General features: G+C 43.5%; 3 protein-coding genes and 1 pseudogene across 19 annotated transcripts; 2 read left to right on the top strand and 2 right to left on the bottom strand.

The window, feature by feature from the left end:
• The first annotated feature begins 8,437 nt into the window (after window positions 1–8,437).
• On the top strand, window positions 8,438–34,366 carry endou2 (endonuclease, polyU-specific 2). Its single transcript, XM_072241175.1, has 8 exons — window positions 8,438–8,720; window positions 9,942–10,221; window positions 11,943–12,102; window positions 14,456–14,555; window positions 16,726–16,847; window positions 19,680–19,792; window positions 28,643–28,796; window positions 33,223–34,366. Exons 3-8 carry the CDS (start codon window positions 11,965–11,967, stop codon window positions 33,475–33,477), a joined length of 882 nt encoding a protein of 293 aa, XP_072097276.1. The 5' UTR covers window positions 8,438–8,720; window positions 9,942–10,221; window positions 11,943–11,964; the 3' UTR covers window positions 33,478–34,366.
• A 5,964-nt stretch (window positions 34,367–40,330) lies between these two features.
• Window positions 40,331–133,862, bottom strand: LOC140186896 (lectin-like). 15 transcript variants are annotated; one of them, XM_072241633.1, is made up of 9 exons: window positions 133,767–133,837; window positions 127,812–127,971; window positions 114,658–114,953; window positions 109,973–110,160; window positions 103,364–103,520; window positions 99,529–99,683; window positions 99,154–99,294; window positions 94,293–94,404; window positions 92,274–92,470 (listed from the first exon to the last, which is right to left on the bottom strand). In XM_072241633.1, exons 5-9 carry the CDS (start codon window positions 103,449–103,451, stop codon window positions 92,394–92,396), a joined length of 573 nt encoding a protein of 190 aa, XP_072097734.1. In that variant the 5' UTR covers window positions 103,452–103,520; window positions 109,973–110,160; window positions 114,658–114,953; window positions 127,812–127,971; window positions 133,767–133,837; the 3' UTR covers window positions 92,274–92,393. The 15 variants fall into 15 exon arrangements, with proteins under 15 accessions (XP_072097743.1, XP_072097744.1, XP_072097734.1 ...); XM_072241631.1 differs by lacking the exon at window positions 133,767–133,837 and adding an exon at window positions 132,949–133,483 and having other exon boundaries at window positions 127,812–127,992; XM_072241630.1 differs by lacking the exon at window positions 133,767–133,837 and adding an exon at window positions 132,949–133,483.
• A 7,521-nt stretch (window positions 133,863–141,383) lies between these two features.
• LOC140186984 (C-type lectin BjL-like) lies at window positions 141,384–155,031 on the top strand (annotated as a pseudogene).
• A 38,320-nt stretch (window positions 155,032–193,351) lies between these two features.
• LOC140186769 (C-type lectin lectoxin-Phi1-like) lies at window positions 193,352–231,904 on the bottom strand. 3 transcript variants are annotated; one of them, XM_072241310.1, is made up of 7 exons: window positions 231,057–231,904; window positions 226,875–226,951; window positions 217,792–217,862; window positions 215,849–216,003; window positions 212,301–212,441; window positions 206,539–206,650; window positions 193,352–193,557 (listed from the first exon to the last, which is right to left on the bottom strand). In XM_072241310.1, the coding sequence occupies exons 2-7, from the start codon at window positions 226,943–226,945 to the stop codon at window positions 193,487–193,489; spliced, it is 621 nt and encodes a 206-aa protein (XP_072097411.1). In that variant the 5' UTR covers window positions 226,946–226,951; window positions 231,057–231,904; the 3' UTR covers window positions 193,352–193,486. The 3 variants fall into 3 exon arrangements, with proteins under 3 accessions (XP_072097411.1, XP_072097412.1, XP_072097413.1); XM_072241311.1 differs by lacking the exon at window positions 226,875–226,951 and having other exon boundaries at window positions 231,057–231,174; XM_072241312.1 differs by lacking the exons at window positions 226,875–226,951; window positions 231,057–231,904 and adding an exon at window positions 217,940–218,023.
• Window positions 231,905–233,197: the final 1,293 nt, after the last annotated feature.

Genomic DNA, 233,197 nt, shown 5'->3' with positions numbered 1-233,197 from the left:
GGAAAACTGGTGAGGAATGGATGGAGTTGAGTCCTATCTCAAAAGTGCAAGGTAGTATGATCTCTTTAAGGGTGCAGGTTGAATAGTTACATGCTGTGAGTGTGGTGGGTTAGGGGTCACTACCCGAGGATGCAGGTATGATGGGCTCCATTATTGAGAATGTGGTGAGGTGGGTCTCATTCTGAGAGTGTGGGTGAGGTGGGTCCATGACTGAGAATATGGGTGAGGTGGGTCTATTACTGAGCGTGTGGGTGAGGTGGGTCCATGACTGAGAATGTGTGTGTGTGTTGGGTCCATTACTGAGAGTGTGGGTGAGGCGGGTCTATTACTGAGGCTGAGTGTGTGTGTGTGTGTTGGGTCCATGACTGAGAATGTGGGTGAAGTGGGTCCATGACTGAGAATGTGGGTGAGGTGGGTCTATTACTGAGGGTGTGTGTGTGTGTGTATGTGGGTGAGGTGGGTCCATTACTGAGGGTGTGTATGTGTGTTGGGTCCATTACTGAGCGTGTGGGTGAGGGGGGATGCTATCCTATGGCTGAGATCTTGTCCTATCCTATGGGTGAGGTGGGACCCCATTCTGATTGTGTCATATCCCATCTGGTGGCTGAGATGCAGTCCTATCCCTATCCTGTGGATGAGGTGGGGTCCCATCCTGTGAGTGTGAAGTCCTATCCTGAGAGTGCAGGGGAATCGAGTTACAAGCTGAGGCTACAAGATGGTGAGATCTGATTTCAAAGTGTTGGGAGAGATAGATCTGTGGGGTTGGTGTTTGGGACGTCTTCTGTCATTTTCTTTTACTGATAAGAGTTTCAGGATGGTGAGCAACAATAGAACCAGTCAACAAAGTGGAGTTGGTTTTTACTGAAATTCAGGTGCAGACCAGTTGATGTTGAGCAACAATGCATGAGGTAATAACCAAACTCAGCAGGAAATCACACGATTTTCCCAATGCGATGAGGTGGAAAACATCACAGTGGGGAGGTAGAAAACTGTCTCGGCATAAATGAATTGTTGGGGGAATGAGACAGGAAGTCAGAGAGAATAACCCACGGGCTTGGATTCATTGCAATTAACAGTTTGGTGAGCTCTTGAGTGACCGAAGTTGGTGAAACATCTTCATCTCCCTCCCCCTCCAAAAGCACTACTAGCTCACATACTGCATGCCATGCAACCTCATTATTGAATACTAAAGATGTCCACCACAATCTGTTTCCTTCTGCTCCTTAATGTGCAAATGCTGCCTCTTTAGCCTCTGTAGGCATAGCAGCCAGATATATTTCATAGCTGCTAGATGACAGTTCCACATTTCCTGTAGGACAACGTGTTGGATCCAAAACTCCTGCAGGACAACGTGTTGGTTCCGCATCTCCTGCAGGACAACGTGTTGGTTCCGCATCTCCTGTAGGACGACGTGTTGGTTCCACAACTCCTGTAGGACGACGTGTTGGTTCCACAACTCCTGTAGGACGACGTGTTGGTTCCACAACTCCTGTAGGATGACGTGTTGGTTCCACAACTCCTGTAGGACGACGTGTTGGTTCCACATCTCCTGTAGTATAACATGCTGTTGTATAGTTTTCAAGGACTGGAGCAGAGTGACTAGAGTCAAATGCTGTTCCATTGCCTTTGTATGTTGGATAGAGGCCCTCGCCAGAGATGACCATGAGGGATAATAGTACACTCATGTCTCCTCCTCCTCTTTCCCTTTCTTCCATTGAATTCTATCCTCTCCTAGCAGGTTCCCCCTTCTCCAGCCCTTTATCTCTTTCACCAACCAATTTCCCAGCTCAACTTCACCCCCTCCCCGCTCCCAGTTTCACCTATCATCTTCCACCTTGTTGTTCTTCCGACACTCCTTCCTCCTTCCTACTCTGACCTCTCCTCTTTCTTTCCAGTCCTGATGAGTCTTGGCCCGAAACATCGACTGTTTACTCTTTTCCATAGATCATGCCTGGCCTGCTCCATTCCTCCAGCACGTTTTGTGTGTTGCTTTGGATTTCCAGCACTTGCAGATTTTCTCATGTTTGTGACACTCGTGTCTAATTCTCCTCATGCAACACACAAAAACCGATGCAGAAACTCAGCAGGTCCGACGGCATCTATGAAGAGGAGTAAGCTGTCAATATTTCAGCTGACACCCTCCATCAGGACTCGTGAACTAATTCAATCAGAACTAATTCTCCTTACCTTGCACTTACCCATTTGTCACAATCATTTTTGATTTGTGTGTTTCAGGTACTAAAAGCATATAATTTCAAGTCCAACAGACAAAGACATTCATTATAAATAGGTACAGGAAGCAATCAGAAAGACAAACAGTATGTTGGCCTTCATTGTATGAGGTTTTGAGTCCAAATGTAGAGACATCTTGCTCCAATTATATGGAGCTCTGGTCGGACTGTATTGGGAATGTAGTGTACTGGTCTGGTATTCTCACCCACGGAAGGATATTCTTGTCGTAGGAAGAGGATGCAGCGAAGACTCAGCAGCTTTATTCCTGGACTACAAATTTGTTTCATGAGGATAGACTAAACAGAGTAGGTCTGTACTTCTTGGACTTTTAAAAAAAAAAGTAATCTTATTGAAATGTACAACATTCTCATGGGCTTGACTTGAAGATGCAGGGTTAATGTTTCCGCTGTTTGGGGATATGAAGAACGAATGAGCAAAATAAGAGTTCCGTCTTTCACGGCACACAGAATGAAATGTCTTTCTGCAGAGGGCAATGAATCTATGAAATTCTGTACTCAAGGGCTCAGCATATTCAAAACAGATTATGGGATTTTTAGTTATGAAAGGAATTACAGGATGTGGGATCTACAAAGGAAAATGTTGCTGAGGTAAAGCAGCAGTTATGAAGGGCTGAATGGCCATCTCTAGCTTCCCTACCTTGTTCTTACCAAAAAGGCACAATGATAATAAGCTTAATGTTCTTTGTGGTAATTTGTGATCTTCACTAAAGATGATCAACTACAGAGGGAGAATGAAATGGGACCTGTAGTGAAGTCTGGGATGATTTGAGAACTTTGATAAATTAAATGCTCACTGTTTGTACAGTTATATAGAGACAATTGCCATTGCCTCTGTGTTCCTCCTCCACCTCCTCTCCCTCGTCGTTCTCCATCCCTTCTTAACCTTTTTCTGCAGCTCCTAATAGCCATTGCTAGCAATGCCAATGCCCGCAATGCTGCCAGGTTGTCGAAGCCACAAACCCTGACATCTCCTGCAGACTGATTTGAAGAGTGTTTCCGGATGAGTCAAGACAATGAACATGCTGCTTCAGGACACCAGTACCCTGGGCATGTGATACACTAGGGATTATGCAGATGCTGGAAACCTTGAGCAACACACAGGATAAGCCAGGCGATCCCAGCAATTCAAGAAGCATATGTGGAGGGGAACAAAGAGTTAGTCTTTTGGTCAGAGGTGGAAGTAGTTAAGGGCTGAAGAACAATGAATCTTATAGGAGAGAATAGTGGACCACAGAATAAAGGGAAGAAGGAGGGGAACCTCTTTTTAGTCTTGATGAATGGTCTCGGCCCAAAACATTGACTGTTTATTCCCCTCCACAGAAACTGCCTGATTTGCTGAGTTCCTCCAGCATTTTGTGTGTGTTGCTCAGGGCACCAGGATGTGGCCCTTGTTTCCAAGCAGCCATCCGCTGCTCTTGCAATTGATGTGTACCCTCAGGTACTGATGCAGTTTGCTTCTCAAGGTAACATGGGAAAGCAGCAAACTTTGCAAATCTCAGTGCACGTGCTGTCTTCCTGCTCTCTTGGATGAACCAGGCTGTCTTGGACTGGAGAGTTTTGATGTCCTCGTAATGAACATGAGAAACAAGAGGAGCACAAGGCCTCTCAGCCCTCACACTTGCGCCACCTCATCCACCTTGGTCTCAATGACCCGCTCTTACTCTCTTCCCATAACCCTGACTGACTTGTAGTTTAAACACATCATTCTTTAATTTGAAAGTATTCAATGTCACAACTTCCACAGCTCTGTGGGATAATGAGTTGTAGAGTAATAGTGCAGTGAGACAAAAATTTCTCTGCTCCACCTAAAATGGGCAACTTCTTGTTCTGAAATTATCCACCTGGTTCAGGTGAAATTATCCTTTCACCTGCCAATTCCCCCTTGGAATTTTATATGTTCCAATTATTTACAATGTATACCTGCTTGTTAATTCAAATATCTAATCGGCCAATCATGTCACAGCAACTCAATGCATTAAAGCATGCAGACATGGTCAAGAGGTTCAGCTGTTGTTTAGATCAAACATCAGAATGGGGGAAGAAGTACGATTTAAGTGACTTTGACCGTAGAACGACTGTTGGTGTTAGACAGGATGGTTTGAGTATCTCAGAGACTGCTCTCCTGGGATTTTCATACAGAACGGCCTCAAGAATTTGCAGAGAATGGTGAGAAGAAACAAAAATGGTGAGTGGCAGTTCTGTGGGTGAAAATGCCTTGTTAATGGGGGATGTCAAAGGAGAATGGCCAGAATGGTTCAAGCTGACAGAAACTCAAATAACTGCACATTACAGCAATGGTCTGTAGGACATTTCTAAACACATAGCACATTGAAGCTTGAAGTAGATGGGCTACAGCAGCAGAAAACCATAAACAGACTTCCAGTGGCCACTTTATTAGGTACAAGACGTAGACAATAAAATGGCTACTGTGTATGGATCACTTTACATTCTTCTATACTCAGTGTAAAGGCTACTCAACCTTACTTTGTCAGTCAACCTTTCCAACCCAGGTATCAGCCTCATAAAATCTTCTGGGCATTGCCTTTCATGAATACACCTTGCACCTTACATACAGAGACCAAATCATAAACATGAGAGATTCTGTAGATGCTGGAAATCCAGAGCAACACACACACACACACACACACACAAAGCGCTGGAGGAACTCAGCAGGACAGGCAGCATCTATGGAAATGAATAAACAGTCGATGTTTTGGGCCGACACCCTTCTCCAAGAATGGAAAGGAAGGGGTAGACACCGGAATAAAATGGCCGGGGGAGGAGAAGGATGCTAGCTGGAAGGTGATAGGGAAGCCGGGTGGGTGGGAAAGGTAAAGGGCTGGAGAGGAAAGATTCTGGAAGGAGAGGAGAAAGGGAAGGAGGAGGGGACCCAGGGGAAGTAATAGGCAGGTGAGGAGACGTAAGCGGTCAGAGTGGAGAATAGAAGACTAGGGGAGGAGGAGGGATTTTTTTTCCTACACCTGCCCATTCATCCTTTCGTCCCTCTCCATTAATCTCCCTCTCAGCCACTTATCCCTGCAGGGGGCCGAAGTGCTACACCTGCCCATTCACCTCCTTCCTCATCTCCACTCAGGGCCCCAAACAGTCCTTCCAGGTGAGGCAACACTCCACCTGTGAATCTGCTGGGGTCGTCTATTGTCCCTGGTGCTGCCGCTGCAGTGAGGCTGCCTCTACGTTGGTGAGACCGGTCCTAAATTGGGGGACCACTTCGTCGAGCACCTCCACTCCATCCATCAAAAGTAGAACTTCCAAGTGGCCAAACGTTTTAATTTTCTTTCCCATTCCCATTCTGACATGGCGGTCCATGGCCTCCTCTTGTACCACGATGAGGCCACCCTCAGGGAGGAGGAGCAACACCTTGTATTCCATCTGGTTAGCCTCCAACCTGATGGCATTAATATTGATTTCTCCTTCCAGTTAAAAAAAAATCCCTCCCCCTCTTCTACTATTCCTCTCTCTGGCCCCTTACCTCTTCTCACCTACCTATCACTTCCCCCCGCACCCGAGTCCCTTCCTCCTATGGTCCACTCTCTGCTCCTATCAGATTCCTTCCTCTCCAGCCCTCCACCTTTCCTACCCACCTGGTTTCACCTGGATATCCTCCCCTACTTTTTTTATTCTGGTGTCTCCTTCCTTTCTAGTCCTGAAGAAGGATCTTGGCTCAAAACGTCAACTGTTTATTCATTTCTATAAATGCTACCTGACCTGATGAGTTCCTCCAGTATTTTGTTTGTGTTGAAACAGATACCAAAGCTGCACACAGTTCTCGAGGTGCAGTTTCACCAATGTCCTTGTACAGTAGCATAAAAACTTCCCTACCTTTATCAAATCAGAAAGAATCAGAATCAGGTTTAATATCATCGGCATATGTCATTAGATTTGTTAACTTTGCAGCAGCAGTACAATGAAATACATGATAAATAAACATAGAGAAAAAAACAGAGTTACATTAAGTATATGAGTGAGAACAAGTAGTGCAAAAGACAGAAATAAAATAATATGGTAGTGTTCATGGGCTCAATATCCATTTAGAAATTGGGTGGCGGAGGGGAAGAAGCAGTTCCTGGATCGTTGAGTGTGAACCTTCAGGCTTCTGTACCTTGTTCCTGATGGTAACAGTGTGAAGAGAGCATGTCCTGTGTGGTGAGAGTCCTTAAAGATGGATACTGCCTTCCCGAGGCACCACTCCTTGAAGATGACTTGGATACTATGGAGGCTGGTACCCATGATGGAGCTGACTAATTTTACAAGTTTCTGCAACTTACTTAGATCCTGTGCAATAGCCCCCCTCCCCCCAAACCACGTGGTGATGCAGGATGCTCTCCACAGCACATTTGTAGAAGTTTTCAAATATTTTAGTTGACAAACCAATTCTTCTCAAACTCCTAATGAAATATAGCTGCTGTCTTGCCTTCTTTATAGTTGTATCAATATATTAGGTCCAGGTTAGGTCCTCAGACATAGTGACACCTAGGAACTTGAAATTGCTGATTCTCTGCACTTTTGATCCCTCTATTAAGACTGGTTTGTATTCCCTTGTCTTACCCTTTCTGAAGTCCACAATCAGCTCTTTGGTCTTACTGACACTGAGTGTAAGATTGTTGCTGTAACACCATTCTACTACCTATCTCGATCCTGGATGCCCTTTTGTCACCATCTGATCAAAGTATGTATATGTCATATATGTCACTATATTTACCTTGAGATTCATTTTTGCATGCATTCAATGGAAAATACAATTGAATTTATAGAACAGACAGAAAGACTAGCAAACACCCAACAAGCAAAAGACAAATTGTGCACATAATAAAAAAGTAGATAAATAATGCAGATAACTTGTGTTGTAGAGTCTTTGAAAGTGAGTCTATAGATTGTTGATTCAGTTCAGAGTTGAGGTGAGTGAAGTTATCAGCCTGATGGTTGTAGGGTAATAACTGTTCATGAACTTGGTGGTGTGGGACCCACAGCTTCTGCCTGTACCTCCTGCCTGATTGTAGTAGCGAGAAGAGAGCATGGCCTGGGTAATCGGGGTTCTTGATGATGGATGTTGCTTTCTTGCAACTACGCTCCTCGTGAGTGTGCTCAGTGGTGGGGAGGGCTTTGCCTGTGATGAACTGGGCTGTATCCATCACTTATTTTGTAAACTTTTCCATTGCTGAATATTAGTGTTTCCATACCAGGCCATGATGCAACCAGTCAGGATACTCCCCACTCTGCATCTAGAAGTTTGTCAATGTTTTAGATGCTCTTTCAATAGGTCAATCTTCCATTCTAATTGTTTGTTGTCCCTGCACAGTTGGCCTGGTTGGTGGTGTAGTGGCATTAGCACTGGACTTCAAGGCAGATGGTCTTGAGTTCAAACCCAGCCGGGTCCCAACCTGGGCAGCAGCACTACCTGTGCGAAAGGCCTGGTGATCTACTTCCATATCTTGCCATGGTTCATGATCATGGATGTGATCCATGATCATGAAGAGCTGGACTCGATTGAACAACAACACCTGCATGGTTACACTGTGTTTCATGAACAAGGAGCCCAAATCCCCAGGTACTGCAAAGTTCTGTAGTATTACTTTGTTTAAATAATTTGTTTTTGTCATTCTTCCTTCTGCACAGGGATAACCCACATTTTCCCCATTATCATCCATTTACTAAGCTCTTGACCATTCATTTGCCCACCAGTATCTGAATTGAGGAATTGTACTTCCCACTGACAGACTTCCTCTTCCTGCGGTTTGGATTGCTCTGTGAACCTTCTCCTTAATCTCCCGAGTGGGCTGAATTCTCAGTAGAACAGTGATTGATGTCTTGGTTTCTCTTCCCCACAGAGTAGAACTGAACACTGATTTCAACCGTAACGCTTCCTGAAGCCGTTTTCCGTCGGCTTGCACGGTGTTAAGAGCCTCTCTCCAATTGGCCGACTTTCCAAACAGACCCTAACAATTTGCAGTAAATGGGTCGCCTCTCGAAGTAAAACAGGTGAGATGGGGTGTTTGCGAGGGGTGGTTTTACCGCTGTTCGATGTTGACTTTTCCATTACAGCTGTGCTCATTCACTGAATCCCTGAGCAAGGCTGGCATCGAATCAGTGTTAAGCAAAGTCTACACTATAAACTTCTGACATGCCCATGTAAGGCTGAATTTGGCGAGTGCGTGAGAAATGCACAAAATGAGAAACAAAGATCCATTAAGCACTAAAATCAGCCCACTCGGGAGATTAAGGAGAGGCTCCACAGAGCAATCCAAACTGCAGGAAGAGAAAGTCTGTCAGTGGAAAGTGCAATTGTGTCCTCTTTTTACTGTTATTGCACTTTATTGCCGGAGCATGTTGCTTAGACCTCACAGCGTTGAGTAATCGAATTTTTAGAGTTAGACCGCCATCTACTGGATTACGCATGCATAACACATGTTAACATTATTGCGCACTACTACTAATGTGCAAAGATATTATGTAAGTACTGTATGCAGATAAATTGTATAAAAGTCTTTAATGATATAGACATGTATCAAAGTATGTGATTAGGTAAAAATTCATTGTGGTCTTCCTTTACACGGATTGATATCAAAATATTTGATTACATTATTATCAGCCATAGCTCAGTTAGTATTATTTCAGACTCCATTGGGATGTTCCGATTTCATGAAGGCATTGTCCATTTTTGTTATTAATGCTTCTGTGTAGGGTCATCTTTTATGTTACTGTACTGTTCTACGTTTCTGTTTCTTTAGCTTAACGGAGGTTGGATGTTATAGACAAATGTTCCAGACGACATGGGCTGAGAACAAAAACAACAGGAATTCTGCAGATGCTGGAAATTCAAGCAACACACATAAAAGTTGCTGGTGAATGCAGCAGGTCAGGCAGCATCTCGGCCTGAAACGTCGACTGCACTTCTTCCTAGAGATGCTGCCTGGCCTGCTGCATTCACCAGCAACTTTTATGTGGGCTGAGAACAATCAAGCTTCTGCCTCCTGAAGGAATGGACGTGGAATGTAATTTTAGGTCAAAGCAAGGCCCATTGAACAAAAGGATATGATAACTATTAGTTTACACGTGAGATCGATGGATGCAGACCATGACTCTAGGAGGCCAGAATGTAAAGGAGTCATGCCAAGCCTCTGTTCAGTAAAGGATAGGGAAGAGGTTTTGTCAAAGTTTTATGTGGCATGGGTGTTAATTGTTGATCGTGTTGGGAGTAGTTCTGTGTTTGGAATTTTGGGAGGAGTTAGAGACGAAATAGCTCTTTGAGAGAGAAAGGAAGTAATATTTATTGATTAAAGTTGGGATGCATGAGAGAAAGAGTGAGTGACAGGCAGAGACAGACTGAAAGAAAGGAAAAGGGACAACACATCTTTAATAACAGGCTTTATGTGTGAATCTGGGGTCTTACTCAAAAAGCAAATCTCCTCAATGTTTCTTTTTATAGTTTAATGAACAATAGACACAGTCAATTGTGAGCACTAAGGCTAATGGTAATCCCCGTGACCCTGCAGGCACTGTGCCTCTGAGGTTGGAGGTCAGCAAGGCTAACTGCGAGGTGTTGTGATTGGCTATTCGACTATGTTCTGGGCCAGCTGTTTGTTTTAAGAGCTCTGCATTGTGCTGAACCAGGCAAGTTCTTTCTGCTGATGGATCTCTCCGCTGACCTGTCCCATTGTTCTCGCTTCACAGGGAGGTGGTTGGGCAAGGCCCTTCTATTGGCTGACCACGGACTCCATCAATGACAGTCAAGCTGTGACGTCTAGGTAGGTGCACAAAAGCTGGGCAATGTGTGGGCGGTGAGAGGACAGCACGAGGACCTTGGCGCTCTGACTGCCGGATTCAGCAAACCTGGCTGTCTTCTTGATGTACGTGATGGGATTGGAAGCCTCCTAACAGCTAGTGCAAGTTGCTGTGAATGGGCGTGTAGGCTCAGAGAGAAAGGAATTCCTCATAGATCACTCTAAGGAAGGTAAGGTTTTCTAAATTACATCTGTAAGTCCTTTCACAAAAGGGAGACTCATAGGAGTCCAAATGCTTACTATTTAAGCAGGGTGCCATTGAACAGTGGCACCTCTAACTTTGACACCTTAGTCGCTCCCTAGACAACGCTGGGCCGAAAGCAGACTCTGACAGAGCGCCATTTGTGGGGAACATGTTCACAGATGTAGCGGGTGACAAGTGGTCTCCAGTGAAGAGAACCTTACATAGAGCGTTGAACACCTGGCCTGCGAGGAGATGAGTAGAGGGAGCGAGGATTGTGGTAAATGTACGTGGGCTGGGGATCTTATTTATTGACATACAGCATGGAATAGGCCCTTCCAGCCCTTTGAGCCACGCCGCCCAGCGATCCCCGAGTCTTAACCCGAGCCTAATCACAGGACAATTTACAATGGCCAATTAACCAACCAATCGGTACGTCTTTGGGCTGTAGGAGGAGACAGAGGAAACCCATGCAGTCACAGGGAGAGTGTACAAACTCCTCACAAGCAGCAGCAGGAAATGAACCGAGGTCGCTGGTACTGTAAAGTGTTGGGCTAACCACTGCTCCACTGTGCCATGCCAGTATACATGTGCAGAGCACAATAGTGAAGGTGTGGGCTGTAAATGCTTAGAGACTGCAGCTGAAGGTTACGCCTTTCCTTTACAGGTCTGAGCTATATAAAGTGGAGAAGGTTTGGGTTCAGATTTTTCAGCCCACCATACTCATGCTGACCATTTGGCTGTGCTATTTAATCCCAATGCAGCGAGAGTTACCAAGAACAATCAGTTTGTGGGTCAACTCTGATTCCTTCCCTTCTTTGGGATAAGACCCCGAATTGGTTCCTGAAAGGAGTGGGTGGGGTAATGGGGGAGGGGTAGATGGGGTAATGGGGAAGGGGTAGACTGGGTAACGGGCGAGGGGTAGACTGGGTAATGGGGGAGGGTGTGGGCCGGGTAATGGGGTAGAAGGAGTTGAGTTATTAACTTCAAACTTCCTGCATAACCACTCAAAGAGTTGAACTGCTCGTGCATGTAATGAGAGCTGTATAACTCATCTCCTTCTACCTCAGGCCACAAACTTATCAATCACCCCTGCTGTGGACCACTTCTACAAAGAAGGGATCCGTATGCTCCACAACCGCTGGACTAAGTGTGTAAATGTAGGAGGGGACTATGTTGAAAAATAAGTGTGCTAGGTTTTCTAAAATTGATTCCTTCTACCTTGGCCACGAGCTTATCAATCACCCCTCGTACACCGTGTGTGTGTATATATATGTGTTGACTGGTTACTGTGTGACTGGGAACCAGGTTCCAGGGGATGTCTGTGTTGGTAAACATTGATGAGTTATGAGCCTGAAAGAATTGCTGAACAGCAATGGGAATTTTAAACCCATTACATGTTTAAATTGGGGCTGGGTTAATTACCATCGGGGTAGGAATCTAGGCAGTTGGAACCATGGTGGAAAGGGAGGATTCTAAGGAGAGATTCCGAAGGATTCTGTGTTTTCTCTCTAACACTTGCAATGACTGAGGATGTGAAACTGCTAATCCAAGTGCAAAGCTGACGTAACCTGGGAATGTGGTGCATTTATTATTGGATTAAGGGCAAGTTTTACTTGCAAGTTTAAAAATGATTCTCACTTGTCATTGAAGGATAGCAATGAATCTCTCATTATAAAACCTTCTCACATTTTCCTTTAATCTTTACAGTGATTTTATCCCTCCCCACTGAATGCCCAGTTCATTTTCTGAAAGAACTGCTCCGTATAGAATGGAAAGTAATGCAGAACTATCAGACATCGCTCAGATGCTGTGGGACAACGATGTGAACAGACTTCAACCAGGGGTCGATTACAAAATTTCCCTTCAGGTAGGCCACAGTCAAGCACATATACTTGTGGAAGGGTCAGCTAAAGGGTTAATGAACTAAGTAGCTAACTTGTGACTTTGAACTTTGTAACCCAATGTCCTAAGTTTAGACCTGCAGACAGTCGTTCATAATCAGGATGCAGCACTGAGTGCAGATGGCTGAAAAGAGGATCATGCTCTCCTTCGATTTAGTCACTTGCCTGTTCGATGATTAAATATACCTTGTGCTACAGATGTACTGATTTGCTCCTGGTTACGTTTATCTGCTTGCTTAGCAGACTCACTTATGTGCCGTAGTTAGACATGGCCGCCTGTTTAGCAGTATACATATATGCCGAAATTGTCCAGTAACTCAGAGCCTCTCGTAAAAATCACAATTGCTTCATCTTTGGAACAGGTGATTGCTCTGTTGTCATTGCTGCTTGTGACGATGTAAGCTCCGACAACGCCAGCTCAGTGTTCGATCCCATCCGAAACACGCAGCAACTGAGGAAGGTCGAACCTGTGTGCAGCAGACATTTGCTAAAGTGCGAAGTATTCTTGGTACCAGGCAGGTGTAAGGCAATGAACATTTGCAAAAACTTAGCTCAAGTTTCCATGCTTCCACCACCCCTTTCCCTTACCTCCACACAGATGCTGATGTTCCGTACTTCCTTTCTTCTGAACAAGAGCTGCAACTGCCCCTTCCTCCAGTTACCTAATCACAGCTTGCCCACTCTCCAGCTCATCCCCAGTACTGAGGCCCTATTTATATTGACGTCACTCCACTGGCAGGCCATCTGGTCCATATGTTCGACACCAGACCACTGAAACACATGCTCCCTTCCGAGCTGTCATGGGAAGGGACAGACATTCAATGGAATGCAGAGGACGTGCTGAGAGCCACCTTGGGAAAAGGATGGCATCCCCACTGACCCATGGCCACCCAAAGTTGAAAGGAATATTGGGTAGGTCTTCAGAACCTCAAGTCCACTGGGAGCACACAGTAGCCCAGTGTAAATCTACATCACCTACCTGCCTCGTTATGTATTTCCTATCTCACTGTGGAACGATCTGTTGTTTCCATGTTGCCATATCAGTCAGAAACCATTGAACCTCTCTCCCCCACCTTTCTCTTGCAGCTATTCTTTTTACATTCTTTCGCTTTCTTCCCCATCTACTTCTCTTTCTCTCCCTCCAACCTATTTTTTCTTTTTCTCCTCTCTCTCTCTCCCTCAACACTTTCTCTGCACTTTGTCTTGACACATCCTCACTGTTACCCTTTATCTCAGTCCCCCTTTTCTCCCTTCCCCTCCTCAACTGCCTCTTTTTCGTTGCTGTCTCTCTTCGAATGACCTCACCAGAGGACAAATGCCAGCAGTGAGCCTTTCAGCCTCACACTGTGAGGTAGAGGACCCTTCAGGAGGACCTGCACGAAGGTCTTCCTACAGGGGAGAGATGAATCCATTGAAATACTGGTCCTGAGGCTGTGACGATATGCTGCTCAAACCTCCCTGCTGGTTCTGTTCTAATCTGTTTACCCATCCTCCAGTCCACGTACGTACACCCTGTATCTAACCCTCTCCCTGATTCACGTCCGCATATAGTGTGGCTGCTGACACCCGCTATGTGCTGCTGTGGTTTTACTGTCATAGGCTCATAGAGTACTATAGCACAACAGACCCTTTGGCCCATCACGTCCATGCCGAACTATTATTCTGCCTAGTTCCATTGACCTGCACCCAGACCATAGCTCCCCCCCCATATCCCTCCCAACAATGTACCTATCCAAATTTCTCTTAATTGTTGAAATTGAACCCACATCCATCACTTCTCCTGGCAGCTTGTTCCACACTCTCACCACCCTCTGAGTGAAGAAGGTTCCCCCTCATGTTTCCCTGAAACATTTCACCTTTCACCCTTAACCTATGACCCATGTTTTAGTCTTGCCCAATTTCAGTGGAAAAAGCCTGCTTGCATTTACCCTATCTGTACCCCTCATCATTTTGTACACCTCTGTCAAATCTCCCCTCGTTCTCCTATACCCTAGGGAATGAAGACCTAACCCGTTCAACCACCTATATAGCTCAGGTCCTCAAGTCCCGGCAACTTTCTTGTAAATTTTCTCTGCACTCTTTCAATCTTTTTGATATCTTTCCTGTAGGTAAGTGACCAGACCTTCCCACACTACTCCAAATGTTCTGTAAGATTTCTGCCAGAATGCAACAGAACGTGAAACAAAACCCCATAAAACTCAATACTTCTTGAGGATGAAGAAGTAGGAATTGACTTGAAATGGAAAAGCTTGCATGGTCTGTATAATTCCTCTGTTTTCAAACAGTATCTAACTCCTTGTCCTTTATTGTTGCCAACAGGAGCAAGCAGGACAAAGTTACGCAGACGCAACCAGCAAAACTTCATTTCCATTTTTCCTTTTTGTGAACGAGGATGCTTTTAAGAAGAAAACATTTTCAGGTGAGAGTCTTAGCTGTCAGATGTAATTGGAGCTGCCAGCCCCAAGAATTGCACCATCAGCAGGAGAGAGACGGTACAGTCTTTTTGTAACCGTAATGTGCTCGTGTTTATACCCTCCTAGCCCTCACATCCATGCTCTGTTAATCTCTCTCCGGCTTTCAATGCTTTAATGGTTCCACTTAATTTCAGAGAATGTATACAACATACAACCTGAAATTCTTACTCTTCACAGACAACCTCGAAGCAGAAGAAAAAAAACCCAAAGAATGAATGAGAGCAAAAAAACCCATAAGAAACCCAAAGCCCCCGGCCCCTTCCACGCACAAGCAGCATCAACCCTTCCCCTCTCCCTCCCCCCACTTATTCTAGCATAAAGCATCAGCATTCCCACCACCCACCATGGTCTCCAGTCCATCAAAAACTAACTGTTCATTCCAACGATTCGACATCCCACAGGCTCTCTTTCTCAAGACCAAGGGAGAGACAGATATAATTTCTACAGTGAGACAGGAGACAAACAATCACTGTATCGATGTGACAGTCACAGTCAGAAGCTCTTTATTTTGAGTTCCCCGGCTCAAGAATCGGCAGCGAACTCTCACTCACCACGGAGAGGGAGAATGAGAAATCGATCGCCGAGTGCCAAGGTCTCCAGCGGCCGCTCTCACTGTCCTGGTGTTCCAGCTCCCGGCATGCTCCAGTTCATGTCACTGCTGAGGATTCATGTCCATAGGGCCATGAATGGCCGCAACCCAAAGGCACCTGACTTCAGTCCGAACTTGGACATGTCAAAATGCGGCCGATCGGCGCGCTCCAAAAACGGGATCATGCTGCTGTACAGAACTGTAGATTGAGTGCCACTTCTGCCCCCCCCCCCGACATTACTCTTTCTTGAAACCCTGCTCTCATTTCACCTAACCTTTCTCCACTCTCCTATAGGACAATCCATCTCTCTGCATTCGCCCTCCTTCATGAATTCCAAACCTCATTCCCGCTCTCTCTACTTTGATTCCATCAGTCAACCTCACTGCGCCAGGTTAATCACTCTCAAACCCCTCCCCCTTTGTATTAGAAACATAGAAAACCTACAGCACAATACAGGCCCTTCGGCCCACAAAGTTGTGCTGAACATGTCCCTACCTTAGAAATTACTAGGATTACCCATAGCCCTCTATTTTTTTAAGCTCCATGTACCTATCCAAAAGTCTCTTAAAAGACCCCTATTGTATCCGCCTCCACCACCGTTGCCAGCAGCCCATTCCACACACTCACCACTCTCTGTGTAAGAAAAAAACTTACCCCTGACATCTCCTCTGTACCTACTTCCCAGCACCTTAAAACTGTGCCCTCTTGTGACAGCCATTTCAGCCCTGGGAAAAAGCCTCTGACTATCCACACTATTAATGCCCCTCATCACCTTATACACCTCTATCAGGTCACCTCTCATCCTCCGTCGCTCCAAGGAGAAAAGGCCGAGTTCACTCAACCTGTTTTCATAAGGCATGCTCACCAATCCAGGCAACATCCTTGTAAATCTCTTCTGCACCCTTTCTATGGTTTCCACATCCTTCCTGTAGTGTGGCGAACAGAATTGAGCACAGTACTCTAAGTGGGGTCTGACCAGAGTCCTATACAGCTGCAACATTACCTCTCGGCTCCTAAATTCAATTCTACGATTGATGAAGACCAATACATCATATGCTCTCTTAACTACAGAGTCAACCTGCGCAGCTGCTTTGAGTGTCCTATGGACTCGGACCCCAAGATGCCTCTGATCCTCCACACTGCCTAGAGTCTTACCATTAATACTATATTCTGCCATCATATTTGACCTACCAAAATGAACCACTTCACACTTATCTGGATTGAACTCCATCTGCCACATGTCAGGCCAGTTTTGCATCCTATCAATGTCCCGCTGTAACCCCTGACAGCCCACCACACTATCCACAACACCCCCAACCTTTGTGGCTAACACAACTCAGTAAAAAACTTTATTGCTCCTGCTCTGTTGTCATGTTCGCTCTGTGCATACGTAATGACCTCAATTCCACATCTGATATCCACTGACACCCACCACTTGGTACTGAACACTGGAGATCTGTAAGTGGCTTCCCAGGCTCCATCAGGGCACAGACTAAATCAAAGGTGTATGTGTGATGCCCTGTAGCTTTCATCTCCCTTCTGGATAATTACGAGGCCGACACAGGCCAGCCTGAGATCATTACCACAGAGGAGGAGAGTGAAATCCAGAACTTTTTGGATGCTGTAATGGAGACTGCAGTGCTACAGGTTGGTTTGGTAGAGGGATATGGAGAAAGCAGATCGGTGCGGTTAAAGAAAGTGATACAAGCAAAAAGGGAAACAATATTTGAGGTTGCAACCAATGTTCCCTCTAACTTTTAATGACCAGGGTGCAGAATAATGTTGCGCTGTGCAATTTTTTGCCTAGTGACGACAACATGTGCGCAGTGAATAATTTCTTGAATAAAGACAGTATAAATAAGCCAGTTCCAAAACCTGCAGACAAATCATTGCAACCTCTATGTCCACATCAGAAACTGGAAAAGGAAATGTGATTGTGTACGATTGTGAATATACTTAACATGCCAACGAGGTAGAGGGTGACAACCTTTTACGCGCAGTTTAAATTCATTTGTGCGCTTGCAGCAAAAGATGTGTGCACGCGCACACCTTAGAGGGAACATTGGTTGTAGCTGGCAGAAAGGATAAAGATCAGGCAGTTGATACATTAAGTTTTGCCACTCTAGAGAAAGTGAAATCAGATTGGTTGCTTGTTAGTCTTTTATTTGTGTGTAGCTTTTCATTGATTCTATTGTATTTCTTTGTTCTACTGTGAATGCCTGCAAGAAAATGAATCTCAGGGTAGTACACGGTGACAAATACGTACTTTGATAGCGTAGTGGTTAGCATAATGCTTTGTAGTACAGGCCACATGTGTGCATTTCCTGCCACTGCCTGTGACTGTGTGGATTTCCTCCAGATGCTGCAGTTTCCTCCCACAGTCCAAAGATGGTAATTGGACAATGTCATATGTCCCGTGATTTGGCTAGGTCCAAATCGGGGAATTGCCGGGCTGCGTGGCTCGAAGGGCCAGAAAGGCCTATTCCGCGTTGTTTGTCAATAAGTAAATAAATTTACTTTGAACTTTGAACCTTAGAGATTGCAGGGATGCTAGTGCATCTTGTATATTGGTGTGCATTGGGGATTGGTTAACATCCAGAAAACAGAGGGTAGCAATAAGGGTCATTTTCTGTTTAAGAAACTGTGACTGGTGTGTGTCTCAGAGATCAGTGCATAGTCTCCAGGTTATACAAGACCGTATGATGTAGGAGCAGAAGCATTTGCTGAAGATAGGAAGCTTTGTGGCACAGGGAAAAGAGAAGCACATAAGGAACATTCAGAAAGTGGTCAAAGATACAGCAGATAGAATATAATGTAGAAAAATGTGAGGTCTACCACTTTGGTAGATAGATAGAAAGAGAGAATATTTTTCAAAAGGCGAGAGTCTGAAAGATCAAATTGTCCAGAGGAACAGGGATGTCCTGTATCATTGAAAGTTTACCTGCAGATATACAAAGCCATTAGTTTGTGTTGGTCTTTATTGTAGAAGGATTGACCATTGGAATAGAGATATCTTGTTTCCATTGTACAGGGCCCTACTGAGACTGCATCCTCATTCCCCTTTCTAAGGAAGAATATATGTGCAATAGATGTATTGAAGGTTGATTAGCAATGTTCCCTCTAATTTGTAAAGACCAATGTGTGTAAAAATCTTGTGCTGTACAATATTTTGCCCAGTGACAACAACGTGTACGCACTGAATAACCTCTTCAATAAAAACAGTATAAATAAGCCAGTTCTAAAATCTGCAGACAAATCATCACCAACTCCATGTTGTCAGCATCGTCTGCTTCAAAAACTGGGAAAGAATGTGACCGTGTATGATCCTGAAAGATACTTAACATGCCGATGAGGTAGAGGGTGACAACCTTTTGTGCACAGTTTATCTTTTGTGTGCTAGTAGCAAAAGCTGTGTGTGCGCATGTGCAAGGACACCTTAGAAGAAACGTTGTTGTTTTGGTAAAATCCTGGAAAGGGAATTTTTTTGCATGAGGAGAGATTAAGCCAGCTGGTCTTTTACCTTCTAGTGTTTAGAAGAATGAGAGGCAATTTCAGTAAAACAAACAATATTCATATAAAGTTTGTCAAGGTGGATTCAGAGAAGATGCTTCTCCTGGCCATGGTCTCTAGTCACAGTGTGAAAATGTGAGGTTGGCTACTCTCGATGAGAAGTTTTCTTCACCCAAAAAGTAGTGAATCATTAGAACTTCCCTCCAAGAGAGAGATTGATAGATTCTTTATGGTGCGGGCACTGTAGGAAGGTAGTGCTGATGAAAAAGGTCTGCAACATTTATTGAATCGTGGAAAAACCCTGTTGCTGGTCAGACCACACTTGGACTATTGTGTTCAGTTCTGGTCACCTCGCTTTAGGACGGCTGTGGAAGCTTTAGAGAGGGTGCGGAGGAGATTTATCAGGATCCTGCCTGGATTAGAGAGCTTGCCATATGAGGACGTGTTGAGAGAGCTAGGGAGCGAAGGATGATGAAAGCTGATTTGGTAGAGGTGTACAAGATGATGAGGCATAGATTGAGTGGATAGCTGGAGACGTTTTTCCAGGGTGAAAATGGCTAATAGGAGGGGGAATAATTTTAAGGTGATTGAAGGAAAGCATGGTGGGGGGGCAGAGGGCAGAGGTAGGTTTTTTAGATAATGAGTGGGGGGTGCATGGAACATGCTGCCAGGGGTGGTTGTAGACGCAGATACATTGGAGAAATTTAAGAGGCTCTTAGACAGGTGCATAGTTGAAAAAAGAATGGGAGGGCTATGTGGGAGGCAAGAGGTAGATTGGTCTTAGACTAAGTTCAAATATTGGCACAACATTGTTGGCTGAAGGGACTGTACTGTGCTGTATTGTTCTATGTTTTACTTCTCAGACCCTGACATAAGTTGGCTGGTGTATAAGATGTGCCAGAAAGAGTTAAACTCATTATATTTATTAACCTTTCCCAGTTGCAAAAATTTCTTCCCATTTCTTCTAAGATTGCTCACAATTATTTACTCAAGAAAGGGAAGGCGGAGGTCAACGAAGAAGAATTCAAAGGGCAATTATATGACATGTGGTTCCGTCTATATTCTCGTGAAGGATCCAACCAGTAAGTGAACTTGCTCATTTCTTTGGATTAAGGTGGCATTTGGGATGTAGCTATAAATTTGGTAATAGCTGTGAGAATGTGTCTGTCCATGTGTGGATACAAGTCCCTCAGCACCCCACAATCCCACATCCCCCATGTACTGTCACTTCAGCACCCCATGTTCCCCCACGTTCTGTCACATTCCCACGTTCCCTCCACTTTACACATACACTCCACACCTCACACTGACTCTGTCACAGTCACTATCTAACTGAATGAGAACCAGGTTTAAATAACCAGCATGCTATGTCATACCGTTTTGCGGCAGCGGTACATTGCAATCATCATCATCATCATCATCATCATCAGGTGCCGTGCCCAGTTTGAGCTTTGACTGCCATGGCCCACACACTCCTGTTTTGGGTCAAGTGGATCAATTCATTGGTATTCATTACCAGTTCTCTGGCTGCTGTCTCCATCATCATTTATCTTTGACTTCTTCTTGCTTTCTTCCCTTCAATCTTTCCCATAATTACTGTGCATTCTAACTCCTCTTTTCTAATCACATGTCCGATGAAGTTACGTTGCCTTTTCATGATCTCATACATTATTTCTCTTTTTGTGTTTGCTTTGTTCATGACATCCTCATTAGATATTCATTTCGTCCATGAAAACCTCCTCAAAAACCACATGTCTGCTGCCTCAATTCGTTTCCTCATGTTACTAGATATTGTCCGACATTCTGAGTCATATAACATAACTGGATAAATGTAACATTTTAGTACTCTGAGGCAGGTTGTCATGCTTAGTTTGGTATTGGTCAGTATACTCTTCATTCTCATAAAGGTGTCTTTTGCCATCCCTATTCTTCTTTTGATGTCCATGTCGCACCTGCCATCTGATCTCACCCAGCTTCCTAGATAGCAAAAATTTTGTACTTGTTTTATGCCTTCCCCATTTATTCTCAGCCTGCAGTTAGGATTCTCCTTCTTTTTGGATATCACTATACATTCTGTCTTTTTGCAATTGAGAGATAGACTCATTTTTGCACTTTCTTCAACAACTATGTCAATTAAGTTTTGTAGTTCTTCCTCCGTACTTGCAATTAACACAGTGTCATCTGCATATCTAAAATTATTGATGTTTTCACTGCCAACTTTGATTTCCAAGATATCTCTTATTTTTTGTAATATTGTTTCACTGTACACATTAAATAAATCAGGGGAGAAAACACACCCGTGTCTAACACCTCTCTTGATTTTCGTAAACTGACTCCCTCCCCATCTATTCTTACAGCGGCAGTTTGTTCCCAGTACAGATTTCTGATTAGGTGGAGGTCTTTCGAATCTAGATCTAGAGTTTTCTGTAATATTTCAAATAACTTATTGTGCTTCATTTTATCAAATGCTTTTGTGTAGTCAATAAAACAAACAAACAAATCTTATTGCATTTGAATAGCTCGTTCTGATAGTATCCTTAACATCAATATTGCATTTCTTGTACCTTTGTCTTTCACAAAACCACATTGTTCTTTACCTATTTCAGCTTGTATCTTACTTTTAGCTCTTGTCATCAAAATTCTTAGAAGTATCTTGGTGATATGACTCATTAAACTTATGGTCCTATGTAATTCACATTCTATTGCTCCGGCTTAGGAAGAGTGATAAATACTGATTTTTTTCATCTCTTCTGGTATTATTCCAGTCTCATAAATGTCATTGATTAAATCAGTAAGTTTTTCAATTACATAATCTTCAAGGGCGATAATTTGTTCTATTACTAATTCATCAGGACCTGCTGCCTTTCCTTTCTTCGTCTTATTTATTGCATTACGAACTTCAGATTTTAAAATACTTGGACCTTCAATTTTTTCTTAATTTCTAGTTTTTCACCTTGATGGTCTTCAAACAATTCCTGAATATACTTAGTCCATCTGTTCATAATCTCATTTTTTTCCATGATAATGGTACCGTCCTTTGCTTTCAAACATCCACCTGAAGAACAGAGGAGCTTTTTACCAGTGATATTCTTGACTTGTCGATGTAACCTTTTTGGATCAGTAATAGGGATTATTTCTATTTGCTCATATTCCTAGTTTAACCATTCTTCTTTGGCTTTTTGACATACACTTTTAACTTTTTAGCTAAGGACTTATATTCTATAGGATTTGCTTTCTTCCGTCTCCTTTCTTCCATTAGATTTTTGATTTCATCTGTCATTTATTTATTCTTTGTGCTTTTTCCTTTTTTAGGAATCACTGACTTTGCTGATTCTACTAAGGCATCCTTTAGAGAGTTAAATTTCATTTCTACATGATTGCTATCATTTTCAACAGATTCAGTTTCTAGACTTTGAAATCTATTCCTTACTTCAATTGTAAATTTTTGTCTTTAAGTTTTCTTCTTTAATTAATTGCAAGTAGTCAAGAGATTGTTCAGGTTTTTGCTTCTTTAGTTTTTTAAGTTTTACTTTTACATGACATATTACTGGGTTATGGTCACTATTACGGTCTGCACCTGGATATGTTTTGCATTGAGTCACTGAGTTTCTAAATCTTTGGTTTATAGTAATAAAGTCAATTTGATTTCTGGTGCTATCACCTGGACTTTTCCAGGTCCACAAGCGTCTTGGATGGTTTTTAAAGTGGGTATTCATAATGACCTGATTATTCATCTTGCACCATTCTACCCATTTCTCACCTCTTTCATTTCTTTCTCCTAGTCCAAATTTTCCTATGGTATTTCCATCAGCACCTTGTCCTACTTTAGTATTTAGATCTCTTCATGACAATAACAATACCTTGAAATTTGCACCCATTCTTTGCTTGTTCAAGCTCTTCATAGAATTTATCTATATCCTCATTTGTTCCATCTGTTGTTGGTGCATGTACCTGTATAATTGCTAAATCAAATGGTTGTCCTCTGAATCTAACAAGGAGCACTCTTTCTGATATCGCCCAATGTTCTAAAACATTTTTTGCCATGTTTTCATCCATAAGAATTCCTACTCCATTAGTATGGGATGTTCCACAAGGATCAATTAGTGTTTTATTTCTATTCTGACATGTTCCAGCACCTATCCAATGAACTTCGCTAATTCCCATGATGTTAATCTTTAGTCTTTCCATTTCATTTATCACATTGTCCAATCTTCCTGCTTGATATAGGGTTCTTACATTCCAAGTGGCAATAATTTTCTTTTGTGTTACTTTAATTTTATGAGCAGTGGCTTGATGACGGTCAAGAACCTGCTGGCCAGAATCAACCCTACTGAGCGAAGCATCTTCAGAATTGTCTTGAAGATCCTCTTGATGCCGTTGTTGTGTGATACATTTTGTGAGTTTGACCATGGTTTTCTTAGCAAATAGATTCTAGGAAACCTAGTATCTAGCAACGGTGGTTTGCTATTGTCTACCATTGAGCGAACTAAAGAAATCAGCGTTTTTCTTCCTAAATGCTCGTCTGCCTGTACTATAGCTGTTGACATTTGAGGTCCTAGCTCATCCGCCTTCTCTATCATAAGTTCAGTTACTGAACCTGCCGGATCTGCCATTGGCCTTCGCTTGTATCCTGAGCAGGAACCCTTGCAGGTGCTACCATTCCGGGTCAGGAGCCCTGGGAGCAATGAATGACTAAGGGGTAACTCCACTTTCCCCAAAGCTCTGAAAGTCCCCAGTCAGAGCCTCATGACTGGTTGCAGTTTAGAGTCATACCCAGGACCAACATTGCAATACATAATAATAAAAATGGGAAATTACATTAAGAAGTATATATAAAAATAAATTAAATAAGTAGTGCAAAGAGAGGGAATAAAAATACTGAGGTAATGTTCACGGGTTCATTATTCATTCAGAAGTCTGATGGCGGAGGGAGAGAAGCTGATCCTGAAACATTGAGTGTGTGTTCACACTCATGTACCTTCTCCTTTACGGTAGCAATGAGAAGAGGGCATGGCCTGGGTGATGGGTGTTCTTAATAATGGTCGTTGATGATAGATGCTGCCTTTCTGAGTCATCTCATTTTGAAGGTGTCCTGGATGCTGGGGAGACTAGTGCCCATGAAGGAGCTGACTGAGTTTACAACTTTCTACAACTTTTTCCGATTGTCTGCAGTGGCCCCCTCCATACCAGACAGTGACGCAACCAGTTAGAATGCTCTCCACAGTACATCTGTAGAAACTTGTTAGTGTCTTTGGTGACAGGTCAATTCTCCTAATGAAATATAGCTGCTGTCATGCCTTCTTTGTAGCTGCACTGATATGTTGGGCGCAGGTTGGACTCTTTGGCACCCAGGAATTTGAAACTGCTCACCCTTTCCACTTCTTGCTCACTCCTTTCCACCTCTGATCCCTTGAGGAGGACTGGTGTGTGTTCCCATGACTTGCCCTTCATGAAGTCCACAATCAATTCCTTGGTCTTAATGACATTGAGTGTAAGGCTGTTGCTGTGACACCATTTAACCAGCTCATCTATCTCACTTCTTTCCATTTCCACGTCACCATCTGAAATTCTGCCAATAATAGTTGTGTCATTGGCAAATTGATAGATGGCTTTTGAGCTGCGCCTATCCACGGGGTCATGGGTGGAGAAAGAATAGAGCAGTGGGCTAAGCACGCATCTTTGAGGTGCGCCAGTATTGATTGCCAGCGAAGAAGAGACGTTATTTTCGGTCCACATAGACTGTGATCTCCCAGTGAGGAAGTCAAGGATCCAGTTGCAGAGGGAGGTACAAAGGCCCAGGTTTCAGAACTTGCTGATTAGAATGAGGGTATTATTGTGTCGAATGCTGAGCTGTAGTCAATAAAGAGCAGCCTGATGTGAGTATTACTCTTATCCCAGTGATCCACCACGGAATGGAGAGCCAGTGGGATTGCATCTGCTGTAGACCTATTGTGGCGACACACACATTGCAGTGGATCCAGGCAATCAATTGCAGTTGATTCTGGCCATGATCAGCCTCTCAATGCACTTCATCATGTAGATATGAGTGCCACTAACAATAGTCATTGAGGCAGCTCACTGTGCTCTTCCTGGGCACTGGCATGATTGAAGCAGGTAGGAACCTCCAAATGCCACAGTGAGAAATAGAAGATGTCCTTGAACACTCCCACCAGTTGGTTGTCACTGGATTTCAGAGCCCTACCAGATACACCAACAGGGCCTGATGCCTTGCAAGGGTTCACACTATTGAAAGATGATCTGACGTCGGCCTCTGAGACGAGAGATCACAGGAGCACCGGATGCTGCCCGGAACCACATAGATGTAGTTTTATTCTTCCTATTAAAGCAAGCATAAAAGGCATCGAGCTCATCTGGGAGTGAAGCGTCATGGCCTTTCCTGATCTTAGGTTTCACTTTGCAGGAAGGAATGGCCTGCAAATCCTGTCTGACCAGACGTACATCCGATTCTGCCTCTAAACTCAATCAGAATTGTTTTTACACTCTTAAAATAGCTTTTCAAAGGTTGTACCTAGATTCCTTGTATAATTCTGGATCATTGGACTTGACTGCCACAGATCTAGCCCTTAGCAGAATATCATCCCCTGGTCCATCCATGGCAGCTGTTTGCATATGTCTGGTATATTCTCAAAGGCACACACTCATCCTCACAGGTTTTGATGAAGTTGGTGACAACTATGACGTATTCATTTAGACTCAAAAATGAATCCCTGAGTATTGTCCAGACCACCGATTCAAAGCACTCTCCTGCCTCTCTTGACCTGCTTAAGGCCAATTTATACTTACGTGTCAAATCGACGCCGTAGGTACGACGTAGCTGCGTACCCTACACCATACCCTACGCCGTAGCCTGATGCGCACCTCCCCAAAAATGTAACTACGCGTCGCAGCGATGCAGACCGCAGCAACTATGATTGGTCTGCTTGGTAGCATCGCATTTCCTCCTACGCTGCAATAGCTTCCCATTGGGTGACTGAAGGGCAGGGAAGGAACTCTGGCTGCAATGCTTTCCATAAAGCTTTACAGACCTCCGAAATTATGGAGGACCCTATGCTTGACGCCAGTTTGTAGCTAGCTGCCTGTTGACTTCCACCTGAAGCTAAAACTCGAATGGTGATTGCCAGTCTCTGAGTATACTGTGTTTACACTAATGTGAAGTAAGTGGTTGGAGACGATAAACCAAATCGTCAAATCTACCTGCCGACATCCGAAAGTATTTGAAATGCATTTCCTCGTCCATGTCTCTCAGTGGCCGGACAAGCACAGAAAATTCACCCTCCTTCAGTTTCAGTCGCCATTGTTTGAAGTTTGAGTTTCTTCGTGTTGAGTTTCAACGTGAAGAAACTCAACACAGTGGCATTAAAACCCCACTGCCAACTAGCGTTTTGGCGGTGAATTGCAGAGCGACGCAGACATACCAACGCACGAGTATAAATGCTCGCAACGGCGTAGCCCACTTGCGTAGGCTACGGCGTAAGCTAGTATGCACAAGTATAAATCAGCCTTTAGCCTTCACCGCTGATGCTGCAGTCTTTAGTCTCTGCCTGTACGCTGGGAGCAGAAGTACAGCCCGGTGATTGGACTTTCGATTGTGTGGGCGTGCGATGGCACAGTAGGCATTCTTGATGGTATAACCGTGGTCAAGTGTGTTGGCTGCTCTGGTTCCACAGGTAATAGTTGGTGGTAGTTGTTCAGAGACTCCTTCAAGCTGGCCTGGTTAAAGTCTCCGGCAATGATAGGAAAGGCATCAGAATTCACAGTTTTATGCCTGCCCAGTTTCTCCAGTGCTTGCCTGGCATTGGCCTGAGGTGGAATATACACCACTACCAGGATGATGGCAGTCGACTTCCTTGGCAGATAAAATGGACAGCATTTGACCACTAGAGGTTCCAGGTCAGGTGAGCAGGGCTGAGACAGAACTGCCACGTTTGTGCATCACGAATAGTTAATAATAAAACATGCTTCATCTCCACTACTGTTAAAAGACTGAGTTGTTCTGTCAGTGGAGAATTGTGAAGCCATCAAGCTGCAGCACTGTGACTGAAATGGTGAGTAAGAGCCATGTTTCCATGAAGCAAAGATTCATACAGTTCCTGATGTCCCTCTGGTACAGCAATCTTGCACTGAGGTCTTCAGTTTTATTTTCGAGAGACCATACATTCACCAGCAGTATAGTCGAGAGTGGAAGTTTCAATCGAACTTGTAGACTGCTGTGGCGTCCCCACTTCCTCCATTTTCCTAAAGGGGAACTGCACTCACAACCTGAGGTCCATCAATTTTGCACATCGATAATTTTTTAAAACATCTTAAAATGATGCTGCTTACTACAGTACCCATGGCTGTGACTGTGGATTCAGCTGTAGTAGTCCTAAGCGGGAATATCTGATGACTCGCATTGGAACTGCGCACAAACACTCGCCACATAATGGTGGTATCTTGTCACTGTTTCCACATGCCGCGGCTACCTAGAACAGTTGTTTTGCCAAGAATCACTTTGTCACTGTCATTTCCCGTCAATAATCTTATGTACAGATACTCCTCAACAAATGACACTTTATGTACATACAATCAGTTTATGTATATCACTAACCTTGTGTATATATGGCCACATTCAAACAGTTACTTGTACGCTGTGTTCTATAGAATGGTTTTTATATTTATATTTATTTTATTTTATTCTTATTGTGTTTTTTTACGCTGCATCAGATCTGGAGTAACAATCTTGAATGTTTGACGTGTGTGTGTGTGTGTGTGTGTGTGTGTGCATGCATGTCTCAGTATTTGTGAGTGAATGTAAGGGCCGTATGTCAGAGTATACAGCTGCAATTGTATGCGCCATGTGTGAGCGTAGGAATGTTTGTGTGAGGGTGGATGTGCAGGAGAATGTGGATGTGAATGTGGATGCGTATGGCTCACACTGGGACGTGGAGCATAACACCTCACTGACGTGACGTGCTAACCGTTAGCAGGCTTTCCTTCTTCTTCTGATAGGGCTACCATGTCATGGAAGAAGCTGGAGATCTGGCGTCCAGGCCCACCTTCTGAAACCTGGGACATAGTTTACAAAGGGCTATAAATAAGTGCTTTCCTCAGGAGTAATTATTTTGGGAAGTGGGACAATGATATATGAAGTGTCATGAAAGTATTAATCTGGAGAAGGAAAGGAAAAGGAATTGGACAGTGCTCCAGTGGTTGGGCTCGACAAAAGGTGCTATGGACTCAATGTATATGTGCACTGGATACGTGGAAGTTGTTGGTTACCCATTTGGTGAAGAACAGTGTAAGCAGACAGCAAGACATAGTAACTAGATACATACCCTGTACAAAGGAAGGTGGTGGTAGTTATGGTTATCAGAGGTGAACTATCCCAGTCAGGGGATATCTGTGGAGCAGTTGCTCAGGGCTCTGTCCTAAGTCCAACTATCCTGAGTTGCTTGGTCAATGATCTTCCTTCTATCCTATGGCGTGAAATGGGGATGGTTCGGTGTTCAACTCCTCAGTAAATGAAGCAGCACCATGCCTGCACAGAGCAAGAATTAGACAGCATTCAGATACAGGACCTGAGCTAAAAATGGAAATTGTGGGAAATACTCAGCAGGCCATGCCATATTTGTGGGAAGAGAAAAAGAGTCAACAGTAGAGGTCAAAAGCCCTTTGTCAGAACTGGGATGGAGAGAAGCTTGCAGACAAGTGCAGTAGGTAGTATGGTGGAATGGCTCCAACAGGTAAAATCTAGGTAACTATGGGAATATGCTGTAAACAAAGTCATCTGATCAATGAACAAATCAGAACATTCATTTTTCTCTGGGCTCTTGCAACTTCCATGTTCTATCATCTATGTATTGTCCATGTTCTCACTCTCTGACTGTCCCCATTCACTCATAGACCTCCCACCCTCCCCATCTCCTCTGCAGGCCCAACTCATCTGGCTTTGAGCACGTGTTTGTGGGTGAAACCCGTGGTGGACGGATGGTCATTGGATTCCACAACTGGATCCAGTTCTACCTCCAGGAGAAACTTGGCCGTGTGGACTACAAAGGATACACTATGCCGGACAACCAGGTCAAGGTGAGCATTCCACAGAGCAGGGAGGGCACAGAATTGGTGCCTGCAACCTAATTGAGAATCTAAGGTAGGAATAGACAGAGTGAGTCACAGCCTGGGTCTAATCAAGGTGTTCAGGTAGTCAATATAAAGAAGAGCAAATGGCTGGACCTGAGTTAAGTCTGGAATCTTGTAAGGGTTTATGTAGTCAGAGAAAAGTATAGCACAGAACAGGCCCTTCATCCCATCATGCCAAAATGATTTAAACTGCACCGGGACCATAGCCTTCCTTACCCCTGCCATCCATGTACCCATCCAAACTTCACTTAGTCATTGAAATCGAGCTTGTGTGGACCACTTGTGCTGGCAGCTCATTCTACACTCTCATGACCCTCTGAGTGAAGAAGTTTCCCCTCATGTTCCCCTTAAATATTTCACATTTCAATCCTTAACCCATGACCTCTGGTTGTAGTCCCACCCAACCTCAGTGGAAAAAGTCTGCTTGCATTTACTCTATCTATACCTCTCATAACCTGTATACCTCTATCAAATCTCCTCTCAATCTTCTACATTCTACGGAGTAAAGTCCAAACCTAATCAATTTTTCCTTATAATTCAGGCTCTCCAGATCTGGCAACATCCTTGTAAAATTTCTCTGTATTCTTTCAACCTTGTTTACATCTTTCCTGTAGGTGGATGACCAAAGCCGCACACAATACTCCAAATTCGGCCTCACCAATGTCTTATACAACTTCAATGTAGCATCCCATTGTGCAGGAGGAAGGATTTGGAGGTTGATATGCCTGTTCCATTTTTGTTTGTTTTGTGCGGGAGGTGGGATTTTGGTGATGATGTACCTGTTCTGTTTTTGTTTTTTTTTGTGCGGGGTTGGGGGTTGATGATCACGCTGCTGTTCTTTTCTTTCTTGGTTTCATGGCTATCTGGAGAAGAAGAATTTCAGAGTTGTATATTTTGATAATAAATAAACCTTTGAACATTGAACTTTGCATACAGCCTCTGGAGAAGGATTATTACATATAGTCTCACAGTCATCGGGAGAACGTGTAAACTCCTTGCAGTGGGAATTGACCCGACTGGTAATCACTGGCACTGTAAAGCGATTGGGCTAACCGCTGAACTATCCAAATTCACAGTTTATTTATTTAATTGTCATTTATAGTAATTGGCTATGCCTGCACTGTACTGCTGCCTCAAAGCAACCAATGTTGCAACATTTGTCAGTGACGATTAACCTGATTCTGATTCTCAGACTGCTAGCGCTAGAAGGTGTTTGGGTGAGGGGAGTGAGTGACAGGTTTATATGTAGAATAACAAGTACCTGAACACAGGTTCCCCCAGGTTTCAGCAGGTTTCCATTCCTGTGAGCTGCTGGGAACCCAGACAGTTCCTGAATCAGAAATGAGGCTGCAAACCGAGTTCCCACGTGCCAGAAGATCTCACCAGCCTTGCCACAATCAACAAATTTACACTGCCAGCTCCCAGAAGTTTGTTGAAATGTATGGTCCGTTCAAAGATCAGCCATTTGTAAGCTGGGGAAGATCTGTACAACTCCTAAACCAGAAAATAGAAAAAAAAAACAGCTGCTGCTGGTTTTTTTTAGCAACACACACAAAATGCTGGAGGAACTCAGCAGGCCAGGCAGCACCTATGGAAAAGAGAGCAGTTGATGTTTCAAGCCCAGACACTTCATCAGGACTGAAAAGAAAGATGAGAAGTCAGAGTAAGAAAGTGGGAGGGAGGGGAGGGAGAACCACAAGGTGAAAGGTGAAATGGATGGTGGGGGGAAGAGGTAAAGTAAAGAGCTGGGAAGTTGATTGGTTAAACAGATACAGAGTCAGAGAAGGGAGAATCTGATAGTAGAGGACAGAAGGCCATGGAAGAAAGAAGGGGGAGGAGCACCAGAGGGAGCTAGTGGGACAGGTAAGGAGATAAGGTGAGAGAGGGAAAAGGGAATGGGGAGTAGTGAAGGAGAGGGGGGGTCATTACTGGAAGTTTGAGAAATCGATGTTCATGACCAGAAATTCAGGATGTACGTATATTGCGAGCTATCATTTACTAAGAGGCGCGAGATGTTAAGAGATAGGACTTGGCAGTTTAATCAAGGGGTTTAGTGAATTTAATTGAGGGGTTGTCGTCGACTCATGACAACCCAGTGGATTGTTGCCCTAAGTGAGTTTTGATCCTCACAAAGACTGCTCATTGTAGATAACGTTGTGTTCATAGCCGTCCTTATTGCGTTCATCCATCTGATTGGGGGCCTCCTTCTCTTCTGTTGTCCTTCCACCTTGCCGAAAATTATATCCTTTTTCAGGGATTTGTTTTCTTCGCATGATGTGCTCAAAGTATGATAGGCAGAGTCTTGTCTGGCCTCAACTGTTTCCTGTGGCAGAGAATTCCACAGATTCACCACTCTCTGTGTGAAGAAGTTTTTCCTCATCTCGGTCTTAAAAGGCTTCCCCTTTATCCTCAAACTGTGACTCCTCATTCTCGACTTCCCCAACATCAGGAACAATCTTCCTGCATCTAGCCTGTCCAATCCCTTCAGGATTTTATACGTTTCAATAAGATCCCCCCTCAATCTTCTAAATTCCAACGAGTATAAGCTGAGTTCATCCAGTCTTTCATCATATGAAAGTCCTGCCATCCCAGGAATCAATCTGGTGGACCTTCTTGGTACTCCCTCTATGGCAAGGATGTCCTTCCTCAGATTAGGGGACCAAAACTGCACACAATACTCCAGGTGTGGTCTCACCAAGGCCTTGTACAACTGCAGTAGTACCTCCCTGCTCTTGTACTCGAATCCTCTTGCTATAAATGCGAGCATACCATTTGCCTTTTTCACCGCCTGCTGTACCTGCATGCCCACTTTCAATGACTGGTGTATAATGACACCCAGGTCTCGTTGCACCTCCCCTTTTCCTAATCGGCCACCATTCAGATAATAATCTGTTCTCCTGTTTTTGCCACCAAAGTGGATAACCTCACATTTATCCACATTAAGTTGCATCTGCCATGAATTTGCCCACTCACCCAACCTATCCAAGTCACCCTGCATCCTCTTAGCATCCTCCTCACAGCTAACACTGCTGCCCAGCTTCATGTCATCCGCAAACTTGGAGATGCTGCATTTAATTCCCTCATCCAAGTCATTAATATATATTTTAAACAACTGGGGTCCCAGCACTGAGCCTTGCGGTACCCCACTAGTCACTGCCTGCCATTCTGAAAAGGTCCCATTTATTCCCACTCTTTGCTTCCTGTCTGCCAACCAATTCTCTATCCACATCAATACCTTACCCCCAATACCGTGTGCTTTAAGCTTGCACACTAATCTCCTGTGTGGGACCTTGTCAAAAGCCTTTTGAAACTCCAAATATACCACATCCACTGTTTCTCCCCTATCCACTCTACTAGTTACATCCTCAAAAAATTCTATGAGATTCGTCAGACATGATTTTCCTTTCACAAATCCATGCTGACTTTGTCCGATGATTTCACCGCTTTCCAAATGTGCTGTTATCACATCCTTGATAACTGACTCTAACAGTATCCCCACCACCGATGTTAGGCTAACCGGTCTATAATTCCCCGGTTTCTCTCTCCCTCCTTTTTTAAAAAGTGGGGTTACATTAGCCACCCTCCAATCCTCAAGAACTAGTCCAGAATCTAAAGAGTTTTGAAAAATTATCACAAATGCATCCACTATTTCTTGGGCTACTTCCTTAAGCACTCTGGGATGCAGACCATCTGGCCCTGGGGATTTATCTGCCTTTAATTCCTTCAATTTACCTAACACCACTTCCCTACTAACATGCATTTCCCTCAGTTCCTCCATCTCACTGCACTCTCTGTCCCCTACTATTTCTGGGAGATTATTTATGTCCTCCTTAGTGAAGACAGAACCAAAGTAATTATTCAATTGGTCTGCCATGTCCTTGCTCCCCATAATCAATTCACCTGTTTCTGTCTGTAGGGGACCTACATTTGTCTTAACCAATCTTTTTCTTTTCACATATCTATAAAAGCTTTTACAGTCAGTTTTTATGTTCCCTGCCAGTTTTCTCTCATAATCTTTTTTCCCCTTCCTAATTAAGCCCTTTGTCCTCCTCTGCTGAACTCTGAATTTCTCCTCTGAATGAGGGGCTAGGAGATGGATCCAGGGATTTCATTGGCTTTGGGAGATTTTGCTGAGGTACTCAGGAACTCAGCTGGGTGGTTAAAGTGTTTCATTGAGTGGTTTCATGGCTTATAAGTAGTTTGTGCAGCTGCTTCAGGGAGATGTTGGTATTTCATTAATGGAGGTTTACTTTTACACTTTGGGTTATTGAGACTGTTTTGAAGCTTCGCAAGATTTCAGGGGTAGAATTGGGAGGGCTCGAGGAGCTGGTGGGTGCAGATGATATTCTTGTTTTCTGTTTCCCCACGACAGCCAGATGAGTATAAGCACCTGATCACGCTGCAGTTCAGATGGAAGAAGAGGGTGAAACCGCAGGGCAGCTGCTTCCTGGGGGTGAGCCCCGAGTTTGAATTCGCCCTGTATACCATCATCTTCTTCATTTCGCCAGATCGACAGCTCAAGCTCAGGTTCAGCCAGTACGAGGTTATGATCGTGTGTCACAGCAACAAGCACAAAAACATTGAGACCACCTACCCTGTTCTGCTACGGTATCTAACCACCAACTGAGTCAGGTTCAGGCATCTGCTCAGTCAACGTGGCAGAGTCTATCGGATAGACTGTGATGATCAATGGGTATTTCCAAGGCACAAGAGCAGAAGTGTGAGTGGTTTATGAATCTTCTTAGATCTTCAGCATTCAGTAAGATCCTCAGAATTTTGCATAACAGCAGAATTGAGTGTGATGGGGAAAAATCTGGAAGATGGAGCTGAGTCCGCGGCCAGAACAGCCATGTTGGGGCAGACATGACAGGCTAGATGGCTACTCCTGCTCCTATTTCTTATGTTCTTATCATAGTTGATTTGGTAGTTGGTCCACTTTCATATTAGATCCTTTTATTTTCTAAAGACATGATCATCCAAAAAAAAAACTCTTTATCACAGGACATGCAGTAAATACTCAATAACTGAGCATCCACAGCCCTCTGAGATGGAGCTTTCAAATAACCCTCTGAGTACTGAAATGTCTTTGTACCTTAGGTCAACATTTCATCCTAAGGCTATGGCTCCTGGCTCTTGATTTCATCTGAGGAAAGAACCGCTTGGATGAATCTTGCATCTCCCACTGAGATTACTTATTATTCTGTGAAGGTCAGTCTTACCCAGCCTTTGTCCACAGGATAGCCCCTCTTCCTGGGAATTAATTTGTTGGATCTGTGCCACACTGGTTTTAAGGCAAATATAGACCCTTCTTTAAATAGAGAGACTAAATCTGCATGTATTACTTCTAATGCGGCTTCTCTGAAACTGCACACTGTTAGGAAGGTGTTATAGGGTAACGTAATTGGGAGAAATGTACCTTATTCACAGCCATAGACGTTGAGTTGGCGTTTCACTTTACGAGGCTGGTCTGATGTATTATGTAAAAGGCTTTTTTTAGCACACTTTTGTTGTGTAGGTTTTGGAGTTCAATAAAATGTGTTACAGGTTTCGTTAAACATAAAACACCTCACTTTGTTTTATTTGCGGAAACCTATATTGGTGACCCCAATGCTCTAGGATGATTCTGGAATTACTGAACATATCAGCCAACGCAGTTGCTTTGAAGCTGCTGGAGTTTCGGGAGCAAAATGCTGTTGCTTGGTTCGTACAAACAGAGGCCCAGTTTGCTGTGAGAGAAATCTCCGCGGATAACACCAAGTATTCCACGGCAGCGAGAGCGGTGAGTCTGCTTGAACACGATAAATACCGATCGCTGAAAACTCAGCTAGTACAGACTTCTGGTCTGTTGGAGTCTGAGCGCCAGACAGTTGCTTGCTTCCCCGGTCCCGGCGATGGTAAGCCTTCGTAGCTAATGGACCACATGCTGTCTCTCCTGGGAAATCACCACACTTGTTTTATTTTTAAAGAACTCTTCATGTAGCAAATGCCCGATTAAGTTCGTATAGCGTTTCGCTGATGCACCCGTGAAGGACTGTTGGGAGCTTGCTAACATGGCTGGTAGCCTCCACTCAGCCCGGCAGTGGTGCATCATTCCTCCTCCTTTCTCAACCTCAGTAAGCCAGTCAGCAATGCCCCCAGCATTGGCCGTGGCTGTGAAACAGAGGACGCCTGGCCTGTGCGCTTACCACGCTCGCTTTGGTAGGAATGCTGGGAAGTGCCGACCGCCTTGCAGCTTTGACAGTGCCAGCGCATCGGGACATCAGAGATATGTGAACACCATGTGTTTCAGCCCCCAGGGTAGTCTACTGTTCATTACAGACACCAGGCATCCCACCCTGCAAAAACTCATTTCAGGTAGGTAGCACCATCAATTTGCGGGAGACTTCCGGGAGAGGTGGGATGTCTGCAATAGAGTAGCTCCTTAGCAGCCAGCTGGCTAGTTTAAATAACGGTAGCTATGCTAATGAACGAATGACACCTGTTAATCTCACCTCAACATGTCTTTTACAGTCTTAACCCACCATGGGCAATAGAAAAGTCACTGTTGCAAACAGTGCAGCGAGCAACACTGTCATTATTTTTGACCCCTATTAGGCAGGGATACACTTTAGCATAGTCTGGGGTGACGTACGTTTTATATATTATTTTGGAACACTCTCCCATGACGCTCTCTTGCTCGCTCTCTCTCTTGTGGTCGTTCTTGCGCTCACTCTCTGGCGCGCTTGCTCTCTCAAAAGAAAAGGTGTCCAGGACATTGTATATAATTTGCGGGCATCAGGGATCCACTATTAATATGCTGGAGACTCCCGGAACCTCCGGGAGAGGTGGGATGTCTGAGACACCCTTTCAGGTTGATGTTTCCTGTTTGACACTGGTGCTCAAGTGAGTGTACTGCCAGCAATGCCTATTGATGAGAAGGCAAAGAGTGATGAAAGCATGCTGGAGGCCGCCAACAGCAACAGGATCCAGACTTATGGGACACGATGGGTGATGCTCTGCTCCAGTGGGTGATGTTAGGTATGGGACTTCTTCCTGACTAAAGTGGCTAGATCTCTACTCCAGGTTTCCTGTGTGCCCAAGGAATGTTAGTCAATCTTAAGAACTGTGGATGTCGAGGACTTTGGGTAGTTACTCTGTTCCCCCAGTAAGTTCCCAACAACAACTCTGTCAAATGCATGCACCACCTGTGAGTTTACTCGACTGCTGGGCGAATTCTCAGACCTCACCAAGCCCACATTCTCCACCACAGTCGTAAAACATGGGGGCAAGCACCACATTCCCACAACTGACCCATGTACACAGACTGGACCCGGAACAGCTAGCAACTGCAGACACTGAGTTTGCCAACGTGGAAAGACTCGGAATTGTATGCTGCTTGAATAACCTCTGGGATTCACCCCTCCATATGGTCCCTAACTCCGATGGTGGTTGCCTCCCATGTGGTGATTACTGTTGCCTCTACCCCTACTTGTTACCCAGTCCCATATATCCAAGGCTTTTCAGCATGTTTAGCCAGAAAGTTAATTTTTCCAAAGTCAGGGGCTACCATCAGTGCCTGTGTGTTTGGAGGACATTCTCAACACTGCTGTGGTAACCCCGTTTGGCCTTTTTGTGTTTCTGTGCATGCCATTTGGTCTGAAAAATGCAGCACAGACTTTCCAACAGCTGATGGATTCTGTATGAAAAGACTTAGATTTTCTTTTTGTTCACCTGGATGACATACTTGTTGCCAGTGAATCCAAATCTGAATATGTATCTCATCTCCGCACACTTTTCCAGTGCCTAAGCCAACATGGATTGGTTAATAACTCTGCTAAGTACCAGTTTGGGTTGTCAACCATTGGCAGACCACAGTACGTGTACTTGCAACACTGTGTGTCCGACAGAGTGATCAGCAGCACTGGGGCTCCACAGGGGACTGGCTTGTCTCCCTTTCTCTTCACCATTTACACCTCGGACTTCAACTACTGCACAGAGTCTTGTCATCTTCAGAAGTTTTCGGATGACTCTGCCATAGTTGGATGCATCAGCAAGGGAGATGATGCTGAGTACAGGGCTGCGGTAGGAAACTTTGTCACATGGTGCGAGCAGAATTATCTGCAGCTTAATGTGAAAAAGACTAAGGAGCTGGTGGTAGATCTGAGGAGAGCTAAGGTACCGGTGACCCCTGTTTCCATCCAGGGGGTCAATGTGGACATGGTGGAGGATTACAAATACCTGGGAATACAAATTGACAATAAACTGGACTGGTCAAAGAACACTGAGGCTGTCTACAAGAAGGGTCAGAGCTGTCTCTATTTCCTGAGGAGACTGAGGTCCTTTAACATCTGCTGGACAATGCTGAGGATGTTCTACGAGTCTGTGGTGGCCAGTGCTATCGTGTTTGCTGTTGTGTACTGGGGCAGCAGGCTGAGGGTAGCAGACACCAACAGAATCAACAAACTCATTCGTAAGGCCAGTGATGTTGTGGGGATGGAACTGGACTCTCTCACGGTGGTGTCTGAAAAGAGGATGCTGTCTAAGTTGCATGCCATCTTGGTCAATGTCTCCCATCCACTACATAATGTACTGGGTGGGCACAGGAGTACATTCAGCCAGAGACTCATTCCACCGAGATGCAGCACAGAGCGTCATAGGAAGTCATTCCTGCCTGTGGCCATCAAACTTTACAACTCCTCCCTTGGAGGGTCAGACACCCTGAGCCAATAGGCTGGTCCTGGACTTATTTCATAATTTACTGGTATAATTTACATAGTACTATTTATTTATGGTTCTATTACTATTTATTATTTATGGTGCAACTGTAACAAAAACCAATTTCCCCCGGGATCAATAAAGTATGACTATGACTATTTATGAAGAAGAAATTGTGGGCTATGGATAGATTGAGTGACTAGGCCAAGACCTGGCCAATAGAGTTTTCTGTGGGCAAGTATGAGTTATGCATTCTGGTAAGAGGAATTAGAAGTGGATTATTGTCTAAATGGAGTGAGATTGCAAATGAGTAATATTCAGAGGGATCGAGCTGTTTAGTGCATGAACCACAAAAAAGTTAATTGGAAGGTCCAATAAGTAGTTATGATGGCAAATGACATTTTGGTCTTTATTGTAAAGAAGTTGGAATTGTTGCAACAGGTGAGGTCACACCTGGAATACTACACACAGGGCACCTGAAAAATTTACAAAAGAGGACAGTCCTCTTAACGTATTCTCCCTAACGCAAATCAAAAATCTCCCTATTAGGGCAGAGATGATCCAAAGGGAAACCAGAAAAGACTCAGGTCTACATGGTCACACAAAATGGATGGAATGTGCAGCAGAAATTCCAGTCACCCCATTTTTACCAGCCCCGGGATGAATTTGCCTTATGAGAGTTGTTGTACCACCCAAGCTGAGAGCTAAGGTGTTGAAGGAGCTATATACCGGTCAAGGTAAAGGTAAGCATGTCGAGCAGGACCTGATAGGTTAAGCATGGTGGGAATAGTGTTCTGAGTTCCATTTATTTCAGTGCAAAGAGTATTGTAGCTAAAGTGGATGAGCTTAGAGTATGAATCAATATCTGGAGTTACTACATTGTAATAGGTTGCAAGTGATAGAGGGGACATATGAAAGGAAAGGGTGGCTCTTTATCAACTCCAGCTTGGCATTCAATACCTTCATCCCCTCATAACTAATCAATAACCTTCAGAACCTTAGCCTCAGTATCTCCTTGTGGGTTAGGATCCTCACTTGCAGTTTGAATTTGCAACATCTGCTCAATCTCCATCGGCACAGGTGCTCCACAGGGCTGTGTGCTTAGCCCCCTGCTCTACTTGCTTTCCACTTACGATTGTGTGGCTAAGCACAGCTCCAGTGCCATATCCAAGTTTGCTGTCGTAGGCTGAATCAAAGGTGGTGACGAATCAGTGTGTAGGAGGGAGACTGACAAACCGGCTGAGTGCTGCCAGAATACCAACCGCTGATTATTGACTTCAGGAGGAGGAAACCTGAGGTCCCAGGGCCAGTCCTCATTGGAGGATTAGAGCTGGAGAGGGTCAGCAACATTAAATTCCTCGGTGTTATCATTTCAGAGGATCTGTCCTGGGCCCAGCATGTGGTTGTAATTACAAAGAAAGCACAGCTGCACCTCTACTACCTTAGGAGCTTGTGAAGATTCGGCATGACATGTAAAACCTTGACAAAACTTCGATAGATGTGTTGTGGAAATTATTATGGCTGACTTGTCACATATGTTCCAGAAAGTTTCCTTAATCAATAAAGAGGTCCCAACTTGAGAGAGTACGATACTGAAACTTCTATTAGGGAATGAGACAAGGCAGGTGACAGAAATGCGTGTAGGGGAGCACTTTGAATCTAGTTATCAATATAATTATGGAGAAGGATAGGGCTGAGATTCTAAAGTGAAGAAAGGTTAATTTTGACGGTATCAGAAAGGATCTGGCAAGTGTGGATTGGAACAGGCTGTTTTCTGGTAAAAGTGTGCTGTATTTTTAAATTAAAAAGAAATGTTCAGTGTAGATATTGTGGGTCAGAGGACCTATTCCTGTGCTGTATTGTTCTGAGTTGCATGTTCTATGTGAATACTTTCTGCCACACCTTAGTCCATTGGCCCTGTTGCTAAAGGTCCTACTGTAATCTTAGTAACACACATCAAAGTTGCTGGTGAATGTAGCAGGCCAGGCAGCATCTCTAGGAAGAGGTACGGTCGACGTTTCGGGCCGAGACCCTTCGTCAGGACTAACTGAAGGAAGAGCTAGTAAGAGATTTGAAAGTCTGATGCAATAAAGAGATCCAGAGCAGGCAGAAGACCACAGCGGGGTGTCTATGAAGAGGAGGAGGGTGGAAGATGGGAGAAGGGGTCATCGGTGGGGGTGGAAGAGCCCTTGCCGAAGAAGTAGGCTCGGACATGGCAGAAGAAGAGTTCCACATCATGGTGAATGCGGAACTCGCAGAGGGGTGGGCGAAGGGGGACAAAGGTGAGGCCCTTACTGAGGTCAGAGCACTCTGCCTCCGACAGTTGAAGGTCGGAGGGGATGGTAAAGACCCAGCACGGATGAGAGCTGGGATCAGAGAAGAGGGGAGGGTTGCGGTGAGAGGAACTTACTAGCTCTTCCTTCAGTTAGTCCTGATGAAGGGTCTTGGCCCAAAACGTCGACTGTACCTCTTCCTAGAGATGCTGCCTGGCCTGTTGCGTTCACCAGCAACTTTGATGTGTGTTGCTTGAATTTCCAGCATCTGCAGAATTCCTCGTGTTTACGTAATCTTAATAAACCTTCTTCAGTGTCCACTGTTCCACTGAGTTTAGTGTTACCTACAATCCTACTAAGATACCTGAAATAATGGACCTAGCCAGTTTTGTACTTAATTGGCTTTCTCTTCCTGAAGCCCATGTGATATAACCTATGGTCAATTTCAGTCGAAACTACAATGGGACAGGAAAACTGCTAGAAACTGGACTCACACAGCAACAAACACACAACTCAGGATTTAGTTCTCTTTATTTTTAACTGAGAAACTAAGTGAGTACAGTCATCACAGACAGTGAGAGTGGTTACAAAGGAATCACAACACTGAACCCACCGCTGGAAAGGATGAGTGGATGGCTCTGTAGTATTAATTGAAGTTCTGTAAGTATGAGCAAACAAAACCAATTTTCATGTTACAGGGCGCATCGTTCCAAGTTCCATCACCTAAAAGTAAGGAAATCCACCTTTTAGCTATTAGTCCACGAGCAAAATGTTTCAAATTCTAGAAACCTGAAATAAGTGCTGGAAATACTGTTTGGGGAGAGAAATGGGCAGGTCATTAATGGAAACATTATCTCTATTTCTTTCTTTATAGATGCTGCCTACCTGTTTCCAGTAATTTCTGTTTAATCTAAATGTTTCCTCTTTCTCAGTCAATGTTGGTGAGCCGTGATCCATGAGCTTACCTTGTAAATAAAGGGAGTCACTTCCTGTTGTGCTCCATGTGCAGTCAGAGTGTGTGTTGCTGAAATCTGACATCTCACAGTGTTCACTGGGGGTTTGGACTGTTCCAGACTGAAGTGACTGGTCTCATCCTGGGCTGGAACTCTTTGTGAGGGCTGGACAACATGTCTGTCTCATCACAGATAAGCTGAGATCACCCCCCCCCCCCATTTCATGGACCTCACACTGTCTGTAATCTCTGGAACTGGAACTTTTGCACCAGCCCTTCACGGATAAAGCCCTCTCCACCATTGTGCACATCTACACAAAGCACTGTTGCAGGAAAGCAGCATCCATCATCAAGGACTCCCACCACCGAGGCCATGCTCACTTCTCACTGCTGTCATCAGGGAGCATCAGGACCTAGACAATCAGGTTCAGGAACAGTTATTACCCCTCAACCATCAGGTCTTGAACCAGAGGGGATAACTTGCCCCAACACCGAATTGTTCGCACAATGGACTCATTTTCAAGGACTCTTTATCTCATGTTCTCATTATTTATTAATCATTTATTTACTATTATTATTTTCATTTTTTTTGTATTTGCATAGTTTGTTGTCTTTTGGAATCTAGCTGAATGCCAAGTTGGTGCAGTCTTTCATTGATTCTATTACTTTTCTTAGATTTACTGAGTCTGCCCACAAGAAAGCAAACCTCAAGGTTATATATGGTGACATAAGACCATAAGACAAAGGAGCAGAAGTCGGCCATTCGGCCCATCGAGTCTGCTCCGCCATTTTATCATGAGCTGATCCATTCTCCCATTTAGTCCCACTCCCCCGCCTTCTCACCATAACCTTTGATGCCCTGGCTACTCAGGTACCTATCAATCCCTGCCTTAAATACACCCAATGACTTGGCCTCACTGCTGCCCGTGGCAACAAATTCCATAGATTCACCACCCTCTGACTAAAAAAATTTCTTCGCATTTCTGTTCTGAATGGGCGCCCTTCAATCCTTAAGTCATGCCCTCTCGTAGTAGACTCCCCCATCATGGGAAACAACTTTGCCACATCCACTCTGTCAATGCCTTTCAACATTCGAAATGTTTCTATGAGGTCTCCCCTCATTCTTCTAAACTCCAAGGAATACAGTCCAAGAGCAGACAAATGTTCCTCATATGTTAACCCTCTCATTCCCGGAATCATTCTAGTAAATCTTCTCTTCTCTGTACCCTTTTCATATATGTATATATATGTACTTTGATAATAAATTTAATTTGAACTTTTGAATTTAATTCCTAAACCTGTGGATTTTACACCAGTCCAATATCTGTAGCGTTACATTGTATGTTTGTGGAATTAGGGGGTTGCCCTGCATGTGAAATCGAGCACTCGGCCCACGGGATCTGTGCTTCTGTTGCTGCTCCACAGGAGCTGCCCCCCCATCATCCAAACCCGTCAATACATCCACTTGTTCCTCTCTTCAACTGCCCCTCCCTTAAATGCATCTGTGCTCTCTGACTCACTCATTTGTAGTCTTGTCCCAAGTCAAGGATATTTCCATCTGTCCTCTCTTTGATTTATTGGTGACTGTTTTACTGTCTGGTAAGGAAGGGCTACTGCACAGGACCGAAAGAAGTTGCAGAAGGCTGGAAGTCTAGTCAGCTCCTTCTTGGGCACTAGCCTGCAGGGTACTCAGGACATCTTCAGGGAGTGGTGTCTCAGAAAGGCACCCAGGGCATGCCCTTTTCTCACTGTTACCATCAGGTAGGAGATACAGAAGTCTGAAGGCACACACTCAGCGATTCAGGAACAGCTTCTTCCCCTCTGCCATCCGATTCCTAAATGGACATTGAAGCTTTGGACACTACCTCACTTTTTTTGATATACAGTATTTCTGTTTTTACATATTTTTAATAATCTATTCAATATATGTAATTTACTTATTTATTTTTGTTTTATTTTATTTATTATTATTATTTTTTTTTCTCTCTCTCTGCTATGTTATGTATTGCATTGAACTGCTGCTGCTAAGTTAACAAATTTCACGTCACATGCCGGTGATAATAAACCTGATTCCGATTCTGATTTATCACCAGTAAAACCTGGTAATATGAGGTAATATCCTCTTCACATCCACCCAATCAATCCTTCATAGTGATAATGGCTATTGGCGGTTCACCTCTCAATCTTCCCTCTTGTGGAGAACAAGCCTCGCTTCAGCCTGTTGGATCTTTCTTGCCTCTGTGTTTTGTGATCAGTTCACTGCCTCAATGCCTCTCAGTCCTTTATGTCACAGTGAAATGGAACAGTTCACAGTACAGTGGGCATGGACTATCCAAGGTTATACAGAGGCTGAAGAAATGTTTCTGTCTATCAATAATTCATTTTTATGGCTGGGTTCAGTTCTTTCGTTATGTACCTTCCGCTAATTGCAGGGTCACACCCCTTGTACACTCCCCCCACATGGTGACACTCGGCGTCTGTTCCCCTGATCCCTGCATTACATCTCATATGTCCTGTTCTAGCTTCCCATGCAGGGGTCAGGGGAACAGAGGACCGAGGGAGCGAATCAAGCCCGCCGAGACCTGTGCTGAGTCCTATTCTACTCAGCACAGAACTCAGTGGGGCTGGTCCACTCCCTCGGTCTAACAACAATCTCCTTGAGGTAACATCTTGTTCAATACTGTGTTGAAAATCAGTTTAGAAAAAAGTCCTCCCTTCATTTTAACACTTACGGAAATGATTAACGTTCACGCAGTCCTCCTCGTGGCCGTAATCATTAGGTTCACCCTTGCCCCAGTTTCGATAAGCGTAGTCAGTTCCATCAATCCACATGTAAGTCCCTTCCTGTGGGGTTTAAATCAGTGAATATTTCCGTGGGAATGCTGAGTCACTGAGCCGGAGAGAGACGGATTGGGCACTGAACAGCCAGGACAAACGGGGCAGTGAATGAGATTTTAAATGACGGACTGTCAGGGTGGGGGAAATCTCATGGAAGTAACAGAATCCTTGGAACAGAAGAAACCGGATCTGAGAGTAAAAGTCAGGCAGCAGAATGAAGAGAAAATCGGACAATACGGGATCAGATAGTCAATGGATACAAATACAAAATCTGATCTATCAAAGAAAGCCAGTAAAGCAATGCAGAAAGGAACTGTGTGTGCGGTGGCCAAGTGAGTCACTGGAATCCTCCTTCAAACTATGCAGTGTCGATAGGGTCAAAGTACTGTAGAAAAATGTGGTGCAGTCAAAATACAGGGACTGTGAATACAGGAGAGTCACCGATCAATCCAGCAGGCTCTTCGCGAGGAACCCTTTTCTCCAGACTGTCTAGGTTGTGACTCACAAGGGTGAGGGATCGATGAGACAGATCAGAATCTCACATTTAAGGGAAAGATGGAGAGGTTCATGATGGAGAAAGGAAAGACACACTGATCATGTCAGATGAAGGAGGGAGAGAGGAGGCTCATGTGGAGATAAACAGGGACATAAACATGTGGAATTTATTTGTTCACAGGACATGGTGACACTGGTCAGAGCAGCATTTATTATCCTTCCCTGATCATCCTCTGACCATTTCAGAGGGCAGGGAAGAGTCAACACATTGATGGATCTCTGGAGTCGCAGTGAGGCCAGACTGGGGAAGGATGGCAGATTCCTCATCCTGAAGAACAACAATGAGCTGGATGAGTTTTTGACAACAGTCTGGTGGTTTCATTGTCACCATTTCTGATGGTAATGGTTTACTCCAGATTTATTGTATTTTATTTACTTGGATCCAAATTCCCCATCTGCTGGGATGGGATTCAAACTTATATCCCTGGGTCATTAGGATACACCCAGTAGCTTAACCCCTACACTGCCACACCCCTGTTAGTCTGCAGGACGTCAGGTGTAATTCTGTCTGTGAACAATGACGCAACGCCAGAGATCCATCAATGTGTTGATGTAATCTGCCCTCTGAAATGGTCAGAGGAGATCAAGGAAGAACAAGAACTGGTCCAGCCAGGTTTGTAACATCCTACATTGTAACATGTCATCGTTAACTTTACCTTGCATATGTCATTCAGTCCAATCCAAGCCTTTGGTTTGTTGCTGTTCACAGCGTCAATCACCCTAGAAATGAATTTGTTGTGGGAGCTTGAGATCACGGATGCCAGATGTGCGTAATGTGGGAGGTGATTGCAAAACTCCTTTAAACAAAATAAACAATTTATCTGCTGCTGAGAATCAGTGTTGCACATTCTCCTACAAGTCCTTCAGAAAATTTTCGAACTGATGTTGGAAATTCAACAACTTTGTTCACATCAAACAAAATTCTTGTTCTTCAGACTCTTTGGTGTTAAAATCCACACAAAGTAAACTTCTGGATGTAGAATTTCCCTTAAAATCCCTAATATTTCATGCATTAAACTGACTGATAGAAATCAGAGCCCATGGCTGCAGTGAAACACACCCTGGAGCACAGGACCCATCATGAACAATTCAACTAGAGGCTGTGCTGTGAGTTCATGGGAATGAACCAGCAGAAACCAACATTCCACAGGACTCCCAGAGCAATCACTGATTCCAGGGACTTACCTCAGCATCCTGCCATGTCCTGCTGTTACAGAAATACCGGTAACAGGATTTTAAAGTAGGAAAATAAAACCAGTTTTTATCACAGGGATTATCGGGTTTCCCAAGGTCTTGTTGAGTCTCCTCCACTTCCGAGGAATTGTTCGTCCCTTTCAGTTAAAGAGAATTAGAATTAAAACCAACTACAATATCCAAAGTATGAGTTCCAAATAATGGCAGATTTTGCTATTTCATGGCACTGGACCAGGTCAGGGCTTGAGAAGATGAAGGAGCATTGGCTGTGGCTTCTCCAGTGTTTTATACAGGCCTTATGTGATATCCCGTAATCCTGGTTTTGTAAAAGAGGTACGGGAAAGGCTGATCTGCCTGACACTGGGAGTGTTCCATGTCCCACAGTCCCAACACAGTGTCTGTACATTCATTCTTCACAGCAATATATTTATAAAGCTCCTGGAATCAATGGACCTCACCTGTCACATCACTGACAAGCAGTGCGGTCACCACCAAAACCGACACCAGCATCATGTTTCTTCGCTCGAATCTGAAACACAAGTAAACAAAACATCATTAGTGTCAAGTTTCCCAATGAACGTGGGGATATCCTGTCGCCATTCCCACTTCTCTCTCTCCCACCTCTCTGTGTCGATTAGATTTCCAGTCCTGATGCACCCCTATATATAGGTGAAGATCTTAGGTCTTAGAAGTCTCTGGAACCAGTGAAATCAAACCCCATTAGCTGGACCAAATTACTGCTGACCAATCAATGACTGACAGATCAAAATAAGATGAACAGGAAACCACAGAAATGTCTTGTGAGCTCCAAGTGTGACTGTAGAATGTTGCTCTGTAACTGAACACTGAGAAATGGAGGCTGCAGAAAGTACTTATGATCGGATGATGTGTTTGTGATATCGGAGATCACTGAGAACAATTCTCTAAGATCATGCCCCTCGGGTTAGTGTTCCTGCTGCCTGTCAGAGAGCTCAGTAACTGGACAACACAGATCAATGTGCATTTATTACCTCCTCCCCTCAGCTGGGACACACACACTGAGGGAATTCAATTCATCATGTTGCCTCTGATCTGTTAGCCAATCATTTCCACATGTTGAGAAGTGTGTGAAGGTTCCAGATTTCCACCATAGTGGCCTCTTGTGGCCTCTGTAATTGTTGCCACTGGAAACAGTTTCCCTTTGCTCCATTAAATTCATTTAGTGAACGACACAAACAATACTGATGGGTTATCAAAGTCAAAGGTGTGTTTCGTGTCATATGCACAAAGAAATGTTTGCACAGATACAATTAAAAAATTACTTGCAGTAGAATCGCAGGCACGTAGCATCATCTAAGCGGCATTTACAAGGAAAACACAAACATCAGAATGGAAAAGAAATGCGATCTAAGTGACTTTGACTGTGGAATGATTGTTGATGCTAGATGGGATGGTTTGATTATCTCAGAAACCGCTGATCTCCTGGGATTTTCAGGGAAAACATCCCCCTCAAACCAATTCTCCTACCTTCCTGCCATAACCTTCGATGCTCTGACTTATCAAGAACCTGTCCACACTTAAATATACTGAATGATTTGGCTTCCATAGCCATCAGTGGCAATGAACTTCACAGATTCACTACCCTCTGGCTAAAGAAATTCCTCCTCATCACTGTCCTAGATGGACGCCCCTCTTTTCTGCATCTTTCTTGTTTTTCAAGAAGTGTCACTCTGATCTCATCTCTGTAATTCAGCTCTTGGCTCCATGTTTGGACCAAGACCGTGAAGTGGATCAGAGCCAGACAATCTTGGTGAAACCCACCAGAAATGTGGGTGAGAATAATATTTAAATGGAGGCAACACGTGACTGCCCTGGTCCTCTCCTTCTAATCTATCACTTTGTCGATGATGGAGAGGAGTCTGATTGACTAGCAATTTGCCGGTTTGAATTTGTTTTGCTGTAATTTGCAATGAAAATAATACTCTTGTTGGGATTTAATGTTCATAGTCTAAGCCAGCGGTTGATGTCCCACTCCTAATTTTTATTGAGAAAGCTGTGGCAAGCAGCTTTCCTGAGCTGCTGCAGTCCTTGATTCATAGATACACTGACAGTTTTAGGGAGGGACTTCGAGGATGTTGATTCAGTGATGTGACAGTGAAGGAAGGGCGATAGAGTTCCAGATCAGGATGGTGTCTGGCTTTGAGGGCAATTCCCAAGTATTAGTGTTCCCATGCTTTTGCTTTCCTTGTCCTTCTAACAGGAACTGGTCATGGGTTTATGAGCTGTTATCTAGGGAGTAATTGTGAGTTGTTGCACAGCATCCTGCAGATGGAACAAACTGTGTGACTGTGGCAGAGTAAGTGACAGGTTGTGGATGGGGTGTCTATCACATACAGTACTGTGTGAAAGTCTTAGGCATATTTATATAGCTAGGGTGCCTAAGACCTTTTGCACAGTACTGTAGTCACTTTAGGGACTGCACTGTCCTACTGCCACAAAAAAAAACAAATTTCATGACATGTGTGAGTGATGATAAATCTGATTCTGATATGGGTCACTATTGTGGACTTGAGAGTGGGAAGGGGGCAGGGAGAGGAGAATCATGGTTGGGAAAAGGGGAAGCGAGAGGGGAGGGAGTGGGAATCACCAGGGATACATTCTGTAATGCTGTAATGATCAATGAACAAGCTGTTAGGAACCAAATTGCTTTGCTTGCTCTCTGAGGGCTGGGGGGGGGGTGGGGGGGGCGGGGTTGTTGTCTGCACTAGTACCACCCCCCTCCTGCTGCACTCCATCCTCGCCATTCCCAACATCCTTTGTTCCCACCAGATTTCCAAACTTTCTCTCTGCCCCTCATTGATAAATACAGCACTGTGCAAAGGTATTCGGCACTCTAGCTATCTGTATGTGCCCAAGGCTTTTGCACAGAACTGTAGGTTGCTATTTCCTGCATAGTGTCTTGCATATGGCACTCATCCAAGCATCGGAATATGTTCTCTCACACTCTTCAGGGGAACTTTTCAGATGGAAGGACCTTGAAGCATTGGAGAGGAATGGAAGTTTGCAGACAGGCTGATTAGGAGGAAGGGTCAGGAAAGCCTCTTCATTGTAAAGGTGATGATGCAGGTTTGAAGGAGAGGGGAACTGGCCTGTGTTCGCCTATTGTTTTATCAGCACCTGAAGACCTAAGTATTCAGAATGGGGTCAAGAGGAAGGGATTAGCAAAGTCCTGGAGAGCTTGTACTGGGAAAAATACAACAAATGCGATACTCATTCAGATGGGAAATCCAACTGTTGCTGGAGATCTGAAATTAAATTGTTGGAAATACTACAGCTCACACAGCACTTGCAGTGGGAAACACAAGAGGGTATTGTCAGTACCTCCAGTTGAACTCTGTCTTTTTGTGCATTTGCCCCTAGCTGTCAGTCTGTGGTTTTGTATTGCCATGTGCTCCTGTCCCCGCTCCTGCTCTACTCCGGCCCCTGTATTACTGAGCTCTCTGTCTCTCACCTGTTTCTCATTATTACCTGTATTGCTGCCACCTGTGTCTCATTGTGCTCCACCTATCATCTGCCTCTCTGTTTATTGCTCATTGTATTTCAGTCCTGTGTTTTCACCTGTTTGTTGCCAGATTGTGCCAGTGAATTTTCCTGAGCCTTTCTAGTATTTGTATCTATACCCTGTCTGTCTGAATATCGACTCTGCCTGTTTCCCAATTCTGGTTTTTGGATTTCTCTGGATGTTTTGATCTCTGCCTGAACCTTGATGCCAACTTTGTTTGCACCTTGGGATTTGTTAACTCAATTAATATCACTGTTTGTACAGTACTGGGTCTGCAATTAGATCCCTGCTGCAATGTCTTGACAGGTCCATACGTTGGAAATGGGAAATCTTTGAGATAAGACAAGTTTGACATTGGAGAGAAAGTGGGGTGGAGGGCTGGATAGAGTAAGTGAGGCACAGGATGATGGAGGGGGTTGAAAGAGTGTTTTCAATATTGCTCAATAATCAATGGTACATCCGGAGGAGGGAATTTCCTACTTAAATCACCAACAGTTTATTAGAACTAAGAATAGTTCAGACCAGGAGCATGTGGAAAGGGTTTCAGTTGGTGAATGGTTGATTGGGTAGTAGCTGAGCAAGTTTAGTAGAACTGAGGCTGATCTCAGATTGTTGAGGAATGATTTGCATAACATTTTATTATGTAATTCACTTCCTTCTGTGGGTAGTTCTTAGTCTTCCCCTGTATCACCCAGAGAGTGATAAATTTGATATGGTGATGTGAGATTATTGATAAACTGGAAGTTACTGACAAAACATTGTAAAAATGAGTCTATGCATTCTGAATATTGACAGTTATCTGAAGTGGAACATTCAAAATATTTTGGGTTCCCTGCTCAAGAAATTTCTTCTTCCTTAAATCCTAAAATGTTGATAGCCCCTTGTTGTAGACTCTCCAGACTGAGGAAACTGCCTCTCAATATCCTCTCCACAGTCCCCCAGAATTCTGTAACTCTGAACGAGATCACCTGTAGTTTTGTTTCCAATTTCCAGTAAATTTAGTTCTAGTTTTCTCAACCTCTTTTCAATGAGAAACATTCTTCATTCCAAGAATCCATCAGGTAAATTGGTGCTGCACTGTCTCCAAGGATGGTATTTCCTGTCTTAGGTAAAGAGATTAAAACCACCCCCTGAACTCGCAACGAGGGTTCATGAAATACTGTGGAATAATCAAAGGGAATGCATTGGTTTTGTTCTCCAGAGCCCTGAAAATAACAATCTGCCTTGTGGCTTCACATTTGTTTGTTCCACAATCAAATTAACTTTCTATATTTGGTGAACCAACATACCTGGACCCTGCCATGCTCCAATATTTAGTAGCTTCTCTCCACAAAAAAATGTTGAGGGGGGCAGATGAATGTGGTATAGAACTGTTTTCAATCAGGGGACTGGAGCATATTCAGGGATTCATCTTTGGACGTGAATGAATATGTTACTGTCATCATCGACATCATCAAGATCTGTGTGGATAAGTATGGTCACAAAAGTAGTTCAGCTCTCCCCAAACCAGTCGCTCTGGTTTGTAGCATCCTGCAGAGGGCCCAGATCTGTGGTGTCCAGGACTGGCGATGCAAAGGGCTACTAGAAATCCAGGTACTGTATTAGTTCTGGAAGGCTATTGCAAGAGTGAAGAGATAAACAGACACTTGACAGTTGTGGCAGGGTTTGAATATGCTTATCTCCTGCAAGGCAGAAGCAAATAGCATAAACTATTGATGAACTTTATGCCTTTATTCAAACTTTGAGAGAGTGAATAATAAAACACCTGCATGAGTCCCCACAACATCCAATGACTCTGTGATCACAGACTTGGAGCCTGACAACGGAGCTTCATTCAGGAGGTGAACGCTTGCAAGATATCAGGATGGCTTTTTAGAACAGCTTGATGTCGAGCCCACTAGGGGATCGGCTGGGTTGGATTGGGTATTGTGCAATGATCCAAAGGTGATAAGAGAGCTTAACGTTAAGGAACCCTTAGGGATCAGTGATCACAACATGATCAAGTTCCCACTGAAATTTGAGAGGAAAAAATAAAATCCAATATGTCGGTATTTCAGTGGAATAAAGGAAATTACAATGGCATGAGAGGGGAACTGGCTGAAGTTGACTGGAAAGGGACATTTGCAGGAAGGACAGCAGAGCAGCAATGGCTGGAGTTTCTGCAAGAAATGAGAAAAGTGCAAGAGAGATATATTCCAAATAAAAAGAAATTTTCAAAGGGAAGAAGGACACTCCCGTGGCTGACAAGTGAAGTCAGAGCCAAAGTAAAAGCAAAAGAGAGGGCATACAAGGAAGCCAGAGCTAGTGGGAAGATAGAGGATTGGGAAGCTTTTAAAAACTTGCAGAAGGAAACTAAGAAAGTCATTTGGAAGGCGAAGATGAATTATGAGAGGAAGCTGGTGACTAATATCAAAGAAGATACTAAAAGCTTTTTTAAAGTACTTTTTTAAAGAGTAAGAGAGAGTCGAGGGTAGATTTTGGACCAATACAAATTAACACTGGAGATATTGTAATGAGAGATGCAGAGATGGCAGAGGAACTGAATGCATATTTTGCATCAGTCTTCACCGTGGAACATGTCTGCAGTATACCGGACATTCAAGAGTGTCAGGGAAGTGAAGTTTGTGGAGTGAAAATTACGACTGAGAAGGTGATCGGGAAGCTTAATAGTCTGAGGGTGGATAAATCTCCTGGACCTGATGGAATGCACCCTCGGGTTCTGAAGGAAGTAGCTGGAGAGATTCTGGAGGCATTAATGATGATCTTTCAAGAATCGATAGATTCTGACATTGTACTGGGTGTCTGGAAAATTGCAAATGCTACTCCGCTATTTAGGAAAGGAGGGAGGCAGCAAAAAGGAAACTATAGACCTGTTAGCCTGACACCAGTGGTTGGGAAGTTGTTGGAATCAATTGTCAGGGATGAGATTACGGAGTACCTGAAGGCACATAAGATAGGCCGAAGCCAGCATGGTTTCCTGAAAGGAAAATCCTGCCTGACAAATCTACTGCAATTATTGAGAAAATTACAAGCAGGATAGACAAGGAAGATGCAGTAGATGTGATGTACTTGGATTTTCAGAAGGCCTTTGACAAGGTGCTGCACGTGAGACTGCTCAGCAAGATAAGAGCCCATGAAATTACAGGGGAGTAACTAGCCTGGGTGGAGCATTGGCTGGTCGGCAGAAAGCAGAGAATGGGAGTAAAGGGATCCTATTCTGGCTGGCTGCTGGTTACCAGTGGAGTTCCACAGGGGTCGGTGTTGGGACCGCTGCTTTTTATGATATATGTCAATGATTCGGACTACAGCATTAAAGGATTTTTGGCTAAATTTACCGATGATACAAAGATAGGTGGAGGATCGGGTAGCGTTGAGGAAACAGAGTGCCTGCAGAGAGACTTAGATACTTTAGCGGAATGGGCAAGGAAGTGGTAAATGAAATACAATGTTGGATGCACAACATGCTGGAGGAACTCATTAGGTTGGGCAGCATCCGTGGAAATGAACAGTCAACATTTCGGTCTGAGACCCTTCGTCAGGACTGAAGAGGGAGGGGGCAGGGGCTCTCCTGAAACGTTAACTGATCATTTCCATGGATGCTGCCCAACCTGCTGAGTTCCTCCAGCATGTTGTGTGTGTTGCTTTGACTCCAGCATCTGCAGAGTATCTTGTGAAATACAATGTTATAAAGTGTATGGTCATGCACTTTGGTGGAAGAAATAAATGGGCAGATTATTATTTAGATGGGGAGAGAATTCAAAATGCAGAGGTGCAAAGGGACTTGGGAGACCTTGTGCAAGATACACTAAAAGTTAACCTCCAGGTTGAGTCGGTTGTGAAGAAGGCGAATGCAATATTGGTATTCATTTCCAGAAGTATAGAATATAAGAGCAGGGATGTGATGTTGAGGCTCTATAAGGCACTTGTGAGACCACACTTGGAGTATTGTGTGCAGTTTTGGGCTCCTTATTTTAGAAAGGATATACTGATATTGGAGAGGGTTCAGAGAACATTCACGAGAATGATTCCAGGAATGAAAAGATTACTGTATGAGGGACGTCTGGCAGCTCTTGGGCTGTATTCCCTGGAGTGCAGGAGAATAAGGGGGGATCTCGTAGAAACATTCTAAATGTTAAAAGGCCTGAACATATTAGATATGGCAAAGTTATTTCCCATGATAAGGGATTCCAGGACAAGAGGGCACGACTTCAGGATTGAAGGACGCCCTTTTAGAACTGAGATGTGAAGAAATTACTTTAGACAGAGGGTGGTAATTCTGTGGAATTCGCTGCCATGAGGCCAAGTCATTGGGTGTATTTAAGGCAGAGATACATATGTTCTTGATTAGCCAGGTCATCACAGGGTATGGGGTGAAAGCAGGGGAGTGGGGAAGACTGGAAGAATTGGATCAGCCCATAATTTAATGGCGGAGTAGGCTCAATAGGCTGAATGGCCTACTTTTGCTCCTATATCTATGGTCTTATAGGCCTTGGCAATGCACCTGGGCAAATGCTAAAAATTGTGCTGGTGTGTTCAGGGACATCTTCAACCTGTTTCCTCTGCAGACTGAGGTTCCAGCTTTCCTAAAGTGTCATGAAGTGCCCAGGAAGAACCAGGTGACCTGCCTCATCATTTACCTTCCAGTAGCACTTGCATCCATTGTAATAAAGTCCTTCAAGAGGTGGGTTATGGCTCAAATCAACTCCTGCCTCAGTAAGTATCTGGACCAGCTTCAGTTCTCCTGAAGGGGTCTATAGCAGGACCCAGCACATAGACGCAACGTGAAGACAATGTGTGAAGATGAAGATGTGTCAAATTATCTCTACTTTTTAAGGATTTTAAGGAGATTTGGCATGTCATAAAAGATTCTGAAAAGCATCTACAGATGTATAATGGAAAGCATTCTGACTGATTGTATTTGAGCCTGCAGATGGAGACTGCAATGTACAGACATGCAAGAGGTTACAGAGAGTGGTGGACTCAGGCATTTCCATCATGGTTGCCACTTTCCCCACCACCGAGGGCATCCTCAAGAGGAAATATCGCACGAAGGCGACATCCATCATGAAGCAACACCCCCCCCCCACCAACCGTAGCGTAATCGTGACCATACCCTCTTCTTGATGCTGTTCTCAGGCAGGAGGTACTGGAGTCTGAAGATCCACAATCCAAGGTTCAACAACAGCTTCTTTCCCACTGCCATCAGAGTCTTGAACACACCCGAAAAAAACCCTTTGCCTCAAGTTGTACGATTGTTGTTATGTTCACTTCTGTCTTGTAAGTTATTTATAACTTATGTTAATTTAAGTTAATGTAATTATGTTTATCATATTTGTAGTCTACTGTTTGTTCATTTGCTATGTGCGATGTCGTGTGATGTGTGCGATCATGGTCTTTTAATGACCATGAATGTTCTTGGCAAATTACAGAAGTGGTTTGCCATTGCCTTCATCTGGGCAGCGCCTTTACAAGACGGGTGACCCCAGCCATTATCAATACTCTTTAGAGATTGTTTGCCTGGTGTCAGTGGTTGCATAACCAGGACTTATGATATGCACCAGCTGCTCCTATGACCGTCCTCCACCTGCTCCCATAGCCTCATGTGACCCTGATTGGGAAGCTAAGCTGGTACTACTCTGATCCAACAGCGATCTGCAGACTAGCAGAGGGAAGGAGCGCCTCACCTCCTTTGGTAGAGATGTATCTCCACCCCACCACTGTATCCACCACCATACTGCACCACTGCTGTAAGAGCTAATTTTCATGACATTAGTATCCCAGGTATGTATCCCCGTGGTAATAAACTCAAACTTGAATTTGAGTGGATATCCTGGTGGGAGCACCCAATAATCTCATATCAATGATCTCAACAGGGCTTTCCTGAGTGAGATAGTGAGAGCTCAACATCGACATGTTCCTCTTAAAGAGAAGGACAAAGCTGTCAAGAGGAAGAAACCTGGGATGACAGGGAATATTGAAGCTAGGCACTAGCAGCTAGAATCAATTGAATTAGTTGGAGGAGAAAAGGTGATGCAGGAGTGTCCTCAAGAAGGAAATCAGGAGACCATGGGTAGATTTGGCAGAAAAGGTTAAGGAGAATCCAAAGAGATATTAGAAATATACTAAGGGAAAAGGAGTAATTAAGGAGAGAATAGGGTCCCTCAGAGCCCAAAGTGGCCATCTTTGTGTGGAGCCACTAGAAAGGGAAAGGTCCTCAAGAATATTTTTCCTCACTTTTCCTGTTAAGAAAGACATGGTGACAGACCAACTGGGTAGAATTAATGAAGAGGTCTTTGAGCTAGTCCCTATTGCAGTAGAGGAGGTGCTGGACATGTTAAGACGTACAAAGGTAGACAGATATACAGGTTTTAACTAGGTTTATCCAAGAACATTGTATGAAGCTTGAAAAGAATATTTGGGAGCCCATTAAGATATTTGCATCATGTTAGCCGTGGATGAAGTGCCGACAGACTGGAGGATAGTAAATGGTGAGCTTTTATTTGAGAAGAACTTCAAAGAAAGCACCTGGAATCTATAAAGCAGTGGGCCAAATATCTGTGGTAGGTAAGTGACTGGAGAGGTTTCTGAGGGATAAATGAACAGACATCTGGACTGACAGAGGTTGATTCAGGGTAATCAGCATGACTTTGTGCGTAAGAGATTACATTCAGTGACCAATTTATCAGGTACCTTCTGTAGCTAATAAAGTAGCCACTGAGTGTATGCTTATGGTTTTCTGCTGCTGTTGTTCATCCATTTCAAAGTTCACTGTCTTATGCATTCAGAGATGCTCTTTTGCACACCACTGTTGTAATAGTGGCTATATGAGTTATTGTCAACTTCCTGTCAGCTTGAACCTGTCTGGCCATTCTCCTCTGACTTCTCTCATCAACAAGCTGTTTTTACCCATAGAACTGACGTTCATCTGATATTTTGGTTTTTCACACCGTTCTCTGTAAATGGTAGAGACTGCTGTGCGTGAAAATCACAGGATATCTGCATTTTCTGAGATACTCAAACCAACAATCATTCCATGGTCAAAATCACTTGGATCACATTTTTTCCCCATTCTAATGCTTAGTCTGACCAACAAATTGTCTATGTCTGCATGCTTTTATGAATTGAGTTGCTCCACATGAATAGCAGGTCAGATATTTGCATTAATGTGCAACTGTGCCTCATAATTATCCCAGGGTAGGATGTACAGAGCAAATAGCCAGGCCCTGGGTGTGTTGTCAGTGAGGATAAGAGTTGGGACATTATCTTGCACAAATAGTTAGGATGGTGTTGGAGACTTCTCTGTGCAGTTTTGGTTACTCACTATGGGAACACTAACACTAAAACAGAAAGCGTGCAGGATGGAGTCACCTGGACTGAGTGGCTGGAGTTATGAGATAGATTTATTTTATTATTTATTTATTTAGAGAGACAGCTCAGTAACGGACCCTTCTGGCCTAAAGAGCCCAAGCTGCCTAATTACACCCATCTGACCGATTAACCCACTAACCCATGTGTCTTTGAGTTTGTGTGAGGAAACTGGAGCACCCGGAGGAAACCCATGGATTATGCAGAAAACATACAAACTCCTTACAGAGAATAGAGGTATGAATCTGAATCACTGGATCTGTCGTAGCATTATGCTAATCACTACACTACTGTGTCATCCATTTTCCCTGGAGCAAAGGAAGCTGACAAGCTTACATGATGGAAATAGGTTGTTAAGAGAGACAGAGAGGAGTTGGCTAGCCAGTGTGTCCTTCCCTTGACTGAATTGTGTTAATCTAAAGGTTTAGGATGACAGAGAGGATGTTTGAAGGGAATCTGAGTGACTGGTATCTGTGAGGAGCTGCCAGAGGAGGTTGTGGAAACAAGAACAGGAACAACACCGAAGAACAATTTGGTCCAATGCTTAAATGAGCAAGGCACAGAGACGTGCAAATTAATGCGGACAAGTGGATTTGTATGGATAGGCAGGATGGCCAGCAGAGGTGCAATGGGCTAAGGGGCTCATTTCTATCCCGTACAATACTTTGACTCTATTACTCTAATTCCACAATGCTCCTGATCTCCAAATGCTTTGACATATCCAAGGTGGACCACTCACTGAGATATACCCAGCTTGTGAATGGCCCTTGCTGCCACAGTCTTGTGAGTGTTGCATTTGATTTTCAGGTCAATAGTCAGCCCCAAGCTGTAAATTGTGGGGGAACAAATAGCATCAATGTCATTGGCTGTTTTTGCAGAATGGACTGCTTCATTTTCTGAGGAGTTGTGAATGGAACTGAACAATGTGCAGTCACCAGGGAATGTCTCCACTTACAGGCATCTGATGGAAGCAGTTGATGATGGTTGGGTGTGGGACACTGACCTAAAGAACTCCTGCAGTGATGTCCTGGGTTGGGATGTTGGACCCACAGACAGCTGACTTTGAGGAATGAATTCAACCATTGAAGATGATCCTTGCTGACCTTGTCTCAGAATCACCAGGTCTACTTGACACTCTATTCTGTCAAATGCTGCCTTCTTTTTCAAGCTCCATTATGGTGATCTCACCTCTGGATTCCAGCTCTTCATTTTCTGTTTGGACAAAGGTTGTGATGTGGCTTGAAGTGGAGTGATCTTGTGGAAACTGACTGACATTGTGTAGGTGAGAAATTAGTGGAAGGGAAGAGACACGACTACACTATGGACCACTCCCTTCATGTTGCTGATGGCTGAGAACAGACTGATAGGAGAGTAATTAGCTGGACTGGATGTCTCTTGCTTTTTCGTGGATCCAGTTTATGAACCAATACCTCATTATGACTTTAGAGAGGAAGGGAAGCTTGGAGGCAAGTTGATTGGGAGAAAGGGTTAAGGATAGGTTCTTGATTGGAGAGTTGTGTTCCAGTTTTGAAGGAGAAGTAAACTATTCTCCTTGTCTTAAGTACATCACCTATCAGCTTAAAGACTGTAGCATTTATCATGGGGTCAAGAGGAAAACATTGGCATAGAAAATCAGCATATGCTGGAAAACCAAGCAACACAGACAAAATGCTGGAGGAACCAGCAGGCCAGGCAGCATCTGTGGAAAAGGGTGCAGTCAATGTTACGGGCTGAGACCCTTCATCAGGAGGAAGACATTGGCAATGTCTTGCAGAGTTTGTTACATTAAACAAAACTGGTCTTTATTTAGAAAGAAATTTCTACAGATGTTTGAAATCTGAAATTGAAGTGGAGCCTCTGCAGAGAGAGGCACTGAAATATTTACAGGTGAATCTACAGTGCATTGGAACTGGGTCAAGATGGAGAAGGAACTCATTTTACATTGGAGAGAAATTGGGTGGAGGCCAGGGTGAGTGAGTGAAGCAGGAGATGATGGAGAGGTTTGAAAGAGGATGATCAAGTTTGGTAAATTGACCAAAGCTACACACTGAGCAGGAGGGTAAAGGAAAACAGAATCATTTTTCCCAGTGTCAAGGCACATCCCACTGAAATCACCAAATTTTATCAAAACCAAGATGAAAATGGTTTAGAGTAGGAGCATGTGAAAAGGTTCAAAGAAAAGTGTCAGATGGTTAATTGGACAGTAGCTAAACAGATTTAATAAAACTGAGGCAGAACTTAGATTACTGAGGCATGGAGTTTTGTTGGTCATGTTATCGTGTAATGCATTTCCTTCTGTGGCTAGTCTGTTGTTATTTCTCTTAAACACTTGAAATGAGATAAAATTTCACATCCTAATGTGTGATTGTTGATTAGGCTAGAAGTTATGACCCAAAATGTGTCCTAATAACAACATTATATACATTCTGAATATCCACAATCCCCTGAAGTAGAATATTCAAAAAGATTACCAACCAACTTCACAAGGACTGTTGATTTCTTCCAATTCTAAAATGATAACATCATCCAAGTCCTAGTCTCTCCAGACTGAAGAATCAGCTTCTCGTTGTCCATCCCTCAGTCCCTCACAGGTTCCTGAAACTCCCAATGAGATCACCTGCAGTGTTTTTTGAAATTCCATTGAGTTCAGTCCAATTTTCTCCAATCTCCCATCTCCATAGTACCAGGCTGTTCTGAGCTTCATTTTATGGGAGGAGGTTGTGTCATTGGAAGGGGTATATGTGAAGCATTAAGGGGAAACCAAGATGTGAGGACAACATGTGGAGTCAGTGAAGGATGGGCTCTTGTTAAACAATAACGTGGGAAATGGCATGTTATTATCCAAAGACTGAACTTGATATGAAAGGGCGTGTAACTAGGTATTTAAAGTATCAAGGCTATAGTTAAACTGGTTAATTTAATATTAAGTTGAATTGAAGGAGGAGTTTCACATTCAGATTCTCATACAGGTAGATCAATAATAATTTACCCTGATGAGCATGTTTTTGTAATGAAACAGGAGACACCAGCTGATCAGTTGCTGCCACCTCCCATACTGTAGATTTTCGTTGATCAGGTAGCCAAAGGGCAGGGGCGATATTAAAGTCATCAATAGTATGAGTACATTTGGTGGCCAAATACCAATGGATATTCTTTTCAAGTAATGCAGAGTGGAGCTGCCTTTGTAACAAACCATTGAAGTTGAAGTTGATTTGACAATAACCAACTGACCCCAAAAATGAGCAGAGGAAAGAAACATCAATAGAAAGGGCTAATTTAGTAATAATATCCCCACATTACCGTTCAATTTTGTGATTCTGTTTCATGACATAAATTCCAGATATGAAACCTATGACTTCATAATTTGAGGTTTATTAGAGCTAACCTTTAATCCAAAGGAATAAAGTAATTGAATCAGTTCACTGAGCAAGGTCAAATATTCCTCCGCACTGTTGGCCTGTAATAGTAGATTATCTACATACTGCATTAAGCACTCAGGATGTGAAAGAGATTGCAATGCCTTAACTGGGAAACAAGTCCAGGGAATGTGAAAGAGTGGAGCTGTTCAATGACTTGCGTGCTGAAACCTCTTGCAGTGAAATGGGTTATTCACAGCTGAATGTGGCTGATGAGTCAGGGGAATAAACTAGGCTATCCCTAGAATGATAGAATTTCCTCAGCTAAGCCGTGAACAAATGTTCCTGCTGAGCTGTTTCAGCACAGGAACATTTCCACCCACCTGGTAAATCGGTCTATAGTCACCAAGCTGTACCATTTGCCTCCAGCTTGAGGCAACAGTCCTGTGAAGTCCATGCACGGACTCCTGAATCTTGACTGGTGACCAGCCAAATGTTATGTCTTCTCTTGGTCACATTGAGGACAGGTAACACCTGACAAGGATGGGTAAGGAAGGGCACCTGTGGATCTCAGGCTGCCCCAGGTCAGAGGGCATTGGGATCAGATGTCCATATGAGCAGGAGGCAAGAGGAGGATTGAGGACCAGTCAGTGAGTGAGCGTGGAGTTCGGTGTCCTGTCATCGGCTAGTCCCGTGGTTAATACCAACGATCGAAGCCTGAAGGTCGATTGTAAGTCTGGAATTTGAAGCTCAATGGCTAAAGCCAGGGCACTGTGGGCTGCTGTCTGTCCTGGAGATGGAGGACTGGCTGTGTGTGTGTGGGCTGGTGGAAGGCAGGAAAGGGGCTTGCTTTGCTGTTGTTGTTTTGTTGCTTGTTGTGCTCTGTGTTGTCCTTCTGAGCATTGTGAGCACATTATGCAGGCACTGGACTCTGTGCTGACACTTGTGAGCTGTTCCCAACACTTCCTGTCTAATCTCATGCTATGTGTGCCAAACAGTGATATGTCCTCAACTGGGTATCCCCAACGTATCATCGATACTCCAGCTACTAAAAGCATGTGTTGGTGATAAAGACTGTTTTTTGGTGGGTGCAGTGTTCCCCAAATCCAGACAAGGTGACAACCAGTCTCACACTGTTATGTGTTCAGGAAAGTTTTGTAAATCAATATATAGAGGGACCAACCTGAAGGGATGCAATATTGGATCTCATGTTAGGAAACGAGTTAGGAGAAGTGTCGGAAGTGTGTGTAGGGGAGCACTTTGGTTCCAGTGATCATAACACCATTAGTTTCAACTTGATCATGGGCAAGGATAGATCTGGTCCTAGGGCTGAGGTTCTGAACTGGGAGAAGGCCAAATTTGAAGAAATGAGAAAGGATCTAAAAAGCGTGGATTGGGACAGGTTGTTCTCTGGCAAGGATGTGATCGGTAAGTGGGAAGCCTTCAAAGGAGAAATTTTGAGAATGCAGAGCTTGTATGTTCCTGTCAGGATTAAAGGCAAAGTGAATAAGAATAAGGAACCTTGGTTCTCAAGGGATATTGCAACTCCGATAAAGAAGAAGAGAGAGTTGTATGACATGTATAGGAAACAGGGAGTAAATAAGGTGCTTGAGGAGTATAAAAAGTGCAAGAAAATACTTAAGAAAGAAATCAGGAGGGCTAAAAGAAGACATGAGGTTGCCTTGGCAGTCAAAGTGAAGGATAATCCAAAGAGCTTTTACGGGTATATTAAGAGTAAAAGGATTGTAAGGGATAAAATTGGTCCTCTTAAGGATCAGAGTGGTCGGCTATGTGCGGAACCAAAAGGAATGGGGGAGATCTTAAATAGGTTTTTTTGCATCTGTATTTACTAAGGTAATTGGCATGAAGTCTATGGAATTAAGGGAAACTGTAGTGAGATCATGGAAAATGTACAGATCGAAAAGGAGGAGGTGCTTGCTATCTTGAGGAAAATTAAAGTGGATAAATCCCTGGGACCTGACAGGGTGTTCCCTCGGACCTTGAAGGAGACTAGTGTTGAAATTGCAGGGGACCTGGCAGATATATTTAAAATGTCGGTGTCTACAGGTGAGGTGCCGGAGGATTGGAGAGTGGCTCATGTTGTTCCGTTGTTTAAAAAAGGATCGAAAAGTAATCCGGGAAATTATAGGCCGGTAAGTTTGATCTCTGTAGTGCGTAAGTTATTGGAGGGAGTACTAAGAGACAGAATCTACAAGCATTTGGATAGACAGGGATTTATTAGGGAGAGTCAACATGGCTTTGTGCGTGGTAGGTCATGTTTGACCAATCTGTTGGAGTTTTTCGAGGAGGTTACCAGGAAAGTGATGAAGGGAAGGCAGTGGATGTTGTCTACATGGATTTCAGCAAGGCCTTTGACAAGGTCCCGCATGGGAGGTTAGTTAGGAAAATTCAGTCGCTAGGTGTACATGGGGAGGTGGTAAATTGGATTAGACGTTGGCTCAATGGAAGAAGCCAAAGAGTGGTAGTAGAGAATTGCTTCTCAGACTGGAATTGCTTCTCAGACTGGAGGCCTGTGATCAGTGGTGTGCCACAGGGATCAGTACTGGGTCCATTGTTATTTGTCATCTACATCAATGATCTGGATGATAATGTGGTAAATTGGATCAGCAAATTTGCTGATGATACAAAGACTGGAGGTGTAGTGGACAGTGAGGAAGGTTTTCAGAGCCTGCAGTGGGACTTGGACCAGCTGGAAAAATGGGCTGAGAAATGGCAGATGGAGTTTAATACAGACAAGTGTGAAGTATTGCACTTTGGAAGGACAAACCAAGGTAGAACATACAGGGTAAATGGTAAGGAACTGAGGAGTGCAGTAGAACAGAGGGATCTGGGAATACAGATACAAAATTCCCTAAAAGTGGCATCACAGGTAGCTGGGTTGTAAAGAGAGCTTTTGGTATATTGGCCTTTATTAATCAAAGTATTGAGTATAAGAGCTGGAATGTTGTGATGAGGTTGTATAAGGCATTGGTGAAGCCAAATCTGGAGTATTGTGTTCAGTTTTGGTCACCAAATTACAGGAAGGATACTAATTAGGTTGGATGAGTGCAGAGAAAGTTTACAAGGATGTTGCCGGGACTTGAGAAACTCATTTACAGGGAAAGGTTGAATAGGTTAGGACTTTATTCCCTGGAGCATAGAAGAATGAGGGGACATTTGATAGAGGTATATAAAATTATGATGGGTATAGATAGACTGAATGCAAACAGGCTTTTTCCACTGAGGCAAGGGGAGAAAAAAAACAGAGGACATGGGTTAAGGGTGAGGGGGGCAAGTTTAAAGGGAACATTAGTGGGGGCTTCTTCACACAGAGAGTGGTGGGAGTATGGAATGAGCTGCCAGACGAGGTGGTAAATGCGGGTTATTTTTTAACATTTAAGAATAAATTGGACAGATACATGGATGAGAGGTGTATGGAGGGATATGGTCAGTGTGCAGGTCCGTGGGACTAGGTAGAAAATAGTTTGGCACAGCCAAGAAGGGCCAAAAGGCCTGTTTCTGTGCTGTAGTTTTTCTATGGTTTCTATGGTTTCTAAGCTGCAGGAGGTTGTAAACTTAGTCAGCTCCATCTTGGGCACTAACCTACAAAGTACCCAGGATATCTTTAGGAAGCAGTGTCTGAGAAAGGCTGTGTCCATTATGAAGGACCTCCAGCACCCAGGGCATGCCCTTTTCTCACTGTTACCATCAGGTAGGAGATACAGAAGCCTGAAGGCACACACTCAGCGATTCAGCAACAGCTTCTTCCCCTCTGCCATCCGATTCCTGAATGGACCTGTAAGATTTGGACACTACCCCACTTTTTAAATATACAGTATTTCTGTTCTTGCACATTTTTAAATAATCTATTCAATATACATAATTGTTTTACTTGTTTATTTATTATTATGATTTATTTTATTTTTTTTTCTCTCTCTGCTAGATTATGTATTGCATTGAACTGCTGCTGTTAAGTTAACAAATTTCACGTCACGTGCCGGTGATAATAAACCTGATTCCGATTCTGTTTGTTGCCAGATTGTGCCAATGAATTTTCCTGAGCCTTTCCAGCCTCCATGTCTGTACTCTGTCTGTCTGAATATCGACTCTGCCTGTTTCCCGATTCTGGTGTTTGGATTTCTCTGGATGTTTTGAACTTTGACAGTGACTTTGTTCACACCTCGGGATTTGTTACTGAGTTCATATCACTGTGTGCACAGTACTGGGTCTGCGATTGGACCCCTGCTCCAGCAACCTGACAATAGGTTAAAGAAAAATGCTGGTTGACAGTTTGTCTTCAGAGACAGAGGCAGAGAAATTGAGAAAGGGTAGGTATGACCATCTAGACCAGATGGACTACATACCAGGGTTCTGAAAGAGGCAGATGAAGAAATTGTGGAGGCATTAGTAATGATATCTCAAGAATCTCTGAATACTGGAATGGTTCTGGAGGACTGGAAAATTGTAAAAGTCACTCCTCTCTTTAAGAATGGAGGGAGGCAGAGGAGAGGAAGTTAACGGCCAGTTAGCCTGAGTGCAGGGTTTGGGAAGATGCCGGAGTCCATTATTTAGCATTAGGTTTTGAGGTACTTAGAGGCACTTGATAAAATACGCCAAAGTCAGCATGGTTTCCTTCAGGGGAAATCTTGCTTGGTAAATCGTTTGGAATTCTCATGTGGAGGAAATTCAAAAATCAGAGGTGCAGAGGGTTTTTGGAGTCCTAGTGCAGGATTCCCTAAAGGTTGTCTTACAGGTTGAATTGGTGACCAGGAGGACAGCACCTATCATCTTAAAGACTGTAGCATTTATCATGGGGTCAAGAGTAAGATATTGGCAAGAGAAAATCTGCAGATGCTAGAAAACCAAGCAACACAGACAAAATGCTGGAGGAACCAGCAGGCCAGGCAGCATCTGTGGAAAAGGGTGCAGTCGATGTTACGGGCTGAGACCCTTCATCAGGAGGAAGATATTGGCAATGTCTTGCAGAGTTTGTTAAATTAAAACAAAACTGGTCTTTATTTAGAAAGAAAATTACACAGATGTTTGAAATCTGAAACTAAAGTGGAGCCTCTGCAAAGGGAGGCACTGAAATATTTACAGGTGAATCTACAGTGCATTGGAACTGGGTCAAGATGGAGAAGGAACTCATTTTACATTGGAGAGAAATTGGGTGGAGGACAGGGTGAGTGAGTGAAGCAGGAGATGATGGAGAGGTTTGAAAAAGGGTGATCAAGTTTGGTGAATTGACCAAAGCTACACACTGAGCAAGAGGGAAAAGGAAAACAGAATCATTTTTCCCAGTGTCAAGGCACATCCCACTGAAATCACCAAATTTTATCAAAACCAAGGTGAAAATGGTTTAGAGTAGGAGCATGTGAAAAGGTTCAAAGAAAAGTTGTCAGATGGGTAATTGGACAGCAGCTAAGCAGATTTAATAAAACTCAGGCAGAACTCAGATTACTGAGGCATGGAGTTTTGTTGATCATGTTATCGTGTAATGCATTTCCTTCTGTGGCTAGTCTGTTGTTATTTCTCTTAAACACTTGAAATGAGATAAAATTTCACATCCTAATGTGTGATTGTTGATTAGGCTAGAAGTTATGACCCAAAATGTGTCCTAATAACAACATTATATACATTCTGAATATCCACAATCCCCTGAAGTAGAATATTCAAAAAGATTACCAACCAACTTCACAAGGACTGTTGATTTCTTCCAATTCTAAAATGATGACATCACCCAAGTTCTAGTCTCTCCAGACTGAAGAATCAGCTTCTCATTATCCATCCCTCAGTCCCTCACAGGTTCCTGAAACTCCCAATGAGATCACCTGCAGTGTTTTTTGAAATTCCATTGAGTTCAGTCCAATTTTCTCCAATCTCCCATCTCCATAGTACCAGGCTGTTCTGAGCTTCATTTTATGGGAGGAGGTTGTGTCATTGGAAGGGGTATATGTGACACATTAATGGGAAACCAAGATGTGAGGACAACATGTGGAGTCAGTGAAAGATGGAGCCTTGTTAAACAATAATGTGGGAAATGGCATGTTATTATCTAAAGACTGAACTTGATATGAAAGGGTGTGTAACTTGGTATTTAATATTAAGTTGAATTGAAGGAGGAGTTTCACATTCAGATTCTCATACAGGTAGATCAATAATAATTTACCCTGATGAGCATGTTTTTGTAATGAAACAGGAGACACCAGCTGATCAGTTGCTGCCACCTCCCATACTGTAGCTTTTCGTTGATCAGGTAGCCAAAGGGCAGGGGCGATATTAAAGTCATCAATAGTATGAGTACATTTGGTGGCCAAATACCAATGGATATTCTTTTCAAGTAATGCAGAGTGGTACTGCCTTTGTAACAAACCATTGAAGTTGAAGTTGATTTGACAATAACCAACTGACCCCAAAAATGAGCAGAGGAAAGAAACATCAATAGAAAGGGCTAATTTAGTAATAATATCCCCACATTACCGTTCAATTTTGTGATTCTGTTTCATGACACTAATCCCCAGGTGTGAAACTTGTGACTTCATAATTTGAGCCTTATTAGAGCTAACCTTTAATCCAAAGGAATAAAGTAATTGAATCAGTTCACTGAGCAAGGTCAAATATCCCTCCGCACTGTTGGCCTGTAATAGTAGATTATCTACATACTGAATTAAGCACTCAGGATGTGAAAGAGATTGTAATGCCTTAACTGGGAAACAAGTCCAGGGAATGTGAAGGAGTGGAGCTGTTCAATGACTTGGATGCTGAAACCTCTAGCAGTGAAATGGTTTATTCACAGCTGAATGTGGCTGATGAATCAGGGGAATAAACTAGGCTATCCCTAGGATGATAGAATTTCCTCAGCTAAGCCGTGAACAAATGTTCCTGCTGAGCTGTTTCAGCATGGGAACATTTCCACCCACCTGGTAAATCGGTCTATAGTCACCAAGCTGTACCATTTGCCTCCAGCTTGAGGCAACAGTCCTGTGAAGTCCATGCACGGACTCCTGAATCTTGACTGGTGACCAGCCAAATGTTAAGTCTTCTCTTGGTCACACTGAGGACAGGTAACACCTGACAAGCATGGGTAAGGAAGGGCACCTGTGGATCTCAGGCTGCCCCAGGTCAGAGGGCATTGGGATCAGATGTCCATATGAGCAGGATGCAAGAGGAGGCTTGAGGCCAGTCAGTCAGTGAGCATGGAGTTCGGTGTCCTGTCATCGGCTAGTCCCGTGGTTAATACCAACGATCGAAGCCTGAAGGTCGATGGTAAGTCTGGAATTTGAAGCTCAATGGCTAAAGCCAGGGCACTGTGGGCTACTGTCTGTCCTGGAGATGGAGGACTGGCTGTGTGTGTGTGGGCTGGTGGAAGGCAGGAAAGGGGCTTGCTTTGCTGTTGTTGTTTTGTTGCTTTTTGTGTTCTGTTCACGTTATGTTCTGTGTTGTCCTTCTGAGCATTGTGAGCACGTTACGCAGGCACTGGACTCTGTGCCGACACTTGTGAGCTGTTCCCAACACTTCTTGTCTAATCTCATGCTATGTGTGCCAAACAGTGATATGTTCTCAACTGGGTATCCCCAACGTATCATCGATACTCCAGCTACTAGAAGCATGTGTTGGTGATGAAGACTGTTTTTTGGTGGGCACAGTGTTCCACAAATCCGGACAAGGTGACAACCAGTTTCACACTGTTATGGTCATATGCCACAAAAATATGGTAAAGTTTCTCTAATTCAAGGGCTTTGGGATGGGGAGTCGGCAGAGTAATATCAACCCAAACTAAGCAATGGCACAGGGTGGTCCTGGTAAGGACCAGTCAATATCATTTGAGTATCATTTTGAAGGCACTTTGTTTGTCGTACACTGGATTCACAGGACCTAAAGAAAGGGAAAACCTCCATATCAAATCAGAACCCGAAGTATTCTCTGCTCCTGGGTACAAATTGATAAAACAACAGGATGATACCATTTCAAAGAACCGAACATAACAGGAAGAGGAACATTGATGCTGCCCTTCTGTGTATGTCCAGTGAATCCACTAAGAATAACTAGAAGTTCCTTCATTTTTCTAGTTGATAGTGCCAAGTTGGATGTGTTGAGAATAGAGTGGGGTGTCCTGTGTCCAAGATACATTTTGATGAGCTTTAGCCTTGAAAAACTTCTCTCTCCACTTGCTACAGTCACAGGCACTGTCAGCATGAATCTTGGTGAGGTTAGGATACAGTTCAACCAGATTGTTGCTGTAAATGTAGCTCAGAATCTGCAGGCCAGTGGTTTCTTTTGCAGGCACAGCACTGACAGCAGCCGACACCTCGCGCAAAAGGTCCTCATCATCCACATCACCAAGTGTCCTCTCCATGTTTACGCAGCTGTCTTTCAGTGTGACTTTGGGTGGCTTTTTTCATTTCCTCTCTTCCATAAATGAAGCCAAACAGACTGTAAAATAACTCCAACAGCTTGAAGTGCTCACTAATGCCTGTGATGGCAGAGTCCTCTAGTGGAAGGAAAACTTCTCTCTTGTACCGTTCCTCGGGTGCCACTGTCAGGGAAGGATCTGCACTTTGGGACTTGTACTGGAACTGGCATTTTGGTTTTCTGATTCATGCAGTAGGAAAGACCATTGGCATCCCTATCTCTTCAGCTGTGTCTCTGGCATCTGTTTGGGCGGATGAAAGGCCGTTCTCTCTGTACTCCTTGAGAAATTTCAGAACATATTCCACCTCGCGCTGTAGCACATCGATTCCCACTTGTGGGCTCTGGGGCAGCTTGCTGACATGATTCACCTCATGTAAAACGTTGTACCAGATGATAACAGTCAGCAGGAATTTCCATGACGTGATCTCCTGTTCTAAGCCTCTAGCTGCAGATGTGGTTTCACTGTCACCTTTCTGTGTGGCATGTTCGATCAGTGACAGGAGCGCATTGCCAACATCGGGAAGCTGGTAGCGCAGGACTTTCACACTTTCCACGCTGCACTCCCATCGCGTGTTGGATATGGCCTTGAGGGTCATCTGTGGCACGTTCTCCTTGAAAAGCTCCCATCTCTGTGTCAATGAGCTGAATAGTGTGTATAGACGTTGCAGCGCCCCAAAGAAGCTCTCAGACTCCACTGTTGATTTTGCAGCATCGACAATGACTAGGTTTAGGCTGTGGCTGGCGCTTGGCATGAACAGTGCTTTTTTGTTAATATCTTGCACCCTCTTCTGCACCCCGCTATTTTTCCCCTGCATATTGCTCCCGTTATCATATGCCTGCTCCCTGCGTTTTGAGATGTCTAATCCTAACTTCTCCGTATGCGTTGAGAAAACGTCGGTTAGGCCTGCACCTGTTGTGTCAAGCACTGGTAGGAAACGGACAAAATGCTCACTCACAGTAGCTCTGACATTTACTTGGCATGTGACAATGCGCAGTGTCACAGAGAGCTGCTGTATGTGTGCAGCGTCAGTGGTGCAGTCCATTATCACCGAGTAGTAACATGATTGTTTTACTCTCTCTGTGATCGCTTCCAGTGTCTTGTCTCCAGTAAGTGTGATTAACTCATTTTGTATGGTTTTCCCCATGTAGTGGTCAGCAATCTCTTTTTTCTCTGCTCATCTGACATGTTCGCTCATCACTGGGTCGAACTTGGCAAGCAGCTCCACCAGACCTAGAAAGTTCCGATTATTTGGTTCATGGAGGGTGGAATTGTGGCCACAGAAAGCAAGGTTTCGTTCTGCAAGGTGACAGACTATGGCAATGAACCTCTTCATGACATCATTCCAGTGTTTTTTTCCCAGCATTTGCATTTCTTGGTATGTGCTGTCAATGGCACTGTGCGTTCTTAAGCACGTTTCCAGCTCACGCCAGCTATCCATGTTGGCACGGTGTGCATTTGACTTCTCATGATCCTGGAGTGTGAGAGTGAGTCGCTCCCACACTCTGAAACCTCTGCAAATGAGACTGTGATTTCGCTTGCCAAATAGGGTACAGCAGAAACAGAAGATTGAATCAGATGAGTCTGAGTACACTAACCATGACCTACGAATGGTTTCTCCATTTTTCATCTTCATAAGATATCTGTCCTTGGTAAAACAACGGTGTGATTGGCTCTGTGGAAAGTTAATGTTCTCTAACTGAACGGGACCTCTCCTAACAATGACGATCCATTGGTCACTGGTAATATGCGTTGGCCAACGTGCTGGATCGGTCTCTGTGAATGTTAGTGGGGCTTTCTCTCTGCCTGTTGTGCTGGTGGCGGCATCTCCCTCACCTGTCTCAGTTGTAGGACTGTCATCATGCTGTGGTGCTTGTTCATCAAACAAAGTTTGGTCATCATTATCACCATCTGTTTGAGTAGGATTGTTCTTCTCATTTTCATTGCTCTGATTATCAACATCTCCTGTACCGCTTACACTGTCACTTGGCGCTGTAGCCCCATGCTGTGACGATGGTGCAGCAGCAACTGCAGTCGGCGGGCCTTTTACAGATGATGGACCAACGAAAGATGTAACTTTTGGGAGTCTATTTAGACGTTTTGTTTTGTTGTCTGATATTTTCCATTTTTCAGCACCACTAGGATAGGAGCGTTTCATTTTCCTTTCATTGAAAAGTAGCCTTCTTTGCTAGGAGCAATATTTACAAGTGAAGTAAATATTTTACTCCCCCACTTTCCCTTCGCTACATCGACGACTACATTGGCGCTGCTTCCTGCACGCATGCTGAGCTCGTTGACTTTATTAACTTTGCCTCCAACTTTCACCCTGCCCTCAAGTTTACCTGGTCCATTTCCGACACCTCCCTCCCCTTTCTAGATCTTTCTGTCTCTATCTCTGGAGACAGCTTATCCACTGATGTCTACTATAAGCCTACTGACTCTCACAGCTATCTGGACTATTCCTCTTCTCACCCTGTCTCTGCAAAAATGCCATCCCCTTCTCGCATTTCCTCCGTCTCCGCTGCATCTGCTCTCAGGATGAGGCTTTTCATTCCAGGACGAGAGAGATATCCTCCTTTTTTAAAGAAAGGGACTTCCCTTCCTCCACCATCAACTCTGCTCTCAAACGCATCTCCCCCATTTCACGCACATCTGCTCTCACTCCATCCTCCCACCACCCCACTACGAATAGGGTTCCCCTGGTCCTCACCTACCACCCCACCAGCCTCCGGGTCCAACATATTATTCTCCGTAACTTCCGCCACCTCCAACGGGATCCAATCACTAAGCACATCTTTCCCTACCCCACCTCTGCTTTCCACGGGGATCGCTCCCTACGTGACTCCCTTGTCCATTCATTCCCCCCTTCCTTCCCCACTGATCTCCCTCCTGGCACTTATCCTTGTAAGCGGAACAAGTGCTACACATGCCCTTACATTTCCTCCCTTACCACCATTCAGGGCCCCAGACAGTCCTTTCAGGTGAGGCGACACGTCACCCGTGAGGCAGCTGGGGTGATACACTGCGTCCGGTGCTTCCGATGTGGGCTTCTATATATTGGTGAGACCCGACGCAGACTGGGAGACCGCTTTGCTGAACACCTACGCTCTGTCCGCCAGAGAAAGCAGGATCTCCCAGTGGCCACACATTTTAATTCCACATCCCATTCCCATTCTGACATGTCTCTCCACGGCCTCCTCTACTGTAAAGATTTAGCCACACTCAGGTTGGAGGAACAACACCTTATATTCCGTCTGGGTAGCCTCCAATCTGATGGCATGAACACTGAACACTGGCTAATGCCCCACCTCCCCCTTGTACCTCATCCATTATTTATTTTTATACACACATTCTTTCTCTCACTCTCCTTTTTCTCCCTCTGTCCCTCTGACTATACCCCTTGCCCATCCTCTGGGTTCCCCCCCCCTTGTCTTTCTCCCCAGGCCTCCTGTCCCATGATCCTCTCATATCCCTTTTGCCAGTCACCTATCCAGCTCTTGGCTCCATCCCTCCCCCTCCTGTCTTCTCCTATCATTCTGGATCTCCCCCTCTCACTTTCAAATCTCTTACTAACTCTTTCTTCAATTAGTCCTGACGAAGGGTCTCGGCCTGAAACGTCGACTGTACCTCTTCCTAGAGATGCTGCCTGGCCTGCTGCGTTCACCAGCAACTTTGATGTGTGTTGCTTAAATATTTTAATGTATTTTCTCAAATGTCAGTCAGCAAGCGCCCACTGGTGGTTCGGCTGGCAATAGCAGGAGAATATTGTGGCATCTGGGAGCTGTGCATTAAATTTTTCCACATCAGTCGGAGGCCCGTTTCAGTTGAAACGGGTGAAACATAGCTAAGGCCACCTATGCCTCTGAGACAGGGAGTTCCAAAGATTCACTGTCTCTGAAGAAGTTTTTGACTCCTTATTTCCATGTTCAATTGACAACACTTGTTCTGCACCAATGCTCCCTTGGTCTAGATACACCCTAGTGGAAATACTCTCAACATCTCAGTCTTTGGGTCAAGATCGTTTCTGCATACAGCACTCAGAAAACTTGGGTAATATTTTCTGGGCACAGCCGTGGACCTTTCCCTCTGCGGCAGCTGAGCGATCCCACCAGTGATCAAAAGGCAGTATCTCCTCTCTGTAGCACAGTGATCCCCCAGTGATCAAAAGGCAGTCTCTCCTCTCTCTAGCCCAGTGATTCCCCGGCGATTAAAAGGCAGGCAGGCAGTGCTCAACTTCTGCATTCATCTCAATGTTCCAATCTCCTTCATCACTTTAATCAGTGAACAAGGGAAGCTTTAATCTGAAAAATGGAGTCAAACATCGGCTCGTGTCCCGCAGCCATCCCACAGTCTTCTTGCCACAAGTTTTGCACACGCTGCCTCTGCCTCCCAGAATCTTCTCGGAAACACCCAAACGATCTCTGAACTGCAAATCACAGGCTCCAACAGTTCCAGAATCATATTCAATATGAAACATTAATGTAAAAGCCATTATACTGTATCATTTATAATATTGTATCATTTCTTAAGGCATGCATTACTAAACGACAATAAAACAGGACTGCGTGTCTTCATAATCATAAATGTAAAAGACATTAAAAAGTGAAATACATGGTTTCAATATCTGTACAAAAGATGTTGACTAAAGAAGTGTTGTACGCAGGCACCATCTTGACCCGAAGACTGAGATGTTGAGTGTATTTCCACTCAGATGTATCCAGACCAAGGGAGCATTGGTGCAGAACAAGTGTTGTCCATTCAACATTGAAATAAAGAGTCAAAAACTTCTCTCAGAGACAGCGAATCTTTGGAACTCCCTGTCTCAGAGGTGTGAAAGCATAGTCACTGAATATGTTCAAGCCAGAGATTGAATTGCATTCAATGTAGCCTAATGCAGGAGTCTAGTCAGTGAGCACAACAACCACGATGGGTGACAGCTCTACTGAATACTAGATCAGAGGATTTATTAAGCTAATTGCATCTAGAAGAGGGTAACAGTATGACAACACACAGATGAACGGTATGATAATTGCATTCTGTTCCAAGACACGTCAATATGAGTCACTTTTCTTCCCCCATACCTGTTGAATACGGCTTCTCTTCCTTTCTGTTTCACTCTCTTTCTCTTTCCTTCCCTCTCCATGGTTCATTCACCCTCCCAGTTTAATCCTACCCTCTGACTACCGGGTCCCAGAGCTACCTTACCCTGCTACTGTCGAACATGAACATTATGTTTGATTTGTGACCTGCCCTGCCTCCTCCCCTGACCAATGGACCATTCCTTATCATCCTGACTCACTGCAACACAGACTGAGAATTCCTCAAACAGGGCCCTCACACTAATTGTCCACAATCTGGTGACAAGTGTTCAGATACAGAATCATTTTTTACTCAAGACTCGTTTATTTTTCACATGTAGTTCTAAACATGCACTGAAACATGTCGCTTGTATTAACAAAGAAGCTGGGTTTGCTGGGGGCAGCCCACAGGTGTCGCCAAACGTTCCAGCAACAACAAAACATTCCCACAATCCTCAGAACAACAGAAACAACAACAAACAGAACAGAACAAGCAACAAGACAACAACAGCAAAATAGGCCCATTTTCTACAACCCACCATCCAGACACACACTCACTCACTCACTCACATACAGACAGTCTGGTTCATTCTGATCACTCCTGAATGTTTCATCTTTCAGTTTGTTCTCTCCATCTCTCAGTCGGTCTGTTGACTTGAACTTACTTGTTTCCATTTGCCTTACTTCATGAGGCGATTTTGAGTCAAATTAATGTAGTTGTTCTGATCCAAGTGGTTCAAGGTCCAAAAGAAAATTGCTGACTAAGTCAATGCTCTAGTTTTCTCACCTGATTAGTGTGAAACAAAATTCAGTTTCAGCAAATATTTTTTCATCAGTATAATTTTGTGACTTTCCTTTGCTCACAGAATGCCCTGCTGCTGGTGTGGGACATCTCTGACCCTTGCATCTAGGAGGTGATCACCAACCAGAAATCCCGTTTGCGGTTAGAGAAGCTCCTGTCTGCACAAAACCTTCTATTCACACTCCAACACGTTGTCCCACAGCTTCCTCTACTGCCACAATGTGACAACTCTTGGGTAGGAGGAGCAACACCTCGTATTCCATCTGGGAAATCTCTAACCTGATGGCATGAACATTCATTTCTCTGATTTATGGTCATTTCTAACCCCTCTCCCTTTTTCCATTTCCCAATATGGCAAGCTCCTAAATCATTCTCTTCTTCACATCTGCCCATCACTTCCCATTATTGCCACTTGGACCAAAACGTAAACTGTTTATCCCTCTACATAAACATTGCCTGACATGCTGAGTTTCTCCAGTATTTTGTGTGTCTCCATCTCTATCACTACAACTCCAACTCCAACTCCAACCCACACCTCCACCTTCATATCCACCTCCATCATGTCTCCATCTCTATCTCTTCTGTTTTTATGTTTCACTTGTGACTTGCCTTGTCTCCACATGCCCAGTAATATGGATTTTTGGATGTTTCATCCTTCGGTTTGTTCTCTGTATTTCACTGCTATCTTGCCTGAACTTCTTTGTACACTTCCTCTGGAGTGAATTTGCCATAATGAAGCCTCACTGTGCTCTGCTCAACACTGTCTTACTGACATTCTCTTTGTTCCCTCCACCCCACTCTCTCTCTCTGCACCAAGGTATTATGGCAAAAGTATACATTAATATGGGTAGAGTGAAAGTGTTTATTGCCTGTGTTATATTTTTACCATTGACCACTGTTTGTCACATTTTCTTAAGCTTGAAGTAGGTTCTGTTGAGAGTTTTTCTTTATCACACTATTATCTACTTTCTTTGCTTGTTGATATCCCAGATATTTATGTTTCAAATTCATTCATCGATTGTATTGTATCCTGCTGCTCTGTTTTGTATTCTCTTAGCTCTATTGCGCCTTTATGTCTAATGCTTTGCACTTATCTAGTCCAAAGTTCATATGTACATCTTTCAAAAATAGTTCTACTGTTGGAATCAATTGCTTTAGCTTTACTGATGGAGTGTATAATTTCAAATATTGCATGTACAGAAAGTGTATCAAGGTATAATTTGTTTAGTTGTTTCTGATTTGATATGCAATTTGCATCCATTCGCTAATAGATAGGGTGATGGCATGCCAATGCTTCATCAGATGTTGAAGTAATGTCACAAGTATTGGGTGTAGTTTATATTTGTTAAGAAATTTGACTAACCATGAGTGTGGGATGGCTGCTGTCAGCCCAACTGGTTTATAGTTCCTGATTTCTCTCTTTCTCCATGGAAACATGTTGGCAAGAACAATGAAATTTGAATAAAAGCCAACACGGAACTTACTGTGAAAAATAAGTAAACTGATAACACTGCGTTGATAACATTACATGGATAAAAGTTTTGCATTTTTGCACATACCAAGTTATCTCAGTGAACCGGAAAGATTGTGCTGAAGTGTAAAAATAAATGAGGACAAAAAATGGAGGAATATGGACAATGTGTTTTGCTTGTGAGATGTGAAGTGACTGGGGAATAAAAGAAGATCCAGACAGAGAAAGGGCCAATTAGCCCATCAGTCCAAATCCACTGGAGATTGACAACTTGCTTCCCACATCAGGTTAGTACAGGGATCTCTTTAAGCTCTCCCTGAAAAGCATCAAGTAGTCCATTAACTCCACATAGCTCCATGTTCTATCTGAGCAGAAATTCACTCCAACTCCCGTTGGACCATCACCATGAATCAAATCAGATCAAATCAAGTCAAATCAAGTGTAATTGTCAGTCAAACCATACATGAATACAGCGAAGGAGACAGTGTTCCTCTGTGGCCAAGATGCAAAAACATACACGTACATTCAAAATAACAAGAAAGATAAAAAAGAACATTGTCATGTAAGAAGAAAAATTTTTAAAGCAAGTTCCTGAGCAACAAGTCCCACAAATTGATGGTTCCACTGATCCATCACTGGAGGGCAGCATGGATGGGAGAGGCCTCCCCCAACTGACCCCAGATGCCTCACAACCCAATGCAAGCCCAAGGACTAAGGCCTAGTTTTAGCAACACTTCTGCCTTGCCACCTGCCTCGCCATCAAACAAGGGATGCAGGCTTGTGGCAAACAATGTCCAACAGGGCCTTGCGATCGCAAAAGAAACGTCCAAGACAGTCATTCATGGTTTCACTGCACGCTGCCTTCACACCAATTGAAAGGCACCAACTCCAGTGCCTCCGAGTTGCACACAGCAGCACAGAGTCCAGCCAGCTCAGCTCCTCCGAATCCAAACCAGCTTTTCTTGTGGCCTGACAGCCCAGCTCGAAACTCATGGCCCGATGGCCTGATTCGACATTCCCAGCCCGATGGCCTGATTCAACAACTCCGGCCTGATGGCCCATTTCGACACCCCTGGCCCAACTAACCAACTCAGCTTCTCCAAACTGCCAGCCTGCTCATTCGACACCCCAGCCGACTATTCTGAACAATGAGTAGTTCACTGATGTGAATGACCTGCTGTACAGGTAGTTATTGGATTAAAGAATAGTTTTACTGTATAGAAAAACACATTTTCTAAGGAAAGAAGCACCTTCGATTGGCCCCCAAGAGACAGTTGCATGTAAAGGCGCTGCCATCTTACCGGAAGAAGCCTGTCCAGTCTAAATTGGACCTTACAAATGAGTTACAAACTTTCCAGAGTCAGACACAAAGAAACACTTTCCTCCAAAGTGAGCGATGGAGAAAAAGCAGATTAAAGCAAACATATGAGTGAGTGAGGTGATCTGTAAAATACTTTGTTGTTTTTGAACAACTGAATATTACATCCTAATTGTTCATGTTGATAATATTCATTGAGTTTCAATATCACAAACACATCATGGGATCATAAATGCTTTCTGCAGCCTCCATTTCTCAGTGTCCTGTTACAGAGCAACATTCTACAGTCTCACTTGGAGCTCACATGTTGTTTCTGTGGTTTCCTGTTCATCTTGTTGAAATCAAATCTAATAATCTAATCTTGTTCTTCTGTCAGTTGGTAATTGGTTGGCAAGAAACATTTATGATGATTGCCCCGTCCAATTGTGTTAAATTTCAATGATCTCCAAGATCTAGGATCTAAACATGTATAGGGATGCAAAACACTAGAAACCTCATTGACACGGACAACAGGGAGAGAGAAAGAGAGAGAGATAGAGATAGAGAGAGAGAGAGAGAAAGAAAGAAATTGCAGCAGGAAAATCCTACCTCCATGGCAAATCTTTACATTGAAGATCTTTTGTTTCCTTGAGTTTCAGGTTTGAAAGAAGAAACATGATGCTGGTATGAGTTCTGGTGGTGACCATACTGTTTGACAGTGATGTGGCCATTAATTCCAGGAGCTTTAGAAATGTATTGCTGTGATAATGATTGTACAGGCTCTGTGTTAGGACTGAGGAAGATGGGAATATTTGAGCATTTGGTCTGGTCAGAGTGTGGTAGGAAATGTCCCTTGTTTGGGATATTCATCTCTGAGCTATTGTGATATGAGATGAGCCAGAGACTCTCCTAAAGATCAGGGGACAGAGATTTCTCCACAGTGATGCTTTATAGGAAAACAAATTTGCAGGAAGAGGGAGATGTGATATTCTGTCAAGAACCCAGGGATACGGAGAAGGAGGTTCTATAGGCACTGCTGCAGTGCACTGGGTGCAGTGTACCTGTACCCATGTCGGTGAGCATGAGGGAGGATATCCACAGTGCTGGCAGCGGTACAGTGGGAGTCCTGGAACTGGGAGCAAAATAGATAGTTTGTAGTTGTGCCTGATTTAATTGACACCAACATCTTCCCAAAATATGAAAATGTTTCAGATGTAGCACTTAATTAATGTGTGGATGTCCCAACTAGATAGAGTGGGATACTGGATCTCCTCGTCGGGAATGAGACAGGACAGGTGACAGAAGTGAGTGTAGGGGAGAACTCTGGATGGAGCGATCTTGATTTCATTAGTTTCAAGATATTATGAAGAAGAATAGGACTGGTCCTCAGATAAATTTCTAAATTGAAGGAAGGCTAATTCTGATGGATCTGGCAGGTATAGATTGGAATAGATTGTTTTCCAGCAAAGAGATACTTGGCAAGTGGGAGTCCTTCTAAAGTGAAATATTGAATATACATAATCTGTATGTTACTGTGAAAAGGAAAGGCAAGGCTAACAGGTTTAGGGAAACTTGGTTATCGAGAATCAAAGATCAAGGAGAAATTTTTTTGCTATTTGCATTTCCGTGTGATTTGCAGTGGTCCTTTGCTTCTTGCAAGATATCAATACAACTTCTCTATATCCTTTTCAGTATTATCACTGTTTGAGCATTTTACTACTATTGTTGAAATGTTCCTATGTTGCCCTCAGAGTTTCGCCAGAAGTACTCCATCCCATAACGCCCAGAATTCCATCAGGCTTTTGCTTCTTTCAGCATTTAGTGTTATTTCCACCCATGTTCCTATTTATTATCACCTGAATAGATCAGTTTTTATTCATCAGAATGCAAATATCCACTCCCTTTCCATCTTGTCTCACACAGTCCCACAACAAACCTTTCAATCCTGGAATCATTTTTGTGAACCACCTTTGAACCCTCTCCGATCCCAGCACATCCTTTCTTAGATAGGGAATCTAAAACTGCTCACAATACTCCAAGTGAGGCCTCACCAGTGCTTTATAAAGACTCAACATTTACATCCTTGCTACATATTCTAAAAATGAATACTAACATCGCTCTTGCCTTCCTCACCCATGACTTAACGTTCAAATGAATCTTCGTGGAATCCTGCATGAGGACACCCAAGTTCTTCTGTACCTCAGATTTTTGAATTTTCTCTGCATTTAGAAAATAGTCTATACTTTTATTTCTTCTACCATACCATACCATACACTTCCAACACTGTATTGCATCTGCCACTTCTTTGCCCATTCTCCTAAACTATAAAAGTTATTCTGTAGACTCTCTACTTCCTCAAAATTATTTTCCCCTCCACCTATCTTTGTATTGTCCACAAACCTGGGCACAAATTCCCCAGTCATAAGTCCATTGATGTTCATTATCACTGTACATTAATGATTTAAATGATAATGTGGTAAGTTGGAACAGAAAATTTGTAGATGGCACCAAGAGTGGGGAAGGGGAAAGGGACTTTGGTCAAGAAGGTGCCTCCATACAACACTCTTTTGGTTGACATCTTCTGAATAGGTCATGAAACAATATATTTCACTTCTTTTATGTCTTTTATGTTTGTTTTTCATCTTGGATGTGATTCTGGAGCTGTTGGAGCCTGTGATTTGCTGTTTGGAGATCGCTTGGGTGTTCCAGTGCTCTGCAGTCTCTGAAAGGATTCTGGGAGGCAGAGGCAGCATGCACAAACCTCATGGCGGCCAGGTTACGGGAAGGGGCGCGAGCTGATGTTTGACTCCATTTTGCTGAGTAAAGCTTCCATTGTGCATCGATTAAAGTGAGGAGGGAGATTGAAATATGGAGGCGAATGCAGAAGGTGGTAGCCAGTAGCCTGCCATTTGGTTGCTGGGGATCACTCTGACACTGGAGAGGGAAAAGCCTGCTGCTGTGCCTAGAGAATGTTCCCCAGATTTTCTGTGTTTTGGATATGGACTTGGACTGTAGGTATTTTTCGGTCTCATAGTTTTTTATATTCACCTGATCTTTTCCATTTTTTTGTGTGGGGAGGGGAATTTGGGGGTCAATGTGTCTGTTCCATTTTTGTCCTTTTTTGTGCAGAAGGAGGGATTTTGGGGTTGATGTGTCTGTTCTGTTTTTGTTTGGTTTTTTTTGTGTGGGGAGAGGGGGTTAGAGGGTTGATGATCTTTCTGCCTTTCTTTTCTTTCTGTGTTCATGGCTACCCGGAGAAGAAGAATTTCAAAGTTGTATACTTTGATAATAAATGAACCTTTGAATATTTGAATCTTTGATGGTAAGGAAGGCAATCAAAGCTTACAATGTGATCTTATAACCAGCTGAGAGTCTAGACCAGGGGTGGCCAACCTTTTTACATTCCATGCGTCAATTTTTTCATGCACGAGTTCTATATTAACATATTTTTACAAGAATTGAATGGGAGTACAAGAGGTGTATAGCGCATCTGAACTCGTGAGTGAAGAAATTGACACATGGAATGTAAAAGGTTGGCCACCCCTGCTCCAGACTGAAAGATGACAGATAGAGTGTAATGCAGCCAAGTGTGAGATGTTGTTCTTTGCGAGGACGTGGGTTACAGGAACAGGTCAGATAGACTAGTACTTCATTCCCTGGGGCACAGGAGAGTGAGAGGAAATCTCAGAGAGGAATACAAAATTATCACATGGCATAATTTGGGTGAGTGCTTGTAGGCTTTTTCCCCTGAGGGTGGGTGAGACTAGAACTAGAGGGTCAGAGGTTTAGGGTGAAATGTGAAATATTTATGGGGAATCTGAGAGGTAACTACTTTTCCCGGGGGGGATACATGTGTGGAATGAGCTGTCAGCTGAGGTGGCAGATATGGATTCATTTGCAACATTTAAGAGAAGTTTGGATTGGTATACAGATGAGATTGATATGGAGGGCTGTGGTTCAGACGCAGGTCGATGGGACCAGGCAGAGAACCAGAATGATACAGAGCAGATGGGCTGAAGTTATTTCTCCTTAGCTCCCATGAATCCTGTGAACAACTACTTGTGTCCATCCCCTTGGGTTTTGACCTCTGCAGAGCCTGGTCTCCAGATGTCTTGGACTTCCGTGTTCCCACTGCTTACTATCCTACCATTCTCCATGTATACCCTTGTCTTGTTTTCTCCCGGTAAATGCATTATCACACTCTCTCAGGATTGAATTCCACTTCCACTGTTGTTCCTACCCAACCAATCCAGAGATATCTTCCTGTAACCTAATCATTGTTCTGTACTGCCTACCAGACTGTCAGCTTTAGAATCATCAGCAAACATCTTCATTGCCAATGTTAAAGAAAATTTATTCTCAAAGTATGCTACTCTGAGATTCATTTTCTTGCAGGCATTTACAGACAGTAAAAACAATTGAATTTATGACAAATTATACATACTGTAAATGAAGTCTGATGAACAACATTTGCAAAAGAAGAGAAATTGTGCAAAAATACTGAGAACATGAATTGTAGAGTCACACTTGTACACACACACTTTCAACATCTGTATATTGTGGGTGAGTTCAGAGTTGTGGTGAGTTACATTATCCATGCTAGTTCTGGAGACAGAGGGCTGCAGGGTAATAAGCTGGTGGTGTGGTGCTTAGGACTTCCGTACCTCTTGCCCAATGGTAGAAGCAAGAAGAGAGCACGAGCTGGATAGTGGGGCGGGGGCGCGGGGGTCTTGATATCGATGCAGATTTTCTGTGGCAGCATTCCTCGTAAATGTACTCAGTTTCTCAGTTTTCAGGAGGGCTTTGCCTGTGATAGACTGGCTTTATCCACCACTTCCTGTTGACATTTTCATTCCAAGGCATTGGTGTTTCCAAACCAGGTCTTGATGAAACCTGTCAGGGTACTCTCCTTTCTGCATCTTTATGTCAGTACGCAGGCACGGGAAGTGTTAGAGGCATCGGCGGCAAAGGAAAGCTGGCAGAGCACCACCAAATGCAGTGAGTTCTTTCTCCTTTTATGGGGGTTTTTCTTATTTTTTAAACCATAAAAGAGAGATAGGGCCCAGCGGAGTGCCCGTCGTTGGAGTGGGAGCTAGAGGCAGAGTGGAAACTTAACTCCTCCTGTAGGATGTGGGAATTCATGGAAACTGATAGTCTCCCCAACGACTGCACCCGCGCGAAGTGCAACCAACTCCAGCTCCTGAAAGACCGCATTAAGGAGCTAGAGCTGGAGCTGGATGAACATCCGGGTGGCAGAGCAATTGATAGATAAGAGTTTTGAGCAGGTGGTTACACCCAGAATGCAGAACTCAGGGAGTAGATGAGTGAACACCAAGAGAGGTAAGTGGAGGAAGAATGGTCCCCCTGTGGCCATTCCCCTCAGCAACAGGTATACCCCTTTGGATACTGCCGAGGGGGATGACCTATCTGGGCAAGGCAGCAGCAGCCAGACCAATAGCACTGTGGTCGGCTCTGAGCCTCAGAAGGGTAGGGTGAAGACAGGTGGAGTAATAGTTGTAGGGGACTCAATAGTTATCGGGACAGATAGGAGATTCTGCAGTAGCAAAAGAGACGCCAGGATAGTGTTTTGCCTCCCGGATGCAAGGTTTCAAATTCTTGGATCATTGGAACCTTTTCTGGGGAAGGGGTGGCCTGTACAAGTGGGATGGGTTGCACCTGAACTGGAGGGGGACCAATATCCTGGGAGGGAGGTTTGCTAATGCTGTTGGGGAAGGTTTAAACTAGATTTTCAGGGAAGTGGGAACCTAAGTGAAGAGGCAGAGGATGGGACGGTTGGCAAACAAGTAGAGGCGGCTTGTAGGGAGTTTGTGAGGAAGGATAGTTAGACGATAGAACAAAATGCACTCAACCAGATGCTTTGAGATGTGTCTATTTTGATGCAAGGGTATCATAATCAGGGCAGATGAACTTAGCGTGTGGATCAATACGTGGAACTATGACAATGTGGCCACTACAGAGACTTGGATCTCTCAGGGGCAGGAATGGCTGCTGAGTGTGTCGGGCTTTAGATGCTTCAAAAAGGACAAGGATGGAGGCAAGAGAAGTGGGGGTGTGGAATTGCTAATCAGGGGTAGCATCACAGCTGCAGAAAAGGAGGAAATTATGGAGGGATTGTCTACTGAGTCAATGAGGGTGGAAGTCAGAAACAGGAAAGGGGCAATAACTCTACTGGGTTTTTTTTGAACCTCCAGTAGTAACAGAGACATTGAGGAGCAGATTCCGGAACAGTGCAATAATAAGGTTGTTGTGATTGGTGATTTTAACTTTCCTAATATTGACTGGTGCGTGGCCAAGTGGTTAAGGTGTCAGTCTAGTGATCTGAAGGTCGCTAGTTCAAGCCTCAGCCGAGGCAGCGTGCTGTGTCCTTGAGCAAGGCACTTAACCACACATTGCTGTGTGATGACACCGGTGCCAAGCTGTATCAGCCCTAGTGCCCTTCCCTTGGAAAACATCGGTGGCGTGGAGAGGGGAGACTTGCAGCATGGGCAACTGATGGTCTTCCATACAACCTTGCCCAGGCCTGCGCCCTGGAAGCCTTCCAAGGCGCAAATCCATGGTCTCACGAGACTAAAGGATGTCTAAATATTGATGGGCATCTTCTTAGGGCAAACAGTTTTGGATGGGCTGGAGGTTGTCAGGAGGTAGTGGAGGTACTTATTGAATACTATGCTTCAGAATTCACTAGAGTAAAGACCTTGGCAATTGTGGGGATGACTTAAAGCAGACTGAAATGCTTGATCATATAGACATTAAGAAAGAGGATGTGCTGGAGCTTTTGAAAAGCATTAAGTTAGATAAGTCACCAAGACCAGACGAGATATACCTCAGGCCTACTGTGGGAAGTGAGGAAGGAGATTTATGATCCTCTGGCAATGATCTTTGCATCATCAATAGGAACAGGAGAAGTACCAGAGGATTGGAGGGTTGCAGATGTTGTTCCCTTGTTCAAGAAAGTGAGTAGAGATAACCCAGGAAATTATAGACCAGTGGTGGGCAATTTGTTGGAGAAGATCCTGAGAGGCAGGATTTATGTGCATTTGGGGAGACATAATCTGATTAGGGATAGTCAGCATGGCTTTGTCAAGGGCAGGTCATGCCTTATGAGCCTGACTGAATTCTTTGAGGATGTAACAAAACACATTGATGAAGGTAGAGCAGTGGATGTAGTGTACATGGATTTCAGTAAGGCATTTGATAAGGTTCCCCATGCCAGGCTCATTCAGGAAGTAATGAGGCATGAGATCCAAGGAGACTTTGATTTCTGGATCCAGAATTGGCTTGCCCACAGAAGGCAAAGAGTGGTTGTAGATGGTTTGTCATCTGCATGGAGGTTGGTGACCAGTGGTGTTCCACAGGAATCTGTTCTGGGACCCCTTCTCTTTGTGATTTTTATAAATGACTTGGATGAGGAAGTAGAAGGGTGGGTTAGTAAGTTTGTTATGACACAAAAGTTGGGGGTGTTCTGGATAGTCAGGTGGGTTGTCAGAAGTTACAGCGGGATATCGATAGGATGCAGAACTGGGCTGTAAAGTGGCAGATGCAGTTCAACCCATAATGATCTGGAGTTCATCCAGTTCCAGGTCCGTTTCCAAAACATGGCCTGAAAGAAGCTGCAGATGGATGTACTTATTGGAGGTGTAGTTGTCAGAGACACTGGAGGTCTCCCTGCCTTCCCACATCCTGCAAGAAGAGCATTCCACTATCAAGGTCATCAACTCTGGAGAACTCCCATTCACTGTCACCAAGCTCATAGTTCCCTTACTCTGCACTGTTCACTTCTCCCTCCTACCCAAGATCCACAAACCTAACAGTCCACGTCGACCCACTGTCTCTGCCTGCTCCTGCCTCAATGTACACATGTCCTCATCCGTGGACTCTATTCTATCACCCTTGGTTCAGTCCCTTCCCAGTTACATGACTCTTCTCATGCTCTTGATCTCCTCACTAACTTTCAGTTCCTTGGCCCAGACCACTTCATTTCACCATGGACCTCCAGGCCTTCTATATTTCTATCCTCATCAAGAAGGCCTCAAAGACCTCCACTTCTTTCTCAACAAAGGAACTAACCAGCTCCCCTGTACCACTACTGTCCTCCATCTGACAGGACTGGTCCTCACCCTCAACAATTTTTCTTTTGCCTCCTACCACTTTCTCTAGACTCAAGTGGTAGCCATGGGCACCAGTAAAGCTTCCCAACTCGTCCTCCGTTACATTGATGCTGCTTCATGCACCAATGCTGAGCTTGTCAAGTTCACTAACTTTGCCTCCAACCTCCACCCTGCCCTTAAGTTCACTTGGCCCATTTCTGACACCTTCCTCCCCTTTCTCAATTGCTCTGTCTCCATCTCTGGAAACAAGCTATGAACTGACATCTTTTATAAAGCTACTGAAACCTACGGTTATCTTGACCTCTACCCAGCCTGTCTTCCCAGTTCATTAATTTCTACCTCATTTATTCCCAGGATGTGGCTTTCATTTCCAGGACATCAGAGATGTTCTCCTTTAAAGAAACAGGTTTCCCTTCCTCCACCATTGATGCTGCCCTCACCAGCATCTCCTCCATTTCTGAACATCCGTGCTCAACCCATCTTCCCACTGCCTTTACAGTGACAGAGTTCCTCTTGTCCTTACCAACAACCCGATGAACCTCCACATCCAGCACATCATTATCTGAAACTTTTGCCATCTCCAAATGGTTCCTACCACCAAACATAAATTTACCTGCTCAGTCCTCTCCACTTTCTGCAGGGATCGCTCCCTCCATGATTCCCTTGTTCATTGTCCCTCCCTACTAATCTCCGTCCTGGCACTTATCCCTGCAAGCGGCCAAGGTTCTACATCTGACCATTCACCTCCTCCTTCACTTCCCTTCAGGGCCACAACAGTCCTTTCATTTGAGGCATCACACTACCTGCAAATCTGCTGGGATTGTCTATTGCATCTGGTGCTTCCAATGCGGTCTCCACTACATTGGAGAGACAAGTCGTAAATTCGGGGACCACTTCCTTAAGCAGAACTTCCATGTGGCCAAATATTTTTGTTCTGATTCCTATTCCCATTCCAACATGTTGGTCCATGGCCTCCTCTTGTGTCACAATGAGGCCACCCTCAGGGTGGAGAAGCAACAACTTATATTTCGTCTGGTGGCCTTTAACCTGATGGCATGAATAGCGATTTCTCCTTCTGATAAAAAAAATCCCTCTTCTTCTATTCTCCACTCTGGCCTCTTACTTCTTCTCACCTGCCTATCACGTCCCCCTGGTGCCCTGCTTCTTCCCTTTCTCCTGCGGTCCACTCTCCTCCCCAGACCTCTACTGTTCCTACCCACCTGGCTCATCTATCAACTTCTAGCTGTCCTCCTCCTTCTCCCCACACCTATTTATTCTGGCATTTTCCCCCTTTCATTCCAGTCCTGATGAAGGATATCGGCCCAAAACGTCGGCTGCTTATTCAGTTCCGTGGAGGCTGCCTGACCTGCTGAGTTCCTCCAACATTTTGTGTATTTGCTTTAAGAAGGAAAAATAAAAAAAACTTTTGTATAGTATTCGCCATGTCTCGCTGAAATGGTTATGAGCCAATACCTGAACTCTCTCCCCATTCTAACACTGGCCCACTCTCACAGTGGTGCTCCAATGATGGCAACTCTGCTTAATCCTATATTCATTTTATTGGCCTGTGCCAAGAGCCTAATTATGCACAATCCAATGCCACCTTGGAACTGTGATTCGCGGAATGTCCGAACCGCCCCCACTCGCTTCTTTTGAACTCTCTCTCCCGCTATGGAATGCAATGTCTCAAAGTACAAAGTTTAAGTTCAATTGTTATCCAAACATTCATGGCTACAGCCAAATGAAACAGCATTACTCCAGGTCCAAGGTACAAAACACAGAACCAACAGTCACACACAGCACAAAGCACATATAGTACATATAAGACAGATTTCCCTGATGACTACATCTGCAGTAAGTGTGCCCAACTTCAGAGCCTGATTGACCAGTCAAGGAGTTGGAGCTGGAGTTGGATGTACTCAGGATCATTCAAAAAGCCGAAGATACTATAGATGAGACTTTAAAGAGGTGATCACATCCAGAGTACAGGGTTCGGATAGTAGATGAGTATCAAAATGACAGGCAGGTAGGCAGAGGGGTGCAGTGGCTCTGTTGGTAAAAAAATGAAATTAAATCCTAAGAAAGGAGTGACAAAGGATTGGAAAATGTAGAATACTTGTGGGTAAAGTTAAGAAACTGCAAGGGTAAAAAGACCCTGATGCGAGTTATATACAGGCCTCCAGACAGTAGCCAACATGTAGGATACAAATTACAATGGGAGACAGAAAAGGCATGTAAAAAAGGCAATATTATGATAGTCATGGGAGGATTTCAATTAGCAGGTAAATTGGAAAAATCAGGTTGGTATTGGATCCCATTTGCGGAATGCCTATGTGATGTCTTTTTAGAACAGCTTGTAGTTGAGCCCACTAGGGGAAAGGCAATTCTGCTTTGGGTGTTGTATAATGAACTGGATTTGATTCGGGCTGTAATGTATAGACCTGTTTCTTTTAGAGCAATGACTCCCCTTAGCATTATGTATGGAGTGTTGACCATGCAAGCGCATTGGTCTCTCTATGCACCAGTTAAAGCCATCTCCTACATGTGTGGTTTAATGTAATTGATATGTAGTTGCTCAGGCACAACAGATTGGTAATGAGTATGAACCTGAATGCCAGAGAATATCACCAACTCCACTGACAGTTACAGGACGAGACTGCAAGAAGAAAGAGTTAAATTGTATGGAGAAAGCCATCACGGACGCTAACAAAGGGACACATGAGTAACAGTGCACAGTACACAATGAAACACTCACACCTAGCAAAGTTCAAGTGAAAGTAATTTGGCAATGGCTTTGGTCAGGTAAGTTGATGAATTTGATAGTGCTAATGAAGACTGGGATTCGTATACAGAGAGAGCTGCACTTTCTTTTTCTCATCCATGTGAACAACATGGATAAGGAAAAGAAAGCCCCTTACTTCTTAGCTTAATGGGTGTTAGGACATACAGTCTTTTATGCAATTTAGCAAACCCTGAAATGCCAGCAAGCAAGATGTTTGACAAAATTGAAAAAATTTCAAGATCACTTGAGCACTAAACAGCTGGTAATAACTGAGAGATTTAGATTTTATGGAAGGAACCAGTCAAAAAATGATACCATTGCTGAATACATGATAGAACTGCGTAAACTTTCCCAACACTGTGACTTCAGAGATAGAATTTTGGATACATTAAAAGACAGGCTTGTATCTTTCATGCATAGTCAAAGCACTCAAACGAGGCTACTATCAGAAAGAGACCCTACCTCAGAACAGGCATTGACCATTGCAATATTGTTAGGGACTGCAGCAAAGGATGCAGAAGAACTATGGAAAAGAGGTTAAAATGTGAAATGCACAGTATGTCCCTGTATAGTGCAAAAAGCCAAAATGGTATTGATGTGGCAAATCCTCCCATGATGCAAATGACTGTTGATTCCAAAAAAAGTTTGCAGCAAGTATCACAGACAAGGTCTCATAGACAGAGTGTGCAAGGCAGACAAAAAGAGCAACCAAGTGAAAAGTTTCAATCACAAAACTAAGCAAAGCATAAAATGACTGAATGTGAAACAAAATCAGGCAACACAGAGTCTGACAAAGGTGAGTTGTCATGCCCAGAATTACATTGTATTACTGAAGCAGATCACAAAATCATCTGGATCACAATAGATGTGTCTGGTGTAAAACTGAAAATGGAGGTGGATACATAGCAACACACATCAAAGTTGCTGGTGAATGCAGCAGGCCAGGCAGCATCTCTAGGAAATCAAAATCTCTTACTAGCTCTTCCCTCAGTTAGTCAAAATCTCTTACTAGCTCTTCCTTCATATAGTCCTGACGAAGGGTCTCGGCCCGAAACGTCGACTGTACCTCTTCCTAGAGATGCTGCCTGGCCTGCTGCGTTCACCAGCAACTTTGATGTGTGTTGCTTGAATTTCCAGCATCTGCAGATTTCCTCGTGTTTGGATGGATACATAGTAAGCTTTGTCTACAATTTCAGAGGCTGACTACAACAGACTGTTCTCTAAGCTCCCATTAGAGAAGACCTCAGTGATGCTAAAGAGCTACATTGGTGAAAAGGTGTCTCCCAAAAGCAAACTGAAAATAAATCTGATATGGAGGCCAAAAACAACAGTTAGAGCTGCATGTGTTGAAAAATGGAGGACCAGCACTTTTTTGATGTGAATGTTGAAAAAAAAATCCAACTAGACTTGCACACAATCAGAGCTATCAATGTAACACTAACCAGAGGCTGTCACGGCTGCTTAATGCTAATGAGAAGGTGTTGGAGAAGGGTATTGGTAAACTCAAAGACATGAAGGCCAGGATTGAATAGAATGAAGCAGCAACACCAAGATTCCATAAAGCGCATCCAGTGCCTTACACACAATGTCCAAAAGTGGATCTTGAACTTCAGAGGATGGAGGCATCTGGAATTTTCTTCAAGGTTAAGTGGACCAATTGGGCCACACCCATTGTCCTGGTGATCAGGAAAGGGGAGCCCAGAGCCAGTTGCATATGTGGGGATTTCAAAGTGAGTATACTGAAGTATGCTTCAGTGAGTGTACTGGGAGGAATTCAGAAGGTTCAGGAAAAGAGAGGGCATATAATAGAGCAAAAATTTCTGGGAAGTTGGAGGATTGGGAAGCTTAAAAAATCAACAGAACACAACTGGAAAAAAAAGGAGAGAAAAGATAAAATACAAAGGTAAGCTAGCCAATTATATCAAAGAGGATACCAGTAGTATTTTCAGATGTATAAAGCACAAAAGAGAGACAATAGTGGATATTGGACCACTGTAAAATGACACTGGAGAGGTAGAAATGAGAGACAAAGGAATGGTGCATAAACTTATTAAGTATTTTGTGTCAATCTTCACTGTGAAAGACATTAGCAGTGTGTCAGAAATTTGAGAATGTCAGAAGACAGATGTGAATGTAGTTGCTATTACTATGAAGAAGGTGCTTGGGCAGCTGAAAGGTCTGAAGGCAGATAATTGAATTGAATTGACTTTATTTCTTACATCCTTCACGTACATGAAGAGTAAAAATCTTTATGTTATGTCTCCATCTAAATGTGCCATGTGCAATCATAGTAATTTACAATAAATAGAACAGTTAATGTAATATAGAGTACACTCTATTCAGCGTGAGTTCATCAGTCTGATGGCCTGGTGGAAGAAGCTGTCTCGAACCCTGTTGGTCCTGGCTTTTATGCTGCGGTATTGTTTCCCAGTTGGAATAGATTGTGGTTGGGATGACTTGGGTCCCCAATGATCCTACGGGCCCTTTTTACGCACCTGTCCTTGTAAATGTCCTGAATCATGGGAAGTTCACAACTCCAGATGCGCTGGGCTGTCCGCACCACTCTCTGCAGAGTCCTGCGATTAAGGGAGGTACAGTTCCCATACCAGGCAGTGACGTAGCCAGTCAGGATGCTCTCAATTGTGCCCCCGTAGAAAGTTCTTAGGATTTGAGGTCCCATAAGTCACTTGGACTAAATGAACAGTACAACAGGGTTCTGAAAGAGGTGGATGAAGAGACTGAGGAGGCTTTAATAATGATCTTTCAAGAATCACGAGATTCTGGAATGGTTCCGGAGGATTGGAGACTTGCAAAAGCCACTCTACTCTTTCAGAATAGAGGGAGGCAGGGGAAAGGATCTACCTGGATGCATATTGGCCATGTATGGCAACAGCTCTGAATGTGTCTGCAAGAAACTGCAGAGAGTTGTGTACACAGCTCAGTGCATCACAGAAACCAGCCTCCCCTCTGACTCCGTCTATACTACTTACAGCCTCAGTAAAGAGTGAGCTTAATCAAAGACCCCACCCATCCCACACATTCTCTCTTCTCTCCTCTCCTATTTAGCAGAAGATACAGAAGCCTGAAAGCACAGACCACCAGGCTCAAGGACAGTTTCTGTCCCACTGTTATCAGACTCCCGAATGGATTCCTTGTATTCCTGAACTCACATCTACTTTGTTATGAATTTTCACTTTTTTGTTTACTGGCACTGCACTTTCTCTGCAGCTTTTACACTTTATTCTGCATTGTTACTGTTTTGCTTTGTTCCTCCTCAATGCAGTGTGTAATGATTTGATGGATATGAACAGCAGTACAAGACAAACTTTTCAGTGTACCTTGATAAACCAGTTCCAGTTACAGAGAAAGTTCAGTGCAGGCAGGCCATAAGGTGCAAGGCTACAAGAAGGAAGAAGAGAGAATGTGTGGGGTGGGTGGTGTCTTTGATTATGCTGGCTGCTTTACTGAGGCAGTGAAAAGTGTAGACAGACTCCATGGTGAGGAGGTAGTTTCCCTGAAGTGCTGAGCTATATCCACAACTCACAACAGAGAGAAGTGGACACAGCCGTCCTTATCATTGAAACCATCGACTTGAGGCACTGCTTGAAGAAAGCAACATCTACCAATAAAGATCCTCACCATCCAGGCAATGACCTCTGCTTGCTGGTAAAGTCAAGCAAGAGATGCAAACGTCTGAAGGGCCACACCACCAGGTTCAGGAACGGTTACTGTCCTACAACCGACAGAGTCTGGAACCGATCTAAACTACCCGAATACTACCTCAGCAATGGGACACTATGGACCATCGCTTAAACCACCATGGGCCTGTTTCTGATTGTGATTGTTTCACTAATGTCTTGTTTTGCACAGCCATTTTCTTCACTGTCTTGTATAATTGAGGTTTGGTTTATTTATAATTTACACATGAGTTATGAATGATGTATGTTCTGTGTGTTGCCTGAATCTACACGCCTGTGATGCTGCTGCAAGTTTTTCATTGTATCTGTAGTTCACCGTACTTATGCACATGACAATAAACTTGATGTTGAGTAAATATGTAAACCACAATGTCATGTAGTTTACTGACTGACTTTGAAGAGCTGAATGTCAGTTCAGTAACTAAATAGAAACTACATGGGTTAGGTGGGTTTAATGCTGAGTTATTCCCACCGTCTCTCTCACTCTCATTGTCATTTTAGTCAATTCCTCACCTCTCTGATGCCATCCCTCATCAGATTGATGAGGCACTTGGACAAGGTTTGTGTTCTATCAGATTATACTGTATCTAGACAAATGCCAAAAACCAGGAATTGTTTGCAAAATTGACAAACAGTTGGTTGAGTTGAATTTTAAACAGACAACAGAGGTTTCATGCAATTGTGCGAAGGTATTTATGGGCCCATTTTATCTTCTGCAGCCTCATCACAGTGTTGTAAAATCTCATTCCCTGCAATTATTCCAGTAAATCCCCTTTGTGTCCTCCTCAGATCCTTGATTTCACTTCCACGTGCGGTGGTCTGGACCCAACACACCAAGTGCGGACAAAGGGAGGGTTAATTTTGCGAAGTCTGTGCTGAATTCTCCTCAGTTCAGCACTGAGTGCAGAGGTGGGGAGGGAGCAACAGTGGGACAGGAAAGCTGCTGGAAACTAGACTCACACAGGAACAAACACACAGCTTAGGATGCAATTCTCTTTATTATTGGCTGAGAAACTAAACGAGTACAGTCACCACAGGCAGTGGTAACGAAGAAATCAAGGCACTGAATCAACCACTGGAAATGATGAGTGGACGGTTCTGGAGTCTTCTAAATACAGTGAAGTTCGTAGGCACAAACAAAACTTTCATCGTCTTCACAGAACAAATCATTCCAACGTTTCTCACCTTGAAGCAGAGAAAAGGAATCCAACATTGACCTGTTAATCTACAAGCATAATGTGCAGATGCCGAAAATCTGAAAATAATTCTGAAAATACTCAGGAGGTCAGGCAGCATGTGGGGAGAGAGAAACAGGAAAGTCATGCATGGAAACATTATTTCTCTGTTCACAGATGCTGCCTGATCTGATGAGCATTTCCAGCATTTTCTGTTTTTTGTTTAATCTTAATGTTTTCTCTTTTTGAGTCAGTGTCTGTAGGCCATGAATATTTCCTGACCTTGATCCATGAGTTTGCCTCGTAAATAAAGGGAGTCACTTGTTATGGTCCATGTGCAGTCAGAGTGTGTGTTGCTGAAACCTGACACCTCACAATATTCACTGGGCATTTGGATTGTTCCAGTTTGAAGTGGCTGGGCTCATTCTGGGCTGGAACTCTTTGTGTGAACTGGACAACAACTCTGCCCCATCAGAGATAAACTGAACCCTCACCATTTCATGGACCTCCAAATGGGAGTAGAATGAGGAACCTCTGGAATGCAGAAGATGAACATAATATTTCTGGCTTCAATTTCTGGTTTGCATTTCACTGTGAAAAGTTTTATTTTTCCTTTATGTTATGAGAAGGAAACTGGAGGCCCACGAGCCAGTCCTCATCAGGGGATCAGATGTGGAGATCTTTATATTCCTTGGTGTTATCATTTCAAAGAAAGTGTCCTGCAGGCCAGCAGATAAATGCCATTACAAAGAAGGCATGGCAGCACCTCTACTTTCTTAGAAGTTTGTGAGGATTCAGTATGTTATCTAAAATTTTGACAAACTTCTATAGGTTCATGATAGAAAGCATACTGACTGGTTGCCTGGAATGGAAACACCAGTGCCCTTGAATGAAAAAGCCTACAAAAGGTAGTGGATACAGCCCAGTCACACACAATGTTGTCTCCACTACCGAGCACATCTACAGGGAGTGCTGTTGCAGGAAAACAGCTTCCATTATTAAGGACCCCCACATGCTCTCTTCTTGCTGCTGCCATCAGGAAAAAGATATGGGAGCCTTGGGTCTCACACCATCAGGAACAGTTATTACACCTCAACCATCAGGCTCCCGAACCAGACTGGATAACTTCAATCACCCCAACACTGAACTGATACCACAACCCACAAAATCACTTTCAACGACTCTACAACTCATGATCCAATATTATTTATTACTATTTACCTCCCATTATTATTTGGTTCTTTGTTTCTTTTGTATTTACACAATTCATTGTCTTTTGCACATTGGTTGTCTGTCTTTGTGTGTAAGTTTTCATTGATTCTATTGGTTTTATTTGGATTTACTGTGAATGCCCACAAGCAAATGAATCTCAGGGTGGCTTATCATGACATACATATATGCACTTTGACATTAAATTTACTCTGAACTTTGTTCTTTGAGTTTCTTTATCTGCAGTGACACAAACCTGATATTACATCCCTTGTACATTGCTCCACCTGCAAGCTCACAGTGAGTTGAACCTAAGGGTTTTCATTGTGAAATTTTAACTCTGTTGTTCTCTCTATAGACGCTGCCTGACCTGCTGATTTTTGTGAATTTGCTGGTTTTATCTCAGATTCCCAGCATTGTCTGTTTTTGGTTTCATTTTCATACACTGACTGTTCCCCTGTCCCTGCATTACACCCCATTTATCCTCCTCTAACTGCTGGGTAATGAGCCCAGTTCAGCTGAGCATGGGGCTGGTTTGTTCCTTCTGTGGTGACAGGCCTCTTCAACACTGTGTCTGAAATGGACTTCAAAGACAATAACATTTCTCTCACTGTTACACTTACCTGAATGATGAATGGTCACACAGTCTTCATTGTGTCCATGATCATTAGGTTCATTCTGAGCCCAGTTTCGGTAACTGTACAAAGATCCGTCAATCCATGTGAAATCCCCTTCCTGTGGGACATAAATCAGTGATTATTTCTGTGGGAACGCTGAGTAACCTGGGCCTGAGCGAGATTGAGACCAGAATACGAGCAGTCAAGTCAAACAGGGCAGTGAATGAGATTTTAAGTGACAGACTGTCAGGGTGGGAGAAATCTGGTGGAAGTAACAGAATCCTTGGAACAAAGAAACTGGATCTGAGAGTAAAAGTCAGGGAGAAGGAATAATGACAACGCAGACAATGAGTCATTGAGCACAAATACACAGACTGATCTCATAAACAGCAGAGGAACAAATGACAGAAGAAGTTAAAATAACTGCACATGAATGGACACAGACTACAAAACCAAATGGGAATTGGAGATGGGGTGTTAACAGGGAGCTGAGAGACAATACGTTCACACAAAGGGTAGTGGTATGTGGAACTAGCTGCCAGAGGAAGTAGCTGAGGAAGGTACAATGGTATCTTTTAAGAAGAACTTGAACAGCTACAGGCATGGATGGAACTTTGAGGAAATTGGGACCAGCTGGGTGGGCACCATGGTTGACATGGACTAGTTGAGCTAGAGGAGCCTGAATCCTTGCAGTATTGTTCTCTAATCCTATAACTCTGTAATGCTGGTCTGACCAGACCACCTGTACTGTGAACTGTTCCATTTCACTGTTAAAAGAACTGAGAGGCATTGGAGCAGTGAACTGATCACAAAACACGGAGGCAAGGAAAATCCAACAGGCTGGGGCTTTTTCTCCACAAGAGAGAAGATTGAGGTGTGAGCAGCCAAGGGTCATCCTCGCTATGAAGGATTTATTGGGTGGATGTGAAGAGGATATTTTCTCTTGTCTGTGAAACTAGGTTTACTGGTGATAAATGTAAAATATTCACCAATAAATCAAAGAGAGAACAGATGTAAATCTTCTTGACTTGGGTTTGGTGGGCAGGTGGAGCTCTGGACCACAAGTAATTAAAGAGCACAGATGCACTTAAGAGAGGGTAGATAGAGAAAGGAACAGATGGAAGTGTTGATGGGTTTGGATGGGGGGGGGGGAGGCTCCTGAGGAGCAGCAACATTACCACGGATTCCGTGGGCCAAGTGTCCTGTTTCTGTACTCCACGTGCAGGGGACACCCTCATTCCACAAACACTACAGATATCAGAATACACACCAGTGTGAAATTCCCAGGTTCCGGAATTAAAACAGTTATCAAAGTTCCAGCCCCAGAGATTCTGGATTCTGTCCCCACTGTGTGAGGTCACGGAATGGGAAGGGTCTAATTTATCTCCGATGGGACAGGCATGTTGCCCAGTCCACACAGGGAGTTCCAGCACAGAGTGAGCCCAGCCACATCAATCTGGGAACATATCCTAACTCTAAAATAAGTTACCAACATACAGAACAGTGAATCTCAGAATCACTAGTTGCAGTAACTACAGAGCCACAATGACAATTAATATTAGGATGTTAGAACCAGGGATTTTAATCAGACAAGTCTGAAAAAATCACTAAGCAATTACCATCAACAGATCACTTGCAATACCAGAGGAAACAACACACTGGACCATTGCTACACCACCATTAAGAATGCCTACCGTGCTATTCCACACGGGAAGTCTGATCACCCGGCTCTACTTCCACTCTCTGTGTATAGGCAGAGACTGAAGACTGCAGCACCAGCAGTGAGGACCAAGAAGGTTTGGACAAGGGAAGCACAGGAGTGCCTACAGGACTGCTTTGAATCAGTGGACTGGACTGTAGTCAGGGAAACAGTCACAGCTGCTGGAGGAACTCAGCAGGTCGGGCAGCATCTGTGGAAAAGATTGGTCGATGTTTCGGGCCGGAACCCTTCATCAGGACTGTAGGGGAAAGGGGCAGAGGCCCTATAAAGAAGGTGGGGGGAGGGTGGGAAGGAGAAGGCTGATAGGTTCCAGGTGAAAAACCAGTAAGGGGAAAGATAAAGAGGTCGGGGAGGGGAAGCATGGAGGAGATAGGCAGGAAAGGTGAGGAAGGAATAGGGGAAAACACAATGGGTAGTAGAAGGAGGCGGAACCAAGAGGGAGGTGGTAGGCAGCTGGGGGGGGGGCAGAGTGAGATAGGGATAGGGGAAGGGAGGGGGAGGGAATTACCGGAAGTTGGAGAATTCTATGTTCATACCATGGGGCTGGAGACTACCTAGGCGGTATATGAGGTGTTGCTCCTCCAACCTGAGCTTAGCCTCATCATGGCAGTAGAGGAGGCCATGTATGGACATATCTGAATGGGAGTGAGAAGCAGAGTTGAAGTGGGTGGCTACTGGGAGATCCTGTCTGTTTTGGCGGACGGAGCAGAGGTGCTCGATGAAGCGGTCCCCCAATCTGCGTTGGGTTTCACCGATGTAGAGGAGGCCGCACCTGGAGCACCGGATGCAATAGGAGACCCCAACAGACTCACAAGTGAAGCGTTGCCTCACTTGGAAGTACTGTTTGGGGCCCTGAATGGTGGCAAGAGAGGAGGTGTAGGGACAGGTGTAGCACTTGCGTTTACAGGGATTCATCTTCGAACCTGGATGAGTACGCTGCAGTTGTTACTGACTTCATTAGAACCTCTGTGGATGAGTGTGTGTCCACAAAGACTTACTGTAGATGAACTAGGAAGTACATTGTCTGCTGAGGGCTAGGTCTGTGGCATTCAAGTCCGGCAACCCAGGCCTGTACCAGAAAATCAGGTATGATTTACGAAGGGCTATTTCAAGGGTGAAGAGACAATTTTGAACGAGGTTGGAAGCGACATTGGATGCATAGCAACACTGGAATGGTCTGCAAGACATTATTTCCTACAAAGTGAAACCCAATAGCATGAATGGCAGTGATGCTTCACTACCATATGAACTTGACACTTTCTATGCCCGCCTTGAAAGGGAGAATATAACTACAGCTGCGAAGATCCCTGCTACACCTGATGACCCTGTGCCCTCTCCTCAGAGGCCGATGTTAGGCTGTATTTAAAGAGGGTGAATCCATGCAAGGTAGAAGTTCCTGATGGAGTACCTGGTAAGGCTCTGGAAACCTGTGCCAACCATCTGGCGGGAGTGCTCGAGGACATCTTGAACCTCTCACTGCTATGGGCGAAAGGTCCCACTTGCTTCAAAAGGGCAACAGTTATACCAGTGCCTAAGAAGAATAATGTGAGCTGCTTTACTGACTATCACCCAGTAGCACTCACATCTACAGTGATGAAATGCTTTGAGAGGTTGGTCATGACTAGACTGAACTCCTGCCTCAGCAAGGACCTAGATCCATTGCAATTCGCCTATCACCACAATAGGTCAACGGTAGATGCAATCTCAATGGCTCTTCACACGTCTTTAGACCACCTGGACAACACAAACTCCTTTGTTAGGATGCTGTTCTTCGACTATAGCTCAGTATTTAATACCATCATTCCCACAATCCTAATTGAGAAGTTGCAGAACCTGGGCCTCTGTACCTCCCTCTGCAATTGGATCCTCGACTTCCTAACCGGAAGACCACAGTCTGTGTGGATTGGTGATAACATCTCCTCCTCGCTGACAATCAACACTGGCGCACCTCAGGGGTGTGTGCTTGGCCCACTGCTCTACTCTCTATATACACATGACAATGTGGCTAGACATAGCTCAACTGCCATCTATAAATTTGCTGATGATGCAACCATTGTTGGTAAAATCTCAGATGGAGACGAAAAGGTGCACAGGAGTGAGATATGCCAACCAGTGGAGTGGTGCCGCAGCAACAACCTGGCACTCAATGTCAGTAAGACAAAAGAGCTGATTGTGGACTTCAGAAAGGTTAAGACGAAGGAACACATACCAATCCTCATAGAGGGATCAGAAGTGGGAAGAATGATCAGTTTCATGTTCCTGGATGTCAAGATTTCTGAGGATCTAACCGGGTCCCAACATATCGATGCAGTTATAAAGAAGGCAAGACAACGGCTATACTCCATTAGGAGTTTGAAGAGATTTGGTATGTCAATAAATACACTCAAAAACGTCTGTGGATGTACCACGGAGAGCATTCTGACAGGCTGCATCACTGTCTGGTATGGGGGGTGAGGGGCTACTGCATGGGACCAAAAGAAACTGCAGAGGGTTGTAAATTTAGTTGGCTCCATCTCGGGTACTAGCCTACAGAGAACCCTGAACATCATCAAGGAGCAGTGATGCAGAAAGGCAGAGTCCATTTATGAGGATCTCCAGCACCCAGGGCATGCTCTTTTCTCACTATTACCATCAGGTAGGAGATACAGAAGCCTGAAGGCACACACTCAGCGATTCAGGAACAGCTTCTTCCCCTCTGCCATCCAATTCTTAAATGGACATTGAACCTGTGAACACTACCTCACTTTTTAGATATATATTATTTGTTTTTGCATGATTTTTAATTTATTCAATATATGTATACTGTCATTTATTTATTAATTATTATCATTTAATTATTTTTTTCTTCTATATTATGTATTGCATTGAACTGCTGCTGCTAAGTTAACAAATACCATGACACATGCTGGTGATAATAAACCTGATTCTGACTATTTCTGATAGTAATGTTTTATTCCGGACTTATTGCATTTTATTTATTTTGATCCAAGTTCCCGGCTGCTGCGATGGGATTCAAAATTGTGTACCTGGATCATTAGGATACACCCAGTAACTTAACCGCCACACTGCTACACCCCTGTTACTCTGCACAATGTCAGGTGTAATTCTTTCTGTGGTGGGAATGTAACACATCATCATAAATTTTACCTGTGATCTGTCATTCAGGCCAATCCATGACCTTGGCTTGCTTTCATCCACAGCACCGACCACGTCAGAAATGAAGTTGTCATGGATGCGTGACATCACGGACGCCAGATGTCCAGAATGTGGGAGCTGATTACAGAACTCCTTTAAATAAAAGAAATAATTTTTCTGTTGCTGAGAATCACCATTCTTCATTTTCCTGACATCCCTCTGTAAATTATCCGAATTGATTTTGGAAATTCAGTAATCTTGTTACATGAAACAAAGTTCTTGTTCTTCAAACACTTTGTAGTGAAACGCACACCGTGTTAACTCCTGGATGTGGAGTTCCCCTAAAATCCAAAGACTCCAGAGAAATCACTGGTTTCAGGGACTTACCTCAGCTGCCATCCATGCCCTTTTGTCACTGAAAAACCGGTAACAGGAGTTTAAAGGAGGAAAATAAAACCAGTTTTCATCACAAGGTCCTCTGAATAGTCTATAGTTTTCAAGGTCCCGCTGAGTCCTCTTCAGAACCAAGGAATTGTTTGTCCCTTTCAGTCAAAGAGAATTAGAATTTAAACCAACTACAATAACCAAAATGCCAGTTACAAGCAGTCACAGATTTTGCTGTTTCACAACACCAGACCTTGATGGACACACAGAAGGTCAGGGTTCGAGGGGAGGAAGGAGCACCAGCTGTAGCTGTGGCCCCTCTACTGTTTAATATAGACCTAATGTGATCTCCCCCCGCCCACCTCTTGTAAAAGGGGAAAGGGACAGATCGAGGAACTGCAGGCTGATCGGCCTGACACAGGGAGTGGACAAGGTGTTGGGAAATGTTCTGAGTGACAGCACAACTCGTCATTTAGAGCGGTGTAGTTAATCAAGGTCAGTCACACAGATGTGAAAGGAAGGTTGTATTTGACTAACGAATGAACAGGCAGTGTCCATGTGCTGTGCTGTTTACTGCATTCCAACTGGACCTTCGGAAATATTGTCCAAAGTCCACTAGGTTTTAAGTTCAGAATAATGAAATCCTTGGGATCCAACAGAGAGTGACATGTTGGATTACAAAGCAAAATACTGCAGATGCAGGAAATCAGAAATAAAATCAAAAACTGCTGGTGATGCAGAGAGAGGGCAAAGAGGGAGATCAGTCAGATTGTGGGCTGTGCAGGAGGGAACACAGCACAAGGCACTGGCTTGGTTTTATTGACGGAGCAACTCATTGAGGGTGTGTGTCCAGGGAAGATGTGTGGAGATCTGAGACATGCAGGGTAAAGGCAGCCTCAGGACTGGTGACAATTGTGCGTGGGTCTGTGTGTGAGCGTGTCATACTGGGGAGAGGTGCTTGGAGCTGGGAGACACAGGCTGCATCTCTCTCCCCACCCCTTGTTTACTGAGGTGAATTTTGTAGAAGTTACAGAGCTGAAAGAGCCTTGTGGGCACAACTCCTTCCTGTGGCTCCTTTCACTCCCCCTGTTCTTTACCTTATCTCACCCTGTAATCCCTGGTTGACTGGCTCACAGGCTGCAGTAAATTGCCCCCAGTGTGGGAGGGTGCAGGGGAGTCAGAGTGGTCAGAAAGAGGATGGACTGTAGAGAGAGTGGAGGCTTTGTGGCCAAGTTTATGGACAATTCAAAGATAGCAGAAGGAGCAGGGAGTGTTGAACAAGCAGGGCTTCTGCAGAAAGACTGAGACAAATTCGGAGAATGGGTGAAGAAGCGGTAGATGGAATAAAGTGTAGTCACGGTGTATGCTCATGCACTTTGGGAGAAGGACTAAAGGCATAGATGATTTTCTAAATGGGGATAAAATTCAGAAATCAGAGGTGCAAAGGGACTTGGGAGTCCTCATGCAGGATACCCGAATCATTAATTTACAGGTTGAGTCTATGGTAAAGAAGACAGATCCAATGTTAACATTAATTTTGAGAGGACTAGAATATAAAACCAAGGATGCAAGTTTGGGGCTTTATAAGGCATTATTCAGATTGCACTTCAAGTATTGTGAGCAGCTTTGGGCTCTTTCTCTGAGAAAGGATGTGCTGGGATTGGAGAGAGTCCAGAGGAAGTTCATGAAAATGATCCCAGGAATGAAAGGGTTAACACGTGTTTGATGTCTCTGGGCCAGTACAGACTCGAATATTAGAAGCCCTAGATAGAGTGGATATGGAGATGATGTTTCCTAAATTGCGGGAGTCTGGGACTAGAAGACACAGCCTCAGAATAGTAAGATTCTGCTTTAGACCAGAAATGATGAGGCATTTCTCTAGCCAGAGGGTGGTGAATCTGTGGAATTTAACACCACAGACAGCTGCAGAGACCAAGTTTTTGGGAATATTTAAAACAGAGGTTGATAACTTCCTGATTAGTCAGAACATCAAATGTTATGGGGAGAAAACAGGAGAATGGGGTTGAGAGGGATAAAAAGTTAGCCACAGTTGAATGGTGGACCAGGTTCAATGAGCTGAATGGCCCGGTTCTGCTCCATTGACTTGTGGTCTTGTGTTCTTATGGAAAACAGGTGCAGGGTGGGACAGATGAGAGTGTTCTGAGAGCTGACATAGGCTCAATGGGCCAAATGGCCTCCTTGCCCTTCATGAGAAAGTTGAATGTGAATATGAATGCACACTTCCCTTACTTTCCCCTTCATCTGTTTCCCCACCTTTCCTTTCAGACGGAGTTTGGTCATTTGCCTCCTCCGCTCCTTGTGGAGCTGAGTTACACTCTCCAACTACTCTCATCATCCCAGATCTCCATGGCTCCAATATTGGTGTTTGTGTCTTCAGCAGCCAAGGCCACAGACCCAAGAAATCTCTCACAAAGCTCCTAGTCAATGAGGACTGTGAGTGTGGCCCTTTAATCCTATTAGATTGTGGGGTGCTTTAACCTGAGAGACAGTGATCACTTCCTCACTCCATTCGAGCCTTGTCAGCCTATCTTGTCTGGTATTTTTTTGCTGTTTATTCTGAAGATCGATACACAATATGGTACAAATTTATATAGGGCAGGTGTCGATGCAACTTTTCCTCCCACATTATAATTTACAGGCAATAGAAATTACACTAACATTTGCCAAGTTTCTATTTTGGGGGACATGATAATACACACAGTATATCTGGAACCGTGATATGTCAAAGATGCACTGTCCTTGCGTTCCTGTCTGTGTCTGTCTCAGATGGACACGTATGACCAGGGCAGAAGAGGGCTCAGCCACTGGGCCAGCCGTTCGTTGCCTCCTGTGACGTGGACCCTGTGGACACCTGTGCTGTGTGGGTGTCTCTTGTTACACACACATTCATGCACGAAGAGGAGGAAGGGACCTGTGGTGAGTTCAGTGTGGTCATGGCAGAGTGCAGGAGACAGGGAGGGCTCAGAGCTCAATGGGAGCTGTGTGATTCCTCTGATGTGTCCCTGTCAGGACATCCCTACCTGACCTATGTCCTTGACAATCTCTGTCTCACACTCCAATTTGATAACTCTGAGACAGAGTGTCAGACAACAGACATTCCCTGCTGCAGCCATCCACTAATTTCCATATTCCATCGTCCACCCCACAGCCGTACACTCATTCTGATCAGCGGTTTATATCTGAAAACAATAGAAGCATCAGCCGAGCCTACCTTCACCGTCACTGTTGGCCAATGTGCTCAGCAACAGAAACTGCAGCAGCAGCATCTCCACAGTGGAGTTCCGTTCCTCCGGCTCGAAGCACAAAAGGTGCAAAATCAGAGTGAAGGTTCCAAAGAGATTCTGCTGCCGTCCCTCCTCTCTCTCCCACTCTCTCACTGAGCTGTCCAAAGAGGTGTGCCTGATATATATTCATATACATGTATAGATCCCAGATTGTGGAGATATTGGCAACATGGAAATTTGATCTCTTCAACTGTACCAATAACTATGCAAAACATTTGCTGTGAGTGCCAGCTGAGATTGGGGTGGAGTGGAAACCAGGGCAACAGTTTGTGAGCTCTTTGTCAGACAGGACATGATGAGGTGCAACTGGCTTCGTAACGTATTGGCCAGCCTGTGGGGAATGTATAATACCGGGATCAATGAATATTATCAGAGAGAATATTGTGATGACCATGTTACTGGGGTGGAGATCCCAACTCCATTTCTGTGACCCACAACTTCCAGGTCTCTAGGTTCCTGCTCTTCCTCCAGTTTCTGTGTTTGATTGGACTGGTTCGGCAGCAGGAAGCACACAATAAGCTCCACATATTCACCTGGTGTGTAAGGCGGTGGGATTGATGCAGGAATCCGCAAACCCGGAGCAATGTGTCTTTCCCAACTTCTGCACACACATTCCTTCATCGAGGAGCTTTGTGAGGAAGATCCGGGAAATGAAGCTTAACATGTGAGCAGCATATGATGGCTCTGGACCTGTGTTCACGAGAGTTTAGAGGTATGAGAGGGTATTCCCCTTGAATCCTACTGAATATTAAAAGGCCTACACAGAGTGGAATTGGTGAGGATGCTCCTAACAGTGGGAGAGACTAGAACGAAAGGACACAGTCTCAGAATAGAAGGACATTGCTTTAGAACAGAGATGAGGAGAAATTTCTTTAGTTTGACAGTGGTGAATTTATGGAACTCATTGCTACTGAGATCTGTGGAGACCAAGTCATTGGGGTATATTTAAAGTGGAGGTTGATTGTTTCTTGATAAGTAAAGGCATTAAAGGTTATAGGGAGAAGGCAGGAGAAAGTGGTTGAGAGGGATAATGAATCAGAAATGATGGAATGAGGGAACATGCTAAATGGGCCAAATGGCCAAATTCTGCTCCTATGTCTTATGGTCTGATGGTCTTCATATTCGGTCAATGCAGAGACAAGACTGAATCACAAGCAGGTATCAGGAGCTCCTCATGTTCTGCTGACTCAACCTCCCACACTGTACGTGTGTGCAAAGCTGCATGTAGATGACATGTGTTTACATTTCCTGCGTTGCTTCACACTTATTGAAAAGTAGTTTTGCTTCATTTGTTCCTATCATTCATCGATTTCAGCTGTCCATGGATTTACTGGGTCTCTTTGATCTACTCAGGGAAACTGGTCCAGTTTAGGTTACATTCACTACTTGACTTGCGGAAGGTTTCACTTCTGAACTTTATTCTATGGAACTCTTTGCAATTTGTTCCGTGGTCTCCATTCGATCGATCTGTGGAATACACTCAGAAACACGGTGACATGATACTGGCCTTGAGATTCCTCAATGATACAGGTTTCACTCACAAGCTTAACTGAAATGGTAGAGTGAGGGACATGCCCGGCTGTGGGGAAACCTATGGTGGTAGACTACACTTCTGTTTCTCATCATCCACTGGGTCTCATGGATGCACAGTGCTGATCTGCCAGATCTGTTCTCAGTCCATCCTATAGAGCAGAATTGTACCCCATAACACAACAGGGGTTGTCCTTGGTGTGAAGACAGGACTTTGCCTCTTCAAGAACTGTGTGGTGGCCACCCCTGCTAACACTGCCATGGATGCACGTATCTGCCATTTGGTAGGGTGGTGAGGACAAAGTCACACAGAGTTCTCCCTATGTTGGAGTTGTCACCACCTGCGATGGACACCACTGGCAGCTGTTTCCTTTAGGTCTCAGCTCAGTCGTCGGTGGTGTTTCTGGTCTATTGTTGGTAATGAACATTGAAGCCCCCAACCAGAGTACATTCCATTCCCTCGCTTCTCTTAGTGCTTCTTTTGTCTTTTACAATCTCGTCAAACTTTGAGTGAGAAGAATATTTCATCATCAGGAGCAGATTTCCTTGTCCATGTTTGACCTGATGCCTTGAGATTTCATGGAGTTGGGAGTCAATGTTGGGGACTTCCAGCACCATTTCCTCTCACCGGTAAACTAGCAGGATTGGCCCATGTGCCTGCAGATATGGTCTGGGAAGGCACCAACTGCATCAACAAAGTGCCATCAACAACACAGAGGAACCATGGGAAATAAACTCTGATCTGGCCAATATGCAAAAAGGAACAGTACACAAGATTCAAAGGAGAAGTAACTTAACAGTAAAATAATTTAAATCTGTCCAGGGAAGGAACAAAATGTTATCACCGTTGCACAGGAAAATGTTATGTAAATCAGTGATGGCTGCGTTTCCAGTGTAACAAAAGGGTCAGCTGCAACAACCCTTTAACTCATGAGTTGCTTTTCATATGATTTTACTGTATATTTCCCATTCAAAACATTTCTCTATTAAAAATATTTACTTGAACCTGTGAAAATGAGATAAAAGACCAAGACCATAAGACAAAGGAACAGAATTAGGCCATTTGACCTATTAAGTTTGCTCTGCCATTCCATCATGTCTGTTTCATTATCCCCCTCAACCTCTTTCTCCTCCCTTCTCCCTGTAATCTAGCACTCTTATTGATCAAGAACCTATCACTTCTGTTTTAAATATACCCAATATCTTGTTTATTCCCTGGTATTGGTGTACATTGTACATTGTGAGATGGTGATTCCAGTGGGAGACTTTCTCCATGAAAAAGAGAAGAAGGAGAAACAGGGACCAACAGGGATCTGCTGAAAGATCCTAACCCCTTCCTTCTCAGAGCATTTATGAGTTTGAATTTCTCTGTGCTCTGTGCTTGAAGGCCAGTGATGTGGACAGATGGTGAAGGACATCAGGAATGTTGGACTCTGCTCCATGCTCGAAGGCCAATGATGGGGATGGGTGTTGGAGGACATCCATGGATGTCAGGCTGTCCTAGTTCAGTAGATCCTGGTGCCAGATGTCTGTGTGTGCAGGAGGCACGAGAGCCAGTCAGTTGGCGAGTTTGGAGTTTGGGGTCCAGGGATTGATACTGAAGTTTGAGTAGAAGTCCACAAATTGAATCCTGATGGCTGAAGCCTGGAGACTGGAGGTCCAGGGTCCTGTCCTGTCCTGGAGTTGGACAAGTTGAAGTGTGTGTTGCTGCAAGGAAGGAAAGGGGCTTGTTTTGTTGTTGATTTGTTACCTGTTGTGCTCTATGTTGTTCTGCTGGGCATGCTCTGTTGGCACTTGTGGGCTGCCCCCAGCATATCCTTAGGTGTGTTGGATGTTAACGCAAATGATACATTTCACTATAGGGTGCAAGTACATGTGATAAATAAATCTGAGTCTGAACAACCTCACAACCAAAGCTTCTAGATTCATTTGTAACTTTTTCAGAAATATTCATGGTCAGAGCAATGTTGAGATGAAACTTGTTACTGAGTCCTTCTAATTATGGGCAAAATGAAGATCTGTTGCCAACAAAACAGTGGAGTGTGACAAGGTTATGTTTATTAATAGAACAGCATCTCCTCTGTGACAATACACTGTTTAACTCAGGAAATTTATCCCTGGGTTCTGGCTTGATACCCATCCCAGCAAGGGGTTAATGTTGACTCTCTCCATCTGCTGGGTGGCAGGGTTGAGATACATCTCCACCAAAGGAGCTGTAAGGCCCTCCCTTCCTCCGTTAGTCTGCAGGTCACCCTTGGGCAAGGTGCAGCCCTTCCCCCGCCAGTCAGGGTCGTGTGAAGCCATGGGAGCAGGTGGTGGTCGTATGAGCAGCTGGTGCATATCACGAGTCCTGGTTACGCCAGGCAACCCCTAAAAACTGTTGATAACGGCTGGGGTTACCAATTGTGTAAAGACACTGCCCAGAATAAGGCAATGGCAAACCACTTCTGCAGAAGAAGATTGCCAATAACGGTCTTATGATTATGTTTAGACCATGATTGCCTCCGTCATTTGACACAGCACAGAAAGCAAAGGGCATTATCTGTCTGGCCAATTTTAGTCAAACTCCTGGAAACAGTGACATGAAACTGTACAGTGTTGCACAGGACTAGAGAACAGCTTAGATGACAAATAACACAAACCCAGGTTCACAGCTCTACAGTCTCCTTAAGCACAGTTTGGGAGGAGCGGGTTGGTATTTGTGGTGTTAGGGTCAGGGAGTGAGGGAAAATCAAAGAAAGAAGCTACTCATTCCACAGTCTCTCTGACCTCCTACCACCAGGCTGAAGCTACTGCAGAACAAGAACAAGGACTGTCAGGATGAGTAACAGCTTCTTCCCCCAGGCAGTGAAACATCCAGACACCCTACTACCACTCAATACACATTGTGTTGGATATGCACTTGCTGTCAACTTATACATCTACAGAATACTTTTATATCTGTTAGTATTATTTTATGTGCTGTATGTGATGTACGTACTTGGTCCCTGGGGAACATTATTTCGTTTAGGTTTATACATGTGCATAGCTGAATGACAATGAGGTTGAACTTGAACAAGAGGAATATGGTGAGGGATTGGGAGCTGCAATGTAGACATTCCTGGGAGACGGAGATCACTGAGGCAGGTGAGGAGTTTATTGTCAGCAAAGCTTAAGGGAAGATCTCCATATAACCATATAACAATTACAGCACAGAAACAGGCCATCTCAGCCCTTGTAGTCCGTGCCGAAACCTTACTCTCACCTAGTCCCACTGACCTGCACTCAGCCCATAACTCTCCATTCCTTTCCTGTTTAATTTAACTTTAAACGACAACATCGAACCCGCCCCAACCACTTCTGCTGGAAGCTTGTTCCACACAGCTACCACTCTCTGAGTAAGGAAGTTTCCCCTCATGTTACCCCTAAACTTTTGCCCTTTAACTCTCAACTCATGTCCTCTTGTTTGAATCTCCCCCACTCTCAAATGAAAAAAAAGCCTATCCATGTCAACTCTATCTCTCCCCCTCATAATTTTAAATACCTCTATCAAGTCCCCCCTCAACCTTCTACGCTCCAAAGAATAAAGACCCAACTTGTTCAACCTTTCTCTGTAACTTAGATGATGAAACCCAGAAGACCATCTCATTGGCTCTTCATTTAACCCTGGAACATCTGGATAGCAAAGATGGATACATCATAACGCTCTTTATTGAATACAGTTCCACATTTAATACGATCATTCCCTCAAAACTAATCAATAAGCTTCAAGATCTTGGCCTCAAAACCTTCTGGTGCAATTGGATCCTGGAATATAATGGGATCGGCAAAGTGAATGATAAGGATGAAGATTATAAAAAGAATCAAAACATTGTGCAGTTGGTTCCTGGATTTCCTCACTTGCAGACCCCAATCAGACTGGACTGGCAACAACATCTCCTTCGCGATCTCCATCAGCACAGGTGCACATAGGCTGTGAGCTTAGCTGCCTGCTCTACTCACTTTACACTTACAGCTAAGCTCAGCTCGAATGCCATCTTCAAGTCTGCTGATGACATCATCGTCATAGGCTGAATCAAGTATGGATTCATTGAATATACCAGCAAATAAATGAATCTCAGGGTTGTACATTGTAACATATATGTACTTTGATAATAAAATTTACTTCGAACTTTCATCTTCTTGTACTTGTGTTCTGGCCTTGTCCAATGACAAGTTATTTCTTGTTCTGTTGCTTTAAATCTTCTCCCGTCCTTTTTGCCTCTTTCTCCTAGCCAGGGCCACAGGTGAGGCTCCAGAGGACTGGAGAACAGCCAGTGGTGTTCCTTTGCTTAAAAAGGGCAACGGGAACAAACCAAGAAGTTACAGGCCAGTGAGCCTTACATCAATGGTCAGGAAATTATTGGAGAAGATTCTTAGCGATAGAATTATTTACATCTGGAAAATTACAGCATTTGTGTTGGGGAAGTCATGCCTTATGAATCTGGTTGGGTTTTATGAGAAAGTGGTGAAGGTGACTGGGGACAGCAGGGCTGTGGATAATGTTTGTCTGTCTGTCTAGGTACCATATCTGATGCGGACTTTGGTGACCATGGTTTTCCATATAGATCTACCCTTCGTTTTTTGGATGACTTCCATTTCCTTGATGTGTAGCCACCTGGCTATGCTTTTGATGTACATAAGCCGAGGTCTTCTCTAGGTTTGCTCCCCTCAATCTTTCCAGAGAGTATGAGTTTTTCTAGTTCATCCTTCCGCATGATGTGTCCTAGGAATCTGAGTTGTCCTCCTTTTATTGTTGGTATGAGCAATCAAACTGCTTGGGCTCTTCTGAGAACTTCTTCATTTGATGTGTGTGTGGTCCATGATATTTTTAACATTCTCATGTAGAACCATAATTCAGCTGCTTCTAGTCTCTTTTCCATTGCTGGAGAAATGATCCAGCATTCACTTCCATGAGTCAGGATAGAATAAATGTAGCACTGCAGTATTCTATTTTTAGTGTACATGCTCATCTTTCTGTCTGTTAATATGGTCTTCATTTTTTGGAAAGCTTCTTTCGCCATTGCTATTCTGTATTTGATATCTGTGTCACACCTGCCATTACTTGTTGTTCGGCTGCCAAGATATTTGAATTTGTTGACTTGTTTGATGTTTGTATTTCCGATCTTGATCACACATTGTGGGATGTTTGCCTTTCTGGAGATGACCATCTTCCTGTCTTCTTGGTGTTGATTGAGAGGCCTCTGCGATTACTTTCTGCTGCCACTTGTTTCTGAGTCAGCTATTAGTACGATGTCATCAGCATATCTGATGTTAGTTATATTATGACCTCGAGTTGTGAATCCTTTGATGTCTTTGATACTTCTCAAGATATTTTTACTATACAGGTTGAATAAGTCTGGTGAAAAGACACAACCTTGCCTGACTCCTCAATAATGATGTCAGTATTGACTTTAATAAAGCATTCAACAAGCTCTTTCATGGTTGGCTGATCCACAAGGTGAAGGCACATGGGATCCTTGGAGACAAGGTTGATTGTTTTCCCTAATTTTCCATCCCATCTTTATTCAGATTTTAAGTGTTGGCATTACTTAACACAACACCCATAGAAATGTTTAACTTAAACATCTTACCACATTGGAGTTTTGTTCAATGGCAACTATGTCCCGATGTCTGCGATGCCTGTTCCATTCTCTTCCATGATGTATTAGTAGAACAAGTGCAAAGATGAGGAAGAGAAGTGATATCGCAGCGACTCCTCCCACGAGTCCTGTTACCTTGACACTGAACTTTCTGTTCCCTTTGGTAATTCCAGGTAGAACTGTACATTAATAGGAAAAACATGTTTGATAATACAATTAATAAAATATGCATTGATTGTCCCAGGAGTAATGTTAGATTTTAGTGAAGGATATGTGATTTCTAGCACTTACAGTTAAATTAATGTCTAGTTGTGAACAGTTGTAGAAACAAACATCATTATTATATCATTTTTTAAATATTGGGCATCCTCAATATTTGGTTTAGAATAGGACACTGATTTAAACTGTCTTGCAGGCTCCTTTAACAATTAAAATATTACTTCATACCTCAAAGCTCTGGGCTGCATGAATGTAGGTTTCTCTTTATGTGACCAAATATATTTCATGCTACTCAGTTAAAATGTTATAATGTTTGTACAGATCACTCTATTTTCTTGCCATGAAACCTATCATGTATTGCATTGGAATCTATATTTTCAGCTGAATTGGCCAGAGGACCCTCAGATCAGCATCCTTTGCACTCCCAGTACAGGAGTACATCCTTGGTCCTGAATAGGACTGACAGCCAAGATCATGACTTTGTCTTGGCATTGCAGAGACCACCTATATCAGGGAATTGTATCAAGTAATCTTGGAAAAATATTTTGAAAATTCCAGCTATACTGGGAATGCTCTCTTTCAGTGTTGACAGTCACCTGTACAAATTGTCTAAACAATGGGAAGAGGAGTAGGAGGTCTCTTTGTCCAAAGTTGTCACACTAAGCGTTTATCAATACAGGAGATTCTGTGGATGCTGGAATTACAGAGCAATGAACACAAACTGCTGGAGGTACTCAGCGTTGATGGGAGAGAATAAACAGTCAACGTATCAGACCGAAACCCTTTTCAGGGCTATAAAGTCCACTCTCTTCTCCTATCAATTTCTTTCATCTCCAGCTCTTTTCCTTTTCCACCTATCACCTTCAAGTATTTTACTTCATTCCCCCCCTCCACCCACCTGGCTTCACCTATCACCTTCCAGTTTGTACTCTTTCCTCTCCCCTCATCGTTTTATCCTTTCCAGCCCCGAATAAGGGTCTCAGCTCGAAATGCAACTGTTTATTCACTTCCTGACCTGCTGAGTTCCTACAGTACTCAGTGTGTGTTAACACATTATTTATTTGGAATAATAAATATTCACAGTTCAAAATGCTTCCACTCTCAACCCCTTCCTGCATCCAATGTATTAACAGATTTTTTTTCTTCAGCCTGTCTCACTTGTCCACTCTCTGTTTCTCTTTGTCTCCCACTCTGTCTATCTCTCTCTGTTTCTATCTGTTTCTTTCTCTCCCTCTTCCTCTCTCTGTCTCTATCTCTTTCTCTCTCTCTGTCCCTGTTTCTGTCTCTCCATCTTTCTGTCTGTCTCTGTCTCTCGCTATTTCTTTCTCTCTTTATCTCTGTTTCTCTCTTTCTCTATCTCTCTCTGTCTCTTCTTTATCTCTTACATTTTATTTTTATCTCACCTAAAGATTTTCTTATCTCGACCTCTTGCTTTACTAGCCAGAGAATAAAACAAATCTTTTTCAGCAAATATGAACCCAATTTCACCTGACACAAGCATAAATCAAACCTCTGCCAGCTAACAATCCAGTTATGATCTCCTGGAAACACTTGTCTGTTAAAACAGTTCAGTGCAGCTGATGACAAATTAAGCTCTCAGACTGTAAATGAACAACTTTAGACAGCTGCAAAACAGAGTCAAACCTGCATGAAGTTCTGTGTTAGCTACGTTGCTGATGCTCTCAAAACATCTGAAAGGAACATGAAATTATTAAATAGTTTGATCAGCAAAACTTTTGGAATTCTGTGTGCTTTTTTTTATGAAGAGCCTTCATGAATACTTCTAAAATCAAACAATTTATAATTCCAAGTTGTAAAGAATATAATGTCCACTAGGTGTCCTGTTACTCTTGCACAGAAACCAACAATCGAATATCAAGCACCTGAAATCCTTAGGAACACACACAAAATGCTGGAGGAACCCAACAGGTCAGGCAGCATCTCTGGAAATGAATAAACAGTCGACAGTTTGTGCCGAGACCCTTCTTCACAACTGGAAAGGAAGGGGGAAGAAGACAGAATAAAAAACTGGAGGCAGGGGACGAGATAGCAAGAAGGTGATAGGTGAAGCCAGGTGGGTAGGAAATGTAAAGGGCTGGAGAGGGAAGGGATAGGGAAAGAGAATGGGCCAGAAGAGAAAGGGAAGGGCAAGTGAGAAGAGGTAAAGGGCTGGAGTGTGGAATAGAAAAAAAGAGGAGGGGGAGGGAAACATTTTTAACCAGAAGGAAAAATTGATATTCATGCTATCAGGTTAAAGTTCTTTGTAGCTTCAGACCATTAAAACAGATTTGAAGGGTTAAAGGATGCACATTATCTCTGTGTATTAGAACAGCAGGTGCTGTAAAACACGAGATTGGGGACATATTTAGCATTTATAATCTGCTGAGGGGGCCTCCTAATTGTGAGTGCAAAGGTTTCAGAAATAAAATGGTGTGAGGCATTTTATGCTGAAGAATAACCATAACAACTCATTTATTGTAAGTTGAGGAGAGGGTGGATAGATTCATGACATCTGATGTAAGATCCTATGCTGACACAAGTGCATGATATTTAGTCTGCATTTGAACTTGAAAACAGGAAAGATGAGTATGACAAATAAGCCTCGTAAACAGAAGAGCAAGTGTTCTTGTACGCCCCTCCCTGAAGTGGGAGGGATGCAGACAGGAAGGAGAGAGATGCAATGGGTGAGGAGGACAGCAAGGTGATGGGGGACACATGTAGGGATTTGTGTAAGTGTGCTTCTAGTCACCTTTCCAGAAACTACCACTTCCTAGTTTGTACTTACGTCGCTCTTCTTGAAGATCTGATTGAAACAGGGAATGCAGAATCTGTCAATTTTGATTCCCAGTGGATCCAATTGTAATTAAATCACCTTGTAAATGATCTGCTCCCTCCACCCAACCCCCCCGACTCCAACATCCCCCCACTTCAACACTCCCACCCCAACAGCCCTCCACCCCCACACCCCACTCCAACACCCTCCATCCCAATGCCCCCCACCCCAATACCCTCCACCCCAACACCACCCACCCCAGTACCCGCCACCCCAACACACCCCCACCCCAACACCCTCCACCCCAACACGCCTCCACCCCAATGCTCCCCCCATCCCAATACCGTCCACCCCAACACCCTCCACCCCAACATTCCCCTACCCCAACACCCTCCACCCCAACACCCCCCCACTCCAACACCCTCCACCCCAAAGCCCCCCCACCCCAATACCCTCCACCCCAACACCCTCCACCCCAACACACCCCCACCCCAACACCCTCCAACCCAACACCCCCCCACTCCAACACCCTCCACCCAAGGCCCCCCCATCCCAATACCCTCCACCCCAACACCCTCCACCCCAACACCACCCACCTCAATACCCTCCACCCCAACACACCCCCACCCCAACACCCTCCACCCCAATGTCCCCCCACCCCAACACCCTCCACCCCAATGCCCCCCACCCCAATACCCTCCACCCCAACACCACCCACCCCAACACCCCCCCACCCCAATGCCCTCCACCCCGACCCCCCCACCCTGACCCCCCCACGCCAACACCCTCCACCTGACCCCCCCTCCAACACCCTCCACCCCAACGCCCCCACCTCAAAATACCCTCCACCCCAACACCCCTCCACTCCAAAACCCCTCCACTCCACCCCCCACCCCAACACTTCCCACCCCAATGTCACCCACCCCAACACCCCCCACCCCAATGACCCCCCCACCCCAACACCCCCCGCCCAATACCCTCCACCCCAACGCCCCCCCCACCCCAACACCCTCCACTCCAATACACCCCCACCCCAACATCCTCCACCCCAACGCCCCCCACACCAACACCCCCCACCCAACACCCTCCACCCCAACAACCCCCCACCCCAACACACCCCGACACCAACGCACCCCCACCCCAACACCCTCCACCCCAATTCCCCCCACCCCAACACCCTCCACCCCAACACCCCCCACCCCAACACCCTCCACCCCAACACCCTCCATCCCAATGCCCCCCCCACCCCAACACCCCCCACCTCCAAGCCAATAAAAATTCTAATTTATCTCTTACACACTATTTTGGTACCAGGAATGTTGAAGACAGTGAAAAGGTAGAATTTTTCACATTGAGATGATGCTATTAAGAGCCAAATTCAAAATGTGGAACTCATGTGACATACAAGTTCAACCAGATGTTAATGATAGATTAGGGAATTTCTGTAATTGTATTTCATTTTTTACAAAGTCCTGATGTTTTTCAATACCTGCAGTCACGGGTATTCTGGCTACACACCATAACTGACCACGTTTATTGAATTCACCAATTCCTCTTGCCAGATGGGAATTTGAGCAATGCCTTAGGTGCTGCTCCAACACCAGTAGTCTTCAGCCGAACTGCGTTTGGATTAACACTGGAATGTGAAATAATAGCTCTACAGTGGAAAATCATTTCCACGTACCTTACATTTGAGAGAAGAATTAAACAAAAAGGAAGAAAGGGCACAGAGAGATTAAGTAGTCTGTCATTTTCCTGGAGTCACAGCCTGGAGTGTTGTTGCTCTATTAGACTGATGAATGTCACACACTTGGTAAATCTTGTATGGCTGCAGTAGAGCTTCCTTGGTACCATTATTGGTCAGTTTGAATTCACTGGAGACGAGGACAATGCGTGCTGTCAATTTGTGCCAGAAGCCATGGATTTAACCGAATCCTCTGTGTGGGCATGGTCGTCACTCTGGGCTCCTTAATGTCCAATCTGAAAACAATGAAGGGAATGGTAATGAATATCACACAAAAATCTACAACTTATATTGCATTTATAAAATAGTCATACTCCTCAAGGCATTTGAACATAAGAACATAAGAAATAGGAACAGGAGTAGGCCATCCGGATGGTGAGCCTGCTCTGCCATTCAATAAGATCATGGCTGATCTGGCCATGGACTCATCTTCACCTACCTGCCTTTTCCCCATAACTCTCAATTCCCCTACTATGTAAAAATCTAGCCAACCTTGCCTTAAGTATAATTACTGAGGTAGTCTCCACTGCTTCATTGGGCAGAGAATTCCACAGATTCACCACACTCTGGGAAAAGCAGTTCCTCCTCATCTTCATCCTAAATCTAGTCCCCCAAATCTTGAGGCCATTTCCCCTAGTTCTAGTCTCAGCTACCAGTGGAAACAACTTTCCTGCCTCCTTCTTATCTATCACTTTCATAATTTTATATGCTTCTACAAGATGTCCTCTCATTCTTCTGAATTCCAGCAAGTGCAATCCCAGGCAACTCAATCTCTCCTCATAGTCTAACCCGTACATCTCTGGAATCAACCTGGTGAGTCTCCTCTGCACCGCCTCCAAAGCCAGTATATCCTTCCTCAAGCAAGGAGACCAGAAATGCACGGAGTACTCCAGGTGTGGCCTCACCAGTATCCTGTACAGTTCCAGCGTAACCTCCCTGCTCTTAAATTCAATCCCTCCAGCAATCAAGGACAAAATTCCATTTGCCTTCTTGATAACCTGCTGCACCTGCAAACCAACCTTTTGTGATTCATGCACAAACACTCCCAAATCCCTCTGCACAGCAGCATGCTGCAATTTTTTACCATTTAAATAATAATCTGCTCTTTCCTTTTTTCCTTCCAAAGTGGATGATCTCACATTTATCAACATTGTACTCCATCTGCCACATCTTTGCCCACTCACTTTTAGCCTATCTATATCTTTCTGCAGACTGTCTGTATCTTCTGCACAATTTGCTTTTCCACTCAATTTAGTATCATGAGCAAACAGATACACTACACTCAGTCCCGTCTTCCAGATCATTAATGTACATTGTGAACGGTTGCAGGACCAGCACCGACCCCTGTGGCACACTGCTCTCCACTGATGCTACTACATCACCCCCAACTCTATGCATACTTATGGATAAGTCTTTTATATGGCACCATATCGAACACCTTCTGGAAATCCAAGTAAATAATGTCCATCTGTTCCCCTTTATCCATTGCATTCATTAGATCCTCAAAGAACTCCAGTAGCTTTGTCAAATGGGACCTACCTTTGCTGAATCCATGTTGGGTCTGCCTGATGGATCCATTTCTTTCCAGATGCCTCACTATTTCTTCTTTAATGAAGCATTTTCCCCAACTACAGATGTTAAACTAACTGGCCTATAGTTACCTGCCTTTTGCCTACATCGTTCTTTGTACAGTGGCGTGGCATTTGTCATCTTCCAATCTGCCAAGACCTGCCCAGAGGCCAGAGGATTTTGGTAAATCACCACCACAGCCTCAACTATAACTTCTGGCATTTCTTTCAGTACCCTGGGATGCATTCCATCGGGACCAGGGGACTTTTTCTAACTTCAGGCCCATACGTTTGCTCAGCACTATCTCTTTGGTGATAACCATTGTATTGAGGTCCTCACCTCCCATCTGTTTGAAACTCTACTTTCACAGAAAGCTAAATTTTAAAAGGAAACAACAACTTCCTGAGCTGAGATTCAGCCAGTCTGAAAATGAAATCATTACCTAGATGTAACTAAACAAATAAATAAAATTAACGTTGCCCTGACTCACATACCACCCATATAATCTAAGTGGTAATTTAAAGTGGCTATGAATAAGCTGCCAATCAGTAAGATTTTGGGAAATGGACATACTCGTGCTGTCAGATGGAGAATGTGCAAACTTAACAAGATGGTGCCAGAGGTCAGGATGTAACCCGGGTCACTGAAGCAAAGCAGCAGAACCACCACTGTGCCGCTCCACCTTGCTGTCAGGAACCCAAGGAAGTTACTTCTCTATCAACACGATCTCTACATGTATTAGATAATGTCAGTGCTCTCGTCTATAAGACACTGGGGCAGAATGAGCCATTCTGACATTGAGTCTGCTCCCCCATTCCATCATGGCTCATTTATTATGCCTCTCACTCCCGTTCTCCTGCCTTCCCCCTGTCACATTTCACACCCTTACTAATCAAGAAGCTCCACTTTAAATATACCCAATAGACACAATGACTTGGACTCCACAGCAGTCTGTGGCAATGAAATCCACAGATTCACTACACTCTGGCTAAAGAACCGCATACTGTAGGTTCTAGAAGCATTATTTCAAAATATAATTGAGGGTCAGTGTAAGTTGCAGTACAGTAAAGTGCTCAGTCATTTGTAGGGAATGCAATTTTTCATATTGTGAGACTGAACTAATTAAACTAATTGCTAATGAACAAAACAGTATCTGTAGCAGGGAGCAATGCAACCTTTACATTTCTAGAAGGAAAAATAGTCAGAATCATTTTCAGGAAGGAAGATTGTACTTGCCACAGTTGGACTTGCTCATCGTCAGGAGGTGGAGAACGTGGTTGAAAGATTGTCATGTTGCTGGCTATTTCAAGAAGATTAAGGATAGAATATTCAAACCAGTGAAAGGGGAGAAATCAGAAAGTGGTGGTTAGGACAGTTCCTTGGAGTACTTGGAAGGGAAGAGCAGGATCTCAGTGATCTGCAGAGGTCTATGTGAGTTCACTGTCAGCATTACTTAAATACAGTGTAAGAGGAACTGGTGTTTATGTTTGCAAATAATGGCAAAACAGATATTATTAATAGTTCTGAAGACCAAAGGAAGCTGCAAACGTATTCAAATAGGATGGTGGAATTAGTGATAAAATTCAATGTCAATAGGAAGAGTGTGGCACATTTTAATTTCAGGTAAAATTAAACTTTGAACAAGGGAAGCTTGTTTGAAATGGAAGAGCAACTGAACTTGCTGATTCATGTGATATTTAAAGTAGCACCTGAATTGCAAAGCAGTGAGTAATTTAAAGCAGAGATTCCGTCCAGGAACAAGTTCAGACCTGAATTTGAAGGAAAGTAGAATCAGTGTGGGTACAGGCTGGGTTGGGATAGCAGCTTGTGTGGCAACAAATCCTGCCAATTACATAGAACATAACATAGAACATAGAATAGTACAGCACAGTACAGGCCCATCGGCCCACAATGTTGTGTTGACCCTCAAACACTGCCTCCCATATAAGCCCCCACCTTAAATTCCTCCATATACCTGTCTAGTAGTCTCTTAAATTTCACTAGTGTATCTGCCTCCACCACTGACTCAGGCAGTGCATTCCATGCACCAACCACTCTCTGAGTAAAAAACCTTCCTCTAATATCCCCCTTGAACTTTCCACCCCTTACCTTAAAGCCATATCCTCTTGTATTGAGCAGTGGTGCCCTGGGGAAGAGGTGCTGGCTATCCACTCTATCTATTTCTCTTATTATCTTGTACACCTCTATCATGTCTCCTGTCATCCTCCTTCTCTCCAAAGAGTAAAGCCCTAGCTCCCTTAATCTCTGATCATAATGCATACTCTCTAAACCAGGCAGCATCCTGGTAAATCTCCTCTGTACCCTTTGCACTGCTTCCACATCCTTCCTATAGTGAGGCGACCAGAACTGGACACAGTACTCCAAGTGTGGCCTAACCAGAGTTTTATAGAGCTGCATCATTACGTTGCGACTCTTAAACTCTATCCCTCGACTTATGAAAGCTAACACCTCATAAGCATTCTTAACTACCCTATCTATCTGTGAGGCAACTTTCCAGGATCTGTGGACATGTACCCCCAGATCCCTCTGCTCCTCCACACTTCCAAGTATCCTGCCATTTACTTTGTACTCTGCCTTGGAGTTTGTCCTTCCAAAGTGTACCACCTCACATTTCTCGGGGTTGAACTCCATCTGCCACTTCTCAGCCCACTTCTGCATCCTATCAATGTCTCTCTACAATCTTTGACAATCTTCTACACTATCTACAACACCACCAACCTTTGTGTCGTCTGCAAACTTGCCAACCCACCCTTCTATCCCTGCATCCAGGTCATTAATAAAAATTACGAAAAGTAGAGGTCCCAGAACAGATCCTTGTGGGTCACCACTAGTCACAATCCTCCAGTCTGAATGTACTCCCTCCACCATGACCCTCTACCTTCTGCAGGCAAGCCAATTCTGAATCCACCTGGCCAAACTTCCCTGGATCCCATGCCTTCTGACTTTCTGAATAAGCCTACCGTGTGGAACCTTGTCAAATGCCTTACTAAAATCCATATAGATCATATCCACTGCACTACCCTCATCTATATGCCTGGTCACCTCCTCAAAGAACTCTATCAGGCTTGTTAGACACGATCTGCCCTTCGCAAAGCTATGCTGACTGTCCCTGATCAGATCATGATTCTCTAAATACCCAGAGATCCTATCTCTAAGAATCTTTTCCAACAGCTTTCCACCACAGATGTAAGGCTCACTGGTCTATAATTACCCAGACTATCCCTACTACTTTTTTTAAACAAGGGGAGAACATTCACCTCCCTCCAATCCTCCGGTACCATTCCCGTGGACAATGAGGACATAAAGATCCTAGCCAGAGGCTCAGCAATCTCTTCCCTTGCCTCGTGGAGCAGCCTGGGGAATATTCCGTCAGGCCCTGGGGACTTATCCGTCCTAATGTATTTTAACAACTCAAACACCTCCTCTCCCTTAATATCAACATGCTCCAGAACATCAACCTCACTCATATTGTCCTTACCATCAACAAGTTCCCTCTCATTGTTGAATACTGAAGAGAAGTATTCATTGAGGACCTCGCTCACTTCCACAGCCTCCAGGCACATCTTCCCAACTTTATCTCTAATCAGTCCTACCTTCACTCCTGTCATCCTTTTTTTGTTCACATAATTGAAGAATACCTTGGGGTTTTCCTTTACCCTACTCACCAAGGCCTTCACATGCCCCCTTCTTGCTCTGCTCAGCCCCTTCTTAAGCTCCTTTTTTGCTACCCTATATCCTCAATAGACCCATCTGATCCCTGCTTCCTAAACCTCATGTATGCTGCCTTCTTCCACCTGACTAGATTTTCCACCTCACTTGTCACCCATGGTTCCTTCACCCTACCGTTCTTTATCTTCCTCACCGGGACAAATTTATCCCTCACATCCTGCAAGAGATCTCTAAACATCGACCACATATGCATAGTACATTTCCCTGCAAAAACATCATCCCAATTCACACCCGCAAGTTCTAGTCTTATAGCCTCATAATTTGCCCTTCCACAATTAAAAATTTTCCTGTCCTCTCTGATTCTATACTTTTCCATGATAATTATAAAGGCCAGGGAGCGGTGGTCACTGTCTCCCAGATGCTCACCCACTGAGAGATCTGTGACCTGACCCGGTTCATTACCTAGTACTAGATCTAGTATGGCATTCCCCCTAGTCGGCCTGTCCACATACTGTGACAGGTATCCGTCCTGGACACACTTAACAAACTATGCCCCATCTAAACCCTTGGAACTAATCAGGTTCCAATCAATATTAGGGAAGTTAAAGTCACCCATGATAACAACCCTGTTATTTTTGCACCTTTCCAAAATCTGCCTCCCAATCTGCTCCTCTGTATGTCTACTGCTACCAGAGGGCCTATAGAATACCCCAATAGAGTAACTGCTCCCTTCCTGTTCCTGACTTCCACCCATACTGACTCAAAAGTGGATCCTGCTACATTACCCACCCTTTCTGTAGCTGTAATAGTATCCCTGACCAGTAATGCCACCCCTCCTCCCCTTTTTCCGCCCTCTCTATCCCTTTTAAAGCACTGAAATCCAGGAATATTGAGTATCCATTCCTGCTCTGGTGCCAGCCAAGTCTCTGTAATGGCCACTACAGCATAATTCCAGGTATGTATCCAAGCTCTCAGTTCATCACCTTTGTTCCTGATGCTCCTTGCATTGAGGTACACACATTTCAGCCCTTCTACCTTACTGTCTTTACACCGTTTATTCTGCTTCTCTTTCCTCAAAGCCTCTCTATGTGTTAGATCTGGCTTTATTCCATGCACTTCTTTCACCGTTCTATCGGTCTGGGTCCCATCCCCCTTGCAAATTAGTTTAAACCTTCCCGAACCACGCTAGCAAACCTACCTGCAAGGATATTGCTCCCCCTCGAGTTCGGGTGCAAGCCATCCAATCTATACAGGTCCCACCTTCCCCAGAAGAGATCCCAATGATCCAAAAATCTAAAACTCTGCTCCCTGCACCAACTCCCCAGCCACGCATTCAGCTGCCATCTCCTCCAATTCTTACAATCACTGTCACGTAGCACTGGCAGCAATCCTGAGAACGCACCCTTGAGGTCCTGTTCTTCAGCCTTCTGCCTAGTTCCCGAAACTCACACTTCAGAACCTCATCCCTCTTCCTGCCTATGTCGTTGGTCCCAACATGTATCATGACTTCTGGGTGCTTTCCCTCTCGTACCAGGATGTCGTGCACCCGGTCAGAGACATCCCGAACCCTGGCACCCGGGAGGCAACAAACCATGCGGGTGTCCTTCTCATGTCCACAAAATCTCCTGTCTGCTCCCCTGACTATAGAGTCTCCAATGACGACAGCTCTCCTCTTCTCCGTCCCACCCTTCTGCACCACAGGGTCAGACTCAGTGCCGGAGGCCCTGCCACCATGGCTCACACCTGGTCGGTCGTCCCCGCCAAATGTATCCAGGATGCTAAACTTATTATTCAGGGGAATGGCTACAGGGGTGCTCTGCACTACCTGTCTGCTCACCTTCGCTTTCCCCCCTCTGACTGTCACCCAATGACCTGCTTCCGACAGCCTAGGTGTGACTACCTCCCTATAGCTCTCATATATGATTGCCTCATTCTCCCTTATGAGTCGAAGGTCATCCAGCTGCTGCTCCAGATTCCTTACACGGTCATCCAGATTGCCCAGCTGCACGCACTTCTAACAGATGTGACTCTGCGGGAGAGGGGCGTTCCCCCAAGACTGCCACATCTCACATGAGAGGCACATCACCGTCTCAGGACATTGTAAAAACTAACTGCGAGCAAGCTCGTTCTCCGCCTCTTCTCGTCGAAGCCTCTCGAGTCAAAGCCTCAAAGCTCCACTCCTTCACTGGCCCACTCATTACAATGTAGTTTGCTTGATTTCAAACTTTTAAGATATTTTAAGATGTGTTGAGGCATAAATTTTTATTTATTTAGAGATACAGTGCACAACAGGCCCTTCTGGCCCTTCGAACCGCACTACCCTGCAACCCCTGAGACCTGACATCCCATTTTAAGCCTAACCGAATCACGGGACAATTTACGGAGTTGCAACATTACCACATGACTCTTCAACTCAACGATCTGAAGAATGAAGGCCAACACATAAGACACCTGAGCAACAACCCTATCAACTTGGATGGCAACTTAGGGGGATCTAAGGTTGTGCCCTTCTCCTTGGTACAGTAATGTAACAACCATGCCAGAGGTTTACCTGAAAGGCTATAATTCCAAAGAGGACCTTAACATACTTTTCAATCTGGAGTGTCACAGTCAGTTCAAATTTATCTTCATACCCAGTGTAATGAGCAGATGAATTGGCAGATCAATTCTGTGTGCCTTGTCTCACTGAAACAGTTTACAGCTGCTGCACCTGATTGTGCCATATAACCCGAGGGCTTCCCAATTCATTGGGTGGAACACATGGTGTGCTGATGGCCCTGGTTAGATTCTGCTCACCCAGCTTGGAATATCTACCACCCACAGTTATCCTGGCGGCAGTCTACATTCCCACTCCAGGCAGATAGGAAACCTGCACTCAATGAACCATTGGTCTATGGCCTTGAAACAGGATACCCTGACAACTTCTTTATCATTGCTGTTGACTTCAACAAGGCAAAAAGAATGCGTTACCACAATAATACCAACATATCTCTTCTAGAGAGTAAACCTACAGAAAACATCTGAACTGAATGATGTTCCTACCGGTGTCCTTAGATGCTGTGCAGGTCAAATGGCATGGATATTTGCAGACATTTTGAACATCCCTACGTTTCAACCTGAGGTTTCCACTTGATTTGAGACCACTATCATCCCAGTACTTAAACAAGATATGTGTCTGACACTCACCATCATGAAGTGCTTTGAGAGGCTCGTCGTGGCATAAATTTCATCCAGCTTCCCAGACAACCTCGACGCACTGCAATTTGCCTACCAGCAAAATCGATCTACAGCAGAAACCAACTCCCTAGCCTCATGACACTCACCTCTGAAGCATTTGGGCAGTAAAGATGATAACAATAGACTATTGTTTATTGACTACAGCTCATATTTCAATACTGTAATCCCAAGTGGAAACAAATCACCGAAGTCAACATCTCCTTTTACAACTGGATTGTTGACTTTCTCACCAACAGACTGCAATCAGTAAGGATAGGCAGCAATACCGTCATGATTATTTTCAACACTGGTGCCTCACTCGGCTGCATCATGAACCCCTACTCTACTCCCTGTACGCTCATGTCTGCATGGCCAGATTCTGATCTGACTCGTTTGCAGGTGACCTGTTGAGGATCATATCTCCAATAATGAAGGTGGGAGGGGGAGAGCCTAGTGACATGGTGTCAGGACAAGAGCCTTTCCCTCAATGTCAACAAAAGAAATGAGCTGGTCATTGTCTTTAGGAAGAGGGCAGTGCACATGCTGCTGATGAATTTATGGAGACTTATGGAGAAGCGGGATTCGGTGGGTAATAAAATGGACGAGTTGATGGCACTAGCCAGGCGTCAGAGAACATTTCGGGAGTGTAGTGTTATGCGTTTTACGGGGGCTGCACGAGGACATACCAGATCAAAACTTTTCCATGGATGGCTTCCAGACCGTTAGGGCTGACCGGAAGTGCACTGAGAGCGATAAGCGTAAAGGAGTTGGGGGCTTACTGTTCTGGTTAACAATGGATAGTGAAATCCTGGTCAAATTATGATCAAGGAACGTGTTTGTAGACCGGATATTGAACTTTTTCCTGTTGGACTCCGGCCATATTCCACTGAGATACAACACTGGGCGTCATGGGAGGTTGTTCCTGCCTGTGGCCATTGAACTTTGCAGCTCCTCCCGTGGAGGTTCAGACACCCTGAGCCAATAGGCTGGTCCTGGACTTATTTCCATCTGGCATAGTTTGCATATTGTTGGTTGATCGTTTGTGGTTTCTGTATTGCTATATTTATGCTCTATTCTTGGTTGGTGCGGCTGTAACGAAACCCAACTTCCCTCGGGATCAATAAAGTATATCTATCTATCTATAATATTAATGTTACTGAGGTAATGAGGTCTGAGAGCTTCAAGTTTCTGACTTCACCAACAGCCTGTCCTACTCCAGCTATGTAGACACCAGAGCCAAGAGAACTCACCAGTACATCTACTTCCCGGGGAGGCTAAAGAAATTTGGCATGCCTCTTCTACCCTCAACAATTTTCAACCAATACACTGGAAGAAACTGAAGAGAATGGTGGACACAGCTTGGTACATCATGGGAAGCAGCCACCCCTCCAAAGACTCTGTGTACTCTTCTTGCTGCTCTGTTAAAGCAGCCAGCATAATAAGTACCCTACCAACCTTGGACATTCTATCTGCCCCTCCTCCCATCGGGCAGAACACACGAAATCCTGAAAGCATGTACTACCAGGCTTAAAGTCAGCCTCAATCCTGCTGTTCTAGACTATTGAACAGTTACACAGTACAACATGGACTCCTGACCTCACAGTCAACCTTGTTATGAATTGTGCCTTATTGTAGATCAGGTCTGCACTTTAATTAACTCTTTATTCTGTATTCTGTTACTGTTGTACTTTGTACTACCTCAAAGCTCTGTTGTAATAAATTGATCTGCGTGAATGGCAAGCAAGGTAAGTCTTTCACAGACCTTGGGATATGACGTTGTAGATCCTCAGTACAAGGATGTAATGTTGAAACTTTATAAAACACTGGTGAGGCCTCTCTTGGAGTATAGCAAGCAGTTTTGGGCCTCTAATCTTAGAAAGGATTGGTGAAGCTGGGAGAGGGTCAAAGGACGTTCACGAAAATGATTACATCATTGATTGGCTTGTCATATGAAGAGTGTTTGATAGCTCTGGGGTGTATTCATTAGAATTCAAAAGAGTGAGGGGTGACCTCATTGAAACCTATCAAATGGTGAAAGGCTTTAATAGAGTGGCCGTGGAGAGGATGCTTCCCATGATGGGAGAGTCTAGCTCCAGAGTACACAGTCTCAGGATAGAGAGGTGCACTTTTAGAATGGAGATGAGGAGGATCTACTTTAACCAGAGGGTGGTGAATCCTTGGAATTCTTTGCCACAAGCAGGTGTGGAGGTCAAGTCTTTATGTATATTTAGGCAGAGGTTCATAGTTTTTTGATTGGTCAGGGCATGAAGGAATACAGGGAGAAGGAAAAGATATTGGGGTTGAAATGAAAATTGGAGCAGCCATGCTGAAGTGGTGGAAAGGATTCAAAAGGCTAAATGGCGTAATTCTGCTCCTATATCTTATGATCTTATGGTCTTATGTGACAGTAATAATGTACTTCATTCCAGCTAGTGTTGGCTGCTGTAACTACTTGTATGAACAGATACTGTATAAAAATGCAAAACATCTGAGGTTTGTAATTTGAATTTATGAATTATACAAAACAAAACTCAATTTTAACAACCTCAAATGCCTCAGATGTCAAATAAGAACAGCAAGTGCTATTGATACACAAATGTAATGTGAAAAGGGGAGAGTATATTTCTGTCAGAGCATGGTTACTGAATGGCACTAATTTTGTAGCTTACTTCATTAATTGCAAAATTAGAATCCGAACTGAAATATACAACATTCTGTTGGGGCAAGACAGATTAGAAGCATGGTTGATCTTTTCCCTGCCTAATCTATTTAGATCCAAATGTCGACCAATCATCAACTGATGTAGATCAGGCAATTCCCTGTACACTCTTAATTATTCAAAGCTTGTGCTTTTTGTCTCTGAACAAACAACAATGTAATTCTGTTGACTCCAGGCCAACAACATAGAACATGAATTCCACAGTTCCTTCTGAACCAATACAAACTCAGACCACTTCTCCAATTTATAGCACTGATATAGGGGATCGCCTGTTGGCTGGACAATTGATCTTTCCTTTCACAGCCCCTGGCATGAGGGTTCTTCCTTGCAATAGTTAGTCTCTGGAGTTATCAGCACCTTGCATTTGAGCCCTTCTTTCTTAAAGTCTTCCCTCACCAGTTCAAACATTGAATTCCAATTGCATTGGTTTGAGGTCATCTGACTGACCGGTGTCAGATTCCCATTGGATGTAGTCCCAGTGCTACAAGCAATATTGTTTTATGTCCTTCACTTTCAATTTTGTGCCTTAGGTGACATCTTTTGTTCTATTCAAAATCTTCTTCAAACCAGTTAAACCAGGTCATACAGACACTGCGCAGAGATAACTAGATTACTTCTACAAACCCTCCGTTGTACACAGTAAACAGTACATCTTAGAATGGTCTTAAATTTAGCAAATCTATAACAGAAACAACTTATGTCCACATTCAACTAATCTGATTAAATTACTACAGAGCACGAATCAGTTCATCAAACAGTTCACAAAATGGAGGTTACAGTGCAGTTTCACAAGTAGCAACCTCTACTGCTTAGAGCACATTGCAAGAACAAAGACATCTGGTTTGTCTACTTCCATTGATTTTAACTCATTCGAGTTTGATACTTTCTTCCATATTTTCATTCTTCCATGGCCAACATCTCCTCCCTTTTGATCCACAGACAATTCTGGGGATCACTCTACTCTTTCTATGTCTGAGTAAATACTGTACAAAAAGAACACCAGCATTCATGACTACATCAAATAATACTAAAGATATTAACAAAATATCATAGACTCTAAAACATAGATAAAAAGGAATATTGAAACACTGGCATATTTAAAAATATTATCAATACAGAAGCAAATAAAAGAAACATGATAAAATATACCTAATTTCATACCATGTATCGAGGCATTTAACAGTAATTTATAAAATATAATGAAGTAGAGGTAGGTAATACTCAAAAACAATATCATGGTATAAAGTCAGACAAAATGCTAAAAAGAGATTTGGAATGGCATTTAGCACACAAGTTGTTTAAGTTGCTATCGAAAAACACTTTGGCTAATACATTGGACAATCATTAGAACAAAGAGCAGAAGAATAATAACGTGCAAAATAATCCAAATCCAAGGAGGTACGTTTGTACATTGACATTCAAACTCCAGTTTGAAACTTTACTCCAAAAGAGTGGATTCTTAAGACGTTAGCATGTCGATGAGCACAACTAGCATAGCAAATTTTTGTCCCAACTGTATGTTCAGTGGTGTAGTCAATTCCCCTACTTGTGAGTGTCACGTAAATCCAGTTAAGACAATAGTGTATTGCATTTCCCAACTTGGTGTATTGAATGTGGATGTATTTAGGATGGTTCGAGAGCCTCCTGTATCCCAAAGAAATTTTATAGGGTGGCCTGCTACCCTAACTTCTACAAGGAGACTGGCCACACTATCCCTACCTTGTGGTGCACACCCGTGTACAAAGGCCTGTCACTGTCATTGTGCACTTGGATTCCCTGAAGGTAACTCCGGATATAGTCGCGGCTTTTCATTGGAACCCCAGTTTTTACGTTGCAGGTAATGTGGTAAACCTTCCAGGGCAATAGAGACATTGTTACATCCTGAATATTCCCAACCCACCTGGGTTGTGGGCAATCGCTGGCAAAATGACCTTCATGTCCACAATTGAAACATTCCCATAGGCATCCGGTATTCATAACAGGGAGAATGTGAGCATTCTGACCACGTCTTTGATCAGCCCATTTACTGGCTGGCCCTGCCGAACGTGACAGCAGCATCCCTGATAGGAATTAATCAGAATCTGAATCGGAATCAAAACCAGGTTTATTATCACCGGCATGTGACGTTAAATTTGTTAACTTAGTAGCAGCAGTTCAATGCAATACATAATCTAGAAGAAAAAATAAAATAAAATAATAATAATAAATAAGTAAATCTTATTCAGTATACATTATACAGTAAACATATATTAAGAAGATTAAAAATCCTACCAAAAACAGAAATACTATTTATTTTTAAAAAAGTGAGGTAGTGTCCAAGGGTTCAATGTCCATTTAGGAATCAGATGGCAGAGGGGAAGAAGCTGTTCCTGAATTGCTGAGTGTGTGGCTTCAGGCTTCTGTACCTCCTACTTGATGGTAGCAGTGAGAAAAGGGCAAGCCCTGAGTGCTGGAGGTCCTTAATAATGGAAGCAATTTTCAATTGTCCACAGAAGTAGAAAAGGATTCAGGAAAGGATGACAGGGAGAAGGAGGTGCAGTGTACTATTAGGTCAGATGTTTCTGAATTCATAGAGGATATTGCTCATGTAGGAGTGGAGACATTTGGAAATGATGAAAGGAAAATTAAGTGTTCAGTATCTGTATCAAAAGGAGATTGGTCAGCAGATTCAGCTGCAGAATCAAGCCATTCAACGTGTACAATAGAAGGACTAGAGAACCAAATAACTGCAGTGCAGAAAGAACAAATGTTCTCGCCAGAAAACAAGTTTGCAACAACCATGCTAAAAGGAGAAGCACAACTCTTATGATCCGAAAAATCAGGTTCTGTGAATCCAGCTGTAATGCTAGAGGATACAATAGGCACCAATTACTCACCAGTCACAGAGCAACCGGAAACAATTGAACATCCAAAGCTATCAGCAGCAGACATGCCACCAGGGGGTCCTCTGTTATCTCTGCATCCAATATCAGTGTCCATAGAGAACCCAGTCAAAGCAGATTATCAAGTGCCAGTGGAGTATCCATTAATGGTACAACATTCCGTGGAAGAAGCATCTCAGGTGTCAATTGACTGTTTGGTAGAAATGAATTGTCCAGCGGCAGTGGAACATTACCAGATGAGATAGCAATGAGGAATACAGCAACCATGGTGCAGAAGGAATAGTCATTAATTGTCTAAGAACAGGAATGATGACAGAGTTCCGAGAAGGTGAGATGGAAGGCACAGCAGTAAGAAAAACACCCACGGAAACTCCAAGAGTCAGAATGGTAAGTTCAACAGCTGGGGGCATAAAATGTTCAATCGCAGAGGTGGCCAAAACGAGACTAACAAGAAGACTGGTAACTGAGGGCCAGTCAGAAGGACACAGAGTTGCAGAGGACGAAGCCGAAGGAAGACTGGCAATAATGGACACAGAGAAAGGAGCACCCATTGTGGATCAACTGAAAGCCAAAGGGAGCTCAGAAACAGAAAGAAAACAGATGGAGATCTCAGTGAAGGCTAGCAATGATCAACCAGTAGGAGGAACATAGAACATAGAACATGGAACATAGAATAGTACAGCACAGTACAGGCCCTTCGGCCCACAATGTTGTGCCAACCCTCAAACCCTGCCTCCCATATAAGCCCCCACCTTAAATTCCTCCATGTACCTGTCTAGTAGTCCCTTAAACTTCACCAGTGTATCTGGCTCCACCACTGACTCAGGCAGTACATTCCATGCACCAACCTCTCTCTGAGTAAAAAACCTTCCTCTAATATCCCCCTTGAACTTCCCACCCCTTACCTTAAAGCCATGTCCTCTTGTATTGAGCAGTGGTGCCATGGGGAAGAGGCGCTGGCTATCCACTCTATCTATTCCTCTTATTATCTTGTACACCTCTATCATGTCTCCTGTCATCCTCCTTCTCTCCAAAGAGTAAAGCCCTAGCTCCCTTAATCTCTGATCATAATGCATACTCTCTAAACCAGGCAGCATCCTGGTAAATCTCCTCTGTACCCTTTGCAATGCTTCCACATCCTTCCTATAGTGAGGCGACCAGAACTGGACACAGTACTCCAAGTGTGGCCTAACCAGAGTTTTACAGAGCTGCATCATTACATCGCGACTCTTAAACTCCATCCCTCGACTTATGAAAGCTAACACCCCCTAAGCTTTCTTCACTGCCCTATCCACCTGTGAGGCAACTTTCAGGGATCTGTGGACATGTACCCCCAGATCCCTCTGCTCCTCCACACTTCCAAGTATCCTGCTATTTACTTTGTACTCTGCCTTGGAGTTTGTCCTTCCAAAGTGTACCACCTCACGTTTCTCGGGGTTGAACTCCATCTGCCACTTCTCAGCCCACTTCTGCATCCTATCAATGTCTCTCTGCAATCTTTGACAATCCTCTACACTATCTACAACACCACCAACCTTTATGTCGTCTGCAAACTTGCCAACCCACCCTTCTATCCCTGCATCCAGGTCATTAATAAAAATCACGAAAAGTAGAGGTCCCAGAACAGATCCTTGTGGGTCACCACTAGTCACAATCCTCCAGTCTGAATGTACTCCCTCCACCATGACCCTCTGCCTTCTGCAGGCAAGCCAATTCTGAATCCACCTGGCCAAACTTCCCTGGATCCCATGCCTTCTGACTTTCTGAATAAGCCTACTGTGTGGAACCTTGTCAAATGCCTTACTAAAATCCATATAGATCACATCCACTGCACTACCCTCATCTATATGCCTGGTCACCTCTTCAAAGAAATCTATCAGGCTTGTTAGACACGATCTGCCCTTCACAAAGCCATGCTGACTGTCCCTGATCAGAGGAGGTATAGAAGTGTCAATGATAGCCAGCTTTCATTCAACAGCAGAAGAAACGTGTCCTGAGGTAATAGAGCCAGATGTATTTCAATAGTTACAAATACAACAGTCATGGATTACTCGATAGACACTGCAAGACAAAGCACTCTGTAGCTCCAGCAGAGAGTTCTCCAGAAACATTTTTTTTGTTTTAATAAGCAAACAAGAACTCTAAGGCCATTGTCTTCACCAGACTGCACTAACTTCTGAATGCTGTTGAATCAGCCACTATGTGAAAAGGGTAACGTAGAATTTATTTTCAGTTGATTAAGCAAGAAACTAAAGCAACTGAGTAACTTCAGAATATTTTTCTGGTTACCTCTTCCCACATCCCCCGTCCACTATCCTCACCCCATACCTCTGAAACGAGCAGTTTTCAACACAACAGTGTAAAAGAACATGGCTCCAGCACAACATCCCATGCACCATCAATCTGCAGGCCATGCCATTCACCGACTTGGGCTAGATTACATTTTGTTATTGTATATTTTTCTGCTTGGTAATTATACGACTATGTGCTGTGTGCGACTGTTGGTACGGTGTTTTACAGCTTGTCCCGAGAGGTTGGAAACTCCAGCTCCGAGAGCCATCCAATAGCGGGAGGTCAGTGATGATCTGGCAGATACCTCATAATCCTCTGACCTCTGGGATAAATGGGCCTTCTTTCTTGTCCTGGAGCGACAAGGAACTGGCCCTTTGGGCATTTATAGATTCTGGCTCCACAGGTAATTTTTTGGATCTGGGGTGTCCCGAGAGCTGCGAGCCCCAATCTCAAGGTTAGATCATCCCTTGACAGCCACCGCACTTCAGCCAGGCAGCTGTGTCATATTTCAGAGCCCTTTGGCTTCCAGATAGAAGACCATTCTAAAATGCTTAGATCTCACTTATCTAGTCCACCTGCGATCTCTCTCATCTTTGGGTATCTGTGGTTGTCGCCGCATGGCTCCGTTATTGACTGCTCTAATGGCAGTATTCTGGGCTGCGATTCTAGCTGATCTAAGGACTGCCTCTCAGAAGCCTCGTGAGCTTTCGAGTCTGCCCCTGATATTTCTGAGTTTGTGACACATGATCTCAAAAAAGCTCCCCCCGAGTATTCTGACTTCCTTGGGGAGTTTTCAACATTCGTCACTGGGTATGTGCCCTTTAGAACGTGAATTTGGGTTTCAGCCTCCTCTTTTCCCTGGTCAGGGGGCAGAGGCGGTTGTTCCCTCAGCTGAGCAGTTTGTTCAAAGGTGGTTCAAGGCTGAAGAGAGAGTTCGGCCCGGCAATTGGCCAAGGCTGATAGAAAGAGGCAGCTGGGTCCCTCAGTCTGTATTGGTCAGCGGGTCTGGTGTACCCCTAAAAAATCTTCCGGGGAAACTCGTCCCTCGCTTTATCGGTCTCTTTAAAGTCATTAGAAAACTCAACCTGGTAACTTACAAGTTACGATTTCCCTGCTGTGAGAATTTATCCCACCTTTCACGTATCCACATTGAAACTTTTACTTCGTAGCCCCTTGGCGCTGATTCCCGGGACCTCCACCAAGGATCATAGACAGCGAAATTGTCCACACAGTCCGCAGACTGCTTTATTCACAAAATTAGGGGGGTAGCTACAATACCTGGTAGATTGGGAGGGATAGGGTCCGGAGGATCGGTATTGGGTTCCTTCCAGGGATATTTTGGATCCTGACCTTATTTCTGAATTCCATCGTTTACAATGGAATAATCCTGTGCCGTCAGGTGTCGGCCGTAGGGGGAGAGATTCCGTCATGACCTCGGATCAGTGTTAGACCAAAAGGTACCGATCCTCCTCCGACTGAGCCACCGTTAACTTTGAAAGCTATATCGGATCTAATTCAAACGGAAATTTCAACCTCTATAACTGAACTGATTCGTGCGGAAATTTCAACTAATCTCCAGAAAATTGCCGATGCAATCGATAAAATGCAAACATTTATCACGGAACATCAGTCTGCTATATCTAATCTTCAAAAATCCACGCAACAAAATGAACTCAAGATGGGGAAAATTGAAGAAACAATTATTGTAATGAAGAAAAAACTTGACTTTCTGACTTTTAAAAACTCTGACTTAGAATCCAGAATGCGACGGCAGAATATTCGAATTATTGGTATTCGTGAAGCTGCTGAATCTGACAACCCTGTAAAGTTTTTTTCTCAACTTTAAAAAGATGCATTTCCTACCGTATTTCCTGACCAACCACCATTATTGGATCGGGCTCACAGAGTTCCATTATATTCGTCTAAGTCAGATAAACCTCGGCATGTTATTTTACGATCTCATTACTTTCAAGACAAGGAGAAATTGCTTCGATTCGCTCGACCTAAAGGTTACATTGATTTTTCGGATCTTCATCTTCGGTTCGTGGAAGACTTCAGTAAACAGATTCTAGATCAACGTGTTCGCTACAGATCTGTGATGTCGGAACTACAAGATGGATTTAAAACCAGTGTTGCTTTACCCTGCGCGTTTAAAGATTCGCACGCCTGATGGGGCTTCCTGTTTTTTCGATTCTCCATCGGATGCCCAGAGTTACCTGGATCAATTTTCATCTTCAACATCTTAATCGCAATTTTTAATTATCTCCATTTGATCAGAGGCTGTTAATCTGTTGGGTTTAATTTTTTTTTTCGCTTTATATGACGGCAGAAAAGTTTATTTTCGGTTTAATTAACACGGTTGCCAAACTTTTTTTCAACTGCGTCATTCCTTTCTTTTTCCCTGGGGATTCTGGGTGGCTATTCCCTCAGCATCATTTTATGTATTTCCTTTGAGGCCTTAAACTTTGTAGTTTTCAAATGTACTTTTTCTAGTTTTTCCTAAAGAGTCTATGTTAATTATCTCATTTTTTTTGTTTAATCATAGGGTCTGTTGTTCGTTACGGTTTTCTTTATATTTACTGGCTTTTTCTTTGTATTATATCGTGTTCGTCTTAATCGGTCTACTTTTTTTTATTATTCCTCTACTGTTTTATAACTTTAGCTGATCTTTTTATACTTACTTTTTTTTAGTGAGCGTCTATCGGAAGTCATGGGGATAGTTCTAGTGCTTGCTTCTTTCTGGCTGGTCTGTTTTAGATTTAGCTTTGGGGTCACGGGGGTGGTGGGAGGGGCTTCACTTTTTGGTTTTTTTCTTCTTGGGCTACTTACATTACCAAAGCATTGGTCGCGTTCTCCTTCCCGTTATCTCTTGTTTGTTCTGTTCCCTTTCCGGGTTTGTGGGTCGAACCTATTGTCAATCCTTTTTTTTGCGGGTTGACTTTAGGGTTTATGGAGTCTACTATTAATTTTGTCTCTTGGAATACTAACAGTCTTAATCATACAATTAAAAGGAAAAAAGTTTTTAAAGTATTCTGGAGACTTAAAGCACATGTTTTATTCTTACAAGAGACCCATGTGCGGAGGGGGGACAGACTACGTTTTTTAAAATTCTGTAAGGGCTAACACTTCCATTCGAATTATAACACTAAAATTTGAGGTGTCTCTATTTTTATAGACCCCTCAGTTACTTTTGTACAACACAATATTATTTCTGATCCGAATGGTAGATTTTTATTGGTTAGTGGTCTACTCTTTAATAAAAAGGTAGTTTTGGTTAACATTTATGCTCCCAACATGGACTGGCCAGAATTTTATAAATCATTATTTAATCTGTTCCCGAATTTGAATGAGTTTTCACTAATCTGGGGTGGAGATCTTAATACTTGTTTATCTCCAGTTTTGGATCGTTTGGCTGCTTTACGGACCTTACCCAATAAATCTGCAACTTTGATTAACTCATTCCTCTCTGATTCCGGGTCGATGGACATTTGGCGTTTTTTGCATCCTCAGGAAAAAGATTTTTCTTTTTTTTCACGTTCACCATTCCTATTCAAGAATTGATTATTTTTTTATTGACTCTCGTCTTATTTCTTCAGTGGTTAAATGTGAATATGACTCTATAACCATTTCGGATCATGCTCCACTTAAGCTTTCTATTAAAATTCAGGCCAATACACAAAATAATAGACAATGGCGTTTTAATTCGCTGTTGCTTCAGGACTCGGATTTTGTTAACTTTATGAATGAACAGATTGATCTCTTTTTTACAAACAACTATACAGAGGATATTTCTATGAACATCCTTTGGGATACTTTTAAAGCTTATATTCGTGGTCAGATCATCTCGTACTCTGCTGCTTTGAGGAAGAAGCTGAAGCAGGAGGAGCTGGTAATTGTGGACAAGATTAAGGAAATTGATAAGAAATATGCTACAGCTCCCTCTGAGAAGTTGTATAAACAAAGAACTGAACTTCAAATGGAACACAGTTTATTACTTTCGTCCTCGATTGTAAATCAATTAAAGAAAACAAGAAGCGAATTTTATGTACATAGTGACAAAGTTGGTAAACTGTTGGCTAATCAGTTGAAGACAAATTATACTAAATTTCAAATTAATCAGATTTATAATCAAAATGATCAACTTATATTTGATCAAGCTGAGATTAATCAATCCTTTTTGATTTTTATTCCTCCTTATATCAATCAGAGTCTCTACGAGACTCTAAATACATGTATGACTTTTTAGATAACCTAGATTTCCCTAAGATCTCACAGGATATATCTTCTATGCTAGATACTTCCATTACCACTGATGAGATTAAGAATGTTATTTTTTCTATGAACCCGGGGAAAGCTCCTGGCCCTTATGGGTTTACCACGGAATTTTATAAATTTTTTGCACCTTCGTTAATCCCTTGGTTATTTAGGGTTCTGGAGGCTTCATTAAAACTTGGTAAACTTCCCGAATCCTTCTATAGAGCATCAATCTCTTTAATATTAAAGAAGCATAAAGATCCTGCTCAATGTGCATTTTATAGACCAATATCTTTATTAAATGTTGACTCTAAAATTTTTTCTAAATTATTAGCAAACAGATTAGAAAAAGCACTTCCTTATATTATTTCGGAAGACCAAATGGGTTTTATTAAGGGTCGTTACTCTTTCTATAACATTCGCACACTGTTAAATATTGTTTATACTCCTTCACAAAACGTTCCTGAGTGCGTTATTTCCTTAGATGCTGAAAAAGCCTTTGACAGAGTCGAATGGCCTTACTTATTTAAGGTGCTTGAAATGTTTAATTTTAGCTCGAAATTTATATCCTGGATTAAATTGTTATATCATTCTCCTATGGCCTCAGTTCGTACTAACTCTTTAAGCTCACCCTTCTTCCCTCTTTCTCGAGGTACTAGACAAGATTGTCCTCTTAGTCCTTTATTATTTGATATTGCATTAGAACCTCTTGTAATTGCTATTCGAGAATCTCCAAATATTATTGGGATAACTCGGGGCCTGAAGTCCCATAAAATATCACTCTATGCTGATGACTTACTTTTATATATTTCTAATCCTCAAAAATCTATCCCTGCTGCTTTAGATTTATTAGCACAATTTAGTCTCTTTTCCGGTTACAAGTTAAATCTCAGTAAGACTGAACTTTTTCCGATTAATAAACAGCTTCCCTTGTATCATAACCTTCCGTTTAAATTGATTAATAATTATTTTTTATATCTTGGGATTAAAATTACCTGTAAACATAAAGATTTATTTGACTAATTTTCTACCCTTAATTGATCATATTACTTGACTTTCATTTAAATGGTCTCTATTATATTTAACTTTGATTGGTCATATTAATGCAGTTAAGATATTTATTCTGCCAAAATTTTTATATGTATTTCAGGCCCTACCGATTTTTGTTCCAAAATCTTTTTTTGACAAAGTTGACTCTAAAATTTCTTCATTTATTTGGCAAAATAAAAACCCGAGACTGGGTAAAATACATTTACAGAAAGCTAAGAGAGATGGAGGTTTAGCATTACCTAACTTTAGATTCTATTATTGAGCAATTAATATTCGACACATGAAATTCTGGTTACTTGACCAAGATACACTATCCATTCCTAAATGGGTACTACTGGAATTACAATCTGCTCAAGGTTATGCACTTGGCTCCATTTTAGGTTCTTCTCTTCCTTTTGATTTGAAACGCCACAAACAGGTCTGTAACCCGATAGTTAAATATACCTTATGTATTTGGTTTCAATTCCGAAAATTTTTCAATCTTAATCAATTTGGGCTTGCGATTCCTACTTTAGGCAACATATTTTTTCCTCCCTCTTCCACGGACCGTGCTTTTCAAATTTGGAAGACTAAGGGTATTTCACGGTTTTTGGATTTATTTTTAGATGGTTCCCTTATGTCTTTTGAACAATTATCTAATAAATATAACTTACCAAGAATACATTTTTTTAGATATCTCCAAGTTAGAAATTTCCTAAGTAATATACTTTCTTCCTTTCCAATGCTACCTCCTACATATATTTTAGATACTATAATTAACCTTAATCCATGTCAGAAAGGTGTAACGGCTATTATTTATAATACTATTATGAAACTTAGGAAAGCTCCATTTGATAAGATTAGGTCAGATTGGGAACAGGAATTGGGCTTTATTATTTCAGCGGATGACTGGGTGCAGATTTTACAACTAGACAATACTTCCTCTATCTGTGCTAAATATTCCCTAATTCAATTTAAAGTTGTCCATAGAGCACATATGTCCAAAGATAAATTAGCTTGTTTTTATTCTCATATTAATCCTTTTTGTGACAGATGTCAGGGGGAGATAGCCTCTTTAACTCATATGTTTTGGTCCTGCCCTACTCTGGAAACTTTTTGGAGAGACATTTTTAATATTATCTCAAAGGTATTGAATATAGATAACCTCTCCCCATCCTATTACTGCTATCTTTGGATTACCTAAAATTTCCAGTAATCTTTCTCCTTCAGCCCGTAGAATGATTGCATTTCTTACTTTAATGGCGAAAAGATGTATCTTACAACATTGGAAAGAGACTAATGTTCCACTACGTTCCTTTGGTTTTCCCAGACGATACTATGCTTAAATTTGGAGAAAATTAGAAGTAATCTTTATGATTCTTCAGTTAAATTCGAACAGACCTGGAGATCTTTTATTCAACATTTTCATTTAATGTAATTTTTTTTTCTCTCGGTCCATATTTATATTCCCTTCTTGCTTTTTAACTGTTTTTAATGGAGGTCGGGTTTGAGGACGTGATTGTTTTAAGTTGTTTAACTCTACTTGATTCCTAGTTAGCCCATTGCTTTGCTTTGCTTTTTAGATTAGTTGCACGGTGGGTTTTTTTTGGGGTTTTTTCTTCCTTATTAATATATATAAAAATTAGTATACTATTATACTACCTTGTTATTTTATGTTTAAACTGCACTGTTTGTACTAATTTCTTCTGTATTAATATTTCCTGTAATATATTATATTGTAAACAGTGTATTAGTGCCTATATGGTTTACCTTTTGTGTACTAATTCAATAAAAAGATTTAAAAAGAAAAAAAAAAGTATTCTGAGGGCTCTGAGTTGTTGCCTGATATTCTTTTGTATTCTCTGCGATTTGGTTGTTATAAGTTATCTGTATTGTTGCACTTTGGGTTTTTGTGTTAGCGTTAACTCTTATCTGCGGTTAAGTTGCAATTGCCCATGATTATTTCCTATTGATTCTCCAAGACTTTGCAGGTGTCCAACTAAGTAACTTCGGAGTTTTTTCTCTTATGAGAATAGTCCGCAGCTCAAAGATCAAAGTAGAATTTATTATCAGAGTACAGGTACATATAACCCTGAGATTCTTTTTCTGCCAGAATACTTCACGAAATCTATAGTAAGCTAACTGTAAACACAATCTGTATACTGTAAACATCAGAAACTGTAAACTGTAAACAAACTGTGCAAACGCAGATATGAATCAAGAGCAATAAATAACGAGTATGGAATAACAAGGTAAGAGTCCTTAAATAAGTGTAGCTATCCCGTTTTGTGCAAAAGCCTGGTGGTTGAGGGGTAGTCAGTGTTCTTGAACCTGGAACGTTCAACAGCTGGGGGCATAAAATGTTCAATCACAGAGGTGGCCAAAACGAGACTAACAACAAGACTGGTAACTGAGGGACAGTCAGAAGGACACAGAGTTGCAGAGGATGAAGCAGAAATCACGTTCCATAAAAACTCAGCTCTAACACCGAGAGGACCTCCAAAGACCTCATTCCTGGGAGAAGAAGAATCTTCAATGGGCTTCAGCTTGAAAGACTGGCCCAGTGCAGAGCACCTGGATGAGCTGCTGTCAGTAGCCTATGTCCCAGTCGTAGTGATGGGCTTACCAACACGAAGCAAATAGGGGCCATGTATCAGGAAAATGAGGTCTTGATTGTGTTAATGAATTTCATCTGGATATTGCCAAGCTTCTTGACTGTTGAAACATGATTAATAATGCGTGGAATTATCTATTGAAACCAGTATAAAGATCTGCCTGAAATGAGAGCTAGTTGAATACTTCCATTTTTTGTGTTTATTTCAGATGTTAGTTAATTTTCTTTATAATGATTTAATGTTTAAATTATGTATGGCTTAAAATTTCTGGTGATTCCCTAGGAGTAAAATAAACATTCTTGTCAGACTGATAGCACAAGAATTATGATCTTGTTAGTCTAGTCTTCAATAGCTATACAGTATTCCGTTATGAATTTGAGGAGATCCGGTATGTCACCAAGGACAGTCACAAATTTCTACACATGTACTGTGGAGAGCATTCCAACTGGTTGCATCATCGTTTGGTGGAAGGATCACAGCACAGGAGTGGAAAAAGTTGCAAACTCAGCCATGTCCGTCATAGGCACAGGCCTCCCAAGAATCAAGAACATCTTCACAAGCCAATGCCACAAAAGGTGGCTTCCATCACTAAGGACTGTCATTTTTAGAGCAATTTTTGGGTTTAGCATATTTAGCGAATAACTTCGGCCACCAATCTTCAAATCTGAATATAGAGTGTAGATTTAATTTAAAATGCATCTCTGAACAACAGGTTCCGAAAAACCTTGAATCACAGAGCAGACAGACCTGGATACTAATTGTCTACATATACATGAATCCCACTGCATGGATACAATGGTAATTAACACTTATTTCAGGTGTGATGGTGGAAAGATCAGACATCTTATGCTGTTACATGTATAGTTCAAGAGGGCATTGTAAATATGGATTTGTTTGAATTGACCTGAATTTTCTTTGATCTTTAGCATATAGAATGTGTGTAGTGCTGGGCAGACAGACATGTCCACCAAAAGCACCTCAATATGATGCCTCCTGTATCTTGCTTTGTTGAATAAAGAGGCGGCTTAATTTCAACCAGTACATTTCTCCGGTGTCTTCATTCATTCAAAAACAGGTATCTCCCGTGACATGCCCCTTCTCATTGCTACCATCATGGAGGAGGTACAGGAGTATGAAGCCACACACTACAGAGAGTCCTATATTCTGTTGTAAGAAGTTAGTCTACTTGTAACTCTCTGAAAGGAAGACGTATGCTCTGTCATCAACCTCAATGGGAGACCAACTCTCTTTGTAGTAATTTGTTAAACATCTCCTAGTTTGTTGCTGTCACAGTCCTGATCGGTTATTTCCTGGGTCTCTTTAAATTTACTTTGCATCACGATCAGGACCGTTGACTCCTTGTTTTCCTTAATTCATTGTTTCCCCGTGCTTCTTGGGCTCTGTAATTAAAGGCACTTGAGTCTCAGCTGAACGATCAATATTTAGTGTCGGGCTTACATCTGCTCGGTACTAGATCGTTACTGGACGTCACCGATGCAAGTGCAAGCAAGTCACCCTGCCAGAGTGAGCCAAGTTACATCGCCGGAGCTACTCAAATCTTCTCCCCAAAGCGAGTGCCAGTAAATTGCCTTTCCTCGCTGGAGCCAGCCTGTTAAGTTACCTTGCCTGATCAAGCCGCTAAGCTACCTCGCCAGAGCGGGTCCGTCAAGTCAATCCACTGAAGTGAGACTAGAGCTGCTGTCTGTAGTTCCTGGGCCATGTCAAGGGCTTGCCACTACTTGGAGCCATTTCGTGTCAAGATATGAACTGTCTATTGTTCTGTGGTACTGTCTCTTTGTGTCCTCGTCTCCGTTGAGTAGGTCTGGCCGTTGTGCCGCTTCTCTGAGTTAGGAATTGTCTCCTCGTGCTCTTGTCACCGCTGGGTAGGTCTGGCTGTTTGCTGCTACCCTGAGTAGGGGACTGTCTCTTCGTGTTCTCATCTCCACTGAGTAGGTCTGGCCATTTGCCACTACTCTGAGTTGGGGAATACTATCTCTCAGTGTTCTGTGTCCTGTGTCTAAAAGAAGAGTCCCAGTTCTATGTCCTGTGTACAAGGAGGAGTCCCAGCTCAGTGTTCTGTGTCCTGAGTCTAAGAAAGGTCCAGGCTTCGATGTTCCGAGTTCCAAGTTCGGGTAATCTGATTTTACTGTATGTATCCATTGCATCTCAAAGCAAATGTTTTGCATAGACATTGGTATGGCTAAAGAGGTCAAATTTTCAGGTTGCAAATGTCTCCACAATCTGAGATCTATACACGTATATGTAAATATATCAGGCACACCTCTTTGGATAGCTCAGTGAGAGAGAGAGGAGGGAAGGCAGCAGAATCCCTTTGGAACCTTCACTCTGATTTTGAACCTTTTGTACTTCGAGCCGGAGGAACGGAACTCCACTGTGGAGATGCTGCTGCTGCTGTTTCTGTTGCTGAGCACATTGGCCAACAGTGACGGTGAAGGAAGGCTCGGCTGATGCTTCTATTGTTTTCAGATACAAGCCACTGATCAGAATAAGTGTACGGCTGTGGGGTGGATGATGGAATCTGGGAATTAGTGGATGGCTGCAGCAGGGAATGTCTTTTGTCTGACACCCTGTCTCAGAGTTATTGAATCAGAGTGTGAGACAGAGATTGTCGAGGACATTGGTCAGGTAGAGATGTCAGGTAGAGGTGTCCACAGGGTCCACGTCACAGGAGGCAACGAACGGCTGGCCCAGTGGCTGAGCCCTCTTCTGCCCTGGTCATACGTGTCCATCTGAGACAGACACAGACAGGAATGCAAGGACAGTGCATCTTTGACATATCACGGTTCCAGATATACTGTGTGTATTATCATGTCCCCCAAAATAGAATTTGGCAAATGTTAGTGTAATTTCTAATGTCTGTAAATTATAATAAAGTTCTGGTCACCGAATTATAGGAAAGATGTCAATAAAATAGAGAGAGTATAGAGAAGATTTACGAGAATGTTGCCTGGGTTTCATCTCCTAAGTTACAGAGAAAGGTTGAACAAGGTAGGTCTTTACTCTTTGGAGTGTAGAAGGTTGAGGGGGGACTTGATAGAGGTATTTAAAATTATGAGGGGGATAGATAGAGTTGACGTGGATAGGCTTTTTCCATTGAGATTGGGGGATATTCAAACAAGAGGACATGAGTTGAGAGTTAAAGGTCAAAAGTTTAGGGGTAACATGAGGGGAAACTTCTTTACTCAGAGAGTGGTAGCTGTGTGGAACGAGCTTCCAGCAGAAGTGGTTGAGGCAGGTTCGATGCTGTCATTCAAAGTTAATTTGGATAGATATATGGACAGGAAAGAAATGGAGGGTTATGGACTGAGTGCAGGTCGGTGGGACTAGGTGAGAGTAAGAGCTCGGCACAGACTAGAATGGCCGAGATGGCCTGTTTCCGTACTGTAATTGTTATATGGTTATATAATGTGGGAGGAAAAGTTGCCCCGACACCTGCCCTATATAAAGTTGTACCATACTGTGTATCGATCTTCAGAATAAACGGCAAAGAAATACCAGACAAAATAGGCTGACAAGGCTCAAATGGAGTGAGGTAGTGATCACTGTCACTCAGGTTTAAGCACCCCACAATCTAATAGGATTAAACGGCCACACATCTCCCAGTCCTCATTGACTAGGAGCTTTGTGAGAGATTTCTCGGGTCTGTGCCCTTGGCTGCTGAAGACACAGACACCAATACTGGAGCCATGGAGATCCGGGATGATGAGACTAGTTGGAGAGTGTAACTCAGCTCCACAAGGAGTGGGGAGGCAAATGTCCAAACTCTGTCTGAAAGGAAAGGTGGGGAAATAGATGAAGGGGATAGTAAGGGAAGTGTGCATTTATATTCATGTTCAACTTTCTCATAAAGGCCAATGTCAGTTCTCAGAACGCTTATCAGTCCTACTCTGCACCTGTTTTCCATAAGAACACAAGACCACAAGTCATTGGAGCAGAATTGGGCCATTCAGCTCATTGAACCTGATCCACCATTCAACTGTGGCTAACTTATTATCCCTCTCAACCCCATTCTCCTGTTTTCTCCCCATAATATTTGATGTCCTGACTAATCAGGAACCTATCAACCTCTGCCTTAAATATACCCAAAAACTTGGCCTCTGCAGCTGTCTGTGGTGTTAAAATCCAGATTGACCACCCTCTGGCTGGAGAAACTACTCATCATCATTGGTCTAAAGCAGAATCTTACTATTTTGAGGCTGTGCCTTCTAGTCCCGGACTCCCACAATTTAGGAAACATCATCTCCATATCCACTCTATCTAGGGCTTCTAATATTCAAGTGGGTACTGGCCCAGAGCTATCAAAGATGTGTTAACCCTTTCATTCCTGGGATCATTCTCATGAACCTCCTCTGGACCCTCTCTGAGCAAGAGCCCAAAGCAAAGCTGCTTTCTCAGTGAAAGAGCCCAAAACTGCTCACAATACTTGAAGTGCAATCTGAATAATGCTTTATAAAGCCCCAAACTTGCACTCTTGGTTTTATATTCTAGTCCTCTCAAAATGAATGTTAACATTGGATCTGTCTTCTTTACCGTAGCCTCAACCTGTAAATTAATGATCCGGGAATCCTGCATGAGGACTCCCAAGTCCCCTTGCACCACTGATTTCTGAATTTTATCCCCATTTAGAAAATTGTCTATGCCTTTAGTCCTTCTCCTAAAGTGCATGAGCATACACTATGACTACACTGTATTCCATCTATGGCTTCCTTACCCATTCTCCTAATTTGTCTAAGTCTTTCTGCAGAAGCCCTGCTTGTTCAACACTTCCTGCTCCTTCTTCTATCTTCACATTGTCCACAAACCTGGCCGCTGTGATGCCAAACCAAGTTATCAGACGATTGATGCTGATGAGAGAAATAAGGGAGACAATGGAGAAACGTTCAAAATGTTAATGAGAGAGGAGAGAGAAATAACCAAAAAGAAACACAATTCAGAATATTGACAGACCGGTTGCTTTGAACCTGAACTGCTTGAAGTTTGATGGACAGGTGATACCCCAGCAGGGGGATAAAAAGAACAGGTTCGGTAAAGCACGACAGACACCATGAGATCACGAGATAATGAGACCCTGGAAGAGCGGTGTGCCCCCACAAGTTGGTGGGAGTTTGGAGGTCCGGTTCGCGGGAACCGACCATAGACGCACAGGGTGAAAAGGATACGATCGGTGGGAACCTGGTGTGTGTGTCCACCCTTGCCTGGGTGCTGGGTTCACCGCGGAACAACGGTCATATCCGGAATGGAGGGGTCACAGTCGGTGACCACAGAAGACATAAAAGGGGTCCGCCCGAAACCAGCTGCGTATAACATCAAAGGTCTGCCTGAATCAAATTTGCATCTCTCTCCAACGGCACAACAGCGATTACTGCGAACTGTACTAAGCTGAACTGAACTCTGCGTCACTTGAGACTGATCATTTTACCCCTAGACTGCGACAGAGCTTGGTTGATTCCTATTACCCTAGTTCTGTGTACATGTGTGTTTTATCATTGCTAACCTGTTGCATTTATATCCTTACGATTAGAGTACTGTGTTACTTATTTCTTTAATAAAACTTTATTAGTTTCCAGTAAACCAGACTCCAACTAGTGGTCCATTTCTGCTGGTTTGGTAACCCAGTTACAGGGTACGTAACATAAGTGGGGGCTCGTCCGGGATTTTGAAGGCCAAATTTGGGACTGGGTAAATTGATTGGGTTAAAATTCCCAAAAGAAAGAAAGGGCAAACAGCAGAAATGGAGATTGAGGAATTTCTAAAGGCGCCAACCTTGGAGGCATTAGAGGATGCCAGGAAATCAGAATTGGCAACCGTTGCCAAACGGTTGAATCTTTTTAAGGGGAAGTCGACAATGAGGAGAGCGGAGATGCACAGAGCTATCATAGAGCACTATGTATCTAAAGGTGTGTTTCCCCAAGGGGAGCTGCAGGTCGTATCTATGGGCAAACCTGATGGAGCAGTACAGCTGCAGATGGAAAAATTGAGACTTGAGCACAAGTTCCAAATAAAACAGCTAGAACAAGAAGAGAGGGACAGGCAGTTAGAATGAGCAGCGAGAGAGAAGCAGAAGGACAGGGAATTTGAGCTGGAGAAGTTAAGGATGACACTAGCGCAGGGTCCCATGCCGAACCAAGGTGGAGGGTTCAGGGCGACGCAGGAGGTTAGGCTGGTTCCCCCATTTGAGGAGGCCGATGTTGATCGGTACTTTCTTCATTTTGAAAAAGTCCCTGCAAGTCAGGACTGGCTGAGGGACAAGTGGGCTGTTTTGCTTCAGAGCGTACTTAAAGGAAAAGCTCAGCAAGCTTACTTGGCATTGTCTGCAGAAGATGCCCAGAGGTATGATGTGGTGAAAGAGGCGATACTCAGGATTTATGAGTTGGTCCCGGAGGCATACCGGCAGAGGTTCTGGAATGCGAGGAAGCAGTGGGGCCGCACGTATTTAGAGTTTGCCCGTGAGATGCAGATGAATTGTGAGTGTTGGTGCACCTCAAAAGGGTTCAATGGGGACTATGACAGACTGCTACAGCTAATACTGATTGAGCAGTTTAAAGGTTGTGTCCCTGAAGGTATGACGCCCTATCTAGATGAGAAAGAGGCAGAAACCTTAGCCGCAACTGCTAAGTTAGCGGATGAATACGCGTTAACGCACAAAGCGAAGTTTACCCCGAGTAAAAGCTACCAGAATGGTAGTCAAGAAGGCGGAGAGAGTCCGCCAGAAAAGTCAGAAAGTAAGCCGGGAACTATTGAGAAGGATAAGGAAGACCGGGAGCAGTTTGGTAGGAAGTCTCCTGGGGTCGTATGCTATAATTGTGGGAAAGCCGGTCACTTTGCGTCCAGGTGCCTTGCCCCAAAGAAGGAGATGGGGAAAGGAAAAACGATGGTTTCGACTGGCTGTATTGAGCTGGCAAACAAACCGCTAGGGGAGAGGAGGTCTGATAAAGTTCAGGAAGTGTGCGAGAAGTTTATTTTGGCCAGATTGGTGTCGGTGAGGAGGGGTTAAACCCGGTTCCAGTACGGATCTGGAGAGACATTGGAGCTTGTCAGTCATTGATCTTAAAGAATGTGTTAGACTTTAGTTCAGAGACCCAGACTAGGGAGGTCAGGGTGATAAAAGTCATTGGGAAAGGGACTGAAGCAATGCCTTTGCACCAGATACACCTAAAAAGCGACTTGGTCTCCGGACCGGTCACGATAGGGGTGAGGCCCGAACTACCGATGGAAGACGTGGAGGTATTACTTGGTAATGACCTCGCCGGCGGAAATGTGTTCTCAGCAGTAAAACTGACAAGCATTGAAGCCCCGCCCATAGAGTCAGAGGTTTATCCTGTCTGCGTAGTGACTCGGCGCATGTCCAGAAAGGCTGCCGAAGTGAATGTAGATTTAGCTGAGACGTTTTTACCAGCCTTGTACCAGGACGGGTTAGAAAGTGAGAAGAAGGAGCATAGTAGAGCGGAAGGACGTGAGGGAGTTGAGGTAGACTTATCATTAGCAAGGAAGGAATTTATACAGGCACAGGAACGAGACGAGGAGCCAATGGTTTTGACGGAGACAGCTGTCTCTGAAGCAGAATTAAAAAAGGAGCCAGTGGGCTATTATGTGAAGGAGGGAGTACTAATGAGGAAATGGAGACCGAGTACCGTGCCCGCAGATGAGGAATGGGGGGTGGTGCACCAGGTGGTAGTGCCGAAAATTTATGGGGGTGAGATTTTTAACCTGGCCCACAAGATACCCCTCGGTGGACATTTTGGGGTGAGGAAAACAGTCGATAGAATCATGAAAGAGTTTTACTGGCCGCACAGGAGGAAGGATGCTATTGACTATTGTAGACGTGAGCTAACACAGTTACAGGCTATTGATTTGTTAACAGCTTGCCACGATAGGCGAGCAGACCTAGTCAGTGTTATCACGAAAATTAATGAGGCTAGGGTGCCACCTGATAAGGGGAAAACCCATTTTGAAAAGATAAGTATGGTGCCGACCAGATGGGAGAAGTCTATTGTTTTGGCCAACTTTGCTGATAAGGTCTCTCCCTTAACCCCCGAACAGAGCGAGCCGCTGAGAAAGCTAATTAACCGGCATGCAGACTTATGTCCGGATGTCCCGAGGCGATGCAAAGAGCCGGTACATGGTGTTGTTGTCACGTCAGGTCAGCCTAGTGAGCAACACCCCTATAGGATGATTAATTCAGTGACAAAAGGGCTAAAGAACACAGAAGCGTATATTGACAATTTAGTGGTCTGGAGTGACACGTGGGAGGGGCACATTGTGGCAGTAGAGGAACTGTTTAAAAAGCTGTCTGAAGCCAGCCTGACAGTGAACCTTGCAAAAAGTGAATTCGGCCACGCGAAGATCACTTATCTGGGATTTGTGGCAGGACAGGGGCAACTGGCACCGATGCAGACTAAGGTGCGGGCTATCTCTGAAGTCCCCACCCCGACAGACAAGAGAGCCCTGAGGAGGTTCTTGAGGATGGTGGGGTACTATCGGAAGTTTTGCAAAAACTTTGCAGATATTACCCTCCCTCTTACTAAGCTCTTGCCAAAGAATGCGAAGTTTGTGTGGGACGACCTTTGTTATATTTGTCCGGCACGGAAACCACTGATAACTTACACTGATCACAACCCATTAGTGTTTTCAGCCACTATGAAGGATAAAAACAAAAGGTTGCTAAGTTGGAGCCTGGTTTTAGAGGAACTTGCTATTAAAATAGAACATATAAAAGGAACGGAAAATGTGATTGCTGACTGTCTGTCAAGGTGTTGACAACTTAAAGTTCTCTGTATTAGCCGAATAGCTGATGACCCTGTATATTAGTGTGTATCTAATACTGTATTCATGCCCATAATTTTTACCCCTGTAAAAATCCTTTGAAGGACAGGGGTGTGACGCCAAACCAAGTTATCAGACAACTGATGCTGATGAACTGTTTGAAGTTTGATGGACAGGCGATACCCCAGCAGGGGGATAAAAAGAACAGGTTCGCTAAGGCACGACAGAGAATCATGAGATCATGAGATAATGAGATCTCCACACATCTTCCCTGGACACACACCCTCAGTGAGTTGCTCCCTCAATAAAACCAAGCCAGTGCCTTGAGCTGTGTTCCCAGCTTCTATTTCACTAATTCTCAAAAAAGATAAGGATCCTACTGAATGTGCATCTTACTGGTTTACTATATCTTTGCTGAATGTGGATTCTAAGATTTTTTTCTAAAATATTGGCAATGAGATTTGAGAATGTATTACCTCAAATCATTTCTGCTGATCAGACTGGATTTATTAAAAATCATTACTCTTCTTTTAATATTAGGAGATTAAGGAATATTGTTTATACGCCTTCACCCAGAATTCCAGAATGTGTTATTTCATTGGATGCTGAGAAAGCTTTTGACAGAATTGAATGGAAATATTTATTTAACACCCTTGAGAAATTTATTTCGATATTTATATCTTGGATTAAACTGATATATCTCACCCCTTTGGCTTCAATATTTACTAACAATCAAAGATCCCCTCTTTTTCATCTATTCCGTGGTACTATGCAGAGCTGTCCTCTTAGTCCAGTACTGTTTGATATTGCTTTGGAACCTCTAGCTATTGCTATTCATGACTCCCCTAATATATTTGGCATTACCCTGGAAATGAGACTCATAAATTATCACTATATGCATATGATTTACTATTATATATATTTCTAACCCAGGAAAATCTATTCCGGCAGTATTAACTTTGCTTGCTCAGATTAGTAGTTTTTCTGGTTACAATCTGAACCTAGGTAAGAGTGAACTTTTCCCACTAAATATGCAGGTTCCCATTTATAGACATTCTCCATTTAGAGTGACTACTGACTATTTTACTTATTTGGGAGTTAAAATTACTAAGAAACATAAGGACCTATTCAATTTCAATCTTTTACCGTTAATTAATCAGGTTAAACAACTGATTACTAAGTGGTCCCCATTGTCTCTATCATTGATTGGCCGAATCAATGCTATTAAAATGATTATTTTACCTAAATTTTTATATTTATTTCACATGACACCAATTTTTATTCCTAAATCCTTTTTTGATACTATTGATTCTAAAATTTTCTCTTATATATGGCAAAACAGAAATCCCAGATTAAGTAAAAAATATTTACAGAAATCCAAGAAAGATGGTGGTTTAGCACTGCCTAACCTAAGATTTTATTATTGGTCAAATAATATTCAAAATTTAATATTTCGGACGTAAGATTGGACTATAACTCCAAGCTCATATTGGTAAACCTTGAAGGCTACTCTGTACAAGGGTTCTCTTTAGCTTCCATTTTAGGAACCTCACTTCCTTTTGTACTATCTGAATTGAATAAACAAATGGTTAACCCAATAGTTAAATATACATTGCGAATATGGTTTCAATTTCGTAAATTTTTTGGTTTGAACAAATTTATGTTATCAAGTCCTATTATATCTAATTTCTTTTTTCAACCCTTGGTTATGGACCAAGCCTTTTTGATATGGAAAACGAAAGGCATAACATGTTTTCGTGACTTATTTCTGGATAACTGTTTTATGCTTTTGAACAGTTATCTAAGAAATTTGATTTGCCTAGATCCCATTTTTTTTAGGTACTTACAAATAAGAAATTTTTTAAATACTATATTGCCTACCTTTCCGACTTCATATCCTACTGATATCACAGATAAAATTTTAGGTTTAAATCCTCTCCAGAAGGGATTAATAGCAGTTATCTATGATATAATTATTGAAATTACAGCCAGGTATATCTGATAAAATTAAAAATGAATGGGAAAGGGAACTTCAACTTTGTCTACCTATAGAGAAATGGGATGACATTTTTCAATTAGTTAGTACTTCTTCTATATGTGCTAAACATACATTAATACGATTTAAAGTAGTGCACAAAGCCCATATGTATAAAGATAAATTAGCCCATTTTTATTCCCATATAAACCCTATTTGTGACAGATGTCACTCTGAGGTGGCTTCTTTAACTCATGTTTTGGCCCTGTCCTTTCTTGGAAAAATGTTGGAAAGATATTTTTGATATTCTCTCGACAGTTCTATGTTCTGATTTACAACCCCATACTGTTACGGCAATTTTTGCATTGCCAATGGTAGAACATAGATCTTTGTCTTCTTCAGCCTGTCGGATGATAGCATTTGTTACTTTAATGGCCAGAAGATCTATTTTGTTGAACTGGAAGGAAATTAATCCTCCTACTACATTCCAATGGTTTTCCCAAACTGTATTAAGTTTAAATTTAGAAAAAATTAGAAGTGATATTTTTGATCCTTCGGTTAAATTTGAAGAAACTTGGAAACCTTATATGCAACATTTTCATATGATGTAATTTGACCTTCTAAATTTTCTTTATTAACTTAAAATATATGATTCGAGGAACGGAGTTGACAACATTACTGAACGTTTTTGATTCAAGATATTGGTCTAGTCCTGTTTCGTTCTGTTTGCTTTTTTTTGGGTTTAGTATTTAGTTTTTTCCCCCTTTTTTGGGGGGGGGGGTTGCTTTGTTTATATATATTTTTTTCTTTTTATTTCTGTATGACTAATTTCATCATGAGTTTGGAAGTCTATTATACCTATGTTATTTGAAATCTTTTTTGTATATGTTTATTAATAATAAGATTATTCCAATCTCCTTGTATTAACATGGTTATTGTGCTTATAATTTTGAAAATTAATAAAAAGATTTAAAAAGAAAAGAAAGAGCTGTGTTCCCTCCTGCACAGCCCACAAACTGTCTGATCTCCCTCTTTGCCCTCTCTCTGCATCGCCTTTGAACTCCAGCAGTTTTTGATTTTATTTCTGATTTCCTGCATCTGCAGTATTTTGCTTTATAGTCCAACATGTCACTCTCTGTTGGGTCCCAAGGCTTTCATTATTCTGAATGTAAAGCCTTGTGGACTTTGGACAATGTTTCCAAAGATCCAGTTGTAATGTAGTAATCAGCACAGCAAATGGTCACTGCCTGTTCATTTGTTAGTCAAATACAACATTCCTTTAACATCTCTGTGTGACTGACTTTGATTAACTACACCGCTCTAAATGACGAGTTGTACTGTCACTCAGATCATTTCCCAACACCTTGTCCACTCCCTGTGTCAGGCTGATCAGCCTGCAGTTCCTCCATCTGTCCCTTTCCCCTTTTACAAGAGGTGGACTGGGGGAGATCACATTAGGTCTGTATTAAACACTAGAGGGGCCACAGCTACAGCCGGTGCTCCCTCCTCCCCTCGAACCCTGACCTTCTGTGTGTCCATCAAGGTCTGGTGTGAAACAGCAAAATCTGTGACTGTTTGTAACTGGTACTTTGGTTATTATAGTTGATTTAAATTCTAATTCTCTTTCACTGAAAGGACAAACAATTCCTTGGTTCTGAAGAGGACTCAGCGGGACCTTCAAAACTATAGACTATTCAGAGGACCTTGTGATGAAAACTAGTTTTATTTTCCTCCCTTAAACTCCTATTACTGGTTTTTCAGTGACATTAAGACATGGATGGCAGCTGAGGTAAGTCCCTGGAATAAGTGATTTCTCTGGGAGTCCTGGTGAATATTGGTCTCTGCTGGTTCATTCCCATGAACTCACAGCACAGCCTCTAGCTGAATAGTCCGTGATGAGTCCCTGTGTTCCAGGGTGTTTCACTGCAGCCGTGGGCTCTGGTTTCTATCAGTTGGATCAATGGGTGAAATATTTGGATTATAGGGGAAACTCCACATCCAGGAGTTAAGTGTGGGTTTGACAACAATGAGATTGAAGAACAAGAACTTTGTTTAATGTGAACAAAGTTGTTGAATTTCTGGATGATTTACAGAGGGATGTCTAGGAGAATGAAGAATGGTGATTCTCAGCAAAAGAAAAATCATTTCTTTTCTTTAAAGGAGTTCTGTAATCAGCTCCCACATTCTGGACATCTGGCATCCGTGTCCTCAAGCATTCATAACAACTTCATTTCTGACGTGGTCAGTGCTGTGGATGAAAGCAAAATATGGACATGGATTGGCCTGAACGACATAGGGAAGTTAAAGTTTATAATGACAGGTTCCTTTGCCACCACAGACAGAATTACGCCTGACATCGTGCAGAGTAACAAGGATGTGACGGTGTGGGGGTTAAGTTACTCAATGTATCCTAATGATCCATGGACACAAGTTTGAATCCCATCCAAGCAGCCAGGGAATTTGGATCCAAGTAAATAAAATGCAGTAAATCTGGAGTCAAACATTACTATCAGAAATGGTGACATTGAAACCACCAGACTGTTGTAAAAAGTCGTCTGGTTCGCTATTGTTCTTCAGGCTGAGGAATTTGCCATCCTTCCTCAGTCTGGCCTCACTGTGACTCCAGAGATCCATCAATGTGTTGACTCTTCCCTGCCCTCTGAAGCGGTCAGAGGATGATCAGGGAAGGACAATGAATGTTGCTCTGACCAGAGTCACCGCATTCCTGTCAAGAAATAAATTCCACATGTTTATGTCCCTGTTTATCTCCACATGAGACTCCTCTCTCACTCCTTCATCTGACATGATCAGTGAGTCTTTCCTTTCTCCATCATAATTGTCTCTGTTGTTCCTTAAATGTACTTAAACAATCCCCGTGAGTTACATGTTAAACACTCTGGAGAAAATGGTTTCTTGCCAGGCGTCTGCTGGGTTGAGCAGTGACTCTGGAGTAAATGGTTCCTCAACTACTTTCACATGCTCACTACCTTTTGTGCAATTATGTTATCTCTCAGCTCCCCTTTAACATCCCATTTCCAATTCCCATTTGGTTTTGTAGTCTGTGTCCATTCGTGTGCAGTGATGTTAAGTTCTTCCGTCATTTGATCCTCTGGTGTTTATGAGATCAGTCTGTGTATTTGTGTTCAATTACTCATTGTCTGAGTTGTCATTAATTCCTTCTCCCTGACTTTTACTCTCAGATCTGGTTTCTTTTGTTCCAAGGATTCTGTTACTTCCATGAGATTTCCCCCACCCTGACAGTCCGTCATTTAAAATCTCATTCACTGCCCCGTTTGTCCTGGCTGCTCGTACTCTGGTCTCACTCTGACTCGGGTCCAGCTCCTCCCTGTATCAGTAAGTGACAGGTTACTCAGTGTTCCCACAGGAGTAACCACTGATTTATATCCCACAGGAAGGCACCTTCACATGGATTGATGGAACTTCCTACACTTACAGAAAATGGTCTGCAAATGAACCCAATCATAGTGAAGGCAATGAAGACTGTGTGCAAATGTATCGTTTTTCAGGTAAATGCCCAGCAGTTAGAGGAGGATAAATGGGATGTAATGCAGGGACAGGGGAACAGTCAGTGTATGAAGATGAAAAAAAAACAGACAATACTGGGAATCTAAGGTAAAACCTGCAATTTCACAAACACTCAGCAGGTCAGGCAGCATCTATAGAGAGAACAACAGAGTTGAAATTTCACAATGAAAACCCTTAGGTTCAACTCAGTGTGAGCTTGCAGGTGGAGCAATGCACAAGAGATGTAATATCAGGTTTGTGTCACTGAAGATAAAGAAACTCAAAGTACAAAGTTCAAAGTAAATTTAATATCAAAGCACATATATGTCATGATAAACTACCCTGAGATTCATTTGCTTGTGGGCATTCACAGTAAATACAAATAAAGCCAATAGAATCAATGAAGAATTACACACAAAGACAGACAAGAGACAATGAATTGTGCAATAGAAAAGAAAAACAAAATAATAATAATAATAATAAATCTAAGTAATAAATAATATTGGGAGCATTAGTTGTGGAGTCCTTGAAAGTGATCCCATAGATTGTGCTGTCAGTTCCGTGTTGGGGTGAGTGGGGTTATTCACTCTAGTTCAGGAGCCTGATGGTTGAGGAGTAATAACTGTTCCTGATGGTGTGAGACCCAAGGCTCCTGTATCTTTTTCCTGATGGCAGCAGCAAGAGGAGAGCATGTGGGGGTCCTTGATAATGGAAGCTGTTCTCCTGCAACAGCACACCCTGTAGATGTGCTTAGTGGTGGAGAGAGCATTATGTGTGATGGACTGGGCTGTATCCACTACCTTTTGTAGGCTTTTTCGTTCAAGGTGTTTCCAATCCAAGCGGTGATACAACCAGTCAGTATACTTTTAACATGCATCTATAGAAGTTTGTCAAAATTTTAGATGACCTGCTGAATCCTCATAAACTTTCAAGAAAGCAGAGGTGCTGCCATGCCTTCTTTGTAATGGCATTTTATCTGCTGGCCTGCAGGGCACATTTTTTGAAATGATATCACTAAGAATATAAAGAACTCAACCTCTGATCCCCTGATAAGGACTGGCTTGTGGGCCTCCGATTTCCTCCTCATAACACAAAGGAAAAATAAAACTTTTCTGAGTGAAGCTGAAACTAGAAATACTATGTTCATCTTCTACACTCCAGAGATTCCTCATTGGAGGTCGATGAAATGGTGAAGATTTAATTTATCTCTGATGTGATAGCCATGCTCTCCAGCCCACACAGGGAGTTTCAGCCTAGGCTAAGCCCAGCCACTTCAATCTGGAACAGTCCAAATCTCAAGTGAATATTGTGAGGTGTCAGTTTTGAGCAACAGACACTCTGACTGCACATAGGCCACAACAGAAAGTGACTCACTTTATTTACAAGGCAAACCCATGAATGAAGGGCAGGAAATATTCATATTCATAACTCACAGACACTGACTCAAAAACAGGAAATATTTCGATTAAGCAGAAAAGAAAAAATGCTGGAAATGCTCATCAGATCAAGCAGCATCTGTGGAGAGAGATATAGAGATAATGTTCCCATTAATGACCTTCCTGTTTTGCTTTCGCACACGCTGCCTGACCAACTGAGTATTTCCAGAATTATTTTCAGTTTTCTTAGCATCTGCAAAATTATACTTGCGGATTAATGGGTCAATGTTGGATTCCTTTTCTGTTTCAAGATGAGAAAGTTTGGTATGATCAAGGCTGTGAAGACGCTGCAAGTTTTGTTTGTGCCTACAACCTTCACTGTATTTAGAAGACTCCAGAACGGTACACTCATCGTTTCCAGCGGTGGATTCAGTGCCTTGATTTCTTTGCAGCTGCTCTCAGTGTTTGTGGTGACCGTACTCATTTAGTTTCTCAGTCAATAATAAAGAGATCTGCATTCTGTAGGCCTTTAGCATCACTGAGGTCTTCTCTAATGGGAGCTTAGAAAAAAGTCTGTTGTAGTCAGCCTCTGAAATTATAGACAAAGCTAACCGTGTATCCAGCTCCATTTTCAGTTTTACACCAGTTGTGTCTATCGTGATCCACATGATTTTGTAATCTGCTTCAGTAATACAATGCAGTTATAGGCATGACAGCTCACCTTTGTTAAACTCTGTGTTGTCTGATTCCTTTTCACATTCAAAAAGGAATGCATTTAAGCATTTGCTTAATTTATTGTTTGAACCTTTTCACTAGATTGTGCATTTTTGTCTGCCTTACACAGTCTCTCCATGTGATCTTGTCTGTGACACCTTCTGCAAACTTTTTGTCATGGTCCGGTCCATGAAGTCCGCATTCCGGTTCACAGTCCAGTCCATGGACTCTGGACTCCAGGTCTTCCAGCTGTCCCTTGTTTCATTTGGGCTTAATCATAGGCACCTGATGCTCGTCTTGGGGCTGGGAATATAAGTGGCCCTGGGATTAACTGTGGTTGCTGGTTTATTTTGTTGGTATATCTTGTCTTTGCCTCTGTGGGGGTAAGTCAGGCTGTCTTTGCTGTTACCCTGAGGCTAGACTGTTCCCTTCCCTTCCCCTTCATTCTGGAGCCTTGCCTGCAACCTGTGTCTGGAGCCTTCCCTGCAACCTGGTCAAGTTCTACCACTGGAGCAAGACTGGAGCCTTGCTGTGTCAAGATAAGTAACTGCCTATCATTGAGTTGGAACTGTCTCTGTGTCCACACCTTCGCTAGGTGGGTCCGGCCATTTGCTGCTACCTAGTGCTGGAAACTGTCTCTGTGAACACCTTTGCGAGGTAGGTCTGGCCATTTGCTACTACCTAGTGCTGGGAACTGTCTCTGTGTCTATGCCTTTGCTAGGTAGGTCTGGCCGTTTGCCACTACCTAGTGTTGGGAACCATCTCTGTGTCCACGCCTTTGCTAGGTAGGTCCAGCTCTTTGCCACTACCTAGTGTTAGGAACCATCTCATCATGTTCAGCACTCTGTGTAGAGCCCCAGCCCCAAGTCCTGTTCCCAAAGAGGGGTCCCGGCTCTGTGTTCCATGTTCCTGTCCTCCCCAAGACCAAGGCTTGGCTGTTCCTGAGTACCAAGTCAAGGCTTCATGTTCTCGTCCTGTGCTGGAGTTCCCTCATCTTGCCCAGTTGTGTCTCGTTCTGTCCTGTAGTCTCACCTAGTCCTGTTTCCCAAGACCACGTCATGTCTTTGCCTCATTCTAGAGTCCGAGCCCGAGTCAAGACCTAGGTTCTGGGTCCTTGTCCAGTCTCTGGCTCAGAGTCTGAACCCAAGCCTCGTTATGTCCTTACCCTGAAGTACCCAAACCATGAAGTACACAAGCCATGAAGAACCCAAGCCATGTCCAGTCCTGTAGCCACATCATGTCCTCGCCTAGTTCCAGGGTCCGAGCCTGAGACAAGACCCAGGTTCTGGATCGTTGTCCAGTCTCTGGCTCAGAGTCCAAGCCCAGGCTCCTAGTTCCCAGTTCCTTGTCCTGGTCCCACTTGCCTAGCCAATGTCCTAGCCCAAGTCTGTGTTCTTGTCCCAGCTCTAGTCTGCATCCAGTCTCATCCCTAACTCAGCTCTCCAGTCAAGTCCTGTTCCTAGTACTTCAGTGTCTGTGTCTTGCAGTTGGGTCTGCTCCCAGCGTCCCCTTTATGACACTTTTTCTTTGAGCCAACAGTTATTTTCATCATGGGAGGATTTGCCACATTGATAACATTTTCGCTTTTTGTACCATGCAGGGTTATTTTATGCACTTCACATTCTAACCTCTTTTCTGTAGTTCTGCTGCATCCTTTGCTGCAGTCTCTAACGATATTGCAATAGGCAATGCCTGCTCTAAAGTTAGTCTCTTTTTGACAGTAGCCTCTTTTGGGTGCTTTAAAAATGCATGCCACATACAAGCCTGTCCCTTAATGCATCTGAAAGTACATCTCTAATGTCACAGTATTGGGAGAGTTTACACACTTCTGCAATCTATTCTGAAATGCTTTCATCCTTTGACTGGTTTCTTTTGTAAAATCTAAATCTTTCAGCTATTACCAGCTGTATAGGCCTCAAGTGATTTTGTAAAAATGTTTCAATTTCATTGAGCGCCTTTCTGGCTGGCTTTTCAGAGGTTACTAAGTTTTATAAGAGACTGTACATCCTAACATCCATTAAGCTGAGAAGTGAGATGGCTTTCTTTTCCCTACCCAAGTTGTTTGCGTTACAATACAGTTCAACCATCTCGACATACGAAACCCAGTCTTTATTAGCATTAACAATTTCATGAACTTTCCTGACTAAAGCCATCACCATGTTATTTTCTCTTTAACCTTGCTAGGTGTGTGTCTTTCATTGTGTACTGTGCTCTGTTACTCACTTTATTACCTTTTGTTAGCCTTTGTGACAGCCTTCTCCATACTGTTTAACTCTTTCCTTTCGTTGACTCGTCCCGTAACTGTTGGTGCAGTTGGTGATATTCTCTGACATTCAGGTTTGTACTCATCGCCAATTTGTTGTGTCAGTACAACTACATATCAATTAAATAAAACCATGCAAACAGGAGATGGCTTTAACTGGTGTACTCACATTGCAGCGAGAGACAGAGGACAATATGCATGTATAGACAAAAGATCAATATGCAAGCATATACAACACTCCATACATAGTGCTAAGGGAGTAATTGCTCTAAAATAAATAGATCCATACATTATAGTCCTAACCAAATCCTGTTCCTTACACAACACCCAAAACAGAAATGCCTTTCCCCTAGTGGGCTCAAATACAAGCTGTTCTAAAACACCATCAGATAGGCATTCTACAAATGGGATCCAATACCAACCCTTTTTCCCAATCTACCTGCTTATTGAAATCCTCCCATGATTATCAGAACATTGTCCTTTTTACATGCCTTTTCTATCTCTCATTGTAATTTGTATCCTACATCTTGGTTACAGTCTGGAGGCCTGCATATAACTCATCAGGGTATTTTGACCCTTGCAGTTTCTTAACTCTACCCACAAGGATTCTACATCTTCCAATCCTCTGTCACTTCTTTCTAAGGATTTGATTTTTTTACCAACTGAGCCATCCCACCCCCTCTGCCTACCTGCCTGTCATTTTGATACAATGTGTATCCTTGGATGTTAAGCTCCCAATTATCATCTTTCAGCCACGACTCAGTGGTGCCCACAATGTCATGCCTGCGCTGGAGATCTACTTTATTCTACACCTGACATGCATTCAAATCTAATGCTTTCAGCTCTGTATTAATCACTGTTTTTGATTTTGGCCCCGTTACACATTAATGCCTCCCACTGACTGTAATTTTACCTTGTCATTCCTCACAGCTACACTGCACATTGCATCTACTTGTATACCAAGGTAATTGTAGGTCCTCACCATATCCATGTCCTCACCATCAGTAGTAACAGGGAGCAGTGCAGGCTTAGTCTTCCTAAAGTCCATCACCATCTCCTTTGTCTCACTGATATTGAGCTGCAGATGATTCAGCTTTCACCATTTGACAAAGTCCTCCACCAGGGCCCTGTATTCATCGTCCCATCTTCCCTTTATACACCCAACTATTGCTGAGCCATCAGAATTGTCTGTAGATAACATAACTCAGTGTTGTATCTGAAGTCTGAGGTATACAGCATAAACAAGAAGGGAGTCAATACAGTCCCCTGTGGGGCCCCAGTGCTGCTTATCGCCATGTCTGACGCACAGCTCTGAAGCCACACATACATCAGCTGGGTTTCCCTTTCATGTCTCCTCCCCATAGAACCAGACTCAGTGTCAGAGACTGAACTGCTGTGAATATCATCTGCCAAGTTATCCCCAGAAGTATCCAAAGTAATATGCCTGTTGCTGAGGGGAACAGCCACAGAGGTACTCTGCACTGCCTGCTTATCCCCTTTTCCCCCTCTTGACAGTCACCCTGTTACCTGTATTCTGCACCTTGGGTATACAGTAATTACCTCCCTGTATGTCCTCTCGATCGGCGCGTGGCCACGTGGTTAAGGCATTTGTCTAGTGATCTGAAGGTCACTAGTTTGAGCCTTGGTTGAGGCAGCATGTTGTGTCCTTGAGCAAACACTTAACCACACATTGCTCTGCGACGACACCGGTGCCTAGCTGTATGGGTGCTAATGCCCTTCCCTTGGACAACATCGGTGGTGTAGAGAGGGGAGACTTGCAGCATGGGCAACTGCTGGTCTTCCATACAACCTTGCCCAGGCCTGTGCCCTGCAAGGCACAAATCCATGGTCTCATGAGACTAATGGATGCCTATATTGTATGTCCTCTCGACCAACCCCTCAGCCTCCTGAATGCTCACCCAATTCCAGCACCTCCACTCCATTGGCCGAAAGCAGAACTTCCTGGTGTCTAAATAGCTTTGTTCTGGTTCCCATTCGCATTCCAATATACTGGTCCATGACCTCTTCTTGTGCCACAATGAGGCCACCCTCAGGGAGGAGGAGCAACAACTTATATTCTGTTGGATAGTTTCCAACCTGATGGCGCGAATATCAATTTCTCATTCTGATAAAATAATCCCTCTTCCTTCCCTCTTCTTCTGTTCCCCACTCTGATCTCTCACCTCTTCTCACCTGCCTATCACCTCCCTCTGGTGCCCTGCTTCTTCCCTTTCTCCTGTGGTCCGTCCTCCTCTCCAATCAGATTCCTTCCGCTCCAAACTTTCTTTTTCAGCTCACCTGGCTCATCTATCACCTTCTAGCTATCCTCCTCCTCCTCTCCCCCCCCATGCCTATTTATTCTAGCATCTTCCCCTTCTGTTCCTGTAATGAAGAATGATATCAGCCTGAAACATTGACTGCTTCTTCAATTCCCTGGAGGCTTCCTGACCTTCTGAGTTCCTCCAGCATTTTGTGTATTTGCTTTGGATTTCCAGTTTCTGCAGAATTTCTTACGTCTATGATTCTACTATCCTGGTTGGCATCCCCACTGCCTGAACTCTGCAATAAGAAAGAAAGAAAAATTAAATTAAAATATTCTTACTGTCTTCATCCTGCCTTACGAAAGCGGTTACGAGCCAATACCTGAACTGTCTCCCCATTCTAACACTGGCCCACTCACACAACCGTGCTCCCATGATGGCCACTCTGCTTAATCCTATATTCTTTTTATTGGCCCTTGCCAAGAGCCTAATGATGCACAATCCAATACCTCCTCAGGAACTGATTTGCAGAATGTCCTGACTGCCCCCACTCGCTCCTTTTGAACTCTCTCTCCTGCTACGGAATCCAAAGTCTCAAAGTTCAAGTTTAATTGTTATTCAAACATTCATGAATACAGCCAAATGAAACAGCATTACTCCAGGTCCAAGGTACAAAACACAGAACCAACAGTCACACACAGCACAAAGCACATATCAGACATACAAGACAGATTTCCCTGATGACTACATCTGCAGTAAGTGTGCCCAACTTCAGAGCCTGATTGACCGGACAAGGAGTTGGAGCTGGAGTTGGATGTACTCAGGATCATTCAGGAAGCTGAAGATATTATAGATGAGACTTTAAAGAGGGGATCACAAGCAGAGTACAGGGTTGGGATAGTAGATGGGTGACTACCAGGAGAGGTAAGGGGAACATGAAGTGAGTGCAGGGATCCCATGTTGCCATCCTCCTGAGCAACAAGTATACCCCTTTGGATATTGCTGGCTAAGGGGGGTTGGATGACACATTAGATCATGGCAGCAGCTGCCAGGCAAGCGGCTCTGAGGTTGGTTCTGAGCCTTGACAGGGAAGAGTAAAGTAAGGCAGTGTGGTAGTTATAGGGTATTTGATATTTAGGTGGACAGAAAGATAAGTCTATGGCCGCAAAAGAGACACCAGGTTGGTGTGTTGCCTCCCGGTTTCTATGGTCCATGATGTATTACAGCGGCTGTAGGACTGGCAAATGACACTTAAAGGATTGACGGTGGATACGCAATGGCAAGCATTTAAAGGTTGCATGGATGAACTACAACAATTGTTCATCCCAGTTTGGCAAAAGAATAAATCAAGGAAGGTAGTGCACCTGTGGCTGACAAGAGAAATTAGGGATAGTATCAATTCCAAAGAAGAAGCATACAAATTAGCCAGAGAAAGTGGCTCACCTGAGGACTGGGAGAAATTCAGAGTTCAGCAGAGGAGGACAAAGGGCTTAATTAGGAAGGGGAAAAAAGATTGAGAGAAAACTGGCAGGGAACATAAAAACTGACTAAAAGCTTTTATAGATATGTAAAAAGGAAAAGACTGGTAAAGACAAATGTAGGTCCCCTACAGACAGAAACAGGTGAATTGATTATGGGGAGCAAGGACATGGCAGACCAATTGAATAATTACTTTGGTTCTGTCTTCACTAAGGAGGACATAAATAATCTTCCAGAAATAGTAGGGGACAGAGGGTCCAGTGAGATGGAGGAACTAAGCGAAATACATGTTAGTAGGGAAGTGGTGTTAGGTAAATTGAAGGGATTGAAGGCAGATAAATCCCCAGGGCCAGATGGTCTGCATCCCAGGGTGCTTAAGGAAGTAGCCCAAGAAATAGTGGATGCATTTGTGATAATTTTTCAAAACTCGTTAGATTCTGGACTAGTTCCTGAGGATTGGAGGGTGGCTAATGTAACCCCACTTTTTAAAAAAGGAGGGAGAGAGAAACTGGGGAATTATAGACCGGTTAGCCTAACGTTGGTGGTGGGTAAACTGCTGGAGTCAGTTATCAAAGATGTGATAACAGCACATTTGGAAAGTGGTGAAATCATCGGATAAAGTCAGCATAGATTTATGAAAGGAAAATTATGTCTGACGAATCTCATAGAATTTTTTGAGGATGTAACTAGTAGAGTGGATAGGGGAGAACCAGTGGATGTGGTATATTTGGATTTTCAAAAGGCTTTTGACAAGGTCCCACACAGGAGATTAGTGTGCAAACTTAAAGCACACAGTATTGGGGGTAAGGTATTGATATGGATGGAGAATTGGTTAGCAGACAGGAAGCAAAGAGTGGGAATAAACAGGACCTTTTCAGAATGGCAGGCGGTGACTAGTGGGGTACCGCAAGGCTCAGTGCTGGGACCCCAGTTGTTTACAATATATATTAATGACTTGGATGAGGGAATTAAATGCAGCATCTCCAAGTTTGCGGATGACACGAAGCTGGGTGGCAGTGTTAGCTGTGAGGAGGATGCTAAGAGGATGCAGAGTGACTTGGATAGGTTGGGTGAGTGGGCAAATTCATGGCAGATGCAATTTAGTGTGGATAAATGTGAAGTTATCCACTTTGGTGGCAAAAATAGGAAAACAGATTATTATCTGAATGGTGGCCGATTAGGAAAAGGGGAGGTGCAACAAGACCTGGGTGTCATTATACACCAGTCATTGAAAGTGGGCATGCAGGTACAGCAGGCGGTGAAAAAGGCGAAAGGTATGCTGGCATTTATAGCGAGAGGATTCAAGTACAGGAGCAGGGAGGTACTACTGCAGTTGTACAAGGCCTTGGTGAGACCACACCTGGAGTGTTGTGTGCAGTTTTGGTCCCCTAATCTGAGGAAAGATATCCTTGCCATAGAGGGAGTACAAAGAAGGTTCACCAGATTGATTCCTGGGATGGCAGGACTTTCATATGAAGAAAGGCTGGATGACCTGGGCTTGTACTCGTTGGAATTTAGAAGATTGAGGGGGGATCTAATTGAAATGTATAAAATCCTAAAGGGATTGGACTGGCTAGATGCAGGAAGATTGTTCCTGATGTTGGGGAAGTCCAGAACAAGGGGTCAGTTTGAGGATAAAGGGGAAGCCTTTTAGGACCGAGATTAGGAAAAACTTCTTCACACAGAGAGTGGTGAATCTGTGGAATTCTCTGCCACAGGAAACAGTTGAGGCCAGTTCATTGGCTATATTTAAGAGGGAGTTAGATATGGCCCTTGTGGCTACGGGGGTCAGGGGGTATGGAGGGAAGGCTGGGGCGGGGTTCTGAGTTGGATGATCAGCCATGATAATAAATGGCGGTGCAGGCTCGAAGGGCCGAATGGCCTACTCCTGCACCTATTTTCTATGTTTCTATATTCTCCAGAGGGAGGGGAATATCCAGAGGTCGTGGTGCTTACTGGGACCAATGACAGAGGCAGAAAAGGGGAAGAGGTCCTACGCAGTGAGTATATATAGTTAGGAAAGAGGCTGAAGAGAAGGACCTCCAAGGTTGTAATCTCTGGGTTATTCCAGTGCCATGGTCTAGTGCAGGTAGGAATGGGGTCATAGAATGGATAAATGAATGGCTGAGGAGATGGTGCAGGAGACAGGGTTTCAAGTTCTTGTATCATTGGTACCTTTTCTGGAGAAGGGGTGACCTGTACAGGAGGGACAGGTTGTACCTGAACTGGAGGGGATCCAATATCCTGGCTGAGAGGTTTGCTGATGCTACTCAGGAGAGTTTAAACCAGTTTGGCTGGGGGCTGGGACCAGAGCACCAGGTCAGTCGGGGAGGATCGGACAAGAAGGTATAAATCAAAATAACAGGTATGATGGGTTGGTTGGTTTGAAATGTGTACATTTTAATGCTTGGAGTTTTATTGGGTAAGGTGTCATGGTGTGCTCTCGAAGGACTGGACCCAGGTATGAAGGAATGGCAGGATTCCGAGGAAGAGATGGAAACACGAAGTCAAACATCGGAATCAGAGCCTCAGAGGAGCGACTGAGTGACATCAGGAGAATTCATCCTCTCCAACACAATGACACCACTCAGGCACTGAATGAGAGTCCTCTTTAAATAATCATAGAATGTGGGAAACAGGTGACAGTCACAATTAACTCAACCAGATTAAACTGAAAACAGAAGGGCTTAATAACTCCAGCTGAGATATTGATTAGTAAATACAGGTGCTCAAATATCCCGGAATCTCAGCACTCCTCAGCAAGCCACAGGGCTCATGACATCAGGCTAATGAATTCAGAACATGGATCAGTACATGGAACTATGATGCTGTAGCCATTACTTAAACTTGGTTAAGCGAGGGGCAGGAATGGGTGATTAATGTTCCACATTTTTGAAGCTTTGGAAAAGACAGAGGAGGAGGTAAAGGGTGGGTCAGGGAGTTGTACTGCTAATCAGGGACAATATCCCAGCTGCACTCAGAGGAGACATAATGGAGGTGTCAGACACTGACTCCATTTGGGTAGAACTCAGGAATAGGAAGGCTGTCCTCTCACTGATGTGGTTGTACTACAGAACCCTAATAGCCTCCGGAATATTGAGGAATAAATGTGTAATCCGATTAAAAAATGTGTAAAAATCATAGGCTTGTTGTCATAGGGGTTTTCAACTTCCCTAACATAAACTGGGACCTTAGTGTAAGGGGCTTAGATGAGGCAGAATCTGTTAAGTGTATCCAGGAAGGTTTCTTCAATATGTGGACAGTCCGGTGAGAGGAGGGGCCAAACTGGACCTGGTGTTGGGTACTGAGCCTGTCCAAGTGACTGACTTTTCAGTGGGTGAATAGTTAGGGAACAGTGATCTCAACTCCTTAACTTTCAGGATAACTGTAGATAAGGATAGGTATAGTACATGTGGGAGAGTTTGAAATTGGAGTAGGAAAAATTACGGGGGCATTAGGTGGAAACTAAGAAGTTTTAATTGGAAACACCTTTCTCTGGCAAGTCCACATCAGACATGTGGATGGTATTTAAACATCAATTGGACAGAGTACATGAAAGATATGTTCCTGTTGGAAGAAAGGACAGGGATAGAAAGATATGAGAACCTTTAGTCAAGAAGAAAATTGAAAAGTATGTAAAGCTTTGGAAGTCAGAATCAAATAAAGCAAATAGAGAAGCCAGATAAGAGCTAAAGAAGAGAATTAAGAAAGCCAGCAGGGGCAAGACAGGTCCTTGGCAAGTAGGATTAAGGTAAATCCCAAGATATTCTATATATACATCAAGAGTAAAAGGGTAACTGGGGAGTGGGTGGGACCACTCAGGGATAAAGGGGGAATATTTGTGTGGATTCAGAGAATATGAGTTACATACTTATATAATGAGTAATAAAGAACGCGCAATAAAGGAACAGCAGTTATAATGGGTGACTTCAATCTACATATAGATTGGGTGAACCAAATTGGTAAGGGTGCTGAGTAAGAGGATTTCTTGGAATGTATGCAGGATGGTTTTTTGAACCAACATGTCGAGGAACCAACTAGAGAGCAGGCTATTCTAGACTGGGTATTGAGCAATGAGGAAGGGTTAGCTAGCAATCTTGTCGTGCGAGGCCCCTAGGGTAAGACTGAACATAATATGCTGGAATTCTTCATCAAGATGGACAGTGACATAGTTAATTCAGAAACAAAGGTAACTTTGAAGGTATGAGACGTGAATTAGCTAAGATAGACTGGCAAATGACACTTAAAGGGTTGACGGTGGATATGCAATGGCAAGCATTTAAAGATCACATGGATGAACTACAACAATTGTTCATCCCAGTTTGGCAAAAGAATATATCAGGGAAGGTAGTGTACCCATGGCTGAAAAGGGAAATCTGGGATAGTATCAATTCCAAAGAAGCAGCATACAAGTTAGCCAGAAAAAGTGGCTCACCTGAGGACTGGGAGAAACTCATAGTCCAGCAGAGGAGGACAAAGGGCTTAATTAGGAAAGGGGAAAAAAAATTGAGAGAAAACTGGCAGGGAACATAAAAACTGACTGTCAAAGCTTTTATAGATATGTGAAAAGAAAAAGATTGGTTAAGACAAATGTAGGTCCCCTACAGACAGAAACTGGTGAATTGATTATGGGGAGCAAGGGCATGGCAGACCAATTGAATAAATACTTTGGTTCTGTCTTCACTAAGGAGGACATAAATAATCTTCTGGAAATAGTAGTGGACAGACGGTCCAGTGAGATGGAGGAACTGAGGGAAATACATGTTAGTAGGGAAGTGGAGTTAGGAAAATTGAAGGGATTAAAGGCAGATAAATCCCCAGGGCCAGATGGTCTGCATCCCGAGTGCTTAAGGAAGTAGCCCAAGAAATAGTGGATGCATTTGTGATAATTTTTAAAACACTTTAGATTCTGGACTAGTTCCTGAGGATTGGAGGGTGGCTAATGTAACCCCACTTTTTAAAAAAGGAAGGAGAGAGAAACCGGGGAATTATAGACCGGTTAGCCTAACATCAGTGGTGGGGAAAATGCTAGAGTCAGTTATCAAAGATGTGATAACAGCACATTTGGAAAGCGGTGAAATCATCGGACAAAGTCAGCATGGATTTGTGAAAGGAAAATCATGTCTGATGAATCTCATAGAATTTTTTGAGGATGTAAGTAGTACAGTGGATAGAGGGGAACCAGTGGATGTGGTATACTTGGATTTTCAAAAGGCTTTTGACAAGGTCCCACACAGGAGATTAGTGTGCAAACTTAAAGCACACGGTATTGGGGATAAGGTATTGATGTAGATAGAAAATTGGTTGGCAGACAGGAAGCAAAGAGTGGGAATAAACGGGACCTTTTCAGAATGGCAGGCACTGACTAGTGGGGTACCACAAGGCTCAGTGCTGGGACCCCAGTTGTTTACAATATATATTAATGACTTAGATGAGGGAATTAAATGCAGCATCTCCAAGTTTGCGGATGACACTAAGCTGGGCGGCAGTGTTAGCTGTGAGGAGGATGCTAAGAGGATGCAGGGTGACTTGGATAGGTTAGGTGAGTGGGCAAAGTCATGGCAGATGCAATTTAATGTGGATAAATATGAGGTTATCCACTTTGGTGGCAAAAACAGGAAAGCAGATTATTATCTGAATGGTGGACGATTAGGAAAAGGAGAGGTGCAACGAGACCTGGGTGTCATTATACACCAGTCATTGAAAGTGGGCATGCAGGTACAGCAGGTGGTGAAAAAGGCGAATGGTATGCTGGCATTCATAGCAAGAGGATTCGAGTGCAGGAGCAGGGAGGTACTACTGCAGTTGTACAAGGCCTTGGTGAGACCACACCTGGAGTGTTGTGTGCAGTTTTGGTCCCCTAATCTGAGGAAAGACATCCTTGCCATAGAGGGAGTACAAAGAAGGTTCACCAGATTGATTCCTGGGATGGCAGGACTTTCATATGATGAAAGACTGGATTGACTAGGCTTATACTCTCTGGAATTCAGAAGATTGAGTGGGGATCTTATTGAAACGTATAAAATCCTAAAGGGATTGGATAGGCTAGATGCAGGAAGATTGTTCCCGATGTTGGGGAAGTCCAGACCGAGGGGTCACAGTTCGAGGATAAAGGGGAAACCTTTTAGGACCGAGATGAGGAAAAACTTCTTTACACAGAGGGTGGTGAATCTGTGGAATTCTCTGCCACAGCAAACAGTTGATCCAGTTCATTGGCTAAATTTAAGAGGGAGTTAGATATGGCCCTTGTGGCTAAAGGGATCGGGGGTATGTAGGGAAGGCTGGTACAGGGTTCTGAGTTGGATGATCAGCCATGATCATACTGAATGGCGGTGCAGGCTCGAAGGGCCGAATGGCCTACTCCTGCATCTATTTTCTATGTTTCTATACTTATCTCAAATAATAATGAGGCAGCCTACAGAGAAGAAGTCATCACCCTGACACAGTATTGTCATGAAAACAACCTCTCCCTCAATGTCGTGAAGAACAAAGGAGCTGGTTGTGGACTACAGGAGGAATGAAGACAGGCTAAACCCCTGGGGTTCAGAGGGTGAAAAGCTTTAAGTTCTTCGGCACACACATCACCGAGGACCTCACTTGGTCTGTATCTACCGACTGTGTGGTGAAAAACGCACAACAGCGCCTCTTTCACCGCAGATGGTTGAATAGTTTGGCATGAGTTCCCAAATCCTAAGGACTTTCCACAGGGGCACAATTTGGAGCATGCTGACTGGCTGCATCACTGCCTGGTATGGAACTGTATTTCTCTCAATCGCAGGTCTCTGAAGAGAGTGGTGTGGACAGCCCAACACATCTGTAGATGTGGACTTCCTACTATTCAAGACATTTACTGTGACTGGTGCATAAAAAGGCCCCGAAGGATCCTTGGGGACCCGAGTCACTCCAACCACAAACTGGAAATGGTACCGCAGCACTAAAGCCAGGACCAATTCTTCCACCAGGCCATCAGACTGATTAATTCATGCTGAAACAATTGTACATCTATATTGACTGTCCTGTTGTATATCTTACTATACATATTATTTATTACAAAGTACTATAATTTGCATATTGCACATTTTGATGGAGATGTAACGCAATGATTTTTATGTGAAGGATGTAAGAAATAAAGTCAATTAAATTCAATTCCTACTTAATGAGTACTTTGCTTCATTATTTACCAAGTAAAGGGATATGGAGGACCTGGAGATCAGGGCTGAGTGATTAAGTTTGTTTGGGTATCTAGACGTCAAGGAGGAGGCATTGATGGTCCTTCTCAGGAGTATTACCCCTCACAGCCCCAGGGCCTTATGGGAAACCCCAGGTTACTGAAGGAGACAAGAGATGAGATTGCTGGGCCCTTGACCAGCATCTTTGTGTCCTCTCTAACCAAAGGTGAGGTCATGGAAGAATGGCAAGTGGCTAATATTGTACTTCTATTTATGAAGGGAATAAGCGAAAATTGTCAGAAATATAGATCGATGAACCTTATGTCAGTGGTAGGGAAATTGTTGGAAAGATTTCTTAGGGATAGGATATATGAGCATTTGGAAACCCATGGTCTAATTAGGGAGCAACACCCATCAAAGTTGCTGGTGAACGCAGCAGGCCAGGCAGCATCTCTAGGAAGAGGTGTAGTCGACGTTTTAGGCCGAGACCCTTCGTCAGGATTTTAGGTAATTAGGGAGAGTCAGCATGGTTTTGTACCGGGCAGGTTATGCCTTACCAATTTGATTCAGTTTTTTGACAAGGTAACAAGAGAGATTGATGAGGGTAGGGCAGTGGGTGTTTTCTACATGGATTTTAGTAAGGTGTTTGTCAAAGTCCCTCACAGGAGACTAATCCTGAAAATTAAGATGCATAGGATCTGCAGCGAATTGGCTATTTGGATTCAGAAATGGTTTGCACATAGAAGACAGAGTAGTGATTGAAAGGACTTGCTTGAGCTTGGGGTCTGTAATTAGTGGAGTTCAACAGGGATCTGTGCTGGGATCTCTGCTGTTTGTAATATATATAAATGATCTGGATGAAAATGTAGGCGGATGTGTCAGTAAATTTGCAGATGATACCAAGATAGGTGGAGTTGAGGATAGTGTAGAAGATTGGTAAAAGATACAGCACAATATAGACTAATTGCAGATATGGGCTGAGAAATGGAAGAAGGAGTTTAACCCAGATAAATGTGAAGTGTTGCACCTTGATAGGACAAAAGCAATGAGACACTACACTGTTAAGACCATAAGACCATAGGATATAGGAGCAGAATTGGGCCATTTGGCCCATCGAGTTTGCTTCACCATCCAATCATGCCTGATCCTTTTTTCCCCTCCTCAACCCCATTCCCCAGCTTTCTCCCCACAACCTTGGATGCTGTGTCCAATCAAGAACGTATCAATTTCAGTCTTAAATACACGCAACAGCCTGGTCTCCACAGCTGCGTGTGGTAATAAATTCTACAAATTCACCATCTTCTGGCTAAAGAAATGTCTCCCCATCTCTGTTTTAAATGGATGCCACTTTATCCTGAGGCTGTGCCCTCTTGTCCCAGACTCCCCCACCATGGGAAGCATCCTTTCAACACCTACTCTGTCTCGACCTTTCAACATTCCCAAGGTTTCATTGAGATCCCCCCTCATTCTTCTAAATTCCAGTAAGTACAGACCCAGGGCCATCAAACATTCCTCCTACAATAACCCCTTCATTGTTGGAATCATCTTTGTGAACTGCCTCTGGACCTTCTCCAATGCCAGCACATCTTTTCTTAGATGAGGAGCACAAACTCTTCACAATATTCAAGGTGAGGCCTCACCAGTGCCTTATAAAGCTTCAGCATCACATCTCTGCTCTTGCAGTCAAGACCTCTTGAAATGAATGCTAACATTGTATTTGCCATCCCCATTACTGACTCAACCTGCAAGTTAACCTTTAAGGTCTTCTGCACAAGGACTCCTAAATCCCTTTGCATCTTAGATTTTTGGATTTTCTTCCCACTAGAAAATAGTCTGCACATTTATTTCTACTACCAAAGTGCATAACATGCATTTTCCAACACTGAATTTTATTTTCCACTCTCTTGCCCATTCTCCTAATCTGTCTAAGTCCTTCTGCAGCCTACCTGTTTCCACAACGCTACCTGCTCCTCCACCAATCTTCGTATTATCTGCAAACCTGGCAACAAAACCATCCATTCCATCATCTAAATCACTGATATGCAGCATAAAAAGTGGTCCCAACACTGACCCCTACAGAACACTACGAGTCACTGGCAGCCAACCAGAAAGGGATCGTTTTATTCCACTCACTGGCTTTAATCAATCAGCCAATGCTCTAACCATATTAGTAACTTTCCTGTAATTCAATGGGACCTTAACTTGGTAAGCAGCCTCATATGCGGCACCTTGACAAAAGCTTTCTGAAAGTCCACGTATACAATATCCACTGCATTCTCTTCATCTATTCTACTTGCAATCTCGAGGAATTCAAACAGGTTCATCAGGCAAGAATTTCTGTTAAGGAAAAACAGCTGACTTGGTCCTATTTTGTCCTGTGTCACCAAGTATTCCATAACCTCATCCTTAATAATTGACTCCAACATCTTCCCAACCACTGAGGTCAGGCTAACTGGATTATGATTTTGTTTCTGCTGCCTTCCTCCTTTCTTAAGAGTGGAGTGACATTTCCAGTTTTCCAGTCCTCTGGCACTATGCCAAAGTCCAATGATTTTTGAAAGATCATTACTAATGCCCTAGGATGCAGTTTATCTGGTCCAGCTGACTTATGTACCCTTAGGTCTTTCAGCTTTTTGAGCACCCTCTCCCATCTATCCTGCACCTTCCTCATTTTCTCTGCTCTCATCCCTGCCAGCATCTCCTTCCAATTTACTTTAGCCAAATCCTCTCTCATACCACTGTAATTTCCTTTACTCCACTGAAATACTACTATGTCAGACTTTACTTTCTGCATGTCAAATTTCAAGTTGAGCTCAATCATATTGTGAACACTGGCTCCTAAGAGCTCTTTAACCTTAAGCTCCCTAATTACCTCAGGTTCCTTACATAGTACCAAATATAGTACAACTATTCCCCTAGTCAGCTCAATGACAAACTGCTTTAAAAAGCCACCTCGTAGGCATTCAACAAACTCACTCTCTTGAGATTCCAATCGATCTGCATGTTAAAATCTCCCATGGCTATCATAACATTGCCCTTTCGACTCGCCTTTTCTATTTCCTGTTTTAATCTTTGGTCCACATCCCAGCTACTGTTGGGAGGCCTGTATATAACTGCTATCAGAGTCCTTTTACCCTTGAAGTTTCTGATCTCAACCAAGAGGGATTCAACATCTTCCAATCCTATGTCACAACTTTCCTCTGATTTGATGCCATTCTTTACCAGTAGAGCCACACTATTCTCTCTGCCTGCCTTTCTATCCTTCTGATACAACTTGTAACCTTGGATATTTAACTCCCAGATACAAACATCTATCAGCCACGATTCAGTGGTGGCCACAACATCATACCCAACAATCTGTAATAGTGCAACAAGATCATCCACCTTATTTTTTGTACTCCATGTATGGAGATATAACACTTTTGAGTACTGCATTTGCCACCCTTTTTGATTTTGCATCCCTAATGCACAGATACTCACCCTGCTGGCTGCAAATTTATCCTATCATCTGCCTGCCATTCCTGACAGTTTGACTGTATGCTATCTTTGCTTTTTTACCATCCGTCCCATCCTGAGAGTCTTTGTTCCAGTTCCCATCCCCCTGCCAAATTAGTTTATACATCCTCCAACAGCTCTAACAAACCTGCCCGTGAGAATATTGGTCCTCCTCTGGTTCAGGTGCAACCCGTCTCATTTGTGCAGGTCATACCTCCCTCAGAAGAAGACCCCAATGACCCAAGACCCAAAGCACTGCCCCCTGCACCAGAATTGGCTGTTTGGATTAACATCAGGCTTGTGCATAGACGACCAAGGGTAGTGGTTGAAAGGACTTATTCGAGCTGGAGGTCTGTAATTAGTGGAGTTCAACAGGGATCTGTGCTGGGACCTCTGCTCTTTGTAATGTATATCATTGACCTGGATGAAAATGTAGATGGGCGGTCAGTAAATTTGCGGTTGATACCAAGATTGGTGGAGTTCTGCACAGGGAAGAAGACTGGCCAATGCAGATAATGGGCTGAGAAATGGAAGAAGGAGTTTAACCCAGATAAATGTGATGTGTTGCACCTTGGTAGGACAAAAGCAATGACACAGTACACTGTTAAGGGCTAAGTTCTGAACAGTGTTGCTGAGTGGAGAGATCTTAAAATCCAAGTTCATAGCTCCTTGAAAGAGGCTACAGTGATGTATAAGGTGGTTAAGAAGGCTTAAGGAATGTTTACTTTCACCAGTCAAGGCACTGAGTTCAAAAGTCAAGTGGTTACATTGCAATTTTAAAAAACTTAAAGTTAGGCCACATCTGGAGCATTGCATACAGTTCTAGTCACCCCACTACAAGGAGGATATTGAGGCTTTGAAGAAAATGCAAAAGGGGTTTACTAGGATACTGCTAGGTTTAGAGGTCATGAGATGCTGGATGAACTTGGGTTGTTTTCTCTGAAGTGTTGGGGCTGAAGGGAGAGCTAATAGAGGTTTACAAGATTATGAGAGGCATAGTCTACATTCACTCTATCTATCTGTATCCCAGGGTTGAAATATCTAATACTAGGGGTCACTCACACACTGAAGGTGAGGTGCAGGTTCAAGGGGAGTGTGAGGGGTAAGTTTTATACTCAGAGAGTCCTGGATGCCTGGAATGTACTGTCTGGTATGGCAGTAGAGGCAAATACATTAGAGGCACATGGATAATACGGAGAATGGAGGGATATTGACAGGGTGTAGGTCGGAGGGATTAGTATTTCAGTGTTTTTGATTTGCTTTTTAGCAGATTCAGCAACACATTGTGGTCCAAATGGCCTGTTCCCGTGCTGTACTCTTCTATGTTCTGAGGGGCCCAAAACCACTCATAATACTCCAAGTGAGACCTCAGCAATGCCTTATAAAGCCTCAGCATGACATCCTTGTTTTTAGATTCTAGTTCTCACAAAATGCATTTACTTTCCTAACTAACAACTTAATCTGCAAAATAACCTTGAGGGAATCCCGAGGGACATCTCCGACCCTGGCACCTGGGGGAGGGGGGCATCTCACCCTGCAAAAACTCATTTCAGGGAGGTAGCAGCATCAATTTGCGGGAGACTTCCCGGGAGAGGTGGGATGTCTGCAATAGAATAGCTCCTTAGCAGCTGGCCAGCTAGTTTAAATAACGTTAGCTATGCTAATAAACGAATGACACCTGTTAAACTCACCTCAACATGTCTTTTACAGTCTTAACCCACCATGGGCAATAGAAAAGTCACTGTTGCAAACAGTGCAGCGAGCAACACTGTCATTATTTTGACCCCTATTAGGCAGGGGTACAATTTAGTGTAGTCTGGGGTGACGTACGTTTTATTTTTTTTGGAACACTCTGCCATGGCGCGCTCTCTCTTGCTTTTCTCTCGCTCGCTCTCAAACAAAAAGATTTCCGTGATATTGTATATAATTTGCAGGTATCAGGGAGCCACTATTAATATGCAGGAGACTCCCGGAAGTTCCGGGAGAGGTGGGATGTCTGCACATGTCATCCGGGAGTTTCATTATTGTCCACAAAGTCTCCCGTCTATCACTAATGCCTAACTCTTCTCCCCACTTCCCTCTGAGCCGCAGAGCCAGACTCAATGGCAGAGTCCTGACTGCTGTGGCTTTCCTGCGTGTCCAACGTCAGACGCGCTACAGGCTGCAGACACTCAGTTCGCCAAGGCTGCAAGAGCTTTCGGGTTAATGGTCGGTCTGAAGAAAACAATGATCCTCCATCAGAAGCCCCCTCATGGTGTTTACAACCCACCTCGGATCACCATTGACGACCACCCTGTCACCAGGGTTGAGCAGTTCACCTACCTGGGCAGTGCCATCTCCAACGACGCTGCCAATCGACTCGCCAGAGCCAGCAGTGACTTCGGGCGCCTCCAGAAACCAGCGTATCCACAAAATTCCAGGAGTACGGGGCTGCCGTCGTCACAACACTGCTATACGGCTCCGAAGCCTGGGTCTGGTACCGCAAGTGAATCCGGTTGCTCGAGCGCTGTCACTGCTCCATCACGGGTTTCAGCTGGCAAGATCGGGTCTGCAACAACGAGGCCCCGGAGGAGGCTCAACTTCCCAGCATTGAAGCCATTCTGCTGCTCGGGCAGCTCCGCTGGTCAGGCCACGTGTCCCGCATGGGCAACTCCAGGTTGCCGAAAGCAGTACTCCACGGAGAGTTCTCTCAGGGCAAGAGGTACTGAGACCAACAACCAGCAGCCCTCTCGGGCAAATATCGAGGTCAATGAGTGGCAGCAGCTGACTTGTACAGAGACCGCTGATCCACGGAGCAGCCAGCAATTCTGAGGAATCCAGGACAGCGACTGCCGCTGAAGGATGTAAGCGCCCGCATCCCTGCTGTTTCCCTGTCCCTACTGCTCCGGAGTCTGCAGACCCAGAATTGACCTCTACAGTCACCAACGATCGTGCCGCCGCTCCTGTGAGGACTCCTTTTCTCTGCTGATCTTCGCCATCACAGAACAAGCCATCAATGTCGGGCGGGATGGTGTTGGGAGACCTCTCGTGGATGGAGTGGGAAAGCGCCACCCCACAAAATTCTTACCGGACACGGGAGGCTCCTGCACTTTCCTCAACACATCCGAATTGTTACCTAGCAACTAGAAAACTGAGGCAACCTTCAGTTATTCTCAATGGATTCTGTTAGGCCCGACCTCAGTGGTAGGTAAGATGTTGGAGTCCATTATTAAGGATGTGGTTTTGGGATACTTGAAGACACGTGGCAGTAGTCAACATCGTTTGCTTTCGTCACTATCAGGCTAAAGAAATTCCACCTCATCTCTGTTGTAAATGGATGTCCTTCTATTTTGCCATAGGGGGAATGGTAAACCAGGCAACTACAGTTCAGTCTGACACTTGTGGTGGGGAAATGTTGAAAAGCAGTTCTGAGGAACGGAACAAATTGATACTTAGAGTTTGGCAGGTTATTCTGGGGTAAAACATTTTGTTAAAAGATTGTTGTATCTGATGAGCAATTAACTTTTTGGGGTCAGCGAGGATAGAAGACTTGATGTGGCAAATTTGGATTTTAACAAAGTGTTTGAGAAAGGCTCATGTGGTTGATTCAAGTAGATCCAAGAGAAACATCTTTATGAAACATTTTGTTTAGTCAACACCTGGAGATCAGGTGTCCATATTATAGCACAGGAGAGGATGCAGAGCAGACTCACCAGGACATTGTCCGAGGTGGAGTATTTCAGATATGAGAAGGGACTGCATAGACTTGTTTTGTTTCCCTGGTGTAGAGGTGGCTGAATGAAGACCTGATAGAGATCGACAATATAATGAGGGGCATAGATTGGATGATTGTGAGAAAGTATTCCCCAGTACAGAGACATCTAAAACAAGAGTACATGGTTAAATTCAAAGGAAATCTCAGGACTTTTTTCACCAAAAGTGTGTTTGCAATCTGGGATGTACTTCCTGAGATGGTGGGAGAGGTGGGTACTCTCACAGCACTTGGAAGCATTGAAGAAGCACTTGAATCACAATGGCAGAATGGATAGCTAAAGGCCAAGTGCTGGAAAAGGGGATGAAGTGGATTGTACTTGACAGTTGGCACCAATAAGGAGAATCAAGGGAGTTTATTTTGTATAATTCATTTGACTCTGAAGTGAAATTAAAAATTAGTTCATGGAGGAAAACAAAAGGAAAATATCAACAGAATTTGTTGGTAATTAGACGGATGTTTGAAACATGACAGCACCTCTACTTTCTTAGAATTTTGCATAGATTTGGTATGTCATCTATGACTTAAACAAAATCTTATAGATGCATAAAGGACAAAATACTGACTGGTTTCCTCATGGCCTAGTATGGAAACACCAATGCCCTGGAATGAAAAAGTCTACAGAAAGTGGTGGATACAGCCCAGTCCATCACAGACAAAGTCCTCCTGAAAATTTTAGATTAGATTGTTTCAGATTATGAGAACACTCGGTCCTCTTTTATTGTCATTTAGAAATGCATACATGCATTAAGAAATGATACAATGTTTCTCCGGAGTGATATCACAGAAAACGGGACAAGCCAAAGACTAACACTGACAGAACCACATAATTATAATGTATAGTTACAGCAGTGCTAAGCAATACCATAATTTGATGAAGAACAAACCATGGGCACAGTAAAATAAAAGTCTCAAAGTCCCCGAGTCGATCGACTTCCGAGTCCCCGATAGCAGGCGGCAAAAGGGAGAAACTCCCTGCCGTAAACCTCCAGGCACCGTCAACTTGCCGATACCTTGGAAGCAGCCAACCACAGCTGACACTGAGTCCATCCGTCCGAAAACTTCGAGCTTCCGACCAGCCTCTCCAATACAGCCTCCCAAGCGCCATCCTCTGCCGAGCGCCTTTGATCTTGCCCCAGCCGCTGAAACACGCAAAGCCAAGGATTTCGAGGCCTTCTGCTCCGGAGATTCCGGTTACTACACAGTAGCAGCGGCAGCGAAGCGGGCATTTCAGAAGTTTTCTGGATGTTCCTCCATACTCTTACGTCCGTCTCCATCAAATCAGAATTGTGCACGGTCCCCTACTTGACACAATAATAATTGTCAGGAGAAATAATTTCAACCCATCTGCTCTGTATCATGCAACACACGTCAAAGTTGCTGGTGAACGCAGCAGGCCAAGCAGCATCTGTAGGAAGAGGTGCAGTCGACGTTTCAGGCCGAGACCCTTCGTCAGGACTAACTGAAGGAAGAGTGAGTAAGGGATTTGAAAGTTGGAGGGGGAGGGGGAGATCGAAAATGATAGGAGAAGACAGGAGGGGGAGGGATAGAGCCAAGAGCTGGACAGGTGATAGGCAAAAGGGGATACGAGAGGATCATGGGACAGGAGGTCCAGGAAGATCCTCTCGTATCCCCTTTTGCCTATCACCTGTCCAGCTCTTGGCTCTATCCACCCCCTCCTGTCTTCTCCTATCATTTTGGATCTCCCTCTCCCCCTCCAACTTTCAAATCCCTTACTCACTCTTCCTTCAGTTAGTCCTGACGAAGGGTCTCGGCCTGAAACGTCGACTGCACCTCTTCCTACAGATGCTGCTTGGCCTGCTGCGTTCACCAGCAACTTTGATGTGTGTTGCTTGAATTTCCAGCATCTGCAGAATTCCTGTTGTTTGCTCTGTATCATTCTGGTTCTCTGCCTGGTCCCATCGACCTGCATCTAAACCATAGACCTCCATATCAGTCTCATCTATATACCAATCCAATTGGGCACATTTACAAGGAATGCTGCCACAAGAAATATGCGTCTATTATCAAGGACCCCCCGATATCTAGGTCATGCTCTTTTCTTGCTTCTACTATCGGGCAAGAGGTACCAGAGCATTCGGCACCGCACCACCAGGTTTACAAACAGTTATCACCATGCACCCTCAGGCTCCTGAATTAGCATGGATAATGTATCCCACCTCAACTCTGAACTCAATCCACAACCTACAGACCGTGAAAGTGTGTCTGTAAAGTGTGATTCTACAATTCATGTTCTCAGTATTTTTGCACAATTTCCCTTTGTTGTTCATCAGATTTCATTTATGTATAATTTGTCATAAATTCAATTATGTTTTATTGACTGTAAATGCCTGCAAGAAAATGAATCTCAGGGTAGTATACTTTGAGAATAAATTTCTTTGACATTGACAGTGAAGATGTTTGCTTATGATTCTAAAGCTGACAGTCTGGTAGGCAGCATAGAACAATGATTAGGTTACAGGAAGATGTCTGTATATTGGTCAGGTAGGAACAACAATCCTGAGAACAGTGTGATAATGCATTTATAGGGAGAAAACAAGACAAGAGTATACATGAAGAATGGTGGGATAGTAAGCAATGGAACACGGAAGTCTAAGACATCTGGAGACCAGGCTCTGCAGAGGGGTCAAAAACCAAGGGGATGGACACAAGTAGTTGTTCACAGGATTCATGGGGCGATGTAGAGAAATAACTTCAGCCCATCTGCTCTGTATCATTCTGGTTCTCTGCCTGGTCCCATCGACCTGCATCTAAACCACAGCCCTCCATATCAATCTCATCTGTATACCAATCCAAACTTAAATGTTGCAAATGAATCCATATCTGCCACTTCAGCTGACAGCTCATTCCACACATGTACCCCCCCTGGGAAAAGTAGTTACCTCTTAGATTCCCCAGAAATATTTCACCCTTTCACCCTAAACCTCTGACCCCCTAGTTCTAGTCTCACCCACCCTCAGGATAAGAAGCCTGCAAACACTCAGCAAATCATGCTGCGTGATAATTTTGTATTCCTCTCTGAGATTTCCGCTCTCTCTCCTGTGCTCCAGGGAATGAGGTTCTAGTCTATTTGACCTGTTCCTGTAACCCACGTCCTCGCAAAGAACATCATCTCACACTTGGCTGCACTACACTCCATCTGTCATCTTTCAGTCTAGACTCTCAGCTGGTTCAGATCATGTAGCAAGCTTTGAATGCTTTCCTCACTGGCCACTATGCACTGATCTTCAAAGGTTCAAAGTTCATTTATTATCAAAGTATACAACTTTGAAATTCTTCTTCTCCGGGTAGTCATGAACCAAGAAAGAAAAAAATTCAGCATGATCATCAACCCCCTATTGCTCCCCTTCCCACACAAAAAAACAAACAAAATCAGAACAGGCACCTTAACCACAAAATCCCTCCTCCCGTACAAAAAATGAGCAAAATGGAACAGACACATCGATCCCCAGATTTCGCTCCCCGCACAAAATAATGACAAGAAAGATTGGGTGAAAAACACAGAATCTAAAATTCTGTAAGACTGAAAAACGTCAAAACATCAAATGAAAAATCGTCAAAGTCCATATCCAAAATGCAGAAGACCTGGATAACCTGGATTTTCCAGGCACAGCAGCAGGGTCTCTCCTCTGGGTAGCAGAGCGACCCTCAGTGATCAAAGGACAGGCTGCTCATACACACCTTCCACATTTGCCTCGATGTTTCAATCTCCCTCGTCACTTCAATTGGCGAATAATTGAAGCTTTAATCGGTGAAATGGATTCAAATATTGGCTCACTTCGTGTCCTAGCTGACTGAGGTTTGTGCACGCTGCTTCCTCTCAGAGACTGCAGAGCACTGAAACACCCAAACGATCTCCAAACAGCAAATCACAGGCTCCAACAGTTCTAGTATCACACCCAAAGATGAAAAACAAACATAAAAGATACAAAAGTAGTGAAATATATTGTTTCTTCATCTCTCCAGAAGATGTTGACCAAAGGATTGTTATACGCAGGCGCCTCCTTGATCAAAGTCCCCTTGCCCTTCCACAATCTTGTTGTCATCTGCAAATTTTCTGGTTCAATTTGCCACATTATCATTTAAATCATTAATATACTGTTGATGATGAACAATGATAGACCTGTGACCGGAGCCTTTGTGCCCAGGTTTGTGGACATTTTGTGGACAATACAAACATAAGTGGAGGGGCAAGTAATTTTGAGGAAGTAGAAAGTCTACAGGATGACTTTTATAGACTAGAAGAATGGGCAAAGAAGTGGCAGATGCAATACAGTGTTGGAAGTGTATGGTATGGTAGAAGAAATAAAAGTATAGACTATTTTCTAAATGCAGCGAAAATTCAAAAATTTGAGGTTCAAAAGGACTTGGGCATCTTCGTGCAGGATTCCATGAAGATTCATTTGAACATTGAGTCAGTGGTGAGGAAGGCAAATGCAATGTTAGCATTCATTTCGAAAGGACTAGAATATAAAAGCAAGAATGTAATGTTGAGTCTTTATAAAGCACTGGTGAGGCTTCACTGGAGTATTGTGAGCAGCTTTGGGCCCCCTTATCTAGGAAAGGATGTGCTGGCATTGGAGAAGGTTCAAAGCAGGTTCACAAAAATGATTCCAGGATTGAAAGGCTTGTCATGGGAGTGTGTGAGTCAAGGTGGAAAGAGAATGGATGTTTGGATTCTGATGAATACAGACACGTGGTGATGGACCGAAACGTGGTGGAATAACACTAAATGGTGAAGGAAGAAAAAGCCCGATGGCATACTGGGCATTATTGCTTAATGTGTACTGAATATGCATACTGAGTACTGTTGGTGAAACCCATGAACATTTCAATAATAGTAGTACATGCTCCAACCACCGATAATAGTGAAGAAGATACAGAAACATGTTTTATGATATCTTGCAAAAAGCAAAGGACCACTGCAAATCACATGAAAATGCAAATAACAAAAAAAATGTCCTTGATCTTTGATCCTCAATAACCAACGTTCCCTAAACCTGTTAACTTTGCCTTTCCTTTTCACAGGAACATACAGGTTATGTACACTTCCGAAGGACTCCCACTTGCCAAGCATCTCTTTGCTGGAAAACAATTGATTCGAATCTACACCTGGGAGATCCACCAAAATTAGCCTTCCTTCAGTTTAGAAATTCATCCAAGGATCAGTCCTATTCTTTTTCATAACATTCAGAAACTCATGAAACCATGATCACTCAATCCAAATTGCTCCCCTACACTCACTTCTGTCACCTGCCATGCCTCATTCCCTAAGAGGAGATCCAGTATCCCATTCTATCTAGTTGGAACATCTACATATTGATTAAGTGCTACCATCTGCAACGTTTTTAATATTTCGAAGAGATGTTGTGTGTCAGTTGTTATCAAATCAGGAACAAGTAAACCTTTGCCAGCTCTGTGGATATCCTCCCTCTTGTCTGCATCCTCACCATCATGGGTACAAGTACAATGCGCCCAGTGCATTGGACCAGTAGGTGCAGAACCTTCTGCTCTGTATCCCCTAGGTTTCCAAACAGAATATCACACATCTCTCTTCCTGTAGCTTTGTTTTCCTACAGAGCATCACAGTGGAGAGATCTCTGTCTCCTGATCTGTAGGAGAGTCTCTGGCATATCTTACATCTCAATAGCTCAGAGATGAATGTCCCAAACAAGAGGCATTTCCTTCCACACCCCAACCGGACCCAATGCCCACAAATTCCCATGTCCCACAGTCCCAGCACAGTGCCTGTACATTTATTAGTCACAGCAATATGTTTATAAAGCTCCTAGAATCAATGGACCTTACCTGCCACATCACTGACAAATAGTGCGGTCACCACCAAAACCTACACCAGCATCATGTTTTCTCCCTCAAACTTGAAATACAAGAAAACAAAACATCATTCATGTCAAGATTTGCCATGAAGGTACGGCTATCCTACTGCAATTTCCACCTCTCTCTCCATCCCAGCTGTATGTGTCAATGAGGTTTCCAGTGTTTTGCATCCCTACATATGTGTAGATCTTAGATCTTGGAGGCTTCAGGAACCATTGAAATTTAACCCAATTATGTAAGGCAACCATCATAAAAGTTTCTTGCCAACCAAACATTGACTGACAGATGAACAATATTAGATGATTTGGTTTCATTTTAACAAGATGAATGGGAAACCACAGGAATGTCCTGTGAGCTCCAAGTGTGACTGTAGAATGTTGCTCTGTAACTGAACACTGAGAAATGGAGGCTGCAGAAAACATTTATGATTCCATGAAGTGTTTGTGATGTTAGAGCTCAATGAATATTATTAACATGAACAATTAGGATGTTATATTCAGTTGTTCAAAAACAACAGAGTATTTAGTCAGATCACCTCACTCACTCATACACTTGTGTCACGACCATGGATTTGCAGCACAGTAGATACGGCAATTGCGCTCGTGAATATGCACGTGTCAGCTAATATTTCATTGTGATAGTACTTAACTCCATTCATTCCGTTGTAGTGTTGGTCAAGACTTGGACACAGCAACGCTTCACTGCCTGCTTGAATTCCGCCTTGCCTGAGAAATTGGACTGTCAAGTCAACAGACTCTGAAGACAAGCGGAACTCGTTTTATTCTTAGTCATTCTTTTCAGCTGCAGGTTAGGCATTGTTTTCCATTTTGAGAGTCTCAGTTAACGGCCCTGTTCAGTCAAGCGTTCATTGTTTTCTTCTCCCCTTAACACTGTTCGCATTGACTGTGATCTATCGACCTACTTCAGTGTCCCTCATTCCGCACTTGGGCCATATCCGAACCCCGTTGACAACGCGCTTTTTCATCATTCCCCACTCTGGAGGAAAGTGTTTCTCTGTCTCTGACTCTGGAAAGTTCGTAATCCATTTTTAAGGTTCAGGTTCAACTTAGACTGGACAGGATTCTTCCAGTAAGATGGCAGCACCTATACTTGCAACTGTCTCTTGGGGGCCAATCAGAGGTGCTTTTTTCCTTGTTAAATGCGTTTTTCTATGTAGTAAGACTATTCTTTACTCCAGTAACTACCTGTACAGCAGGTATGTCACATCAGAGAGCTGCTCCTTGTTCAGAGTAGTAGTTGTAGGAGCAAGCTGGCGGTTTGGAGAAGGAGAGTCAGGCTGTCGTGAGGGGGATGTCGAATCAGGCCGTCAGGCTGTGGATGTTGATTTGGGCTGTTGGGCTGGGGTTGTTAAATTGGGCTGTCAGACCAAGGGATTCAAGCCAGGCTGTCAAGAAAGGGGATTCGAGCTGGGCCATCAGGCTGGGGATGTTGAATCAGGCCGTCAGGCTGTGATGTTGATTTGGGCTGTTGGGCTGGGGTTGTCAAATTGGGCTGTCAGGCCAAGGGATTCAAGCCGGGCTGTCAGGCCAAGGGATTCAAGCCGGGCTGTCGAGAAAGGGGATTCGAGCTGGGTCATTAGGCTGGGGATGTTGAATCAGGCTGTTAGGCTATGGGATTCAAGCTGGGCCATCAGGCCGCAGGAGAAGCTGGATTGGGCTTAGAAGAGCTGGCCTGGGTGGAGACCGAGCTGCTCTGTGCTACTCGGAGGTGCTGAAGTTGGTGCCTTTGAGTTGACGTGAAAACAGCATGCAGTGAAACTGTGAGTGTCTTGGACATTTCTTTTGTGATTGCAAGACCCGGTTGGACATTAATTGCCACAGTCCTGCTTTTCTTGTTTGGTGAGGAGACAGGCGGTGAGGTAGCAGTTCTTCCTTGCTTGTAGCTGGGACTAGGCCTCAGTCCTCTGGCCTGCATTGCAGTGTGGCGCCGCGGCTCAGTTGGGCGAGGCCTCTCCCATCTGTGCTGCCTGCTAGTGGTGGATCAGTGGAATTACAGGCTGGAAAGCCAGGAACGATCAATTTATGGTACTTGCTGCTTAGGAATTCGGTCTAAAAAATTGTTTTCTTACATGATTATGTTCTGTTTTACCTTTCTTGTTATTTTGAATGCATGCATATTTTGCACCTTGGGCCTGGAGGAACACTGTCTCATTTAGCTGTATCCATTTATCGCTTGAACGACAATTAAACTTGATTTGATTCATGGTGACTGTCCAACAGGAGTTGGAGGGAATTTCTGCTCAGAAAGAACATGGAGCTACTTGGAGATAATGGACTACTTGATGCCTGATGCTCTTCCAGGGGCAGCTCAAGGAGATCCCTGTACTAACCTGATGTGGGAAGCAAGTTGTCAATCTCCAGTGGATTTGGACTGATGGGCCAATTGGCCCTTTCTCTTTTATTGCCCAGTCACTTCACATCTCACAGGCAAAACACATTGTCCATATTCCTCCATTTTTTGTCTTCATTTATTTTTACACTTCAGCACAATCTTTCTGGTTCACTGACATAACTTGGTATGTGCAAAAATGCAAAACTTTTATCCGTGTAATGTTATCAACTCAGTGTTATCAATTTGCTTATTTTTCACAGTAAGTTCCGTGTTGGCTTTTATTCATATTTCATTGTTTTTGCCAACATGTTTCCATGGAGAAAAGAGAGAGAAATCAGGAACTATTAACCAGTTGGGCTGACAGCAGCCATCCCACACTCATGGTTAGTCAAATTTCTTAACAAATATAAACTACACCCAATACTTGTGACATTACTTCAACATCTGATGAAGCATTGGCATGCCATCACCCTATCTATTAGCAAATGGACGCAAATTGCATATCAAATCAGAAACAACTAAACAAATTATACCTTAATACACTTTCTGTGCATGTACTATCTGAAATTGTACACTTCATCAGTAAAGCTAAAGCAATTGATTCAAATAGTAGAGCTATTTTCGAAAGTTAAGTACATAAGAACTTTGGACTAGATACCTGTAAGTGCAAAGTATTTAACATAAAGAAAGGTGCAATAGAGCTAATCAAATACAGAACAGAGCAGCAGGATACAATACACCTGATGGATGAATTTGAAACATATAAATATCTGGGACATTAACAGGAAAGGAAAATAGATAATAGTGTGATAATGGACTACTTGATGCTTGATGCTTTTCCAGGGACAGCTCAAGGAGGTCCCTGTACTAACCTGGTGTGGGAAGCAAGTTGTCAATCGCCAGAGGATTTGGACTGATGGTCCAATCGGCCCTTTCTCTCTCTGGGTCTTCTTTTCTTCCCCAGTCACGTCATATCTTACAGGCAGAGCAAGTGGCCTCTTGAACCCATTGTACTTTCAGCTTCATTCACAATGCCTGATAGAGTCGAAGAATGATATAATCATACTGCACAGATGGAGGGCATTTGGCCCATCATATCTGTGACATCTCTTTTTTGTCCTATCAACTTGGTTCAATTCTCCTGCTCTTTCTCTGTACCACTGGAAATTGTTCCTTCACACATTTAGCCTAATTCATTGGTAGTTATTATTGTCTCTGCTTCTACCAACCCTTCAATCAGTGGATTTCAGACCATGGCAACTTCCTGAGCAGCACTGATTCCTGCTCTCACCTCTGGACCATCCGCCAGTTCTCTAAGATCTCCCGTGTCGGGCTAGTTATCCAGCTGCCTGGCCAAGAGTCCCAGTAACTGGAAAAATACGGTTGGATGTGCAATAGCATTTGTTACCTCATCATCTCGGAGAGCCAGGAGACCCTCATGGAACAGTAAAGCACAGGAACAGGCCCTTCAGCCCACAATGTTAGTTATTACAACCCTACTATACGAGTCCCATTTGCCTCCACATTGTCCATATTCCTCCATTTTTTGACTTCATTTATTTGTACACTTCAGCACGATCTTTCAGGTTCACTGAGGTAACTTGTATGTGCAAAACTGCAAAACATTTTTCTGTGTAATTTACCTCACTTCAACTCAATGTCATCAGTTTGCTTATTTTTCACAGTAAGTTCCATATTGGCTTTTATTTATGTTTCACTGTCTTTGCCAATATGTTTCCATGGTGAAAAGAAAAAGAAATCAGGAACTATAAACTGGTTGGGCCAACAGGAGTCATCCCACACTCATGGTTAATAAAAGTTCTTAATATATATAAACTACACCCAATTCTTGTGAAATTTCGACAATGTTTGATGAAGCATTGGCATGCCATAATCAACCTATTAGCAATTGGGACGGAAACTGCATATCAAATAATGAATGTGAAAACCGTTGATTGAATACGTTGACCCAGAGCAGTCTGATTCGCGACTGACTCTGAAGTGAAGCTGTGTGGGAGGAGCTTACGCAATGAATTTACCAGGTGCGCCGAATTCAAACCGTGTGTTGGAGAGATATTACAAATAGAAGGGAAGCTATTGACTCCAATGAAGGTTGCTGCTTGGATATTTCACCGGTTCAGTTACCAGGGCCCCCATAAACCCTTGGGGCTCCCCTTCTCACAGTTTTCAGTTTGGTGGCCCTCTTCAAATGTGCCAGGGCCCCCAAGGGGGCTATATGGCCTCCGTTGAGAATGGCTGCTCTACTGTATGCCACTCTACCCGGGACTGTAAATTCCACAAAAGGAGTGAAGGATACCTTACCTTAACCATCACTCTTACCTAATCTCATAATGATGCATTACCCCCAAGGGACTTATGCAGAATCCTCAGGGCATTATTAATTGTGTGTTGGGACAATAGTCCTCCCAGGATGCCTGGATAGGCTTACTCCAAAACACCCCTCATCCCATATTTTCTACAACCACATGGCCAGAGGCTCACCTGACTTCTGCCTATACTGATACCCCAATCCCATCAGTTCCTTGGCAGAAAACTCCGTGATTTCACTCATCTCAGAAGGACCAATCAGACAACTTCTCACTTGTCCACGATTTTGCACCAGTTGAAACCAATGTTTACTATATGTCCTCCTACTGTGTATCACCCATCTTCCTCCGTTCACTCCATATTCACGAGCCTCTTAAACTCCACCAAACTGCCTGATTCCATTACTGCCCTGAGAGGAACTGAGGGGTGGATAATGACATGCTATTCCCTCAGACTGGAGAATGTAGAACAAGGGTGCAGTCAACATTTTAGGATTTAGACAAGAGAAATTCCCTTGTGTAGAATTTTGAGAATCTTTTAACTGTTGTGTCTCAGAGGGCTGAGGATGATTGGAAGGTATAGATTCCCATTATTATATTGTTAGGACATCTCTGTAAATGGAATGGTCAGTCTGCAGTAAACACCCAGCTCTCAAGTGAAGCCCCTTTGGAAGGGAACCTGTTGAACATTGATTTTCTGGCCTCTAGGTGACTCCATCTCTTCACCAAGTATTTGTACTTTCATTGTTGTCCTTAGTGGTAATCAAAGAAGGAACAGTTACCATATGTCTCAAAACTGAGGTTAGCAAATTCCGGTTTTATCAACAATATCACATCAGCAGATGGAAATTAACACATTTTGTGTGTTACAGAGGAAAAGCAACATATTTGCTCTCAGAAGGAAGTGAGTTATACAGATAAATATTACTTAAGTCTCCCATACTTCAGCAACATGAGATCAGTCTTGGTTTTGTTAAACTAGTCCAGCGTTTGATCGAACAACCCTCTGTGAGCTTTTCATTGACATTCTACAATGAGACAGTGGTTTAAGGCTTGCTGGACAAATATATTTTATAAAAGAATTACTTTGAAATATTTTCATTCACTTTCATCTTCATGGTACTGAGGGATTTCATCAGACCTGAAAGACTGTACTGGAGTAGGGTCAATACATTGGTACAGATACCACTTTGCTCACTGTCTTATCACATCCAAATTCAACTCTGAACAAGTCCCAAAACTGCTGAGTGTTTGGGGACCTGAAGTCCAGTTTGTCTGGCTGATTGTGGATTTCTGGCTCCTCTGTTCTACCCATCTTGGTCACAGATTTACAAAATGGTTACAACTGTAAATGATGGTATTCACCCAGTGAAGTCTGTACCACTGTACCACTTCTGTGCAAGTGACCCAGATACTTCCACTACCCACAGACACACAATCCCTACTCTCCTAATGTAGTCTCACCTCTTTCCTTAGCAAATATCTGCAAATATTTCCTCTGATTTTATCTTGTCAGATATATTTACATTGTTCTACCTGAAAACTAATTTCCCAAACCATACAGTAGGAAATGTAACACTGTTTCAGTAGAGTAAGGAGAGCAATATATCAAACCACGTCCAAGGAAGGTTGTGTGTAGTAGACAGTGCAGAGGGTCAAGAGGAAGTATGAAAGAGTAATGCCAGGAATGAAAAGCTGAAAGAAGAGAAATGTTTGATATTTCTGGGTCTGCACTCAATGGAGTTCAGGAGGATGAGCGAGGATCTCATTGAGATTTTTTGGGTTCTAAAAAGCCTGGATAGATTGGATATGAAGAGGATGTTTCCAGTAGTAGGAGAGTCCAGGATCTGAGGGCACAGACTCAGAGTAAAGGGATGTCCCATTAAAATGGTTGTCTGCAAAAGGTTGAATCCACCTGGGAGGACATGGAATGGAGTGCTGAGAAAATCATGACATCATCATGCAGAGCGAACATGTATTTATAAAGGAAAAAAACCAGCTTGCTAATCTAATAACGATTTTCATGATATAACCAGCAGGTTAAGTTGATGGATACCCTGTGTCCAGCATGTCATAATTTACATTAAAACTGTAAATCTGGAGTAACAAACAAACTCCTCAGTGAAGCCTCTGTGGATGGGAACCTGTGGGTCATCACTACTGTGACCTCTATGTGACCCCAGTACCTATCCAAAGTGCTTGTCCCACATCAGAGCAGCATGCTAGAGTAATGGTTAGCACAATGCTCTACAGTACCAGTGACCCGGGTTCAATTCCCTCCACTGCCTGTAAGGAGTTTGTACATTCACCCTGCAACCATGTAGGTTTCCTCTGTGTGCTCTGGTTTCCTCCCACATTCCAAAGACATAAGAGTTGGTGGGTTAATTGCTCTTTGCAAATTGTTATGTCATTAGGGTAGGGTGAAATTAGGGATTACTGCGTGGTGTGGCTGGATGGGACAGAAGGGTCTATTTCACACTATATCTCAATAAATATATAAAATTTATTCTTATCAAGGAGAAGGCAGGAGATCGGGACTTAGAAAATCAGCCATGATGAAATAGTGGAGCAGGCTCAATGAGCATAATGGCCTAATTCTTCTCCTATATCTAATGGTCTTATGGTGTTATTAGATGCCTCTGACATTACCAATACGACACAGTGATATCTCAAAATGTTACTTGAACACTAGTTCTAAGTAACAAGTTCTGGTCGGTAAGTTCCTCCTTTGTAAACAATTTCACATGACGACATCAAATTTATCTTATTTTGGGTGTTTATGGAGAAAGACCAGTGGACCTGCCCACAGGAAGAAGTGAGTTACACAATAACATGTTGTGCAAATCTCCTTCCCTCAACAATCTGAGATCTGCCTCGGTAGCTCAAGGTGACAGCTCACCATCATCTTCTCTCGGGCAATTAGGAATTTGCAATTAATGCCGATTCAGCTTGCAAATTTCATATTGAATAAATAAAATAACATTGAATCCCACAAATAAAGAAGGACAAATACAGTCTAGCTATTTACCAGCTCACCCAGGCTGTGCAATGTCATCAGCGAGTGACAGTACTCATCCTAAATGAGGTTGTAAGTGGTTGAATTCAATCAATAAAGTCAAATAGCCGTGGTCTAACATCGCAGCCCAGGATATCACTGCAGGAGTTCCTTAAGTCAATGTCGCAGACACAATCATCAGCAGCAGCTTCTGTCCATCAGGAGGTTGGAAATGGGGACATTCCCTGATGTCTGCATGAAGTTCAGTTCCATTCACAACTCTTCAGAAAGTGAAGCAGTCCATCCAGCAAAAACACTCAGACATGGGACAATAATTGACAAGTAACATTTTCCGCAGGCAATGACTACCTCTAAAAGTGAGGGCTGTCCCTTAACACCCAATGACATTAATGTCACCAGTTCCCTCACCATTTACAGATTGGGAGTCACTATTGACCTGAAAATCAACTGGACACATTCTGTGGCAGTAAGAGTCACTCAGAAGTTAGGTGTATCTCATAGTCATAGTCATAGTCATACTTTATGGATCCCGGGGGAAATTGGTTTTCGTTACAGTTGCACCATAAATAATTAAGTAGTAATAAAACCATAAATAGTTAAATAGTAATATGTAAATTATGCCAGGAAATAAGTCCAGGACCAGCCTATTGGCTCAGGGTGTCTGACCCTCCAAGGGACTCATTTTTTGACATGCCAAAGCTTTTCCACCATCTGTAAGTTTTGAGATCAGGAACATAGTGGAATACTCTCTGTCATCACCACCCGACTCTGATGATTCTCACTTTCCAGCACAGGCCAACAATGGCTATTGTTCTGCCAGGCGGCAGGAACACTAACCCGAGTGATGTGATCTTAGATGGCAAATGGATCAAATGTTTCAGGAAGAATTCATTTTGCTCGGGAAGTTGTCATGATCTAAAATTCACTGACTGAAAGGCTGGTGGAAGTAGAGTCAATAAGAACGATCAAGGGTTTTGGCTAAATGTGTGAAGGAACAATTCCCAGTGGCACAGGGAAAGTGCAGGAGAATTCAACTAAATCAATTGCAAATCAAAGCGATGGTACAGATACGATGGGGCAAATGACCTCCTCCTGTGCAGTACCATTGCATCATTCTATTGTTCTAGCAGGCGATGGGGGTTTGCTGAATATAAAATAAGTTTCAGAGATCACTTGCTGTGCCTGTGAGAGTGAAGTGACTGAAGAACAAGAGAGATTCCAGAGAAAGAAAGAGCCACTTGACCCATTGGTCCCACTCCACTGGAGATCGATGGATTCCTTCCCACATCATGTTAGTTCATGGATCTCGCTGAACTATCCCTGGAGAAGCATCAAATATCAAGCTGTCCATTAACTCTCCAAAGTTCCATGTTTCTTCTGAACAGACTTCACTCCAGCTCCTTATTGGAAAGTGGTTGTCATTCTAAATTGAACCCATTCCTCACAAATGGATTACAAAGTTTCCAGAGTTAGTGATAGAAGGAGATCATCCCCCATGATGGGAATTGGAGGGGGAACAGACCAGAGCAGGTATATGAGTCAGTGAGGTGATCTGTGTAAATACTTTATGTTTTTGAAGGATTCAACTGAATGTTACATCCTGATTGTTCATGTTGATAATATGCATTGAGCTCTAATAACACAAAAACATCATGGGATCATAAATGGATGAGAGCTCAATTAACTAAAAAATGGAACCCCTCCCTCCGCACCATCTCCTTTGCCAAATGTTAGCTGTAGTATTTCTACTTCTACTCTCACTTGTACATGGCACAGGTAGCTATCCTGAGATCAGCATCCCAAAGGTCCTGTCCTTGAACTTAGCACCTAAGTTCCTCAACTCACTTTGCAGGACTTCATCACCATCCCTGCCTATGTCATTGCTATGAATGTGGACCATGACTACTGGCCACAGTATTTCCTGTCTGTTCCACGACTGAATACCTTACCACCACTGCTCTCCTCTTCTCCCCTTTCCCATCAGGGACCTCCACTGCCCAGGACATGCTCTTTTCTTGTTGCTACCATCAGGAAGAAGGTACAGGACTCACACCACAAGTTCCAATGTCTCGGCAGCTTCATTTGACCTGACTTGACCTTCCTGAATTCATTGGCAATCAAGGGGACTCAGTGCTGGAGGACCAGTTGAAAATGAAGGAGGAGGTGGTCATTGAGATCAATATGCTGGACACTTGTGCAGGATGATCAAGGGGGTAAGTTGGTGAGGGTTTAATTGTAGTGGGGGTATGGGGTTAGAGAGACTGGCAGTGAACTGCGTAGAATAAGAACAGCTGAACTGTTGGCATCTGAACACTGACAGACCCAGTGGATCAAATAGTATTCACTACCTGTCCAGATCCAGGAATGAAAGACTAATCATACAAGGAGGGATTGATGGGTCTGGGCCTTTTATCACTGGAATTTAGAAGAATAAGGGATGGATCTCATTGAAACCTATCAAATGCTGATAGACCAAGATAAAGTGGATGTGGAGTGGGTATTTCCTATAGTGGGGGAGTCCAGGACCAGAGGAACAGCCTCAGGATAGAGGGACATCTATTTAGAATGGAGATGGGAAGGTATTTCTTAAGCCAGTGAGTGGGAAACCTGTGCAATTTGTTGTCATAGGTGGCTGTGGAGCCCTGATCATTGGGTATATTTAACACAGTTTGACTGGTTCACAATTAGGCACGGTGTGAAAGGTCACGGGGAGAAGAAAGGAGAATGGAGTTGAGAGGGAAGTGGATCAGCCATGATGAAATGATGGATCAGACTCGATGGGCCTAATGGCCTAATTCTGCTCCCATGTCTTATGGTCTACGATACACTCGATTTGTGGGGTTAATGGTTCATCGTTCACCTACAGGCAGCTCTGAGCCTGAGCTGCTTCTCTCAAAGTCCTGGGTGGCCCTCAGGCAACCTTGGTTCAGAAGATGGTGGGAGTGGTTCATCTGGAAATGTCATTCTGGCAGAGTGAGGACTACACCAGGAGGTGTGGCTGTCGCTCTCGTGTGTCAAACATAAAGTAGGCTGAGTGGGTACCTCCCCACGCTGGGCCTTCCCTGAATGTGCTGTTCAACCCACAGAGACAGGTAGTGTGGGGGAAGCCATTCAGCCCTTTGTGCCTGTGCCAGCCCTTAATTCTCCCATCCTGCACACTGTATAGATCCAGAGTTGGTGCACTGGGTGCTGCAGGGAAATGTTTCAGTGAACACTCTGAGGAGGTGAGCGTCTCACACACTGCCAGTGTCTGTGTCCTGGTTCAGTGAGAGCACCTGAAGGAGACAGATGTTAACATAAATACAAGTGATTCTACAGATCCTGGAAATCCAGAATAACACACACACACACACACACACACACATACAAAAGCATGTATATGCTGGGAGTAGTTACGCTGACCAGAGCATCATGTAGTTTACTGACTGTCTTGGAAGGCTGAACGCCAGCTCAGTTTCCAAATAAGGAACTATTGAGAAGAGTGAATATACCCAAATGAGTCAGAATGATATAATGTTGAGTTTTTCCCTCTGTTCACTTTCAACATCAGTTCGGTAAATCCTCAAATCCCAGGGCCCCACCTTCACATTGACTGGAGAGTTGGGCACAGCTTGGGATCACTCAAATCGTGTCGAGACATTAGTCAAGAACACAGAATTGTTTGCAAATTCACTTAAGTCCTGGTTGACTATCGAAGAGACAGCAGAGGTTTTCTTACAGTTGTGTAAAGGAATTTCTGGACCCAGTTCATCTTCTGCAGCCCATGGTATTGTAAAACCTTCTCCCTGCAACAATTCTAATAATTCTCCTCTGTACCTCTGAAAAGCCTATGTTTCACTCCCATGTGTGGTGACCAGGAGCTGACACTTCAAGGGCAGCAAGAGGGAAAGAGTTAATTGTGTAAAGTTTGTGATGAATTCTTCTGAGTGCAGCTTTGAGTGCAGAGGTTGGGAGGAAGTAACAGTGGGACAGGAAGGCTGCTGGAAACTGGACTCACACAACAACAAACACACAGCTCAGGATGCAATTCTCTTTATTATTGGCTGAGAAACTAAATGATTACAGTCACCACAGACAGTGAGAACGGCTACAAAGAAATCTGGGCAATGAATCCACTACTAGAAAGGATGAGTAGATGGATCTGGAGTTTTCTAAATTCAACACAGTTTGTAAGAACAAACAAAATCATATTTATTGTCACAGGGTGCGTCATTCCAACTCAAGTTACCTAGGGACAAGGAGAAGAAAACTGACATGAGTCCACAGGAAAAATATGTTTCAAATTCTAGAAATCTAAGATAGATGCTGTAAATACTCAATAGGTCAGGTAGCATGTGTGAAGAGAGAAACAGAAATGTCATTGATAGAAATGTTACCTCTGTTCCTTCTCCACAGATGCTGCTTTATCTGCTGAGTGTTTCCAGCATTTTCTATTTTCCCTTCAGTGTAAATGTTTCATCTATTTGAGTCAGTGTCTGTGAATTTTCCCTCCTCTTGGTAGTGTCATGGAGTCATAGAGCAAACAGCACAGATACAGGCCTTCAACCCAACCGGTCCATGCCCGACCAGTGTGCCCAGGCAAATAATCCCAATTTCCTATCCTTGGTCCCCATTCCATCCCTTCATGGACTATTTTCTTCAATGATACTATTATATCTGTCACAAACACTTTCTCAGGGATCCCATTCATTTCACTCACCTCTGTGTGGCGATGTTGCTGTTATGGTTTGTAATGTCAAAGCATAAAAATAATCCACAGGAAGACAAGGGAGTCTGAAATGTGAGTCTAAGTTCGTGTCCACTTTCAGCGAGGTACACACATATCGCGTGGTAGAGTAATGACGTAGGCAATTCACGGATTTATAGATATAACCCATAATGAATTAGTTAGAGCAAGAATGCTGACTCGAGCAATATATTTACAATATTACTCAAATCCTGCTGAAATATTAAATGCACAACACTCCGCCCTGCTTAGCTATAAACTCCAACTCAGTAGACATTACACCCCAACACAGTCTACTATGTAATACAGATACTATAGACACACGTCCTCAGAACAGTAAATGTTAAATTCCCATTCAGTCTTAAAGAGTGAATTACTGTGCAGGATTTCTTACGCTTTTGGGAGAACGTCTTTCCTGACAAGGGGATCACTCCGCTTGGCAGTGAGACAGGCTCAGGATTTGGGGCCTCCTCCATGGTGGTTGTAGGAGTTGACTCAGAATGCAGGGAGTGGTTCCGACAGTGATTGCCACCTATCTTCTCGAACAATTTACTCTGCTCTCCTCAACTGATCGATGTGTTGCCTACAGATGATATCAGACCCAATCTCCACTATGCAGGAGAGTGATCCAGTTCTGTCCTTAATCTTTTCAAGTATGCACTTTTGATGACCTCTGTAGTCCCACACCAAAACTGCTTGTTTAGGAGTGAAACATTGACCCTTCCTCCTTGAGGAGCCTTTAATTTGTCTGAGCCATTTGTCCTGCGTACTCCTCCGATCGGGCTTAAGGAAGTCCAAGCGTGAACGAGGGTGAATCAGGAACAGCATAGCTGGTGAGTTATTAGTCGTGGAGTGTTCTGCATTACCATATGCAAGGAGGAGATTGGCAAGCTTCTAGCTCAGTGTCAGTGTGGTGTGTTCCGTTGACTTTGTTCACAGTGTGTTCTTTGAACCTTGCGCTAACCTTTCCACCAAGCCATTTGTAGCTGGGTGTTAAGGTGCAAATATAATATGTCTTATTCCATTTATTTTGAGGAATGACTGAAACTGTTCCCCCACAAACTGTTGTCTATTGTCACTAGGTGTTCTGGAACACCAGACCTTGCAAAGAGGCTTCGCAATACATCAGCAATGTAAGGGGCTGCAGTGGAGTCTATTGGGAACGCTCCTGGCCACTTTGTAGTTCCATCTGCTACTATGAAGAAATTTGTGCCCATGAACGGCCAGGGAAAATCCACATGAGTTCTCTGCCAGGGTAATGCAGGCCATTCCCTGAGATGGAGATAAGCTGTTTTTGGCATCTTCATGACATGTTGGCATCCTATACAGTGCATGGATCTACCGATCTATCCCAGGGCACCAGACAAAGCAATGAACTAATGCTTTCATTTTAACCACACCTATATGACTGGCATGTAGCTCCTCCAAAACTTTAGCTCTCGGCTTGGATGGTACAACAACTCTTAATCCCCTGATAAGATAACCTTCATTAAGGGCAAATTCCTCTCAACAGTGGTAAAAATGGGGGGACTGGAATTTCTTCTGCAAATTCAAGACTTTTTGGGTGTTCCTGTAGACCTGAGGCAGTGTGGGGTCCTTTGTGTTTTTGCTGTAAGAGGGAGGCTTTTAATTTGTGTTAGGGAGAATATGTCAAAAAAGTATTTTTTTGCAAATTGTTCTGGTATTTCTTTCCCTAAAGGTAGACAGGACAATCTGTCAGCAAATCCATGATTAGTCATCCTCTTCAATTCGATCTTGTAATTGTGCCCTTCAAGAAACAAAGCCTACCTTTATACTTATGCTGCTGCTGTTAGTTGAATACCCTTCTGTGGATTGAAAATGGACACTAGTTGTTGATGATCAGTAGCAAGGGTAAACACTCACCCAGACAAGTACTGGTTAAACCATTTTACATCCCAGATGAGACAGAAGGTCTCTCTGTCAAATCTGTGCATAATCTTTCTTTGCAGCAGTAAAGGAGCATGATGCAAAGACTATGGGGCATTCACTTCCATCCCTCATAACCTGTGACATAACTACACCTATACTATAAGGCAAGGTGTCACAGGCAAGCTTCACAAGATGATGTGGATCATAATATGTCAGTTCAGTGTCTGACATCACCACTTCATTTACCCTTTTGAAAGACACCTCATACAGCTTTGTCCATGGTCATTTCATGCCAATCTGAGGTGATGCCTTCAAGGGGTGGAGCACAATAGCCAGGTTTGGCAAGAACCTGTTATAATAGTTGACAAATACTAAAAAGTACCACAACTGTGACACTTCCTTTGGCCTTGGGGCTTCCACCACTGCTTGAATTTCCTCAGCACCATTTGCGCGCCAGTAGTGTGACCACAGTAAGTAATGCTTGGTTTAAAGAATTCACACTTGTTGTCTTGAGCTCTGAACTATAATCTTCTAATCTTTTTAACACCATCGTGAGGTTTTGGACATGTTCCTTGTCTTCCTTACCAGTAACAATGATGTCATCCAGGTAACACTGAGTGCCTGGGCAGCCTTGCAGCACCTGGTCTGTAGTTTTCTACCGAAGTGCAGGTGCAGATGTTAATCCAAAAATAAGCTTAATTTAGTGATAACGTTCTTTTGTGAGTGTTTATGGTGAGAAACACTTTGACTCTTCTTCCATCTCTATCTGCAAGTGGGCCTCAGCTAAGTCCACTTTGCTGAAGTGTTTTCCTCCAGAAAAATTTGCAAAGATATCCTCTATCCTGGGCAGAGGGTATTGATCTATTTTCAGTACTAGTCTGATGGTGGCCTTAAAATCAATACAGATCTTGACAGACCCATTCTGCTTGGTTACTGGGATGTCTAGTGTTGTCCATGCGCTCCACTCAACCATGCAAAGAATTCCTTCTGCCTTCATGCAATCTGCTCGCAAACTTCTTTATCATGGATGGTCCAAGGAAATGGACAGGATTTATAAAACTTGGACATGGCATTTTCATTTAACACTATTTTACCTTTGACGTGTTTGAGGATTCCAGTCCTATCCTTGAACACTGTTGTATCTTCCTTGATTCACTGGCAGAAGGCTTCATTGCAGAGGATGTGACATGAAAATTGTGGATGGATCTTCAATCAAGTTATAGTTGTCTCAGCCAATCACATCGCCACAACGCTGGTCCTCCTGTTTTTAATGCATACAAGCCCAATATGGCTTGTTGATTGTTGTATTTTACTGTTACAAATGTCATTCCCACATGGTGCATGTGAGCCCCTGCAATAGCAATAACAAAATTTGTTCGGCTGTGCTGGTTTCTGTTTAGACATTGCAATTTTGTCCATGCTCACAATCATTCCTGACAGCAACTCAATTACATCTCGGTCTGTTGTTTCCATTGATAGAGCAACTTCCAATGAAAGTAGTACTTTAGTTACAAGCCAATTTTGAATGCTTTCTTTTAAGATTTCATAAACTAAACTTAGCACATTATTAAGCCCATTATTGAACTGACAATGCTCAGAAAATCTCTTCAATTCAGTTGCGTATGTTGAAATGGACTCCCTTTCCTTTTGCTTCCACTTATGCAACCGAAAGTGTTCTGCATTCAACAATGGCTTTGGTTCTAAAGGTTCCTGCATTATTTTCATAATATCAGCAAAACTTGTTTCTGCTGATTTGGTTGGAACAGTTAAACTTCAAAGCAAACTGTATGCCTTTAAATCCAATGTATTCAGCAAAATTGGTACTCGTGGCTTATTGGCTATTTCATTTGCTTCAAAATACTGTTCAGTTAGCTCAGTATTCATGAGCCCATTACCCAATGAGTAATTGAACAGATCAATCTTTACGATGTAGCCAGCCATTGCTGCTTAATTTGTGATTATTATAGTCATAGTCATACTTTATTGATCCCGGGGGAAATTCGTTTTCGTTACAGTTGCACCATAAATAATTAAATAGTAATAAAACCATAAATAGTTAATAGTAATATGTAAATTATGCCAGGAAATAAGTCCAGGACCAGCCTATTGGCTCAGGGTGCCTGGCCCTCCAAGGGAGAAGTTGTAAAGTTTGATGGCCATAGGCAGGAGTGACTTCCTATGACGCTCATCGTTGCATCTCAGTGGAATGAGTCTCTGGCTGAATGTACTCCTGTGCCCAACCAGTACATTATGTAGTGGATGGGAGACATTGTCCAGGATGGCATGCAACTTGGACAACATCCCCTTTTCAGACACCACCGTGAGAGAGTCCAGTTCCATCCCCACAACATCACTGGCCTTACGAATGAGTTTGTTGATTCTGTTGGTGTCTGCTACCCTCAGCCTGCTGCCCCAGCGCACAACAGCAAACATGATAGCACTGGCCACCACAGACTCGTAGAACATCCTCAGCATCGTCCAGCAGATGTTAAAGGACCTCAGTCTCCTCAGGAAATAGAGACGTCTCTGACCCTTCTTGTAGACAGCCTCAGTGTTCCTTGACCAGTCCAGTTTATTGTCAGTTCGTATCGCCAGGTATCTGTAATCCTCCACCATATCCACACTGACCCCCTGGATGGAAACAGGGGTCCCCGGTACCTTAGCTCTCCTCAGATCTACCACCAGCTCCTTAGTCTTTTTCACATTAAGCTGCAGATAATTCTGCTCACACCATGTTACAAAGTTTCCTACCATAGCCCTGTACTCAGCCTCATCTCCCTCGCTGATGCATCCAACTATGGCAGAGTCATCAGAAAACTTCTGAAGATGACAAGACTCATGAAGCATGAGTTATCACCTACATGAACCATGAATTCTTCTATTTCAACAGGTTGCTAGTCATCTCGAGTTTGTTTTAAAAATACCTCCATGAAAACTATATTTTGTAACTTCAAAACATGAAACTAATTCAAAGGAAGTCACGGAAGTGTGAGTCTAATTTTGTGTTTACTTTAAGTGAGGCGTACATATATCACGTGGTAGCCTGGTGATGTATACAATTCATGTATTTATACATTAAACAAGAATGGTCACTCAAACAATATATTTACAATATTACTCAAATAGTACTGAAATATTAAATATACAACAGTTACCCCTCAGGTCCCTTTTAAATCTTTTCCCCCTCACTCTAAAACTTATGTCTGCCTCGATTTGGATGTCACTACCCTGGGGAAAAGTCTGTAACCATTATTTATGCCCCTCATAAGTTTTATACATTACTACAAGGTTTTCCCTCATTCTCCTATGTTCCAGGGAATAAGGACTTGGCATGACCAACATCTCACTATAACTCAAACTCTCTACTCCTGGCAACATCCTCATAAATTGTTTCTGCATTTGGTCCAGTTCATCCATGTTTTTCTATAACAGGGTAACCAAAACTGTTGCCTCAACTGCAAAATAGTGTCTCATCTGCAATCCTCAATGCCCTGATTGATGAAGCCCAGCAAGCTTAATGCCTTTTTAACCAACATATCTCCCTGTGATGGCCCTTTCAATGAATGGTGCACGTGTATTCTGAGGTTCCTCTCTTCCCTCATAATTCCGAGAGATCTACCATTCACAGTATATATCATACACTGGTTTGACTTTCCCAAATGCATCTTCATACTCTAATCAGCTTTGAAATTGATATGTCATTCTTCAGCTTAACTTAGTAACTAATCAAGATCCCACCATAATCTGCGATAACCCTCTTTGGTAACAACAACACCTTCTAACTTAATATCATCCAGAAACTTACTGATCAAGCCAAATCATCTATGTAAATAATAAATAACGTGGAACCAATACTGATCCCTGTGGAGCACCATTTGCCACATTCCTTTAGACATCACCCTCTTCTTCCTGAGTTTGTAACAATTTTGAATCAGCTAACTTGTTCTCCCTTTACTACATGGGACCTGACCTTCCAAATGAACCTACCATGCTGAATCTTGTCAAAAGCCATGCTAAAGTTTATACTAATAATATCCATTGCCATAACCTCATCTACCCTTACCATAACCTCACCTAGTCCTGATGAAGGGTCTCGGCCCGAAGAGTCGACTGTACCTTTTCCTATAGATGCTGCCTGGCCTGCTGTATTCACCAGCAATTTTTGTGTGTGTTGCTTGAAATTCCAGCATCTGCAGATTTCCTCATGTTTACTCTTTAAGTGTCCTTTTCAAAAATCTCTTCACGGTTCATCAAACATGATTTCCCACAAACAAAGCCATGCTGACTCATCCAAGTTAGATTCTGTCTTTCGAAATTCTGGTCATTGCTGTCGCTCAGAATTCTCTCTAGTAACCTCCCCACCATGGATCTCAGGCTAACTGGCCTGTGCTATCCTTCTGAAACAATGTACGAACATGAAACACCTTCCAGACTTAGGGAATTTCACCAGAGGCTAGCGAGGAAGTAAGTATGTCCCCAAGAGTGTCCTAGTTCTTTTGCCATATGCTCAGGGCCTGGAGATTTATCCACCTTGAGGTGCTGTAAGGCTGCAGATATCTCCTCCATGGTAATACGAATGATCTCTAAAACCTCTCCACCTGTTTCCATTATCTCCAGAGCAATCATGGTTTTCTCCTCTCTAAGCACCAAGAAGAATGATTCATTAAAAATTATACCTATCTCCTGTGGCTTGAGATATAGTTGGCTCTGCTGATCTCTAAGGGGGCATATACTCTCCCTAGCCACTCTTTTAATTTTAATATAGCTAATGATTCATTTTTTCTTCTCCTAAACTTACTTGTCAGATCCAGCTCATATATACTTTTTGCCCTCTTGACTTCCCTCTTAAGAGTTTTCTTATAATATTTTTCTAGTCATCGAGAATCCCCTAACAGCTAAACTCGGTGTATGCTTTTCTTGACCAGAGTCTCAAATATCATTCATCAGCCACGGTTCTCTAAACTTGCCAGGTGTACTCTGTACTTTAAAAGAAATATGCTGCCCCTGGGCCCTGAATATCACACTCTCACTTACCATCTGTTCCATTCCCTTCAGGTAGGCTCCATCCATTTGAAATCCTCCAAAATTATCATGCTTCAGTTCTCAACCCCAACTTGTGGACCTGTGCTATCCTATTCGATCACTATGTTAGAGCTAGTAGAGTTATGGTCGCAGGAGCCAATGTGCTCTCTGACTGCCACTTCAATTACTTGCTCTCCCTTATACCCTGAGTGAGTTCATGTATTGCACACTACCAGTAGGGTCGTCTCAATGGACGGCACAGTAATGTAGTGGTTAGTGTAACAATTTACAGCACCAGCAATTAGAAGATCAGGGTTCAATTCCTGTCGCTGTCTGAAAGGAACATGGGTTTCCTCTGGGTGCTCCAGCTTCCACCCACATTCCAAAGACTGACCAGTTCAGGTTAGCTAGTTGTGGGTTTGCTACGTTGGTGCGGACTGCACACAGCACATCCCTGGGCTGCAAGTGATGCACTTCACTGCATGTTTCAATGCTTTGATGCACATGTAGCAAGTAAAGCTAATCTTTAAACCTTTAGATCTTTTAAATTTGTCACCGGTTCATCATCAAACTTGACTTGCAGATAGAAGGCCATGCTGACTCCTCCTAATCAGACTTTGAAACAGAGGTACTCCAACGGTGGAGCAGTATGTTTCTGCTTTAATTTGTATCCTGTAACAATTCAATACTGGTGAAACCAACTAGTTTCCTTGGCTTCATAAGTCTAGGGAAGACACACTCTGGTCCTGCCAAACCCATGAGATGGCTCACATTCCAAAGCACCCGTTATCTCTGACCATAACCCAAACACTGCTTCTACAGAAAGATCATCACATTATCAGTGAAACCTTTCCCAGGGTATAACACTCTCTCCTCATCAAAATTACTCATGCCCTCATGACATTGAGATAATTTGTCACCTCTTCTTACAAAGCAAAAAGTCCAACCCAGGTGTAAATGGCAGTGACACAGCTCACCAAGCAGATAGGTGCCACACTCTGTTCACTAGTTGAGACATAGGCTAGTCTGTTTGGTGGTTTCTTGACTTGTTGGGACCTCCTTACCCCACCATCTACTTCTTCAGCTTCCGAAACTCCCTGGGCTCTTTCCTGTCTACCTGGGGTGGCCCTCCCTGTCCATTACTCGTGCCTCCCGACCACTCAGGTCCCCTCGTCACTTGGCTGAGCTCACCTTCATGCTCAGCTACTTTAGAGACCTGCCTCCGTTATTTTCTAACCACAGACCTCTCTGTCCACTGCTAGTTCTCCCCATTCCACCCGCCTCAGTGTGTGAAGGGTTGGGAATCTCTTTATCAATTATTGGGGAGCTTGCAAAGGGCTGCATATACCACAACCCTATTTCCTCATCCTTCGAGTCATATCTCATTCAGGAGTGGAGTCCAGTCAAATCTTTCCCGCTGCTGGTCCTTTGGCTCCCCCACGTCACCACAGAGTCCTCGTACTAGGTGTGGGGTCCAGGTCAGGCTCTGGGTCAACACGTACCTCTTGTCCCAGAGATAGAAGGTGGTTCAGATGGAGAATCTTGACAGACCCATTCCCATGCTCTGGTTTCACCCAGAAAACTGGTACGTTTGGTATCTGACTCTCCATTGCACAGGGCATAGCTGCCCAGCAGTCAGCCAACTTAAACTTCGCAGGTAGCCCCAAATTCTTTATGAGAACTTGGTCTCCAGTCATTAGTTGGGAGAACCTAAACTTTTGATCATACCTCCCTCGAATTCCTTGATTTTTCTTGGTAGCTGAGACCCCAGCTAATTCATAAGCCTTTTGCTGCTCCCTTCTCATATCAGACACATACTTCAGATAAGTCTTCTGTTGTAGATCTTCCCCGCAGGTCCCAAAACAGAGGACAATGGGCAACCTCGCTTCACGTCCAAACATCAGATACTATGGTGAGTACCCAGTAGCTTCATTCTGTGTACTGTTGTAGCAGTGGACCAGATGTCCAATATGTTGACTCCACTTGTTCTTTTTACTGATCTCCAAGGTTCTGAACATGTATAGCAAGGTCCAATTGAACCTCTCTGGCTGGGGATCACCCTGCAGGTGATAAGGCGTAGTCTGAGACTTCTCAACTCCAAGCATGCTCATTAACTCATATATAAGGCTACTCTCGAAATCCCGTCCCTGATCGCTATATATCCACCTGGGGAGGCCATCATAAATGAAATACTTCTCCCATAACACTTTGGCCATGGTGGATCCTTGGCAGGGAAGGCTTGCACATATCTGGTGTTGTGATCCGTAATAAACAAGACATTCACCATGTTGATGGCATCAGGTTCTCTTCACAGGAAATCCATACACACCAGATCTTGTGGCACTGCGCTCTGCAAGTGGGATGATGAAGCATTTTCCTCTGTGTACATCGAAAGCACAACTTGCAGTATTCTTGAACCCCCGGCTCCATTCGAGGCTAGTAGAACCGATCTCTGAGCAATCCTTAGGTCTTTTTAACCCCTAAATGACTGGAATCGTCATGCTGTGACTTCAACAGAATCCTTTGATACTTCTCAGGCAGAACCATCTGGGAACGCTGAGGCCTGGCTAGTGACGATGTGACCCAGTATAGAATCTGGTTCCTCAACTCCCATCTGGGCCATTCTCTCAGTAGCAGAGACACTGCAGATTGTTCCATCTTGTCCGCTTGGGCCAAGTCCCCTTCCACAACCACTGACGAAATGGTGCCTGTGCACGGGTCATCTCGCTGAGCGGCTGCCACTTCCCCAGACCCAATTCTGACAACTGCTTTGTCTTCGGAGCAATCAGGTTGCAGTACGCTTGTGGAATGGCGTCACCAGAAGCTCCCAAATGACCTACCGCTCAATTCTGCCCTTGCCTTTCCTTCCCCGTGATGGAATACTGGTACATGGCTTTGACTCCAGGAGCAGGAACGCTCTCTCACTCTCCGTCCCTGTCCAGCCCTTCATGTGCACTTCAGGACAATGCATCAGCATCAATGTTCCTGCTTCCCAGCCGGTACTTCAGGGTGAAATCATAGGCAGACCATGCCACCAACCACCAATGGTCTGTGGCATCCAATTTTACCAAGGTCATGATATAAGTTAATGGCTGGTTGTCTGTCCTCACCTCAAACTCAGCACAATATGGATTGTCACTTAACTTATGCACCACAACTCACTTTAATGCCAGGACCTCCAACTTGAGTGTGGAGTAGTTTCACTCAGAGGGTGACAGACTCCTGCTGACAAATACAAGAGGTCTCAACCTTTCAACCTCTTAGGCCCTGATTCTAATTCAGAACATCCCCTAAACCCTCTCTGCTGGCATCCAGATGTTGTACAAATGGCAATTGGGGGTCTGCAAAAGCCAGCAAAGGCACTTCCTTCAGCAGCTCTTCAGCAACTGAAAGGCCTCTTCACGTTTTACATCCCATCTCGCTCCAAAAGGCTCCGAAGCGCTAAGGTAATCTTTATCATCCTCCCTTTTCGTCATCCTCCCTTTCTTCCCCAAGGGAGGCTAACTGCACAGAAGCTGATTTAAAGAGTGACTCACTTTCGCATAGTCCTTCATGAGCCTCTGATAGTACCCACAGAACCCAAGGAACGAGCACAAAGCACTCACAATCTGAAGCCTTGGCCATGTGGTCACTGCCTCTATATTAGATGAATCTGCAACTACTATGTGTCCAACATAGTTGGCAGACATCTTGCAGAACTGGGATTTGTCCAGGAAAAGTTTTACCCGCTAGCCTTTAGGTGGCCCAGAACCTCAGTAGCCTCACTTTATTTTCCTTCAATGTGAACATGAACACTATGATATCATCCAGGTATACCAATACTTCAAGCAAGTTCATATCCCCACTGTTTTCTCCATAACACGCTGAAGAGTCACCGGTGCTCCCAATATGCCCTGGGAAACCTTTCAAACTGGTAGAATCCCAGTGGACATATGAATGCCATCTTCTCTTTGTCAACCTTATTCATGGGGGTCTGATAATACCCACTCCTCAAGTCCAGCCCACTGAACCACTTTGCACCACTCAGGCAGGCCAGCGCATCCTTCATTTTCGGGACCATGTACATGTCAGGGACTTTACACTAGTCCAGAGTCCAATTGTCCACATACATCTGTACCTTCCCATTCTTCTTCCTGGCCACCACTACTGGAGACACGTACGGGCTTCTGGACTCAGGGATGATTCCAGCTTCCTTCAGCTTCCGCAGATGCTGCCAAACGTCTTGCACTTCTGCAGGCGCCAGTCGCCATGTCCTTTCTCTGAATGGGGTGTCCTCTGTCACTTGGATGGTGTGGCAAGTGCTCTTGGAACAACCCACCTCAAACTCATCAGTGGAAAAGACATCTTCCAGCTTCAATATCTTCTCTGTCAACTTCCTCTTTCAACCTCCAGGTACCAAGGAGTTGCTCAAAATTGAATGAGTTCTCTTATCCGCCGGGGGTGGGCATTGTTGCCAAGAACATTCTGAGCCTACGATCACTGGTTTGTTGCACCTGGGCCCTTTCCCATTTATTCACCAGAGAGGTAAAGACTGCTACCAACACAGAACACTCACCCTCACTGGAGGACTAATTAGACTTTCCACATTAGACTACTCCTTCCACTCGCTCCGCAGAAATGAAAGCAACTTGTTTTTAAAGTCTCCGCCCTGGCTACAGGAAACTCGGATTCTGATTCAGCACTCTTGCCTTCACTCCCCTCCTCCCGGAAAATATGGACAGCCCACGGCCCCCATCCCCCTGGAGCCCCAATAGTATCAGGCTGATCCACTGCTGTTACATCAGCGCGAGTCTGAACGGAAACAAAATCTTTGCCTGCCGGTTTGTCAAACACCGACTCCATGATCCTAACTGATCCTAATGCTTTAATGGTACTTAAAGTCCGAATTAACAATTCAATGGGGCTACAAGTGTGTACCCCACTCAATACACATGCTTTTGTTACCGGTAACCCCGTGGATTCATACCATCACTCAACCCCTGCAGCATCCATAACCATGTATCGTAATCACTTCACCGGACAGTAATTTAACACCGGTTTAAACACACAACCCACTGGATCGATGCTCGGGGCAATCACACAGCATCCAGCAAAATTGATCTGCGATGATACCCCCACAATGAAACCACCCGGCTGTGTTAGTCTAGGGTATACACATTCTGGTCCAACCAAACCTGTGAGATTGAGAGGGCTCACATTCTAAAACATCCGCTATCTCTAACCATAACCCAAACACTGCTTCTACAAAAAGACCATTACATTAGCAGTGAAACCTTTCCCAGGCTGTTACACTGGTATGGCTGTGTTCAGTTCTTTATTTATGTGCAGAGTCATAGTGTACCTTCCTCTAACTCCAGTACATTCCTTCTGCACATTAATACTCAGTGTGTGTTCCCCTGAACCCTCCTATATATCCTCCACTAACCACCGGGCACTCAGTCCAGTTCTGCCGAGCACAGGACTCAAGGAGTTGGTCCACTCCCTCTGTCCAACAGAAGGACTGCTGAGATAACCTCCTGCACTATACTGCAATATCAAAGAAAATTACATGCCATTTACTGTAATACTTACGGAAATGATGAATGTTCACACAGTCTTCTCTGCCGCTATAATTATTAGGTTCACCCGGACCAAAGTTTCTGTAACTGTACGGCGATCCATCAATCCATGTGAATTTTCCATCCTGTGGAGTACAAATCAGTGATTATTCCTGTGGGAACGCTGAGTAACCTGTCACTTAATGGTACAGGGAGGAGCTGGACCCCAGTCAGAGTGAGACCAGAATATGAGCAGCCAGGACAAACGGGGCAGTGAATGAGATTTTAAATGACGGACTGTCAGGGTGGGGGAAATCTCATGGAAGTAACAGAACCCTTGGAATGAAAGAAACTGGATCTGAGAGTGACGATCAGTGTGAAGGAATGATGGTAAGTCTGACAACGAGGGGAAAAATAGTCACTGAACATGAACACAAATTCTGATCTCTCAAAGAAAGATGGTGAAACAATTCAGAAATGAACTTAAAGCACTTGCAGAGGAATGAACCCAGAATCCCAACTAAACAGAAAGCAGAGGCAATAATTTGTATCATGGATCCAGCTATGTTTGTAGAAGATTAAAACAAACCCCCACCCGACCTACAGGGATCAGCCCAGATCGGGGGCACATCTGGATCATTCACTTCCAAACCCAAGGACTAGAGGGGCTTTGAATGTGTCTGAAAGTTTAATCCATCCTTTCCTCAAGGAGGCTAGTATCCTAAACTGTTACTGACCTCCAAACAGATTATTTACATTCAGTAATGTCACTTCTCACTTTAGAGAGGGCATTGATTGGGTTTGTAAGTAGATACAGAATGTTACAAGAAATTACATGTGATAGTTACAAGAAAATTATTGAAGAAACAGTGCAATCAGGGCTGGGTAATTCTGACAGTCACATAATTCCATTGAGTATATTTACAATGATCACTGCCACAAGCAATCAGCATCCAATATCAAAGTCTCCCACCATCCTGGCCATGCCCTCTTCCCTCTACACCATTGTAAAGTTGAATCAGGTTTGCAGGTCTGGCGGGTGAGACAGAAAACACTGACTGCGAACAGGTGTACTAATCATTTATTTACAAACCGTAAAAATTCAACCAAACATTCATGTTCCCAACATTACAGAAACTACTAAGTTGAATATTCAACAAGCATATTTAGTTAAAAGCACGCCCAGAGCATACCTTGCCAATGGTTATGTGCGCTGCTTGCCATAAACAGAAGTAGAGAGACAGAGAACCTACCTCAAGTGCTCTCTATATTCCCAGGATATTTGAAACTGGACACCAGGCAGCTAACTAATGGGAAAAGCAGCTGCAGTTTCTAAACTAACCAATCACAACAGGTACAGCCCCCACAGTACAACACTCCTACTCAGTGCATGTTCCCCTAACCCCTGTATGAACATACCATACATCCTTCTCTAACTGCTAGGCACTCAGTCCAGTTCTGCCAAACACAGGTAGGCAGGAGATATAGGAGTGTTTAGTACCATCCCACTAGGCTCAGGAACAGTTACTACCCGAAAATGATCATGACTCTGAACTGGAGTGGATAACTTAGTTCTCGACTACTTTAAACTGATTCTGCGACATACAGACTCACGTTCAAGGACTCTTTACAACGCATGTCCTCAGTGTTATTTCTATTTGCACAATTCGTCTCTCTTTCCACATTGATTGTTCAACAGTCTGTCTCATTATGTACAGTTTTTATGTAAAATTCTATTGTATATCTTTTTTCCTGTAAGTGCCTGCAAGAAAATGAATCTCAAGGTAGTATATGTCAACATATACATACTTTGATAATAAACTTACTTTGAAATTTGAACTTTGAGATCCTTAATGTGTGCAATTACAATCATTATTTACAGTCAAAAATAGGGAGCTCATCTGAAATCTCAGAATTATCTGTACATGAAGATGTAAAACACAGTATCAATCAGTCAGTGAGGTCAGCTTTACTTCAGTATCCTGACTGCTTGTAAAAGCAAGAATCACAGTAGCTCACAGCTGAGAAACATTTCAGCCCTTCATTGAATCTCGTTTGAGATCTTAACAGAGTTTAATATTATTTTGCTGAACGCATTGCCTCATGGTACATTGAACAAGAATAGAAAACAGCTCTTCTTGATGTGGTTTAGCCAGTGTCTTATTTTTGGGTGAGCCCATGCTCAGTGAATCTGCTTCAAGTTATCTGTGGTTCAAATCAATCACCTTTGATCCCATGTGTACCCGGCCATTGTTAGTTACGTTCTTGACAGTTCAGTCAACTGTGTCACAGTCATGCAGCAGGTAGTGCTGCTGCCTCACATGTCGAGAGATCAGGGTTCAATCCCCAGCTCTCTAGAAAGCAGCTATTTTCTGGAGAGCTGAGCGAGGACAAACCATCATATGGTGGACAGAAAATGAGATGCAAAGGTTTTCTGAGAACAGCCCTGATGAGTTTCAACATTGACACAAACCACTGGGAACCACAAAATTAGATCACCCTGTTTGGGATATCTGCACAAAAAGTGGTGCTCGCTCAAATGAGAATGCTGGAATTGAGGAAACAAAGAGGACTAGAATATCTGAAAATTCAAACACCACGGAGGTTATTGCATCCCCCTCACCTCTGTCCTCCATGTAAATAAACCTTTAATCACAGATTGATGTAATCAGCTACCCCCGTACACATCACAACACTGTACGTTGGAGGCCATGGCCTTACTCAAGAACGAGTGACACAAATCAGTATCTGAGGTTTATTAGCCAAGTACTTGTAAAGTTTTGATTAGCCATTTTCCATTATACAATATTTGCAAAGTTCTTCTGATGATTTTGTGTGAAGTCTCCCATGCAAACATAACAGATTTGTTATTGATGTCAGGAGAATCATGTGATTTATTTCAATTTCATATCCTCACAATGTCGTAATTCCCAATTTTCAAATTACTTCACAGTGACACTCAGTGACATTGCACTGCACGCAAGCCTTGCCCTGAGTCCTTGATACATTTTGGGAATAAAAATACTTCAACTTTAGGGAAACAATTAACCAAAACCTGAATTCAGAGAGAATCAGTCAGAATGAAGGGAAATGTGGGAGTTGGGTTAATCAGAGATCATACCACCGCAGCAGAAGAACAGGATAAATAACAAAGCAGATACATCAGGGTTCTCATCAGGTAACCAGCACAGCAGCACTGTCTGTCTATATATTGTATTTCCACGTGCGGAGCATATGACACTGATTATATATTGTATTTCCATATATAGAACATATAGCATTCTGCCTCCTGTGAACATATCCTCACTCCAAAGCGAGTTACCAGCACACGAAACAGTGGAGATAATTTCTGGAGGGATAGAATTTAGTAGTGGAGAAGCTGTGTAAATCCTGGATAGAACTGTGGTGAGGCCGCACTCTGATCTGTGCACAGTTCCAAGCTCCACTAAATGGAAAGGCTACAAAGACACATCTGAGGGTGAGAAAACAATTCCAGGGAAGGTGCCAGAACTAAAGGGTCAGAGTTACCAACAAGGCTTGAGCAAACCTGAGCTCTTTCAGCCATCAGTGACTGAGAGGGATCTCCCTTTCAACTTTCTGTATTTTGTGTGACACAAGAGTTTCTGCAGATGCTGGAAATCCTGACGAGCACACACAAAATGCTGGAGGAACTCAGCAAGTTAATCAGAATCTCTGGAGGGAAATGAACAGTGAACAGTTGAAGACATGATGCAAGGTCTCAGCCAGAAACATTAACCAGTCGCTTCCCTCCATAGATGTTGCCTGGCCTGCTGAGTCCTCCAGAGTCTTGTATGTGTTACACTGAGTATACCTTGGGTGACTGAAGTTTGTGCTCAGAAGCTCTCAGACTATCTACCAGCATTTCAATATTCAAAGGGTTTTTTCCTGGTTGGGAAGTGTTCCAATTGTCAATATGTGACTTAGCAAAGTTACCTGTCTCTATTTAAATGTTAAAGCAAAGTGGATAATTCTAGACAGAGAAACAGTAGATAATCATTATCATGTTTAAAAACCTTAAAATATTGTGCAATTAGAGAAACATAGATCATAGACAGCTACAGTACTGTACAGGCCCTTTGTCCGACAATGTTACATTCACCTTTTAGCCTACTCCAAGATCAATTTAACCCTTCCCTGCCATGTAGCCCTCCATTTTTCTTTCATCCATCTGCCGATGCAGGAATGTCTTTAAAGTCCCTAATGTATCTACTTCTACATAACCCCAAATGCATTTCCCCCTCTCTCTGTTTCAAACTTACTTCTGACATCTCCCCTATAATTTCCCACAATCACTCTTAAAGTAAATCCTTTCATATTACCCATTGACACCCTGGGAAAATGACATCAGCTATCCACTCTATCTACATCTCTTCTTATCTTGTATACCTTTATCAAGTCACCTCTTATCCTCCTTCACTCTGTGAGAAAAGCCCTAGCTTGCTCAACTTTTCCTCCTAGGACTTGCTCTCTGATCCAGGCAACATCCTGGTAAATCTTTTCTACGCCCTCTCTCAAGCTTCCACATCCATCGTACAACGAGGTGACCAGAATTAAATACAACATGGACCAACCAGAGTTTTATAGAGCCGCAACATTATCTTGTGGCTCTTAAAATCAGTCCTCAGACTAATGAAGGTCAACATACCAAACACGTTCTTAGCCATCCTATCAAATTGTGTGGACTCCAAGATCCCTCTGTTCCTCCACACTGCTAAGAATCCAGCCATTAATCTTGTGCACATGCAGTTCAACTCTTTGAGTGATTGTGCAGAAAGTTTGAAGTTAATAACTCATCTCCTTCTACCTTAGGCCACGAACTTATCAATCACCCCGCGTATTTGTCACCTCACTAGACCTTCCGATGGGGCGCACTATGTTGAGTGTGCTCAGGAAGGATTCCTGACATATTGTGTCAGTAATCCTTCCTGGATACTCAGATTCAGAATCAGGTTTATTATCACTGGCACGTGTCGTGTAATTTGTTAACTCTCAGCATACTCTGAGAGATCATACTGGATCTAGTTCTTGGCAACAAATCTGACCAGGTGACTGATCTCTCAGTCGGTTAGCATTTCAGAAACAGTGATTTTAACTCCCTGACCTTTAGCACAACCATGGATCAGGAAAGGAGCAGATGAGAGAGAAAGGGAAGTCACACTGATTGTATCAGATGAAGGAGGGAGAGAGGAGGCTCATGTGGAGATAAACAGGGACATAAACACGTGGAATTTATTTGTACACAGGACATGGTGACGCTGGTCAGAGCAACATTTATTGTCCTTCCCTGATCATCCTCTGACTGTTTCAGAGGGCAGGGAAGAGTCAACACATTAATGGATCTCTGGAGTCGCAGTGAGGCCAGACTGGGGAAGGATGGCAGATTCCTCACTCTGAAGACCAACAGTGAACAGGATCAGTTTTTACAACAGTCTGGTAGCTCCATTGTCACCATTTCTGATAGTAATGTTTGACTCTGGATTTATTGGATTTTATTTACTTGGATCCAAATTCCCTAGCTGATGGTCTGGGATTCAAACTCATGTCCCTGGATCATTAGGATACACGCAGTCACTTAACCCCCACACTGCCACGCCCCTGTAACTCTGCAGGACGTCAGGTGTAATTCTCAGTGAACACTGATGCCACTTCAGAGATCCATCAATGTGTTAATGTAATCGGCCCTCTAAAATGGTCAGAGGAGATTGGGGAAGGTCACCTTCTGGTCTGGCCAGGGTCGTGACATCCTGTAGCGTAACTCACCATCATTAACGTTACCTTGCAAATGTCATTCAGGCCAATCCAAGCCCTTGGCTTTTCTTGGTCCACGACAGAGACCACATCAGAAACAAAAGTGTTGAGTTGGTCTGAGTTCACAGAAGCCAGCTGTCCGCAACATTGCTGTTCATTACAGAAATCCTTTGAATAGAAGAAATAATTAATTTGTCCATGAGACTCGATGTTTTTCATCCTCTTACGGGCCTCTCAGTAAACCACCCAACCTGACAGAATAAATACAGCAGAACATAGAGACAGGCCCTCAGATGCACAGTATTCTTTATCTTTTCTTCTCCTGACGTTTTGTGACGGCTGGCAAACAGCTTTAAGGTACATCACTGCCACCTTCTGAACTGGACTGTGGGCCAGGATATCTAAATCCTAAAGGTTTGCATTTGTATCAAATTCCAGAAAAAAGACCTGTATTCTTAAGGAACTGCAATATGTATTTAAATCAATAACATTGTGATCCTTTCTGCAAATATTGTTAATGTTGTATCGTATTTTATTCCCTGATAATTTTAAAATCTGTTGATTATATCTTTGATGCCTCACCAGTACATGCTCAACTATTCTTGCAGATTGCAGTACTCACACCTCCTATTATTGTGTGTCTTCATTAAAAACAATGTAGTTTTTAACCCTGTGTGCCTAAACCTCAATCTCAATATTATCACCTTCTCCCGTTTGTTCTTTCCTGCATTCCTTGACCATCCCACTTCTTTCCGGATATTATAAAGATGACTTGCTGTTCTCTCTTCATCCCATTGATTTCTTCACATTTTTTGTCTTCACTTTTGATAATGTTTTTCATTTGTCCTTTACTGTAATCTGATCGTCCAGTTGCCTCCTTCGCTAATTAATCTGCTTGTTCATTCCCGCTAATACCAACATGTGCTGGAATCCATATAAAGCACATACAGAGTCCCATTATTTTAAGTCTAAATAAGATTTGCATTATCTCACAAATAATGTCTTATCTTGCCTCTGAATATAAATATTTTAGACTCCTGATTGTTGTGCCAGAATCAGACAATATTACAACTCACATCGGTCTCAATTCCTCTACCACTGCAAAGCTAATATTCCAGCTGTCTCTTCACATGTACACTCTGAGAAATCATCATGCATCTTCACCTGCTTTTTAATGTTAAAATCAGCCACTACCAATCTTACCCCAAATCTACTATTACTGTTCGTAAGCATTTGTGTTTATTTGTAAATATCCATTACTAATATTAGTTTCATAAGTTTAACTATATCTTGATTTAAAATCACTTCCCTGTTTTTCTGTCTCTATTTGAATAATTTAAGATCCACCTCTGGTACCTAGGGAAAAGGCACTGTCACACTTACTGCCTTAGTACCCATTCTGCTTTTCCTTCAATAGTCCAAGCAAAGTGCCTGATTTCCTTTCTTTTCTTTTTCTAACATGGATCTAAAAGCTGTTTTGTTGAATGGTTTTCCCATGCCCTTGCAGGTTTACCCAATATGTTAACACAAGCTGTGTTCTTCTCAGTTCCAGAGGTGTCTCTTGCAATTCCACCTGCATCGCCACAACTGGTATTGTCCTTATTGCCTCACTGACTAACCTTAATGCTTGGCTTTGAATTGTATCCAACTTTCTGAGCATACTGTGTGATGCTGCTCCATATACCATACTTCCATAGTCCAGTATTGATCTTATTAATCCTATATATATGTATTGCTTTCAAGGATTTCTTATCAGCTCCCTATTCCTTTCCTGTTGAACACCTTACAACATATAGCACTTTCTTACTTTTGGTTATTATTTCCTTGGTATGTGCTGAGCATGTGAGTCTTTCATTGAACCAAATTTCTAAAAATTTAAAGTTATGTACACTTACCATAAAGTTTTCATTTTAAGTGTTGTTCTATCCTCTTCCTAGTGAAAAACATTATTTTGGATTTCTCTGCTGAAAACCTGGGTGGTAGGCAGCCAACAATCCGGGGATCATGGGTTCGCGCCTCTGGTGGACTGTGTTCTCTCCAGGCCACAAGCCTGGGCGGGAAGATTTGAAGAACCGGCTGTTGCCCATGCAGCGGGTCACCAACTAATTCCACAGATCCACCATTGTCTGGCTGAAGCAATTCCTCCTCATCTCCATTCTAAATGGATATTCTTCTATTCTGTGTCCTCCAGTCTTAGACTCCCCCAACTTAGGAAACATCCTGCCCAAATCTACTCTGTTGAGGCCTTTCAAAATTCGATTATGTTTCAATGAGATTCCCCTGCCCCCTGTTCTTCTGAATTCCGGTGAGTACAGGTCCAGAGCCATCAAACACTCCTCACTTTCAATCCCAGAATCATTCTCATGAATTTCCTTTGAAACCTTCTCCAATGTAAGCACATCCTTTCTTAGATAAGGGGCTCAAAACTGATAACAATACTCCAAATGAGCCTCACCAGTGCCTTATAAAGCCTAACATTGCATCCTTATTTTTATATTCTAATTCTCTTGAAATGCATGCTAACATTGCACTTGCCTGCCTCACTACCAACTCAACCACCAACTTATGCAGGGAATCCTGCTTAAGGACTCCTAAGTTCCTATGCACCTTAGATTTTTTAATTTTCTCTCCATTTCAAAAATAGTCTAGACTTCTATTTCTTCTACTAAAGTGCATGGCCATAAACTTCCCGACACTGTATTCAATCTACCACTTCTTTTCCCATTCTCCTAATCTGTCTAAGTCCTTCTGCAACCTCTCTGCTTCCTCAGCAATATCTGCTGCTCCCCCTATCTTTGTATGGTCTGCAAACTTGGCCACAAAGCCATCAATTCCTTCATCCAAATCATTGACATGTAATGCAAAAAAATGCAGCCCCATCACAGACCCTTGTGCAACACCTCTAATCACGGTCAGCCAACCGGAAAAGGTCCCTTTCTTCACACCCTTTGTCTCCTGGCAATCAGTCAAAGCTTTATCCATGCTAGTATCTTTCCTGTATTACCATGGTCTCACACCTCGTTAAGCAGACTCATGTGTGGCACCTTGTCAAAGACCTTCTGAAAATTCAAGCACACAACATCCACTGATTCTCCTTTATCTATCCTGCTTGTTATTTCTTCAAAGAATCCCAACAGATTTCCCCCAAGCAGCCAAGTTACCATGGAACTCACACACCTTCATTTTCTAGATGAGCATACCCTGCTGGACCTTCTCAAATGCCTTACTAATACTCAGATAGACATCATCTACTATTCTACCTTCATATTCACCTTTGCCACCTCCTCAAATAGCTCAATCATGTTATTAAAGAAATGACCTGATCTTCCCCTGCATAGTTATTATTGTCCAAACCCATGCTGTGTTAACTACTGAATGTGAAGTTTCCCCTCAGTTCCCCAATATTTCACCCGTTGATCTGACTAATGAAAACCAGAGCCCACGGCTGCAGTGAAACACAGGGACTCATCACAGACAATTCAACTAGAGGCTGTGCTGTGAGTTTATGGGAATGAACCAGCAGAGGCCAATATTCACCAGGCCTCCCAGAGCAATCACTGGTTTCAGGGACTTACCTGAGCTTCCTCCCATGTCTTTTTGTTATTGAAAAACCGGTAACAGGAGGTTAAAGGAGAAAAATGAAACCAGTTTTTATCACAGGGTCCTTCGGTTAGATTACGCTTTTCAAGGTGTCGCTGAGTCCTCTCCAGTTCCAAGGAATTGTGTGTCCCTTCAATCAGAGAATTAGAATTTAAACGAACTGCTTTAACCAAACAGTCACAGATTTTGCTGTGTCACACCAGACCTTGATGGACACACAGAAAGTCAGGGCTCGAGGGGAGGAAGGGGCGCCAGCTGTAGCTGTGGCCTCTCTAGTGTTTAATACAGTCCTAATGTGATCTCCCTCAGTCCACCTCTTGTAAAAGGGGAAAAGGAACAAATGGAGGGACTGAAGGCTTATCGGCCTGATATTGGGAATGGACTAGATGTTGGCAAATTATCTGACGGACATCACAAATCGTTATTTAGAGCAGTGCAGGTTAATCATGGACTGTCACATGGAGATATTAATAGAAAACTGTACAATTTCTCTTCTTTGGCTTCAGTGAGGATCGAGAAAGATTTTCCTCCCAAAGAAGAGGAAGGTATTGGTGCAGGATTACCCTCAACATGGGGTGGCTGTTACACAACTATCACACTGTCTTGACAAAGTGAGGTGCTGGTCTGATGGCAAGGAGGTGCAAGTCGATCGTGGATTATCCTCTGCTGAAGAGTTATACAGGCAGAAATAGACAGACAGACAGACACACACACACACACACACACACACAGACCAACTATTCACCATGAACACAGACACACCATCTGGCACAGCTTTGTTCTCACCTCTCCTCCTTCCATCTCCTCTCACCTTAATCCACTCCCTCAGTATGTCTTTCTTTGATAAATTTGTGTCACAAATACATGTCAATTGGTATGATTTTCTGGGCTTTCCTCTGGAGATCTGGTTGCAAATTAACCAATGTTGGGAATTAAAAATATCTTCAGATAGGATTTGAAGAGACAGGGAAATTGATAAAGGAGAGGTTGGCCCTGACAGTAAATGATGGGATGGAGACGGGGAGAAAGGATCTTGGTTCAGTAAATGAAGAAGGAATGTCAGTTTGCTGCTTCTTCATTTGCTGAGAAACGGAAATGGGCAGAAGATATTGGGTTTGTCTCTGGGCCCCCAGTGGTGGGAGCGTAGAGTGTGAAATACTCAGAACATTAGGGGCATATTTCAGAAGGGTAATAGTGCAGTCATGAGGAACTGTGACCTTCGTGTAGATTGGGAAAACGACATTAGCAGCATTCACAAAGTATATACAGAATGGCTTTCTGGATCCCAATGTTAAAGATCCAACAGCAGTTCAGCAATGAGCAATGAGGATAGGAGATCTGGAATAATTAAAAATGCTCTTTAAAAGCAAAACAATGAAAACAAGTTTCACCAGATAACAACCAAGCTGTTGCTAACAAAAATGGAAACTGAACTTCCATGCCATCCTGCGGGAAATAGACTAAATCTTCCCCCAGAAAATAAAAAAATATAAAGATGAACAGAAGCTGTTGTGAGTCCCTTGCAGTCTGGCCGTGCTCCCTCAGTCCTTCATCCCCACCCTCACAGGTGACAAATAGACTGCACTTAGTGCATTGGACCCAGTGCCTGCAGAAATGTCTTCTCTGTATCCACTCAGTTCCTCACAGGTAGTCCCTTATCCCTTTACCTGCAACTTTATTTTCCTGTGATACATCACTGTGGAGAAATCTCTGTCTCCTGATCTGCAGGAGAGTTTCTGACTCAGCTTCCATATCAATAGCTTTGAGATGAGTATCCCAGACAAGAGACAATTGCTACCACTTCCTACCCAGCTCCAATGCCCACAAATTCCCATGTCCCACAGTCCCAACACAGTGCCTGTACATTCATTCCTCACAGCAATATATTCATAAAGCTCCTGGAATCAATGGACCTTACCTGCCACATCACTGACAAGCAGTGCGGTCACCACCAAAACCAACACCAGCATCATGTTTCTTCCGTCAAACCTGAAACACAAGAAAATAATTCGTCATTAGCGTCAAGTTTCCCAGTGAAGATAGGGATATCCTGTCGCCATTCCCACCTCTCTCTCAGCTCTCTGCATTAATAAAGTTTCTAACGGTGTCACATCCCCACGTAGGTGTAGTTTTAGATCTTAAACGCTTCAGAAAATGTTGAAATTAAACACAATTGGCTAGACTAACCAACGTAAATATTACCACTGGCGAATCACTATAGACTGATGAGAACAAAACAGGAAACCACAGAAATGACTTATGAGCTCCAAGTGTGACTGTAGAATGTTACTGTGTAACAGAACACTGAGAAATGGCAGCTGCAGAAAGCACTTATCATCCCATGACGTTCTTGTGATATTAAAGCTCAATGAATATTATCAATATGGACTATTAGGATGTAATATTTAGGCAAATGCATCAACAATAAATTGCACTGGATAAAAAGATTTTGCTTCCTGAATACCTTTAGGTGTACCTTATGGATTTCGGACTGCTGATCATGAAAATCACCATGCCAATTCCCCATTACACACCATTTTTTGAAATCACCTATACTGTATTTGTTATTTCAGTTCATAATTCACTGAATTAAAATGTTGTTCACAATGTAATTTGAAATGTTGCCCATAATGGAAGCATGCTTAGGCAGGGTAGGACAGGTTTAAGTAAGGTGATAAAAGTATTATGCACATACGCATTTACGGGTATATCGGTTTGCAATCATAATGATCTACACGCATAGCATCTTATATTTACTGATTATAATAAAGTAATTGCACTTTCAGGAATATTTGAGATAGCAAAATGCCTCGCCAATGTTGTAACAGCCATATTTTCTGTTATATTTGTAGTGAGTATACACTTAAACATCACAGATGGAGCATCTTTATTAAGAAAGCCCATGAGCTCTACGTTGAGTGTAAAATTGGCGACCAAGACAAAGGGCTTAGATTAGAATAGATTAGATTCAACTTTATTGTCATTGTGCCGAGTGCAGATACAAAGCCAATGAAATGCAGTTAGCATCTAACCAGAAATGCAAAGAATAGTGCTATTTACAAAATAACTGAATAAAAAGTAAGTGCTACAGCACACAAACATAAAAGTACTGAGACAGTACAATATTGCTTAGCACAGTGATATGAGGTTCAGCAGGGTCACAACCTCAGGGAAGAAGCTCTTCCTGTGCTGCTGGTGCGGGAACGGAGGCTCCTTGTGTAACACACATTGTCGATCTTAGAACTTGGCTCAGAGGTACTCGGAAACCAATGCCATTTGCTGTCCGGATGATGTAGACAGAGGAAGATCATGTGACAGACTGCAACTTCTGTCTGACCAGTGTGCCTAGTTTCTCTGCTAAAAACAAGAAATCCATTGAATACCGCAATCTCCCTTCAGCCATGAGACCTGTGCCACATGACAATAGTCTTCAAGTACCGAAGCCATCATAGTCATGGAATCTATAGGAGGCAGATGAAGATGCCGTGATGCATGAACCAGGAATGGAAAATGACACTGATATGGAGTTTGACCCTTTCTGTCAATCTCAATCTGAGTTAAGTGACCTGGTCAGAGACTTGGGTTTGTCAAAGCCAAAAGCAGAATCACTGGGTTCAAGACTGCAAAGGTGGAGTCCGTTGTCACCAGGCACAAAAATTGCTGTGAAGAATTTTGATATTTGAGATAGGTGTTGACCAGAAAAACTGATGCCAAGATTGAGGAAGGCATTCTTGTTGGTCAACAGAAATAGACCATTTGCCCCATCTTTTCTCTACCATCTCTTTATTTTAGCAATCCATTTAGTTCAATTTCCCTGTGCTGCTGGGAATTGTTCCTTCATACATTTAGCCAAGTCCTTTGTTAGTTACTATTGACTCTGCTTCCACCAGCCTTTCAGTCAGTGAATTCAGATCATGACAACTTCCCGAGCAAAATGGATTCCTCCTGCCATGTCTGACCCATTTACCATCTAAGATCTTTATCCTCTGCTTAGTGCTCTTGCTGCCTGGTAAAGAGCTCAGTAACTGGAAAACACAGATCAATATGCAGCAGATTTTGTCATCTCATCCCCTCAGCTGGGACACACTCAGTGAGGGACACCAACTTAGCATGTCACCTCTGATTCTTTAGCCAATCATTTCCACATATTGAGAAGTATGTGAAGGTTGCAGATATCGACAATCATGATCACCTGTTGTCTCTGTGACTGCTTCCACTGGAAAGTGTTTCTCATTATTTCCTCCATCTAATCCACTTAGCGGATGGGACACAATAGCTATTGTTTGCCTGTGCTGGAAAGAGGGAATCTTCAGTGTGGGGAGTAGGTGGCACAGAAGAGTACAGAGAGTATCCACAACGTTCCTGATCTCGAAACTTACAGATGATGGAAAGGCACTGGCATGTCAAAGGTTAATCACTCACTGAGGTACTAAGCCCCTGAGTGGTTCTTACTGCCTCAGAGTCTGCTGATTTTTGGGTCCATAGTGACTGCCAATCTGTAAATGGTGAGGGAACTGGTGACATTAATGTCATTGGCTGTTAAGGGACAACCCTCACTTTTAGAGACAGCCATTGCCTGGGGAAAATGTTACTTGCCAATTATTGTCCAATGTCTGAGTGTTTTTGCTGGTTGGACCGCTTCATTTTCTGAAGAGTTGTGAACTGAACATTGTGGAGACACCAGGGAAAGTCCCCACTTCCAACCTTCTGATGGACAGGAGATCATTGATGAAGCAGCTGATGATGCTTGTGTGTGGGACACCGCCCTTAGGAACTCCTGTGGTGATGTCCTAGGCTGGAATGTTGGACCACAGACCTCTGATTTTGTGTGGGAATGAATTCAACCATTGAAGTATTCACTCCTTGATGACCCTTGTCACCAGCTCTCCTTGATGCGACACTCTGTCAAATGCTACCTCGTTTTCAAGGAGCATCACTCTGACCTCACCTCTGGAATCCAGCTCTTTGTCCTGTGTTTGGATCTAGGTCGTGAAGTCGTTTAAAGCTGAGTGATCTTGGTGAAACTGACACCGAACATGGGTGAGCAGATTAGTGGAAGGGAAGTGACACTTGACCTCACTGTAGACAACTCCTTCTGTCACTTTGCTGATGGTTGATTTGCTGGTAATTAGCCAGACTGGATTTGTCTTTCATTATTGTGGGATGCAATGTCACTTTATTCATTCACACAATAATGCAAGCTAAGTTAGCATTATTTCCAATTTTTGAATTACCTAGAGAAGATAATGATGAGCTGCCATTTGAGTTACCAAGGCAAATCTCAGATTCTTGAGGGAAGGAGATTTGCATAATGTGTTACTGTGTAACTCACTCCCTCCAGAGGGCAGGCCCATTGTTCTCTCTCCGTAAACTTCCAAAATATATTCAATTTGGTGTTGTCATGTGAAATTGTTTACAAAGGAGGAACTTACTGACCAGAACTTGTTACTGGGAGCTAGTGTTGATGTAATAGTTTGAGTAATCACTGTGTCTTTATTGGTAATGTCAGAGACACCTAATGAAGGAAAAACACTTTGGATAGGTACTGGGGTCACACAAAGGTCACAGTAGTAACAACCTGCAGATTCCCATCCACAGAGGCTTCACTCAGTTGTTTATTACTGTACATTTAGTATTACTGTAAATGTTCACATACTGAACAGTGATTATCCATCAACTTCTGCTGGTGATATCATGAAAATCTCTATTGGATAGTCGAGCTTGGGTACACGTTGGTTCTGCATGATGAAGCCATGATTTTCTTAGCAGTCTGTCCCATGTCCTCCTTGGTGAATTCAACTTTTTTGTGACAATAATTTTAATGGGACGTCCTTTATTCTGAGGCTGTGCTCTCAGATCCTAGACTCTCCTACTAATGGGAACATCTTCTCCAAGTTCAATTTATCCAGGTCTTTTTCAAATTTCATTGAGATCTCCACTCATCCTCCTGAACTCCATTGAGTGCATGCACAGAGAAATCAAACATTCCTCTTCTGTTAAGTCTTTCATCCCTGGGATTATTCCTGTGATCTTCCCCTTGACCCACTGCACTGTCTACACACAAACTTCCTTCGTTGGATTATGATTCATTATATTGCTCTCCTTACTCCACTGAAACATTGTTAAGTTTGCTACTGTGTGGTTCGAGAACTTAGTTTTCAGGTGGAACAATGGAAATGTTTTAGACAAGTTGAAATCAGAGGAGATATCTGGAGATAATTGTGAAGGAAAGAGATGTGACTAGGTTAGGAGAGTTGGGAGGAAGATGGATTGTGTCTCGGTGGGTACTGGGTGGGAGAGTGGGTATGCCTTGGTTAGCTTTGCACAGAGTTGGTACAGACTTCACAGGCTGAATAGCATCCTTTACAGCTGTAACCAATTTCTGAGTCTGTGACCAACATGGGTAGAACAGAGGAACCAGAAAGTCACAACCAGCTAGAGTGACGGAACTTCAGGATCCCAAACATTCAGTGGTTTTGGGTCTTGATCAGAATTGAATTTGGATTTGGCCGGACATTGAGCAAAGTGGTTTCTGTCCCAGTGTATCGACCTCATTCCAGTACAGTCTTTCAGGTCCATTGAGATACCTCAGTACAGTGGAGATGAAGGTGAATGAAAATATTTTGAAGTGATTATTTTACAAAATGTATTTGTCCAGCAATCCTTACACAGTGTTTCATTGTAGAACTTTTATGAAAAGCTCACAAAGGGCTGATTGGTCAAAAGCTGAGCCACTTTAATAAAACAATTGCTGATCTCATGTTGTTGAAGGATGGGAGATTTACATAATATTTATCTACGAAACTCATTTCCTCCTAAGAGCAGATATGTTGCTTTTTATCTGTAACACACAAAATTTGTTAATTTCCATCTTCTCATGTGATATTGTTGATAAAATTGGAATTTGCTAATAATCTTATCACTGGAAAGTTGTATTAGTCTGAAGTTTTGAGATACCACTGTGTCTTTCTTGATTACCTCTAAGGACAACTGATGAAAGTATAAGTATTTCATGAAGATATGGAATCACTTAGAGGCCAAGGAGTCGACGATTGACAGTTTCCCTTCCAAAGGGGCTTCACTCAGGAGCTGGGTGTTTACTGCAGACTAATCATTCCATTTACTGAGATGTCTTCAATAATAATGGGACTCTGTACATTCTGATCATCCCCAGTCCTCTGAGACACAAAATTTAGGAGATACTCAACCCTCTACACAAGGGAAGTTCTCGTCTCTGAATCCCAAAATGTTAATTGTTCCTGAGTTCTAGATTCTCCATAGTGAGGAAATAGCCTTTCATTATCTACCCCTCAGTTCCTCTCAGAGTCTGACGCTCTCAATGAGATCATTTCCAGTTTTTTGTTCTAAATTCTCGTGAGTTTATTCAATATCCCTCATTACCTCTTCAATGAACACTTCACTCATTCCAAACATCCATTTGATGGCTCAAAGCTGCACTGACTCCAACACAGGTATTTCCTGCCTTAGGTATGGAGACTAAAACAACACCTGATCACCAGGTGAGGCCATATATTCCAGAACCACTCCAGAATCTAGTGATTCTTAGAAGATCATTTTTATTGCCTCCACAATCTCTTGTCACCTCTTTCAGTACCCGAGGTAAACACCATCTGGTCCAGGTGACTAATCTGATCTTTCAGTTTCCCAAGAACCTTCTCTCTAGTTATGGTAACTTCACACACTTCATGACCCCTGACACCTGGAACTTCTAACCATATTGCTAGTGTCTTCCACAGTGAAGACTGATGCAAAATTCTTATGCAGTTCATCTGCCATTTTGTTGTCCCCCATTACAACCTCTCCAGCACTGTTTCCCAATGGTCTGATATCCACTCTCGCCTCTCTTTTACACCTTATGTATCTGAAAAAACCTTTGGTATCCTCTTTAATATTATTGGTTAGCTTACTTTCGTGTTCCATCTTGATCTTCTCAATGACTTTTTACATGCCTTCTGTTGGTATTTAAAAGCCTCCCAATCCTCTAAATTCCCATTAACTTTTGCTCTATTATATGCCCCCTCTTCGGCTTTTTTTGTTGACTCTGACTTCTCTTGTTAGCCATGGTTGTGTCATTTTAGAATACTTCTTCCTCTTTGGGATATAGATATCCTCTGCCTTCCGATCTGCTTCCAGAAATTGCAGCCATTGCTGATCTGCTGTCATACTTGTCAGTGTTCTTTTCCAATCAATTCTGGCCAACAGCTCTCTTGCGCCTTTGTAATTCCCTTTACTCATCTGTAGTACTGTTACATCTGACTTTAGCTTCTTCTCAAATTTGAGGGTGAATTCGATTATATTAAGATCACTTAGCCCTCAGGGTTCTTTTACCTAAAGCTCTCTAATCAATTCTGGTTCACTGCACAACACCCAAACCAGAATAGCTGATCCCCTAGTGGGCTCAACCATGAGTTGCTCTAAAAAGCCATCTCATGGGCATTCTAGAAATTCCTCCCCCTTGGAATCCTGCACCAACTTGACTTTCCCAATATACCAGCATATTGAAACCTCCCATGACTATTGTAACATTGGCCTTTTGGCACGCATTTTCTATCTCCCATTTTAATTTGTAGGCCACATCCTTATACTGTTTGGGGATCTGTATATGACTCCCATCATGGCCTTTTCACCCTTGCCAGTTCCTTCACTCTATCCACAACAATTCAACACATTTGTCACCCCTTTCTAATGATTTGATTTCATTTTTACCAACAGCAATACCGCCCCCTCTGCTTTCCTGCCAGTCCTTTGATACAATGTGCATCCTTGGACATGATGATCCCATCTGTAATCTTCTTTCAGCCATGATTCAGCAATGCCTACAACATCATACATGCCAATCTGTAACTCTGCTACAAGTTCATTTACCTGACGATGTGACCTGAAATGTGCTGATTTTCAGCAGCTGCACAGTGACATTTCTGGACAGAGGTTGTGTTTGAGCCCTCAGGACTTCAGCTGAAACTGCCCATCCTCAGAACTGCACAGCAGGTGAACACTGAGGCACCATGAGCCCACAGATCCTGTCTGTTATTTGTGGGTCCAGCTAGGTGGTAGATGAAGTTTAATCCACTGAGTCTGCCAGTCTTCAAAAACCAACAGTTCAGTTGTTCTTATTCTACACAATTAACTACCAGTCTCTCTATCTGGAACAGCCACTCTAGTAATACCTTCACCAATTTGCCCCCTTGATCACTCTGCACACGTCCCCAACCTGGTGATTTTAATGACCATTTTCTCCATCAGTTTCATGCACCAAATCCCATTTATTGTCAGAGAATTTAGGAAGGTAATGGCAAGTAAAATGAAGCTGTGGAGAAATTGAACAGTTCAATATTATTTAACAGGAAACTGATTAATCACATTTGCTATTCACTGAAGTTAGCTTAAAATTCTTGTATCTAAGATTGTTTAACCTGAGATTCAATAAAACATTGACATGTAGTAATGTTGTTGCTAGAAATATTCTCCCTGTAATGATGGACACATTTGTTATCAATGAGAAGACAATGGTTGTTACTGAACCAGTCACCTTGAGTCCTGGACTAATGGTCCAGAGAAGAAAGTTTGAACCCATCACGAGAGCTGAGAGGTAAATAGCCTGGAATGAAGAGCTGCCATCAGCAATGACGAACGTCAAACACCCCAACTTGTTCCAAGATGTCTTTCAGTAAAAAATATGTAAAGAATTCCTTTAGAACATCAACCATGAACGCCACTTATATGAGTATATTTCCTTTTTGACCTCTCCTTACAATTCTTTCCCTTTTTAATGTTAGAAACGTAGAAAACCTACAGCACTTACTTTAGAAATTACCTAGGGTTACCCATAGCCCTCCATTTTTCTAAGCTCCATGTACCTATCCAGGAGTCTCTTAAAAGACTCTATCGTATCCACCTCCACCACCGTCGCCGGCAGTCCACGCACTCACCACTCTCTGCATAAAAAACTTTCCCCTGACATCACCTCTGTGACCTGATAGAGGTGTATAAGATGATGGGAGGCATTGATTGTGTGGATAGTCAGAGGCTTTTTCCCAGGGCTGAAATGGCTAACATGAAAGGGCACAGTTTTAAGGTGCTTGGTGTCTGGAATGGATTACCAGGCAGTTTGGTGGAGTTTAAGAGGCTTTTTGCTGGACTCATGAGTATGGAGTGAATGGATGTAGATGGATGATATACAGTAGGAGGACATTTCGTAAAAATTGGCTTCGATTGGTGCAAAATCATAGACTAAATGGTCTGTTGTGTGCTGTAGCGTTCTATATAGTCCTTTTTCCATCAATGTCATCGGTACCAATATGGATCACAACCTATGACTGTTCACCTGGACCATCCAGAACAGTGTGCGGTCACTGTGATGTTCTTAATATCGACAGCACAACATCTTGAACCACAATGCACCCTTATACACTCACATGTCTGCTCCATAACTGGGGAATCCCCAACAACTGAAGCACCCTTGACCTTTCTTCTCCTCTGTATAGTGGAACCACCCAGGGCTCTATAGTCTTGACTCTAGATACAATCCTGGGGAACCTCTTCCCCCATCAGTACCTGGAAATGTAGTTGGGTTAGAGAGCAAGATATTCTCGAGGGTCTCCTGGACTGATGTATGATCAGTCTGGGATTCAGTTAGAATATACTGAGAGAAGAGCCCATCATGTTATTTTACCAACTGCACATCAATGAACTGTCAGTCATCTCTTGTACATCTCTCACGCTGATTAACGCACAGAAAATGAATAAACATCCACCTATTATTCTGAGATTACTCACAATTTTACCTGCTCTAAAGGAATCTTAATTCCCTGTACACTTGGGAAAAAAGTCCACAGATCGACTGGCTGAGCAGTTCTCATCATCTCCCGGTCAGAATCCATCACTCCACCAGCACTGATCTGGGTGTTATCATAGTCATGAAACATGACATTTTCATAAACTGCTTGGACGCTGTGAAAGGCACCAAGTTCTTGTGTTTACCTGCGGCAGGCTTGACAGTGGACTAAACAGGAACAATTAGGACTCCACTGTATTCTTGCCATAATGCACATCTGCAACTGAGAAACAAATATTCCTTCTTAGAATTTAACTCGTGAAAATACCTGATAATCTCCTGAAGAAAAGATGCCCAGTCAAGTACCAGAGTGAAACAAGGCTGTATTTTGGCACCAAAACTCTTTGCTGTCTTTTTTAGCATGATGTTACAGGAAGTGAGAGAGCATCTCAGAGAGCATCTCCTACCGTCTGGTCCTGTATAATTCCACCTTCTCCTCTTGTTGGTTTTTTCTTTCTTTCCCACACTCTCTCTCTTCTATCTGTCTCTCTCAGTTCTCCCAACTTTTCCTTTTCCATAATTTACAAATTTTTCTCTTTGTTCTTCCCCACTAATTTCTATTTCCCAGATTTATCCTCTTACTTTCAAACATAAATATATGTTTCATTTCCGACTTGCTCCGCCTCCTTCCCTGCAGTGACCCATTGCTTATCACCCTTGCCTACTGCTCGACCGACTGAGCAACTCTTTGAAAGGGACCCTCCTGCACCCCCTTTCTGTTGTCTTCAAGGATTGCTGTCTCCATGACTTTCTGGTCCACTTATCCCATCCCATTCACCCCTCCCAGCCCAATGGAACTTTATCCTGAAACCACAAGTAGTGTAGAAACTTCCCTCTTCATCTCCCCCTTCACCACATTCCAGAGACAAAATCATTCCCCTGCACCCCTTCCAACTTGGTCTGCTGCGTTCAGTACTTATGCTGTGGCTTCCTGTAAACTGGAGAAATCAAACATAGACTAGGCGATTGCTTTGTGGATCAACACACAAAATTGCTGGAGGAACTTAGCTGGTCAGGCAGCATCTATGTGTTCTCTGTCCACAATGGCTACCTTGAACTTCTGGTTGCATATTATTTCAACTGCCTTACCCAATCCCACAGTGACCTGTTTCTCCTCAGTCTTCTCTGCTGTTACAGTGAAGACAGACACAAGTGTCAGGAAGCAATTTATTATTTTATTTGGTCACTTGCAACCCAATCGTATGAATATTGAAAGCCACAATGATCTTATCCTGCATACAAAACCTATCCATTTTCGTTTCTCCTCTATTTGTTCATCCTTCCCATTCCCCATCCCATTGCTTCTGATAGCTGGTTCCATCTGTCTATCATCCTTCCACCTCACCTGGTTCCACCAATCACCTCCCAGCCTTTGTCTCACCCCTCCCTCACACTGTTATAGACTGGCAATCTTTCTCACCTTCTCAGAGCCAGTGCAGGGTCACAAGCAAAATGTTGACACACACACAATCTTTGCTTCCAAAGAAGCTGCTCACCCCGTTGAGTTCTTCCAGTGTTCTGTATTTTGTTCTATCCCTTCTACTAATTGATCAGACTTTGGTGATGAATATTACCCGATTATCTATGTGGCTCTTAAGATGTTTTGCCTTTCCCTTTGTTCTCTCCATTTCTTTATTGTGTCTTGACCTAAATTGTTTCATATGACCAGACGATATAGGAACAGGCATAGGCAAGTTAGCCTATCAAGTCTGCTCCGCCATTCAACTGTGGCCAGCATTTTCCTCAGACCAATTCTCCTGTCTTCTCCTTGTAACGCCTAACCCTCTTACCAGAACAAGAACCTATCAGTCTCTTCTTTAAATACATCCAATGACTTGGGCTTCACCACCCTCTGTCATGGTCTGGTCCGTGAAGTCCGTATTCCGGTTCACGGTCCAGTCCATCGCCTCTTGCTCCAGGTTTTCCTGTCTACCCTGTTTCTGTTCTTGTTGAGCTCTAATTGAGGCAGCTGATGCTCATTGGGGCTGGCTGCTTAAATACCTTCAGAGACCAGGGTGTGGGTGCTGGATTGTTCTTGTTCTTACTCCTTGTATCCCTTCCTCTGCCTTCTGTTTCCTCGTCTGAAGCCCTACCTTGTCTTGCCGGTAACTCTCACCTCGCCTGAAGTTCTCGTCTCGCCTTGCTTTGCCAGCAGCCTTGCCTTGTCTTGCCGGTAACTCTCGCCTCACCTGAAGTTCTCGTCTCGCCTTGTATTGCCTGAAGCCTTGCCTTGTCTTGCTGGTAACTCTGGCCTCGTCTTGCCTGCAGTCTTGTCCTAGAGCCACCCTGTACCTAGCTCCCTTCCTGTTCCTTGCCTCCGCCAGGTAAGCCAGGCCGTCTTGCCATTACCTGCCGTTGGTTCTGTCCCTTCCTGTCCCTTGCCTCCGTCGGGTAAACCAGGCCGTCTTGCCGTTACCTATGGTTGGTTCTGTCCCTTCCTGTCCCTTGCCTTCGTTGGGTAAGCCAGGCCGTCTTGCCATTACCTGCGGTTGGTTCTGTCCCTTCCTGTCCCTTGTCTCCGTCGGGTAAGCCAGGCCGTCTTGCCGTTACCTGCGGTTGGTTCTGTCCCTTCCTGTCCTATGCCTCCGTTGGGTGGTGATCCACGCCCTGCCCAGGTGAACTGCGCCCTGCCCAGGAGGAGCCTGCCTAGCTTCAAGCCTGAAGACTCCAGCCTCCTGCCTAGCCTCAAGCCTGAAGACTTCAGCCTCCTGCCTAGCCTCAAGCCTGAAGACTCCAGCCTCCTGCCTAGCCTCAAGCCTGAAGACTCTAGCCTCCTGCCTAGCCTCAAGCCTGAAGATCCAGCCTCCTGCCTAGCCTCAAGCCTGAAGACTCCAGCCTCCTGCCTCCTGCCAAGCCTCGCCTCAAGTCTCTAGCCTGTAGCCCCTAGCCTCAAGCCTGAAGACTCCAGCCTCCTGCCTCTAGCCTCAAGCCTGAAGACTCCAGCCTCCTGCCAAGCCTCATCTCTAGCCTCAAGCCTGAAGACTCCTGCCTCCTGCCAAGCCTCTAGCCTGAAGACTCCAGCCTCCTGCCTCCTGTCAAGCCTTGCCTCTAGCCCAAGCCTGAAGATTCCTGCCTCCTGCCTCCTGCCAAGCCTTGCCTCTAGCCTCAAGCCTGAAGACGCCAGCCTCGTCCTGCCTGCCAGCCAGCCAAGCCTCGTCCTTGCCTAGTTCTGGGGTCCAAGCCAGAGGCAAGACCCAGGTACCGGGTCCTTGTCCAGTCTCTGGCTCGGAGCCCAAGCCTGGGCTCCTAGCTCTCTTGTCCAGTCCTGTTCTGGGTTCCCGGTTTTCATGTCCATGTCCTTGACCTCACCCTGTATCCTAGTCCTGTCCCTAGTACTTCAGTGTCTGTGTCTTACACTTGGGTCCATTCCCAGCCACCTCCTTATGACACCCTCTGGCTGAAAAGATTCCTTCTCAGTTCAGTTCTAAGGGGATGTCCCTTTATTCTCAGCTGTGCCCCAAGATCCAAGAATCTCTTATTAATCGAAACATCCTCTCCATATGTATTCCACAAAAACCTTTCATTATTTAGGAAGTCTCAATAAGATCCTATTCATCCTTCTGGATTCCATTTAGTGCAAGTCCAGAGTCATCAAGTGTTCTCAAACATTAAGCCTTTCAGTCCCAGTATCATTCTTGTGAACTTCTTCTTGACCGTCTCCAAGCCAGCCCATTTTTCTTTAGATACAAGTCCCAATATTGTTGACAACCTTCCAAATGTGGTCTGACCAATGTCTTATAAAGCCTTAGCTATTCATCCTTGCTTTTCCGTTCTAGTCTTCACAAAATGAATGGTAACATTTTAACTATCTTACTACCAACTCAACTAGCACTTTAACCTGAAGAGAATACTTGAAACCACACGTTAGTTCCTTTTCACTCCTGACTTCCAAATTCTGCCCCTTTAGAAGATAGAATACACCATTATTCTTCCTACCAAAGTGCATAACCCAACACTTCCCTACCTAATATTTTGTCTTCCAATTCTTTACCCGCTCTCCTAATCGGTCCCAGTTCTTCTGCAGATTCCCCGCCTTTGCAACAGTTCCTGTCCCTCCACCTATCTTGGCATCACCTGCGAACTTGCCCAAAATGCCATCAGTACTTTCATTCAGATCATTAATGTAGAAAGTGAACAGTTGCAGACTCAGTGCTAAGTCCCTGTGGAATGCCACTCGTCACCGGCAGCCATCCCAAAAAGGACACTTTTATCCATACTCCCTGCCTTCTGCCCGTCAGCTCATCTTTTGATAGCTTGCCTCGAATACCATGTTCTCTTGTTTAACAGCCTCATGTGTGGTACCTTATCAACTACCTTCTGAAAATTACCTTATCATCGTTCTGAGAAAACTGTTGCTGATTTCAGTGAGCCAACTTGATGTTGGTAAACAAAACTAATGTCCACTGACTCTCCCTGTTTTACTTGTTACTTCCTCAAAGAATTCAAATAAGAACTTCCCTTTAACAAATCTTGTCACTGGCGATTCTTGAATGATCACTGCGAATGCCTGCATAATCCCCTCAATTACCACTTTCAAAATGTTTGGGTGTGGTCCACCTTGTCGAGGTGATGATCCATCTTTCAAGAGCCGTCCCTCATTTGCATGTTCCTGATGGATTTGCTGTGGTTGTTCTGGAGTAGGTGATTCACCGTCCAACTCAACACCACTGACTAAATCAGTGCGCTGGCTTTCACATCCTGTCAGTGTTATACATAATTCCATTTCAGCATAATTTCATGTATTCCATCTTCTTCATCATTTGCACTGTTAATATTGCTCAGTATTGTTCTGGAGTGGTAACATTAGGGACAGCAGGTAGTAAATAAATGGGAATCAGTCTTCAGGAAAAACTTCCACAATTTAACATCAACTGTTATATCAAAGCCACTAAAACCAGTTATTACTCAATGTGTAAACCTGAAAACGCCAGTTGGGCAGTGTAGTGTGTGTGGGGTAACTGGAGCTTTTTGAAAATGCTGTCATGACTTGCCGAACAGATGGCGGTGGAAGCGCGGCATTTCATTGTTTTCTTGAACGCATATAGTGTTCTTTATAGCGGTCGAGGATGTCGTTGTATTTGGTTTGACACGACTCCCAGTCCACGCTCTCCACTGCTTTGCTGACATTGTAGTCATTTGTAACTCGCAGAAGCAGCTCGACTTCATCGTCTGTCCAAACGAAGAAGTCTGGTCTGCTTTATCCAGTGGAGGTTTTCTTTGTTTTCCTTGAAGACATTGTTGAAAACTTACTTTCGCTGTTATTGTAGGTACTCGAGTTTTTGAGCAATGGAAATAGCACAACGCCGCCGCGGAAACGGATATAGTATACTGTTTCCTCTTTGCTTGTTTTCTGTAGATGTGTCCTATGCATGCCCAGTAGGAGGAGATTCACCCAAATACCCGTTTTAATGAAGGTATTTTCAAAAATGCCTGGTGTGGATACCTATCGTTTTTACACGAAACCGGCGTTTTCAAAATTATCCCGTCTAGTATGGACGTAGCCTAAGACTAGCTATTGGTATTTGAATATTCAAAGCAATTCTGCTAGTTGGATGTACCCCCTCCTCCTTGAATTCCACCAAAGTTACCTCTGTTCAAAATCTTAAAGTGTGTGATAATAGCCGTTGAAATTGTCATCAATTATTTGTTGCTCCCTTGGTGTTTAAAGATAACATAAACACAAGTTGTGGACAAAAGGGAAATAGATTGTCCAGTCGTCCTGAAGAAGACCCTCAGCCTGAAATGTCAACTGTTTACTCTTTTCCATAGATGCTGCCTGGCCTGCTGAGTTTCTCCAGCATTTTGTGTGTGTTGCTTTGGATTTGCAGCGTCTGCAGACTCGCTCATGTAATAGATTCAACAAATCTGCTGCATTGACTAAAGACTAGTAATATCTCTCAGCTACAGCATCCATGTGTCACAAGGAACATGTCTGAGTTTTTCTCACAGTCTTCCAAAGGTGTATCTGTTCTCTTTCTCTGTAATACCTGACATGTTCTATATGGATTTTGTGAAGTGAGATTGTTGCTAACACTGGAATTCTCTGGCAAAACTTGCCAGCTTGGAGATGCTTTGGGTGCAGCATTTAATGTATCGCTGGGGATTTTATAAACCTCTGAGGGCACGTAATGAAGGGGAGGCAGTTTGACGAGGGACAGGTGTCACAGACAGGTCAGGGTGGTGATGACCAGCAAGACCACTTCCTAAGAGTTTCAACCAAGAGTTACATTTTCACCAGTGACTGGCTGCATTATTTACTGAACCGCCTTTGCAGAATAATAATGACAGTCTGTACATTCTGTGGGACCACAGCCCTCTGATGTAAAACATTTAAAAGAATCTGTTTCCTTATTTTGGTTCCCTATTCTACAAGCTTGTCCCAAATCACCATGATTTTGTCTTATGATCCTATTCACCTTCTGCCAAAGGGAACTGATTTGTTTATCTATATCTGTTATATCTAATGTAT

The sequence above is a fragment of the Mobula birostris genome, chromosome 23 (genome assembly GCF_030028105.1).
Source record: "Mobula birostris isolate sMobBir1 chromosome 23, sMobBir1.hap1, whole genome shotgun sequence".
Classification (NCBI taxonomy): Eukaryota; Metazoa; Chordata; class Chondrichthyes; order Myliobatiformes; family Myliobatidae; genus Mobula; species Mobula birostris.
This window is presented reverse-complemented; position numbering and strand designations above follow the sequence as displayed.

Excerpts from the sequence above, each read along its gene's own strand:
- endou2 (XM_072241175.1), top strand. The coding sequence starts at position 11,965 with ATGCCCAGTTCATTTTCTGAAAGAACTGCTCCGTATAGAATGGAAAGT. Across the intron at positions 14,556-16,725 it reads TAAGAAGAAAACATTTTCAG|CTTTCATCTCCCTTCTGGAT; the intron begins GTGAGAGTCTTA and ends GATGCCCTGTAG. Across the intron at positions 19,793-28,642 it reads TCTCGTGAAGGATCCAACCA|GCCCAACTCATCTGGCTTTG; the intron begins GTAAGTGAACTT and ends TCTCCTCTGCAG.
- LOC140186896 (XM_072241629.1), bottom strand. The coding sequence starts at position 103,451 with ATGAAGGAATGTGTGTGCAGAAGTTGGGAAAGACACATTGCTCCGGGT. Across the intron at positions 99,684-103,363 it reads CCCACCGCCTTACACACCAG|GGACAAACAATTCCTTGGTT; the intron begins GTGAATATGTGG and ends TTTGACTGAAAG. Across the intron at positions 92,471-94,292 it reads TGTGACCATTCATCATTCAG|GTGAGAAACGTTGGAATGAT; the intron begins GTAAGTGTAACA and ends CTCTGCTTCAAG.
- LOC140186769 (XM_072241310.1), bottom strand. The coding sequence starts at position 226,945 with ATGTGCATTATGGCAAGAATACAGTGGAGTCCTAATTGTTCCTGTTTA. Across the intron at positions 216,004-217,791 it reads GCTTGTCAGTGATGTGGCAG|GGACACACAATTCCTTGGAA; the intron begins GTAAGGTCCATT and ends CTCTGATTGAAG. Across the intron at positions 193,558-206,538 it reads TGTGAACATTCATCATTTCC|GTAACTTGAGTTGGAATGAC; the intron begins GTAAGTATTACA and ends CCTTGTCCCTAG.